General features: G+C 37.6%; 1 protein-coding gene, 1 long non-coding RNA gene and 1 other non-coding gene across 3 annotated transcripts; 2 read left to right on the top strand and 1 right to left on the bottom strand.

Annotated features, from left to right (window-relative positions):
- Window positions 1-705: 705 nt before the first annotated feature.
- On the bottom strand, window positions 706-67,291 carry LOC116640517 (nuclear ubiquitous casein and cyclin-dependent kinase substrate 1-like). Its single transcript, XM_032417561.1, is given in 6 exon segments — window positions 706-795; window positions 1,765-1,841; window positions 2,530-2,636; window positions 64,648-64,946; window positions 64,948-65,518; window positions 67,203-67,291. Coding segments are annotated over 6 exon segments (1,233 nt in total).
- Window positions 67,292-73,236: 5,945 nt separating this feature from the next.
- Window positions 73,237-200,354, top strand: LOC116640704. The gene is made up of 15 exons (XR_004301045.1): window positions 73,237-74,563; window positions 77,444-77,553; window positions 118,575-118,654; window positions 120,185-120,272; window positions 120,821-121,057; window positions 135,782-135,870; window positions 139,088-139,164; window positions 145,208-145,302; window positions 164,336-164,487; window positions 174,130-174,250; window positions 177,288-177,479; window positions 193,530-193,914; window positions 196,178-196,239; window positions 197,477-197,548; window positions 198,547-200,354. It is a non-coding gene; the product is annotated as an uncharacterized LOC116640704 (long non-coding RNA).
- Window positions 83,060-83,157, top strand: LOC116640901. The gene has a single exon (XR_004301114.1). It is a non-coding gene; the product is annotated as a U6 spliceosomal RNA (small nuclear RNA).
- Window positions 200,355-288,358: the final 88,004 nt, after the last annotated feature.

The following is a 288,358-nucleotide window of genomic DNA, read 5'->3' as shown; positions in this document are numbered from 1 at the left end:
ATCGTTTTTAACATGGAAAAAAGTTAAATAGATGATAACTTAGTAAGGATAGACTAAGTTATGTTGTGATAATAAACCTCCAAATCTCAGTGATTTAACACACACAAAAACATGTTTTTTCCCTCTAGTACAGAGTTTGGGAAACTTCTTTATGTAATGGGACGTTTAGATTAATGAAAGCACCATTATCCCTATAGTTTAACATTTAACACTATGGCCTCCTTAATTGATGAGTCTGGGAAAAAAATACTGTGGAATCTTGGACTAGCAATTACATGCGTCAGCAAGGCAATGCTACATAGAACTTCTTGCAACTCATTGACTATAATTTGTCTTATGACCCCATCCAGTTGCAGGGTGCTGGAAAGTTTAGTCTTCTTTGCCCAAAATAAAAGGAGACTCATATTAGTGAACACAAGTAATAATACCACAGGTGGTTTCCCTGAGTGATGTGTGTTTATTGTCCCCCAAATTCATTGGTCTCTATTCTAGGTCCTTCTCATATAATTTATTGAAGGTCTTTCATTAATGCCATGAAATGGCCTGTTTACAGAGATTCTAATGAATTAAAGGACCTAAGTTTTTTATCTTTATATAATGGAGGTTGAATATTCAAAAAAATAACAGGGAGTATCAGGGACCAGTGCAAGAAGAATCACACTATCCTTCTCTACCTCTTTCAGAATCTTTCCAAATGAACCATATCTATCTCTTTTTGTGAGGAACATTTAGGGTTTCCTCGTTAGCATTCTTCGTTGGATTATCAGAAAATCCTTTACAGGAGATACTTAAGACCTGGAAAATATGGCAAAAATAAGACTATGACAGATCCCAAATAGTGAAGAATCAGAATGGCAAGCATGACTACCTGGGCTGTGAGCCCTGTGGGGTTAAAGGCCCTGAGCTCATTCACCTCTGCCTTCTTTGCAGTTTGCACAGTGCCTGGTGATTGATAGGAGCTCAATAAATATTTGTGAGAAAATGACCTAATTTAAAAATGTGTAAACTAAATAAAGTTTCACTGATGACAGTAATAATCCCCAATATTTTTATTTCTTATCTAGCTCTCTGCCTCTGCCCCATCTCTTCCAAAATTTTCAATAATATCATAGGCCTGAAAGGTTCCTGAGAAATCATCTAAGAATTTCTCCCAGAAGGGCTAAGGGACTTTTCCCAAAATAAATGTGAGGGAGAGAGACAAGATAAAATGCAAATCTTCTTGACCTTCAGTCCAGTTCCCTTTCTCTCTGGTGAAGTGGTCCTCCTTTCCATAGGTGCATCAGTCTTTTCGATTTTAAGGACTCACCTGTCTTCTCCATGCTCCATGACCCCACCTGTGCCCCTGCACTTACACATCACAACCACTGCCCTTCTCATTGCTTTCATTTTTTTCATGGGGTTTATCACACTCTGACATCATATTATATAACAAGTTTTGCTGGTTATTTGTGTTGTCCACTCAAATTCCATGAGGGCAGATTTCTCTCTCTCTCTCTCTCTCTCTCTCTGGCCTGTATTCACTGTATTCTGAAACTAAGAATGGTGCCTGGAAAATAGTGGAATCTCAATAAATATTTTTGAATAAATGAATGCATTGCACAGGGAATATTTGGGTGTGAATGAGATGAATTCTCTAGAGCATAGAAAGGTGAAAATCACCTTTATAATAAAAGTTAGCATGTCTTCATTTAAGGTTAAGCTATAGGAATAACTAGGAATGCTTAGAGAGATCATATAAATTATAAAGAGAAGAGAGCTTAGTACCAATCCTTGAGAAACTTCATGACTTAAAATTTGGAGGAGCAGACTTCTCCAGTAAAGAAGAGTAGAAAAAGCAAGAGCTGTTAAAGAAGGAGAAAAACAAAGAGGAGTTTAAGTCTGGAGTCAGTAGGCAGCCGTGTCAATGCTGCTGGAAGGTTATACATTATAAAAACATGGAGATGATCAATGATCTTTGCACGTGTAGTTTTACTCTGAAGTGATAGGGGTGGAAGTCTGATTGCAGAAGGTGAGGAGTACTAGAAACACCATTCTGAGACACAAGTGCTATGTGATATTGAATCATCATATCTGTGACCTAGTTTCTTCATATATAATATGAGAATAATAAAACATGTCTCATCTAGCTTACAGGGTTACTATAAGGATCGAGTGACCACGACAGACAGGCCTTCCTACCATGTGAAATCTAACTATGCAAAGTATTATTTTTGGCAATTATCTTTCAGTTGAATTCTTTAAAAAGAAAGAAAAACATATGGACATTAATTTGAGTTCTCTTTCCCAATAACCTAGGCTTACCTGTAATCTAGACCGAATCTATCAAGACTATTAACCCTTCCCTTCTTGCCTTCTTTTATAAGATTCACCGATGGTAAACAGGGAAATACATGCACTACCTGCATTGGGGAAAGACAACACAATCTTTGATACTTAGTCTTAAAAACAGTCTGTTATCAGGTTATCAGGTTAAAGAGCATGTTTTAGCTTGCTCAGCCCCGGGGCAGCACCAAATTATCTCATGCTTACTCTGTAGCTGAAATTCACTGCTCTCCAAGTCAAACCTTAGTCCATCAGTCTTCAGCAAGCCTTCAACATGTAAATGTGCATAGAAAGCCCAAGTGTTCATTATGGCACTAGGAGAATCAAGCAAAACATTAACAATAAAGAGAAAATGACAGGGGCGCCTGGGTGGCTCAGTCCATCAAGCGTCCAACTCTTGATTTCGGCTCAGGTCATGATCGCAGGGTCGTGAGATCAAGTCTCACATCCAGCTCCATGCTGAATGTGTAGCCTGCTTGGGATTCTCTCCCTCCCTCTCCTGCTGCCCCTCCCCCTACTTGTGCACATGCTCTCTCTCTCTCTCAGAAAAAATAATGATAATAGTAATAAAAGTAAATAAATAAAGAATGACAGTTTCATCACAGTTAGCTGCAGCTCTGAAATGTCTGTAGCAAAGTCAGCAAAAGGAAAGGATAGGAAGCTTTCTGAAGTTTACTTTCTCCAATTCCTTTATGTAAAGTTCAGGGAGATGACTGGGCACTGTGAAGGGACTTGTTAGCAGTTCCTTCTTTTTTTTTTTTCTCTCTCTGATTTTAGAATAATTATATAAGTAGGTAACAAAGCCATCACTGATTTTATTTTTTTATCCACAAAACAGGTCATTGGTATTTACTTTAAAAATCTGTCTGCAGTATTACATGATGTGTATACATTTGCTGTGTCTGTCATATTCATTTCATTTTTTTCACCCTGTTTATCTTTCTTCCTTCCTTGGGTTTCACATAATTTCAAACACCCACTCCTAATCTATGAACTAAAAATAGTATTATGTTCTGTATATAAAAAGCCACCCAACCTTGACAAGGGCTGCACTTCTCCATTGGAAGGCCAAGGTGAGAATGAACACTTCTCAGTGGCTAAGTGTGAGCTTCTAACTTCTTTCAGCAATTTTTTTTTCTGAAAATACATTGTTTTTGGAGTGTAATGCCTGGTAGGTCATTAGAAAGAATGTTCTCTTCTCCAGAGAACTTAACATTAAAAGAAAGAAACTAGAACCATGGAAATACATACATTTGTAATTTTGCAAGTGCAGAACTAAATGCATGAGTACATGAATAAGAATAAAATGACCTTGGGTCCCAGTTCTGGGTAAGATGGAATCAGAATGCTCTACCCTGTGTCTCTCAAGGAATGTACTCATAAAACCTAGACGGATAATGGAGGAGCTCTTGAAGGACTAAGAAAAGGCAGAAGCAGACAGACTGTAGGAGAATACTAGAATCTGAAGTACCCCTGAATGAGGGGTGGTAAGTAAATAATTTTTTTCTCCTCTAATATCCCCTAGCCAGAAATTGAGAAGTGGTCTTGAGCATGAATAAGAGCTCCAGAAGAATATCCTAGTTCAAGCTCCAGGAGTGGGTAAATAGATTTCTTGTAAGCAACAGTGGTAGCATCGGAGAACCATAAGCACCTAAAACTATGAGGGTGATGGGGGAACCTTCACTTCTAATAAAAATAACTGGTCACAAAAGAATGTGAGAAAAAACATCCTTTTTCTCTGTCTCTCTCTGTGTCTTTTTCTCTCTGTCTCTTTCACTCTCTTTTCTCCTGCTACACAACCTCAGACAGGAGTATAGTAGTAGGAAGACATGATAGAGTAAAATAAATAATGTCCCAGCTTTCTGATCACAGAACCATAAAAAGCCCCAGGAATCACAGAGTACAGGGGAGATAGATGGTGGAGAAAATTACCACATACAGTTGTTCATGAACTCCTAGGTTTACCCTCAAGATGTGCATGTGATGCTCCTATAGAGCATATCAGAGACTTAGAGAACTGAATAGAAAAACAGACCACCACCTTGGTGCCAGACTGGCCACCAGATGATGCACACCCAGGAAAGATCCAAATAGAATTACAAAGCTTTGAAAATGTAAATTTCATTTACATTTACATTTGACAAATTATATTTACATTTTCAAATGACATTGAAACCACATCCTAACAAGGCTGATGGTAACAATTTGTGACCTGAAGCTAATGAGATCTATTGCCTGATAAAACCGAAACATCAACATTCTTCACAGGATTAAAAAAGACCCAAAGCCTCCTAATACAATATTCAAATGTCAGAAAGCAATACAAAATTGACCAGCATACGAAGAAACAGAAAAATCTCAATTTGTCTAGAGAAAAAAAAAAAAAGACACCCATGCAGAGATAACACATATGTTGGATTTATCTAATGAGAACTATAAAGTAGCTGTTGTAATAATACTCCAATAAATAAGGACAAAGACTCTTGAAGCGAATGGAAATATAGAGAACGTAGTGACAAAATAGAAGGCTCAAAGAAGAACCAAATGAAAATTTTAGAATTAAAAAACAATTATCAAAATAAAATACTTATTTAAAAGACTCAGTAGCAAAATGGAAATGACAGAAGAAATAGGCATTAAACTTGATGATATGCAAATAAAAAATACCTAATCTACAAAGAGAGGGGCACTTAGTTGGCTCAGTTGGTGGAGGATGGGACTCTTGATTTCAGGGTTGTAAGTTCGAGCCCCACGTTTTATGTAGAGATTACTTAAAAATAAAATCTCTAAAAATTTTTAAAAAATAGAAAAAACAAAAAGAAAGAGACAACAGATTGAATAAAAAATAACAGAAGCTCAGGAACCTGGATGGCCTTACCAAATGTCTAACATTGGTGTCATCATGTGGCCAAAACATTTTTTTAAATAATGGCTGTAGACTTTCCAAATTTGGCAAAAGACATAAAGATTAAAGAAACTCAATGAACTTTCAAAACTATAAACACAAAGAAACCCAAATTAAAAACATCATAATCAAATTGCTGAAAATTAAGAATAAGAAAAAAAAAATCAAGAAAGTAGCCAAAGGAAAATGACACATTATTCCTGAGGGAATAACAATTGAAATGACTGAAGATTTGAAGTCAGAAATTTAGGAGGCAGGAAGTATGTGGAACAACACTTTTAAAGTGCTGCTGGAAAAAAAAATGAAAAAAAAAAAGTGCTGCTGAACTTTAGAACATGAACTTACACATGTACTAAAATTCACAAAATTATACCCCAAAAGGCAGTGTTACTGTATATTAATTGATTTATAAATTTATTCTTAAGAGGGAAAGAGAGAGAGTGTGGGGCGGGGGGTGGGGTCCAGGGAGAGGGCCAGAGGGAGATGGAAAGAGAGAATCTTAAGGAGGCTCCACACTCAGTGCAGAGCCTGACGTGGGGCTTAATCTCACAACCCTGAGATCATGACCCGAGCCAAAATCAAGAGTCGGATGCTCAACCAACTGAGCCACCCAGGTGTCCCACTGTATATTAATTTAAAAAGTAAAATTCAAAATAAAATAAATACTTAAATAAAAAGAATAAAATGACCAGATTCAAGTAACTTGACTTTGCTTTCTTCTCCTTCAAAGATACTGCATTCTATTTCATTTATTTTTACCTCAAAATCTTCTGAAAGAAGGACCCCATCCTTCAAATCCTCATTTCTACTTTCACTGAGGTCAGGCTCACATAAAATAATCATTAAAAGAAACAGAGATTATAACAAAAACCCGAGGAAGTGTACATAGGCTACAGTGTCTCAAAATGTGTTTTATTTAAAAAAATTAGCTTTTAAATTTTTTATTAAAATTATAGTTTTAATTTTAAGAGTCAAATGGTTCTATGAGGCTAATTAATTAATTATTCTGACTACTCCCAATTACCAGTTCCCTGACGGCAGCCACCTTCAACATTTTAAGCTGACCCTTTTGATACTTAATATAATATAGTAAGATTTTATTGCTACTTTAATTTTTTTAGTGATAAGAATTATCTTTTAGTTTTTCCAAATGCAATGTGATGATTTAGTCTTATACACACACACACACACACACACACACACACACACGCTGAAAAATTTGCATGCTTCCTGTCTTCATATTCCTTCAAAATACATCAACTTTTAAAAGATATTCAGTGTTTGCATAATTTTACATTATAAAAACTACTGTTAAATGAGCCATGCATACTATGGTTATTTTTCTCTTCATCTTTTTCTTATCTGTATATTGGCAAATTTTGCAGTATAATTTATTTCTTTTTCTATGTGTTTATCATAAATCATACCACCACCTTCAAAGTAATGCAGATCTCCTCTCTCAATTTGTTCAAACCCATTGGACATACTAGCACTTATTTCTTTGAAAAAGTATCTCCCAGAGTCTTCTGATCTGCTTTAATGTTGCCTGGTAGATCTCTAGACCTGCTCAACATTAGGCATTAAGACGCCTTTCATTATCCTTCTGAAAATTCCCTTTGCTTTTGTCTTCTGTTAGATAGTCCATTTCCTAGATCAAATATTTTCAAATGTTCTTACTTCATAATACCCTTTATGTCAGATTAGTTTTTCTTATGACACTTGTAGGTCAAAAGAAATGATGTAACATTTCTGTGTATTCGTATTTAGGTCCCAACAAGTTATTACTGGTAGTTCACATGGTGTCTAACAAATGGCCCTATATCTCCTCTGATGACTAAAGTATTCCATGGCACCCCGTGATTTTGCTGTGGCTTTCAAGGGCATGTTGGTGCAGTTTGAGAAATGTGGTCCCAGATTCTAAGTTTCCCTCTTTCACAGTTCACTCTTCTATTTTGGTGGTACATGTCCTCTAGAAGTTTCCTGCAAAGAAGTATATCAGGGTTAAATTTTCTTGAGACATTGACATATAAAAATGTCTGTCTTCTGCTCTGACACTTGATTGATATTTTGTCTCAATATAGATTTGAACAAATCTAATACTATAGGCACATTTTGGAGCTTTATGTATGCAGTGTTAGTGAGGACAGTTACTTTTTTATATATTATTTCCAAATACCTGGCAGATGGTGATGAGAGAATGAATAAAGATATCCCTGTATAGGCTTAAGACACGTTCACCAGGGATATACCAACATGATTAGGTCTGTCTGTCATTTTTTTAAATGACTAGACAATATGATCAATTGTCTAAAAAAGTATAAAATCCAATTACCTGAGACTGTAGTACCAAAGTAGATTAAATACTTATGTTTTACCAAGTAGCAATGGCAAATTGGAGGTTAATTTGTAGTTTTGAGCTGAATTATACCATTTAACTATAACATTGTCACACATCCTTTAAATTAATATAATAGTGCTTCTCCTTTTAATGATGTTGTCAATAATGCAGTCAGCTTGAGCTCAATAGGTAAGCTAGTTTATCATAACTTGAAAGCATCCTGAGCCAATGCATGAGCCAATAATTCTGAGGCTGAAATAATGCATCAGTCCATTATGAGAATTGCTTTTAATTTAACCATTGATAAGTAAAAGATAACTCAATATTCATCCTCTAGGAAAGCTATTCTAATAATGATCCAGTTGTCCTTTATTTTAAAGTCAACCACTCAAGCAAATATGCCATGTTCAAATCCCAGTGAAAATGAGCGTGTCTAAGTCCTGTTAGATCAACTAATGAGGTTAAGCTGAACACAAGCCTTTAGACCTGGTCTGACTAGTTGAATAAACAGAGGTATGAGCATCCTCATCAGAGATGAATTAGTCTACCAACACATCCAAAGGTCGCCTCAGGTTTTGCTACAACATGATAGCCCTGTTTCACACTGAGCTTACTGTTGACTGTAACTCATAGAAGTTTCCAGTGGGTGTTTTTGTTATGTCATAGGCTACCCGTTCTACTCTCAACACCAATTTTTGGGGAAATCCAAGTACCAGACTTTGTGTTTACACCTGGACATGCATTGACATTAGCACCATGAGGCAAATGTTCCTAAAAAACCATTTTCATCCTTTCACTTCCCTACCGAACTCCATAATCATGGAAACTCCATGGTTTCAGGTGCAAGTTTTGATGACCCTATTTGTCTTAATATACCCAATCTTGCGTTTGGTCCCAATAAACCATTAGAAAGAAGTTCCAGTACAGTCCGTCCTCCATATTTGACTTTTTGGTTTCAATAAGAGACAGTGGTTTCTTCTATAAACCTCCTTTCTTTACATTACTTTTGGTTTTCTTTGTGCCACAAGAATCATTTCCTCCCTTTTCATGAAGCACCAAATACTCCCTGACTTTTCTATTCCTAACTGCTGCTGTTTGTGTTTTATTTCTAATTCTTTTATTCTTTCTAAGAAGCTTTTACAATTTCTTTTCTGCAGGTTACTTAAATTTAAGCATAGAAAGCTAGATGCAGTTTTATAGTTACACTTGAGAGGTTCTATTTTAAACTATTTTAAGATGGAGAAGTTTTAAGTTATAGAGCTGAAATGTTATAATAAAAAAAAAAGATTGTAACTGATTTTATCACACACATAATGCCATAATCTAAATATACATGTTCAAAAGAGAGGTAAATACCTACACTTCCTAATCTTACTCAAAATAGAAATAAGACTCTAAGTATTTATATTTGGAAATGCTTTGTTTAACTCATAAGTAGCTCCTGAATTACTATTATGTTCTCTGCTTTCAAGGTATTTACAATATATTTGGTGAGACATTTAAACCTTCTGGAAACATCAGATTACAATATAATAACACTTTCACAGTTGTGACTTTATTTAATCATCATAAGAACTATGTAATTTAAGACTTTATGGTATTATAATCTTCATTTTACAAGTGAGGAATCTGTGGCTAAGAGAAGAAAGGGGACATCCCCAAGGTCACATGGCCTATAAGTGGGTGAAACTTGTGTCAGACTCAAACATGCTAATTCCTAACCTAGTGCTCTTTCCACTTTAGTTCTAACATAATCTCTGTCCTGCCCCTCTTTTCCAAATTAGAAGAGAGTCTAATTAGAAAGTTATTTCTTATTCTTTCAGTCAGTATACTATATTGCATCTAAATTTTTTACCAATTTCCCTTCTTTATTATTAAATTCTTAGAAGTTGAGGTAAGTACACAGCTATAAACGAATATTGGGTATAAAGTATACACACACACACATATAAAATAGATGATATCAATCAATGATCTGCTATTAAGTGTTTAACAATAGGCTCTTGGGGGAATGGGGACATGCCAATTGTAACATTTATCTATTTCCATGGTGTAAATACTCCTACTATGGACAGTTTCAAGTGATTATTAAGATGTCATTGACTGTCCAGTGTTTGTGGCGTTGGGTAAGATGTGCACAGTCAGCTGTCATGGGCTGGGATGGGCTGCCATGAGCCCTCATTGACCTTCTTCTGCTGGGACATCTTATGTAAATTAGTCATACACTGGACTGTCATCCATAGTTTTTATTTTTCCCTTGATGAACTTTACTGAAGAATAATTTACATACAATAAACTGCATCCATTTAAAGTGCTCAATTCAATAATTTTTGACAATTGTACAGACCTGTGAAACCACGAGCTACACTAAAGATACATCACCTCCGTTGTGTCCCATTGTAGGACACCCCTCACTCCATTCCTGAACAACTGACCTGCTTTTTGTCCCTACAGATTAATTTATATAAGTGCCATAAAAGCTGTTCAAACAGATTGGCACAGGGGATTAAAGGCAAGGATAACAATATTCAGTAGAGGAAATCATGAAAATAGACTGAGAGCCTCAATATTCTACTTAACGGTTGTTTTTCTCACCAGAGAGGGAAACTCATCCGAAAATAAAGTCAAAATAAAGGGAAGTGGTGTCAAGGAGTGGAGAGCGAGAGCCCCACATATGTGGTTTGCACATCTGGATTCAGCCATCCCTGAATCTATATTACCCCACACTGTCAGTAAAAATCTATATATACCAGCCTTAATCCAGTATTATTTGGAGATCGGAAAGGCCAAGAGAGGGCTATCCAATGATGATGTGGTGTAGAACACACAAGAGGGATGTCAATGTGATCTTAAAATTAATCTGGTAAAAACAGTGTCTGATTATTTTTTTTTACCAGATCTGATTTGTTTTTTCCTTGGCTGTTGGCACCCCATCATAAACATAAATCAACTCTGCTTAGTTAAACAGTGTGTGCCTTGCACACCAGCACATACATGCATCCTTCCCGCCAAGCTTGTGGTTTTTCTGGGCAGTGTTGTGTTGTTAATCAATACTGTTGCCATTGCCTCTCAGTAAGGAAATTCTTCCTAAAGTCCATATTCATTATGTCCATAAAGAGTTACAGTGTTTTCTGACAGACTGATTTATTTTGATCATCATCTGAAAGAATTTTGACTGGCAGACATGGGAAAGTAGGCATGCAGCCAGAGGAAAGAACAAAGATATCAAGAGATAAAAGTGTAAGAAATATAAAACCTTCCATTTTAGCTGGTTCATAGAGGATGAATAGGTAAGAAGTGAGTAGAAAGACTAGCTGGGGGAAGATAGAGAGAGCCCCAGATGACAGGCTGAGGAGTCTGGATTTCCTTCCTTAAATACAGGAGAGTCGGACAGTGGATTGAGCAAGGCAGTGCCCTCTTGAGAATTGTGGGCCAGAGTAGAATGGCTTCATGGAGAGAAACAGACAAGAGGGAACCACATAGAGGACTCTGACAATAATTTAAACAGCAATTAGGAAAAGCCTGACCCAGAGTCACAGCAGTAGGAATCAGTAGAAGAGGCATCTTGGGGGATGGAAATACAGATCCTGTTACATTTTTGGTTATAGAGGGTAAGGGAAGAATCAGAGGTGACTCTTGAGTTTGGACCAACTCTGACTGATAGGAGGTCTTGATGCCATTCCCAGAGCAAGAACCTGCAATGAGAAGAACAGGTGTTTTTTGGAGTGTATGATTATGATTGATGGTAACTTAGTTGTGGATGATAATTAATTTTGAAATTGGAGTATAGGAAGGTTAGTCAAGTAGAAGGCAATTAGAAACAAGTATCTAGATCAAGAGAAAGAGTCAAGGACCAGAAATAGAAAATTGGAAACCATATGCATGGAGGCTAGATTTTAAAAACAAGTAAGGAAAATACTGTTCTCAGACAAGAGTCAGCAAACTAGCAACCACAGGCCAGATTTGGCCTGCCGCCTGTTTATTACCATTATTAAACTTTTTACTTTCAAATAATTGTAGATTCACATGAAGTTGTAAAAAATAGTAGAGAACCCATGTAATCTTTACCCATAATAGTTTACCACAATAGTAACATCTTGTGGAACTCTAGTATAATATCATAATCAAAATATTGACAAAATAAGTCTACCAATCTTATTCAGATTTCCCTGGTTTTTCTTATATTCATGTGTGTGTGTGTGTTTAGTTGTGTGCAATTTTATCACATATTTAGTATCTACCACCTCAGTCAAGATACAGAAGAATTCCATCACCATAAGGATCTCTACTGCCCTTTTATATAATGACAATCACCTCTCTCCTTCCACCCACCCAAACCCTGGCAACTACTAATCTTTTCTCCAATTCTATAATTTTGTAATCTCAAAAAAGTTACATAAATAGAGTTATACACTATGTAAACTTTTTCGATTGGCTTTTTTCACTCAGTATTATTCCCTGGAGATTTGTCCAAGTTGTCATACATATCAAAAGTTCATGCCTTTTATTGGTAATATTATAAGGTGTGGATCTACCACAATTTGTTTAACCATTCATCTGTTGAAGGACATCTGGGTTGTTTTCAGCTTTGATTATAATAAATAAGCTGTTAGGAACATTTGTGTACAGGTTTTTATGTGAATAAATGCTCAATAATGCAATTGCTGGGTCACAGGGTAATTGCATGTTTAATTTTATAAGAAACTAGAAAACTGTTTTATAGACTAGCTGTGCCATTTTACATTCCTAACAGTAAGTGATCCCTTACCACCTGTTTTTGTAAATAAAGTTTTATTGGAACATTGCCAGACTCACTTGTTTACATGTATGTCTATAGCTATTTTCACACTACAGTGACAGAGTTGAATAGTTGTGAGAGAGACCATATGGTTCACAATGACAAAAAAATATACCACTTGACCCTTTACAGAAGAAAGTTTCTGACCTCTTCTCTAGGGATTAGTGTCTGTCTTTTTGAGAATGTAGACCAGGATGCAGAAGCCTGGGCTGGGTGTGGTTAGCTGAGAGCCGCAGAGTAAAGCATAGAGGAATGAGGTCTGAGTTTTAGGCAAGGTGACCTATGGTTACTGAAAGCAAAAGGGACTTCTGCGCTTGTTCCAAGTTTGATAGATTGCTTTGAAGGAAATTCTGAAAAGAATGTTTATAGAAGTGGGGAAATCTAGGACTGGACAAGAGAACTGGGTCCTCGGGAAGGGATGCCTAGAAAGATCTTCTGAGGCAACAACCTACAATGGGAGGAAGTCATTGATGAAATGCGATGAACATGGAGTGGGTAGGAGATGGTAAAGATATCAGCTGAGATGGAGAATTGTCATATTTCTTCAGTTCTAATACCATCAGTTATAAGAAACACAATTATTTAAATAGCAAGATTTTAAGGGAAAAAGTGATGAAAATTTCAAAACATCACTTGGAAAAATGCTTCCAACAGAAGCCAAAACATTTGAAGAATACTTGTCTGAGAATGGAAGGAATGTAGGTATGGAGAGGTAGAACAGAGTATTATGGCTAGCGAGATATAATGGTCACTATCACATGATATTGAAGTCCTAGAGGATGATTTAAGGTTAGGTTTGAAAAAATTTGGAACAGATGCTGAAATCTTGAAAAATTTGATATTATCAGCAATCTTATCAGTCACCAGCGAGTAATATATTTCCAGGAAGTTTCTTTCCCATTGGATCATTGTTTCCCTTAACATTTTCCTAGAATAAGTGTCATTATCTCCATTTTATAAACATGTAAACTGGCTTGATGGTTCTAAGAATTTGCCTAAAGTCAAGACAGGGAAGTGACAGAACTGATATATAAACTTAAGCAAGCTCAGCTGCCTGCTAGCATGCCCTAGACTCCTGGCGAAGGTGACTGGGTTGGAGAGAGTGTCATATGGATAACATGGACTTCACTCCATTTACTTTTATGATAAAATTTCTTCATTTGAATGGCCTCCTAGAGGCAGCAAAGAACAAGAATAAAAACGTTAATGCCTCCAACTCCATCCCCTCCCCCATGTTTCAGGGGTATGGTTTAGGAATATAGAAGGCACTATCATCAGGGAAAAGCTAGGATTTAGGAGGTGCCCCTCCAAGGCTGTTTCAGCTCCTCCAAACCTCTGTCCCTTAAGGTATTGCTTGGGAAAGGGCTCTGTGATTCTATCTAAGTAGCCCTCTTTTTAAGCCTATTCAGCATCTACTAACCCTATAAATTTGTCTGTTTCTTTGAGAAATGACTTTACATCTGCTTGGAAGACTGAGTACATTTTACTGCTGCGAAGATTCCCTATGATATTTCAAAAAGATTGCTGCCTTCTTGTTGTTTTGCAGCGGTCTTTTATGCCTCCATGAACATAAAGATGGTACAAAACAACTTACCAGGAGGTTTGAATGGAAAAGAAAGATGTAGGAAATCTGTTCCAAATGATACAGGGCCTGCTGAGATACAGTGCAAGAGGCCCAGTAGGAGGTAGAAGAGAGTAGAGAGAACCTTGAGAACATTCAGCCACTCCAGATGCACATCCCATATCCCCTAACTCTGCTTCTAGCTTCTAGCTCTTCTGCTCTTGTATACTGGCTTCAGATGTGTTTCCATCAGGCTTCTGCTCCAGGCTTCTCCCTCTCAATCAGCTCTGAAGCATGGGACCTCATATTTATTCTTATGGGATCACATCAGCTTCCTTCAGCAACACTGATGTCAGGTATCCTAGGTGCTTTAGCATGTTGAAGAGTTTCCATTCAGTTTCTATATCCTGCAGCATTAAAATAGAACAATAGCATCATATTCTTTTCATCCATCACCATCTTCTCTAGAACCTTCTTTCTATTCAGTGGTATTTTGGGGAAAGGTCTCTGTTCTGTTTTGCTATTGTGTTTATGCTTTTGCCACATCCACTACCTAATTTCTTTACAAGACTCTTACAATTTCTTTCAGGCCCTCACTTCATAGTTTGTGTAACCTACGTGGTTACATCAGATGGCCCAGGAAATACAAAGGAGTACAGAACAAAGTGGAACATTAATCTATAGACGATTAAATGGGGGTACTTAAGAGCTAACATGGCAACTGAAAGCTTTCCAAAGGGCTTATGGGTCCACTAAGGATGACCTCAGATAAATTTGGCAGATGACCAAATACTAAGAACTGAGCAGGCATTTTGGTTGCTTTTTTTCTCCCTCTCTTATTCATTAAATAGATTTCAAAAAACATATGAATGATTAATTCAGTCTCGAGAGGCTGGCTGTGATCTAACTCACTGAGGCTGTTGACAAAAAAAAAGAGAGAAACAAAATCAGAGGGATTTGGGAATTCCAGCAAGGCTAAAATAAAATGGCACATTTGTTTGAATTCTCCCTTTGTTTCCCACTTAAAAATATCTGTACTATTTAAACAGATCCCCAAATATTTTGGAAATGGAAAAAAGATGATGGCAACAATAAAATGGCAGTTGCTATCTTATTTTTACTTTAACTGAAACCTCTGACTCTTTTTTTGACATGATTAAGACCACTAAAGCAATTTTACCATAAGTCCCTCTTCTAGTCTTTACTACTTGATTTTCTAGCACTGATCAGTAGGTGTAGTAATCCCAGTTCTCATATTAAGTAAAGACAAGAAGATAAAGGGGCACATATGTGCCCTGGAAGAGAAGTTTATATAAAAGCAGCTAGTGGTTTTTTTCTTTTTTCTTTCTTTCTTTCTTCCTTTATTTATTTTTTTTCTTTCTTGTGGGCAGAGAGAAGGTGGGCATTCTAAGAATTTTCTGACATAGATTTATGCTGCTACTTCCCAGTGTTGAGCCTATGTGTAAACTCATGAATATGGGGCTAAGAGACACATGTATTTTGAACTGGGAGAAGACAAGCATTAAGAGAGGCCTGAGTGACTCAGTTCTAAGCTTTCCCTAATCTATTATGAAAACAAGAGGATGAAACTATGATTTTTTTAATTATTATTTTTTTTATTATGTTAGTCACCATATAGTACATCATTAGTTTTTGATGAACTATGATTTAAGAAGCAATAAGCAAATGACACTGGCTGACTGGGTTATTAAAAAAGTAATTTTTAGATACAAAAGGAAATATAGTTAGATTATATAACAATTTCAATATTATTGTGTACTTTCATTTCTTTTAAGTTTCTCAGAATTTATTACACACATTTTTCTGGTTCATAAATAATTTAATTTTGATTACTTAAAATTTGCTAGGTAAATTGAATCTGCTATGCAAATTCATCAAACATTTGAAATGTTATTGCTAGTTCCTGGTTCACCAGTTTGAGGAATAAAATAGAAAAACATTCTTTTGTATTCAAATTAGAATGACTCTGAGCTCCAATCCTCTTTCCTTGGGCTTCTTACCAGACCCTCAAGGTATTTATTGGAGCCCGAGAATCAGCCCTTCATGTGGCTAGGTTTCAGCTACCTGCCCAGAGAGCAAAAACCAGATAAGCCCTGATGAAACATTTTCAATACCAAAAAAAAAAAAAAAAATGACATTTTTAGCATTCATCTTGAATTTCCAATGGGCTTTGGCATTTTGTGTTAAACATCCCCTTTCCTATTAGCACTATAAACATCCCCACAAAATAGGGTGTCCAGCATTTGACCACAAAGATAGCACTTAAGTCCATCCATGTTTCCCGCAACATCCAGCATTTCTGTATTTAAAAAGGCCATTAATACTGTTGGTATCCTACATAGGCGTACTCTACATACAAATAGGAAAATGTTAAAGAATTTAGTATAATTAGGTAAGAAAATATAGGATATTTCAGAGGTTTTTCAGGGAAAAAAAAAGTAAACTCCTCAGGTGGGGTCCTGCAAATGAAGATACATATCTAAGCAGTACTCACACCAGGCCTGATTTATTTCAATAAGGAAGGCTCACAGTGACATGAGCAGTGGTAATTGCATAGGTCTTGAATTGCCTGTTGCATCTACAACAGCACACATAAATCTAGTATAACTGAATATCAGATTCCAGAAACTGGAACCAACTCTTCATTAAAAGGCTTTGAAATTGTGTGATTAGGAAGCAGAGTCACTCCTCTGATGTGATCCAGGGCAGAGGTATAAGCCTCAAAATTGTAGCCATATGACTTTGCCAGTGACTTTAGAAAATGGCTTTGCCATATGACTGGCAAGCTAGTACCAACATGTCACCATGACAGCAGCAACATGTCATCATGTCAGCCCCAGCCCTGCCCTGGCATAATGTGGAAGCCAGTTTGGAAGACTTGATTCCAAATCTATCTGTTGACCAGAAATCTTGGGCTGTATCTAGTTTCCATGGAACTTTGAGAGAATTCAGCATATTTTCTGAGAGGCCATATGCAGACAGTCAGATAAGCTATTTCTTAATACTCAGTCCATCTCCCAAAGATGACCTCTAACCATATGGCATGCTTTATTATGTTAACGACTTGTACCATTTCAACTTGTACTCATTTTCAATGAGAGACAATGAAATTCACTGATGTCATTATGGGAGATTCTAAAAGATGGTCAGTATTGACCAAGTGACTAATTCCAGGGTGTAGATCATATTAACCCAAAGTACAGAGGGTACACTTTGTAAGAATTTGTAAAAATAGCCTAGGAGGAGTACATTGTCAAGTCCAGAGAAAATAAGAAGACTGGTATCATTGGCTGTGGCTCAAAGGTTAAGCAAAGTTCATCCAGGCCTTCCAAACCTTTTCCATGACTTAGGAACCTGTGTTGTCTTGAAGGGAGGACTAGTTGTACCATATGCTTTGCTTAGCCTTGCTTGCTGGCCATCATTTTCATTTGCCTGCACTAGTGGTGTATCTTGACAGGATTTGGCAAAAGGGCAAGAGGACTGGGAGCAAGGTAGTTTTATTAGCAGACACTAAAATGGCTGTTATCTCTCCCCGAATCACTTCTGGTACTAGATGGCAAGTCTGTCATCATGACATGTTAGCTGAGGAAGCTCATCATTGTAGGGGAGGCACGATCTTGTGTTTTCTGGTGTTGCATCACCAAATTGAATAGATAACAGTGTTGTCCATCCAGTACATGAATTTTATATGGAGGCTTCTGCAGTTGGACAGCATCAACCTCTGAGTCACTCAGTGACTTTGGAATGTCAAGGAAATAGTCAGCTATACCTCTCAGGGATTCTATTTGGGAGCCTTCTTTATCCCTATCTTATAGATGGTCTTCACACTTCCCTAATATCTCCTCTATCTTATACCAACTTGTCAGCCAGTAAACATCTGGTGGGTTCATCTCCATTGTGTGTGTGTGTATATATATATGTGTGTGTACATGTGTGGATGTGTGTGGTTTATCAGGGGGCACGTTTCAATATTACCCTAAATGTAACTCACTCCTTTCCGACCCTTCAAGACCTTTATTAACAACCTAGGAATTCAATACAGATTTTCTTATTCCCTGCCAATTTCCCATTTGTCAGAACTTCATGGACTAGTTTCCATGAACAGTGACCAGCCATACCAATAGGTAGTCATGCTGCCCAAAGTAGACACCTGTAAGACTTATTCTATCTGCAAGGTGAGACTTTGATCTCTAATCCTTGTATTTATACTAGAAGTCCATGGTGGGTCATTGGTCAGATGTCTAATACCAATTGTTATGGAAACAGGGCACAGAGCCCAGGAGTACTCTCACAAAGCCTACTGTAGCAGTGTCATTGAGTAAAATCCAAGGAGACAAGAAAAGTAACAGAAATGTGAGCCTATTACTTATTAGATGTTAAGACTGAGCACAGAGATCCAACAAGACTGAGCATCAGACTCTGAGCAGGAAACCCTAATCCTTGGGCTCTGGACCTTTTAAATTGTATGACAAAAATAGCACCAGGCCATGCTGGTGTGATGAGGGGCCAGGATCACATAGTGTAGCAAAATCATATCTTTGGCCATATCCTGCCAGCTCAACTTACCTGATTGAGGGTGAGGACCTGCCTTTCCTCTGACATTATCAAGGGACCAGTCTCAAGCCTTGCAGTTGCAATTATATGACATGGCAAGCTAGTAACACAGTTTATCACATCTCATAGCCACGGTTGAGGAAGCACCAGTTTGTTTTGGTTTTTTTTTTCAGTATTCTCAGAGGTGGACTAGGGTCTAGACCACTGATTGCCATAAGCACTGGACTGTACCCAGTCTGCTGAACTTGAGGAGGCCAGTTTGCCTAGGGATCATTCTTGAATAAACTAACTTTATCTCTCAGAAGGCTTTAGGCAGAAATTGCAAATATCTCCAGAGTTCAACCAAGTTACTTAAATGAGTGAAGTGAAATACATTAAGAGATGGTAAACACTGGTGAGCTAGGCAGGAACTACCCAAATGAGGAGGTCAGTGCTCAGCAACAGCCATTGTTGCCCTGTGGGAATGTGACTCATGTTTGGTACATCTTCCTTTTATCAAGAAAATAAGAAAAATGACAAATATGGGATTTGATATATAAGGTGATTATTTTTACAACAAAACCCCTCTTCAGACTGGCTTGAGTTCTTGTATCATTAGTTTGCAACCTCCAATAACATATAGCTTGTCACAAAGTTCTAAAGCACCTAAACAAAGAGGGAGAAAGTAAGGAGAATGCTGGCTAAGGCTCCAAAGCTGTTTCTTTCTTCTTCTTTTTTTTTTTTTTTTAATTGGGAAGGAGAGCACAAGCAGGAGGAGGGGCAGCGGGAGAGGAAGAAAGAGAATCCCAAGCATACTATCGCACTGAGTACACAGACTGAAGGGGTCTCCGTGCAGGGCTCTATCCCAGGACTCCGAGATCACAACCTGAGCAGAAATCAAGAGTCGGATGCTCAATGAACTGAGCCACCCTAGCGCCCCTCCAAGGCTATTTCAACTCCTCCAAACCTCTGTCCCTTAAGGTATTGCTTGGGAAAGGGCTCTGTGATTCTATCTGAGTGGCCCCCTTTTTAAGCCTAATCAGCATCTACTAACCCTATAAACTTGTCTGTTTCTTTGAGAAATGACTTTACATCTTCTTGGAAGACTGAGTACATTTTACTGCTGCCAAGATTTCCTATGATATTTCAAAGAGATTATTTGCTGCCTTTTTGTTGTTTTGCAGGGTTTTTTCTATGCTACCATAAACATAAACATGGGACAAAAGAACTTGTTTAGATAAAATACAGCCCTCGGGAGCTAAATCTGGGGTGTTACTACAAAATACTGTAAATAATATCATTTTATTCTTGAGATGGAAGAAGGGGGTGTGGTGGTGGGCGTGCTTGAGTGGCAGCTTAATCTCTTCTCATCAGTTTATCAGTTTTCTGTGGGTTATCTCTGGGGTAAAGCAGAGAATAGTTCTACAAGAAAATAGGTCTCAAATTTAACTAGGGGTTTTTGAAATGTGCAGTTATTTGCCCAGTCATCAGTATTTTTAATTTTAATTTTCAATTATGCTAAATAAAAGAGAATAGAAGACAGAAACAGACACAAGGGAACAAAAAAGTGCAAGGTTCTTTAAAGAAAGCATGTAGTAGAAAAATGAGTAAAATGATGGAGATAGGAATTCAGGGATCATTACCTTGAGGCAGGAGGTGTTATGAATTCAGGGATCATTACCCTGAAGTGGGGAAAAGGAGGAAGAAAGAGTTGAGAAAAAGAGAACATGTGCGATTGTCTACATTAAGACACTGACAAACTGTTCACTCAATAATATGTTCACCCATCTGCAGGGTTGTAAAAACATCCATTTCAGAGGTGGGAGGAATTTGGAAGGTAGGCTTATATTGGAATTTGTGGTCTTCTCTTCCTGGGCTCTCAATGAACCAGCCTTACCCAAGTGAAGTTAAATTATTTAATTGTTCAAGTCATCAAAAAGAATTACTTGGGTTCTTCTATGTTCCCAACACAATGCCTGACACTCAAGGTTAAAAACAAAACGATAATAATAAAAACAAGCAAACAAAAAATATATGGTATAGTTTCTGTCTCCAGGGGGTTTGCAAGCTACTTTTATGTAGTGACCTCTGTTCTTTACTGATGATATACAGGGGAATAATAGAAATTACATGTGCAAGACGGGAAGTGGTCGGCTGTGGCTTTTCTCCTGAGTCAGCATTACTGTGTTTATGAATTTTGTCTGCTACACTGACATGTATGTATGTGGAAATGGTGGTAGTATTTAGGAAGGGGAACATTTAAATTAGGTAATTTGAAAAGATCAGAGAGAAGGAAATTTCTGGGTTTGTATTGTTGTTTTTGTCTGATAGTGTGGCAGCCTCTCAAGTTAGTTTTTTCCTTCTAAAAACTATGGAAGTAGAAGAGAAGCTACTCTTGCATAAGCTTGGAGCAAGCCTGAGAGATGAAATAGACTGAGTGTGTATGGACAAACATTTCAGGTCACAAAGACAGGAACACGGGATGGCCCAGGGTGCCCAGGGTCATCAGTGAGAAGTAAAAGATGGTATGATCCAGGTGAACAGTGACCTTGTGATGGTGAGACCAGGAGAGACAATATAAGATATAAGATAAGACAATATAAGACAATATAAGAGCTCTGTCATTAGGAGGTAGATAGGGAAAGAGAAAAAACTGCTTGGCTAGTAGATACAGAACCTGACCTGAGAACAAATGAAGAGGGAAAATGAACTGTCACACTTTCTCACTGCAAATAGATACACAGGAAGCAAAAAAAGGAAAAACAGAAACCAGAAATGCAATGACCATGACCCAGAAAATAAAAACAAACAAACAAAAAAACTGGTAATGACGCAAAGATAACAATGAAAAGAGATTTTTCTCATGAGAATGGAAAAGGCCTTGGCATAAAAAGAATGGAGTAGTGTCAAAGAGATTCTGTAAGACCTGCAGTTGAATGAAGAGGAACATGCATACTGAACTAGACAGAGACACAGAGACTGCTGGGGTGGAAGGAGGGTACCAAGCTGAACAAGACACAGAGCTGAAAGTGAGAGGACAGACTACAGAAGACCTAACTCTAGTATGGCTCTGCCCCTTTCTCCTGTCTTCCTTAAATAATTCCTTTTTGATGCATATCACTGCCTTCTAAAGCCATGCATTACCTTTTTTTTCCTGAAGGGTTTGTAGAGTCCTTTGGGAATTGGGTATATTTAGAGTTGGAGTTCTTGACCTTTACAATTTAGAATATTTGCTCTGGAGGGCATATGCGATCTAGTGTTGCCTTACTTATTTCCACTGATTGCGGTGGGGGCAGCGGGGTAGGGGTGCTGGCAGGCTTGTGCCTCTGGGCAGCATCCTTATGCCAGGAAACCTGAAAAATCCAGAATCAAAACGGTCTTTTTATTTTGAGTGGGGGAGAGCTACTAACCTCAAGTTTGTTAAGGGCCCAGTAGCTCACTAGATAAAATACCCCCAGGACACAAAGCAGAGCTTACACACCCTCATTTCTTCCGCTGGGATCACAGTACTGTGAAGATGGGGGCAGGGGCAGGGGACTTAATTTGTAGTGGACCATGAATGATACTGCAATACAGAGAGGCTGAGCTTGCATAAACTTTTGTCAAAGCTTCCTCCTTTAAGCCACACATCATGAGATCAATAAATTTTGGTAAACTTCCACAAGAAAAATCAGCCTCTGTTTTCCAAATGCATCCAATTGGCCCCACTGGAAAGATGGAAAGGACCAGGGAATTGATTTAATTCAAGTAGATCAGTTGGATCTACTAGCAAATTTCTGCTAGAAAGATGCTGGCAGATAAAATTTTGGAACTATAATTATAATAACCTGGACTGTTAGGGGATTTGGTAAAATTGTATACCCTTTTACCTCATAGTGTGCTTTGGTTGTTTTAAAATGTCTATTTCTCAATTGCCAAATAAGAAATACTTTTGCATAATATTTAGGACAGAACTACAGGAACTCATGAAAAGTCAACATGCAATTCAATCATTATAATGTGTTAACTGAAATCTTCTGAGTTATAGAAGGGACAGGTTATAAAATTATATACCTCTTTAGATACTATATTTGGTTAAAACTACTATTTAGCAGGTAAGGAGATGAGTAGATGGGCTAGGGTAGGGAGATTTAAAAATGATTATGAATATGAATTAATCAACTCTTATTGTTATTCTGAGCAATCTGAACTGGTCACTACCAAATTGAAATCCTAAAATCCTTGGCTGTTTCATGGAGGGTCCAGAAGAGGATAAAACATCAGAAGCAGTCACTGATAAGACCAAAGTAATATGGTTAAAACCAGGTTGACCCATATGCACAGGGGTTAGATACCTGAGGATTCCAACATCAGTAAGAGTCAAGCTTGGATTCAAGTGAATATGAAGAAGATAATTCAATAAAGTAGACCATCTTGAGCTAAAAGAAAATTCAGGTACAGAAACATTTTTTAATAAGCAGAGCCATCAGCTCAGTTCCTGAAGCTACTCTTGGCCACGGCTTGCAGGAGCATTATTTTTGATGAGCGCCGTGTGTCTCTTAAACCTCTCCTCCTCTATACTTCTTACACAACAAGTGCATTTACTCATAGCCCTTCCTCAGAGGAGCCTCTTCACCTAACGTCTCCTGGGAGGGTTTACCTGACTTACACATTTGGGTCTCTCCATTACCTGAATTATGGATTCACACAAATTTTAGTAAAATTATAACTTGTTTAAATCACAATTTGGGATAATTAGCCTGGTATGGCACTCCTCCCACTCAGCCTCAGTGTGCCACCTCACATACCTTTTAAAAAGTCACAGAGAAAGTTTGCTAAGCACATCCATAGTGCGAAAATACTAAGGAAGAATGTTTTCTCTAAGAGGAGAAAATTGTTTTAAGACAGCTTAGCACAAACAATATGCTCCCATCACTGCAAATATTAGCTCATGTTGAAAGGGAAATAAGCAAAGGTACTTTTGAATTGGAGATTGGTAAACTCTCAAAATAGTTTGACCAGAGACAGAATTCATCCAAGCCTGGACATCATGCTTAGCCCGATTCCCTTTCCTCCTCTGATCCAGAAGTTCGTGCTTGACATCTCTTAGCAAGTAGCTGGCACTGACTTACAGATGTGTTAACGCAGTACTCAATTTAAGTCTTAAAGCATTTAGGGTTTCATTTTTTTAAATGTCTAATATCCCTGCATCATAGATTGGTTCATCCATACATTATTCCATTTAACTAGTCACTGCCTGGCATTTAATTGTTTCAGGGGTGTGTGCGTGTGTGTGTGTGTGTGAACTTGCCATGACATCACACAGTGCTTGGCGACATGGTCCAGTTCCTAACCCTCTCCAATTCACCAGCAGTAGTGAAGCATAGTAGAAGTGTTAGGATCATGGATGCTGGCCGGAGCATCAGTGCTCTGGGTTTGAAATTTGGCTCTGCTGCTTGCCAGGTTTGTTACCTCAGGAGGTTATTCACCTTCAGTTTTTTCATTAGTTGTGGTAATCAGTAAATCACTTAACCTTAAACAATGCTTGGCACTGCTAGGGTAAGGTAAGCAAGGCCCTTGCTTGGGGTGCAAAATTTAAGGGGGCACCAAAAACCTCAGTAATTAAGATAAGTAATATTTTAATGTTTTAAAAACTCAAAAGGTCAGCGGTGGTTAACTTGTTCATTTGAGTTCACAGTTGAATTCTCAAGATCCAATTTTTCCAGGGGCTAAAAGACAAGAACCCTGACTCAGACATTTATAGCCACCTTGCAAAGTCCACACATTAATCAGCCTTGAAGAAATACTGGTAGCTACCAGAGGTAAGAGATCTCCCCCACCGTTATTAAGTCAGTGGTTCCACAGAGGCTGCAGCCACATGTGAAAGCACTGGGGATGCTCAGACATATGTGTTATTTCTTTGGAACCCCCTCTAACATTGGTGCACGCAGATAAGCCCCAGGCTGCTCCCTTGCAACTGCACTTGCCTTTTCTTATTTGTACATGAAACCATATATAATTCCACCCTGGCAGTTCTTCTAATTATTCTTTACCAAGACAGTGCTAAATCATGGACAGTGACAACTGGAGCCACCGTGATGTCTGGGCACATGTCAAAAATCCAGAATCGTCGATTGGCAATAGCGTATCAGCAGGTCCTCAGGTTGCTTTGTGACTTTGGAATGTGTAGCTGTTTGGAAGATAAGAATACCCCCACCCACTCTTCCCTCCTCCCCAAGGCAGACTGCCTTTTCCCCTTTCCTTCCTTCAAGGAAAATTAAATGAAGACAGCTAACGAGCAGTTTTATTTTCTTTCAGCAAAGGTCAGCAATCCCACAGCAGCAAATTAATCCCAATTAGTAATGATATTTTGTCTTGATAAATGATGACACATTTGATTTACTGTGTTTCCAGGATGCAGGCAGCAAATGTTAATGATTTGGTTTGCTGGGAATTTATACTCTTGCTCATTTCCTATTTGCTGATCAGTTGCGGCTCTTGAAGACTTGGCTGCTTCAGCTAATGAACTGAGGGCCTCACAGGAATAATGGTGTGTTCTGCAGGCCTCATTTTTTTTTTTTTTTCATGCCATCTGTAGAAATGCAGGTTCCTCTCAGAAAATCTCTCTGGCAGCCAGGAAGGAATGATTATGATCATATCAATGTCACTTGTAATTTGTATTTCACTTGTTTAATGGCATCCCCAATAAATGAAGCTTTCTGCAGAGAACAAAACTAATTATAGCAAATTCAGCATTTGTGTGTGTATGTGTATGTGTGTGTTTAGGAAGGAGAGAATTCATGAATAGAAACATACCTAATCTTTCCTCATTTCCTTAAAATATTCTGATAGCAGTGATACGGTTTACATAATGATTTATCTGCCCAGCTGGTATAGTTTTAAATTAGCCCAATGAAGATGTTTCCTTGAGGTCTTCATAACTGAACATGCCATCCTTTTGTTTGCAATAAATGCAGACACAAGTCAAATGTTCTCTCTTTTCCCCTCCCTGGTTCCCACAGAGATCATTCAGTACTTTGGGGATTGACGGAGGCATTTTGACTCCCGACAGAGACTGCCAGGACTGTCCCCTGCGGCTGTGCAAGTCAGTCTGTGGGTGATTCTGAGACTGGCACCTGCCTTCTGAGTATCACCAAAGATTCAAGCCAACGGGAAGCCCTGGGGAAGGTTGGCTCTTCCACCTCTGAAAAGCTGATGTGCCTTTCACACATCAGATATAATCTTTACTACAGAAAACTGCTGTGATAGGCTGCAACCCCAGGCAGGCTGGTCTCCTAGTTGTTTACATGACACTGTGAAAAGGAAATATGAGGGATCATTACCCATGCTCATTTAAGAGCTGGAAATGTTAGAAGCCCTATTAGAATCTCCTTCGGGGGAGTGGGTGCTTTCCTCTCATTCTTAATCATTGTTCTTAGAATCAACTAATATAAAATCAATAAACCTCACTCTTCTTGCTTAAGGGAACACTTATGATGGTAAATTACTAGATCCACATTATGTGTCTTCCATTTTCATTCCCTTCCCTTCCCTTCTTCCCTTCCCCTTCCCTTTTTCCTTTCCTTTCCTGAAGCTTCTGTTCTAATGCTCTATTTCTGATCCAGTTGGTTTTTCACTCCTGGATGGAGCTGACATTCTCTGCTGTCTCTGGAATGCAAATGACTGGGGATGTTTGACTGGTTTCAAAGCCTGATGATTTGGACTGGTGCAGGGAGAGGTATTTATAAGTTTTGTTTTTGCCTGACAACTTGCCTGTTTCAATAATGGGCCCCACTTTTCAGGCTGTTATGAATACATTGTTGTTGTTGTTTTTTCTTGTTCCTCCCATAACATCCAGGGGAGCTGTAGTTCTCTCTCCAGGTCCTCTGGGAAGCAAACATCCAAAATGGAATTAAATGTGTAAGGATTTTGTAAGAATTTGAAATGCCTACATGAAAAGAAATAGGAAGGATCCAGAGGAGGATGAGAGTACCCTAGGTTATTCTAATGCCAATGTTTTAAAGTTTCTCTCATAGTGAACATGATATAGGATTTACTCATGTCCTCCAGCTTCATTACTGTACCTAAGGAAGGCATTTTATCCTAGTGCTACTTTTCAGTGGACATAGTACATATTCTAGAAGGCAAAAGCAGAGAGGGGGACAATGGATTGAAAGGAGTAATAATCCTCTTAATCCTCAACCTTAGGCTTAGGACAGAACTTTACATTTACCAAAACACTTTCCTATACATCATTGCTTTTGATTCTGACAACAAAGATGAAGTAAGCATTATTCCTATTAACAATGCATACCCTGAATTAACCCATGAAGAGATATCAAAAACCCAAAGAGGGACAAAATAACTGGCCTATAAATCTTCCAAAAAATGGGAAGGTCATTAAAGACAAAGACTGAGGAACTGTCCAGATTAAAAGAGACTTATGAGACCTGACAGCTCACTATATTGTAAGATCTTGGATTAGATCTTATATTAGACCAAAAAAGAAAAAAAAAATCTTTTTCTCTAAAGGTCATTTTAGGATAATTGGGAAAATTTGTATTCCTCTAGATTAGATTTTTAATTTTCTGATTTTTAGAACTGTTTTTATGTAAGAAAATGTTCTTGTTTTAAGGAAATACAAACTGAAGTATTTGGGGATAAAGGGACATCATGTCTGTAACCTACTCTCAGATGGTTCAGAAAAAAAGTTAAATACACATACAGAATGATAAAACAAATGTAATTTAGAAAAAGTTAATATTTGGGGAATTTTGTTGAAGGGTATACAGTGTATATGGTCATTCTTTGTACTATTTTTGTAACTCTTTTGTAAATCTGAAATTATTTTTAATTAAATTTTGAAGCTGTACCCTAAAATATTGTAACATGAGCAAGGCAATCTACCTGCCCCACTTTGCAAGTGAACAAATTTGGCTTGAGGAGTGTAAATAAGTGCCTTAACTTGGTCCATACAATGGATCAGTGTTACACAGCAAACCTTAACTCAGATTTACCTCCAATCCCAGTGATCTCTTCACAAGTGAACACATCATCCCTATGTACATGGGAGTAGCAAAATGACTTGGCTCCAGAATCCATGGCTCTATCTCCCTAGTTTTACTACCTTTCTCAGTATAACACACTATCACATGTTAACATACCTGACCCTCAGAGAGAGTTTATCCCTGTTGATAATCCCTGTGAAATGCTTGAATCCTACATTCCATTTCCCTACCAAATTGAGAAGTTTATCCCTGTTGATAGTCAACTGCTTCCATCCTAGATTCCATTTCCCTAACAATCCAAATCTATTTCCCTAACATATATTTCTACTCATAGATAAGTCTACTCTTGGTCAAGGGGAATTCTCAAGTCCTTGGCCTAGTAGAGAAGTGTCATTTCAGCTACACTCTGCTCTGACCATGTACCCGAGTACCAACACCTCTGATACTGTTTTGTTTGATTCCTTGAAATTAATTTCCCTCTTCATATCCCAATTCCAACATACCTTATTCTCTTATGCCTAAATCCCTGCCTTTGTTTACTTTCTAGTACCCTTTTGTTTTGTTTTGTTTTCTAGATCTTATTTAGACCAACAATATTCCCGGGGATTTAATTCCTTTAACCAAAATCCCAGTCTCTCAAAATAGATTCACTTCAGGACCTCTGGACCTGCCTGGAGCTTCTGCTTCTACATCTGGGATCAGTTCATCAGTGTCTCAGTTTTCAAGATCCCAGACATTCCTTGCTTGACTGTGTCTCAAAAAATCTCTCTACCTTTCATTATGATTATCAGCCCCCCGGGTTCCATGATAACTGTTTAGTATTATCCCTTTTAATGTTGGCTTCCTTACTGGAAAGCTGAACTTGCATCTGCTTCGTTCTTCCTTTGAAGTCCAGCTTCAGTGCCACATATCCTTTAAAACTTACTTAGCCACACCTGTCCTTATGACATCTCCCATTCAAATAACTCAGCACAAACACATATTTTGCATATTACAGTTTACCTTGGATGGTAGCATTCTTTTCGTGCATAAAGCACATTCTCTATACTTTTGAGGACAACATGTTTTCGAGGAGAATGAAGCGGCTCCGTTTTTTTTTAATAGTTTTTTTTATTATGTTAATCACCATACATTACATCATTAGTTTTTGATGGAGTGTTCCATGATTCATTGTTTCCATATAACACCTAGTACTCCATTCAGTACGTGCCCTCTTTAATACCCATCACCAAGCTAACCCATCCCCCCAACCCCCTCCCCTCTAGAACTCTCAGTTTGTTTCTCAGAGTCCAGAGTCTCTCATGGTTCGTCTCCCCCTCTGATTTCCCCCCCTTCCTGCTATCTTCTTTTTTTTTTTAACATATAATGTATTATTTGTTTCAGAGGTACAGGTCTGTGATTCAACAGTCTTACACAATTCACAGCACTCACCATAGCACATACCCTCCCCAGTGTCTATCACCCAGCCACCCCATCCCTCCCACCCCCCACCACTCCAGCAACCCTCAGTTTGTTTCCTGAGATTAAGAATTCCTCATATCAGTGAGATCATATGATACATGTCTTTCTCTGATTGACTTATTTCACTCGGCATAATACCCTCCAGTTCCATCCACGTCATTGCAAATGGCAAGATTTCATTCTTTTTGATGGCTGCATATTCCATTGTGTATATATACCACATCTTCTTTATCCATTCCTCTGTCGATGGACATCTTGGCCCTTTCCATAGTTTGGCTATTGTGGACATTGCTGCTGTAAACATCGGGGAGCATATACCCCTTCGGATAACTACATTTGTATCTTTGGGGTAAATACCCAGTAGTGCAATTGCTGGATCGTACGGTAGCTCTATTTTCAACTTTTTGAGGAACCTCCATACTGTTTTCCAGAGTGGCTGCACCAGCTTGCATTCCCACCAACAGTGTAGGAGGGTTCCCCTTTCTCCACATCCCCACCAACATCTGTCGTTTCCTGACTTGTTAATTTTAGCTATTCTGACTGGCGTGAGGTGGTATCTCATTGAGGATTTGATTTGGATTTCCCTGATGCCGAGTGATGTTGAGCACTTTTTCATGTGTCTGTTGGCCATTGGGATGTCTTCTTTGGAAAAATATCTGTTCATGTCTTCTGCCCATTTCTTAATTGGATCATTTGTTCTTTGGGTGTTGAGTTTCAGAAGTTCTTTATAGATTTTGGATACTAGCCCTTTATCTGATATGTCATTTGCAAATATCTTCTTCCATTCTGTCGGTTATCTTTTGGTTTTGTTCACTGTTTCTTTTGCTGTGCAAAAGCTTTTTATCTTGATGAAGTCCCAATAGTTCATTTTTGCCCTTGCTTCCCTTGCCTTTGGTGATGTTTCTAGGAGGAAGTTGCTGTGGCTGAGGTCGAAGAGGTTGCTGCCTGTGTTCTCCTTTGGGATTTTGATGGACTCTGGTCTCACATTAAGGTCTTTCAACCATTTTGAGTCTATTTTTGTGTGTGCTATAAGGAAACAGTCCAGTTTCATTCTTCTGCATGTGGCTGTCCAATTTTCCCAAACCATTTGTGGAAGAGATTGTCTTTTTTCCATTGGACATTCTTTCCTGCTTTGTCGAAGATTAGTTGACCATAGAGTTGAGGGTTCATTTCAGGGCTCTCTATTCTGTTCCGTTGATCTATGTGTCTGTTTTTGTGCCAGTATCATACTGTCTTGATGATGACAGCTTTGTAATACAGCTTGAAGTCCGGAATTGTGATGCTGCCAACTTTGCTTTTCTTTTTCAACATTCCTCTGGGTATTTGGGGTCTTTTCTGGTTCCATACAAATTTTAGGATTATTTGTTCCATTTCATTGAAAAAAATTGATGGTATTTTGATAGAGATTGCATTAAATGTGTAGATTGGTATAGGTAGCATTGACATCTTCACAGTATTTGTTCTTCCAATCCATGAGCATGTAACGTTTTTCCATTTTTTGTGTCTTCCTCAATTTCTTTCATGAGTATTTTATAGTTTTCTGAGTACAGATTCTTTGCCTCTTTGGTTAGATTTATTCCTAGGTATCTTATGGTTTTGGGTGCAATTGTAAATGAAATCGACTCCTTAATTTCTCTTTCTTCGGTCTTGTTGCTGGTGTATAGGAATGCAACTGATTTCTGTTCATTGATTTCATATCCTGCCACTTTACTGAATTCCTGTATGAGTTCTAGCAGTTTTGGGGTGGAGTCTTGGGTTTTCCACATAAAGTATCATATCATCTGCAAAGAGTGAGAGTTTGACTTCTTTGCCGATTTGGATGCCTTTTATTTCTTTTTGTTGTCTGATTGCTGTGGCTAGGACTTCTAATACTATGTTGAATAGCAGTAGTGATAGTGGACATCCCTGCCGTGTTCCTGACCTTAAGGGGAAAGCTCTCAGTTTTTCTCCATTGAGAATGATATTCACTGTGGGCTTTTCATAGGTGGCTTTATGATATTGAGGTATGTACCCTCTATCCCTATACTCTGAAGAGTTTTGATCAAGAAAGGATGCTATACTTTGTCAAATGCTTTTTCTGCATCTATTGAGAGGATCATATGGTTCTTGTTCTTTCTTTTATTAATGTATTGTATCACATTGATTGATTTGAGGATGTTGAACCAACCTTGCAGTCCAGGGATAAATCCCACTTGGTCATGGTGAATAATCCTTTTAATGTACTGTTGGATCCTATTGGCTAGTATTTTGGTGAGAATTTTTGCATCCATGTTCATCAAGGATATTGGTCTGTAATTCTCCTTTTTGATGGGGTCCTTGTCTGGTTTTGGGATCAAGGTAATGGTGGCCTCATAAAATGAGTTTGGAAGTTTTCCTTCCATTTCTATTTTTTGGAACAGTCTCAGAAGGATAGGTATTAATTCTTCTTGAAATGTTTGGTAGAATTCCCCTGGGAAGCCATCTGGCCCTGGGCTTTTGTTTTTTGGGAGATTTTTGATGACTGCTTCAATTTCCTTAGTGGTTATAGGTCTGTTCAGGTGTTCTGTTTCTTCCTGGTTCAATTTTGGTAGTTGATACATCTCTAGGAATGCATCCATTTCTTCCAGATTACCTAATTTGCTGCCATATACTTGCTCATAATATGTTCTTATAATTGTTTGTATTTCTTTGGTGTTGGTTGTGATCCCTCCTCTTTCATTCATGATTTTATTTATTTGGGTCATTTCTCTTTTCTTTTTGATAAGTCTGGCCAGGGGTTTATCAATCTTGTTAATTCTTTCAAAGAACCAGCTCCTAGTTTTGTTGATCTGTTCTAATGTCCTTTTGGTTTCTATTTCATTGATTTCTGCTCTGATCTTTATTATTTCTCTCCTCCTGCTGGCTTTAGGTTTATTTGCTGTTCTTTCTCCAGCTCCTTTAGGTATAGGGTTAGGTTGTGTATTTGAGACCTTTCTTGTTTCTTGAGAAAGTCTGGTATTACTATATACTTTCCTCTTAGGACTGCCTTTGCTGCATCCCAAAGATTTTGAACAGTTGTGTTTTCATTTTCATTGGTTTCCATGAATTTTTTTCGTTCTTCTTTAATTTCCTGGTTGACCCATTCATTCTTTAGTAGGATGCTCTTTAGCCTCCATGTATTTGAGTTCTTTCCAACTTTCCTCTTGTGATTGAGTTCTAGTTTCAAAGCACTGTGGTCTGAAAATATGCAGGGTTTGATCCCAATCTTTTGGTACTGGTGGAGACTTGATTTTTGACCTAGGATGTGATCTATTCTGGAGAATGTTCCGTGGGCACTAGAGAAGAATGTGTATTCTGTTGCTTTGGGATGGAATGTTCTCAATATATCTGTGAAGTCCATCTTGCCCAGTGTGTCATTTAAAGTCTTTATTTCCTTTTTGATCTTTTGCTTAGATGATCTGTCCATTTCCATGAGGGGTGTGTTAAAGTCCCTGACTATTACTGTATTATTGTCGATGTGTTTCTTTGCTTTTGTTATTAATTGGCTTATATAATTGGCTGCTCCCATGTTAGGGGCATAGATATTTACAATTGTTAGATCTTCTTGTTGGATAGACCCTTTAATTAGGGTATAGTGTCCTTCCTCATCTCTTATTATAGTCTTTGGTTTAAAATCTAATTTGTCTGATACAAGGATTGCCACCCCAGCTTTCTTTTGGTGTCCATTAGCATGGTAAATGGTTTTCCACCCCCTCACTTTCAATCTGGAGGTGTCTTTGGGTCTAAAATGAGTCTCTTGCAAACAGCATATCGATGGGTCTTGTTTTTTTATCCAATCTGATAGCCTGTGTCTTTTGATTGGGCTATTTAGCTCATTTACATTCAGAGTAAATATTGAAAGATAAGAATTTAGTGCCATTGTATTGCCTGTAAGGTGACTGTTCGTGTATATTGTCTGTGTTCCTTTCTGGTCTATGTTGCATTTAGGCACTCTCTTTGCTTAGTGGACCCCTTTCTATATTCTTGTAGGACTGGATTTGTATTTGCAAATTCCTTTAGTTTTTGTCTTTAGAGGGTCTGACTTGGAAGCAGGAAATCTTATGCAACTTCAATCAAAGGCAATAGGATCAGTACCCCCAAATAGCTACATGACTATCCCATTACATTTCCAGTCCCCAACTGTGTTGATTATGCCCTGACATCACAATGCATGCGAAAATTCAGGACCAAGTCCTATAGCCACATGTGAACTAAGGGATTTTTGGCCAGAGTAAATGTGATGGCAGTGTTGATATGACACAATGGAGAATGGGAGGGTCCAATACTGTGTTTAAATTTATCCCTACTCAAAATGTTCTCTGTCCTTATTCCTCATAATGTGCCCCCAGAAAGATCACCAGCTTTGGTGCCAGCCTGTTAGAAATCTAGAATCTTGTGTCCACCCCAGATCTAATGAATAAAAATCTGTCTTTTAACAAAATATCCAAGTGGTACATTCGAGAAATTTTGAGAATCACTGCTCACCTTGACGGGAGGATCCATGTCTTGTGGAGCTTGAAACATACAATTTTGGAAACCATCTTTAAGAATAAGGAATATATATATATATATATATATATATATATATATATATGTATCTCAAGCCTATATTCTCTCAACAATCTTTAGTACTCAAGATATATCTTGACCTTCCCCTCATTGTTCTCTGCTCCATCAATGCAGAATCCAGCTAGAATGAGAAGTACATGTTATCAAAGGCTTTAGTACTGGGTGATTGATGATGAATTTATTTCCTCTCTTAGGTAATAATATTAATAGCTAACATTTAATGGGTGCTTACTAAGTGTCAGGAGTTTTAGAAAGTGGTTATGGGTATTTCATTTAATCCTCATAGCAGTCTTAAGAGATCAGAAGGGCTCTTTTAGATTAACCCTTTATCTTAGAGATAATATAAAGTATCTTTCTCATAGTAAGTATTGGAGCAAAAATCAGAGCACAGGGCATCTGGTTATATGGCCCACATTCTTAAAGACTGATCCAGGGCTCCTGGGTGGCTCAGTTGGTTAAGTGTCTGCCTTCAGCTCAGGTCATGATCCCAGGATGGAATCCCACATTGGGCTCCCCCTGCTGTGCGGGGAGCCTGCTTCTCCCTCCCCTACTCCCCCTGCTTGTGTTCCCTCTCTCTCTCTCTGTCAAATAAATAAATAAAATCTTTTTAAAAAAAAAAAAAGATTGATCCATACTGCCTCTTGATGATAAAAATTAAGACTTAAAAAGAGTCTTCAGCCACCAAGCAAAAGGAAAGAATGAACTGTGGGGAACTAAGATACTGTGATGTTGTAATAAAGCCTGCATTTGGGGAGAGGATAAGGGAAGTGTCTGCCTTTTGGTCTTCCCTATCTCATCTTGTAAAGCAGCTCTATTATTCCACCAGCCCATAAGGCATGTTCTGACAGTGGCTCTTCTCTTAAGCAATTTTACTCATAACTTGATGCTAGAGATAGAGCTAAGTGTAAAGCTCAAAGTGGGAGTGGAGCTTTCCAAGAGCTAACAATAAATGAAGTGTGTCATTAGTGTATTTTTACTAGATCCTTCTGTAAGAAAGTCCCTGATGTTCTAATAGTTTTTTTTTTAATTCTTTACAACAAAAGCCCGTGGAACTCATAAAAGTAATTTCCTTTTCTATATCACTATTTGGAAAGAGATAAGTAGATACTGAGACAAACCATGAGAGACTATGGACTCTGAAAAACAAACTGAGGGTTCTGGAGGGGAGGGAGGTGGGGGGATGGGTTAGCCTGGTGATGGGTATTATACGCAAACAATGAATCATGGAACACTACATCAAAAAAAAAAATTAATTAATTAAAAAAAAAAGAATGACCTCAGCTATCAAAAAAATGAACAAAAATGCATATAGAGAGAGCTCAAATTAACTTTTGGGGGTTTGTTTTGATGCAAAGAAAGTACTATTTAGTACGTATGTCATTTCCTGTTTTCTTTCTCCTTCTGGCCACATTTTTAGGATTGCAGCCCAGCCAATAAAATATAAAATAGACACACACACACACACACACACACACACACACACACACACACAAGTCTGCTGTATCATTAACTCAGAATAATGGACAAATACATGTCAAAACTAATCTTGTTGGGCTGCACTGGCTGGGAGATGCCAGTATAGTCCAGCAAGATCGGTTTTGACATGTATATGGCCCCTCTGTCTTGGTCTATTACCACTGGCCTTTGGGACCTCATGGGAGGCTCCTTATTTCCCTGATCCCTCTGGTTGACAATAGTTGATTGTTCTTCAAGTCAGTCACATAAAGAATAAAGAAATCTTATTTAAACTCTATTTTGAGATTATTTGTATGATTCATAGTCAAGTTTATGAAAAGTGAGAAAGCAGGTATCAATGAGAAATAAGAGTATTACATTATTTTGACTTAAAAACACTAAAGAAAAATGAAATCTGTTGGGATTATGTATGTAAGTAGGGGAAGGGAATGGGGAAGGCAAGCTGTAAAGAGAAAGGGTTATGTCTGCATGGAAATTGAAACCTGAAAGCATGTTCACAAAAACTGCAGCTAGATCAGCAAAGGTTGTCTGAAAATGCTGTTTTTAAATATAGCCTTAATCATATTGACATGGAAAAGAAATGACATAAGAAGTGAGGAAATCAAAATAAGGCAATTTATGCCATGAAGAAACTTGAGCTATAATGATTTCTGAGACAGATGTTATAAAGAAAAAAGATTGCATAACTTTTTAACTGCACTGTTATATTTAAGAAAAATGAAAATTATGTAAGAGGCCTGTGGAAGTTTGCAAAAGATGAAGAGCAAAGGGGTTAGCAAAGTAACTCTATTATATCTTAGTCCTAGACTTTTGGGGAGGCAAGTATGGTTGAGTGATGAGTCAGTGTGAATACCAAGGCCACCATTTCCTACTGGTAGAAGAATATTATGAAATATGTGGAGTAGGAAGTCAAAAAGTCATTTAACAGACTGGTATGATTATGTCACTTGCTTAGACATGAGGCAGATGGTCTAGAAAAGCTCAAGTGGTGACTTGGGACATAAATTAACATGTAGAAGAAGCACTGGGCTACTTTTACAAGGGGCAAGGGGCAAATTAGTTAAGACGCCAAAATCCAGGTTGACCTTCCTTTATTGCTTTAGTTTAGGCTCTCATGATCTCTTGCCTGCACTATTACATGATTGTCCAAAAAAAAAAAAAAAAAAAAAAAAGCCTCACCTACTTCAGTTCACTGGTAGACTAATCCATCAGTGGACTAATGATGATTACAGGCTATGAGCCCAAAGAATATAAAGACCTTAAACATCTATACTTGAGGTACATTGAAAAATAATAAAACTGGTAAAACCACTTTAGAAAGCAGTTTGGAAGTTCCTTAAAATGTTAAAAATAGGGTGGCCATATACTCAGCAATTCTACTCCTAGGTAAATACCCAAGGGAATGGAAAAAGCTTGTACAGAAATTTTAATGGTAGCATTTTTTATAATAACCAAAAAGTGGAAAAATACAAACGTCTACCAGCTGATGAATATTGTATATCCATACAACAGAATATTATTCATTCATATAAAGAAATAAAGTTTTGATATTTTCACACATGAATCTTAAAAAAAAAATGTTAAGTGAAAGAATCCAGTCACAAAATACTACATATTATATAATTCCATGTATATAACATGTCCAGGATAGATAGAAATATAGAAGTAGAAGGTATATTGGAGGATATATAGGGCTGGAGGAGAAAGGTGTGAAGTGACTGCTCATGTGTATGGAGTTTCTTTTGCGGCTGATGAAATGTTCAAAAATTAGATAGTAGTATTGATTGCACAACTCTACAAGTACACTAAAAATAACTAAGCTGTATATTTTAAATGGATGGATTTTATGGTATTTGAATCATATTTCAATAAAGATGTTAAAAATAATTACAATCATCGATAGAATTCTACTTACACCTAGAACATAAAAAGCTGACAGGAGTCTCACTCTCAACAACAAGCAAAAGATGAACCAAATACAATATCATAATTTTTCTTGACCCTGTAAGACCTGATGTCATCAGGCAAACAAGTAGCTTAGAATCCAAAGAGGACAAGTTCCCCTCCAATGGAAGATGAGACATAAGCACTGAGGCTCACCTGTTGCCGAGGAAGGGATAAAGAGGTGCTTGGTGCCATACAGGCAGGTGAAAGGAAATTTATTAAAAGTTTTGAAGAAATGCCAAAAGGTAGCTCACAGGTGTAAATACAAAATCTAAAACCACAAAAGTCTAGGAGGCCATATTGGAGAAAGTATTTGAAATCTTGGGATAAGAAAAGATTTGTTAGACATGATGATGCTAAAAGCAGGACCCATAAAAAAAAAAACTTACTGAATTGGGCTGCATCAAAATTGAGGACTCCTGCTCTTTGTAAGACACTGTAAAGAACAAACAAGGCACAAACTGAGAGAAAATATTTTCAAATCACATTTCTCACAATGGATGAGTACCCAGTATATATAAAGATGCCTCAAATCTTATAATAATAGAATTTTTTTAATGGACAAAAAATCTGAACCAACATATCATGAACGAGGATATACAAATGACAAATAAGAACATGAAAATATGTTCAACATTATTAGCAAACCACTTGCCTATTCCAGTGGCTAAAAAAGGGGAAAATTGCAAAAATTAAGTGCTGGTGAGGATGAGAAGCAACTGGAAATTCATACAATTTTTGATGGGAATGCAAAAATGATACAGCAATTTTGGAAGAGTTTGGAAGTTCCTTTAAAAGTTACATATATACTTACTGTACAGCCCAGTACGTTCACACCTAGATACTTATCCAAATGAAATGAAAACTTTGTCTGCACATGCACATTTATGGCCACTTTATTCATAATCACTCAAAACTTGAAGCCATTCACATGTCTTTCACCTGGTAACTGAATGAATAAAGTTTGATACATCCATACAATGAAAGACTTCTCAGCAATAAAAAGAATGATCTACTGAGCCAAACAATAACATGAATACATTCCTGTATGATTGCATTTATGTAACACTCTAGAAAAGGAAAACATATAGGGATCCAAAAGAGATCAGTCATTGCCAGAAACCTAGGGGTCAAGGGAGGGTGATTAAAATGATCTCTATCTTGATTTTTTTATTATTATTTTCAATTAGCCAACATATAGTACATCATTAGTTTTTGATGTAGTGTTCAACAATTCATTAGTTGTGTATAACACCCGGTGTATCTTGATTTTGATGGTAGATACATGATTGTACACATCTTTCAAAAGTCATGGATACACTGCAAGGTAAATTTTAATTCATCTAAATTTTACTTCAATTTTTAAATAGTCTTATTAGCAAATAGTCTTTCAGAGTTAAAAAATAATAATAAAGCTATAAATAAAATTTACTGATGTCTTTTCCTTGCCCAAAATGATAAAAAGTATGTCTTTTCAGAAGTGCACTGGGGTGCCTGGGTGGTTCCGTTGGTTAAACATCTCACTCTTGATTTCAGCTCAGGTCATGATCTCAGAGTTGTGAGATTGAGCCCCACATAGGGCTCTGCACTGGGCATGGAGCCTGCTTAAGATTCGCTCCCTCTCCTCGCTCTGTCCCTCCCCACCTTGCATGCACACACTCTTCTCTCTCTCTAAAAAAAAAAAAAAAGGCAAAAAAGAAGTGCATTAAAGTTCTTTCTTATCAAGCCTCGTCTCCTACTTCCTCCTATACCCAAATTATACTAGCATTCATTTTCCCAGACATATAGCTCTCCTAGTTCTATGACTTAGTAAAGAATTTCTGCTCATCAGTCGTACCATTTGTCTCCAAGCATTTGAACAATCTGTTTTGTTTTGTTTTGTGTTGTTTGTTTGTTTGTTTTGTTTGCCTGGAGAGTATAAATAAACATGAAAGTGGCACAAAGCCAGTATTGATAGTAGTCAAATTAGGTAGTTTTCTTTCTGGAAATGTTTAACAAGTTCCCAGAAAAATGCCCTCCCTTACCAGCCAAATAGCTCCCTTGGCAATGCAAGAGTTCCCAGTTGTTTAATTTGTCAAAGAAAGGAAAACAAAGTGAGAAACATGGCAGATGATTGACAGAATGGAAACTAGATATTCCTTGGGAAATGTATGCACTCTGCCCAGCATGTCAGTTGTAAAGTCTTGACTTTGTAGACTTAATGTTCACAGTTTCAGTGACCTGAGGGTGTTTCCCTGCCAATGCCACCATAATTGATAAATTTATTTTATTGAGTAGACTGTCCCATCAGTTTGTTAGTATTAGTCATTTATCAAGAAAAGTAACTTATCTGACCATTCTACATATACATCTGAAATAGCCATTTGTTTCCTATTCTTTGTCACAAATGCTTCTAATGTTTTTATTTATTTATTTTAGAGAGAGCGAGCATGAGTGGGTGGATGGGCAGGGAGAGGGAGAAAGAATCTGAAGCAGACTCCCTACTGAGCACGGAGCCCAACAAGGGACTGGATCCCACAACCAGGAGATCATGACCTGAGCCAAAACCAAGAGTTAGATGCTTAACCAACTGAGCCACCCGGGCACTGCACAAATGCTTTTAATTTTGAAGAGAAATTTTTATGATATAGCATTATTTCTTCACATCCTTACCAACACTTGTTATTTCTTGTTTTTTGTGTTTTTTGTGTTTTTTTATTTTTGGGGGGGGTTGTTTGTTTTTGAGAATAGCCATTATAACAAATGTGAGGTAATATCTCATTGTAGTTTTGATGTGTATTTCCCTGATGATTAGTAATGTTGAGCACCTTTTTGTGTAGCTCTTAGCCATCTGTATGTCTTCTTTGGAAAAATATCTATTCAGATACTCTGCCCATTTTTTAACCAGATTGTTTTCTTATTTGTTTGTTTTTGTGTTCTGCTTTTCTTTTTGTTTCTTTTTGTTTTTTGTTTTTTTTTTTGGCTATTGGGTTATATGGGTTCTTTATGTATTTTGGATATTAACCTCTTAGGATGTACAAATATTTTCTCCCATTGGTAAGTTACCTTTTCATTTTGTTGATGGTTTTCTTTGCTCTGCAGAAACTTTTTAGTTTGATGTAGTCCCATTTGTTTATTTTGGCTTTTGTTTCCAAATCAAAAAAAAAAAAAATTACTGCCAAGACCAATGTCAAGGAGCTCACTGACTATGGCAGTAAAAAAGCAGCTTTTCTGATATGCTACTAGATGCTTCTCAAAATGGAAACATCAACTGCCCTCTATTCTGTGGACAGAAAAATGGACCAAAATAAAAATGTCCAAAATCTCACGGTCAGCACCAAATGGACTAGATAGTTGGTTAGAGGCCTTGAAAGAGAAATGTTGAAAGATCGAAATCATAAAGGCCTAGGGCAATAAGCATGTGGATGGACAAAGGGGAGCAGGTATAGAATGTGAAGATTTTTGTATCATATGTTAACTCACACCAGAAGGCATCCACTACAAAAAAATTGCAAAACATCTGAGTAGACAGAATGGGCCACTCCATTGTTAGCATGATTGGCTCATGAGCAGCAGTGGAGGCAAGAATGAAGCCTATGATGGGCTTAATAGCTTAGGCTACAACTCACCAAGACCGATTCAGTTACTGCCACTGCTGAATGGCTCAAGCTACCAACAAAGATCAAGGCAGCCTCACCAATATGGCACAGTTTTTTGAGGAGACCAACCAACCGTTTGATGACAAGTGGACTAGATTGGGTACTTTCTACCCTGAAAGGGGCATTGACTCATCTTGACTGGGACTGACTGGATGCAGGGTAGAGTTTTGTCTTTTCTGCCCTCAGGACCTTAGCCAGCACAACTTCCAACGGCTTACTAAATACTAAAAACACAGGCACAGGATCTCTCAAGATATCGCCTCAGACGAAGGGGCCTATTTTATAACAAAGGAAGTCTGGAAGTGGCCAAATGATCATAGGATCTACAGCGAAGCTTCACATTGTAACACCCAGGAGCTCCTGACCTGAGAGGTCACTGAAATAACTTCTGAAAAACATTGCTCAGGCATCAGTCTAGGGATGATAATAAGAGTATTGGGCATTATCCTTCAGGATGTGGTAATCACCATAAATTAAGTGGGTTGGCCTCAATAGGCAGGATTCATGGGTTTGGAAATCAGCATGTGTGAGTAGGGGTGGCCACACTGAATATCACCCCCAGTGATCTATTTGGGGTAGTGTTCCACCCCTGTAACATTTTAGGCTTTATGAATCTAGAGGACCTGGCTCTAGATGGCCATCAGTTCCACTGGGGAATTTGATAAAGTGTCTTTGAAATTTAAGCTCTGACTACTCCTCAGTCATTTTTATGGAAAACCAGCAGTCAAGGAAAGGAGTCATGAGGAGGGATACTTGTCTCTTATCCCCAGAAGGTGCTAGGTAAGAATATATCTGGCACACAGGTGATACTGGAGTACCTCTTGGTGCTTCCATGCTTAAATTTAATAGTAAATGAATAAGTGCAACAGCCATAGCCTCAAAAGGGCATGTTAACCTATAGCTCAGGTTCTTGGTACAAATACCAGGCAGGTCATTTAAACCAGGAGAGGTGCTATCTGAGTGTGAGGGGAATATAAAAAGGATAGTAGAGGAAGTAAGTGATGAGCATCACTTGTCATTCTAAGACCAATATTAGTGGTGGAGGCTATAGTGTTTACCACTAACCCATGAAATAAGAATAAGTCAAATATTGGAAGAGTTATTCCCACATGGAGAAAATTCCTTTAAGGAGCAAGAGATGCTCTGTCCACATTCCTTCATCAGTGAGGCACTCAACTCCCAGCTACTGTGAACATCAGTTGCCTCATTCACTAGTAATTGCTCTCAGCATCAAGGAACTGCTTATCCTAAGGTATATTCCTTCCTAGCAGTGGCTAGCAGCCAATGATTGGTTTGTGTGTAGATACAGAGGCTTGAGTCCTCCCCTCAATTTAAAACAACTCTGAAGAGCTATTCTAGCTTTAGAGTTACCTCCTCCCAACCAGCCTGTAGGTTCTGCTGAGGTCTTAGGCACAACCACATTGCAGGTCATCTTTTCCCCGTTCCCACTCCTGGCTTTCATAAAGAATCCTCCCCAAACCTTCATCCAATTCTCTATCTCAAAGTCTGTTCCAGAATACATTCTAAAATTAAAGGTTGAATCACAGTTTACATGATTAATCATTAATCTCAGGAAAAACTTGGTTTTGATGTGCCACCTAATCAAATAAATGTGTCAGTGATGAAGTTGCAGAAGGAAGCAGATAAAGATGAAGCAATAAGATGCATAAGATAACTGAGAGTTTTTCAAGATGGGCGTTGGCAATTCTGATCTTGTCTAACAGTACCATCTGATACTAACAATCTGAAATCTGTTGGGACCAATGACTCAGAATAAACAAACCGACAACTTTCCCATGGATTAATTTAAGTGACATTTTTCTTTGCATTTCTATACATAGTTTTGAAAATAGAAATATATAGTACTGGCTGCTTTGTTTAAAGTTCAGTGAGAAAGTAGCTGCCTTCTATAGAAATCTATTTGCCTTTATTCCAAAATCAGTTCAAGTAATCAATCAGAAGATTGATTAATTAGGAAAACATTATTAATCCTCAGGAAACAGTTCAGATTGAATACAGGTTGAAGACAAAAAAAAAGTCTGAATACTTGCCTTCATGCCAACCTTCAGTGTGAAATTGAATATGAGCAAAGCACTGGAAAGAAATTTGGAAGCAATGAAGAAATAGAGTTCTCTACCTAGCAATAGGGAATCCAGAGTTCCATGGAATTTGTGACAGACTCTCCATGGATCTTAAAAAGAGACTTGACAGAGAAATGAAGGAACTTGATACATGTCTTGTCCCAGGAAAGAATGGATTGCAATTATAGTACAAAAGGATTCTTAAAGCATCATGACAGATAGGGTTTTTGAGAACAAGTTTTAAACCTGAAGGGGGCACAGATTTATTAGACTGAAACTGGAGGTTAGCCTCTTAGAAGAGATATCTGTTTGAATGAGATTTGTTGACATCAGTGTACAAAATGAAAATCCAGGAGCATTTTATTGGTTTCATAACAGTGGATAAGACTCGGGGTCAGGAACTTTCCTAAGTCATCTTGTCAATGCTGACAAGTCTAAAATTGACATCCAAATCTCTCAGGAGGTAAACTGGGACAAAGGTAAGAACCTAATGGAAATTATAGGCAAATTTCATTCCCTAAACATAAACTTTTCTTCCATGTAAAATTATACTGCTGCAAAACCATGTGGGTATGATGCCTCATTTTCATTCATACTAAAGTGACTGGGCCTTCCCAGCACTTACGTAAGAAGGAAAAAAAAAAAAAAACCTCCCTTCTTCCATTTCCTATAGAGTACTTGTGACAAAGAAAAAAAACTACTTATCATTCTTATATCAATTAAGATGCCTTTGGCTGCAAGAAATAAGTTATCCAATTCAAGTTGGCTTAAGAAAAAAGAAAATATATTCATATTATCAACAAGAAGTCTGGGACAGGTCAATGCCAATGTTAATTCAACTCACTGCTCTCAGAGCTATAGGTCAGCTTCTTCATTGTGATTTCCTTGGCTTTCCGTCATTCTTTCCTACCTTTCTTAGATTTGATGAAATATTATTCTCTGGGCTGCAACATATCTCTCTTTAGCTCAAGTCCTCATGTAGCAAAATCTAAAGTCAGGTATTAGGCTGGTTTCTCCATTGTGTCTCTATTCAGGAATCAGGAAAACTTTCTTAGAAGCTTCCTATATTCACTTCCTCTTATATGTCATAGGCCAGGGTTATATCGCTTGTCCATGCCTAGAGACATGATTGGAAATGAAAGTGGAATGATCATGGTTGGCCTAGATCATTCAAGCTTTGGGTCTTGGAAGGGGCTGGAGGCCTAGGAAAAACTGGCACCTACCAAAAATCAGGTACTGTCAGCATGGAAGTGGACGTGTTTTTATAATAGTTCTTGAGTATGAAAAAAAAAAAAAGAATTCTGTCACAGTCTTCAAATCAGTTTGTGTTATGGGCTGATTTGTGTTCTCCCAAAATTCTTATGTTGAAGTCCTAACCCCCAGCATCTCAGAATGTGACTGTATTTGGAGAAGGGGTCTTTAGAGAGGTTATTAAAGTTAAATGAGATCATTAGGGTATGCCCTAATCCAATATGACTGGCATCCTTATCAGATGAGGAAATTAGGACACAGACACACATGGGGGAAGACCACATGAAGACTGGAAGGTGATCATCCAAAAGCCAGGGAGAATGGCCTCAGAAGAAATCAACCCTGCTGACACCTTGATCTTAGACTCCTATCTCCAAAACTGTGACAAATTCTTGTTGTTTAAACCACCCAGTCTGTGATACTTTGTTATGGCAGCTCTAGAAAACTAATGCAATTGGTATCCTGGTTAAAGTCCTACTGCTTTTCTCCTTGCCTTGACCCTATGAAATCTTAATGATATTAAAGTACTGGTTACAAAAGAGTTAATTTTACTTAGTATTCTCATTTTTCACATAGGATGGTAAATACCGTTCTCTCCCCAATTAGTCTCAGAGCCAGAACATTCAAAGTAGTTTTATGGGAAATATACTAATGAGTTGTTCTAACTTTAAATGGCTTAAATTTTAACTTGGTGCTATGCCAAAATTTTCTGCCTTTATGCATATGAGAATAGAGAATTAGGAATTCGAAGTACATTTATAGAGTGTGTCATAGGAGGTTTTTCTGCTATTTCAGAATTTGAGCTGAGTAGCCAAAGCTAGACAATGCATGTTGATTTTGTTAGGACTACACTTTTCACCTAATTTATGTTTTTACAATTTTCAATTGAAGTACATCACACACATAGGAAAGTATACAAACCGTAAGTGTACATATTGATGAATTTTACCAAGTGAGCCCATACCTGGGTAGGTATGTTCATACATACTCATTCAGCTGAAGATTTCCAACACCTCAGGAGCCCCTGGAGCCCTCTTCCAGTTTTACACAATACCCAAGTGTAACCACTACACTGACATCTAACACTAGAAATTCTATTTAGATATTTCAATTTAATATCAATGTAATCCCACAGTGTATGTTTTTCTGATTCTCTTTTTTTTCCCTAAATGTATATATAATTTTCTGTTATGACAATACCTCACAATGAATTTATCCCTCCTACTATAGGTGAACTGGGGGCTATTTTAAACAGTGGTAGTACAACAAATCTGGTAAAAATATTTTGGTGAAATATGAATAAATTTCTATTGGATGTATACCCAGAAAAAAAATTGCTGGGCCATAGGTTATATACCCAGCTTCAGTAAATACTGCCAAACAGTTTTCCAAAATGTACCAATTTACACTTGCACAGCAATATTATGAAAGTTTGAGTTGCCACACATCTCCACCAACTCTTGATATCTTCTTTCTTTTTCTCTTCATACATTCTTGTGGCACATAACTGTAAGCATTACAGTTTTAGTTTGCATTTCTTTAATGACTAATTAAGTTAATCATTCTTATGTTCATTGGCAATTGGATATATTCTTTTGAGAAGTACTTCTTGAATTTTTTTTCAAAATTTTTGTAGTGGATTGCCTGTATTTCCCTTATTTCTTCATAGGTTTTTGTTTGGTTTTTTGTTTGTTTGTTTGTTGTTGGTGGTGGTGGTGGTGGTGGTGGTGGTGGTTTTTTTTTTTTTTTTTTGGCATTTCTTGGTATGACTTTTCAGTGCATGTATGTATTGTAAATATCTTTTTTCTTACATTCTATACCTTCTACTTTCATCTTTTTAATAGTGTTTTTTAAGAAGAAAAGCTCTTTATTTTGATATGGTTCATTCTTTTTTCCTTTTTGATTAGACTACATTTTATCTTTATCTACTTCAAGGTCATAAAGATGTTCTGTTTGTTGTTTTTTTTTTTTTTTTTACTAAATGCTTAATTGTTTTACCTTCCATATTTATATCTGCATTCCATTTGAACTTAAATTTTGTGTATGCTGTGAATAGAGATCAAGATTCACCTTGTTTATAAATGAGTATACAATTATCTCAGAAGCATTTATTGAATAGAAAATCCTTTCTGTACTCAGTGCTATCAGTTTCGACATGAATTAAGTTACAATATTTGTGTGTCTGGACTCTATTCTGCTGCATTGGCCTATTGGTCTGCCTTTAATTCACAATACACTGTTTTAATTAGAATAGGTATATCATATTATAGGTCTGAAGAGATAGTATTAATGAATATTCCAGCTGTATTCTATTTCTTCAAGAAATTATTCCTGACTGTTTTAATTCCTATATAAGTGCCTCAGCTTGTAAATTTCAAAACATTCATTTATTTATTTTTTCTTAATTTGTCACAATAAAATGTTATAGATTTTCTTAAAGTTTTGTGAATCTTTTCTTAAATTTACTTCTAGGTATTTAATATTTTGTAATTTTAAAAATCCCTACAGGGGCACCCATGTGGCTTAGTTGGTTAAGCATTGCCTTGGGCTCAGGTCATGATCCTCGGGTTCTGGGATTGAGCCCTGGGTCGGACTCTCTGCTGGGTGGGAGTCTTCTTCTCCCTCTCCTTCTGCCCCTCCCTCCCCGACCCCCCCCACCCCCCGTGCTTGCTCACTGTCTCTCTCTTTCTCAAATAAATAAATAAAATCTTTAAAAAAAAAAAAAACCCTTACAATTCTGTTGAGGTATAATTTGCATGGGAAAAAATGCATCAATTTTATGGATACAGCTTGATATGTTTTGACAAATATTTATATACTCATGTAACCACCATTACAATGGCAATCAAACAAACAAGGTTATATTGCAACCTTTCCCATTCAGTCCTTAACGCTATTCCTATACCCAGGGTAAGGACTGATCTGCTTTTTGTCACTATAGATTAAACTTGTCTTCTTAAGAGTTTTATATAAATGGAATCAAGTAGTATGTATTTATTTGTGTCTGGCTTCTTTTGTTTAGCATTTTTGAGATTTTTTCATGCTATTGCATGTTATCAGTAGTTCATTTTATATTTTTTGCAGTTTTATTACATTAAATGTATATATCACAACGTGTTCATCCAATTTCCTGTTGATTGACTTTGTGTCCAAGTTTTGGTTCTTATAGGTAAAGGTGTTATGAATACACAACTATATATCTTTTATGTATGTAAGTTTTCATTTTTCTTGGATAAATACTATGAGTGGAGTGGCTGAGTCATATGGTAAATTTATATTTATATGAAACTGACAAGCTTTTTCTTATGTGGCTGTGCCATTTTGTATTACCAGTAATGGTTGAGAATCCATGCTGCTCCACATCCTCACCAATACTTGGCATGATCAATCTTTTTAATTTTAATTATTCTAGTAGGTACATAGTGGTATCTCATTGTAGTTTTAAGTTATATTTTTCTGATAACTGATGAGGTTGAGCATATAATTAATGTGCTTATTAGTCATTTGTGTAACTTTGTGATGTTTTTGTTCAAAAGTTTTTTCCCAATTTGGGGGGTCAATCTTCTTTATTGAAATGTATAATTCTATTATATATGTGTTTTGAAAATATTTTCCCAAGTCCGTGGATTATCTTTTTATTTTCTATATGATGTTTTTTCTAAACCACAGTTTTTAATTTAATGAAATACAGTATTTTTTATTTTCTGGTGCAAGTTTTTGGTATCCTATCTAAAATATCTTGGCCTGTATCCTTTATTTCCTTCTAAAAGTCTTATTTTGTCATTTTTAAACATATGTAAATAATACAGTTCAATATACAAATATACAGTTCAACAATAAACATATGTAAATAATACAGTTCAAATAATACAGTATGAATAATACAAACATATGTAAATAATACATTTTTAAATATATGTAAATAATACAGTAAATAATAACACTTGAACTGTATTTAATGTTTAATGTTAAACATTAACATATGTTTTAAGGTAAGGGTAGAAGTTCATTTATTTTACATGTAGATACCCAGTTTTTTCCAGCACCTTTTGTTGAACATAATATACTTTTTCCATTGAATGACCTTAGAACTTTTGTTGGACTTCAGCTGATGTATGTGTGGTCTGTTTTTAGAATATGGTCCCTTGATTACTGCTGTCCATAGTAAGTCTTGAAATCAGGTAGTATAAGTCCTCCAACTTTATTTTATTTCAAAATTATTTTGGCTAGTCTAAATCCTTTGTAGTTCCATAAAAATTCAAAATCAGCTTATTGCTCTTTATTTTTAAAAAGTTGGTTATGATTTTGATTGGGGCTGCTTTGAATCTAGAGGTTACTTTGGGAGAAAACAGGCATCTTAAAAATATTTATTCTTTTGATTCACAAACATGGTATCACTTCATTTATTTAGGTCTTCTTTAATTTCTCTCAACAGTGTTTTGTTCTTTTCAGTGTATGTGTTATGCACAAAATGTATCCCTAAGTATTTCAGGGGTATTTTTTTAAGTTATTATTAATGGCAATTTTTAGATCAATTTACATTTTTTCAATTACATAGAAATATGGTTGATTTTTCTGTGCATTGACTTTATATTCTACAATCTTAACAAACTCACTTAAGCATTCCAGTAGCTTCTTTGTGGATGTCTTAGGATTTTCTAAATAAATAATCATGCAGTTAATCATGCTGTTAATAATCAACAACAACTCAAGACAGTTTTACTTCTTCTGTTTCAATCTTAAGTCTTTTTACTTTTTTTCTTTTTCTTGCCTGCTGCACTGACCAGGATCACTATTATTTGGGGGCTTTCTGTATTTCCAGTGCAAGTCTCTCCAACATTCTGCCCCACAAATTCTAGCCAGTGTTTCTTCCCCCAACCCAATTTCTGTCCCTTCAAATCTATAAGAACGCCAGGCAGTATTTGGGCTCCTGTCACTGACCCAGAAACTATCACCAGTCAGTAAACTAGTGCATTTATAGAGCTTATCTTGGTTGTTTGCTCTGTCTTAAGGATCACAGTCCTGCTCTGCCTATTGTCTAGTGTCTGAAAACTTACTGTTTCATATATTTTGCTTAGTTTTTGTAACCTTTTTTTTAAGGTTGTAGGGAATATCCAGTCTTTGTTACTCCAAATGCCCTGAAGCAAAATTCCCTTTCTATTTCTTTGAGATACTTTAATTTCAAACAGTATACCCCTGGATCTTTCTATTGTATTCATTATGGCAATCTCTGTCTTTTAATAAGATGCTTTGGTATATTTACATTTAGAGTGAAGATTTATATGGTTGAGTCTCAGTCTACTCTCTAGCTATTTATTCTTTGTTTTCTGTGTTTCTCTCTTCTTTTATACTTTATTTACAGTCTGCTTTTCAAGTATTTGTGATATTACATTCCTTCCCTTCTATTGTCTTTAGCTCTACCTTTGATACTTGGTATTTTGTTTTTACTCTACAGTTATAATTAATATTAAAATGTGTTTCCTTGGGCGCCTGGGTGGCTCATTTGGTTAAGCAACTGCCTTCGGCTCAGGTCATGATCCTGGAGTCCCAGGATCGAGTCACGCATCAGGCTCCCTGCTCAGCGGGGAGTCTGCTTCTCCCTCTGACCCTCCCCCCCCATGCTCTCTCTATCTCTCATTCTCTCTCTCAAATAAATAAATAATTAAAAAATCTTTAAAAAAAATAAAAAAAATGAAATGTGTTTCCTTAATTTATCACTCTCTAACTAGAATTATTATTACAGCACTACACATGTAATTTAAGAAACTTGCAACATTATAATTCAGTTTTACTGTGTTTTGTGTTATTTTTGTCCATGTCTTAATTCTACATATGTTATGAATTCCATACTCTGATTTTTTGCTATAGTCAATTGACTTAAAAGTATTTAAGAACTTAAAATTGTCTTTTCTTTAAATTAACTTATAGTATATTATTTGTTTCAAGGTTACAGGTCTGTGATTCATCAGTCTTACACAACACCCAGCGCTCACCACAACACATACCCTCCCCAATGTCCATGATGCAGCCACCCCATCCCCCCCCCCCCCCCCCACTCCAGCAACCCTCAGTTTGCTTCCTAAGACTAAGAGTCTCTTAATGGTTTGTCTCCCTCTCTGGTTTCATCTTGTTTCATTTTTTCCTCTCTTCCCATATGATCCTCTGCCTTGTTTCTTAAATTCTGCATATCAGTGAGATCATATGATAATTGTCTTTCTCTGATTGACTTATTTCACTTAGCATAATATCCTCTAATTCCATCCATGTCGTTGCAAATAGCAAGATTTCATTTTTTCTGATGGCTGCGTAATTACATAGTGAACATTTTCAATGATATTCTTTTTTTCCTGTAGACCCTTAATTTCATTAATTTAGAACTCCCTTCAGTTGAAAAAACTTTTTTTTTGCATTACTTATTGGATTGATCTGATAATAAATTTCCTCAGCTTTCACTTATCTAAAAAAAAGTGCCTTTTTTGCCTTCATTTTTGAAAGACATTTTTGCTAGATACTGAATTCTGAGTCAACAGATTTTTTTTCTAAATGCTGAATGTTAAAGAGATGGCCCTATTACCTTTCAACCCCCATTATTTCTAAGGATAAGTCAGTTGCTATTTTTATTATTGTTCCTCTTATTGTAATATACCTATATTCCTCTAGTTCTGTTTAAAATTTTCCTTTTCTTCAGTTTTCAGCATAATTGACTTAATGTGCATAAATGTGTTTGTATTTTCCTGATGCCAAGTGATGTTGAGCACTTTTTCATGTGTCTGTTGGCCATTTGGATGTCTTCTTTGGAAAAATGTCTGTTCATGTCTTCTGCCCATTTCTTGATTGGATTATTTGTTCTTTGGGTGTTGAGTTTGATAAGTTCTTTATAGATTTTGAATACTAGCCCTTTATCTGATATGTCATTTGCAAATATCTTCTCCCATTCTCTCCATTGTCTTTTGGTTTTGTTGACTGTTTCCTTTGCTGTGCAAAAGCTTTTTATCTTGATCAAGTCCCAATAGTTCATTTTTGCCCTTGCTTCCCTTGCCTTTGGCGATGTTTCTAGGAAGAAGTTGCTGTGGCTGAGGCCCAAAGAGGTTGCTGCCTGTGTTCTCCTCAAGGATTTTGATGGATTCCTGTCTCACATTAAGGTCTTTCATCCATTTTGAGTCTATTTTTGTGTGTGGTGTAAGAGAATGGTCCAGTTTCATTCTTCTGCATATGGCTGTCCAATTTTCCCAAACCATTTGTGGAAGAGATTGTCTTTTTTCCATTGGACATTCTTTCCTGCTTTGTCGAAGATGAGTTGACCATAGAGTTGAGGGTTCATTTCAGGGCTCTCTATTCTGTTCCATTGATCTATGTGTCTGTTTTGGTGCCAGTACCATACTGTCTTGATGATGACAGCTTTGTAATAGAGCTTGAAGTCCGGAATTGTAATGCCACCAGCTTTGCTTTTCTTTTTCAACATTCCTCTGGGTATTTGGGGTCTTTTCTGGTTCCATACAAATTTTAGGATTATTTGTTCTATTTCTTTGGAAAAAGTTGATGGTATTTTGATAGGGATTGAATTAAATGTGTACATTGCTCTAAGTAGCATAGACATTTTCACAATATTTGTTCTTCCAATCCATGAGCATGTAACGTTTTTCCATTTCTTTGTGTCTTCCTCAATTTCTTTCATGAGTATTTTATAGTTTTCTGAGTACAGATTCTTTGCCTCTTTGGTTAGATTTATCCCTAGGTATCTTATGGTTTTGGGTGCAATTGTAAATGAAATCGACTCCTTAATTTCTCTTTCTTCTGTCTTGTTGTTGGTGTATAGAAATGCAACTGATTGCTGTTCATTGATTTTATATCCTGCCACATCACTGAATTCCTGTATGAGTTCTAGCAGTTTTGGGGTGGAGTCTTGGGTTTTCCACATAAAGTATCATATCATCTGCAAAGAGTGAGAGTTTGACTTCTTCTTTGCTGATTTGGATGCCTTTTATTTCTTTTTGTTGTCTGATTGCTGTGGCTAGGACTTCTAATACTATGGGTTGAATAGCAGTGGTGAGAGTGGACATCCCTGCCATGTTCCTGATGGTAGGGGGAAAGCTCTCAGTTTTTCCCCATTGAGAATGATATTCACTGTGGGTTTTTCATAGATGGCTTTTATGATATTGAGGTATGTACCCTCTATCCCTATACTCTGAAGAGTTTTGATCAAGAAAGGATGCTGTACTTTGTCAAATGCTTTTTCTGCATCTATTGAGAGGATCATATGGTTCTTGTCCTTTCTTTTATTTATGTAGTGTATCACATTGATTCATTTCCAGATGGTGAACCAACCTTGCAGCCCAGGAATAAATCCCACTTGGTCATGGTGAATAATCCTTTTAATGTACTGTTGAATCCTATTGGCTAGTATTTTGGTGAGAATTTTTGCATCCATGTTCATCAAGGATATTGGTCTGTAATTCTCCTTTTTGATAGGCTCTTTGTCTGGTTTTGGGGTCAAGGTAATGGTGGCCTCATAAAACGAGTTTGGAAGTTTTCCTTCCATTTCTATTTCTTGGAACAGTTTTAGAAGAATAGGTATTAATTCTTCTTTAAATGTTTGGTAGAATTCCCCTGGGAAGCCATCTGGCCCTGGGCTCTTGTTTGTTGGGAGATTTTTGATGACTGCTTCAATTTCCTTAGTGGCTATAGGTCTGTTCAGGTTTTCTATTTCTTCCTGGTTCAGTTTTGGTAGTTTATACTTCTCTAGGAATGCGTCCATTTCTTACAGATTGTCTAATTTGCTAGCATATAGTTGCTCATAATATGTTCTTATAATTGTATTTCTTTGGTGTGGGTTGTGATCTCTCCTCTTTCATTCATGATTTTATTTATTTGGGTCATTTCTCTTTTCTTTTTGATAAGTCTGGCCAGGGGTTTATCAATCTTATTAATTCTTTCAAAGAATCAGCTCCTAGTTTCGTTGATCTGTTCTACTATTCTTTTGGTTTCTATTTCATTGATTTCTGTTCTGATCTTTATTATTTCTCTCCTCCTGCTGGCTTTAGGCTTTATTTGCTGTTCTTTCTCCAGCTCCTTTAGGTGTAGGGTTAGGTTGTGTATTTGAGACCTTTCTTGTTTCTTGAGAAAGCCTGGTATTGCTATATACTTTCCTCTTAGGACTGCCTTTGCTGCCTCCCAAAGATTTTGAAGAGTTGTGTTTTCATTTTCATTTGTTTCCATGAATTTTTTTAATTCTTCTTTAATTTCCTGGTTGACCCATTCATTCTTTAGTAGGATGCTCTTCAGCCTCCATGTATTTGAGTTCTTTCCAACTTTCCTCTTGTTCTAGTTTCAAAGCATTGTGGTCCAAAAATATGCAGGGAATGATCCCAGTCTTTTGGTACTGGTTGAGACCTGGTATGTGACCCAGGATATGATCTATTCTGGAGAATGTTCCATGTGCACTTGAGAAGAATGTGTATTCTGCTGCTTTAGGATATATCTGTGACGTCCATCTTGCCCAGTGTGTCATTTAAAGCCTTTATTTCCTTGTTCATCTTTTGCTTAGATGATTTGTCCATTTCAGTGAGGGGGGGGGGTGTTAAAGTCCCCTACTATTATTGTATTATTGTCAATGTGTTTCTTTGATTTTGTTATTAATTGGCTTCTATAATTGACTAGGGGCATAGATATTTAAAAATACTAGATCTTCTTGTTGGATAGACCCTTTAAGTATGATATAGTGTCCTTCCTCATCTCTTATTATAGTCTTTGGTTTAAATCTAATTTGTCTGTTATAAAGATTGCCACCACAGCTTTCTTTTGATGTCCATTAGCATGGTAAATGGTTTTCCACCCCCTCACTTTCAATCTGGAGGTGTCTTTGGGTCTAAAATGAGTCTCTTGCAGACAGCATATTGATGGGTCTTGTTTTTTAATCTAATCTGATACCCTGTGTCTTTTGATTGGGCCATTTAGCCCATTTACATTCAGAGTAACTATTGAAGGATATGAATTTAGTGCCACTGTATTGCCTGTAAGGTGACTGTTAGTGTATATTGTCTGTGTTCCTTTCTGGTCTATGTTGCTTTTAGGCTCTCTCTTTGCTTAGAGGACTCCTTTCAATATTTCTTGTAGGGCTGGTTTGGTATTCACAAATTCTTTTAGTTTTTGTTTGTCATGGAAGCTTTTTGTTTCTCCTTCTATTTTCAATGACAGCCTTGCTGAATAACGCATTCTTGGCTGCATATTTTTCTCATTTTGCACCATGAATATATCATGCCAGTCCTTTCTGTCCTGCCAGATCTCTGTGGATAGGTCTGCTGCCAATCTAATGTTTCTACCATTGTAGGTTACAGACCTCTTGTCCTGAGCTGCTTTGGGATTTTCTCTTTGTCTCTGAGACTCATAAGTTTTACTATTAGATGATGGGGTACTGACCTATTTTTATTGATTTTGAGGAGGGTTCTCTGTGCCTTCTGGATTTTGATGCCTGTTTCCTTCCCCATATTCGGGAAGTTCTCTGCTATAATTTGCTCCAATATACCTTCTGCCCCTCTCTCTCTTTCTTCTTCTTCTGGGATCCCAATTATTCTAATATTGTTTTGTCTTATGGTATCACTTATGTCTCGAATTCTGCCCTCATGATCCAGTAGTTGTTTATCTCTCTTTTTCTCAGCTTTTTTATTCTCTATGATTTTGTCTAACCATAATTTTAGAATTTTAACTAATTATCTCTTTTGTCCCATTTATCCTAGCAGTTAGAGCCTCCATTTTTTATTGCACCTCATTAATAGCCTTTTTGATTTCGACTTGGTTAGATTTTAGTTCTTTTGTTTCTCCAGAAAGGGATTCTCTAGTATCTTCTATGCTTTTTCAAGCCCAGCTAGTAATTTTATAATCGTCATTCTGAACTCTAGTTCCAACATCTTACTAATGTCCATATTGATTAGGTCTCTGGCAGTCGGTACTGCCTCTTGTTCTTTTTTTTTTGAGGTAAGTTTTTCTGTTTTGTCATTCTGTCCAGAGAAGAATAGATGAATGAGAGAACAAAATGCTAAAAGGGTAACAACGACCCCAGAAAAATATACACTAAACAAATCAGAAGAGACCCGAAATCTTCCAGAAAGTGGTCGCTTTTCTGTTCATAGAATTGCTGCTATTCTTTTCTTTGATCTCCTGTGGAGTTTGTAGGTGTTCAGAATGTTTTGATAAATATTTAGCTGAATTCCTGGGACCAGAAGAAATTTAGGTCTCCTACTCTTCTGCCATCTTGCTCTTCCTTTACACATTTTTTTTTTTAATTATCTTTTCAGCCTCTTCCTCTATCTTCTTTCTTTCTGAAACTACAATTACATATATATTAGAATGATTTTGGTTTAGAGATTACTGGGACTATGCTATTCTGTTAATCTCCTCCAATGATTTTCTTTTTAATTTCAGATATTTTGTTTTTTATTTCTATGATTTCTATTTGCATCTTAATTAAAGTTTTCATCATTCCACCAGGTACATATATTTTCCTGTAAATGCTGTCAAATGTATCCTGATATTTTAGAGCCATTGCTAATTTCAACATCTATGTTGTCTGTGGTACTATTTCTGTTGATAGATTTTTCTCTTAACTATCAATCAAATTTTCTGTCTCTTCACCTATTTAGTACTTTTTCAAATGTTATCCTGTGCATCAGGGATGCTATTTGGTAGGGACTCTGGATTATGCTGGGGGGTTTTGTCTGTGTAATTTATTGTTTGTTTACTAATCAGATAAATAACCAGCAGAGAACCTCAACTTTCTGGAATCCTCATCTCAGTCTTTGTTAGGATGTGTCATTTTTTAAATTTTGCCCTTAAACCTAGGGCAAATCCCTTAGTCTTTAGAAATAATATTGACTTCTAAGTCATGAAAATCCAAGTTATTTACCAAGCCCTTCTACTTGACAAAGCTTGAACTTCACATTCTGTCTTCTTTCATTTGTAGCTGCTGAAATCTCAGATCAGGTATTTCCATTTTCCAGCAATTTTTACCTTGGGATAATTGGAGTCTTTTCTGGTGCATGAAGAGTTCATGTATGATCCAAGGATTTAGGGAGAATTTATGTGCTGATTTTAGGACCCTCCTCTTTTTGTGGTTACTTTCAATTCTCTTCTTTTTTGACTCATCAGTACCTACTAGTCTTATTCATCACATCTCAAACCTGTTCTCCCAACTCCCTGTTTCCCTACTCAGGGTATAATCTCTTTCTGCTGCTGTGTTATCTTGTCTTGTCATAGTTGGGCTGCTTTCTGAACTCTATTTTTTTTTTCAGTCTCTAATTGAATCTTCATTCTTTTGTGGGGTTTGCAGATGACTCTACTGGTTTCAGATATTTATTTCCCCATTTTTATATAAATTAAAATAAGTAGTATTTGCTGTCTTCTATTATACTATAAGCAAGAGTAATGGGAGGTTTTGTATTCTCTCTTTATTGATTAGTATGTGTTATTGGAGGATGTATGGAGAGATTAAAATGCATGCAGTTGTTTTTTACATTATATAAACATAGAATTATATTTAGAAAATACCTGAATGTCCAGAAGAAAATAGAAAAACAGAAACCATTATCTTCTCAAGATAAATGTCCAGGGGATAGGGAAAGGATTTCTGACTGAAGGCAGCATTAGCAAAAATTAATAGCTATATCCTGTCTAGACATTGCATCCAGTCAATTTAATAAACTAATTACAGATGGATAACATGTACATTGTTGAGGTAGGCACTTTAGGAAATAAGTGTAATAACTATATTTTTCTGCCCATACTTTTCCAACAAAGAGCACTTTCACACCACTGGGTCCAACTCTGGCAAGGTCTCAGAATCTAGATAACACAAGAAGGCACAGAACTTCAAGAGTTCTATTTTTCAGGACCTTTTTCTCCTCTTTCACTTTTTTTGAGAAAATCCAACGTGGCTTGTCTCTCTGCCCACACCCAGAAGAGGTGTTTGCTCCAGATATGGAAGCTCCCAAGGTGGCTCTCTTCTCACCTTCTGAGAGCATGAAAACAGACAAGATACGGGGAAGGGCTTTACGACACAAAGAGTTGCCTTTATGAAGTGCCCACTTGTGGAACAAATGAGGGCATGAATTTATGTTCAAAAATTGTCCAAAAATGAACAAAGAGATTCAGAAGCTATGTGGTTGAGCTCCTAATAATAGCACCACCAGAGCAGACTGTGACAGCCTGGAAACCCCAACTAACCTGAAACTACAACATTTCCAATTAGGGAATCAGTACCCTAGTAAACCATGGTATCTGAGAGGGTTAAATATATTGCCCAAGGGCCTACTTTTCTTTCTGTGGGCTAATGCATGTGCTAGAAAATAATTATGAATACATAAAAGTTAACATAAGAAAGAAGCATAAAACACAGCTCCTACTTAAAGAAAACTACAAATTAGTTTGGGAGATAAAACATTCATACAAAGGCAAGTGCTAATATGAGTTAATAATACAAAAGTTTAAGAAGCAGTATGAATAAGGGTCAAATAAAAGTAGAACTGACAGAAGTAATACATTCAGAGAAGATTTTATGAACTGACTCAAGTGGACATTTTCTATCATTGTGGCTGTAGTCAGGTATCTATTCAGCAGTTCTAGGGCTATTCAGAAATATATATTAAGTAAATTTTTTAATGGCCTGTCCAAGTATTTCAGTCTAAAAGGCCTCATAACCAATTAGTCATGGCCAAAAATCTCTATGGTGAGATCATTCTTATAATCAAGGTAGAAACCCAGTAAGCTATACCAATTTCATCATCTCTTAACAGAATCTCTTAGCAAAGAGAACAGCCACTTTGTTTCTTGCCAAAGATGTTCTTGCCCCTTTCACCAAATATTTTTCAACATCTTGGTGAAAACAGTATCATCTGGGTCTTCTACAGAGAAAAAATGAGGGGGTAAAGATTAGGTTGTGGTCACAACTCATAAATGTATTTCAGCATTCCTATCTTTGGAATGTATTTATCTTTTGGGGGGAAATAATTTTATAGTTACTTACCCAATTCCAGGCAGGTAATTAGAATTCCCTTCTCCTTCATAGACAGAAATTCTATTTTACTTCTGCTGACAGTAATCTGCAATGGAAAAAAAAGAACAAAGACTGTATTTTTAGCCTCATTATAACTTAAGGTGACGAATGAAATATAAGCAATAGTCATTGGGTAGGCTTCTTAAGAAAACTCTTTAAGGATAACTGACTTGTCCAGTCAGTAGTTTTCTCTGTGATTATTGAATGCTAGAGTTTAGGGGTCAGTCAAGAATTTGGGGAGAATATATATGCTGCTCTTGGGACTCCTTCCTATTTGTGGCTACCTTCAATTCTCCTTTTGACGTTTCAGTAACCAATACTCTTATTCATCAGTTTTCATATCTGCTTTCCCTATCATAGTTTCCCTACTCATAGTGTAGTCCTCTCTTTCTACTGCTGAATTATTTTGTTTTGTCATGGTAAGACTGTTTTCTGAACTCCTATTTTTTTTTAAGAGTCTCCAACTGAATCTCCAGTCTTTTATAGGGTCACCCTGTTGCTTTTATTCTCTTTTTTTCTTTTAGCCTAGGAGATCCAGCATTTATCTTAGACTAAGAATCCAAGATGGTTACTCACATAGTTGGTACCTTGATGGGAGGACTGGCAGTCTGAGCTCAAGTGGGACCTCTTCTTATTTAGTCTCAGGGGTCCAAAGGGAATGTACTAAGACATCCAGGCAGAAGCTGCACGACTAATGATATAGCCTCAGAATTGCCGAAAGTAACTTGTGTTGTATTCCATTGGTTAATATGTTCATAAAGCCAGTGCCAGTTTAAGGCAAGGAGGGATGACTTCATACCTTACTTAGAGGAGTAGCAAAGAACTTTTAGCCATCTTTATTACAGGTGTTTTGTTTTGTTTTTTCCTTTTTTCCGGAAATCCTTAAATGGGTAAAAATGATCTGCATACTATAGATGGATATGAAAATTAATTTAGAAAAAGGCAAAATAGGTCAAATTTAGCCACGCGTAAAAGGAGTGTCATTACAAAAAGAAACACAAAGCAAGAATTTAAACTCCAAACAGACATTATTGTGAAGGCTTTATGGACTAGGAGGGGAGGTACAAACTGTTAAATAACTAACAGACCTTAGAATTCATGTTCTTTAAGGACCCCAATATTGAGCTAGTCATATCCAAACTAAGAATAATGACGTACATCAGACTTTTCTCAAATCTCTGAACAGGAACTCTTGAGTTTATTATAGTATGGTCATCAGGCACCATGGGGCCTCCATACACACGGCATGGAGCCAACTGGTGCTGAGACACCCAAGTTGTATTGACCAAACACAGGACCTTACTGTTGTACCAAAGTTCAACAGACATTCCAGCACAGAACCCACTTTGAAATTTTTGTTTTTTCCTGCTAAGGGAACTCTGATTAAATAGATCTCTCATCACTTGATAGTATCTCAGGTTTTTTGTTATTATTGTTGTTTTTGCGGCGGGGGGTTGTTTGTCTTGGAGACGGGCATAATAAAAATTGGAAAGAGAAAACTAGAATAGTAAACACTCCTTTTATTTATTAGTTTTTCGCTGCCTTTCTTCATTCCTGCTAAATGCGGTGTACACATAAGGAAAATAAAATACTGGTCCACTATCTGAGAAACTTACTTTCCTGAGTGGTTCTGAAAATGACCCATATGCCATCTCTTCAGCCCCATTATGACACACTGCAAACTTTTATGAGACTGTAGTTAGCAGAAGAATCTGAGGCCATAGAATATTAATTCATGAATAAGCACAACAGGATGCCCAGGAATCAAAATAATTGATTTTTGCTCTACTAACTTTACTCCCGTGACAGTATTGTTTGATCAAATATATGAAACATGATTCATTTAATCACCTTAATATAAGGGATTTGAGCTTACATTTCTTCATTAGATTTAAAAAATTATTCTCTGTAACAATAGATTTTATTCTGCCTAAGGAATCAACCACTAATTAGTCTTTTTTCTCATGATATATAAATACCTTAATTTAAAAAAAAATCAATGTTCAAAATATTTTAAAAACTAATTACATTGAGCTTCTTTTATAATGTTTTTATTAAAAATATTTTCATTTGAATTCCATTATTCCTTCAAGGCATTGCCTTTAATTGATCTAATTGTAATAGTTTCTCACATGATGCATGTCACTGGTTTATATTAACATTCTGTCATCAACTAAATAAATAGCTTCTCCTTGGTATAGTTAGTTTCTCTATAGTTAAAATCACATTCATAAATGTACTTTTTCAGGGTTTAGAATTAGAGTTTTTTAAAAACTCAAATATAAGAAAAGCAAATAGAAATATATGGCAAATTTATCAACAGTTCAGAATTTTACCAAAAAATCAATTATAAGAGAATTTATCATTTCCTAGACTTGGTTATGTGTCCTTCAATTGACCTAGTTGAAAATTCTGGATGATGTCGATTTACCACTAGTTTTCATTACTTTCATTATTCAAAGGACAAATGTTTCTAGATTGTCATTGGGAAGAAGTCCTTGGTCCCTTAAGACCCTCACAAACTCTGCCAATGGAGATGATAAAATACCAGAACAATGACATACAGAAGAAAGATTTAAAAATGATATTTTAGACTCTAAAACATCACTTAAAACTTCTCTAAAAAAGTAGAGTAAGAGCTCTAATAGAATTTTCCCTCCATTAATAAACCAGTATGTATCCCTTCTCTTTCTGTCTAGATAGAATAAGCATAATCCTTATTTATGTATAAAAAATATCTTACTAAAGTGTAAGGAATCTGTCCAAGAAGACGGTTTATAGGTGTACCACTTAGTTATAGTCTTCAGTTTGGTCTCACTTGGACAAATATGGCTGGTTATTTTCAACTTCTTTGCTTACATGCTAGCTAGACAATTCATTCCATTACTCAACACAGGATATAGGGGGCTTATTACTGAGAAGACTGTCTATAAACCTTGTGATATGACAGCAAACAATACAGAATCCATGTCCTTAGAGTTTGCATGTACCATTTCTTAAAGAGAAGAAAATATTCTCCAAAAGCACCTGATACTCTAAACTTGACTTTTCATGTTCAGATTCCACTGATCTTGAATCCAGGTCATCTCCCATTAACAACTGTTTGTTATTTTTTCTTTAAAGGTTAGTTAAGTCTCTCAACTTCAATTACTTCATTTTTCTCATATTTGACCAGACTATACCTTTCATCATACACACTCCACCTCCCTATTTTTTTGTTCATACTTTCTGCTTCCAAGCTAAATTTAAGGTCAAACTGTAGCTTCAAGCTAGATACTAATGTCATCTAGGTATCAGCTTAAGTGTTTTTTTTTTTCCTTTACCTTTCTAGTCTAAATTAGATGGCCCTCCTATATTTTTAATGTCATAGCACTCAAAACAGTTTTTACATCATCTCTTTGCAATGCTTATATTGCAAACAAAACTATAAGCTCCCTGAAACAAACATATGTTTTTGTATCTGACAAAAGGAATATAATGACAACACACACCTAATATGAAAGATGGGGTTTCTTCTATACACCACCTGAAATCATGAATCTTGTAATTGGCCGATTAAATAAGTGAAGGGCTGATAGCTCAAAACTGGAAGTGCAGGAGGGCACGGTTTGTGAGTGGTTCATCTATGGATTATATGCATATGGACTTGAATGAATAACAACCTCACACTCTTCCTTCCCCCTGTAAAAATAAGGAAGTAAATAAATAAATGGCAAAAATTCTCATTTCCTGAAAAGCAACTTCTAAATTATGAGTTCTGTATGCCAGGGCTAAAAAAAGGCATAAGGACAAAAGTAATGTAATAGCTCTAATGTATCTAATAACTAAACTGGCTAGTCATAGCATGCCTCCTCCCCACATATATGCTGTTAATGTCATTGATTCATCATACTCAGCAAGGTATTTTCAGGAAAAAAATATTAATTACAGCTTATAATGACAGACACAGAGTGGCTGCCACTCTGCTAGGTGTTGCTAGGTTGACTTGTGTCTAGGATTCCCCGATTCAGCCACAAGGACTTTAGATGATAGAGGACAGTTTCTGTGCAAAAATTACAGTCTTTTCAAAAGTACTAAAGACAGGAAAAAAATGACACTGGCCCAGAGACAATTTTTCAAAATTTTTAAGTTCATTTCTCCCAGGGGATTGTACTAATTTTTCCCATCAGATAATGATGGCTGTATCCTCTAAAATCAAGCAGAAATTACTCCTGTCAGTATTATAATAAATCAGTTAATATTGAGTACTTTTATGAGGTAAGAACTAAAAAACAAGTTCTCCTTGAAAATATTGGATGAAATATTAATTTACATCATTGAAAAAAATAATTTATAGAAATCTGTATCTATCAAGTTTTCTTACTTGTAATTGAATATTCCATAATCAAGACTGGCTACATAATTTATGGAGTCAAGTGCAAGAGGAAAATGTTGGGCCCCTTGCTCAAAATTATTAAAACTTTCAGGGCAGTGACAGTTGACCATTAAAGCAAGCATAGGGCACTGTGTGACTGTGCAGATTGCATGCCTTGGCTATAATTTAGAGTTTTTGTATCAATTTTACCTTACTACATACATATAATTACAAATAAAAATTCTTCATCTTCCAGAAGAATAGGCACAGCTATTAACATTTGCACATGAAAAAACTGTAGCACAGAAAAGCATGATCTAGCTAAAGCTTCCCAGACAGTCAGCAGGAGTACTCAGTCAATAACTTGTGTGTCCTAACTCCAGTCTTACTCTCTGTTTACTTATCAGATTTCATCTCCAAATCGAACTCCAATTTCAACAAATGGCAAAGACATTTATGACCAATATACACTGCTTCCCCTCAAAACATCACCTCTGGAGTCAATTCTAGGAATTTAATTGTATGAGACAAACAACAACTGTTACTTTTGTGAATTACTTTTTTTGCCCCATTCAGAGTCCAAAACATTGCAGGATTGGGGAAATGAGAAAACTCATAAAGCAGCAACTCTTTTCTATCAAGTGCAGCTGAGAAATGCAATTAATAAAAATGGAGAGACTCAACAGCCTAGCAGCACCCAAAGTAATAACTCCTTTTATGAATATGAGACATAGGTCCCAGGGTAGCTTGAGGCCGGTTTCTGCTCTATTGATCACATTGTCAGACAACACATTTCATATCACTGAACATGTCCTATTTCAGGAGACGTGGGAAAGGGACACTGGAGGAAACATAAATGTCAGAGGAAATAGGAATGCCTGTGAACCTCAGCACGTGTTTCTTAGAGCAATAAAAGTGATCTGGCTTGGGAAGCCAGTCCCAGGAGTGATCAGAAATTAGAAAAGCATCCATAGCTGGTAAAATACTTGAACATATGCTAAGTGTAGACAACATAGCATGAAAGTCCAAAGCTATTGCAAGTATTCATTTCCTGGGAACTACCAGGAAGCTATCAATTTCTTATTCTTGCTTTCAAGCATTTGGCAAATTCTTATATAGCAGGTCATATACCTAGCCACACTGATTCCTGTGATATAAGTCATTCTTTTCATTGTATGCAGGTATAAATTCAGTGCAATTGTCAAGTTATTCTGTGCCGTATCTCCACAAATTTTTTCTCCCATTAGTCGTATCAGCAAGTTAAAAGTCAAGAGATTTCATCAGATATTTATTAAAAAGGGAAGGATCCTTGGCATGACAACCAAATTCTTTTCAGTAATTGTCTTTTTAAACTGGTGAACCAGAAAGTTCCCTGATTCCTACACTCTCTTTTTAAGGCCCCTAACCTAGCTCTCACTCTGCTTTCTCAATCCCCAGGTGGACCCTCCATCCTTTTAACTGAAAAGCAGGAAGGGCATTTGTTGGGACACAAACATTTCTAACCATGAAAGGCCATTCCAGGTGGAAACATTTCTTTGTCATTCAGAGATCCTATTAGTTTGACTAAGTCCTTTTTAGTGAATCAGGAAATGTATTAAACACCTACTAGCTGCTTGATGTACATTATTTCTAGATGTTTATAAACACTACACATGAAAATGCCATTCACACTTCACAAGCTAAGTGGAATGGAGATAGATTTTGAACATAAAGATGTGAAGCAAGAGATGTAGTTTGCAGCTGTGGAGATCAAGGAAGACAACCTAAATTGGCGGTACTCAATTTCCTGAAATGGGTGAAATTGCAGATGGGACTCTCCTTAATGCATGGGGATTTAGAGAGTAAAAGAGATTTTCAAAATTTTCTTTTTTCCTTTTGAATTAAATTAGGCAAACCATGTGTCCCCTTTGTAAAACATACTCTTTGATTACATCTATTACAGAACAAGTATTACTCTATTGTGCAAATTTCTTTTCATCTCTCTCTCTCTCTCTCTTTTTTGAGTTTCACATTGATACTTTATTTGCTTAAAACCTAAACATTGTCAGTTAAGTAGAAATCTACTCTGGTGTATAAATCTTGCCACTTAAATTCTAGGGTTCTTTTTCTCTTTTTCTTTTTTTTTTTATAGCCTTGGTAAAATTTTATCCAAGAAAAAATAGATACATATGTATTTAAAAACATGAACCATGAGAGAATAAAATAGGAAATCAAGAGTGATTTAAGTTTCGGTGGCCCTTGCCTTTTTTTTTTTTTTTTTTTTTTTTTTTTATGTTCTTGAAAGACTGTAGCAGGATAAAAGGATCACTGGCTCCTGGTCTCTTTGAGATAACAACTGAAAATTAAGAAAAAAAAAAAAAAACATACCTTGGGTGCAGGGCAGGGAATGGTGTTACCTGACCTTGTTTTAGGGTATGGTTTTCATCCTCAGATTTCTCACGTGCAGGGCTTGCAGAAGGCTTCTTTCCTGGAGGGCTGTCTGGTTCCTCCCCTTCTTTGGGAGAAGGAGTCTTTTCCTTTGATGCCTTTGAAGCCTTGGGGCGACCCACCTTCCCTTTGCCTTTCACGGGGTTTGGCCTCACTGTAGCCTTTAGCCTGGGTTTGGGCATTTTCTTTTCTTTTCTCTCAGGGTTGGACTTCTTAACCATCTTTTTGTTTTTCTTCTTTTGCACAGCCATAGTCACTATCATCATCATCCTCCATTAGGAAATCCTCATCGCTGCCAAAGGGTGCCTCATCCTCTTCTTGTTGTTCACTGCCCACATCTTCCATGAGCATCTCTCTCTGAGTGGAAACTGCTTCAGAAGCTGCTTGCTGTTGCCAGCACCCATTTTTATGATCTTTTTCATCTTCACTGTCCTCTGCTGAGTGACAATCATCTTTCTTGGTCTTCACATCGCTTTCTTTGGAGTCCTCACTATCTTCCTGTGAATTCTTTCCAGATCGCCTCTTATTTTTAGCTTCTCAGGGAGATGACCAAATTTTCTTAGCTGGAGGGGCTGAATCTCTTCCATAATCTTCATCAGCATCATCAGATTCCTGACACTGTGAATAATCAATGACCTTTCTGTTTCTGACAGGCCGAGACCTGTGCACTGTCAAAACAGGAATGCATCGAGAAGACAAAAACCAGGATCCCCCCCTACCCTGTGCGCTGGGCGCCCCCTTCAACTTCCACTGATGGGCAAAACCCAAACTACTGGCTTCTGAAACTCTACTGCTTCTTGGTTCAGGGTCCCTTAATCAGACAAGCCCCCCACTCCCCTGTCTCTTTAGCATGCCCTATCTATCTCTTTCTATTAGGTTGTATACCTGTTGAAGCAAAAACATACGCTAATTGTTTTTCTATCCCCAGAACTTACCATATTGTATAGCAAATCAAATCCATAACAACAATTTTAATAATGTATTGCATTTTTGCATCACATTAGGCATGGTGTTAAATGCCTGGTGTTCATAATGCTAGTTCATCTTCATAATAACCCAATGATTTCAATATTTGTTCGTATTTCCATTTTAACAATGGGAAAATGAGGCTTATAATCACACACACTAAATGTAGGGTTTGGATTCATAGACTAATCAAGAACCACAAGCCCCTTCCTAGTTAAAAGCCCTAGTTTAGCTTCCCTTCAGTTTCAGCAAGCAGCCATCTGAGTACTGAGATGTAAATAAAGAAAAGACTCAGGCTCCTGTGAGGGTCTCTAGAAACAATCTTTAGGGTGCGGTACACACCAGCAGGTCAAGTCATGTATGCTAAGCTGGAGCGACAACCTCTCTTAAATGCAGGAGCATGGCCACTCTGATAACTGACAGCAGGGAGTTCTTCATCCTACTGAAAAAGCAGCTCACCCAGACCAAAAGTTCTTAATATCCAGGTTTTATATAACATGTTTTCTCCTGTGTCCAAGAACAGAAGATGTATGGGTGTGTATTTGCATCTTTGTGTCTTGTTTCCTTTAGATTCTTCCTACATATAGAACCATAGCTGGTCTTCTTTTATGTCATCCTGAAGTCTTTTGGTTTTAAACAGTTCTCTTTGAATTTCCACTTTAATAGAAGGGGACCAATTAACCAGTGGATGTATGGCTTGTTTTGTTGTACTTTCTTATGGAGTAGCTAGTGTGTTATTTTCTCTTTTTTTCATACTTCAACCTGAAGAGGAGGAAAATTCTGCCTTTGCCACTCCTTTCTGTCTCTGCCCATTGCTAACTACCTCCCCAAAAGGAGGAGAAGCTGAAGTGATTGGTCAGAGCTAAGTAGTAAACATAACATAAAAGGCCCCCAACCGTTAGCAGTCTCCTGCTTCCAGTTCTTTCACCCAAAGGCAGCGTTCTCTCTTCTGTGTCTGGAAGTCATGAGGTAGCCACACATTGGACATGGTCCACCAGCCTCTTTCCATTTTCAGTTCCATCTCAGATTGGGAGAGGAGGGGGTATGTGTGAAACATACTTTTCATTCTTGTCCATATGACTTATAGGCTAAAGAGATTCAGATTTGACTCCATAGACCCCAAAAATGCAAAGGTGTAAGACAGTATACTTTGGCTTTCAGGCTAATGTTTCCTGAAGAAAAAAAAAATGAAATCTAGAAAAGCCCTACCTTTGTTTGTATAATATGTTTGTCTGACAATAAATAATGTTGGCCTTTTATTTTTCATTTAGCTATTGTTTTTTTGTTTTGTTTTTGTTTTTTTGAATATTATCAACCCGAGAAAGGTGGAATGGTGAATGATAGGATTTCAGCACCAAAACCCCACCTTGCATGCTTAACAACTATATTTCTTTCCTCTACTTTACAATCCACCAGAGACAGTTAGGGCAGAGAGGTATCCAGGAAAAGGGGAGAGAATTTGAGGAGACAGAAGGAAATCCTCAACTCAACCTTTGGACCATGATGTTTCCTGGGGCTCAGCCACCTACATTTCTTCCTTCCCTGGCTGGGTATGGCAGATATTGGTAGTTGTCCACCAATATTCATAATCTCCTTCCAGAGTCTTAGCTGAGCACATGGCCAATTAACAAAAGATTCCATTTTCCAGGAGCCCTTGTGGCCAGATGACTGAGTTCTAAGCAGCAGTGGGTATGTGTGTCACTTGTGGATCTTACTTATAAATGGGCAAGTCTGCTCTCCCCTTGGCCCTCTCCTCTTTGCCAGTGACTGGCACATACATATCTGATGGCAGATGCAGATGCCAACCATCCCGAGATGAAGGTATATCTTGAGGATGGCAGAGCTTCCCTAGTGGTTATAGACTTCTTATTTTTAACTATTATGTGAAAGAAAAGTAAGCTTCTGTAATTCTTAAGCCCTTGTGCCTTGGGTCTTTGGGTTGCATTATTTTAGACCATATCCTAACTAATACATGGTAAGGGGCTCCTCAGAAACCTGGCTTACTCTCTTTTCCTGTATTTTCTTTCCCACAAGTCTCTGATTACACAGATCCTTAGTTCATACCATAGTTTTCAAGATGTCTCTGGTCATGAGACATTTGAGAGCTAAAGTATAGGTTTTTTGTGTTTTTTTTTTCTTGATACAAAGAGATATGTATTCCTTCCTTTTTGCTGGGTTCTTCTAAGCTGATGACGCCTTGTTTTCATTTTAAAATCAAAGATAGTCTTATTATTTTTAGTCTTCCTGTTTTTAATCCTTACCAAAAATAAATGAAAACTTTTGGGTATTTATGAGTTCACTCTTACAAATACAAGTACAGAATGATGGATGGTGCCTGACACTCCTCCATTAACAATTTCAACATGTTTTTGTTTTTCCTTTGTAATGCCTGCCTTTACCAGCCTCTCCATAGTGAATGCACGTGCTCTTCTGGAACATTTTTCACTAAAAAGCCTAGCAAACATCACTCCAAAGAGCTGCTCCAAGGAAAAAAATCTGTAATATAAATTTTCATATATTGCAGAATCTGTGGAATGTAAGATGGTGTAATTCAGAGAATTAAGGATTTCAGATTATATAGACCTGGGTTCAAATAGTTCGTCATCTATGAATATTGGTTAAGTTTACCTCTTCAGACCTGAGTTTCTCATCTATGAAAGAGAATAGCAATAGTTGCCTTATGCAGGTTAGATGAGATAATACACGGAATGTGTAGTTTGTAGAGTGAATAGCACATTGCTGACACACGGTAGCCACCAACTCACTGTTAATTCTTCTTGTAGTTAATGTTTTGATTCTTTTCTAGATTTATCTTCACAAGTAATTGACAGTCACTGTATTTGGAAGCAGTGTCAGAAGCCAAGATGTTTGCCTGGTTTAGAGAGAGTGAATATTTTGTCAGGCCACTGGGGCCTACTCCAGATTCACAAAAACAACACAAAATGCTTACTGAACTGTAGAATGCTAATTATGCACCCTATTTATAATAATCTTACAAAGTCTCATTACCTACAGCAGTCACAATGCATTCATCTCGTTTCTGTTTAGGCTGGGAAAATTAGAGGAAGGCCTTGTCATTCTTTTTGGAGTTTTCTGTATTTGGTGACATTTCCCCAGCTTGCTGCAAAACAGCAGCTGCAATTAATTACTTTTTGAATCAACTAGAGTACAGCTTGTAAGTTTTCTGCTGCCCTCTGTCAATTCTGGCACAATGAATTCTCTTTTAAACTTGCATTTTACAACTTACATTTCAAGCATTTCAAAGATTGCAGGGCCTCAATATAAGGTGGAAAATGGGGGACCATTTTGTATTTAGTATTTTCCCAGAAAATACAGCACTATAATGATAATCAGTCAACTCCGGATCCCAATGTTTGCAATGAACAAATATTTTTGCTTTTTAAAAAATCTAAAACTTTGTGGAAATCTCTTAACTGTTAAGGTGACATCATCTTATGCCTCTAACTAAAGATTGCAACCTCTTTGAGCTTGCCTATGCTGACATCATCATTTTCCAAAGTTTTAATCATATGAAAATGAAATGCAATGAGCAAAGAAAATCCCAACCTGGAAGATCTTGTCAATCCTATTTAGTCAGTAATTGCAAATACTTCCACTGTGTTCAGAGGCTATGTTAAATGAAATGTCTTGCGTTTATTTTGTCCTCAAGTTTTCAGGTCATATACAGACACATATCACACAACCTTTTATGTTACAGAAGCACATCTCCATAATTGATATTAAAACAAGGTGAGGGGTGATAACCATAATCAGATAAATGATTCCCTAGTTGATCATTTATAAATGATTTTGGAAAGTATTTTTGAATATAGGTTTTACATAAGAAGTCTATTGGTCTTCAAAGTCACTTTAAACAGAATGATCGTGTTACATATATAAGAAGACAATATTTGAGATGAGGTCACTGTCTGTCCTCTATGCCCCTGCTCAGCACCTGCCTTATATCTGCTCTACATAAATAGCAAAGAATTCTCAGCTTCACAGATGATGGAAGCCAGACCAATTGATACTGACCTCTTTCAGAAGTTTCTAGACATAAATATTTTGAAAATGTGAGGTTCAAAGAATATTGCCAGCTGAATCCACATTGAGAACAAAAAGGATTTAGTAAATAAAAAGGTGTTCCAAATGTGAGAACTTGGTTTCCTACAAATGAGTCAAAAGTCAAAATTAATCACATTTGCCTTTATCCATTCAGTCAGTTTATTCTTTTATTTTGATAGTAGTAAAACAAGATGTTAGAGGGTAACTTTGTGTCTCAGGTTGACTGAATTTTCAATATGATAGTTTATCATGGCGTCAAACATAAGTGAGACACAAACCTTCCATATGCCTGTTTTCAAACGAAATGATCTAGAATCTGTTCCCAGAATCCCAAATCTTTCATCCACTTCATGAATATAATAAGGGGCCAGAGTGTGAAGAGAGGCTTTTGCAAAAGAGATTGGTGAACACAGTTCTTTACAAAGAGCTATTGCTTTGCTGAGATCTCACCATCCTCCTTCCAAGGGATGAGAAGCAAGGCAACACCTTCTAATTTCAAGCTTAGAAAGGGAGCTTCAAGAGTATCAAAATACAATTTTCAAAAAGTTAACTCTCATACAAATAAACAGTGAGTCTGGGTCAATAATTCATTTAACTCATTAATGAGTAATCAGTCTGGTGACAAAACAAATATATATATATATATATATATATATATATATAATCAGTACACTGAATATGTGTGTGTGTATATATATATATTCAGTAAAGTATATAAATTATATAAATATATAATATGTAACATGTAAGAACATATGTAACATAATATATAATATACATATAAATATATAAAACATATATTATACATATATATTCAGTAAAAAAACAAATGCCAGATAAGTTTTCAAAGTTAGATAGAAAATTGTATAACGTCCTATAGGACAAAAAAATCATAACCATAGAAATCAATCATTTTCTCTACAAGAAAATCATTTGCATCTCTATTGATCAAAAAAAATTTGCTTTAATTTAGTTAATATCTAACTTTCCAGAGTCTGAAACTTAATTATTGGTAAACAGTAAATCAAAAATGTTATCTGTTCTTAGAGTGACAGATGACCTCTGGACAGGTTAGACAATACTCTGATACTAATTTGAAAAGACACATGGTAATCTTTTTTGCCTTATTTATAAGTTTTAGATAATATCCTTGATAAGGAAATCACTCAGAATGTTTTGAGATATATTCCCCACAGTCCAAAAACAAAGAGTAGTAGCTGACTACTGCCTGAAGAAGCTGAAGTGAACTACAACTGGGATCTAATCAGGTCCCTAGAAATTTAGAAGGCAGACTAACATCCTTGATGATAGACTCTCTTTAGTGCTACTGTACAGAGATGGTCCTGAAACTCCAAGTGTTGTAGGACTGTTCTTCACTGAGCAGGTCTGGGCCTTTGGTTGAGAGAGTAAGTACAGAGTCTTCTTGGTCCTAACCAGTATGGTCTTCTGGAGGGGCACAGGGACCTCAGGAGAAAGCCTGGGAGTGTGGTGCTAGATGCTCAGGGGCTGAGTTAGAGGTTACAGAGACCATCTGGGAGACTGATACTGCTAGTTGATCATGGCAACTGTAGGAAAGAATGGTAAGTAGGCAACCTTTGAAGGGCCAACAAAAGCACCCACAAGAGAAAGATCTAGCTTTCATCATTAGATAGGCCCACTCACTAACTTAAGCCATCTGCCAGGCCCAGATTGCTAACAAGTTGAACACCTAAGAACTGGCCTATAGACTGACCTACCACAACCCTTGCCCAGGCAGGAAAATGGAGAATGTGAGCATGAAGAAAGCAGAGAATAGAAGAACCTCACAACCCTCCCCAAGCAGGCTTTCTGCCTGAAGTAAGCTAAATGAGAGGTGTGTGTGTGTGTGTGTGTGTGTGTGTGTGTGTGTTGTCTTTATTTCCACAACACACACTTCAGATACACTACAGTGATTCTTTTTAATTTTAAGTGAACCATATCATCTTTTTTCCTAGTTTTATTGAGATATATTTACTCATATAAATATACTAATTACTCATATAATATACTATATGATATACTAATATATTGTATTAGTTTAAGGTTTACAACATAATGACTTTATATATTTATATATTTCAAAATGATTATCACACTGTTTAGTTAACCATCCATCACCTTACATAGTTACAAATTTTGTTTTCTTGTGATAAGAACTTTTAATATCTATTCCCTTAGCAATTTTGAAATATACAATATATACTTGGTATGGTAACTATGGTGACTACACTATGCATTTCAGCCCCAGAATTAATTTATCTTATAACTAGAAGTCTGTACCTTTTGACCACCTTCACCCATTTCTCCACCCTCTACCCCAACCTGAAGTAGATTAAGTTAGAGATCTGCCACTAAGTTCAGAATTGTAATGCTTAGTGGGACTGGATATTAATTTTTTTTTTAATTTTTTTATTGTTATGTTAATCCCCATACATTACATCATTAGTTTTAGATATAGTGTTCCATGATCCATTGTTTGTGCATAACACCCAGTGCTCCATGCAGAACGTGCCCTCCTCAATACCCATCACCAGGCTAACCCATCCTCCCACCCCCCTCCCCTCTAGAACCCTCAGTTTGTTTTTCAGAGTCCATCGTCTCTCATGGTTCTTCTCCCCCTCCCCCTTCCCCCCCTTCATTCTTCCCCTCCTGCTACATTCTTCTTCTTCTTTTTTTCTTTCTTAACATATATTGCATTATTTGTTTCAGAGGTACAGATCCGAGATTCAACAGCCTTACACCACAAACGGGACTGGATATTAATTTTGGTTATTGAGTGGATATTGAATTTCTGATTTATGACTTTTTATGACTAAAACTGACTATGTTTCTTTGTTTTTAATCTGAATGGGAACAGAGAAGTCATGAGCATCCCCGTTTTCATTGAGGGGCAGGGAAGGAATATATCTTTCTAAATAAAATTTTAAAGGGAATGGGAAATAGAAATAAAAACTCATTGTGGTTACCATCTTCATGCCATCCTTTCACTAGTAGTAGAAATTGCTTCCCTTATATGAGGAAGTCAAAGAATGGGACTTATACACATTCCAGGACCATATTTACTCACCTCACCATGATCCCATATTACTATTTTAGGGTTTAGGAATTGAAAGTAAAACTTCTCCACCAAGTTGATGAGAATAACCACAACTAAAGAAATCAGAATGATAGTAAAGAATACTTTGTTCCTCATTCCACTTTTAGATGTCTGTGCTAAACTTTTTGGGTATGTGATATAAAGAGAAATGTATACCATTCCAATAGGGAAACATTTTTTGCTTTCTAATATGACATTAAATTGGTAGCCTGGAAGATATGTGATATTCCTCATGAGTAAATTTTTACTTTTCAAGGTAAAAATAAAATTTATCCATTTGAACAAAACCTTTTGTTTTGTTTTGTTTTGTTTTTGCCTTTGTTTTTGCCTTCTAGGGGTGCTGCATGGTATTGTAGCAAACTGAGGCTTTCAAAACTAAATAGTTTTTGGGTTGAATGCCACCTCTACTGCCTTTTAACTTTCTGATTTGAGCAAGGTATTTAATCTTTCAGAGCCTTAGTTTTTGCATCAATAAAATAGGGATTATATTCACTTCATTACATTTTAAATGGAATTTCTCACCCTTTTGTACTATAAATAGAGACTAGACAGTATACTAATATAGCCTGACAAGGAAAAAGTATTTAACTTTTTGAAAAAATACTTGTAATCTTCAAGGCTTATTATGATGTATGTGACTTGGTGAATAGTTTTTCCTTCTGAATTTGACATGGAGACTGAATTTGAACTTCAAATTTAAATGGCTTTCCATTAGGTCCTCTCTGCTGAGCTCTGCTCCAGGGACCACTAGAGGGTCATTGGTTTTCCTCAGAACTCTGAGCTGCTTGGCTGCAACTAGTGACCCTTTGGTTCTAATGCCAGGCACTTTGATTACTCTTCTGCTTTAGGTCATAATTCAAAAGATAGAATTGGTTTTAAAAATCTCTAAGCAATTTAGTTCCTGGAATAGAAATCTCAAAAGTCAGCTGGTTTGAATTCCCAAGCTCTGGAGACACAACAATTTGAGAGCTATGTTTAAACCTAGATTGTAGCTTGCTGTGAAATTTTGAGAAAAACTAAAGATCCTTTAGAAAAGGCCTATGAAACAAATGAGTGCTGAAGACTCTGATGTTCTTGTCAGAACTCAGTGGGAAAGAGGTAGTGAATGAATGAAACTCCAGAACATGGGGGATATTCCTGGGTCTCCATGACCCCACCTTGGGAACAAGAACCAAGAACTAGCTCTGATGTTGTCAGAAAAGAATTCCAAGCATGAATCTGGAGACAGTCCAGTAAAAGGCGATAATGAGGTCTGAAGATCAGCTGATCAGTTGGTAAAGGACAAAAGAACCCTTGGTGCAGTGCAAGGTAAACCATTTTGACACACTGTCTGAGGACTCAAAATTCAACAATACAACCAACTTTGTACAAACCTAAGAAGAAAAATCAGATCTTCCCAGTGTGCATCTGAACACTTTGGTCAAGACACCAGGCAAATGGGCTACATTCACAATTATATAGTATTTAGTAGAACCAATAGTAAGTCTAGAATTCTATATAGGAATGAATCCAGTAGTTCAGCATCGTCCACCTGAGGATAAACTAAAGCATTTCACCATCAGCTCTGGACCCCACTGGATGAAATGTCTGCTTGGTGAATGGGTCCCACAAGGACTACAGCAGAGGGAGAGAAGTTTACTCCTGTAAAATGAAAGACCCCTGGAGGCAAGAAGTTTATCATCATTGTGAGATGAGTGGCTGAAATCAGAGGTGAGGCTGTGAAGATATTATTTTGGGAATAGGAGGGATACAGTATAGCCACAGCTAAAGGCATAATGGGATAGTAGACATCAGATGAGCATAAATTTTTTTTTAACGAATGGTAATAAAGATTAGAATGGAAAATAAACAGGTTTCATAAGTAAAAAATTAGTGCGAGGAAGATCTAATTTTGATAAAGAGAGTCAAGAAAGGACCTTTTGAGAAACTGACCTATACTCTGAGATCAAATTACAATCACGGTAGAGGACCTCTAAGGGCTCTTCCAGTTTATAATCCATAAGCTATGAAAGAGAACAGGATGAGTAGGGGTAAATACCATTTCCAGCTACTGGGATGAATACAGAATGCATTAAGTAGTATTTGGGAATTTTGAATGAGGCTCCTGAAAAAATTAGCCCCTTCAGTGCCTGTTATGGTGTCTAGAATTCTAGTATTATTGTATTCCCTCCAGTCTTGCATTACATTCCAGGAAATTTATTTTTAAAAACAAATTGCACTGCAGTTAATTAGGACAATTCTTCTATACGTAGGATGTTAGTTACCATAATCTTCTCTGTCACTATTCCTGGAGATAAGAAAGATATGAACAGGTTATACTACTTCTTGACAAGAGATAATTCAATGTCTTCTTCCCAGAAAACTGGATTTCTTCCATTTCTTCCCAACAGACTCATACATGTTTATTTTTGCCAAGCACCAAAACAAATTTTAAGTTGTTTTGCTGTTGGAAAGACCCAATATGTGGTTTTCCAAAGACATTTTTCCTCTATTATTTGATATATGTTTTCAATTCTTTTGTACTCAACTCAAACTGTTGCTTAATAAAAGCCATTTGATGTCCAAGCCAACTTTTGAAGATTATTGCATCTTTCCCCAAAAACCTTTTAAGAGGAAATTATGATCTGCCAGCAAGAAATAGAACTAGACTAATGGTAAATTTTGTTCTGTCATAAACCAGGAGCTGAAGTTTGAAGGGGTTAATAAAAAAAAAAAAAAAAAAAAGAACTAACTACCCTTGATTAGTGGGCACAGAAAACTGGCAAACTTTTAAACTCAAAACAAGTGTGAAAGATTCTTAACTAGTTAAAGAAGATGTGATTCCAGGGAAGCCAAAACCTTGGTTTTAGATAAACATATTAGAGACTGAATTCAGTTTATAAGTTTAGTTTTTTAAAAAACAGGTGAAAGACTTTAGTTCCAGCCAACTGACTTGCTTCTTGTGCCCTGAGGAAGAACAGATGGATGAACGGTCTGAAGGTGCTTCTCTAGCTAAGGAGAAAATAGACCTTGAAATAGATCACTTAGTCAGACCTCTCATTATTTTAACTACTACTCAGCATAGAATGGCACAACACGGATAATAAAGTATTATGTTCCCAAAGGCAGCTTCTTGAAAGGCTAGCTTGGCAGCTGTTCATTTCACCTGGAAACTTCAATTCAACATTACGACAAATGGAGTCTGGCAAGGAACTGTGAGAGGTCCCTAATTTATTAACATCAAGAGGCAAGTTTTAAAGGGACAGTTTTCCTTTCTGTGCATAATAGTTTAGCAAAGGTCAGAATCATTTACAATCCCCAAAATGTGCAAGTAAATAACTTTGATTACACAGTAATGTAAGGTGAGAATGTTCTTCCTCACATTGATTTGGTTAGCCTAAGAAAATCTGAAGAGTAGAACATCACAAAACTGCACATTTTTCCTTTCAGTGCCATTCTACTGAGGGTCTCAGTTTATCTCTTTCCCCACCTGTCCCCAAACATTTTTCTAGATATCTCAGTAATGATGGGCCACTGATGCTGAAAGTATAGAGGTGTCCTCTGAGATTATGTTGCCCAGGGCTGTTTGTTAATAGTTATTATTAATATTGAAGCTATTTCAGTAATAATTTTTGCCAATATATAAGCCTAAGGAAAGGTTTGTTATTTAAGGTTTAGATTTATAGCTTCAACTTCCACATTTTCTAAAAATACACACAGAGAAGTAAACCTTTAATTAAAGTGAAAGTCTAATGAATATGAAAAAGTATCTTAATTGTGAATAGATTTATTGGATTTAGCTTTATGGGGCTTACAAAGCACAGACCTCCGGGGATCGGATATCCCTGAGATTATCCTTGGCGCCTTAAGAGAAACAGCTTTGTTGTGATTTAGTGACCGAGAACAAGCACAATTTTCTGGAGTTCAAGCATATTGATAGTATTTTTATGAGGTTAAGCCAAGGCACATCATAAGCTTGCATTGTATAAAGAATCATATTCCTGGATTTTCAAGGATTCTGTGGGGGCTCCAGATCAGCTAAAAGGGAATCCACTGACTCCTTAATTTATGCTAATCTCCAATCTACTCTTTTTTTCCAATTCCTTATCATGAATTATTTCAGTAATATTCTTGGCCATACCATAAACTCCTTTGCTCTTCTATCTTTTCACACCTCCTAAGCAAAACCTCATCCATCATGCAGCCCACTTTCTGCTTTCTCTCTGTCATCACCCAAGTGGCCAAGTATCCCACAGTACTCCTATTGGTATTATTATAAATTTGAGTTCACTAGCCTCAAAGGAGCCATCAAAACTGTTTACCAGTCCTACTCAATTCTCTGATCCTCTGGTCTCTCAATTCCCCAGTCTTGCTGCTGAGCTCCATATAAACACACACACACACACACACACACACACACACATTTTTATGCCTCATCTGTAAAAAGAAACTAATAATAAACTTTCTAGGTTTGTTGGAATAATTAAGTGAATTGTTATATGAAGCTCTTAAAATAATGCCCGGTATACAATAAGGGCTACATAACACTATTATTATTACTATTATTATGATTATTATATACAGTTGCCTAATCTATATTTCTGTTTGAAGGCAGCTTAAATTCAACATATCAGGGCTGAATTTATGACCTCAAGCAAACATTTTAGGAGCACCTATTCCAAGGAATTGTACCACCATTCATCCAATTTTACAAGCCAAAGGTAAGGAGACCTTCTTGACACTTTTTTCTCTCTCTCATGAATCCTCACCCTGATATCCAGGCTATTAAACAGCCAACAGTGTGGTAGACACAGTATGTTGTGGGAAGCACTAGATTGTTTCTTTCCCTCTCTTTCCTATATCCTAGCCACATTTTCCTCCTTCCAGTGTTGTACATATGCAAAGCTTTTGCAGACACTGCATCTTTTGTCCATAATGCTCTTATGTCACCTGCTCAGGTCTAATCTTGATTAACTTCTTCCTCTCTATACTTCCACCAGGATATAATCTTTGTTCTCTCTCTAAGTCAGGTAGTTTTTTTTATATCTTCTCTTAGAATTAGGTTTCTTTTTTAAATGAGACTATTATCAGTTTTAACTAAGCATCTTTTGGTCTGATAATGTGACTAATTATCCTCTCTCTAGAATACAAGATCCATAGATTGGGAACCGCATCTAGTTTTGCTTACCATTATATCCACATAGCCTAGCATAGATCCTAGGGTCCGGATGAAGATAAAAATAAATATTTTCCAGAAAATGGGAGAAGCACTATTTGCAATAAGAAAACAGAAAGCCTTTTAGACATCAAAGGAACCAGTAAATAAATGAAATATAGGAAAAAAGGTAGAGAAAATCAGTGAATCCAAAAGTGAGTTCTTTAAAAAGATCAACAAAATTGGAACATCTTTAGCTAGACTGACCAGGAAAAAGAAGACACAGATTACTAACATGAGAAATGAAAGAGAGGACATTATTCCCAACCTTACAGAAATAAAAAGTATTATAAGAAAATATTTATATTATATGACAACAAATTAGATTATTTAGGTGAATTTTTTTTAAATTCTAGAAAGACACAAACTACTGAAATAGACTTAGGAGGAAAAGAAAATCAGAATACATATAGTAAGTAAAAATTTGAATTAGTAATTTAGAAAATGTCTCACAAAAGTGCCCAAGCCCAGAAGCCCTTCATGAATGAATTCTAGCAAACACTTAAAGGAAAATTAATACAAATCCTTCAAAAACTCTTGCAAAATATAAAAAAGAAGGGATTACTTCCAAACTCATTATATGAGACCATAATTATCATGATATCAACCAAATAAAGGCAATTAAAAAGGGGGAAAAAACTACAAAACAATATCCTTAGATTCAAAAATCTTCAATAAAATATTAGCACTGATTACAGAAACATATATAAAGAATTACTCTGAGTCAATTGTATATCATGATGTGAAAGAATGAATTTGAACCCCCCACCTCACCCCACATAAAATATGTGTATATATGTGAATGTGTGTGTATTTCAAGCCACATATGTAATTTCAAATGTTTTAGTAGTCACTTTTTAGTTTTTACTTTAAAAAGAACTTAGTGGTAAAAATTTCAATGCTTCTCTTCTAAAATAAGGAACCTAGCAAGAATTTCTGCTATTACTATTTCCATTCAAGATAGTGAAGGTTCTAGCCAGCACAACAAGACAAGAAATAGGAATTAAATCACCCAGATAGGAAAACAAACAAAACTTTCTCTGTTCACATCTGGCGTAATTGTCTATGATCAAATTCTCATGGAATCTACAAGAAAGCTGCCAGAACCAATGAGTTTGGGAAAATTTTAGGATACAACATAAATATAAAAAAAAATCAACTGTATTTCTAAACACGAGTATAAAATTGCATATTGAAATAAAAACAAGCACTTAAAGTAATAACAAAAATACGAAAAATTAGGAATAAATCTGATAGAATATATGCAAGACCTGTTCACTGTAAACTACAAAACATTTATGAGAGGAATTAAAGATCTAAACAAATTGGGAAACATACCATATTAATTGTTGGAAGTCTTAATATTGGTAATGTGTCACTTCTTCCACATTGATACATAGAGTTGATGCAATGAAATCAAAATCCTACCAGGTACTTTATAGAAACTGACAACTTTAAAAATAAAGAATAAATTTGGAGTACTTCCACTACTATTACTATTACTTGATACATTACAGTGTCAAGACAATATGATACTGCATAAAGATAGACAAACAGAGCAATGTAATAGAATAGAAAATTCGGAAATCGTATGTATATATTGAAGTAAATTTCCACGAAGACTCAAAGTCAATTCAATGGAGAAAGAATAGTCATTTCAATAAATTACCATGGAAGAATTAAATGTCCAAATACAGGATATTTAACTTGAATCCGTATTTTGCACCATATACAAAAATTAGCTAAACATGGATCGTATACCTAAATATAAAAGCAAAACTATAAAACATGTAGAAGTAAAACATAGGAGAAGATCTTTGTGACCTTGTATTAGGCAAAGATTTCTTACATACAATACCAAAAGCAGCCTATAACAAATTCATTTTTTTTAAGATTTTATTTATTTATTTGTCAGAGAGAGAGGGAGAGAGAGAGCACAGGCAGGGGGAGCAGCAGGCAGAGGGAGAAGCAGGCTCCCCGCTGAGAAAGAAGCCTGATGTGGGACTTGATCCCAGGACCCTGGAATCATGACCTGAGCCGAAGGCAAATGCTTCACTGACTGAGCCACCTTGGTGTCCCAGCCTATAACAAATTTAATAAATTGGACTTCATCAAAATTAAGAACTTACAGTCTTTGAAAGGAAGAGAATGAAAACACAAATCACAGACTAGGAGAAAATATTTTCCTATCACTCATCTGATGAAGGACATATATAAAATATATATCCACAAGTTAAATAACTCTCAAAACTCAATAATAAGATTACACAAAAATATATTGCAATAGTACAATAAACTGGACAAAAATTTAAAAGATGCTTTGGGAAAGGAGATATATAGATTGCAAATAAGTACATGAAAGGATGGTCACCATAATTAGTCCTGAGGGGAATACAAATTAAGACCACAATTTGATACCAACACATATTATTAGACTGTCTAAAATTAAAAAGACCCATCATATTAAGTACTGGAGAAGATGTCTCATACAACTGTATCTCTTATACACTGATGGGAATACATAATGGTACAGTCACTTTAAAAACAGTTCAGCAGCCTTTAAAAAGCTAAATATACATCTACTATATGACCTAGTCATTCCACTCCTAGGTATTTATCCAAGAGAAAGGAAAGCCTATGTCTACAAATGACTGGAACTCAAATTTTCATAGCAGCTTTATTTGTAATATCCAAAAATTAAAAGAACCCAGATGGCCATCATCATGTGAATGGATAAGCAGATTGTGGTGTATTCCTAAAATGGAATAATATCTTTCAATATAAAGGAATAAGCTAATGCTACATGCAAACACATGGATATATTTCTAAATATTCTGAATGAAGAAGCCAGAGGAAAAAAGTGCTTACTGTATGGTCCCATTTGTATGAATTCTAGGAAATTCAAGCTCTCTGTAGTGAAAGAAAGCAAATTAGTATTTGCCTCAGGATGAGTGTGGGCATGAAGCCAGGGGAGGGAGGCACCACAGGGGGCATTAGGAAGTGATTGGAGATATGTTTGTTATCTTGACTATGGTGATGGTTTCACAGGTGTAGGCATATGTAAAAAGTTATCAAATTATACACTTTAAACATGTTCGGTTGTTTGAATATCAATACCTCCCCAAAGATATTTAAAAACTATCATGGAGGCTCTACTAGAAGTTTGTACTGACTATAGTTGTGTCAGGCAGAATTGTCATTTCTACTCACATATCTGTAGATTTCAAGGAGGACCAAATACTTGCCTTGATTAAGATCACTTATTTCCTGCCTGAATTTCACGGTTTATCAGTTCTGCTAGCTGTTGTTATTGACATTATTTTAATTATATAATTGGTCAAATCATTTTTATTGCCAGTAAAATTGTCCTTTCCAAGTGTGATCTGCGTTCCCTTTTAGGTTTCATTTGAAAGAAATCAATAGGTGTGGCATTGAGAACACAAATCACAATATTTGGTGGATAATTAAACATAGCACCTGTATTAAGCCTGGCCTTGAGAGTATGACACCAGATATCAGGAGTTAGTTCAATAATATCTCAGATGTAAAGTTGAGAAATCTTCCCTTCCTTTCCAAGGACAGGAAATTCCTCTGACCAAGCCTTCTGCAAGTTTTACTTGAAATGTTAATACAATTGCTTTTGTAGGCTTTGGCTGTCTCCAATGACCTGCATATTTATTTTTGCCTTCTTATGTAGATCTTGTGCCTATTAACAAAGAACACTGTTTAGAACATATTTCAATAGAAATCTTACCAGGAAATGCTTTAAACCATGTTACAACCCAGAGGAATATACCACATTCCCTAAAGTAACAGAGACTCTCTAGTTCTCGGTGTAGAGGATGGGGAAGGAGCAGATTTTACTCTAGATATGATCAATGAAAAAATATATATACTGAAGTATTAAGAGTTATTATAACCAAGAAGTAGAATGATTGGTGAGTTTCATTTTATTCATGTTTGTTTATCTTCTAATTTTCTTACAATAAACATAGTATTCTGTTTTAATAAGAAGAAAATTTAAAGAAACAAGTTGGAAAAAGCAGAATCAACTTTCTAGCCTTTCAAATTGGTGAAGCTAAAATTATCCAAAGAAGGTAGAAAATTTTCTCAATTGAAAAACAAAATAAAAATTAGTGAAATGCAAGATTCTTGAAATCAATGATGATTCCTTATTTCCGTACAAATTATATTTTGTTGAGATCCATCTACTCAGTATCAGACGCTGTGATATACATGAAGTCTACAAAAATTAGTAAAACACCACTGCTGCTCTTAAAATAACAGCCAAATGGAGGAGATGGGCACATGTACAACTATAGAAGCTATTCTATTGATATACATATTAAGTTCTGAAAATTTCTCCTCAAATTCAATTTCTTGGTTAGACGTAACTGCTATATAAGTTAACACTGACACCATCTATTGGTGACAGTGACACTTGACTGACTTTTAACTTGGATGTTGTTTCCCCTTTTTAAATGAAAGTTTGTAAGTATAAGCAATTTGTACATGTAACAGTGGTGCTTCTCCAACACGTAATATGGTAGACAGTGTACTAAATGTCAAGAAGACACAGAAGCAAGAAAGGTGGGGTATGTGGAGACCATCAAATCTCTCTCTTTTTGGGACTCACAAGGCTAGAACGTAACATTAATGAGTAAACAACAAAATCTCATGGGAAGATTATAAATTAATTTTTTGCGAACTGAAAGTCTCAGTTTTGTGCTCTAAGGATCAGTGCCTTTATTCAGCAATGGTAAATAGAGACATAGAAGGTAAACGGTCAGGCTGAGTCTCCACTCATTTTAGGATTTCCCAAGAAATTGCTAATATTGCCAACTTAGTTTTTTTAGATGTTAAGTTTTTGCAAATTTCTCCTCTGCAATTAGATAAGACAAGTATACACACACACAATCGATTCTCATTATGTGTGGATTCTGTATTGTAAATTTGCCCACTTGCTAGAATGTATTTGTAACCATAAAGCCAGTACTTGTGGGGTTTCATCCTTGCTTCGGCAGCACATATACTAATTTTGGAATGATACGGAGATTAGGATGCCCCCGCACAGGATGACACACAAATTCATGAAGTGTTCCATAAAAAGAAAATATTTGCAGGGTTTTCATGATCATTTGCAGACAACACACAGAAGGAAGAAAAATTTGAATCACCTAATGCACATTTCCAGCTGAAGTCAAACAAGACCACACTCTGTCTTTTTGTTTCACTTCTCATATTGTAAACAAGTGTGTTTTTCATGGTCCATTAAGTGTCACATTTTTTTGAATTTTTTGCTTTTTGTTGATTTTGCTGCTTAAGATGACCCTCGAGTGTATTGCTGAAGTGCTGTCTAGTGTTACTAAGTGCAAGAAGGCTGTGATGTGCCTTACAGAGAAATACGTGTTAGATAAGATTCATTCAAACATGAGTTACAGTGTTGTTGGTCTTGAGTAATGTTAATGATTTGGCAACGTATATTAAATAAGGTATCTTTAAACAGAAATATACATAAAACAGGGCTTTGTATTGATCAGTTGACAAGACTGTTGTGACAGGAGGCTTGCAGGAACCTAACTCTGTATTTCCCCCGGGAGCAATGATTCAGCATTTGCTAATTCAGTGTCTGCAACAACTCAATAGAATGGAACTAATGAGAATGAGAATCATCTGTATGTTTGTATATTTGCACACAGTTTATTTTAGACATACATATATACATATTGTGTATATATATATGTATTTTAAATATATATAAATATATTTTTAAATATGTATAATATTTTAAATATGTATAAAATATATATATTTTTTAAACATACATATGTACATAGTGTGTGTATATATACATACATATACACACACAAATATACATATTGACTAATCAATTGACTAATATTCACCATGAAGAGTAACCTTAGTCTTCCAATCCCTGAATCAGGTAGCATGCTATATGCTATAAATTGCATTTATATGTTTATGAGAGACAGTAGAACCTCTCTCAAATTAGAATTTTCCCAGAAAACCTGGCCCTCACAACCACTGTTTAGTGACACCAATTCTGACTATAGGAGTGGTGAGCAGTTACTAGAGGAAGGCTATTTGCTTTAGCTTCAGCATTCTGGCCAAAGAATATTTTTCAATGCCTGAGCAAAGAGAATTAGAAAAAGAAGAGGAATGACAACTAAGAAAATAATTAATTAATTAATTAAAACCTCTGAGTACTATTAAATCCCCCTGACCCAAAACCAGGATATTTTTACATCCTTCTCATTATTTTTAGTATTTGTTACTACCCTTATGGGCCTCAGCTTTCCATCTGCCAGATGAATTATAATTGAATTCCTCGGGCTAAAAAGTGAAAATCAAGAAAGATTGCAAAGATAGATCTATATATATGCTCTTGAATCAAATGAAAAGGAGACCTAGAAAGAACAAAAAATAAAATCCAGTCAAGAAATATGTAACTCAGACTTTGGCCCAAAACACTAGAATAAAGTCAGGCAATTTTGAAAGCTCAGATATGTTGTTTCACTTCTATTCAAAGGAGGATGGTAACCAAATTTGGATTTTCATTCAAACCGACCTTCACTTTTCCAGTGCCATTTTCCAGAAACAACTACCTCTTTATGAATAGATGTGTGAGTAATGACACAAAATGATGAATCCTAAAACCATGGAGTTCAAAATGGAAATCACATGCGTATTTTTTAGGGTGGTCTCTAATTCTTTATCTAATTAATCAAAACTTAGTCCTGTTCTAGGGCTATACTAAGGATATTAGATGGGTTTTTAATTGTAAACAATGACTTACCAAAAGAATGTTTTAAATTTATCCCCTACATCTTTAGAGAATGAGAAAAACCACCCATCTTCTTTAAATCTATATTTGGGGATTTGATTTTAATTTCAACTGCCAAGAGCATTGGCGAAATTGCAACATGACCATTCTCAACTACATTAAGTGACAAGAACAAAAGTGCACTCAGTGTGCATACATAATACTGGTCCCATGACAAGCTCTTCATGATAACAGCGGTGTCCCTGCCTTTGCAGACATAAGAGGACCCATGACAAATGATGTACACCAAGAGACTGACAGCTCATCTTCTCCTGCACTTGTCTGCTGCATTATACTGAGTGAGGAGATGTGTAGCAAGCTGATAATACACACAGTCCCTCCCCTTCCATAATATGTTCTCTGCCATTCCTCTTACTCCTTTTTTTGTAGCAACAAACTTTATCCAGTATTTGAGGCTCTTTTGAAGCTAATGATCATAGGCTCTGGAAATATGAAAGGTTACTATATAGGGAATGATAACCAGCTGTTTCTCCTCTTACCTGAAGATAGATCTTGAGCAGCTGCCATTCATTCCAGAAGGATTGAATAAATGCTTCTTGATCATAAAGATGATGATGATAGTTGTGATGATGATGATGATGATCAAACAGCATCAGGCCTAGAGAAGACCTGGACTGCAGTCTGCAGAACCTCACTCTGATAAAAGAAATGTCCTGACATTGAAAATTAGGAATTTAGTTGCTGATTCAAACTTACTCTGCATTTAACAGGAATTTGCTAAGTATCCATTGTGAGGCCAGTGCTGTGATTGAACCCCAGGAATGTACAAAATTATAGGTCAAAAACCTGTATCTGTCAAGTTGATTTACAACTTATTCTAAAACAAGGACTTTCTTATATGAAATTATTAAGCAGTGTTTAAAGATGACATGTAATTACTGTACTATTTTTGAGTTCAGGAAGTTTGAGTACTAAGGGAGTCTTCATGAAGGAAGTGAGGTTTCAGCTAGGCTTGAAGAATAGATAGGATTGGGAAGTAACTGGAAGAGATGTACTCATTCTATAAATACTTATACTGTATACCTAACAATGTTCTAGGCCTGCTGGAATCATAGAATGAGATAGTTAAAAGGCATGTTTGAGATTATAAAGTACCCTTTTATTACACAAATGAGGAAGTGGTATCTAATCTTTATGCTCTCTGGGTGGGCAATTATAGCAAATTAGTGGTAGAGCCAAGAACAGAAAATTTCTACTTTAGTTCAGTATTTATATATGAAAAATATATCATTTCTCCTGCCTTAATTGTCTAGTTAGGTAACCAGGACCCACATTAGAAATGGCCTGAAAATAACTAGAAAGTATCACAGAGAATCATTATCATAAAATAAGGAGAAAAAATCCCTCCATCCACCAAAATCATCACCTTGAAGACAAAACAAAACAAGAAACATTTCCATTGTTAAGAAATTACTCTCTCCATATGAAACAGATTCTTTTTAAAGATTTTTTCTTGTAAAAAATAATACTGTGATTTGTCAAACATTTCCTATATTTGATTAATCTTCTTAAATTTTTTTTGTAAATTTATTGTCTTAAGTAAAATGTCTACAACTAATCTTCATTTTAGTGGTGTCCACTTTATATATTAGCCAGAGTTGTTAAATTCCAAGTTATTTTATTCTAATTTTCCAGACATCAATAAATCTTAGATTATACTTTAAAATAGATTTTGTTTTTCTTCCCAATAATGACAGCAAAGAAACCAGATAAACATAAGGCACTTATTGAGAGGCAGCATATATAGGAGCTAAAGTGTAGTCACTGAGTCAGACAGATTTGGCATCAAATTCTATTCTTCAAACTTGAATCCCTCTTTTTCCATATGAGAAGAATATGGTTCTTAACTCCCAAGATAATTGTAAAGATTAAAGTAAATAATGCATGCAAAATAATTAACAATTTCTGGCATATAGTATATCCTCAACAAATTATAGGTAAATGTTAGTTATTAAGTAGCTTAAACTTAATAGGAGATGAGTTATGTTTATGTTTGGCTACTATATTGGTGTCAAGGTTGCTGACCAGATAATTTAAGTCACACTTATGACAAAAGGTTATCAATTGTGCATGAAGTTGTAAATGTATCTAATTGAGCATGCAACTGTCAGGAAAAGAAAGATGAGTAGGAGACTACCAAAGACTGTTCTAGCTTGAACATCTGTTAATCACATATAAAGCACTTAAGGAGACTTTAGCAGCTTTTTTTTTTTTTCTTGAAACTAATTCTCACCAATAAAAACCTTAGAAAACAGAAATATATAGTCAACAAAATCACCTGTAATAATACCATTTGAAGTCAATAAGTTTGATGAATTTTTAAATTTTCATATAGAAATGAAATTTTTATTATCTATATAATTTTGTGCATGTATAATTTTAAAAAGTTACAGTGTAAAGTAAACAGAGTCCAACCACCTGAGCTTCTTACATTCTGCTTTTACACATATTATGTAACATTCAAAAGTATTATTTATTATTTATTACATAATATTCCACTGAATGATTATTATATTGCCATTTTCAGACATCATTTCTAATGATTATCTATAAATAGTGCTAAAATGAACATCCTTGGAAAGAAATCTTTGCCTCTGTGACAATTTCTTTAGGATTAAATGCTTAGAAGTTATTTTACTGTATTAAAGAAAATTAACTTTTTATAGCTCTTTATGCTATACAGGTAAACTACCCTCTAGAAAGTTTATGCCAATTTATACTCTCATTACTGTGTAGGGAAGTGTTCAACACCCAATTCACTGCCCTTACCAGGGGTCATCATCATTCATCATAGCTGTAATAATAATTGCTGATAATTACTAAGCCCCTTACCATGTGGCAGGTCCTGTTCTACTTTACAGATGCTATATTTTTGAATCTTCTCAATATCTCTATAAGGCATATTATAATTATCCCCATTTTGCAGATTAAAAAACTGAGGCACAAACGGATTAAGTTAAATGTCCGAAGATACTCAATTAAAACTGAAGTAGGGACTCAAATCCAGGCAATGTGATTTCAAGGATCATGCTTTTAACTGTAATACAGTATTATTTTCCCACAGCAGTCATAAGTATTATTTTTTAAAATATTTTTGCAATTTAAAGAAAAACACCCACTTTTATTTTCTATAGTTTTATTAGTAAAGTTAATATTCTCAATGTGTTTGTTTTTTACATTTTGGTTTTTTTTAGTGTGAATTTCCTATTCATGTTTATCACTTTATAGAATACTTTTTCCTGGAGGCAAGATTTTGAAATTAGATTCTAATTGACTATCTCTTTGGAGTAATAATAAGTATGGATTTTCAAGATGGTGACACGATTTATTCATTTTCATTAATTTGGAGGAATTTTGCTAATTGCATTCGCTAGTGAGCTTTGAACTCCCTGCCTGCCAATATATATTGCATTTTACAGGTCCTTTTAGATGTTCGCTTTGGTTTGTAATTGATGGATTTCCTGAAAGCAAAAAGTCACAGGAGATTTAGTGAGTGTGAAATGGTAAATATTGAAAGCATTTTAAATATTGATATGAAAATAGATCTCCTAGCTGGATATCTTTTTGTTCTGCTGTTTCTGGAATGAATACATTAGTTTAAAAATTTTAAGCATAACAGATGTGAAAGTGCTAGTGTTTGGATTGGTAATAGACTGTTCCCTGCCAGATTTGCTGGTAGCATTTCTATATTCTGGAAATACGAGAGACATTTACAGCCATAGTGATATTTCCAAACACTTTAATAAATCTAGTACACTCAGATGATTATTTGCAATTGCAGAAATACTCCCGGCCTAGAAGAAACTGCTGTACTTAATGGGGTCTGAGGATTAATTGTATTTAAGGGCTACAGAAAAGAGAATGGGCACGAGGTGGGATGCAATAAAAAGGGAAAGGAAGTCATGAGCCAAGTGTCTTTTGCAATTAAAAAAAAATGGAAAATGAGAAATTAGAATAATTTGGTGAGGCCAAAGGGAATGATATTACTCCTTGGAAGATTGAGACAGCTCCCCCCAACCAGAAGTCTGGGAATCAACAAAGTGCTGAATTTTGGTTTGGGGCTGGGTATGCAAGAAAGTTCCACCAGCAATGAAAAGAAATATCTCCCCATTTTCTCTTCATTCAAAATCCATATTTAAAACATCATTATAGTAATGTATTTGTCAGGATCCTGACAAGAGATAGATGGTCTAATGAAATGAGGTCATTGAAGAGTGTTAAATAAGGATTATTTTTTTTTCCACAAGGGGATTTAATTAAGGGAATGAACAGGGGTTGGTGATGTACCCAGGGTCTGTTACACTTCTAACAGAATGGAGCTGTTACCACTTCTAACATGAAGAGACAGAGTGGTAGGGGAGGGAGGGTTTTATGGGAACTGGTGAAAGCCATAGCTATTGGCAGGGAAGCAGTTTTTGGTGAACTGATTTATCTCTTCTTCTTCCTCTGATCTCCTGTTGGTGGCCCCCATTGAGTAAACCCAGTCAGGGTTTAGGAGCCTTGGTATATAATCCACAAAGGTCTGCCTCCCAGGGCGCGTTGCAATATAGAAAAGAGAGGGGAAGGGATCTGGAAGGGCAAACAGAGCAAATAAAGTGTGCCTCTGATCAGTGTTAATATGCTCTCTGAGGCAAGTCTAAGTTCTAATGCCCTTCCATCCCTGATTTCACATCTGACAACAATATGCCCTGAACATTCGTGGCACTAGAGAGACACATCCCCTACCTAAAAGTAAAAATTATCCAAAAGAAGGAAGGTTATAAGTACAAATGTCTTCCTATACACCTCAGGTTGTCTGCCACACCCCAGTTCTCTCTCAGTGCCCTTCGGCACCCAGCACAGTGTCCTATACATCACAGTCCATCATTTTTCAGTCCAAAATACTGAAAGTTTGCAGGAAAATATAGTAATAGCAAACAAAAAACCCACCCTAACCCTCATGCACTGTTGGTGGGAATGCAAACTGGTGCAGCCACTGTGGAAAACAGTATGGAGGTTCCTCAAAAAATTAAAAATAGAGCTACCCTACGATCCAGTAATCACACAACTGGGTATTTACCTAAAGAATACAAAAGCAGTAATTTGAAAGGATATATGCATCCCTATGTTTATTGCAGCATTATTTACAGTAGCCAAATTAAGGAAGTAGCCCAAGTGTCCATCAATAGATGAATGCATAAAGAAGATGTGGTATATATATATATGGAATATATATGGAATGGAATATTATTCAGTCATAAAAAGGAATGAAATCTTGCCACTTGCAGCAACATGGATAGAGCTAGAGCATATAATGTTAAGTGAAATAAAACAGAGAAAGACAAATATATGATTTCACTCATATGATTTAAGAAACAAAACAAATGAACAAAGAAAAAAATGAGAGAGACAAACCAAGAAACAGACTTCTAAATAAAGAGAACAAGCCGGTGGTTGCCAGAGCAGAGGTGGATGGGGGATAGGTAAAATAGGTGAAGGAGATTAAGAGTACGCTTATGATGAGCACTGAGTAATGTATACAGTTGTTGAATCAGTATACTGTACACATGAAACTAATATAACACCAAATGTTAACGATACTGGAATTAAAATTAAAAACTTAATAAAATTGATAAAAATCCCCATCCTGTCTGACTTGGAGTAACTCAGCTGGGTTGCTATAGATGCAATAAAATAGGTAAACAGTTGTGAAGAGTAAGCCAAAATGAGACAAAAAAGAGCATATATAGACTCAGAAATTTTACACACTAATATGAAACCTATACGTTTCCTGATACCCTGGGGGACTAGTAATTCCATGGTTAGGGAGAGGAAAATTCAAAAATTGGTAAATTTTAAGGAAACTGGAAATTTGAAATTACCCAAGGAGGGTAAATCCTCACATTTGAGACCTAGGAGAGTCTGTCTCCTAGAACTCTGTTTGGTTAACTTACTTAGGGAATTTCTGTATGCAGAGGCAGTGGTGTGCTGTTCAATGTGTAAAAACAAACTCTCCGGGTGGAGCAAATGATTTATAGAGTTTGCTGATTTCTACCATATAAATTCTCATACATGGCCAATTTCAAGCTACCAACATGGTGTCACTGAACTGAAACTGGGAAGTGATGTCTGCAATTGGCTTTTGTCTATACAAGCTGGTTCCAGCAAATCACTGGGCAGAGGCCTCTGTGAAATAGACAAAAGACACAGAAGCGCCCACTTGGAAAGTACACCAGTTCTTCCCATCAGCTACTTATTATCGGTGTCTCCTTGAGAAGGAAACATTCATATCTAGTGTTGACCTCACCCAGTGATAGCCACTTCCCCTGCTGAATCACAAATCGCAAAATAGCAAAAATGATGACCTGAGATCTTGGATCCAGAACAGCCTAGTACCAGTTTTTGGTTAGGGCCTTGCTGGGGCAATCTACAGCTTATTGCTACATGACTCTTTGGACTGAATCGACAAGACAAAAGCAATTCTCCAAGGTCTGCCGTCTTGTATGTTGCATACACACACACACACACACACACACACACACAGAAAGAAACACATAAAACCAACATCCATGGGTTCTGTGCCAACCCACGGATGTTTGTTTGCTATCTTCCATTCCAAGTCGGTCCACCCTGCTTTACGCCCACAGAGTCGGACCTGTCAGAAGTATATCAACGGCTCCACTGCCCTCTGACTTACAATTAGGTTTAAACAGTGGAAAAATGAGTTTATCAAAGGAAAAATAGTGACATCACAGTAATCTCCTGACTCCCTCTCAGAGGCTCCCTTGGGCTGATTGCGTCCCTCCTCCAGAGGTCACAAGGTCTGTTAAGTGCCCCTCTTTATACAGCTGCTCTGCTTCAAGTTCTCTCTCTCTCTTTTTTTTAACTTAAACTAAACAAAAGCAGTTCACCCTTTTCTCCTACCCTCTGCCATCTGCCTCTGGCAACTGCCACTCTGGCAACCACAACTCTGTGTGTATACACACACACACACACACACACTCACAGACGGTGCATGTGGTGTTATATATATATATATATATAGTGTTTTTTATATATACTGTTTTATACATATAGTATTTTATATATGTATATATATATTTAGTTATAAATTATGTAATTCAGTTATAAATATTTATATGGTTATATATATAGAGAGAGAGAGAGATTCCATATATAAGAGCAATCACACAGTATTTGTCTATGTCTGTCTGTTGCCCTCAAAGGTCCATCCATGTTGTCACAAATGGCAAGATTTCATGCTTTTTATGGCTGAATAATATTCCATTGTGTATATATTCCACAATTTCTTTATTAATTTATCCACTTATGGATACTTAGGTTGTTTCCGTATCCTGGCTACTATATAAATACTGCCACAGTGAACATGGGGGTGCATATATCTTTTCAAGTTAGTGTATTTATTTTCCTGGATAAATACCGAGAAATGGAATTACTGAATCATATTGTAGTTGTATTTTTAATTTTTGAGGAACCTCCTTACTGTTTTCCATAGTGGCTGCACCAATTTACAATCCCGCCAGTAGTACACAAGGGTTCCCTTTCCTCCACATCCTTGCCAATACTTGTTATTTAGTCTTTTTTGATATAGCCATTCTAACAGGAATGAGATGATATATCATTGTGGTTTCAATTTGCATTTCCCTGATGATTGATGATGTAGAGCATATTTTCATGGACCTGTTGGCTGTCTGTATATCTTCCTTAGAAAGATGTCTACTCAGAACTTCTGCCAATTTTTAAATGAATTATTTGTTTTGTTTGTTTGCTATTGAGTTCGAAGAGTTCTTTATACATTTTGGTTATTAGCTCCTTACCGGATATATAATTTGCAAATATTTTTCCCATTCAACATGTTGCCTTTTATTTTGTTGAGTTTCCTTTGCTATACAAAAAGTTTGATTTGATTTAGTCCTACTTGTTTATTTTTGGTTTTGTTGCTTTTGCGTTTGGTGTTATATTAAAAAAATCATTGCCAAGACCTATGTAAAAGAACTTAGCACTTATGTCCTCTTCCAGGTGTTTTATGGTTTTAGGTTTTGTTCAAGTTTTTAATCCATTTGGAGTTAATTTTTGTGTATGATGTAAGATAGTGGTCCAGTTTCATTGTTTTGCATTTGGCTGTCCAGTTTTCCCAATACATTTGTTCAATAGACTGTCCTTTCCCCATTGTATATTCTTGGCTTCTTTGTCACAAATTAATTGACCATATATGCATGGGTTTATTTTTGGGTTCTCTATTTGGTTCCACTGATCTATGTATCACAATACACAATACTATTTTAATAACTATAGCTTTGTAGTATAGTTTGAAATTGGGGAGCATGATGCCTCTAGCTTTGTTCTTCTTTCTCAAGAATGCTTTGGCTATTTGGGGTCTTTTATGGTTCCATGCTAATATTAGTATTGTTTGTTCTATTTCTGTAAAAAATGCCACACGAGTTTTGATAGGGACTGCATTGAATCTGTAGATTGCTTTGGGTAGTATGGGCATTTTAATAATATTAATTCTTCCAATCCATTAGCAAGGATTATCTGTCCATTTATTTTTGTCTTCTTCAATTTCTTTCATTAATGTCTTACAGTTTTCAGTGCACAGGTCTTTCACTTCCTTGGTTAAATTTATTCCAAGGTATTTTATTCTTTTTGATGCATTTGTAAGTGTGATTGTTGTCTTAATTTCTCTTTGATATTAGTGTGTAGAAATGCAACTGATTTCTGTGTATTGATTTTATATGTTGCAACCTTACTGAATTCATTTATTAGTTCTGACAGTTTTTTGACGGAGTCTTTAGGGTTTTCTATATATAGTATCATGTCATCTACAAATAAGGACGGTTTTACTTTTTCCTTTTCAATTTGGATGCTTTTATTTCTTTTTCTTGTCTGGTTACTTCCAGTACTACAAGAGTGGGCATCCATGTCTTGTTCCTGATCTTACAGGAAAATTTTCAGCTTTTCACCATTGAGTATAGTGTTATCCATAGGCTTGACTTACATGGCCTTTATTTTGTGGATGTACATTCCATCTATACTTTATTGAGAGGTTTTTTTTTTTTTTATCAGAAACGGATATTACATTTTGCCAAATGCTTTTTCTATATGTATTGAGATGATCATATGATTCTTATCTTTCGTTTTGTTAATGTGGTTTATTATATTGACTGATTTGTAAATGTTGAGCTATACTTGCATCCCTGGAATAAATCCCATTTGATCATGGTGTATGATCCTTTTAATGTATTGTTGAATTCAGTTTGCTAACATTTTGTTGAGGATTTTTACAACTGTGTTCATCAGGGATAATAGCCTGTAATTTTCTTTCCTTGTGGTGTCCTTGTCTGATTTCGTTATCAGGGTAATGCTTCCTTCATAAAATGTGTTTGAAAGGGTTCCCTCTTCTATTTTTTTTTTTTTAACAGTTTGAGAAGGATTAGTATTAATCTTTTTTGAAAGCTTGGTAGAATTCACCAGTGAAGCTGTCTGGTCCTGAACTTGTGTTTGTTGGGAGGTTTTTGATTACTAATTAAATCTCCTCACTAGTAATAATTTTTTCAAATCTTCTGTTTCATCATGATACAGTCTTGGAGGGTTTTTTTATTTAAAAGGAATTTATCCATTTCTTCTGTGTTGTTCACTTTCTTAGCATATAATTATTCATAACAGTCTCTTATGATGCTTTGTATTTTGTGATGTCAGTTGTAACATCTCCTCTTTCATTTCTAACTTTGAGTCCTTTCTTTTTTTTTTTCTTAATGAGTCTAGCTAAAGGTTTGTCAATTTTGTTTACCTTTCAAAGAACCAGCTCTTGGTTTTGTTGATCCTTTTTACTAACTTTTTAACCTCAGTTTCATTTATTTCTGATCTGATCTTTGTTATTTCCTTTTTGCTACTAACTTTGGGCTTTCTGGTTTTTCTGGTTCCTTGAGGTATAAAGTTAGGTTGCTTATTTGAGACTTTTCTTGTTTGTTGAAGGTAGGTGTTTATCATTATGACATATATGCTTGACATGATTTCAGTCCTCTTAAATTTTTTAAGACTTGTTTTGTGGCCTAACATATAATCTATCTTGAACAATGTTCCATGTGCACTTGAGAAAAATGTATATTGTGCTGCTTCTGGACGGAATGTTTTATAAATATCTGTTAAGTCCATCTGGTTTAATGTGTTGTTTAAGGTCAGTGTTTCCTTATTGATATTCTGTCTGGATGATTTATCCATTAATATAGGTAGGGTATTAAAGTCCCTTACTATTATTGTATTACTATGTGTTTCTCCCTTTAGGTCTGTTAATATTTTCTTTATATATTTAGGTGCTCCTATGTTTGGTGCATAAATATTTACAGATGTTGTATCTTCAAATTGGATTGATTCCTTTATCATCATGTAACACCTTTCTTTGTCTCTCATTATAGTCTTTGTTTTAAAGTTTGTTTTGTCTGACATAATTATAGCTACTCCAGCTTTGTTTTGGTTTGCATTTGCATGAAATATCTTTTTTCATCTCTTTACTTTCAGTCTGTGTATGTCCTTACATCTAAAGTAAGTCTCTTATACACATCATATACATGGGTCTTGGGGGCTTTTTGTTTTTTGTTTGTTTGTTTTGTTTTAATCCATTCAGCCACTCTGTCTTTTGATTGGAGAATTTAGTCCATTTGCACTTAAAGTGATTATTGATAGGTATGTACTTATCGCTGTTTTGTTCCTTGTTTTCTGGTTTTTGTATAGTGCCTCTCTGTTCCTTTCTTCTTCTCTTGTGGTTTGATAACTTTCTTTAGTGGTATGCTTATATCCCTTTATCTTTTGTGTATTTACTACAGCTCTTTGCTTTGTGGTTAGTATGAGGCTTACATATATCTATAGCAGTCTGTTTTAACTCGACAACAACCTAAATTTGATACCATTGTAAAGCTCAATATTATTACTACTCCCCCACCATATTTTATGTTTTTGATGTCACATTTTATATCTTTTCATCTTGTGGATCCTTTAATTAATTGTTGTAACCAGTTATTTTTACTACTTTTGACTTTTAACCTTTACACTAGCTTTATAATCTACTACCTTTACTATGAATTTACCTTTCCAGTGAGATTTATTCTTTCATATGTGTTCTTGTCACTAATTAGCACCCTTTCTTTTCAGCATAAACATGTTCCTTTAACATTTCTTGTAAGACCAATTGAGTGGTGATGAACTTCTTCAGCTTTTGCTTGTGTAGAATGTTCTGATAATAAATCTCTTCACTATCAGGCTAAAATTAGTAAGGGCTCTCCACTATTATTTATTTGCACTTTTTTTTTTTTTTTTTTTTTTTAGTTTCTATTCACCATGTCCTAAATTCTGATAATAAATAGTAAGCTATTTTTCCCTTCCAGGATCCTGGCTGCTACTGGTACGAAGTGTGGTACAGACAGAACTTATTGTGTTTGTAGTAATAGTGTATATAGTAGGTAACTAGCATAAGAAAAGCAATCTTTCTTATAGACTCCTTGGTACTGGATACTTCTTTTGTCATCTTAATTCAGTTTATTCCCAATGATAACCTGGCAAATGTTCAACAACCAGCATTTAAGCAGGGGAAAAAACTGTCTTCCTTGTTTTACCTCCTTCTGTTTTTTCTTCAAGTCTGTGATGGATTATCTGAGGTTAAACAAATCAAAGCTTCATCTATCATAATTCCCCAAGTGTGTAGTGGGCTAAGTTATGACTTCCTCTCTTATATTAACTCTTTACTGCCTCTGACTATACTCTTTTGGCCACTGTCTTGTCTGAAATACTGTCTCTCCTTTGAGCACCAAAGACAAACACTTTATAAATTAAGAGCATGGAAATATAACAATTAACCATAAAACTTGGCAGGTAATTTGGCATTTGCAGAAGATTACAACAAAAAGGTCTTGCACACTCAGGCATATGCAGTGGGGAAATTTTAGCTGCAGCCAGTAATAGTTCCTTTATGAAACAAATCTCAGAGGAGAAGAGGAAAGCCCAAAGCAACTTCTCCCCTTTTCCTGAACAAGAGTTTGGCATCCTCCTGAGGGGAAAGAAATGAGAAATGTATACCCTGTGTTTCATTTCACAGAGGACATGGGAGCATAAAGCCTGGTTTTTAAAGTATAATTTGAGACACCTCCCTCCTCCTCCCCACACCATATAATGTGCTCTACAGTCCTGGAGCCTGCAATACAGCGTAGGATCTCTAGAGAATGAGTCAGGGTCACAAAATGCCTAGGAGATATTCATTATACCCTTATGAGTAAGAAAATAATAGGCCATTTAGTTCACAATGGAGACAATAAGGCTGAGTGTTATGAGGAAATGATGTTTATTGTTCTCACAATCCTCTCATAATAGTAATTTAACTGAGCTCATCCTAGAGAAATTTGTTATTTCTTTTACAGGTTAAAATTTCTCTAGTTGCATCAGTTTTGAAAATCCTCATGGTTAAAAACTGTAATGGCAAATACTCTGATCCACACCTTCATTTTACTTTTTCTAGTGGGTTCCATGTGGTTCAGGAGTCTATAATGACAAGTCATTGTTTTGGGGAAAATATCAAATCTATAATCAATTTGATCCAAAATATTAAACACTGAGGGAGAAAACTAAGACAGCTCCTACTATCTACTGAGTAGAAATGTAATGAAACAAACTGCAGCCTGGTGAGATCAGTACACCAGTGGGTTCACATGGAACAAACATGTAATACAGAGAAAGGAAAAGGAAAAGCTTTTTGGAAGAAGGGACATTTGAGCTGGGCTTTCCGAGAAAGAATAGGAATTCTTCAGGTCAGTAAAGGAAGGAAGAGAGCTCCAAATGGTTAGAAAAGTATTTACAAAGGAGAAGAGCTGTGAAACAACAAGATGTATGTGATGAGTTAATAGTGGTTTGGTATTGTGAGCCTGTAAATACAAGGTAATGAGGCTAGAGAGAAAGGAGTAAACAGATGACTTTGTGTCTTGTGTATCAGTGCTTAGAACTGTAATTCATAACCTCCAGGAGGGACACAGGATGACCCATTGAGTGTTTAACTTCAAGTCCAATTTTTTTTTTAAGTCTATTACAAGAAGGTCATAGGTTAGGTGTCACCTGAAATATATGAGGTGAAGATATATGGGGGAAGAAAAATAGGACTCTTAATCATTTTTTTATATTACGCAATTTATGTAACATATATTTGCCTGCTTAAGTAGATTTACCGCACAAATATCTAGTTTTAATTAAATACTCCAAACAAAAGTTTGAAGATAATACATTATTGCATGCACTAATTTAAAACAATAAAAGGAGGGACTGACACATTTTCTTTCTTTCTTTTTTTTTTTTTTTTAAAGATTTATTTATTTATTTTAGACAGAAAGAGAATGGAACCGGGGAAGGGACAGAGGGAGAGGGAGTGATTCTCAAGCAGACTCCCCACTGAGTGCAGAGACCTATGCAGGGCTGATCCCAGGACCCTGAGATCATGACCCCAGCTGAAATCAAGAGTTGGATGCTTAACCCTCTGAGTCACCCAGGCACCCCACACATTTTCTAATTCTAGGAAAACTGTCATCCACATATCAAACTTTTAAAAAATGATCTAATCAGATTACACAAAATGTCAGCCTAGAAACAAAAATTATCAATAAAACTATATTTGAAACATGATTTATATCTATTACAATAAATAAAGAACCTTGCGGCAAACACAGATTTTTCCCTCAGTTGATTAGGTATTGGATACTATGAAGGCATCATGATAGGCAGCAAAACATTCACAAACTAAGCAGCCAGATCATGACACACACCTTAATTATTTGTTCAGTAATACTTCAGGTCATTTTATGTGCTGGCTGGTATTTGCAAAATCTCACTTAACTTTCATAATGAGTAAGACCTACAGATTGTACCGATGCCAATGTCCCAGTTTTGATATTTGTTGTTATAGTAGAGTTATATAAGATGTTAACTTTGAGGGAAGCTGAGTGAAGGCTACATGGGACTTCTCTTGACTATTTTTGAAAATTTCTATAATTTAGGAGTCTATAATTTATATTATATTAATTATGGAGTCTGTAATTGTTTCAAAGTTAATTTTTTTTTAATTTCATGATAACTATTTGGAAGTTGATTTTAAGGTTTCCTACTTAACACAAAAAAAAGCAAAAACCAAAAAGCTGTGTACCACTGGGCAAACACATGTTCTTCCTGATATAGTAAAAATGGTTGAAATAATACTTTATGAAAAACAATATGGAAATAAACTAAAATGTGTTCTTCTATTAACAAAGATGTTCAGAAGACTCAGAAATATTGCTGAAAAGGGGCACCTGGGTGGCTCAGTCGTTAAGCGTCTGCCTTCTGCTCAGGTCATGATCCCGGGGTCCTGGGATGGAGCCCTGCATCGGGCTCCCTGCTCCGCGGGAAGCCTGCTTCTCCCTCTCCCACTCCCCCTGCTTGTGTTCCCTCTCTCACTGTGTCTCTCTCTGTCAAATAAATAAATAAAGTCTTTAAAAAGAAAAAGAAATATTGCTGAAAGTTTGAAGAAAAAAAGTTGGAATAAGTTATGCAGTGAGCAAGATTTACTATAGAGTTGCAAAAAAATGCAGATGCTTATAACAAGTCTTAGCTTGGGCATTTGTTACATTCTGTTTTAATAATTAAATATATGTAGAACTTTTTTTAGGTAGAAAACATGAACTAGGGGAAATAAATTCTTAGAAACAATTTTTCTTTAATAGTAATAATAATAGGGGCACCTGGGTGGCTCAGTTGTTAAGCGTCTGCCTTCGGCTTGGGTCAGGATCCCGGGGTCCTGGGATTGAGCCCCGCATCGGGCTCCCTGCTCAGCGGGAAGCCTGCTTCTCCCTCTCCCGCTCCCCCTGCTTGTGTTCCCTCTCTCGCTGTGTCTCTCTCTGTCAAATAAATAAATAAAATATTTTTAAAAAAATAGTAACAATAATAGTGTATTGTGGAAAACCTGTTTTAATTAACCACCATTGGAGTTGTTGCTTTGAATATATTATATATGTATATAATTCTAGGGTTATTTTTAAAAATTAAAAAGAAGGGCTTTAAATATACTAGAATCCTTTGAATCCATTTAATATGCCGACAAGCCTATCTGACATCCCTGATGTCCTGATATCAAAATGACCATTGTCCTACACCCACCACTGTACACCTGTATAGTTACCACAGAGCTTATAATAGTTACAAGCATGCCAAACTCAAAAACACTTGAACCATAGTACTGAGAAAGATATTCACAATATGAGAATCAATATGATTTTAGCAAAACAGCTTTAATTGTCACATTAAATTAATGTTGTTTATTTGACTTTTATTGGTTTTGTAGTTGCCTTTGTATTTAATGTGTAAATTTGTCTTGGTTGTATTCATGTATAACAGCTATAAGCAGATGGAACTTATACCTAGCTTTATGTTTAGAAATACTTAAGTAATGTTATAATGAAAATCATTTCAGCTCATATTCAAGATCCAGGACTAATTTTTTATTCTTTAAAAGATGATGGGGCACCTGGGTGGCTCAGTTGGTTAAGTGTCTGCCTTTGGCTCAGGTCATGATTTCAGGGTCCTGGGATTGAGCCCCACGTTGGGCTCCCTGCTCAGCGGGGAGCCTGCTGCTCCCTCTCCCTCTGCTGCACCCCATGCTTGGCTCGCTCTCTGAAATAAATAAATAAAATCTTTTTAAAAAGATGATATATATTAATCAAGTTTGAGAAACATAGCCTAGATCCCTATTAACTCTCTTAAGCCCCAAGTAAGGTTTCTTTGGAAAAAACCAACAAACAGCTTCTGTGGGAGAGTAAAGGTAAGTAGGGGTGAGGGAGGGATGAGTCCATTAAAAGCAGAAGCAGCCCTAAAATGGTGAGATGATACTAAGGGAAAATTTTACCAACCACACACTTTAGTCTTGTTCCAATGCTGAAGATAGTATGAGTATTACTGGCTCCTATGACTGCATCAGTTACATGGATACTTGAACAATACACAAAAACAAACAAAACTGTGACTCTTCTGTGTAATCTGGTGCAATTCCATCAGAGGTCCACCATGTCTGAAAACTTCTCAGAGAACTGTACTGTATTCCTAAGAAGTAAGACAGTCTCATTTTGTGGCAGATGAGATGGCCACATAGCTGGAGACCAAGGCTGCCAGCATTTCTAACACCAACTGTGTAAAAATCTCACTACAATTAGTCTCTAAATAAAGATCATAATTATTTCAGGAAGGTAACTGCAGTGAAGATTTGTTACAGCCTGAGATGAGGTCAGGATAAGGGATATCCTGTAGCAGGGACTTCTTCCCTTATGTTCCTACTCTAAAAAAAGAGGGCTACACAAATATTATCATAAGGCGATATTTATACACATAAAGAGTGTAATATCAACCACTACAAAATGCCTGGGAAATATTTTATTTCATGTAATTTCCAAAAGGAAAAACCATATCAAATTGGCTGAGAGGCAATAGAAGAATTTCTCCTGATTTTTCAGAGCTTTAACATGTATCTTTGCTTTCTTAGTACTCTTTTTATGGAGTCTCTGTCTTTCTCATACTCAATATGCTCCCAGTTGTTTTTTTTTTTCCCCAAAGCAGGTTTCAGGTTTTTTCCAAATGACATTCCAACATGCTTTCCCGGGTTCCTATCTGCCTTTCAATGACTGGCACCTGGGCAGCAGATGGTGCAAATGGCCTACTACATATTTCCTGGATTGATGAAGAGAAATGTCAGGAACCTGACTGCATTGGCCTGATGCCTCATCGCAGAAAAGGCTGCTCAAAAGTGACAGTGACTGGAAATAATTTTGATTAAAATTATCTGGAGTTTGTTGAGTCTCAACTGTTGTTTTTATCCCTCTTCTTCTTTACACTTACACAACCTTGGATTTTTGCCTTGAAAACATACTGTGAGTAAATTGGACACCACAGTATCTTAAACCTTGGACATAATCCACTTTTCCTGGGAGTGCATTTTTTGATGGGACAGAGGCATTTCATAGCTCACCACGTCCTGCTGTATATCAGACTTGTCCAATCATATGTGGGTGTGGATTTGTACATCTCTATCATAGACTTGATTATTCTGAACTGCAAGGACTACCAATCTGACATCTTGGATATAGAGAATGATCACAGAGTCAAAGTCTAAGCCTCATGTTTAAAATAGAAAAATATGGAGTTTTAAAAAAAGGATTTAATATAAAAACTGTGTGATTCACCAATGCAGAATTAATTAATTAATTATTCAATCAAATGAATCTACTCTAAGACCCATCAAGGAAATTGTCTGTGCTCATTTATTCAGTCAATAACATTTATCACATAGCCTACTGAGTGCCGGGGACATTGCTAGAGCCTGGGTATTGCCTTCCTCAGGGGCTTTCTATGCCTTTTCCTTTGACCTCTCCCTCCCAGTACTCCAGGGAATTCTCAAATTCTGAAATCGATGTTATGCCTCTTCCATGTTCTCTTTGCTCTGTTGCTTCAGAAGATCAGCATTACCCAAGAGGAGTTGATGTTGTCTACAACATGAAGCTATTGAAGTTTAACCTTCCCAGCTGCACCTTCCCATGGGCCTCTTTCTAAGACCTGGGAGGAGCCTTGCCAATGTGTTCATGTTGTTCGAATGTAACATGTTTATGTATTGCATTTCCTAAAGAGGAGTCACAAAACTGTATGATATTTAGGCTCCACAAAATCTGGGTCAACCCTTTGTAACAGAGAATGAGTATGAAAGGGTAAAATATCCACCTCTTACCCCAAGCTTCTATAGCTAGAACAATGGAAATACCAGAAAGAGGAGCACCTTTTCGTACAAGAGGCATGTCTTCATTTAAGCCTACCTAATGTCTCTAGTACTTCGAATAGGAAGATGATAAGTCCCATGAAGCCAAAACCAAAAGGCATTCATAGATAGGCAGTTGGACTGTTTTTACTCACACTTCTGACATCTTTTCCAACACTACTTCTCCAATTCTCTGACACCAGCTAGGTGTTCTACAGTTCAACTCAGTTCTGTCACTAACTACCCAGAGTTAGCTCAGACCCTACCAGTTAAGGGCTCAGGTCCACAAGACTGCCTCCTCTCAGATACCAGTCACAAATGGGGTGCCCAGGCTACCCACACTTCTATCTGGTCTATTGCAAATTCAGGGGTTTCTCCAACCGTCCCCCCAAGCTGCCTCAGGTTCAATAATTTCCTAGAATGACTCACAGAACTCAGGAAAACACGTTACTTACATTCATTGGTTTATTATAAAAGATACAACTCAGGAATAGCCAAATGGAAGAGATACACAGGGCAAGGCATGGGGGAGGGGGCTCAGAGTTCCCATGCTCTCTCTAGGCACATCACCTGCCCAGCACATCAGTGTGTTCACCAACCCAGAAGCTCTCTACACCTCACTGTTTAGAGGTTTTTATGGAGGTTTCACTATATAAGCAAGATTGATGAAATCATTGGCCACTGGTGATTAACTCAATATGCACTGTGTGACCTGGCTGTGGTCTGATGCAGTCTCAGTAACATGGTGTACCATGTGCCGCACTGCAGGTGGACTGAAGTCTAGGTCTCTTTAGGTGCTGCTCTGTGAAGAAGTGGCTGCTGACTTGATAAAAATTCTCTTTCCAATTGAAATGTTATTAAAAACCCAAATACATAAAACAAAATCAGATGTTTTTAAACTTTTTATTTTGAAATAATTTTAGATTTACAGGAATTTTCAAAAAATAGTGCAGAGCGGTCGCATGTAACTTTCACCCAACTTCCTCCAAAGGTAGCATCTTACATAACTCTAATATAACCTCAAATATCAAAACCAGGAAATTGGCATCAGTACAATCTGTGGGACTTATTCATTATTAAGGTTTAGTGAAACCTTGTAAATATTGGCTTGAATAACAGAAAAAATCTCAAACACTACTGAAAAAATAATTAAGGTGTGTATCGTGTTCTGGTTTCTTAATTTTATTTTTTTAAAAAGATTTTATTTATTTGACAGAGACATAGCGAGAGCAGGAACACAAGCAGGGGGAGTGGGAGAGGGAGAAGCAGACTTCCCACCAAGCAGGGAGCCCAATGCGGGGCTCAATCCCAGGACCCTGGGATCATGACCTGAGCCGAAGGCAGACGCTTAACGACTGAGCCACCCAGGAGCCCCTGGTTTCTTAATTTTAAAATGTTTTGATGCCTATCCTGATGCTTCCCTACTATTCCTTAGTTAATAATCAACTAAGGGGAAAATGCTCATGGAACAAGGTTCTTTATTTGTAATAATAGATATAAGTTCATGTTTCAAAGAATATTATCAGTAAATTTGTGTTTGTAGGCTGACATCTTGTACAATCTGATTAGATAACAAGCTTTTTTTTTTTTAATTTATGATCTGACGGCTTTCCTAGAATTAGAAAATATCCCAGTCCTCTCCTTCTAGTGTTTTACACAAGTGCATGCATCATTAGTACTACCTTCAACCAGCCAGGGACTTCTACAGAATCCTAGAGGGGAGCTCTTAGGGGCACTGCTGTGTGGGGCACACTATATATACAGGGCGCTCAGCCAGGGACCAGAACTGTCACGACAAATACTTCCCTCCACATTGTTCAGTTTCCTCTCTTTATAAATACCTGGAGGGGTACTTTTATCTCAGGCTTTTACAAAACATTTTAAAAAGTTGTTAACATGAATTAATCCTTCACATTATGGTGTATATTTAGTGTGCATAATTTTTACATAAAGTCAACTTAAGCATAAATATATTCAGCAAGTTACAGGGACGACGCAGATAGCTAGCTCTATTGTGAAAGTTGGAGCCTTAAAAATGTCATAATAAACACTTTTTAGGTATTTGCTCTGTGTCATACATGATCACATTTAGTCTTCCCGGCCTCTCTATGGGTAGGTAATAGAACTTCTTTTATAAATGAGGAAATAGAGGTTTTAAGAGATTAAGTTGTCCTACATCACAGAGTTAATAAATGGAAGATCCAAGATTTGAACTTAAGTTGAATTAAAAAAAAAAAACAATGCATTTAACTGATATATAATCAATTCCCACAGGATATTAGGGAATCCCTTATTCTGGAGGGGCTAGACAGTCTTCCTGAGGCCCAAACAGATTCCTGCTTATCAGGGGACATCTGAGTGCACATACTGATCTGAGTGCATGTACTCTCCAGAGTGTGTCTCAAATTCTGAAAGTCTCAAATTCTCTTCTTGCAAAAGCTATTCAAAAGCCAGACTTTAATTTCAGAGTCTTCTCCCCCAACTGTCACTAACTCATCCATATTTCTTACTCTGTTCCTAAATGCTACTTCACATAACAAAGGAAAACAAGGATTTTAGAAAATATGATTTCTTTCATTTTTTTTTCAAATTGGACTGCCCACTGCAAATATTATTGAGGTATCATAGAAATATATTTAATTTTTCTCACCAAGTTACTGTCACAGAGCTCCTAAAATCCTTGGGACTTCCTGAGTGATAAGGGAGATAGGAGCATTTTTGGTCTGATGAGGTGATTCTTGGCAGGTATAGATAGCTTCAGGATGGGGGCTGGCCACCAGCAAGACTAAGCCTTGATTAGAAGTTTGGAACGTTCAGCCCTATGTCCCAATATCTGGGGAGGAGAGAGGACTGGGAAAGTTAATCACCAGTGGCCAATGATTTCATCAATCTTGCTTATATAGTGAAACCTCCATAAAAACCTCTAAACAATGAGGTGTAGAGAGCTTCTGGGTTTGTGAACACATTGATGTTCTGGGCAGGTGATGTGCCTAGAGAGAGCATGGGAACTCTGAGCCCCCTCCCCCATGCCTTGCCCTGTGTATCTCTTCCATTTGGCTATTCCTGAGTTGTATCTTTTATAATAAACCAATGAATGTAAGTAACGTGTTTTCCTGAGTTCTGTGAGTCATTCTAGGAAATTATTGAACCTGAGGCAGCTTGGGGGGATGGTTGGAGAAACCCCTGAATTTGCAATAGACCAGATAGAAGTGTGGGTAGCCTGGGCACCCCATTTGTGACTGGTATCTGAGAGGAGGCAGTCTTGTGGACCTGAGCCCTTAACTAGGGTCTGAGCTAACTCTGGGTAGTTAGTGACAGAACTGAGTTGAACTGTGGAACACCTGGCTGGTGTCAGAGAATTGGAGAAGTAGTGTTGGAAAAGATGTCAGAAGTGTGAGTAAAAACAGTCCAACTGCCTATCTATGAATGCCTTTTGGTTTTGGCTTCATGGGACTTATCATCTTCCTATTTGAAGGCCCAAAATGACACGTAAACAGATGATTATGTTTGGGACTATTTGTTTTCAGATACTATCTTAGTCAGTTCAGATCACTATAACAAAAATACAACAGACTGGGTGGCTTATAAATAACAGAAATTTATTTCTCACAGTTCCGGTGTTAGGAAGCCAGAGATCAGACTGCTAACATGGTCAGGTTTTGGTGAGAACCCTCTTGTGGGTTGCAGACTTCCAGCTTCTCCTGTAACCTCACAATATGGAGAGCACAAAGAGAGAGCAAATTCTCTGGTGACCCTTGTAGGGACACTAATCATGAGGACATTACCTTCATGACCTCATCTAAGCCTAATCACCTCCCGAAGACCCCACCTTCTAATACCATCACACTGGGGAGTATTGGGTTTCAACATATAAATTTGGAGGTGAGAGGAAACATAAACCTTCAGTCCATTAAAGATACCATTTCTTTTTTTTTTTTTTTAAAGATTTTATTTATTTATTTGTCAGAGAGAACAAGCGGGGGTGGGAGCGGCAGAGGAAGAGAGAGAAGCAGGCTCCCCCTGAGCAGGGAGCCCAATGTGGGACTAGATCCCAGGACCCTGAGATCATGACCTGAGCTGAAGGCAGACACGTAACCCACTGAGCTACCCCGGCATCCCAAAGATACCATTTCTTTAAGAAAGCACAGCTATTTGTCTGATGTGTATAGAGTTTTTGTTTTATTCTTGTCACTAAGATAAAATGTTTCACTGTAGCCAAATAACCTCTTACTCCAGGACTATAACACTGGCCACGTGCAAAATTATGAGGTAATTAAACCTTTCCGTAGGGCCCCTGTCCTTCCCCAGATACACTGTGCTTGCTTGTGGTTAAGCATATGCTGTTGCAGAAGAAGGAGGAAGCAAAGGACATCTGATAAACCACCATATTCAATGGCAAAGCTTCAGATGCTCAGTGGCTGGGTGGCAGAGCTTTCTCCCAGTGCAGCGGATTCGGAGCATGGCAGGAATTGCTGCCGTATTTGCTGTCACTGAAGTTACTAGGATAGATGTATTTGAAGTGCGGGGGTGGGGATGAACTCCAGTGACTCTCATGTCTTTGACAATCACTGCAAATCAAGGCATCGTAACCTGACAGCAAGAATTAGCCTGTCGGATGTTAGTTCTGCACCATGCTCTCTGTTCTGTGTTTCCTTAAGAAGCTCATAGAACATTTTCCACATGGCATCCTTCTGCGTGGCTTCCTTTCCTGCTGTATCTATAACTGGTTGATACAGCTCATGCCTTTCAATTTTCAGTTGCTCATTGCTTTATAATAAAGATTGTTGCTTTCTGCTTGGTTAAGCTCCTGATCTTATGTTATTCTTACAGGCTTTTGGCATCCCTTGGTTAAAGCCCACATTTCTTAGATCCTTCCTAGTTATTTCTGCTCCAAATTCACAGCTAAATAGGTGCTAAACCCCTTCATGTAGAGACAGGCTGCTCCTTTATTAGCAGTACAAAACCACATGGGAAGGACAGGATTGCTTGGCTGGGATTCAGTAACCATTGTCACCATATATCACCCACCCACACTGCAGCCTAGGATCCCAGAAGTCACTCTTTCTCTTTCCTCTGGACTCATTTCACATACTTGCTGAGACTGGCATAATCCATTATCTTAGTCAATGAGATGTTTCCTGGAATCCTTCCAGTAGTATGCCTTACTCCTTATTAGTGTGGTCCTTTCCGCCAAACAACTGTGTAATAGTGTGACCAGAAAACCTAGCACTGAGAAGAAAAGACAGGACCACGCTGTCTACAATATCATTGGTCTCACTTGTGGAAGCTGCATTCCTGGAGTCTAGCAAGCGGGAAAGAACTACACACAAGATTTCTTGTATGGTTAGATTTACTTTACCATTCAGTTCCTCACAGGTGAAATATTTTAATGGAAGTGAGGTGACACATGGGGCTGGAACAAAAACAACACATTTTAGCAGAGCTTTCTCCCACTCCAGAGTCCCCACTGGGGAAGCAACGCTGCAGTGGCATTGCCCCCAGAAAGTGGGGTCTCACCAGTTGTGAGACTACTCTTGCTACGCCAATGTCTTTTATACTTGAGGTTTACGCCTCCACCTAGAAGGAATTACGCCAGATTTATTCACTGCAACTTGAATGTTCTTAAACATTGGGCTCTTGCCGTTCTTCAGACACGCTCAAAGACAGTGAGGCCATATCTACAGCTGAGGTGTGAAAGTATATTCAGTGTCCAAATATTTCTGAATATATATCTACCTCTAGTTTTTCAACATTCCAGAAATTCTACTTCCCCCAAGAGAGGAAAACTTTCCCACATCCAGGTGGTGGCCATGTTATTTTGTTCTACATCACCACTGTACTTGCTGAGTTCTCAGAGAATTATACATTCAGTCGTTTATTTTTACAAAACTGAAAAAAAGGGATATACCAGTAGTCACTCTATAATCCTCTCAGTGATGCCAGTGCTAAGGGACTCCGATTAAAATTTAATACTTAGAATCAGCAAGGTGGAATGGATGAATAATTCCACAGAAATGAAATATAAAGTAGAATAGATGATGAATTCTACAGAGAAGTATAAATTTGAACTGTGAACCCACCAGAATCACAGTTCCATTACTTCTCCATAGATACTCTTGCTTTCTTATCCTTTTCCTCTTTCTCTTCCTGCTTCTATACATTGAAGAGACTATTTGATCAATACTTACTAGTAAATCTCTACAAAAACGTAATAGCCGCCCCTTTTGTTTTAAATAATTTTCTTTCAAAGATGATTCTCTACTTCCTTGAGAGGTATAGCAGATCCAGTAGGGATTGTCTCCTCTAGAGCCATTCCCCCATTTTCATTGGGAGAAATATCCAATCAGTTCAGAAAAGCAATATCACAGCCTCAGGCAATGGCTTATGGATGAATCCTCTTCTCCTCCTTTCTAGCCTCCATTACAGTTATGGATGTCCATGGGATCCAATTCTCTTCAGTGATATGTCTGCTGAAGTGGAGGTGGGGTAGTGTTCAGGGAAAGTTTCCTTATGCTTTCTTAACTAAAGGGGACAAAATTCCTGACATAATCTTTTTCTTTTTTTCCATTCCCTTTCTTTCTGCTTGAATGCAGACATGAAATTAACACTATAATGGCCAGATTAATCACAGAGTTGCCAGCTCTGATGTAATAAGCCACCAAAACAATGCAATTAGCTATCTCCCTAGAGATATTTTGCATGTACAGACAGCCTTCATTATTTAATGTTAGTAGCCAAATGGTTCCTAAATGATACAGGATGCCTTCTGTTTAAGGCCTAAACAATTGGAATAACAGCCCAGATAATTCAATAATATATACCCATTAGTGGACACCCAGGCTGTCTAAGGATAAACTTGATCAGAAGCTGACCAACTCAAGATGCTCTCAAGAAGCTGGAATTTAAATAAATATAAGGAATGATTATATTACCTTTCTAGAGTTCTCTAGTTCATACATAACTTGTCTTAGAATGGGCTCTTAAAGGCAATTATTGCCTAAAGTAGGCACTTAAATATTCCATTATTTTGGAATTAACCCATGAAGGTCCCAGAGTTTTCTAGTTTTTAGGAGAAATAATGGGCAGTATGCCCAGCTTGATACTCCAAAGATGTGTGACCCCCTGCATTTTGATGAACTGAATATGGGAGAAGGGAAGGGTTTGCTACTGAGAGGTATATTCTTTTATTTCTTCTGTGTCTCTCTCAGAGGTGAGGAGCTGAGGCACTCTTTTCGCACTTCTTACTATGACTTCCTTGAATTATCATTCCTGCCCTTTCATTGTTATTTGCAAAAAATCATCAGTCAGAGATGAACGTGGCAATAAGATGAACATTCACTGTCTGCCTCCTGCCTTTTATACTCTTTGCCTAAGAACTGAAAAGGGACAGAGTATGAGGAAAGGGTAAGAAAATACTGAGGACAGAAGATAAACTATACTTTCCAGGAGGCTGAGAAAGTCAGGAAAAATCTATGTAAAACAGGAAAGAAGAGGAAATGAAGGGAAGAAGAGGAGGGGAGGGATTGTAGGATATTCTGCGTTTGGGGGAGGGAGAGTCTCCAGAGAGTTTTATGAAGATAAAGAACTAAAGAAAAGACAAGGGATTTTAAGAAATATTTCTGTGAACTATTTGTTTGGAGAATCTCTTAGTCTTGAGGACTTCAAGAAAATATTTGGTTTACTTTTAAATTCATTTTGGAAGCCAGTCTATGTTTTCCTAATGCAACACCATGTGAAATTGGATTACATAGGCTTATAATGACCCATCCACATTTTTAAATCCAATATATAGACGGATACATGAAATGGTAATTAGTGGCCCAGGTCAATAATTAAGTATACACATAAGAAAAATCTATAAACAACTCAGACAACAATGTACAAACTAACCATTAATAGAAACATCAAGAAGAGCTAGAATCTTAGACTGTCACAGATGAAGAGGTGATGTAGGTTAACATGTGCATTTTACCAATAAAGAAGCTCAGGCCAAAACAGGTTAATGGACTTGTCCAATGTTATTCCCAAGTTTTTATCCCAGTTCTAGGTCATGGTCCCCTTGATCTTCAGCTTGCAATAACCTCAGATCAGTCAACAATTCAGAACTCATGCTTGCATTTTATATGCTTTAGGCCAATGGGAGCTCCAAGAAACCATGAGTGACATTTACTTTAAGAAGAACAGAAGAAGTAAATTGCAAGGAAAACACAGGTGAATGTGGTTAATGATACCTGCCAACAGCAAAGGGAACATGCACTCATCTGCCATGACACCAGGAAATGAAACTAAAATGAAAGACAAAAGTGTTTTCCAGGTGCTATCATCCAACCTAATTCTCCAGGGCACATAAATACTGACTCTACAAGTCTGTGAATGCAGTAGTGGTGCAGAGTGGGCCTCCATCTCTAGCCCTTACAGACCCCCAACCTTGCACCTGGTATAAATCTCTAGCTGCAGTAAAATTTTGGGATGGACTAAGAGGAAAATATGGCATTTGTCTGCTGAAAAAGATACTGGCAAATGAGAAGGAAATCCTAGCTCCTTATAATCTGGACATAGAGCACCAAGCTGCATGTGCCTTAAGCCTCAAATGAAGAGCAAGTCCAGAAGGAGAAATGAAGACACACAAGCATTAAAACCATATTCCTATAATGCTAGGCAAGACGAATAAGACAAAGCCCCCTCATTCATAATGATCATGTTATGAAACTATTGACATTAGAGAAGGGTAAGATCTCTCTAGCACTGATGACATTATGGAAGCAGATAAATAGACTGACTGCAAATGTCTCAACTGCAGCAAGTGCATAAAATATGTGCAGAAGTGCTAATCAGTCATTCAAGAGTAAAGGCAGAGTCGTAAACTTCTCCTAAATATGATGGTGTAACAGGGAATTGATTGACCTTCTTAATTTAAGCCATCAGAAAGTTAGACAAAATAGATGAAGCAATGGTTTTCAGACATTGCACAAAAGCAGCACAGGACTGTAGTCCTTGAGAGAGAGGAAGCCAATGAGAGGACCCCAACAACTGCCAATTTTCTACCTACGACAGTTTCTAAACCACAGTGCAGGGAAGAAGTGGCCTCAACAGAGCCTGGCAGTGTATCTGACTTGAAGAGTCAAGTATGGAGAGGCCAAGGACACCCATATTGAGGGGCAGGGTGCTGGAGAAGAGATAGTTACACAAACAGCAGTAAGCTCCCGAAGATCTATAGGGATGACCCTTTGAGTCTTCGAGTACAGATGTGCACATTCACAAGAGGAAATTACCCAGGTCCAGGGAAGGAACCACCAATTGTTTAGCTAAATGATACGCCAAGTTCTCAGATGACCAGCCAGCAGGAAAAGACTCCTCGGTACAGGGGCGTTGGAAAGAATGTTCCTAAAGGCACCACTTTACTAGTGGGACTTAACCTGGAAAGAAAAATTACACTTGAACAGCCCTAACAGAGCTTAAAGGCAAATCTAGGAATGACCCAATGATTCCAAGCAGTATGGCAGAGCACCAATACTATTTGAAGGAAGACAACAAAGTCTAGCACCTAACATGCAAAAATGTGGAATATCCAGTGAAAAATTACAAGGCAAGCAAAAAAAGCAGAATATGTGGATCAAAAGCAGGAAAAAATAATCAATATAAAAGCCTCCCAAATGGTAACAGCAATGGAATTATTGAATAAAACATTGAAACAAAGACTCTAAATATGGTCCACAAGTTCAACGATGTAGAGGATAATATGAAATTAATGAAGAAAGAAACATGAGATATAAAAAACTTGTATACATGAAAATGCATGTTTAATTTCTTGAAAAGACAATTGATTACACTAAAAGCAAAATTAATAACAATGTATTACAAGGTATATCCAAAATTACTCTGGCAAAAATAAAGAATGCTATGTGTACAAAGTTACTCATTGCAACTGGACTGTACAATGAGTGGATCTCTAAGAGTCAAAGCTTTAAAAAAAAAAAAAAAGGTCGAAGCTTTTTTAGCTTAAGGCTCAGAATAGGAATTGACTCAATTGACCTAGTCCATGTCCCCTTTTTTCATTAGGTCCATCCAAGTCCTGCTTTTCCGTCTATATTTTGCCTCTGTAGTGGTTAGAAAAGGAAGAGAGGGTCATTTTCTCCCAAGTTATTAACAGCTGTAATTTATTAGATGTTTAGAGTGTACCAATCAAGAGCTTTACATGGATTATCTCATTTAATCTTCCCAATCATCCTATCCTCATTTAGGACGCCAAAGCTAAGAGGTGTTAAGGCATTAACTCAAGATTTCACATATGATCAGTAAAATACAGGCCTCTCTGGTTGCAAAGCTATGCTTTTCTTTTTTTTTTTTTTTTTTTAAGATTTTATTTATTTATTTGACAGAGAGAGACACAATGAGAGAGGGAACACAAGCAGGGGGAATGGGAGAGGGAGAAGCAGGCTTCCTGCTGAGCAGGGAGCCCGATGCGGGGCTGGATCCCAGAACCCTGGGATCATGACCTGAGCCCAAGGCAGATGCTTAACAACTGAGCCACCCAGGCGCCCCCCAAAGCTATGCTTTTCTAACCACTGTACTGTACTGCCCTTTAAGAGTAGAATGGGCCTAAGCCATTCACTGCATTCCCCTTCCCTCTTTACCTCAACTTTTACCTGGCCTTCCAGGAGTTAGGAAGTATCCAAGAAGCAAGTCTGTCATATTTGGCCATACTATATTGTCCACAGAGTATGAAAGGAAAGAATAAACCATAAAGAGGAAAAAAACTTTGCACTCTTCCCAGATCCCTCTTTAAAAGTCAGTACCTATAATAAAACCAAGTTGTGCATCGCTTAGGGTTTCATGTGGTCCTTGATCCAAATTGGAGTTGTCTTAGGTGTGAAGTTAGGAGAGAGACCATGAATTCAAACTGTGGGACTAACTTCTTTCTGTTTTAAGTTTGTTTTCCCATCTATGTTTTATATTCCATGGAAGCAGTCTGTATCTTGTATTATTCTGAATCATCCATTATGTGCAATATAGAACTAGGCATATATCACAGAAAAGTCACATGATTTTTTAAAAATACTTGTTGTAAACTATTCAGAGTATTGTAAAAATAGGGCAAAAAAAATCACTATTAAGACTAGGCATGCGGAAAATATACTGGCCGATTGAGGTAGATTGTAATTGTGTTAATAATGACCTGCCACAGGGCTCCTGGGTGGCTCAGTCATTAAGCGTCTGCCTTCGGCTCAGGTCATGATCCCAGGGTCCTGGGATCGAGTCCCACATAGGGCTCCCTGCTAGGCAGGAAGCCTGCTTCTCCCTCTCCCACTCCCCCTGCTTGTGTTCCTGCTCTCGCTCTCTCTGTCAAATGAATAAATAAAATCTTAAAAAAAAAAAATAATAATGACCTGCCACATCTTCCTAGCACTTTTTAGCCTATGAAATCTGTGACTTATCTCACCACCCTTACAATATGCTGGCGAAGTAGATACAAGATACTAATATCTCTATTCCATAGATGAGGAAACTAAGACACAAAAAGTCAAGTGACTTGTCCAAAGTCACAAAACTAGTAAAGGGTTGTTGTCTGACTGGGGTTCAAATCCAAGTCTCTGACTCCACATCCAAGTTTACCCCACAATAGTGCACTGCTCTCTTGATAGCTAAGCTAACATTGGTTTATGAGCTTGTTTAGATTTTCTGATGGCTTGATTTACATTCACATTGTCTAGGCCTCTCACTTTCAACCCTGTTAAATGGCTTTTCCTTTGTTGGTAGTATGTTCATTTTCATAAACTTCTTTATGACCCTCAAAAATATTTTAAATTGCTTTCTGCAAGCAATTTCAAAGTAACCAAAATATCTTTGAGGGATAGTCATAGAAAACAAGGGAAAACTAATGTATTCTAGATAACCTTTTATGTGTTAGTAAAAGAGGTAATTAATGTATCCACCCCACCAGCCCTGGGAGATGGGTGCTCTCATCCCCACCTCACAGGTGAGATCTTAGAAACCCAGAGCCCTTCAGTAACTGCCCAGGATAATCCCCTTTGTAACCTATGTCAGATTAAACCTAACTTGCCGGATTCCTAAACCCATGTTCTTTTCACTCTACTACTAGAGTGGTTAGGATTTAATTTCTGGTTGACAGATTTTATTTTTTTGTGGCTATGATGTTCATCTTTTTTTTGTGGCTATGATGTTCATTTTTTTAAAGATAAATATTGTACAGGGGCGCCTGGCTGGCTCAGTCAGTGAAGCATGAAACTCTTGCTCTCAGGGTTGTAAGTTCAAGGCCCAGGTGTGTGTAGAGATTACTTAACAATAAAATCTTTAAGAAAAAAGAGGGATGTTATACATAGTCTTTGAATCTTTTAATATTTTTGGACTTTAGTTCTATTTAAAATGAAACTAGTCAGGTTGAATTAGTCTGCTTATGTGCAGGAATGTTGCAATATTTTAATATGACAACACTACACTTATTTGGCAATTTCAGTTATCTGACATGTTTTTGAGAACAAATGAATTAGCAAAAATGGTACCAAATGTATGAAAGTACATTATTCATAAGACAGTAAGTTAGTTTGCTATCCAGAACTCACTGACACTTTATGCACACTTTTAACAAGTACAGTGAGTTTTGACTTCCCAACTCATGGCAGATTAAAAACCTCATATTAGACAATAGAGAAAAGAGCTATTAGAGGTGGATTGAGAATCATATAAAGATATAAATGATTTCTGCATGAGAAGGTAAAAAAATACCAAGATAGAAGTATTTTACGAAGGGTACCATGCTGGTTGCATATTATGGAGGAATGTGTACTCATTCCTTCATTGAAAAGATTTATTTATTCCATAAACTCTATACCTAAATGTATCACTGTAATAGTAACTGAAATAACAACAGATGTGGTGGCCTGCAGGACCATGATAGGGCTAGAGGTGCATGGGATCCAGAGCTGCCTACCGTGAACAACCTGGGAGGGCATTGTAAGTCGTCTGGTTCTGATCTCAGATAGCCTCAAGATGATTTCCGTGTTCCATTCCTGACATTGTGAACACTTCCAGGAAAAAAAAACAAAAAACTATTATACTAGTAACTGAGGTTCATAATAACAAAAAGGTCAAAATTAAATCACAGACTATCAGAGCTAGAAGAGCTCATAGGAATGCATCGAGTTAAAGCTCTCATTTTTTAATGAAACCAACTAGTCTCAGAGAACTTAAGTCACTGCCCAGAACTGCACAGCTTCACCTGAAGAGGCTGTCAGAGCTCAGAAAATAATGCAGGTAGGGGGTGGTGCTCATCACCACTGCCTTCCTTTTCCAGCTGCCTTAAGCACTGAGGCTGCTCTTTACTAAGTGCATTACACAATAGTCAGTCTCATAAAGATTCCATTTGAAAAGAAAAAGTTATTTCTTTTAAATTCTGGAGCTTTGAGAAGTAGTAACTTCCTGTTATCTTTAAAGATCACTTCTGTGAAACACCTCATTAGGAAACACCCTTAGGAAATGTGGTAAATGTGCTGTTGCTGTATGCTAAATTTTTAACCACCACGGACAAACAGGTCACCCAATTCCTTGCTCCCTTTGACTAATCTTGATGGGCCTCTGTTATAGAAGAAAATGAGATGGAGAAATCTGTGATTGAGCAGTACACACTTTAGCCCTCTGAAATTGGTGGAGGTGACTGAATTTTCTCATAGCAGTCTGGGGGGAGTCAATTAGAAATGAAGGAAAGGTCAAAATGAGAAAGCAGAAATGATTAAAATACAGGGGAAATTAGCCTGAATGCCAGAGACTCATCACTGAAGCTGAAAAGAAAAGTAGGCAAAGTGGGGGAGAAGCAGAATGGGACTCACATTAATATTAAATAGGAAGAAATTACAGAAGGAGAAGGAACACATCCGTGAGCTAACTCCTCTTTCACTTCTCAAGCCTTCACAATTGGGTTTCATCACCCTCACTCAACTGCAACTTCTTTTACTTCAGATCAGAGTCTCTTTTTGGACCCTACCCCTCAGCCCCTTCTACAGTGTCATGTGGGAGAGGAAATAAACCCCACGAAGCACAAGAATTTAGAAACGCTTAGATTCTTTTCTAAATATCTCTAGGTAGTATAAAGGCATTAGTAATTTAAAAGGATTAATTTTAAAAAGGGAGGGAGGGAGGGAAAAGTACATACTGTTTTCTCTTTTGACAGTGCATTTTCTAGACTCTCCTCTGAGCATCCTCCCCAAGGAACTCCGTTCTCTTACCTGCTTCTTTCCAAGCCCCAAACCACTTGCCCTGCTTCAACATCTAGATTTCAGATGTTAGTGAATTGAACCCTAGCCAGAGATGTCATCAGAACTGGGAGTACCCATATGCTCCGGCTCTGATCAGGGCTCCTGCTTTTTGCCACAAGGCTTATTTTACTAGAGTCACCTAACCTGCAGCTCAAGTAGGAACGAGAGCCACAAACAGCCTTGACAGTGATGAGGCTGAGCTCGAGTGGAAAAGCCCTAAAGGAAAGGGACACTGAACTAGTAATGGGGCGGGGGGGGGGGGGGGTTAGGAGACAGAGAGAGAGAGAGAGAGAGAATCTATGCAGGAGTAGAAACCCAAATCCTATACCCCTTTTGGCCATAGGTAGAATGTTCAAATACAGGAGGTAGACTTGATGAAAATCCATCAGCGATTCAAAAATAGCCTAATTGTTCAAACTGATGAAAGTTCTGTGATACCAATCATATATTCTTTTGCTTTAGATTAGAGTCTCTTCTCAGACCTTACCCGACTGGCCCCTTCAACAGTGTAATATTGGCCACGCTCTTTTTCGTGAAACTTTTTCTTTCTTAATTTCTGTAATTGTTCTTTCTTCTGGTTCATCACCTGTGTCTTTGATATTTCTTTATCACTAGATAAAGAGAGTCCGGTCCTATGCTTTCTTTTTCTCTCATTTCATTCTCAAAATGCTGAACAAATTCTTTGGGGTAACTTTATCCATATGCTGATAGTAAGATGATTCAGGTATTTCAAGATCCATATTCAGTTAAGACAGTGTTGAAAGGAAAAAGCGAACCATCTTTTCTTGTGATTCTTTTTAATGAGTGGATAAACTTTTCCCCAGAAGCTAATTAGTAGATTCTCTGTTCCATTTAATTGGCCAAAATTGAGTCACATGTCAACAAATATTTGTTGGACCGATGACAAACAAGAAGGGTGGAATTTCTGTGTGGCTGATACTAATCATCTTGAGAAGGGATATTTGTCAGGGTCCTAGCAGGAGAGTTTTATAAAGGACATTTTGTTTAAGTGTGGCTAAAATGTAGAGAAACCACAAGGAATAGTATAGCTCCCTGTGTCTGGTTGCAGGGTGCCCACAAAGAAGGCAGGGAGGTTTGCCACTCTTAGATGTGAAGGGGAAAAGGGGAGAGAGCTCTGTGGGGAAAATCTCTGAGTGCATATGTGGTCTTGGGCAGAATTATTTTTGATGTAATTTGTTGATCTTTTGGGTGTTGATTTTTAATGTGATCTTGTATCCAGCATATAAATGGACTCTATTTTAGTTTTAATAGTTCGTGGATATTACTGTGTGTGTGTGTGTGTGTATGTGTATCTCATTACATCATCTGTAATCACACAGTCTCATCCCTTCCAATCTATATATATTTTATCTCTTTTTCTAAAATTACTAAATTCACCAGAATCTCTGTGCTATATTGAAAAGTAGTAGTGATATCAGGTACATATGGCTTATTCCAGCTTTAAACAGAATGCATCTAAATTTTCTCCATTATGTTTGCTATTTTCTGAAGGTTTGTATTGTATAACCTCATCATCTCCTTTCTATTCCCAGTGGCTCCTCTTAGTTTAATCCCTCATTATCTCTCCCCAGGAATATTGCAAGAGCCTCCTAACTAATTCATCTGCCTCCAGCCTCATCCCCACAAATTCATCTTTTGCATTGTGATCAAGGTAATATTTATGAAATGCAAATCTGATCATAACTCCACATGCTTACAATTCTTCATTAGCCCTGAAAAATGTATAAACACACATGTCCAGGCTCCTGATGAAAAAAAAAAATCAACTCTGTTATATTAAACAGAACTTCATCTTATATAACTTCCTGTTCGTTAGAAGAGTGTATGATTTAGGCAAAATGAGAATGCCTTAACATTTACCCCTCATGAATAAACTGCTGAAGAGGGCTTTTCATAGGATTTCTCTCCCATGTTTATCCCAAGAATCCTCCTTCCCCCACATTACAAGTAATACCCCTATCACCTGTGTATCACAAAATCTCCATCCCACTGCTGAAAAATCCAATTTTCAAATGGATCTTAGGTTGTACTCTCATATAAAGAATGTCTGGGATGTGAGGGCAATCTGGCTGTGTCATCTATCACCCCATTGATCACCAGGGTTGACCCTGGCTGGCTAGGCGGGTATCCCCGTCCTCCCTCACTACACCATTTGTGTCCCTCCTGAAGCTGTGAAGCTGAGTGCTTGGTTGGTGGAAGAGGAGGACCTTCCCTGATAGAGGAGGACCATTCTTCCATCAAGAGTAGCTGCGCTCCCCTGCTAGAACTCCAAACAAGCTCTCAAGTTCCATTGTAGGAGAACGTAGGATAGTCAAGCTTCTGAGACTCCAGACACATCCAAATGAGGCGCTGCATGTGGCACTCTGCCTTTCTTGAAAGAAAGAAAGAAAGAAAGGAAGGAAAGGAAGGAAGGAAGGAAGGAAGGAAGGAAGGAAGGAAGGAAGGAAGGAAGGAAGAAAGGAAGGCAGGGAGGCAAGCGGTGATTTTTTTCCCAGTTTTATTGAGATATAATTGACATTCATCACTGTATACATTTAAGGAGTGGTTTGCACAATGGGTTGACTTACATATATTGTGAAGTGATTATCACAGTAAGTTTTTCTTTTTTTCAAAATAGTACAAATTTATTATCTCATAGTTTCCATGGGTCAGGAGTCTGGTATATCATGGCTGGGTTCTCTGCTTTGGTTCTCATATGGTTGAAACTGAGGTGTCATCTGGGCTTATGTCTCATCTGAAGCTCAAGATCCTCTTCCAAGCTCTTTTACCGGGTTGGTATAATTCAATTCCTTACAGCTATAGGACTGAGGTCCATATTTTCTTTTCTTTTTTTAAATTTTTATTTTTTATTATTTATTTTTTTTTAGTTTCACGTTGTTATTTAAATTCCAGTTAGAATGTACTATACCTTGGCTAATTGAATTTAAATTTTAAAATAAATAAATAAATAAACAAATAAATTCCAGTTAGTTAACATACAGTGTAATATTAGTTTCAGGTGTAGAATTTATAAATATCCATCATCTTATTTAGATACAATAAAAAACAAAGTTTTTTCTCCTTGTGATGAGAACCCTTAGGATTTATGTTTCTTAACATCTCTCATATATCCCATAGAGCAGTGTTAACCATAGCCATCATTGTTCATTAATTATTTATTTTATAACTTTCTTTTGACCAGAGAGCCTGTGATTTCAATGTGCAAAGGAATTGAAATGTGATGAGGAGCCCAGCCACCAGCTGATGAGATTTCCCTCCTTCCTTCCTTGGTAAGCAATATAGTTTTAGATTAAATTCTCTGTCTTTGGTCTTATTTTACACAACATCCTCTTCCTAGCTTAAGCTAGTTTCACAATCCCTTTCTACGTGTCAGGCTTTTGTAATATCAACATATGGACATTTCTATAACAAGCTATGCCAGACGAGGCCTCCTGTATTTTCATATGTATGTTTCCCATGCCTGAACTATTCTTCCCTCGGAAAGCCTTTTCTTTTTCAGACCTCAGTTCCTGTGTCATTTCTTCCAGGATCTTCCAACCCTAGAGAGTAGACATTCCTTTCTCTGTATAATTTCTCTATATTTTATACATTTTCTTGTGCTTCTTACTATATTATAAATTCTTCTCTGAAACTGTCACACAACTTACCCCAGAGGTGGTTTGTGATAGTTTTTGATGAATAAATGAATGAGTGCATGGGTGAATGCATCAGTATCTCAGTGAGTGTTTTTGAGGCACAAACCTGGCACAGTTCTTGGCACATGATTAATATTCTGGACATGTTTCTTTCTTCTTGGTTCGCTGGGCAATCGCATTAGGCCTCTGTCATCTGAAGCCATCCCAAGAAGACCACCAAGAGAACTGTTAGAGGCAAAGCAGCCTCAGTTACTCAGGAACATACCAAACTGGGTCATGGAAACATCTCATTCCTCATCAGTCTGTGAATTACTGGCACCTTTATCATTCTGAGGGATGATAATAAGGCAGCTCATTTCATGTCTGATGCTTCACCAATGCTGAAAAACTCCCATATCAGAATCATCCAATTGGAGAAGGTAAGAGCTCATAGGAAACATTTTTCCCTGGCCTGAATGCCTGAATGTGGGGCTGGAGAGTATCCTAGGCAACAGTACTGTTTGAGAGGGTGCAGGGGCCCAAGAAAGCTATCAAGAGCTAAGAGATAAAGTTTCTAACTCTGAACTGGCTTTGACACAAGAGAAGCTACAGCCAGGCATTTTACTAGTTGAAGTGTGCTGAAGTGCCTCATTTTAATTATCACAACAGGCCTGCCAAGTCAATATTATTCCCATTTTATAGATGAAAACCCTAGGGCTGAGTGAAATTAACTCATTTGATGAAGGTTATATAGATGGTAACTTTCTAGGCCACTGTTAGAAAATTAGGTCTGGTCTTCCTCCAAAGAATTCACTGTTTTATAGTTGTTATTTCTTAACCCTGTATTACAACACACTTTGGAAAACAAAAGTAGTTTCAGCTCACACCATCTTCGAAGCAACTCCACCTGCCAGTATCCCTTAACTAGCAGCATATTACAGTGCAATATATCAAGCTATTTCTGTAAAAGAGGGAATTCAGGAAGCGTTTAATGCCAGATGTCATACGAACTGCCCACCCACCTTTCACACACCAAGAAGCAAAGAACAAGAGCAATTAGACGGTGATTGATGTCAGGCTAAAGAAAAGAGGCAAGAAGGTGGTACAATACTCTTAAAAGAGGGTAGCTTTAGTTTAAAAACAACGTGAATGAGAATTTAAGCTAAACTGTAATTTCTGTAATTCAGTGAATAAAGAAGAAATTAAATTTCTATTCACATCTAGTTCAAAAAGGTTTTGATTGTCATATTATATTTTTATATTGCATAGAAATACAAAATTGGGAATTCATTCCAGATTTGCAATAGTAATTCAGGACTGTCATGTGAAAGAGGTACTTGGATGTGTTTTGCTTGACCCTAGTGGCAGAACTAAGACCAATGAATGGAAGCTTCAGGGAAGTAATACAAGAAAACATTCTGCAATGGATAGCGTTTTCCAAAGATGGAATTAGTTGCTTCCAGCCTCCTCAGAGATATTCAAGAGTAAGTGGTACAGCTAGGTTGTTTCAAGAAGATCAGAATTCCAGTGAGATTAAATCCAGTGATCTTTGCAGGTCTTTCTCAACCTGTACTTCTTTGGTTCCAGATCATTTGAAAGGATTTCTACTTCCTCTGGTATTGGCTAAACATCTTACATTTATTTGGAAATGCAGTACTATTATATTAGTAATTTATCATTGCATATATCCAAGTATTTTATTTGCATCTACAGTCTCCATTTTGCCCTACATTAATATGCAATGTTAGTAGAAGGTCTTTACCGGTACCAGCTAGCTGCCGTTGATTTACTCTGTAGTGTGGCAAGCTTTAATCATCTTGATGAACAAGTCTACTGCTAGGCTTAACCAAATATTTATAAAATACAAAGTCAGACTGGAATAACACAGTCATTAAATTAAAAAAAATCATGGTATTTCTAATAAATGTTTTTGACAGAAATTTGAAGTCCCATATTACTACTTCTACTACTATTACTTCTACTCCCATATTATTGGACATCGCCCCAAATCTTACCTTATTTTTGAAAATCTCTGTTTACAACATTTGGCAGTTGATAAGCCTTAGATTTATCTCCATTGTTTATTTTTATAGATCCACATAATCTTAAATCTGAAGAAAGATAAAACTTTTCCTCATCCTCTTATTTGTACAGATGATAAAATTGAAGCCCAAAGTACTTGGATGTCATGCATAAGGCCACACTCTGCTTTTCAAGAACAAAATATTATGTAGAACTCTATTTCCTAGTTCTTAGTCTGTTGCCTCTGTGTGTGTGTGTGTGTGTGTGTGTGTGTGTACACATACAGTAGTCCTTCCTTATGCACGATTTCACTTTCTGCCGTTTCAGTTACCTGCGGTCAACCACAGTCTTTGAAGCAAGTGATCCTCTTTCTGAGGAATCATCAGAAGGTTGATGGTAGCCTAACACTACATCACAGTGCCTGCATCACTCACCTCACTTCCTCTCACCAAGTAGGCATTTTATCATCTCACATCATCACAAAAAGAAGGGTTAGCACAGTACAATAAGATATTTTGAAAGAGACAGAGAGAGACCACATTCACATAACTTTTATTTCAGTATATTGTTATAATTGTTCCATTTTATTATTAGTTATTATTGTTAATCCCTTACTATGCCTACTTTATAAATTAAATGTTATTGTAGGTATGTGTGTATAGGAAAAAACATAGCATATGCAGGTTTGGTACGACCCATTGTTTCAGGCATCCAGTGGGAGGGAGTCTTAGAACATACCTCCTGTGGATAAGGGGAGACAACTGCATATATATGTGCATAATAACATGAATATATATATAACATAGACAGTATATAAATATTATATTTTATACATATTATATAATATATACTATATTTATATTTTTATAATAATTTATATCAATTTATATAATAATTGATATCTAAATTGGCATAAATGAAGATATGTCATAATGAATACAAAGATTGAGAATTTGGGCCTCTGAATGTTTTTTGGTTTACGTTTGCTAGATAATTTTTAAAATATTCAATTCTAGTAATATGTATTTAACTTTTATTGTGATTCTTTAGGCTCAGTTGCTGATAAGGCAAACATTTCTTCTGTCTACTGAAACAGTATGGAGGTGGAGACAGATGATTAAGGGTCTGATTTTAATACCTTATCAACACTGTGATAGAGGAAGTAGAAGCACATCAAAGCATTACCCAATGTGAGCTTGGAGAGGTTGGGAATGGTACAGCTTCCAGGGGAATTGACGGCTAGGTGGGAAACAAAACAAAACAAAAAACATGGGGTCACAAGTATGTACTACAGTTTAAGATTTCTGTGGGGTTTCACATGTATCCCTTACTGGCTCTACTTCCCCATTACTCCCAACCCAGCTAGCAACTTTTTCTGTTTTTCTAGCTCCATGAACAATGCTGCTCTCTGCCCAGTTGCTCAGGCAAGAATTCTGTTTGATTCCCACACCCAGTTAGGTCACCAAGACCTTTCAATTCTGCCACCTGAATTGTTCTTGTATCTTCAACTTTTTCACATCTCCATAATCACTACTTGCTTGGTTTATCCTGGTTCATTGCAATGGCCGGGAGGTCTTCTTGCCTTTGATCTATCCTTTCCCTTGACAGTCCATTTTCAATATGGCATTTGCCTCAGCTGGAGGCAGAATGGTGCAGTGGGGAGAACACTGGGATGCAAGACAGGAAAGCGAGAGAGATTTCTCACCAAATTCTGACATATGGTTGTCAGAAGTAATAACTATGGTGAATGTACCCAGCTGAGTACTGTAGAGAAAACGAAGACACTGTCTTCCTCCCAGTGTCCCTTTTCCTCCTTTAACACCTCCCCCAACACACACACACACACACACACACACACACACACACGCACACACATTCTTGTTTCTAGAAATAACTGTTGCTAGGACACAGCTCTGATAAGGAGCCCGAGGAGGGTGACTTTGGGCACTGAGTTTAGCAGCAGGGCACAACCTAGATCCTCTCTGTCAGATCTTTCCTGTGCTGTTGCCAAACTATCCTAATTGGCTGTAAACAATGTTAGGAAACTGTCAGCAGCTTAGAACTGCCAGCTTCCTGTAAGTGAGGATATACTAAAAACCAAAAATCCCATTTTCCCCTTTGCCGTCTATGACTCTGGTACAGAAAATGGTAACTCGGAGCTTAAAAAATATGAGAGATTACTGACTTCCTGAATTCTCAGGGATACTACTGAGATGCCTTTTGAATTTTTCATCCTTAAAACAATTAAAAAAAAAAAAAGCATCCTGGGTAGGTTGATCCCACCACTAGTCAAATGATTGCCTTTTTAGCTTCATATGTCTCTCAATATAGACAAGTTATTTCTGTGCCTCATTTTCACCCATTCAAATACCAACAACTGAGCTATTTCTCCTTCTCTGACTCAGAAGGAAGACAGAAAACTGTGAAATAGCACTATGAAACAACTTCTTGCAGAAGTACTTTGATACCATAAGGTACCATCAGCAAGTAGGAAGTTAGCCTTACTTAGAACTAATTTGGGAACTGTGTATTTAAAGCCACACAGTCCATTAGCAATTTCAGTGGGAGAAGGTTTTACTATGACTGAGTCTTAAGACTGAGTTTAAGCAGATGTGTTTCCTGAGTCTTTTAGTGCTTGTGCCAAAGTATAAGCCCAGTTTCCATTCTTTGTCTTCATGTTTAGTGGGTTTTATACTGCTGTAGTTTCTATGATCACACTTGTTGTTTTGTCAAGAATCAGTACTAGGGAGAAAATTAAACTTCCCATGGAAGATAGATTCTGAGTATGTAGAAATAGTCTCAATTTTTTTTAATATGCAAAATCTGCCCTTTTAAAGTATCTGATTTTATGCATTTTGTCAAATATATAGCTACAGTATGGTTTGTACAATCACGATACAAAGTATTTCCTTCATCCCAACAAGTTCTCACTACTCCTTTGCAGCCAATTTCCTCCTCCCACCTACTGAACCCTGGCAATCGCTGATCCTCTTTCTGTCACTAGATTATTTTTCCTTTCATAGAATTTCATATGAACGGAATTACAGAATGTGTAATATTTTGTTTCTGGCTTCCTTTACTTAATACAATGCTACTGAGATTCAGCCATGATGTGAATATCATTAGTTTCTTCCTTCTTATGGCTGAATTGCATTCCATTGTATGGATATTCCAAAATTTGTTTACCTACTCTCCAGTTGATAAATATTTGAGTCATTACCAATTTTTTATTATTATGAGTAAAACTGCTATGAACATCCTTTTACAGATCTTTGTGTGGACATATGTTCCTATTTTCCTTGTGTCAGTATCTAGGAGTGAAATTACTAAGTAATTTGAAAAATATATGTTTAACTTTGCATTCCCACCAATTTTTCCATACCTTTGTCAGCACTTGGTATTGTCAGTGTTTCTCATTTTAGCTATTTTGATCAGTGTCTAGTGACATCTCATTGTGATTTTAATTTGCATTTCCGTAATGACTAATAATGTTAAGCATATTTTCACATGCTTACTGGCCATCTGTGTATTTTAGTGAAGTTTCTGTTCAAATTTTTGCCTCTTTTAATTGGGTTGTCTTCTTATTATTGATTTGTTCCAATTGTTTTTTTAAGTTTAAAAAATCTTTTTATACATAGTACATAAGCAATTAGATTTATTTTTTTAGATAAAATATAATAAGGTTTTGAGTCTTAAATTATTACTGGATAACCCCTTTTCCAATCATTGTTGTTTCATCTTACTGTTTGTATTGCATATCAAATTATTTTTAACTTTTTATTATAGGAAATTTAAAACTTATTAAAAAGTAGATAAGGGGCACCTGGGTGGCTCAGTCGTTAAGCGTCTGCCTTCGGCTCAGGTCATGATCCCAGGGTCCTGGGATCGAGCCCCGCATCGGGCTCCCTGCTCAGCGGGGAGCCTGCTTCTCCCTCTCCCACTCCCCCTGCTTGTGTTCCCCCTCTCTCTCTCTGTCAAATAAATAAATAAAATCTTTAAAAAAAAAACAGTAGATAAGATAGTATACTGAAACCCCATGGACCTATTATCTAGCTTCTATAGTTACCAATATTCCTCCATTCTTATTTTCACTATACTTTCACTCATTTTCTATCTACCAATTGATTATTATTATTAATATTAGTAGTATGTTATGTTTTTTTTTTTTTAGGTAAAATTCATTTACCAAAATACAGTATGCCCCCGCTTATCCATGGGGAATACTTTCCAAGACCTGCAGTGGATGCCTGAAACCATGGATAGTACTGAACACTAATGCTATGGGGTTTTTTCCCTATGCATACATACCTATGATAAAGTTTAATTTATAAACTAGGCACAGTAACAGATTAATAATAACTACTTATAAAATAGAACAATTATAACAAAACACTGTGATAAAAGTTATGTCAATGTGGTCTCTCTCTGCCTCTCTCAAAATGTCTTATTGTACTGTGCTCACCCTTCTTTTTGTGATGATATGAGATGATAAAATGCCCATGTGATGAGAGGAAGGGAGGTGAATGGTAGGCATTGTGATATAGCATTAGGCTACTATTGACCTTCTGATGACATGTCAGAAGGAGGACATCTGCTCCTCACTACTGTTGACCTCAGGTAACCGAAACCAAGTATCTGAAACTGCAGATAACTTTACACCAAACAATGATGTGCAATTCTAAAAAATGGATACAAATGAATAACCCACAATCCACACCTCTATCATAATATGAGGCATTCTTATCTCCCCAAAAAGTTTTGTTGTGTCCTAGTGCACTCATAACACTCTTCACCCCAACCCAGGCAAACAGTATTCTGATTTTCTTTTCACCTTAGATAAATTTTGTCTGTTCTAAAGGTTAACATAAATGGAATCATTCCATATGTCCTGTTTGTGTCTGGCTTCTTTCACTCTGCACATTATTTGGGAGAGTCACCATGTTGTTGAGTGAATCAACTTAAGTCATTATTATTATTGAGTAGTATTCTGGTTTATGGCTCTACAGTAACATGCTAGCCATTTTTCTGCAGATGTACATTAGGATTATTTCCAGTTTTTAGCTATTGTGATTAAAGCTGCTATGAACATTTTGGTCCAAGCCTTCATATGGACATATGTTTTCATTTTTCTAAGATAAATAACTAGAATTCTGGGTCAAAGAATAGGCAATTTAAAAGAAACTGCCAAACTTTTTTCGAAGTGGTTGTACCATTTTACATTTCTACCAGCAATGCATAAGAGCTCCAGTTGCTCCAGGTTCTTACAATATCAATGTTGTTAGTCTTTTACTTTTTAGCCATCTTACTGGGTATTTAGTAAAATGTCATTTTTATTTGAATTCCCTGATGTCGATCATGCTGAGTACCTTTTTACATATTTTTTGACCATTTGTGTTACTAATAAAGTAACACAATTTGTGATGTGTCTGCTCACATCTTTTGCTCCTATTTTTATTGGGTTAACTTTTATTTTATTATTGAATCATCGGAATTCTTAATATATTCTGGGTACAAGTCCTTTGTCAAATATGTTTTATGAATAGATATTTTTATGAAAATTTTTCTCTGATATTACAGCTTGCCTATTCATGTTCTTAATGTTTTTAATAATGATAAAAATATTCTTGTATATTGTCTTCTAAAAGCTTTATAGATTTAATTTTTATGTTTAGTTCTATCATCCAGCACAAATTAATTTTTGTGTATGGGGTGACTTGTTTTTGTTTCCATATGAATATTCACTTGTCCTGGGACCATTTTTTGAGAAAACTTGTCCTTTCTTCATTGAAGGGACTTAGCACCTTTCTTGCAAGTCAGTTTTCTATATTAATATGGGTTCATTTGGATCCTCTATTCCATTCTATTGATCTGTTTGTCTATCTTTAATGAAAATGACATGCTTTCTTTTTTATTTTATTTTATTTTATTATGTTAGTCACCATTCATTACATCATTAGTTTTTGATGTAATGTTCCATGATTCATTGTTTGTGTATAACACCCAGTGCTCCGTTCAGTACATGCCCTCCCTAATACCTATCACCGGGCTAACCCATTCCCCCCACCCCCGTCCCCTCTAGAATCCTCAGTTTGTTTCTCAGGGTCCAGAGTCTTTCATGGTTCGTCTCCCACTCCGATATCCCCCCCTTCATTTTTCCCTTCCTACTATCTTCTTTTTTTTTTTTTTTAACATATAATGTATTATTTGTTTCAGAGGTACATGTCTATGATTCATCAGTCTTACACAATTCACAGCACTCACCATAGCACATACCCTCCCCAATGTCTATCACGCAGCCACCCCATCCCTCCCACCCCCCACCACTCCAGCAAACCTCAGTTTGTTTCCTGAGATTAAGAATTCCTCATATCAGTGAGATCATATGATACTTGTCTTTCTCTGACTGACTTATTTTGCTTAGCATAATACCCTCCAGTTCCATCCACGTCATTGCAAATGGCAAGATTTCATTTTTTTGATGGCTGCATAATATTCCATTGTATATATGCACCACATCTTCTTTATCCATTCATCTGTTGATGGACATCTTGGCTCTTTCCATAGTTTGGCTATTGTGGACATTGCTGCTATAAACATCAGGGTGCACGTACCCCTTCAGATCCCTACATTTGTATCTTTGGGGTAAATAACCAGTAGTGCAGTTGCTGGGTCGTAGGGTAGCTCTATTTTCAACTTTTTGAGGAACCTCCATACTGGTTTCCAGAGTGGCTGCACCAGCTTGCATTCCCACCAACAGTGTAGGAGGGTTCCCCTTTGTCCACATCCCCACCAACATCTGTCGTTTCCTGACTTGTTAATTTTAGCCATTCTGACTGGTGTGAGGTGGTATCTCATTGAGGTCTTGATTTGGATTTCCCTGATGCCGAGCGATGTTGAGCACTTTTTCATGTGTCTGTTGGCCATTTGGATGTCTTCTATGGAAAAATGTCTGTTCATGTCTTCTGCCCATTTCTTGATTGGGTTATTTGTTCTTTGGTTGTTGAGTTTGGTAAGTTCTTTATAGATTTTGGATACTAGCTCTTTATCTGATATGTCATTTGCAAATATCTTCTCCCATTCTGTTGGTTGTCTTTTGGTTTTGTTGACTGTTTCCTTTGCTGTGCAAAAGCTTTTTATCTTGATGAAGTCCCAATAGTTCATTTTTGCCCTTGCTTCCCTTGCCTTTGGCAATGTTTCTAGGAAGAAGTTGCTGCGGCTGAGGTCGAAGAGGTTGCTGCCTATGTTCTCCTCTAGGATCTTGATGGATTCCTGTCTCACCTTTAGGTCTTTCAACCATTTTGAGTCTATTTTTGTGTGTGGTGTAAGGAAATGGTCCAGTTTCATTCTTCTGCATGTGGCTGTCCAATTTTCCCAACACCATTTGTTGAAGAGACTGTCTTTTTTCCATTGGACCTTCTTTCCTGCTTTGTCAAAGATTAGTTGACCATAGAGTTGAGGGTCCATTTCTGGGCTCTCTATTCTGTTCCATTGATCTATGTGTCTGTTTTTGTGCCGGTACCATACTAATGACATGCTTTCTTGATTAGGATAACATAATAAGTCTTGGAGTCTGGTAGTGCAAACCTTCCAACTTTTTTTTCTTTTTATTTTTCAAGATTGTTTTGAAAATTCTAGGCCCTTTGCATATTCTTATAAATTTTAGTACAGGCTTACCAGTTTCTACAAAAATATCTGTTGGAATTCTTGTTGAGATTATATGCAGTCTATATATTAATTTGGGGGAAATGGACTCTTAAAAATATCGGGTCTTGGGGCACCTGGGTGACTTAGTCAGTTAAGCGTCTGCCCTTGGCTCAGGTGATGATCTCAGGGTCCTGAAATTGAGCCCCACATCAAGCACCCTGCTCAGCGGGGAGTCCGCTTCTCCCTCTCCCTCTGCCCCTCCTCCCTGCTCATGCTCTTGCTCTCTCTCTCCAATAAATAAAATAAAATCTTTAAGAAAATATTGGGTCTTTCAACCTATGGATATGTCTCTCCATTTCTCTCACTAATGTTCTGTGGTTTTAAAAGTGGAGGTTTTGCATGACTTTAAAATTTTATTCCTATGTACTTTATGAGTATTTTTATACAGATGTAAAATGAATTTTGGAAAATTTTCTTTTCCAGTTGTTGACTCCTAGATTACAGAAATATAATTGGTTTTTGTATATTGATCTTGTATCCTCAGGTTTTATGAACCTCACTTATTGGTTCGAGAAGTTTTTTATTGTTGTTAATTCCTTAGTTTTTGTTTTTTTTTTTTTTTCTACCAGAAGCAATCATGTTGTCTCTGAATAGGGATGGTTTAAGTAATTCCATTTCAATCTACATGAATTTTATTTATCTTTTCTTCACTTATTGCAATGGCCAGGTCCTGCAATAAAATGTTGACTAGAAGTGATAAGAGCAGACCATACATAAATTCCAATCTAAGGGAGAATATTAGGTATGATGTAAGTGGTAGATTTTTTCAAAGATGCCATTTATCAGGATGAGGAAGTTCTCTCATTCTGAGCTTGCTGAGAGTTTTTCTTTTTCTATATCATGAATGGGTTTTATAATTAGTCATATGCTTTGGCTTTATATATTAAAATAATGATATTCAATACATCACAGTGTTTTTTCTCCTTCATTTGGCACTATAGTTGATTTCACTGATTGAATTTTAAATGTTAAAACAATCTTGAATCACTTAGATAAATACCACTTGGCCATGGTGCATTATCATTTTTAGAAATTGCAGCATTTGCTTTGCTAATGTTTTGTTAAGGACTTTTGTACTATGTTTATGAGGGTTATCACTCCATAATTGTAATGTCTTTGTTCTTTGTCAGGTTTTCTTATCAGGGTTGTAATGGTCTCATCAGATTAGTTTGGACATATTTTTTCCTCTTCTATTAAGGAAAATAATTTAAAATTGTTTTTTGTTTTATGGGGTTTTTTTTACTAAGTACTTCATAGAATTCATTAGTGAAATCTTGGTACAGAGAGTGGTTCTAAAGAAACAGACTTTTAAGGATGAGTTTTCTAAATTGGTTCTGGGCTTTCTGAAATTGGCTCTGTAGTCTGATTAAATTTAAAGATGTTAATGACTCTATTCCCAGTAGTGAAGAGAGCACAGATAGTCCATGGTGCTTTCTGGCAATAGAGATACACAAATATCACCATTGGATATTCCTAATTATCCACCTATAAGAAGCAAGGATCTGTATAGCTGTGCATATGATACTTTTAAACATTTTGGTCAAACTAACACATATAATGAGATTGTCTTATTGCACCTAATGTTGTTAGACAAAGTAGAAAAAGAAAAAGATGAGATCAGGGATTCAAATTCCTAACTTAAGTGCAGCATAAGTGACGTAAAAGTTTCTGTGTTCCCTGAAGGAGACCCTTATCTCCTGAAGTTGAGGGCTGAAATTGCTGAAAATCAAACCCAGAATCTCATCCTGCACCTGGCTGAATTATAATACAAGTGTCTACTATTAAAGTGAGGGCATTGATTGGGAAGGAATGGGTCTTAAGGGTTGGAATGGGGATATGTGAGAAGACTGATAAAGCTGGAGACATTGAGCCCTACATTCAGATGAGTTTTCTTTGCCAATGGAAGTAGCCTTTCCACCCAGTCTGAGTGGATTAACTCTGCAATGCCTGGGGAAACAGTAATGGCCTCCCCTAAGGTAGCTGCCATGCAAAATAATGCTAATTCTCCTTGGGATGTACCCCACCACCCTTTGCTTCTAGACCTATCACACTCAAGTCCCAGCAGGTCCCTAAAGGTGAGTTACAAAGTGTGACCTGTGAGGAGGTACACTACATTCCAAAAGAACTACTCGAGTTATCTAACTTAAACACACAAAAATTGGAGAACATGTGTGGGACTGGATACTAAGGGTGTGGGATAATGGTAGAAGGAACATCAAGTTGGATCAGGCAGATTTCATTGATACAGGCTCATTGATGCATTTCATTGACGCATCTAATGTTGCATCTCAGGGAATTACAAAGAGCTCTAACAGTTTGGTTGGTTGGTTGGTTGGCTGATACATGGACTAAAAAGTGCCCAAAGTGAACTAGTTAGAAATGCCAGACTTCCCTTGGTTTAATGGAGATGTAGAGATTCAAAAGCTTAGGGAGATTGGAATGTTAGAGTGGATTTGTCATTTAAAACCTATTCATCGACCCTGGGAGGGTCTAGAAGACAAACCTTTTACAAGACTATGAGAAATAAATTTGGGAGGGAGTCCCAGCATCTTTGAAGAATTCTGTGATTTATCTTCTCCGTACAATGCCAATTGCAGTGAATTGTGAAGCTTAAATGCAATGTGACTAATTGGATCATGGGGTGGCAGCACTCAAACACCAAAAGCAAGGTGGGTGTGCTTATCTAAATTCTTACTTGATGTGTATAAGTAGAAAAGTTCTAGGTCAAGTGAACAAAAGTCCAATCTGAATCATAAAAATACAGAGTTGTGGTCTCTCAATCAATTCCTAGACTTGAACCTTGACTGAAGGGGAGGCTGGGTTCCCTTAAGAATGAATTCAGGTACATTGCCAAAAATTTCTCCAGTCTTCCCCCAAAGGCACCTACAGCCTCTCACTAGGGTAACTGTACATTTGAGAAAAGGACATAAGCAGACCTTTTAGGGACTACTGGACACTGGGTCTGAACTGACATTAATTCCAGGACACCCAAAACATTACTATGATCTGCCAGTCAGAGTAAGAACCTACAGAGGTCAGGTAATCCATGGATTTTTAGCCTGGGTCCATTTCACAGTGGGTCCAGTGGGTCCGTGAAGTCATCCTGCAGTTATTTTCCCAGTTCCAGAGTGCATAATTGTAATAGATATGCTCATCAGATGGCAAAATCCCCACATTGCCTCCCTAACTTGTGGAGTGAGGGCTATCATGGGAAAGGCCAAGTGGAAACTACCAGAATGCCTCTACCTAGGAAAATAGTAAACCAAAAGCAATAGTCTATTTCTAGAAGGATTGCAGAGATTTGTGCCACCATTACTAGAGGGGTGGTAATTCCCACTGCATCCTCATTCAGCTCACCTATTTGGCCTGTGCAGAAGACAGATGCATTTTGGAGAATAACTATAGATTATCGTAAGCTTAATCAGATGGTGACTCCAATTACAGCTGCTGCACCAGATGTGGTTTTATTTCTTGAACAAATTAACACATCCCCTAGTACCTGACATGTAGCTAATGATCTGGCAAATGCTTTTTTAACCTCATACCTGTTAGTAAGGACCACCAGAAGCAGTTTGCTTTCAGCTGGCAAGACCAGCAATATACACCTACTGTCCTACCTCAGGGGTATATCAACTCTTCAGATGTATATCATAATTTAGTTCACAAGAATCTTGATTGCTTTTCCCTTCCACAAGATATCACACTGATCCATTATGTTGATTTGACTAGGTGAGCAAGAAGTAGCAAAGATTCTAGACTTATTGGTAAGATATTTACATGTCAGAGGGTGGGACATAAACCCAACAAAAAATTTAGGGGCCTTATACCTCAGTGAAATTTCTTGCTGTGGGGCATGTCCAGATATTCCTCTTAAGATGAAGGATAAATTGTTACATCTGGTCCCTCCCAACAACCACAAAACAAAGTACAATGCCTAGTGGGCCCCTTTGGGTTTTGGAGGCAACATATTCCTCACCTCACTCATATTCCTCACTCTAGCCCAATTACTGAGTGGATCCACGCTCCAAACACTGGTGTTACATGTTCCCCACCATCCTGGAGCAGCCTGGCTTCATAGCATGATGGAATGGCCTACTACAGCACAAGCCAGGTGGCAGCACCTTGCAGGGCTGGGGCAATGTTCTTCCACAACCACTTCTGATATGCTTTCAGTCAGCAACCCATATATGGTGCTGTCTCTCCCATAGCAGGATTCATGGGTCCAAGAATCAAGTTGATGATATTTATAAGGAGTTGGCTCATGTTATTCTGGAGACTGGTAAATCCCAGGATCTGGAGCATGAATTGTCAAGTGGAAACTCCGGAGAGCTAATGGTTTCATTTCAGTCCAAGTCAGAGGCCTGAGAACCAGGGGAGTGATGGTTGTAGTTCCTTTCTGAAGGACAGCAGGCTCGAGATCCTGAAAGTGCTGGCATTTCAATTAAAGTCTGAAGGCAGGAAAATGGCTAAGGTGTGAAAGCAGTTAGGCAGGGAGAGGTCTGTCTTTTGGTTCTAGTCAAGCTTTCAATTGATTGGATGAGGCCAACACACATTAGGAGGACAATCTGCATCATTCATTCTACAGATTTCATTATTAATCTCATCCAAAAGCACTCGCATAGAAACATCCAGAATAACATTTGACCAATTTTGTTCTAACTAAGTTATCACAATCACAAGAATCACAAGGTCACTAATATTTAACAAAATATTTTTAGCCAAGTGTTTAAAGCATATTTAACAAAACATGAACCACACAGGAAGAGTCCTAGGGACTTGGTCATCTCTTTTTCATGAGTTTTCTTTAATCACAAACAGAAGATATTTTATCGATTATTCTGTGTATTTTTCCCTAGACATTTTACTAAAGAATTAGGACAAATCTGATGAGGACAAATTTTGATTGAAAAGGATGATTATGGGCAACGTATGAAATCCTGGCAAACACCAGTTTTTCCCCACTTGTCTATTTCCCAGGTACAGGGAGCTAAAAGAATCAAGGTTATATAAAATTCAAGTCTGCTATTGTAATTGACAGGCATGACCTATTTCACCACTTTAAGTCCCCTAGTATGTGAAAACCTGACATAAAAAGAATTGGGACCAGCTGTTTCTTCTTTGTACTGAGGACCTAAAAGGAAGAAATAGATAAACTGCTGCATTGGAGATTAAGATCAGCTATATAAGAAGATATTTCTCAGTGTTGAAAGTGATTAAACTCCCCAATGGGTAACCAACTGTGATGTCGGAGGGAGTGTTTGTGTGAGTGTGTGTGTGCGTGCACATGTGTGTGAACAGGTGATTGACTGTATTTCTTCTATGTTTAAAAATGATAGCATATGCTTTTATCTTTTGTGAGCTTTTAATCAAGGCACTGTCATAAAGGGTTGTGTCAAATATTTAAAAGATACCATTTAAAAATAGGCCTCATTTTCCAGGATGCATAAGGAGAATCCAGCATAATAATGTAACAAGATGGCGCATTTCGGTAATTTTGGACTCTGGAGCCCTTCAGAAGAAAAAAGCAGTAAGTCAACCAAGTGTCAATACTGTTTCAGATCCTTCTCCCCCACCCCAAGCACAATACTTACTAGTCATATTAGTATTTAGTAAATACTCAAATGCCAGAATTTTCTAAAATTGGTTAAGCCTTTGCAATGAAAAAGTGCCTGGGCATCAGGAGAGCTTGTTTCAAGGTCCAACTCTGCCATAGAAAGGCAAAGCTATTTAAAGGTTATTCTTCATGCTGTTACTGCTCTGAGCCACACCATGGATGGACCCAGAGGCGTCCATGGCCATGGGATGCTACAATATCTAGTAGTCCCTAGGATTGAAGAATACTGAATGCCACGCAGGCAGGTCTGTAAATATCACCCTTCTTCTGCTAGACACTCACCACAGGGTTTCAGTCTCCTTACTAAATTACATACGGAAGTGGGGTTGACGTCTATGAACTTGACCACTTTTTTTTTTTAGATTTTTTATTTATTTGACAGAGAGAGACACAGCAAGAGAGGGAACACAAGCAGGGGGAGTGGGAGAGGGAGAAGCAGGCTTCCCGCTGAGCAGGGAGCCCAATGCGGGACTTGATCCCAGGACCCTGGGATCACGACCTAAGCTGAAGGCAGATGCTTAATGACTGAGCCACCCAGGCACCCCAGACTTTGACCACTTTCAAGACATGTGTCATAAGGGCATATTAAGACCTGTTTTTATCTTCAATGCAAATTTATTTGAGCCAAGTAAAGGGGAATGGCTAAATTGAAAATAGCTAACACCTGTATTTTCACTCTCTGGCACTTGTATTAGTCTGTTTGGGCTGCATAACAATACCACAGATTGGATGGCTTAAACAACTGCAACTAATTTTCCAATAGTACTAGAGACTGTAAGTCCAAGATCAAAGTGCCAACAGGCTTGGTTTCTTCTGAGATCACTCTCTATGGCTTGCAGATGGCCACTCACTGCCTCTTCACATGGTCTTTCTTCTGTGCAGGTTCATGTGCCTTTGGGGTCTATCTCTGTGTTCAGATTTCCTCTTCCCATAAGGATATCAGTCAGGTTGGATTGGGGCCCACCCTCAGGGCCTCACTTTAACTTACTCACATCTTTGAAGACTTTGTCTCCATATACAGTCCTATCCCGAGGTTGAGGGTTAGCACTTCAACATATGAATTTGGTGGAGGTCGGGGGGGGGGCACAGTATAGCCCATAACAGGTGCCAAACCTATCCCTTGCAATTTTGGCGTAATCACAAACATAATTAAAGACCTATCAAAGAAAAAGCACTTATGCCATTGAAACCACCAAGAAACTACACAATAAATCTATACTTATCTTACCTATCTCCTGCCATATATTCTGAATTTTCTCTGCTCTTTCTTTACAAAGGGGAATTTCCAAGCCAAGTCTGTAATACTGGAATGAATGAACAAAATCACAGCTGACATAAATGACAGAATGTCATTTGCTTTAAAAAAAAAAATCAAATTTAAAAAAATGATATAGGAAAATGCAAGCCAAACACTATCAAGTAAAATAAATATGACAGAAAACTTTTTATATATTTCAGTCCTATTAACTACTTTATAAGGTTTATGTCAGGATTAAATTAGCTAATATATTAAAGCACTTAGAAGATTTTGTGGCATTAGGTAAGTGTTCAATACATGATAACTTTTATTATTTCTTGTATTATCATGTAAAAGAATTTAAGGTTTTTACTGTTCACCTGCTTGTCTTCCTCTGCACTGCAGTACATGACCTTTTGCTGTCATTCATTCTCGGTTCCCTTGTATCAGCTTCCTCGTTGGTATTCAGCATCTCTGTTGAGGCAAGAGTGTCACAGATGAGTCTGAGGTTTTAAGTCTAGCCTACTTACCAGACTCGAGAACTTCCTTAGAGGTTACTTTGTGATTGAAATTGAGAGAAATACTTTTTTCAGCAGGCACTATTGACCAGTCTGTCAAAAAACACACTAGATACAAAGGACTTGAATTACACAGTTGTTTGGGGAAGGCTGCTGCCGCCTGTATTATCATCAGTCAGGAGGAAGTGGTTCTTATATTAATCAGGTGCCCTAAGGATGTTGACAAGGATAATAATTCTTTCCCAAAGCGCTGATATAACTCTCAATTGTTTCATATTAAAACGAGAGGAAAAAGGCTTTGGGAAAGAATACACATTTTTAATAGGAGCTATAATTCTGTATGAAGGATTATCTGAATAGTTTGCACAAGAAATGAAATTATAGCATTTACTCCACAGATACAGCCATTGAGGGAATGAAGCCAAGGTCCCATCATACTTTGCAGTAGAGGTTTTTAAGGACTCAGTTAACTCTGTGAAACTTCTGTCCATAAGTTCATGGTCTTCTACTTTGCTCTGAAAAGAACAAACTGATATTATTAACCTTTGCTTAATCTGACTACATAGCCTTATAAAAAATAAAAAGCATTAAAAAGCATTATAGCCACTGAATCCTTCCAAGTATTAATATATATTTAAAACAAATGACAGGGGGCGCCTGGGTGGCTCAGTCGTTAAGCATCTGCCTTTGGCTCAGGTCATGATCCCAGGGTCCTGGGATCGAGCCCCGCATCCGGCTCCCTGCTCAGCAGGAAGCCTGCTTCTCCTTCTCCCACTCCCCCTGCCTGTGTTCCTGCTCTCGCTATCTCTCTCTCTGTGTCAAATAAATAAATAAAATCTTTTAAATAAATAAATAAATAAATAAATAAATAAATAAATAAATAAAACAAATGACAAGTCACAAACATAAAAAGGATATAGCCTCATGGATAACCTTAGCTGTACTGGGTACAGATGGTTAATGATACATCTTAGTATAGTTAATACAATTTACTTAACATCATCTGGACTCTATGAGATATATAAAATTCTGCCCTAGTTTATTTAAACATATCAGCAATGTCCAACTTGCCTGGATAATTTTTGGTCTCTCCATCCTCTAGAAAATTACCAGAGGCTTGAGCAGGGTTGAGGCTTGTTCTAGTTAGAGCCCTCCAGGGAGCAGAACTATATCTCCTGGTTTAACTATAACTTCTTTTGAGTCCCTAGCCATTGCTGGATCTCATAGGGAAAATGTAAAATCCCCAATCAATTTAGAAGCAGATTTAGACCCAGAAGATAGCCAGTTAATGCATCTCAACTTTTCGGGAAGCCTGAGTACAAGCAAGGAGCCCCCAAGGCCCCAGGTAATGATTGCTCTTTCCATCTTCATCCAGGAGAAGAAAAAAAAAAAAAAAGCTGAAAACAGCTTTCATTCCAAGAGTGTTTTGGGCCACTGATTTTTATCACCCAGGTAAGAATCATTTGCAATTAACATATAGAATCGTAGTCTCTTAGAGCTATAAGTATCCATAGAGAAAACCTAATCTAATGCTCTCATTTTACAGATGAACAGACTGAGGCCTATAGAGGTTTAGGGGTTTGTCTGAGGTCACATGCTTGTTAAAAGCTCTGCTGGGATCAAGTGTACTATTTCTAAAAGACTTAATGGTGCTTGAAAAACAGTTGGTTCTCCTAAATGGCATAAACATTTCCCCTTCAAAGGTACTTACACTATTTTTTGTAGGAAGTACACATATATTTCAGCCCAACTCCCACTTGAAATAAATGGAAATTAAAACCCAAATATTTTTGTTTAGAATTTGATTCTGCTTTAAGAAAAGCAGGGCTTAAAACACCTCTGTTGATGAGTGTCTCATTGCTTACTTCTAGGAGCAGAAAGGGTAGGAGTGTGCAGAAAGATGCTTGCCGAGTTCATGGATAAGAGATTTCTGGGTCTTGAGTGTTCTTCCCTCAAAGGCAGAGAGAGCTCCTTTCTCATTTTGATGAGCATTATTCTTACTTGGCTTCTTGGACTTGGGCGGACTTTCTCCCCACTCTTCTGACTGGCAGATTTGGGAGACTGTGGCTGTCACCCAGCATTCCAGCCACTTCTTGTTTGTACTCCTGTTTACACTGGAGAATAGGAAAGAAGCAGCTGGATAGGAAAAAAAATGGTGACTTGTCTGTTACCACTTAATAAATTCCTATGGTATCTGGAGTCATACCCATAAAATATATAGGCAAAATTAAAGAGCAGAGCAGAGTTATAAATTAGTTGAGCCATTTTGATTACTGGAGCCATGTTAGTAATAAGACGCACAGGATATTCTACAGATTTAGAGGGTGTCGATGAAGTGGGAACCTTGTAGAAAATCAATGTGCTGCAGAGTAATAGAGGTCTTGGCTTCTCTGTACCATCCTTAATTGAATTAGGAATTTCACTTGAGAAGGGAGGGTTAGAGTCACAGACTCACATTTGGTCTCAAGTAAGCATGGAAGCTGGAATATTTGGCAGGATTTCACCATCATTGTGGCCATTGTCCACTGTCCCTGGAGCACACACTGTCATAGACCAGAGGGAGAGAAGCTTATCTATGGTGAGAGGTCAGCAGTTTCCAGGGCATGGGTCTGTGTACAGGAGGTGAGAAATTACCACAGCTGTTCCATTGCATTGCTTTCTCGGCTGTAAATGAGGCTTCTCATTAATGAATCATGCATACAGCCTGCCAGGGTCTCAGCATTAATTGACACTAATGGGAACATCTTATGGTTCAAGGGAGAGCTATGGGAGCTATTTTCAGTCTGATTTGATTTGGAAGGGAGCTTGGACAATTTACATTTTCCACGAAATGCTAGGGCAGCCTTACATACCACATTTGCACCCCAAACCACAAATAGGTTGCTGAGTATCTGCAGAAAAGTCTATGAAATTCTTCCTGAGGGAGAAGCAATATCAACAAGTGCTTCAGTGAGATTTTCCTTTTTCTGCTAGGCATGGCACATATGAAGAGTGTTTGGATCTGCTTTTGACTTGTAGTGTGCATGCTAAGGCCTAATGCAACACATGTAATTTGCTTTAGTCCTTTGAGATCATTCAGTGGGGATTCAGTGCAAGTTAGCCCTAAGGAAATTTCGATCAATAATTTTTGCTTAAAAAATGTGTCCTCCTACAATAATGTACTATATTCCAACAAAACAGGTGGATGCAAAAGTTTAATCTGAGCTGCCTAGAATGTTTTGCCCCTTAAGTGGAACTGATATGATCATTCCTTTTTTAGCCCCAAAGAGAAAATTCCCTGTAATTAGTTTCTGATACATGTTCAACATTGGGAAATGGATGTTCATAGTATTGGTATAATTAAGGCCTTTTCAGATCATGGAACAAATGGGTAAATCCCACCTCCCAGAACACCAGAAGCCCATACTGCACCTTAGAGTGAATTAGTAAAAGGCATGCCTGCTTTCAGGTGGATGCATCCACACAAAGGCACACTGCTTGCAGCCCCCACTTGCTACTTTGGTTGGGTGCCTTTGTGCAGTGCACAACCTGTGCGAGTTACATAATAACCTTGGTATTATTCTAGTGAATGTTATCATTTTCTAACCCAACAATGAGTCTGTGGGAGGGTCCTAGAATAAGCAAGTTGATCTTATAAAGAAAAATATAGGGCTTAGGGAAGAAGATCTTGAACAGGCCTGTGGGGAAGACACAATAATGACATAATTTTTAGTAGAGGAGATCCACATTCCTAAAAACTGTTTTTATTTTTAGTCAATATGACCTTAGGGTAACTTCTGACCCACTGTCAGAAGTAAATATTTTCTTTAGGATCATGTAATTTGTTGCTGGAGAAATCTTACCCCTTCATTTTAAAGATTTTATTTATTTATTTTATTTGAGAGAGAGCACGGGGAGGGACAGAGGGAGAGACTCTTAAGCAGATTCTGCACTCAGCGGGGCTTGATCTCATGACCCTGAGATCATGACCTGAGCTGAAACCAAGAGTCGGATGCTTAAACACCTGTGCCACCCAGGTGCTCCATGCCCCTTCATTTTATAGATGAGAAGTCACACATGCAGTTCAGTGCTACATAGCTAGCTAATAATGGAGCCTGGATTTAAATCCAGATCTCATGACAAGAAGTTCAATTCACATTCCATCACTGCCAGTCTAAATGCCACAAGCACACACCCATCTCTTGGGTTCAGGAGGTCCCTTTAAGTCTGATATTCTGCTCTCAGGTGACTGCATCCATGTTTACCATATCCATACCCTTCCCCTGTTAATAGTTTTATTCCTTTCCTCTTGGTCTTCATCTTTGCAAAATGAGGAATAATAATCTTCTGATCTAGCCTTTTGATGATAGTTGATACTCCCTGGGGATGATGGAAATGGCATTTCATGTGGGTTAGAGAGTTGTTAGCTGACCCCTAAGTTTCCTTCCATCTCAGGATCTAGTTTTATTAGTATGGTGACCTCTTTCTCTTTTGCTTATTTAGTTACCCTCCCCTTTCTCTACTCTTATGTCTTTCTTGAAGGGCAGCACCAAAACCTGTTATGGTATGAAAGCAAGATTAAAATAATGTTTCCAGTCCACCACTCTGCTTCCAAATCCCTGACCCTACCCCACTATACACATCACACACACACACACACACACACACATACACACGCACATTTATGGTTACATGTAACATTGTGCTGATATTTTAGACGTAACAGTACATTGGAATTAATCTACCCTGACTCCTTAAAGTAAGTCTAGTAGATCCAATTAGAATTTAGTAAAGCTGTGATTAAAATTACTCTACTGATGAAGGTCTCATACTTATCTCTGGGAGCATCTTCTATGTTCAACTGGAACACTAATGAAATTTTGAGTAATTGCCACATCCACAGGTCCCTTCTGGGAAAAGCTGCCAAGGCAGGTCCTTAGGCAAAAGTAGCTAAGCTTTCTAAAATGTAACTTTAACAATCTGATCACAATTGACTGGACCAAGGATTATTAGTCAAAGCAGTATTTTACAGACTTAACATTAGACTACCAACCTACAAGATGGCCAATAGGTTTCTCTATATTTGCTAATGAATCATAAGGTATTCTGTCTAGAAGGGAGTTAATGCAAGATACACAGGGAGAAGGTGTTAGGTACAGGTATTAGAGGAAAAACAAAGGAAGCAGCAAAGTCATATAAATAACCTATATGTCACAACCACTTTGTATCTTAGTCATTATGGTAAAGTAGGAAATATTTGGGTTTTAGAGTTAGATAGATCTGGATTGAAATCCTTCATATCTTCTCTGAACCTCGACTTCCTTATTTTAAAAATGGTAATAGTAATACCTGCTTCATAGGATCATCAAAAATATTAAATGAGAAGATATTTTAAAATATAAGGGAGTGTATGTCACATAGGTAAATGACTGACAAATGGTAGCAAAAAGAGAATAGCTCATGAATTTCTTGAAAGGATTAAATGAGGTAACATATGTTGTGCTCCAGACACAGCATAGGCATCTATTTATAGTAAATGTTCCCTCTGTCCCGTATGATTCCAGGAAGTATAAATACTTCCTTTAAATATCTACGTAGATTTGAATTTGCTGCTCTTCATTTGTTCGTGTACTTAAGAAATATTTAGTAAGCATTTGCTCTATGCCAGATAAGAAAAGAAAAATAAATCAGAAAGAGTTGCTGATAACTGGGAGTGTGTAGTATGGGTTTCAGAGAGACAGGAAAGTGGATAAATGGCATTTTAATGTGGTGAGTACCGTTATAGGGTGTTATGATAGCATGCATGATTATCCAAATCCTTGAAGATTTTAATAGATCAAGCAGCATAATTGCTCCTCCCAGAAACCAATCAGAAGGGCATACAATGCCTAGAAATGCTAAACCAGCTACTACATCTAAGAGGTGCATGAATGAAGGCCACAGTGTCTGTGAATACAGAGAGGAGAAGAAATGTGTCTCGCTAGCAAAATTCAAAGGAGATACCCATCAAGAAGAAAACAAAAGCTTTCCTCTGACACCATCTGGCATAAGAAAGGTCTGAGTTAATAGTAAAATAGCATCTTGTGCATTTTAACTTCCATTCTGATGTTTCTTATGTTTCCCCTCTTTTTAGATGAGACTGAAATGAGAATATTAGCTGCATTCATCTCTCCATTCATCCAACTCCTCACTCCCTGTAAAGCATGCCATATGTGAGAGAAAAGCTTTAAAAATACATAATGCTTCTATTTTCATCTACTTCCATAAATAAGCACTATAAATTATGCCCAGCCACCAAGTAATATTATTGAGCATCTGTTCATGGCATTTAAAGGGGCTAAGGTTGTTTAGCTGAGAAAGGAGAAAACCAGAAGTAGCATTTGTGACAGTCTATTATTCAAAGGGCAGTAAACAACTATTTATCATACCCTCTTAGGATTGAATAAGAGAAAAGAAGCTTGCCAGTATAAGAACTCCTTGAATATGAAGTTTCCAATAAAACAGTGAAATAGCTATTTCTACAGCTCTAAATTTATATCTATCTATATGCCTATATACATATAGAATTATAGAACCAGGATGCCCCAAATTTTATGACAAGGCAAAAATTTGGGGAGGATAATCAGAAAGCTGTCTGAGAACATGTTACTTTATAGACATATATATTTAAAAGTTATCTAAAAACCCACTTTCCTCGATCAGAAAGTATTCATTGAATAAATAACATGTTATCAGGCCAAGTGCTTTGAAGAATTACAAAAAGTCTGAATTGTAATTCCTGCATTGAGGTTTATAGTCTGGGGTTAGGAGACAAAATAAGTGGACAAAGCAGTGGACAATACAAAGTTATTCGTAATGATACCCCATATTGCTTGTTGTAATGTATGTGGGAACATTGCAGGTGTTCTAAAGATGACAGGCTTAGACTAGTTTGGAAGTCTTAAATTAGCCTGGAGGCAGAGAAACTTGAATTGATCCTTGAAGGATCAGATTTTTTTAGGAATAAGGAAGGGGAAAGGAAAAAAAAAAAGAGAAACATTGTGAGAAACGGCAGTGAGGTAGAAACTAATAAGGTTTTTCATGGAGTCAATAAAAATATAGACCTAACCCAAGGAGAACAAATGTGTTAGAAGTTAGTGGGGAGGGCACCTGGGTGGCTCAGTTGGTTAAGCGACTGCCTTCGGCTCAGGTCATGATCCTGGAGTCCCGGGATCGAGTCCCACATCGGGCTCCCTGCTCAGCGGGGGGGTCTGCTTCTCCCTCTGACCCTCTTCCCTCTCGTGCTCTCTGTCTCTCATTCTTTCTCTCTCTCAAATAAATAAATAAAATCTTTAAAAAAAAAAAGTTAGTGGGGAGTAAGTTCCAGCAGATAGTGTGGGACAGCCCACCAAATTGCTTTCCATTTATGGCCAGGAGCATGCCTACCTACACTATTTGTCATGTGCCTTCTAGTCATTTACAGTCCACCTGAACACCCTGTCCTAACCAGTCTTATTACTTACTTTCATTTTTCCAGAACAGCAGACATATCCAGTCAGATGGTCCACATAAGATGGCACTAGAACAAAATCAATGCAATTTGCTGATAAGATTGCGCTTTGCATTCTCAAAGTAAGTGCAGATGAGTTCTTTCCAATAGTACATTCCTTCTCACCATTATTGCTTCTCATCTCTCCTTTCTATTTCTTTTCATTGTTTTGTTCATTCATTCATTTTTAACTCAACAAACACATTCTGCCTCATGCTAGACACTGGGAATACAGAAATATGTAACATATTCTTTTTACTTGCAAGAAGCTCTTAGTCTAGAGAGAGGTACAGACAAGTCCAATAGAGTTGAATGCATGTTATGTGCTGTAATGCCTCACCCAACTCCCTAAGGAAGGTCACCTAAACTGAACACTCAGCAGGACATGCAGGTGAAGGTAGGTGGAGAAAGAGGTTGGCTCCAGTCAGAAAGAACAATGTGGGAAGCCTCAAGTGAGAAAACACAGCACACAGGGAGGACCACAAGAAGTATGACATGGGCTACCACTTGATAGAGGAGAACAGATCAGTGACAGACAGGACAACCCTGAAATCTGAGCCCCATTATCATAAGTCCTTGATCATCTCATTGTGTCACTGATTTATTGGGAACACACTTATGAGCACTCACGTGTCAGGAACTGTGCTGGCGACTAGACACAGAACATGCAAGGCACAGAGCTGCCTCAAAGGAGCTTCAATTTAGCTGAGATGTCATAGTGGTCAACTGACAGTTTATGAGGGTTGGGATGGATGTGAAGGGGCACAGAATTCATCCCAAATTCATTCTGTAATATTCTCTCTGCTTCTGATCTCCTTTACTTCTCTTCCAGACTAATATATTTTTAAAGTATGTGTGAGGTTTGTTCAATTCTGTTGCTTTACTCTTTATTTCATTCTTATTCCTTTCATTGCTTAAACAATTGAAATGGACATCTTTCCATTAATATTCAAAAATATATTCTCCCAAATAAATCGCATAGAGGCATGTGCTGAGATTCATTTTATTCTTAAATTTGCTGAGAAATCTGTATTTTAGCCTCGTTTTTATTTAAACCTTTCATATTTTTGAATAAAATAGAAGCAAGAATTAGAAATAAATGTAAAAAAATGTATAGCTATTGTTCTCCTTCTGTCTATATCCCTTCATCTAGCCAAAGTAAAATGTAGAAATAAAAAAAATAAATATGGAATTAAGAAAATAAACTTAATAATAGAAAAAAATTACAAGAGCACAAAAGAGTTTATTCCTATAATTTAATTCAACATTTCTTCAAGGAGGCAGGAATTCGTCAATAAGCAAAGTGTCACTAACAGTAAGTTCCTAGAGAAGGATGAAGAGCTGACTGAAACAAATAAAACAGTAATAACATGACTGAGAAAAGGTAAATGGGTGCTGGAGTTAAAAGGAATGAGATAAGGAAGAATAAATAAAAGAAATGCTGAGAAAGCAATGTTTGGGGATTGAATGTAACAAGAAAATTAAACTCAGAGAGAGAGATAGGACATAAGAAAGAGAATAAGCACAGTTTTCGATCTCCTGCTTTTCCATCCAAGAGAAATAACTGTCAGAAACCAGTCATAAAGCTTTATAGACTAATGACATCTGACCTCTGACTCTGTGATTTATTTCCTCTGAGCAGACATGCAACCCCTCCTCCTTCTGAGAAAAATTAGGCAACATGACTGGTGGCCTCTCCCATCCATCAGACAATGAAATGTGTCTCTGGGTCTCAATTTTCCATCAGCACTCTTGCTCCGGGCCAATTCAAGACTGATTTACAGACCAGTACAAAGAGTATGCAGACACATTTTATAAAAAGAGAAATACAGACAGGCATACACACACATTAAACTTATAAATCCTTTCTACTGAACCACAGAAAGCAAACAGTTCCCAATTTAATTAACAGGCAAATTACCAAGAGTCAGCAGAATCAGTTCATAACTGGCCAGAGCCGATCTGCCCAGTTTGAAAAAGAAAAAAAAAGTCCATTCAATGTAAAGGAAGAAGAATTCTATCATTTGCATTGGCCTCCTCTACTTGGCAAGTAGAGATGTCTACTTATAAAAATGAGCACATTCCACACACAGAGCATCAAAAAGGTATTTCCAGAAGCACAGTGATAATTAAACAGAGTACACACAACCCTCTTTGATGCCATTTGAAGCAGCAAGGAGACTGATTGGAGTCAGGGAGGGGACCTGGGGTAAACTGTTCTTTTGTGAAGCCAAGACTGCTGGTAGCCAGAGTTGGCTCTGGCTTTTGGGGGCAAAGGAGACTGAGTCATCTCCCTTCATAGAACAGATTTGTTGAAAGGGCACAAGAATTTCCCATGGATTTCATGCTGCTTTGAAGCAACCTGAATTTCAAATGGATGTGAAAGGGGTGGGGGAAGTGGGTTTTGTTGCTAGGTCTCCCAAAGCCTTGCCAAAATTTGCCTGTTTCTTTGTGAACCTGGTAACCACCCCAGCTGGGCACCCCATCTCTCTAAACAGGAAATAAATGAATATGCCCATCCTTTTCAGCTTGCAAATGTGCCCTAGTAAGGGCAAACATGGCCTTGTTTGTTCTCCCTGGGGAACAACTCAGTCATGAAGTCCCTTTTGTTCAGGCTAAGAACAACCTCCCCTCTTTCCCAAGTCCCAGAGAGGCTAGCAACTTAATCTGGAAATGTGAACATGAACCTTACCTGGGAAGAGCTGGGCTCTTTGAAGTTGCCCAGGAGTTGGGATCTGTCTAAAGCCCCAGGGGACATAGAGAAACAGATGATTCCTGGGAGAGGCCCCCTTTAGTAGGTGTACAGTTCTATAAAGGGAGTTCCGCCAATATACAGGAGAGCATGGAGCTGATCCAGCAGTGTCTCTAGTCTTAGTTTACAAAAGGGTTATGAGCTGAAAGAGTGAGACATGTCTTAGATAACATAGAAATATAAAAGTATAGCCAAGGGGCGCCTGGGTGGCTCAGTCAGTTAAGCATCTGCCTTCAGCTTAGGTCATGATCCCGGGGTCCTGGGATCAAGCCCCACACTGGGCTCTCTGCTCAGCGGGGAGCCTGCTTCTCCCTCTCCCTCCGCTGCTCCCCCTGCTTGTGTTCTCTCTCTCTCTCTGTCAAATAAATAAATAAAATCTTTAAAAAAATTTTTTAAAGTATAGCCGTAATTAATGTATTAGTGTATGTTTCCTGATAAATATATGCGAAGAAGAGAACAGAGGGATGGGCCTTTCTCTATTCTTCATGGAGTCAGTGCATAAGACCTTATGAATTCTGGCATATATATATTGCCATGTACAAAGGGAGCAATAGTTGGTGCTGGGGTAGGATGATAACAAAAATAAGTAAGCCATCATCCATATCTTCAGTGAATTTATAGGAAGAGAAAAAAAGTATTAGAGTCATATGATTATAATAAAGGTCAAGTACTGATATGGTTCCGATGCATACCATATGAGAGAAACAAGGAACTCTGGGGATTTAAAAGTAAGAGAGATCATATTTCACCAAGTGAAAGTAGAAAAAGTTTTATGGTGGAGGCTGCCTCTCTGAAGAATCTTGATGCATGGGAAGGCTTCCAACATATGAAGAAAAAGGATGGAAAGGAGGACATTCACTAATGGGGGGGAGTGCAATCAAAAGAGCCCAGGAAGAAAAATATAGGACTTACTGGTGGAATAGTGTGGTTTGAATGAAGCATCACATTCTTACATGAAAATCATAAGAAATAAAGATGAAAAGCCAGATTAGGCCTTAAGTGTTAGGCCAAGCGTTTGGTTTTTAACTAAACAGAGAATAGGGAATCTTTGAGATTGTGAATAAGAAAGTGATATAAGTGGAACTATACTTTACAGAAATTAATCTAATAATGGGATAGGTTGAAAGGAGATTGGAGACAAACCCATGAGACTATCTATTTTAGTCATCTAGTAAAAATGTAACAGATCTTTTATATCAGGTTTGTGGGAGTGGGCATAGTAAAAGAGAGATTGGAGACATTTTGAAAAAGTACAATCTACAGGCTTGACAACTCACTGATGTGGCTGGCAAGGGCAAAGAGGAGTCAGAGATGATGCCAAACCCTTTTGGAGCCCAAGGGACTGGAATAATAGAGTTGCCATGAGTTAAAAAAAAAGAGTCTGGAGTTTTGAAGGAAGTGGAGTTCAATTTGGGGTATATTGAAGTGAGGGTACTAGCTAGAAACTGAGATAGAAATTCTCAGCAAGCAGCTAAATTATAGGAAATAGGCCAGGTTTAAGACAGAATTGGCAGTCATCAATTTAGCAAATTGTTATGGAGAACCTAATATGTGCCAGGCACTGTATGAGGTATTGGGGTTGCAGAGATAAACAAGATCAATGGTTTCTGATATCACAGAGTCTATGGTCCAGTGAGGAATACAGACAGGTAAATGTACAAGTCCCCTGCAAAATGAGAACTGTTATGGAGAAGGTAGGAAAGCAAAGGATGTTATGGCATCCAGAAAAGTTCCAAAACACTTTACCTAGACTTTGGGGGTCAGAGTAAGATCCTAGCAGAAAGTGACCTCTAAGTGGCAGGAGACTGGAGGCAGGGAATCAGGAGGAGCATTTCCATGCAACAGGAAAGTCCAATTTAGAGTGAGAACAACGTCCACCAGAGCAGAAAACACTAGATGAATCTAACAGCAGGAGAAGAGGCTGAAAAAATAAGGTCAATTATTTTGTGCCTGAGGATCACATTAAGGAGTCTGGACTATCCAGAGAGTCATAGGAAGCAGCTGAAGGGTTTTAAGTTGGGGAACTATCAGATTTTAATTTTATAAAGATCACTCTAGCAGTCGTGTGGAAATAGAGAAGAAAGGAGAAAAAAGGGCAATGAGATTCAGGAGACCTGGTCCTAAATAGTATCCATGTGGATTGAGAAATGTAAATGGACTCAAAAGGTAGAGGTAGAAGATTTGTTGAATGCTTTGATGGGATAGAGGAGTGGGAAAGAAGAGTCAAGAAAAATATCCAGTTTTTTCTTGGCCATGAGACGGTTGGTATTACTATTCACTAAGTGAAAAACACAAAAGGGCCTAAAATAGGTCCCTAAATAATATCAATATTTAAGGAATAGGTGGGAGAAGAAACAACAATGAAGGCTGGGAAACATTTGCCAAAGAAGTAGGAAGAAAAACCAGAAAAGATCAGTGTTTTAGAAAACAGGAGAAGAGTATATCAATTATGAGGAGAGGTCAACTATACTGAAGATCAAACCAAACACTGCCAAGAGGTCAACTGAGATAGCATTATTGGATATCATAGAAGGGAAAGATTGGTGTCTCAGGAAAGAGCAATTTCAGTGGAAAGGGGGAACAGAGGTCAAAATGTAGTGGTTGAAAGGTGTGAGCTGACTAAACAAGTCAGTGCAATTGGTCTTTTGGCTATGCTGGAGAGTGGAGTGGTGGGAACAGAGGCCAGACAGCAAGGCTGAGGAATGAGCAAGGAGATGGGGTGGAGGAAGGAGTAGAGGCCATTCACTCTAGAAATTTGTTGAGGAATACAAGGACAAAAACCTATAGCTAGAAGGTCGACTAGACATGTTTGCAGGCGAAGAAAGAAGGTTTAATGAGAACCCTAATCCCTGCTCCCTCATCCTCACAAAACTACTGGGACACAAGAGTCAGGGCCAAAGTGTGGTGATGCCCTAGGAGATATCTCTTATTTTTATCTTCTAAATAGATTTTCAGAGAAAAACAAGCAGCAGTGTTCTGTGAAGTAGACAGGAAATAGCAGAGAGTTGAGCCTAAAATAAGCTAGCATAATATACCAGCTGGGAAAGCATTAGCAAACACTTCTTTGAGAATGCAAATGTTTCTTTGAAGGGTTAAGATCCTTGGGCTCAGAATTATTTACTTTTTCATGTAAATAACATCAGCTCTGAAAAAGAAATTCTTTTGGTGTCTTAGTCTGTTTGGGCAGCTATAACAGAATACCATAGCTTGGGTAGCTTATAAACACCAGAAGTTTATTTCTTGCCGTCAGAAGACTGGAAATAGGAGATCAGCTTTGCAGCCTAGTCAAGTTCCAGTGAGGACCCTTATTCTGGTTGCCAACTGCCAACTTTTCCTTACAACCTCACAACGTGGAGTGACTCTTATGAAAGCACTAATCCCAGTTGTGAAGGCACCACCCTCATGACTTTATCTAATCCTAATCACCTCCCAAAGGCCCTTCTAATACCATCACATTGTGGGGGAGGGTTTCAAGGTATGAATTGGGGGAGGAGCCCAAACATTCAGTTCATAATACTAGGTCATGGTTGTGGGAATGGGGGCCATGAGAGATGGAAGGGGGATTTAGGACAACTGGGAGAAGGATAAGAATGGAAGCAATAGATCAGTGCAGTTCAGGACTCCCCCTCTCCTTCTCAAACTCCTCATGCCTTCTGGTAATAGTCTTCCTCCCCATTTTCATCATTGTTAACTGATAAGCACTTAGGTCCTTAGGAACAGTAACTATTCACAAATTTTAAACAGCCTAGTAGCAGAAAGCAGCTCCACAGCCACAACAATAAATAGGATCTAAGATTCAGATAAGCTCCCTGAAAGTAGGTAGGACAAGACATACTTTATGTAGATGATGGTAGAGCAACCAGAAAGATGCATAGCTCCAAGCTCGGTTCACAGAGTAACTGCAGAACTTCAGTATGGATATTACGATGGATAAGGACGTTAAATACATTGATTTTGTTTTCTGAAAAAAAGCGGGGGGCACACAGTTGTCTTTCCTTTAAATATAAATGAATATCTAATTAGTTCTAATGGTTTCTTTTACTCTTGTGATTAGTTCCAGGGACAAAAAGCAAGGTATCTTAGTTCTCAGAACCTTTCACAGTTTGAATACTCAGTAAATACTAAGAAAGCAATCCAATATGTGAAAATAAAAAGCCAGAATAAATCTGCCTCCTTTCTTGAATGCTGAACCTTTAAGCACTCAACAGGGAGGAAGCATTTTTCCTAATACAGAGATAGAGGGTTGTTTGTTACAGAAAGGGAAAAAATCCAATTAAAAAGTGGGATTTGTGAGGCCCCTGCTTGGCATGAACCACATAGCAGAGTCAATACATCAGCTCTAATGCCAAAGGCGTAGATGCCTGGTACTGGAGATCATAAGCCAGGTTCCAGGCTGTTGGCTTTCTCATCATAGGACATAGTTTAATGTTCTGATTTCAGTAATAAATATTACTGAATAAACTTAAGTAATAAGGCCTAAACTTCTTTTGCCTTAAATGCTTACAAAAATGTCTAAAACTTCCCAAAGTGTTCAACCAAAAAGTGAAAAATTAAGTCATACTAGTTGTTTTATATCTTGCAAAACAAAAATGATCATTTGGCTAAATGATCTACACTTTAAGCCAAAAACCTAATTATTGGGTTCAGTAAGACCATTTCCAGTGACATCCATGTTGCTGTTTAAGGAAAATGAAATAATGTAGTGAATGCTTTTGTAACAGGTGTCGTCAGTGCTCTGCCCATAACCCCTCTGATCCCTTTTGCTATTGTCATGTATACCTACCACTAGAGTGCTCAGGCTCCTAACAACCAGAACCTGCCTCTCTTTGTTTGAGAGCTGCCCTGAGGCTGCTGGATCCTGCTTTGCCTGAAGAAATTGAGACCCCTAAGTGCCCTACAAATAATGCATAATGTTTACAGAGTACTTACTGTATGCTGGTCCCTATATTAAGCACTTTATCTGAATTACCCCATTAAATTCTCATAGTAACTGTACAAAAGTATAAATGAAGAAATTATTGGCTCAATAATTTCCCTTCTATGAAGTTGTTACATTAGTATGACTATATTTATGTACTATGATGTATGTACAAAGATATTCACTATAGTAAAGTTTTTTATTGTTTTTAATTTTTATTATGAAATATTTTTATAATTTAAGTTCCATTAATTAACATATAGTGTATTATTAGATTCAGAGGTAGAGTTCAGTGATTCATCAGTCTTATATAATACCCAGTGCTCGTTATATCACATGCCCTCCTTAATGTCCATCACCCAGTTTCCCCAGCCCCCACCCCTCTCCTCTCCAGCAACCCTAGGTTTGTTTCATGTGGTTAAGAGTCTCTTATGGTTCATCTCCCTCTCTGATTTCATCTTGTTTTATTTTTCCCTCCCTTCCCCCATAGTCCTCTGTTTTGTTTCTTAAATACCACATCAGTGAGATCATATAATAATTCTTTCTCTGATTGACTTATTTCGCTTAACATAGTACCATCTAGTTCCTTTCACATCACTGCAAATGGCAAGATTTCTTTTTTTTTTTGATGGCTGAGTAGTATTCCATCATATATATATATAATATACCACATCTTCTTTATCCATTCATCTGTCGATGGATATCTGGGCTCTTTCCATAGTTTGGCTATTATGGACATTGCTGCTATAAACATTGAGGTGCAAGTGTCCCTTTGGATCTCTACATTTGTATCTGTGGGGTAAATACCCAGTAGTCCATTTGCTGGGTCATAGGGTAGCTCTATTTTCAACTTTTTGAGGAACCTCCATACTGTTTTCCAGAGTGGCTGCACCAGCTTGCATTCCCACCAACAGTGTAAGACGGTTCCCCTTTCTCTGCATCCTCGCCAACATCTGTCATTTCCTGACTTGTTAATTTTAGCCATTCTAACTAGTGTGAGGTGGTATCTCATTATGGTTTTGATTTTTATTTCCCTGATGCCGAGTGATGTTGAGCATTTTTTCATGTGTCTGTTAGCCATTTCTATGTCTTTTTTGGAGAAATGTCTGTTCATGTATTGTGCCCATTTCTTGATTGGATTATTTGTTCTTTGGGTGTTAAGTTTGATAATCTTTTTATATCGTGAATACTAGCCTTTTATCTGATAAGACATTTGCAAATATTTTCTCCCATTCTGTCAGTTGTCTTTTAGTTTTGTCGACTGTTCCCTTTGCTGTGCAAAAGCTTTTTATCTTGATGAAGTCTCAATAGTTATTTTTGCCTTTGTTTCCTTGCCTTTGGAGACATGTCCAGCAAGAAGTTGCTGTGGCTGAGGTCACAGAGGTTGCTGCCTGTGTTCTCCTCTAGGATTTGATGGGTTCCTATCTCACCTTTAGGTCTTTCAGCCATTTTGAGTCTGTTTTTGTTGTGGTTTAAGGAAATGGTCCAGTTTCATTCTTCTGCATGTGGCTGTCCAATTTTCCCAACACCATTTGTTGAAGAGACTGTCTTTTTTCCATTGTATATTCTTCCCTGCTTTGTAGAAGATTAGTTGACCATAGAGTTGAGGGTCCATTTCTGGCTCTCTATTCTGTTCCATTGATCTGTGTGTCTGGTTTTGTGCCAATACCATACTGTCTTGATGATTACAGCTTTGTAATAGAGCTTGAAGTCCAGAATTGTGATGCTACCAGCTTTAGTTTTTTTTTTTTCCACCTTCCTTTGGCTATTCGGGGTCTTTTCTGGTTCCAAACAAATTTTAGGATTATTTGTTCCAACTCTGTGAAAAAAGTTGATGGTATTTTGATAGGGATTGCTTTGAATGTATAGATTGTTCTAGGTAGCATAGACATTTTAATAATATTTGTTCTTCCAATCCATGAGCATGGAAAGTTTTTCATTTCTTTGTGTCTTCCTCAGTTTCTCTCATGAGTGTTCTATAGTTTTTTGAGAATAAATCCTTTGCCTCTTTGGTTAGATTTATTCCTAGGTATCTTATGGTTTTGGGTACAGTTGTAAATGGGATCGACTCCTTAATTTCTCTTTCTATTGTCTCGTTGTTAGTGTACAGAAATGCAACTGATGTTTGTGCATTGATTTTATATCCTGCCACTTTGCTGAATTCCTATGGGAGTTCTGGCAATTTTGGGGGGGATTCTTTAGGGTTTTCCACATGGAGTATCATGTCATCTGAGAAGAGTAAGAGTTTGACTTCTTCTTTGCCGATTTGGATGCCTTTTATTTCTTTTTGTTGTCTGATTGCTGAAGCTAGGACTTCTAGTACTATGTTGAACAAAAGTGGTAGAGTGGGCATCCCTGTCATGTTCCTGACCTTAGGGGAAAAAGTTCTCAATTTTTCCCCATTGAGAATGATACTCGCTGTGGGCTTTTTGTAGATGGCATTTATGATATTGAGGTATGTTCCCTCTATCCCTAGACTATGGATAGTTTTAATCAAGAAAAGATGCTGTACTTTGTCAAATGCTTTTTCTGCATCTATTGAGAGGATCATATGGTTCTTGTCCTTTCTTTTATTTATGTAGTGTATCACATTGATTGATTTGCAGCCAGGGATAAATCCCACTTGGTCGTGGTGAATAATTCTTTACAGCCAGGGATAAATCCCACTTGGTCGTGGTGAATAATTACAGCCAGGGATAAATCCCACTTGGTCATGGTGAATAATTCTTTTAATGTACTGTTGGATCCTTTGGCTAGTATCTTGGTGATAATTTTGGCATCCATGTTCACCGGGGAAATTGATCTGTAATTTGGTGGGTTCTTTGTCTGGTTTGGTGATCGAGATAATGCTGGCCTCATAGAAAGAGTTTGGAAATTTTCCTTCCATTTCTATTTTTTGGAACAGCTTCAGAAGAGCAGGTATTAATTCTTCTTTAAATGTTTGGTAGAATTCCCCTGGGAAGCCATCTGGCCCTGGGCTCTTGTTTGTTAGGAGATTTTTGATTACTGCTTCAATTTTCTTATTGGTTATGGGTCTGTTCAGTTTTTTTATTTCATCCTGTTTCAGTTTTGGTACTTTATATGTCTCTAGGAATCATCCATTTCTTCCAGATTGCCTAATTTGTTGGCAGATAGTTGCTCTAATATGTTCTTTTAAGTGTTTGTATTTCTTCAGTGTTGGTTTTGATCTTTCCTCTTTCATTCATGATTTGTTTACTTGGGTCCTTTCTCTTTTCTTTTTGATAAGTCTCGCCAGAGGTTTATCGATCTTATTAATTCTTTCAAAGAACCAGCTCCTAGTTTCATTGATCTGTTCTGTTCTATTATTCTTTTGGTTTCTATTTCATTGATTTCTGCTCTAATCTTTATTAATTCTCTTCTCCTGCTGGGTTTAGCCTTTATTTGCTATTCTTTCTCCAGCTCCTTTGGGTGTAAGGTTGTGTATTTGAGACCTTTTTTGTTTCTTGAGAAAGGCTTGTATTGCTATATACTTCCCTCTTAGGGCTGCCTTTGCTGCATCTCAGAGCTTTTGAAGAGTTGTGTTTTCATTTTCATTTGTTTCCATGAATTTTTTTAATTCTTTAATTTCCTGATTATTCCATTCATTCTCTTTAACCTCCATGTATTTGAGTTCTTTCCAAATTTTCTCTGGTGATTTAGTTCAAGTTTCAAAGCACTGTGGTTTGAAAATATGCAGGGAATGACCCCAGTCTTTTGGTACCGGCTGAGACCTGATTTGTAACCCAGTATGTGATCTATTCTGGAGAATGTTCCATGTGCACTTGAGAAGAATGTGTATTCTGTTGCTTTAGGATGGAGTGCTCTGAATGTATCTGTGAAGTCCATCTGGTCCAGTGTGTCATTCAAAGCCCTTGTTTTTTTGTCAGTCTTCCACTTAGATGATCTGTCCATTGCAGTGAGTGGGGTGTTAAAAGTCCTCTACTATTATTGTATTATTATCAATACGTTTCTTTAATTTTGTTATTAATTGGTTTATATAATTGGCTGCTCCCATCTTAGGGGCATAAATATTTATAATTGTTAGATATTCTTGTTGGATAGACCCTTTAAGTATGCTATAGTGTCCCTCTTCATCTCTTATTACATTCTCTGGTTTAAAATCTAATTTGTCTGTTATAAGGATTGCTACTCCAGCTTTCTTTTGATGTCCATTAGCATGATAAATTGTTATCCATCCCCTCACTTTCTATTTGGAGGTGTCTTTGGGTCTATAATGAGTCTCTTACAGACAGCAAATTGATGCGTCTTGCTTTTTTATCCAGTCTGATACTCTGTGTCTTTTGATTGGGGCATTTAGCCCATTTACGTTCAGAGTAACTATTGAAAGATATGAATTTAGTCTCATTGTATTACCTGTAAAGTCGCTATTTCTGTATATTGTCTCTGTTCCTTTCTGATCTATGTTACTTTTGGGCTCTCTTCATTTAAAGGATCACCTTTAATATTTCTTGCAGCGCTGTTTAGTGATCACAAGTTATTTTATTTCTATTTGTCCTGGAAGCTCTTCATCACTCCTTCTATTTTGAATGACATCCTAGCTGGATAAAGTATTCTTGGCTGTATATTTTTCTCATTTCACACCATGAATATATCATGCCAGTCCTTTCAGGCCTGCCAGGTCTCTGTGGCTAGATCTGCTGCCAGTCTACTCTTTCTACCCTTGTAGGTCACAGGCCTCTTGTCCCAAGCTGCTTTCTGGATTTTCTCTTTGTCTCTGATATTTGCAAGCTTCACTATTATATGTCAAGGTGTTGACCTATTTTTATTGATTTTGAAGGGGGTTCTCTATGCCTCCTGGACTTGAATGCCTGTTTCCTTCCCCAGATTAGAGAAGTTCTCTGCTATAATTTGCTCCAATATACCTTCTGCCTTTCTCTCTCTCTCTTTCCTCTTCTTCTGGGATCCCAATTATTCTAATATTGTTTCGCTTTATGTTATCACTTATATTTTGAATTCTCCCCTTGTGATCCAGTAGTTGTTTACCTCTCTTTTTCTCAGCTTCTTTATTCTCTATGATTTCGTATTCTATATCACTAATTCTCTTTTCTGCCTCATTTATTCTAGCAGTTAGAGCCTCCATTTTTTATTGCATCTCATTAATAGCCTTTTTGATTTTGACTTGATTAAATTTTAGATCTTTTATTTCTCCAGTAAGGGATTCTCTAGTGTCTATGCTTTGTTCAAGCCCAGCTAGTATCTTTATAATCATTATTCTGAACTCTAGTTCTGACATTTTACTTATATTCATACTGATTAGGTCCCTGGTAGTAAGTACTGCCTCTTGTTCTCTTTTTTTGAGGTAAGTTTTTCAGTCTTGTCATTCTGTCCAGAGAAGAATAGATGAATGAAAGAACAAAATACTAACACAGCAACAATGACCCCAGAGAAATATACACCTAACAAATCAGAGAGACCCAAAACCAAAATAAATAAATAAATAAAAATTTAAATTAAAAAAAAATAAAAAACAAAACAACAACAAAAAAAAAACAAAAAGAGAGAAAATATAATCAGACAAGTGAATAGAACAGAGCAATACACTGGACCCTGTGTGTATTTTGGTCTGTTTTTTAAAAAACTAGATCCCAGAGGCGCCTGGGTGTCTCAGTCGTTAAGTGTCTGCCTTCGGCTCAGGTCATGATCCCAGGGGACTGGGATCAAGCCCCGCATCGGGCTCCCTGCTCCATGGGAAGCCTGCTTCTCCCTCTCCTACTCCCCCTGCTTGTGTTCCCTCTCTTGCTGTGTCTCTATCAAATAAATAAATAAAATCTTAAAAAAAAAAAAACTAGATCCCAAAATTGTAAGTAAAGAAAAACATATATATATACAAAAATAAAATTAAATACAATGAAAGGTTAGAATGTAACTGTAAAAATAAAAATTAAAAGACAAAAAATATATATATATAAACAGAGCAATACACTATATCCAAGGTATATTATGGTCTGTTTGTTAGAAGAAACTACATCCCAAAATTGTAAAGAAAAACTTATATATATATACAAAAATAAAATTAGATACATTGAAAGGATAGAATGTAACTGCAAAGATGAAAATTAAAAAGACTATAATCAGGTTAAAACCACTAGATTTTGCGTGTATTTTGGTCTGTTTGTTAGAAGAAACTGAATGCCAAAATTGTAAAGAAAGAAAAACATATATATATATACAAAAATAAAATTAAATACAATGAAAGGATAGAATGTAACTGTAAAAATGAAAATTAAAATGACTTAAAGAAAGAGTTGATAAAATAAGAAATTGGCTGAAAAGGAAAGAGAAAAAAATTAAAATTGAATGACTAAAGAATCATGAGAAAAAAAAAAAAACTTGAATTCTATATACTATCTTCCCCTAGGGCTGGAGTTTTGCAGTTCTGTGTGATTGATAAACTTGGTCTTAGCCTGATGTTCTTGCTGATCTTCTGGGGGAGGGGCTGCACTGATTCTCAGGTGTGTTTGCCCCCAGCAGAATTACACTGCACTTGCCAGGGGCCAGGCTAAGTAAACGGCTCCAGATTGCTCTCTGTGGCTTTTGTTCCCTGAAGGCTTTCCACGCCACTTTAGAGGATGAGCCTGAAAATGGCGGCCTCCCATATCCAGTCCTAGAGCTGAAAACTCAGGGCCCCACTCCTCAGTGCTCCCTCAGGGGAAAGCAGTCAATCACTCCTGTCTCCCCAGTTTCCATCCACACTCTGTGCTCACCTAACCTGTGACCCAGCATTTCTATCTCGGCACATGACCCTGCTTAGAGTCTCCAAACCCTGCAGACTCCTGCAGCATGCACCTGCGCCACTCCTCTCCGGGGAGGAAGGGGAGTCTTGCTGAGGTTCTGCCGCTTGCTGGGCCCCTGCTCAGAGAGCCATCCCCCGACCATGCCAGGGTTCATGGTTTATGTCAACAACGATCTGAGAGCCCACTGCTGGGCTTGCTGATTGCAGCAGCATCCTCTCCGATGCCTGGGGACTCTGCTACACTCAGGCACCCCCCGTTCTTCCTGCGACCCCAGGGATCCTGAGACCACACTGTCCCACCTAGGTTTCTACCCAGTTCACCACCTGAGCGCCTTTCAGGCAGGGACATCCCTCACGGGAGCAGACTTCTAAAAGTTCCGATTTTGTGCTCCGGTGCTATACCACTCTCTGGTAGCCAGCTTACAAAGGCTCTGTCCCCCCAGTGGTTTATCTTCCAATATATCACCTGGGATTCACTTCTCCACACTTCCCACCTTGTAGAAAGTGGTCACTTTTCTATTTGTAGAATTGCAGCAATTTTCTTAGGTCTCTGGTTGAGTTCTCAGCTGCTCAGAATGATTTGATAGCTATCTAGCTGGATTACTGGGAGCAGACAAAACTAAGGTCTCTGCCATCTTGGACTCTTCTCTATAATAATGTGTTTGTTTGTTTAAACCACTGTAAACCTAAATTTTTATCAACAAAGGACTGATCAAATAAATGCTGGAACATCCCTAGAGTCCTATGCAGCCAGGCAGAACATTGAGGCAACTCTGTGTGTACTTTAATGGGACAATTGCTAAGAGATATTGTTATGTAAAAAACCAAGATGCCAAATAATCATATATACATAGATGTGTATGAGTGCACATTGGTTATTTCTGGTAAAGAGAATAAGAAATTGGAAGCATTTCGTAGAAAGATGTACCTCTGGATGAGCATAGGACTGGGGTTTGGGGCAGGAGGCAGATTTATTTTTGTTTTAAAAAATAAACAAGTTGCTTATTTAATTGGCATATAGTTGTTGATAATAATTTCTAATAATTGTTTCTATTTCCTTGCTGTTAGTCCTGATCTCTCCCCTTTCATTCATAATTTTATTAATTTGGGTCCTTTCTCTTTTCTTTTGGATAAGTCTGGCCAGTGGTTTATCGATCTTATTAATTCTTTCAAAGAACCAGCTTCTAGTTTCATTGACCTGATCTACTGTGTTTCTGGTTTCTAATTCATTGATCTATGCTCTAGTCTTAATTATGTCTCTTCTAATGCATGGCTTAGACATCATTTGTTGTTGTTGTTGTTGTTGTTTTTGGTTCTTTAAGGTGTAAAGTTAGTTGGTGAATTCGGGATTTTTCTGTTTCTTTGAGTGAGGCTTGGATGGCTGTATTTCCCCCTTAGGACCGCCTTTGCAATATCCCATAGGTTTTGGCCTGATGTGTTTTCAATCTCATTGGTTTCCATGAATTGTTTAAGTTCTTCTTTGATTTCCTGGTTGACCCAAACATTCTTGAGCAGAGGGGTCTTTAGCTTCCAAGTGTTTGAATTTCTTCCAAATTTTTTCTTGTGATTGAGTTCCAGTTTTAAAGCCTTATGGTCTGAGAAAATGCAGGGAATAATCTCAATCTTTTGGTATTGGTTGAGATCTGATTTGTGACCCAGTATGTGATCTATTCTGGAGAAAGTTTTCCAGTTATCATATAGTTTCACTTATTTGTGGAACATAAGGAATAGCATGGAGGACATTAGGAGAAGGAAGGGAAAAATGAAGGGGAGGAAATCAGAGGGGGAGATGAACCATGAGAGACTATGGACTCCGAGAAACAAACTGAGGGCTTTAGAGGGGAAGGGGGTGGGGGGGATGGGTTAAACCAGTGATGGGTATTAAGGAGGGCACACACATCATGGAGCATTGGGTGTTATATGAAAACAATGAATCATGGAACACTACATCAAAAACTAATGATGTACTGTATGGTGACTAACATAACATAATAAAATAAAATTGAGGGGTGCCTGGGTGGCTCAGTTGGTTGGGCATCTGCCTTTGGCTCAGGTCATGATCCCAGGATCTTGGGGTGGAGCCCCACATCGGGCTTCCTCCTCGGCGGGGAGCCTGCTTCTCCCTCTCCCTCTGCTGCTCCCCCTTCTTGTGCTCTCTTGCTCTCTCTGTCAAATAAATAAATAAATCTTTTAAAAAATTAAAATTTAAATTTAAAAAAATTTAAAAAAATAAACAAGTTATTTTTTAAACAAAAAATAACTTTCTTGTTTAATTGTGGGCTTATACTTATACTACCTTTTTCATTTTTAAAGTAAATAAATGCAAAATTAAGTGCAGAATTTCAGAGAGAGAAAGGCTGATAAGTTCTCTCAACATTTGTTCAGAGATCAAATGTTTCAAAGGCATATATTTATCAGTCTTACCTACACAATCTCAAAAGTAGGTGTTATTATTCCCATTTGAAGGAAAAGGAACTTAGATGGAGAATGAACTAAATTGTTCGAGTGCATACAGCTAGTGAATAGTAGAGCCAGGACTTGAATTCAAGACAGTTTGATTTCTCAGCCCTTATTTTTCACTCTAAATCATTTTCCTTTCAAAATCCAAAATGGAATAATTAAACTATTTTAGTAACTTTACAAAAATGAAGTAAATTTGATCAACAAAGGATTTCAATTTAAATTTTCTTTTTAATTACAAAATCAGCTTGCTTCAAGCAAAGACTTAATAGGAATACAAATTCAGCCACAGAAAAAATTTTCTCTTTAAGTACTAGTAAAATTACAAATAATTTCTAAGAAAATATGTCATAAATTGACCAGAAAGTCAATTGGGAAATTAATGGAATGATTGCAAAAATATATATATAAATCTATTTTCCCAAAAGAAATAGGAAAATTATTAACCACATAAAGGAATCATTTCCCTGAAAACCCAAGTATTATGTTTCACTTAGAAACTGTTTATAAAGTCAAGTAATAAAACCAAAGAGATACAGAAAGACCTAACTAGTGATGCACCGCAGACATTCGTACTGGCTCATGAGAGCCAATTATTAAGTTGATTGTTAAAGGCAGCCATTAATTAACAAGTTATATAAACCTGTAAGTAATTAAATTATATTAAAAACAAAGGTAAAATACACTCAGAACTCATCACGTCCTAATTAATATAATATTACCTATGTTCTTGAGGTTATTTACATCTAATAAATCGGTACGATAGAAATATATATAATGGTGCACTGCCGTGACTCTCTTCCCAACTCCCTGTTTGTTGACATCACACTGGTAGTTTGAAATCAGCCTTGGAGGGAGTATTACACTGTAGAATCAGCAAATGCTAAACATGGGGCTTTTACCTTTCATAAAGCCAATTTTTAAAAAATTATGAGCCCACAGTAATGGACTCAGTCCTCATTATTATCACAAATGTATAAAATTTGCAATTTATAGGGTTTTAGGAGGAAAAAGGACTTTTGCAAAAAAGATGACCATTAAAACATTTAATGAAAATTGGCCATTCATTCACATGGTTGATCCTAGAAACAATATTTCCAACTATCATTTATGAAATGTACACATCTAGGTTCTTAAAATATTTATTTCCTTTTTTCAGTAGGAATTTCAGTTCTAGATTCATAATGTCTTCTTTAGAAATTGCATATGGGGTCCACAGAATAGATGGATTTATTCTGTGTTATCCATGTTTATAGATTTTTAAAAAGTTAATGGTTTTCTATTCATAATAAAGGCATTTTTTCATATTTTCTAGAACACAATGATAGACAAAAATGCCAAAGATTAAAATAATTTGAAACCCATGAAACTTGTAATAATGGAAATCAATCTAAATGGAATTGAAATGAATAAATCTGCAAAGACGGTACTCTAAAAGATGCTGTAATGCATGACTATCACATTTGCAAGGAATGTGGGAAAGATTTCAAATGGGATGCTGGGTAAAGATTTGGGACCTTAAAATATCTTTAAAAGACAAAAAAAAAAATGTCTAAAACTTGCTAAAAAAAAAATCAGTACATCATAAGTATATAAGGTAAATGGTCTTATGGATACCCATCAGGTTTCAACATTATTTTTAGTTAGAATAAAAACAAAGTATAGTCAGTGGAAAGGCCTGGTTTCTCCCCCAAAGAACTAGCTTGCAATTCCCTGCCACTAAGTCATTTAAGAGGGAAGTGTATATTTCAAACCATTCTGACCTTTCACACACACACACAGAAAGAAAATTCTAGTTAAGGTATTCAGTTGTTCTCCAAGGACAATAATATGTACTGAGAAGCATAATTAGAAGATAATGGATTAAGCTGATAGTATCTAAGGACAACTACCTTATCACACACTTTCTAGAAGTTGTTCCACTGACTAGGGCTCAATGATCTCATTATTAAACAGAATTTTAACTTCTTTATTTATAAAACAACCTAAAGGAGCAGAGCTGAAGCTTCTTAATTGGAAAAAGCACTTGTTCACTATTACGGGCATACCAGCATAAACACAATTAACTTTGTCCTGTGTATGCAAAACCTGCCTCTACCATCTTGGCAGTCTAGGTAGCCAACCATATTATGTGATGCGCTGCAAGGAACCCAAAATAATCCCCTTGTTTTAAAAAACTGTTACATATACTTTCTCCTGTTATTCCTAAAACTCCCCCTGTTTAAATTACAGCATTGGATGAATCATTGTCTCCAGGGGAAAGTTTTGAGGACCAATGAAAGCAAAGCCTTAAATGCATATTTAAAGAAAGAAAAAAATAAAGGAAGCCTGAAAAAAAAGAATTAAGAATTCACCTTAAGAATCTGGAGAACATGGACAAAAAGGTAAACACAAAGAAAACAGCAAAGTTACAAATAGAACAACAAAAATTAATGGGAAGAAAAGATTGGAGAGACTCTGTCACCAAAGCATAAAAAGGCAAATGATAGACTGGAAAAATATTTGGAACTCATGTCACAATGGGCTTATTGGCAACCAGCAAAGTGCAAATTGAAACAGAAAGTCGAGTTACCATTTCACATCTTTCATATTGACAAAATTAAAAAGCTTGATAATAAGTTTTGGTGAGGATGTGGGATAATATGAAATTTCATGTAGCACAATTTAAGTTGTACAAGCGCAATGGAAAGCATTTGATGATCTCATAAAGTCAAAGGTGCCCTTCCCAGAACTTCAACAATCCTAACTCTAGTCAGGTTCCAGAGCATATTTCTTGCAAATAATAATCATTGTATAACTGATTAAAAGAACAACAGATTTAGAAATAACTGAAATGTCTATCAATTTGAGGATTGACAAAAATAATGTTTTATACTTTTACAGTGAATCCTACAGAGCTGTTAAAATGAATTCACTAGAGCTATCAATATAAATATGTATCAATGTAAATCTCAAAAAAACATAACCTTAAGCAAAGAAAAATATGGAATGACATTTACAATAGGATGTTATTTCCATAAAGTATAAAAGTGTACAGATAATGTGTCGAATGCTTAACATGATTAAATAGTAGAAGTATAAAATAATGAATAGAAAGGATACAAATCTTCAGGATAGTGATTACTTGTGGGAGGCAAGGAAGGAAATGAGTTTGTAAGAGTCCACAGGACCTTCTACTACAAAGGTAACATTATTTTTTTTTTAAGTTAATGTAGCCAATTGGTAGATTTAACTATCTGGTGGTGGTACAAGGCACTTGTTTTATTTTCTCTAGACATTTTGTGAGCTTTAAATAGATCATAATTTTAAAAATTAACAAAATAATAAAATGCACTCTGTAGAGTTCTTTTTTTTAACATATAATGTATTATTTGTTTCAGGGGTACAGGTCTGTGATTCATCAGTCTTACACAATTCACAGCACTCACCAGAGCACAAACCCTCCCCAGTGTCCATTCTAAAGTTATTGTAATTGGAAATCTCTTGTTGCTACTTTGAAGAAAATGAGAGAATTTTACCTAATTTTGTCATGAATTTCTACATATTGTTAAATTCCTATTTTTTTTTAAAGATTTATTTATTTATTTATTTGAGAGAGAGAGTGAGCAGGGGGAGGGGCAGAGGGAGAGAATCTCAAGCAGACTCCCCACCAAGCAGAGAGCCCCACTTAGGACTCAGTCTCATAACCCTTGAGATTACAATCTGAGCTGAAACCAAGAGTCAGACTCTTAACCGACTGAGCCACCCAGAGGCCCCTGTTAAATTCCTATTTTTAAAACAAAATGTTTGATGTTATAACAGATCCCACTTTTGTCTTTAAAATTTTTTTTTTAAAAAACAAGGGCACACTTGAAAACACACATACATACCCATACAGCCTCACATCTAAATAAAAAACAGACACACATACAAACACACATAGGCATGCACACATGCTCATTCATACACATATTCATTCACATACACACACATACTTCTAATTTCCCATATTGATGTGTTGTTACTTTACAAGATTTTAATAAAATTGAATATTATTTTTATACTTATCTGAGTTTCCTCATATTTAGCTGAAAATCACATTGTAAGATAGAAGTACCATGAGGTCTGTGTCTGGCATTGCTGGATTATGTAGTCACAGCTAAAACACCTTTGGCTTCTTTCACAATTCTACATATGTTTGTGTACTTTGTATTGAATCTAGAATCTCTTAGATCTGAAAGTTTTGGAGGTCATCTGAGTGGCCACTTTTTCTGATAAGTGCTTTCTCTTCTAATCAATTTATTTGCTTTTAACCATTTCTATAATCTACACTTACTACTCATTTTTAGCATTGACATACAGTTCCTTTTTAGAGTGGAAGTAAACTTCCCCCAATGATTTATGACTTAGAAATTTTCATATGCTGCATTGGGAATCAGTTTTAATAACAATCTTCATGACACTGTTCCATTTATATTTCATATAAAATATGGCAATAGTTCAATGTCTGTATGTAAACACAATTTGAAACTTAGCAGAAAACTAAAGTATTGGAAAATGAGCTTTACTCCTTTTTTAAAATGGCCATCTAATAAGATCCATTTGTTGAACTTATATTGTTTCTAGTGATTAAGTTAAGTTTTAGTGTTGCCTGAAGTGTTTCTCTTGTGGCAAATGATTGAGAAAATAATTATAATGGTCTATGTCTTTGACAGAGTCTATAAACACTTGGATGGCAGCACATGATTAAATTTATGTTTAGATTGTAGAAATCGTTGCTGCTTAAGAAGAGAACAAGCATATTGATCTTAAAGAGTGAAATAAGGCAAGATGAAAGAATAATTAAATCTGGCAGTATTGGTGTTCCCATCCATAACACTACAATTATACAAATTACATCTTACCTCACCTTGCCCCTCCTTCCTCTCCTCTTTTGGTTTAAATTCAAGACCCCCTGAGCAGATGCCATGAAAAGGATTTTGTTTTCTTTTGCCTTGCTAAAGCCTGTTTTCAATAGAGAAAGGCTCTGGACTGGTTCCTGAATAAGGTTATCTTATAATCCCTGTTTGGGATGGAAATGTGTACAGTGCTTAAGCCTATTTCAGTCTTTAAGCATAGATCCTCTTTGGCCCTAAAACCCTATGAGTAATCTAGGTGTTTGGGAAGGTAATAATGAACTCATTTGGGCCAGAAGGGAATAATTTAATGCCAAGGTAGTTATTGAGCTACTATAAGGTAGGGGGGAAACAAATGGAGCTATGATCCTTCAAGATGGAAAAACTAAATCCTTATGGGTCCAAGCCAAGTCTTGTTTGAGATGAAAAACTCAGCATCCCTTTTCAGCAACCTAGGAGTGACTTAGAATGAATGTAGAAGAGTTCTGAGAGCTCAGTACTTTCTTTCATAGAATTCATTTTAATTGGAAAAATAACTAAATTTAGACAGAATCACTATTCCTCCTAGAGCCTGTGTATTTGAATCCTTCTGTTTGAATACCAGGATTTCACCTGCAAGACTGTACCTGGTAAAATCTCTTGCTCTGATCATGGCTTACCCCCTTATATTTGCTGACATGTTGCATTCTCATTTTCCTTCTACCTTCCATATCATGGCAATCCAGCTGAATGTCCGTCTACTCCTACATATAAGTCAATACACCAAGCTGTGATACATGTATTATGCTGTTAATACTAACAATAGCCAGTAAGGCTTCATGTTTGCTCAAATCTCATAGCTTGGTGACATTTTCCCTTTCCTCACTCTTCTCTTGCATCTGGTCTCCTCCATAAACGAGTGTTTCTCAAAATGAAATATAATCCCTCAACATTTTACATGAAAACTAATCCATAGTAAAGCAAGTTTGGGAAATATTGCATAGTCTAGCCCTGTACTATCAAATGTGGTAGCCACTTATTATACAAGTCTGTTGAGCTCTTGAAATGTGGCTAGTCTACATTGTGATGTGCTACAAGTTGAAAATACACACTGGATTTCAACACATATTATGGGGGGAAAACAATGTAAAATAGCTCATTAATAATTTTATATTGGTTGTATGTTAAAATGATATCATTTTGGATATGTTGGATTAAGAAAATATATGATTAAAATTAATTTTACCTCTTTCATTTTAATGTGACTTCTGGAAAGTTAAAAAATACTTATGTGGCTCACATTATATTTCTATTGGCTAGCACTGCTCTACCCCCTCTTAGAAATCTACAATTTATAAGTACATAGTAAAATTTCTGAGAGGTCTTTAGTAGGGAATCCTGTTTAATACCTTTCAACAGGCACATGAGGAAATGTTCAACATCACTAATCATCAAAATCAAATCAAAACCACAATGAGATAGCATCTCACACCTGTTAGAATGGCTATTATCAAAAAGACAAGAGATATATGTTGGCAAGGTGGTGGAGAAAAGGAAACCCTTGTACACATTGGTGTGAATGTAAATTGGTACAGCCATTATAGGAAACATTATGGAGGTTCCTCAAAAAATTAAAAAATAAAACTACCATGGGCTCCAGCAACCCTACTTCTGGGTATGTAGCTGAAAGAAATGAAATCACTATCTCAAAGAGATATGTGCAGCCCCCATATTCATTGCAGCATTATTCACAGTAGCCAAGACATGGAAACAACCTAAGTGTCCATTGACAGGTGAATGAATAAAAAAGTTATTTATATAAGGGAATATTTTTCAGTCATAAAGAAGGAGATCTTGCCATTTGTGACAACATGGATGGACCTTGAGTGCTAAGTGAAGTAAGTCAGACAAAGAAAGAGAAATACTGGACAATCTCACTTATAGGTGAAATCTAAAGAAGGTGAACTCACAGAAACAGTATATTGGTAGTTGTCAGGGGCTGAGGGGTGGGAGAAATGGGAAGGTGTTGGTCAAAGGGTACAAAATTCCAGTTATAAGATGAATAGGTTCTGGGGATTTAATTTACAGCATGGTAACTAGAGGTAGCAATACTGTATTGTATACTTGAAAATTGCCAAGAGAGTAGATCCTAAATGCTCTCAACACACACACACACACACACACACACACACACACAAAGGTAATTATGTGAGGTGCTGGATGTGTTAACTAACCTTATTGTGGTAATCATTTCACAATATAAATATGTATCAAATTATCACATTATACACCTTAAGTTTATACAATATTATATGTCAATTATATCTCAACAAAGCAGAATAAAATCCTTTATTTCTTGAACCTCTTTGACTGTGGAGCCCATTTTCACATAAGAACTATTTATGATCTCCAAAAACTAGTAGTTTTCAAAACCCACTTTAGAAAGTGTAGCATGAGGTACAAGGTATGAGAAACTTTGATCCTTTTTTTTATGTATAGCATTCTTCTTGATTCTTAGTAAGAAACATAAAGTATAGATTAGATAGGACAAATGTCTGTTTCATCCAGATACCACAAATAACCCTGGTATCCCTGACATTAATATAAATTTATTACTTGCATTTCCAGTGATTTTTTTTTAATTTTTTTATTGTTATGTTAATCCCCATACATTACATCATTAGTTTTAGATATAGTGTTCCATGATTCATTGTTTGTGCATAACACCCAGTGCTCCATGCAGAACGTGCCCTCCTCAATACCCATCACCAGGCTAACCCATCCTCCCACCCCCCCTCCCCTCTAGAACCCTTAGTTTGTTTTTCAGAGTCCATCGTCTCTCATGGTTCTTCTCCCCCTCCGATTTCCCCCCCTTCATTCTTCCCCTCCTGCTACATTCTTCTTCTTCTTTTTTTCTTTCTTAACATATATTGCATTATTTGTTTCAGAGGTACAGATCTGAGATTCAACAGTCTTGCACAATTCACAGCGCTTACCAGAACACATACCCTCCCCAGTGTCCATCACCCAGTCACCCCATCCCCCCCCCCCCCCCCCCCCACTCCACCAAGCCTCAGTTTGTTTCCTGAGATTAAGAATTCCTCATATCAGTGAGGTCATATGATACATGTCTTTCTCTGTTTGACTTATTTCGCTCAGCATAATACCCTCCAGTTCCATCCACGTCATTGCAAATGGCAAGATCTCATTCCTTTTGATGGCTGCATAATATTCCATTGTATATATATACCACATCTTCTTTATCCATTCATCTGTTGATGGACATCTTGGCTCTTTCCACAGTTTGGCTATTGTGGACATTGCTGCTATAAACATCGGGGTGCACGTACCCTTTCGGGTCCCTACTTTTGTATCTTTGGGGTAAATACCCAGGAGTGCAATTGCTGGATCATATGGTAGCTCTATTTTCAACTTTTTGAGGAACCTCCATACTGTTTTCCAGAGTGGCTGCACCAGCTTGCATTCCCACCAACAGTGTAGGAGGGTTCCCCTTTCTCCGCATCCCCACCAACATCTGTCATTTCCTGACTTGTTAATTTTAGCCTCCAGTGATTATTTTTGTCAATAAAGCTAAGTGGAATTCAAATTCCTTAATTTTCAAATGTTGTTCTCTGCCATGAACATTAACCTTCATTCAGGATTTGGCAGTGTTAAATATATACATAAATGTAATGATTTGATATCATTAGAGAATAGATTTCCTATTATCTCCATAATCATGAACAAAACTTAAAACTTGGTCTGTAGCCATCTTGAATCATGGGAAAGAAGTTAGAGAGTCAAGATCACAGTACAGAGGACTACAGAGAGAACCAAAACAAGCCCACCATCCTATTATGCTTATCTAAAGTCTCTGATATTTAGAGGGTATCACACAAATATTTCAAGTAATAGTGATGAAAAATAGCTAATTCTAGAGCATTTTTTCATAACCCAGCACTTCACTGAGCACTTTATTGCTCTCACTTCACTTAATTCTCCTTGCAATAACTTCATTAGTTAGAGACGTATTCTCTCTATTTTACACACAAGGAAATTGGAGTTTAGAAAGTTTAAGTAACTTTCTCAGGGTTTCATAGCCAGTAACTTATGGAGCTCTGAACCCAGAACCTACATTATTAACCACTACGACATATTGTAAGGTGGTATGTGCATGCATAAACCTCCTTCCACAGAATATCCCCAATAACTGAAAGAGGACGAGGAGGAAAGAGTTCTTGCAATTTCTTTTTCTCCTTTGTGAAATTTGTGCAATATTGCCACAAATCTCTCTCCATGCAGCAAGTAGGAGAAGATAAAAATATTTATTTGTTACCCTGGGATATTTTTCTGGAGCTTCTCTTACTAATACTAAATAATATATATCTTCACAGTTTACATTTTCCCCAGATAGACCAGAGTTCCTGAAAATTAGATGAGGTACAAGGTTGATTTCAAAACTTGTAGTACTATGAATATGCCTTGCACTCTCTTACCTTACTGCTTTGGTAAATGCTGATCCCTTGGCTGAGAATGCCATTGCGGTTTTTTGTTTGTTTGTTTGTTTGTTTTTGTTCCTTTATTCAGGCTCATTCCTCAAATCCCATCCCAGATGTCACTGTCTTCAGGGATACTCACTTGAATCATCCTCCATCCCAGGCTGGCTTAAATGAGTCACCATCACCACCATGGGCATCCTTAATCCAATATGTTTTGTTCTATTGCAAAGCCTATCATACTTTTCTGAAATGCAATAGTTAGGTTTAGTAGTGGTCATTTGCCACCTGTATCTAAGCTCTCTTTCAATATTTAGGAAGTGCTTCACTTTATAATACTTGGTGGAAATTAGAATTCTTTTCTGTCATGTAGTAGATCAGCTGTGCTCATAATACCTTTGGAAGATTTGGGTGTGCCTAGAGCAAGTTTCCCTGAAAACAGAATTTGAGGAAAGGCCCTCAGGATTTGAGGATGAAACCACACCTATTTGGGAAAGGTAGTAGCTCTTTTTTAGAGTTAGTTATTACTCTTGTAACTACACACCTGATCATGGATTAATTGGTGACAGTATGATCTGAACAATTCATTGTAAACTGGGTTTTATATAATACACTATCCATAAAATCAGGCAGGCCTTCAATCACACCATCATCAGGTGGCAGTGGTACCTAGAAGTTCTGGCTTAAGCAAGTCCTGAAAACACAATTATTTTATACGAGCATGAAGTTTTCATTTCAGTTCAGCTAATCTTGCCACATAGTCAAACCTCCTTGAACCCCTACCTATAGATCAGTTCCTAGACTAGTTGACTGAGAAAGAAAACATTCCATCCAGATTTATACATGGTGTCACAGGTTAGGTTCTCCAGAAATAGAGGGAGATGGAGTTTGAAATGGAGAACAATTTATTTGGAATCAACACCTGAGAAAGGAACGGAAGAAAAGCAGCATTGATCAGAGGAAGAAGTTGAATGTTGTTGTTGGACCAACAAAACTTGGTCAACCCTATGGAGGACTCTAGAGCATATTCATCAGCATTGTCCTGCAGGTCCCAAATGGCCAGGCCCTTATACTTCCACCTCAATCAGTCATTGGGTATGTGGTGCCTTGGGAAAGTTACGCCCTTGGGCAAGGTGGCTTTTGCAACTGAAGCAAACCCTGTAGGAGCTGACAGCTGGAGCCTGTCGGATGACAAATGAGGTAACTAATCCTTCCTTAAAGGATTAAAAAATCCTCCAGGTGAGGCAGAATTTTAAGTTGTGTATCTGATTGTTACTTTTCCTCGAAAGAAATATGACCTGAGAGAAGGCTCTTTATTCTGAGATAACAAAATTGGAATATTGGTGTCAAGGAGTTTTGATGATGCATGGATAAGCCTCTTGGAATAGGCTCAAAACAGGAGAACCTTGTTTTTAGGGTGAACATTTATCAAAAGTCCTCCTTAGTAAGGAAGGTTTTCAGTAATGAAGTGGACAAGATGACTCTCTTTGTCCATGAATGTTGGTACCATAGTCACTCCAACCCCTGTTCAATAGGCTCAAAAACAAAGTAGCCTTGGTGTCAAGGATGAAGGTTTTGTAGGAACTCACCATTGCAGACCACACCTCTCCAAGGCTGACCTGTTTACATCCATTGATGAGTGATCAGTCAATTAGCAGCAGGAACCAACATTGAGTGACACTGCCTCCCAATATGGGATAATACCTCAGGAGAACCAGCCATCCAGTTGAATTTCAATAACACTGGATCTTTTTGGATCCAGTGTTATTGAAGATTTTTATATGGTGGATATTTTTTGGATATTTGGATATTGGATATTTTTATATGGTGATGGTTTTGCATTTTCTGCTCACCGTGGTTATATCAGCATCACTATCTGAGGAATCACAGAATGCCTTATTAAACATTGCAGTGCACAATGAACATGTTTCTAACTAGAAAATACTCACTTTATAGGAAAAGAGGTAAAGACAATGGACTTAGAACCACATTATTTAAAAGCTTTGGACATGTAAAATGCTGGGATGATGGGATGGCCTATTAAAGACTCAGGCACTGAACCAACAGCAAATTCTCTGAACTATTGCCCAAGATAGAATGCTAATTTTCCCATCACCCAAACAAACATATGGGTCTTGGAACCGAAGGTTGGAAGAGGGAGAGTCTCTTGTTAGTATTAAACCTAGTGTCTAATGATCCACTTGAAAATGTTTGCTTCTCTTGCCCTGTGACATTGGTTTAGAGTTCCCAATCTCTAATGAAGGGATGTTTCCATCAGCACATGGAGCACTTATCTTGGTTTGCTGCTGTAAAAGGGGAAAGGAGGGAGAATGGATAGGACCTATAGAATGTCCCATAATTCTCTTCCCAGTGGTAAAATTTAATGGAAGATAATAGCAGATCTGTACAGGAGTATCATAAAGCACCCAGATCCTTCAGTGATAGCAGTTTGGTCAGAAAACCCTGACCAAGAGAGGTGGTGGCTGAAAGCAAAAGGCACACAGAATTGTTAATAAAAGAGGGAAATCATGATCAATTATTGCCTCTAAACCAGCTTCAGAGATAAAAACTATGGCTCTTACCCATACTTCTTTTTTTGTTCTGTGTTTTATGCAATTATAAATTTTAATGTATTTTCTTCTTATTTTTATCTCCCTTTCCCCACTATCTTGTATAGCTGAGCTAGGTTGTGGTGAACCTTCCAATCTGGCCCATACATTACAGTGGGCCTTGTGACAGAACTAAAGGAATTTTTACCAGCACGAAAAATTGTGAGTTTTTCTCCTCTTGGGAAGGAGGTAAGAGTGCTTATGGTAGTATAAGAGATTTTTGCCTCATGTTAATAAAAGCACTTTTTTTTTTTTTTAAAGTTTAAGTGTTTCTACTATAACTTGTCTACGTGTTCCTGGAAACCTCATGTCCTAGAAAATCATTTACAAATAATTACACGGCTTATCAGAAAAAGTAGATTGAGACAAACACTCAAAACCCATGCAATTTTGTAACCAGAGCAATAACAAGTACAAAAACTATTCTGGCCCAGTTTTTTAGGATGTTAAAACTCCTACTAAATACTACAGAATATCTTGAACTTTGTTTTTTAAGTGGGTTGTATATTTTAAAAATAGTTGAGGCTGCTAATCTATGGAGATAGAGGCAAAATACACAAAGATTGGGTAGAATCACACAATGAGCACTTGTTGAGCAGAGCACATGCCCAAAATAAAACAGGAAGGAGAGTGCGAATGGGCACCGTATACAATCCTGTGCTCCTCCTTAGCTTACTGTGTTCAGCTGTGTAAGCATTCACTAGTTGTCACTCAATGGCACAAAACATTTGTATACTGAGAAAAATCATAAATGGACCAACACAACTTCTGTGTTATACTGACATCATTCCCTTGCGAATAAATCGTGTAAGTTTATTTCCTTATAGACACACACATTATCAGAATAGGCTGTGTAAGTAAGGAAAGAAGAGTACATATTAATTTGAAGTAACCAAAAGTAGGGACTGTAGTGAACATTTGTCACTGTTGTTGTCCTGTATGCCCATATTGTTCTTAAATTTGAAGAATTCCACTACAGAAGCTGAAATTGTCAGAAATTCACTTTCCTGGCTTCTCTTTTACCTAGGCTTGGGCACCTAACCTAGGCTCACCAGTTTACAGACCCATAGGAGCTTTTAAACCAAGACTGCTAATGCAAAGAGGCAGAGGCGAGGAGGAAGTCTTCGGGATGGTGATGAGAGCAACTGCAGTAAGATGGGGTCTCCTGGAGTAGGCAGCAGGACAGAGGTAGAAGCGGCCGCCTCCAGGGCCGGCTACCAGGGGTGTGTCCAGGGCAAGCTGCAGGGTCTAATGCTTGTGCCTGCACCACAGGCACCCTCCTGCTTCTACTGGGCTGTCATTTTGGATGTTGTTTCTGACTGTGTAGACTTGAATCTGATTCTCTGGCTTTCTGGGTGATTTTTTGACCTACTTCATGTCCTGTCATGAAATTCTATTCCTGCTTAACTCAGAGAGCATAACTTCTGTAGCTTGTAACTAAGAGCCCTGACTGTCACAGTCAACTAGACTGTGAACAAATTAAGAGGAAGGAATCTCTGCCTCTTATCACTGAATCCAGAGTGCATAACCTTGGACCTGGGAGGCAGGAGTGCTCAATAAATGCTTGTTGTATGAATAAATGAAGAGATGTGGTTGTGAGAAATGTATTTGCCCTAAAAGCAATGAGATCCAAGGAATTAAAATAATAACAAATATATTAAAAATAGAATAGCATTAAGATATTAATATGATCTTAATGGTAAATATTATGAATATTATAATTATTAGAATATTATAAAATTATAAATGGAGATAATAAATATTATAAATGGGAGTACTGCCATTTTATTTTAGATAATCATTTCATGTTAGACTTCTATTAAGAAAAGAAAACTTACCTATTCAGTTATGGGTTTTTTTTTCCCCTGCCTGGTGCTAAGATAGTTACCTTCATTATGCTTTCAGTTGCCGAATGTTTCCTGCTGCCAACACTGGGAATTTTTACTAATTACTCAGACTATAACCTCCATCAACTAAAGAATGGCAGTTCACTCCAAACTTCTATAGCATTCAGAGCAAAACATAGCGGGCATCTAAAACCCTTTATACTTCAACCTTACTCATGATGTTTTCAGAAAAGTAAAACAACTTAAAAAATACAGGAATTCATGATAGTCACAGAATGAAAAGGAAGTAAAGAAATTATTATTGAGAGTTGATACTTATATGCAAGATTTCCTTGTCTGTTAAGTTTAATGGTTGATAATTAAGCAAATTTCATCCAAGATACCTAACGGCTCCAGCAGCCCTTCCTCAGTATTCCAATCAGAAAAACTTGGATATGCATTTAGAAGCCAGCCTCTCAGATCTCTAGCCCAGAAGAGGTCAAGGTAAGAAGACAAGGTTAGAAGGGAATGTGGGTGGAGTTGGGCTGTAGGATATACGCTGACCTGCTCTTTTGCACTGCAGCCAACAGCAAATGCCTAGATAGCCATTGATCAGCTTTTTGTTTCACAAAAAGGAAGTTGTTATTGTTACTGCTTTAATCTTGACAGCGGACAAAAGGGAAATTATACTAAAGCTTTTCCTTTCCCCTCAAAAAAAAAAAAAAAAAGGTAAAGTGATGTAAAGGAGGAAATACATGTATAAATACAATGTATTCATTTAGGATTTGGATTTAAAATTTGAACATCACTTTGTTCCTACCAGCCTAGGCTGAAAGGTGTTTTAGTTAAGCAATGTCCCAGGCCTCATTCTACATGTAAATGTCTTAGATTGCTATCCATCTATGAAAAATAGAGAAACAAAAGCAGGAAAGGCCTACTGTCTCTTCAAATGGCTGACAGTTTTCTACTATACTTTTCATTTTAAAATGTTCTTATAGAGCCAGTTTCCGTGCATTAACCTGGGAGGGCTATTACATTTGAATGGGTTCCATGCTGGCAAACTGCATTTTGGAGTCACCAAGGGTCTCTCTCTGGATGCTTTATCATCGGCTGACTAAATTAGTCTCCATGCCTCTGGTTTTACACTTGGATTGATGGATGCATTACCTCACACTCTTGAACTCTAGGAGTGTTATAGACTGAGGAATAGTGTAGGACTCATACTAGCAGTGAAATAGGCCCCCGGGCCTACTTATGCAGTACTCGTACTGTGAGGATCTTCCTTGTTCTTTGGTTGGTTCTTCAGATATGAAGGAATCTCAAGGAGGTGAATTGGTTTGAAATTCTTCCTAGACATCCAAGAGCCGGACTCCAGCTTCTGTGTGCTTTACTTCTAATAGTTTCCACCTGCATCTGTCTTTGGAGGACCAGCCTTGGGCTACTGGGGCAGCTTTGCCTGCAGGTACAGAGAATCAGAAGTTCCCAGTGGTTTTACACTGCCAACACCTCCCTTCTGGAAGAAGCCAAGAGCCAATGATTGACTGGTGTGAGAGTATGAAAGTCTAGCCTCCTGGAGACAGAACAAACTTGAGGTACAGTTTGTACTCCAGAACTCCCCAGAGGATCGAACTGAGGCTTAAACCCTTGTTTGGCTTCTTCCTCTTCTTTGTCCTGCTTCCCCTACTCTCTACACTCTTTCCTGGGAACACTTCTTAATAAACCACTTGCTTGGGAATCCTTGTCACAGGGCTTGCTGCTAAAGCATCTGACCTAATACACCTCACTGAGGAGTCAGGACTTGCTTGTGCCTGAAGGAGAGGTAGTATTGGATTTGGAAGTGAAGAGGGAGAAGTTCTTTTCCCTAAGCAGGCAGAATGAACAGCATGAGAGGAGGACCAGGCTGGAGGCAGGGACTGACATGGTGTGTTGGGAGTACAGGGAAAGAGAATATTATGGCTGGATTAAACTACTGTACAAGGAAAAGGAGGAAGTGTCCCTTCTCTTCAATTCATCTTTATGCTCCCTATAAGAGTGAGCTTTTTAAAAACAAAATTTCCCTACCCAGAAGTCACAATTTAATTTAGTTTTTCCCTCCCATAAAACCTGAGGGATAAAAGCATAAGTACTCATCTCAAGTTTAAAGATGTGCAAAATTAATCATCTTAGGAGACAGAGAGAAGAGAATTTGTTTTTGGCCCTTACTGCAATGTGGATTGCTCTATACAGATGCACAGAGTGCATGGGTAAAAGGGATTCTAGAGGATCAGGGTGGAGGAAAGACAGCTTCTGGCAGAATAAGGCATTCCTTCCCTGCTGCAGCCAGATCTGTTTGCTCTAAGATTCTTCAGGAGTTACGTTGTCTGCCATTCAGGCAGTGACTCTGTGCTTCTTTTGGATGTGTGTTGGTGCCTACCCTACTACTTTGCACACACACAAAAAATCACATTTTTCCCAGGTGATCTTAGACAAATTAAAACTCTAGATTTTTGTCATGCACACACCTGAGAGTAAATGTTAAAAAATAAAGTCAATTAAAAAAAAAAAACCCAAACCCACGATTATTGTTTAATCCTTAACATGGCGTGCAAGAACCTTCATAATGTGGCCCCATGCTGCATTTTAAGCCTTCTGCTATTCTCCTCCACGTACATAATTGGTTAGTCCTTCACTGAGCTACTTGCCATTATTCAAACACACTATACCACTTCATACTCATGCTTTCTTCTGCTGCTCCTTGAAATATCCTTCTACTTTTTCTCCGCCCAATAAACTTCTCATATTTTAATATCTAGCTCAAATTTCACATTCTTTATAAACTTACCCTACCTGTTCAGGAAATTTACCATTTTTGTGTCTGTTTTGATCATACTTGGAATATAGTGTTTAGAATATTACCTTTCAATGCAAACAACAAGTCCACAGGATGCTGGAGAAATGTGTTTATTTCATCTTTGTTTCTCCTCCGCACTGTAATGCCTGGCACATTTATAGCTCTCCATAAATATCTGTGGATTTTGAAATGAATTGAATAAATTTGGATTAATAAGGAAAAACCAAATTACAAAAACTCTTGGATGATAAACTGACTTGAATTGTAGCTTTAATATAGGATGGAACATTTGGAATGATTTGAGTAAGAGAATGAAAAACTGTGTTAAATGTCTGGTGAGATAATAAAACCATCACTATTTGCTGTCACCTCCAGCCTCTCCTAACACCGAACCAGACCGTGCATTGTGTTTCCAGCAGCATGAGCCAAGTGAGAGAATGCCCAAACTGGTCAATATAATTGTGATTAGTTTAAACATTTCTTATTTCATATATTCACCAACATATTTGAGAAGAGAAGGGGTTTCCTAAGAGCATAATGGTCAAGAACAAGGAGCTTAAAACTGAGAGATTTGGATTAAAATATTGACATTGCCAATTACAACTGTGTGACTTTTGGCAAGTTATTTTTCATTAGTGAAATAAGGATAAAGGCACTGACCTTATACAGTTGTTGTAAAGAATAGTGCTCTGCCTCAAAAATTAAGTATTATAAATAGTAGTATTATTGAAGTTTTCTATGACAATTATTCCCCTTTTCATTAGGGAGTTTTCCCCCCAGGATGCCCCATTCAAAATACGCCAGCATTAAGTTATTCCATAGGTAGTTAAGAGGAGAAGGGAAATTCCAGATTGAGGGACCAACCATGTGGAGGCATAAGAGCACCTGACATGTGTAGGTAGTGAGCATCATGGCTGTTTTCTAATCCCACCCTCACTCATCTTCTCATAGACTGAAGCACTGGCCAACCAAGGTTGGTACTCCTCAAACCTCAATGTCTTTTTGAAATGTTATGGGCTTTCTGGACCTGGCTTAACTATCAGAAATGTCTCAAAACACTGACTGGTTTTCAATTCTTTCTCTACTTTCTGCTGCATAGACCTGGCCATAGTCCTCGGGTTCCCCTAGGCAGCAACATCCCTGCTGGGGCCCTTTGTGACTTGGGTAACATCTAGGTGTTTGTGACCACCATAGGATCATATGTATTTCTTTTCAAAGATTATACTCTCAGTACAGAGCCTCATCTCTTCTACTTTGAATTTTGATTATCTACAGGGACTAATACTAAAAAACATAGCCAGGAATTTTAAAATGTGTGGGAATCTCTTGATTCAAACCACATTCTCTTAAAGTGAGTAAAAGGGTTCCAGGTTTGCCCTGGAAGTTTATCTATTTCTAAGACTCTTCTTTCACTTTAGGAAAGAAGCTCTAGCAGAACCTAAAATTTTAGGTTTCTCTCTCCTTCTTTTCATATATTTTCCATTTATCTAAAGCTAAAGTTCTTGGCTGATAAGGAAACAGTCTTTTTCTGGTTCTTGAGGCTCTCCTTTACATTATGCGAAAATTTTTTTCTATAAAAGCCCTGCAACATGGTAGGGTGGTTTCACCTACTTCTGATCATAAAATTCTCTTGGGTTCATGGAAGCCTATGTCAATTACTTCAACTCTTTTTCAGCATGCCCATTCTATAGCACTGGGCTTGCACTTATCATTGCTAAAGAGGCCAACTCTACCTCCTGGACTTCCCATCTAGGATCTCCAACTTCTCCTGAACAACACTAACAGCAACCCACCCTCCTTAGTAAATGACCCCTCTGGACACTCATTTCTAATTCATTCTCTCTCTCTCCCTCTCCCTCTCTCTTTCTCTCTTAAACACACACACACACACCCCTATACCTTCATACAAATACAAATATCAACTACATGGATTGACTTCCTGTATAGCATGTTTCCCATTCTATCATAATCATAGAGCAATATTCATAATACTTTTTTATTCATACAAAAAAACTCTACATCACGTGGGGTAATAATATCTTTCAAGATCCATAAGGGTTATGGGGGTACATATGGAATAGTTGTATTATAACATGTATGCAGCATTTCACCAAAAATTTTATCATTAGATATTTCTATGTGTAGCCCCAAGGTCCCTTATTTGCCATACTATGATTACTTCTCTGTTTCTCAATAGCTTCCATAGCTTCATAGCTCCCCAGACCACAGTCCTATGCATCCTTCCTGGCCTCTCTATAACACATACCATTTCTTACTCATATGTTTTCTTCCTCCAAACATGCATCCTCAAGCCCTCTTTTAATAAAATCTTTACGTTTGCAAAAGATCCTCTGGTTACTAGGATTGACCTGCCTTAGAAAACAGGTAAGGAATTAGAAATAGCATATTTCTATGTTAAAATTATTATTTTCCAATAACACAAAGGCAAATGAATAAGATTTTAGTATACATGCAGATAAACAAATGGGTAAGGTAACAAGAGGTTCAGGGAGTTTATATCAGCAAGTTCTTGAAGTGTTTTCCCTCTCTCTCTCTCTCTCTCTCTCTCAATTTCTATACTTTCTCCAAATTTCTCCAATTGATTTGGTCATTTCCACCTAGAAGTGCTTCATAACATTCAATGGCAACATGCCTAAAACTGAATTTATCTTCTTCACCCAGTCAGCTCCCATGATCAGCTCCCATTTATAACACTTCCACGTACCTTAGTTACTCAGGCTTGAAAGCTGACAATCTTTGGCTCTTTATTTTCTGTATCTAACCTATCACTGGTTAATTATTCTTCCTAAATGTCTTTCAGTATGAAGTCCTTTCCATTTTCACAGTTTGGGGCTTTTCAAAATCTTTGACATTTTCTGCCTGAGAATTATATACCCTATGAATGAGTGTACCACCCCCTGATGCTAATTCTTCCTGCCCATCACTGATAGATAAATCTTCCTAAAAGATCACTTTCCTGGATGCCATTTCTCTGTTTAAAAATCTCCAGTGATTCCCCAGTGCCTATTTGTTGGACAAGTAAGAGCAATTAGTATCATTAATTACTCTCCTATGACTCTGATTCAAACAAGCAAGGAATGGGAGTGGAAGTAGGTTTGGCTTATCACAGGCACCTTAAGGTATCAATATGTTGTTAACATAATCAAGTGTCTTCTAGAAGTACTTAGCCAAACCAGAAGAAAAAGAGGGGAAAAAAAGGAGTATAGGAGGGAGAAGGAAAAGGAGGAGGGAAGAGAAGAAAAGGAAGAGAGGGAAGAAAGATGGAAGAAGAAGGGAGGGATAGAGAGGAAATGGATGCGAGGCAGAAACTTGCCTAAGGATAATGCATAATTGCTACTTCCCAGATTGCTTTCTTGCTTTCAACATCTGGATTTCTCCTTTCATGTAAGGCCAATTTTTAATGAAAAACAAGTTTGTTCTAAGTCAAGGAAAAAAGTAAAACTCATGAAACTAAAGAAAAAACACATGATTTGCCTTGATTTTTATGCTTTCCTAGAAGATATTAAACCAAGATAGTCTCAAATTAGAAAAATATTTTTGTGGCTTTCTCTCATAAAAGTCAGAACATCCTGCTTATTTGAACCTTGCATGGCTCAGATCTGGCGCTTAACATTTTTCTTCTTTTAAGATTTTTTTTCTGCCACCTTTGCTTATGTGTTGATTAGTATTCCAAAGAGAATATTGAGGCTGAGAAACGGTAGTCTATGTTTAAGGTGCTTTACTGGCACAAGATATAGAAAATAAACAACCTGAAAACTGTCAAGCAAGTTTCTCAATTAATCTATGCTTTTACAAGTGAATACAGAAGCAAAACTGAGAGAATGAAATTAATGATCAAAGTAACCTTCAACCAAAAATAATTTTGTTTCAAAGAAGAAATAATAAGTAATAGCTGCTTCTAATTTTAATATTGAGCTTGGCTCTTTAAGTCACCCTGTAGAAAATCCATTGGGAAGTAGACCCTAATGTGAAAGAGTTAAGGTCTTTTAATTAAATTTAAAGATTTTTCTACCCATGGGAAAGGGCATAATTCGCTGTTTTCTAATGCATTTGACCTGAAGATGCTTGAATCAGCAGATAACTGAATGTATTAAAAGAAGTCGCAAATTCTAATTATGAGACTTAGTTGTTGGAGTAGGAGAAAAAAAGAAGTGATTCATTATTTATTCAAGAGAGTTTATGCAAATGTAGAAGGGGTAGAGAAACAGGGCAATTACCAAATGTCTCAGGCCCAAGATGGTGCATCTTCACATGGTGACTCTTAGAAAGAGAATTGGGCAGCTCAGGACTTGAGTCTATTTTGTTATTTCCACACAAGATCTCAATCTGAATGCCAAATAAATCATCACTTATAGAGTGAAGTGCTCACAGCAGTAGAACGTACCAGCTGGACTGATGCCTGCCTCACAGATTAACTCTGATATATTGGGCTTTGGTATGTTGCTGTGATGTTTCTGAGGGCACGAACATCCAAATCTATAGGCTAACAAGCTGTGCTCAGATGGAGTTCTATTGAATAAGTACTTGGGTCATATGGTGCTTACAAAATTTGAGCAAGGCATGGTCTCCTTTTAAAGGAAAACTAGTGTTATAAACTCCATGTGGGAAATTATTTTATTATTGTATTACTTAAATATTGATACATGTTAAAGCTATGAACTTAAATATATATTCTTATACTTACTAATTTGGGTACAACTTAAAAAACAAAATAGTCTATAAAATAAATACAAACAATGAACCAATAAAAGTCAAATTAACAGAATTTAATGTGATGGATAATACAGTTTTGCTAAAAATGAATCTCCATTCAAAACCCAGATATGGTATTGACTACCATAACACAGATTCTGTTGAGTTTGTTATGCCTAAACTACTGTGTCTTGTGGTGATCCAATTCTCCATCACTCTTCTTTTTTTTTTTTTTTTAAGATTTTATTTATTTGAACTAATGAAAAACTGATCTTCCTATTATATGCCATGAGGGTATTTGGCTTTCATTGGCATTAGTAAATCATTTAAGTATTAAGTCAACCTTTTCTCTCTCTTATTGGTCCTGTATAATGACTGTAGTAATATCACTCTGCATAAAACTAAACAGACATAAATTCAGATGCTAAATACAGTATATATAGAAGATACTGTTTCATTTCTATGCATTCATTTATTCAACAAATAGTGCTTGCTATATATTAGCTACTACAAATGATATGATAATGATGATGATGATGATGACGACGACGACGATGGACGACAATGATGACATTGGTGATGATGATGATTAGTATTGCACAATCCCTGGTCAAGAAAATAAAGAAACCTTAAAATTAGATGTTCAATGAGAAACCATATCACTGAGCTATAATTTCAGGCTAGGTTAAAGCCAGTAGAGAAGTGCACGAATATGGTTAAGAAGTTTGAAAGTAGCAAAGCAACATCTCGTTGGAATGAGAAATATGGCTCAAAATTAGAAATAACTATAACAACAGTAACAATGATGATGATAATACTTCATACATATGACTGTCTATCAGACACTGGTTAGTCATTATCTTATTTAGTCTTCACAGCAACCTAATGAGATAGTTATTATTTTCATCATTTTACAGATAAGATAATTGATACCCAAAAACACACAGCTGATAGTGATAGAAGTAGGATTTTAACACAGGCAGAATAATTCTAAAATGTGTTCCTATTTCTACATAAAACAGTTGGTATCTGAATTGGACATTTTTCATTATTAACAAATATGAATTGAGCACATACAATATATTGGATGGCCTGGGATGCCAAGTTAAGTAGTTCACATAATAATGGTGTTTAATAAATTATAGTCACATATGTATATATTATAAAAATCAATAATAAAATATAGTGTTATAAATTTAATAACAGTATGATGGTTAATAATATGTGTCAACTTGACTAGCTCACAGAGTACCCAGATATTTCGTAAAATGATATTCTGAATGTTTCTGTGAGTTGAAGAACAAACTGAAAACTTGAAAGTCATCCAGTTTACCCATAAAAATACTTGCTAAGTTCCACTGCTGAGTTTCACTGTAGGAGTCTGGTTAGCGGGGCCATATTTTCTAGAAGAGAGAGTGAAATCTGCTGCTATTGCCTGGTGCTTTGCTTTCTTACAAAATCCCACTGGTCCATCCCTAAAGACATTTACCATATTTGAAGGCTGATTGCACAGAAACCTAAAGAAGTTGGGTGAGAATCTCTGAAAGGCAGACCTACATTCCTGAAGGTCTCTAGGACTGAGAAGACATATTGGAAAGACACTTGATACATATCCCATGAGGGACATGCCTAGAGAAGAGGATGAACAAGAATTAGTCTGAGTCTTCCTAATCCTGCAACCAAGTTTTGACCCAGCTCAATTTCTTATTGAATTGAGATGATCTGCTGCTCTGGAACACAGGAAGGGAGAAACCATCACTGGTGCAATATAACATCCCCAGATTTTCTAAGACTCTTTAGTACACAATGTCCAGCACACAATTTTTAAAAATTAGAAATGAGAAGAGACTAGGAAATATCATAGGAAAAAGAAGACAAATAACAGACCCACATATGATCTAGATACTGGAATTAACACACAAGACTTAAAAATAGCTCTGATTCCTATGTTCAAAAAAAGAGGACAAGGTGCACATAATAAATGAAAGGATTGAGGGTTTCAACATAAAACTGGCACCTATAGAAATAATTGAATGGATATTATGGAACTTAAAATTTTTTTAAATATATGTATCTGAAAGTAATAACTATATTAGATGGATTTAACAGCAGATTGGAGACCGCAGGATTAGTAAAATGAAAAACATTGGACAAGTAAAATAGACACATGAGAACATGCCAAACGCACTTATAGTTGGAGTCCCAGAAGGAAAAAAGTGAAAGAATGAGGCAGAAACAGTATTTGAAGAGACGGTGGCTGAATATTTTCTAAACCTGATAAAAGACATCAACCCAAAGAATTCCAATGAGGAAAAACTCAGTTCAAAGGAGGGAAAACACAAAGGAAACCACATCTAGGCATATCATAGTAACAATGCAGAATATCAAGGACAAAAAGGAATTCCTAAGAAGTGACAGGGATTTTTAAAAAAAACATTACTTTTAAAGTAGTAACTGTAAGAATGGCAACTAAATTCTCAATAGAACTGATGCACACCTGGAACAATAGAATAACACTAGCACTTCCAAGTGCTAAAAGAAAATAACTGCCAGCTTAAAATTCTATATGCAATGAAAAATTTTTTTCAAAAATGAAGGTAAAATAAAGCCATTTTTAGATGAAAATCCAAGAGAATCATTTTTTTCTCCCTCCCTCCCTCCCTCTCTCTCTTTCTTTTTCTTTCTCTTTTTCTTTCTTTCTTTCTTCTTTCTTTCTTTTCTTTCTTTCTTTCTTTCTTTCTTTCTTTCTTTCTTTCTTTCTTTCTTCTTTTCTTTCTCTTTCTTTCTTTCTCTTTCTGCTAGAAGACCCTTAGTACTAAAAGAAAATCTAAAGGGAATTCTTCAGACAAATAAAAATTCATCCCAGTTGAAAACCTGACAAGGCAGAAGAGAAAGAAAAATATTATTGGGTCATTTTGAAGGAATAGTAACTATACAAAATTATAATGTCTTTTTTTCAGTTGAAACACATGTAGGACTAAAATACTAAACAAAAATTACTTAAAAGAGAATAAATAGAGCTCAATGGTTCTGAGGTTCAAGTATTAACAGGTTTGGGATAAAAAATAATAATTTGTATTAGACTTTAAGAAGTCAAGAATGAATTATTATATCTTGGATACCTACCAATATGATGTAAAACTAGTTTGTCAACAGAAGTGAAGATGCTGTTACCAGTTATTTCATAATTTTAATACAATTGAGAAAATATGAATGATAATAGGTATACCAGGGCCTAATCAGATGCCTATTGGGCCTTAGCTTATCAATTACATATTCAATTATACCTGAAAAGAATAAAATTTAAAAAGTCAAGAAAGTCTCAGTATATATCATTGGAAATTATCTCTAAAACATAAGGCATAATGAGATTTTATGATGTATTTAGCAATCTAGGAACAAAAGCACATCTCATCCTTTCAACATAAAGTCACCTTTCAATACTCAACTTCCATATGCATATTCAAGGATTCATAAAAAAGCAGAGTACTTCTGGTAGTCAGGATTCCAAATGCATAATGAAAATAATAAATGTAAAATTTCATAAAAGAGAGTATGCCATGCTAGAATTATCAGGGATATCTTCAAGAAACAGGTGGAATCTAAAGTAGGCCCTGAAATATGAAAAACACATTTCATTTCTTGATAAAAATGTGCTATGAAGAAGAGAACAAAATGTATCTCCTATAATCTTTGGCTAGAAGTGGAGAATAAAATCTAATACTCAAAGATCTAAAAAATAATAATAAAGATCTAAATTTGGATATTTACCTCACAGCAATATTAGTTCTTAAGAATGGGGAACTGGACAAGATGAAGGACATGGGACTGAAGATAACCTTGTTTGGAAAAGAGACCTTCTTAAAGTTTCCCTTTACTTTATACTTCGCCACAAGTAGAGGATCCAAGTTGGGAAATGGACATGGATCCTTCCCCCACTGAGAAGCAAGAACATAAGAGAACTGAATTCCAATTTGCACAGTGATATGATTAAAAGAGTAAAAAAGAAACCATGCAGAAGCCACCAAGTATCAGAGCTATATCTTCACAAAATGGCTTTTTATTCTTATGAAATTTTGAGGATTAATTATCTTACCCAACCTCAGAGGTAAAACTAGAATTATTTTAAGCAGTGATTATTAATGTTGATGATTAATAAGAAAGTATACAGTTGTACTTCAGGGTCTTTATTTTTTCTAGTCTTGTCCTAAAAACACTATCACTCTTCATTATAGATTGGCTCATGGTTCTAAAATGCCGTTTTAGCATGCAATTTTTTGGTGTATTTATAAAAATTGTAAATTAGAGGAAGCATGCGTTCTAACACCAGTCTCGGTTAACCATGGCTATAACCATATTCATTCATTTGAACCATGAATTTATTATACACTTATCACTATGCAACTGCTGATAATTTATCTAGATTGCAGACATAGTTTGTGGAGAGAAAAATGATTATATTTGTTTGCTTGGAAAACCCCAAACTATGAGGAAATATCCATTGTCCTTAATAATACAATGCAAATGCTATGGCTAGATGTGCAGCATGATAATTATAAGTCAATAGGTGATTACCCACGGCCCCCATGGCTTATAGGACTGGGGAAATAAATCTGGAGGTAAGATGTACATTGCTGAATTGGATCCTCTAGGGAACATATAACAACTAGCATAATTATGCAGTGAGACTTGGAGTGGCAGCAATGCAATAACTAGCACTTCCATTTTCAACGTTTGGCTATCTTTAAACCTAACTTTCTCTTCTACCAAATGTCTGAGAGCCTCTACAAAAATGTTTAGCATATTTTAAATACAGCAACTTTACAAATACTTGATAATTTTAACTAAATTATAAACTTCAGATACACTTTGTAACTCCATGAAAACAGTTTTGTTCCTCAAACAAATCCTCTGTGGCTCTGAGTCCCTAATTATATCTGGTTTTGTTTTAGATCTCAACTAAATTTTTAAAAAGCACTTTCATCATGTTTGAAGTAAAATAATTAATGAAATTTACACAAACAGTAATCTCTGAGGCATTGCTAGCCAATCACCAAGGACAGCACACAAAATGTTTCTTAGAAGTTGCATGACAGTACATCATTCTAAATTTGGTTACTCCCAGGGAGTCTAAAGGAACATTATCAAAAGATATGGCTCAATGATTATGTAGCCTCAAGTAACTGAATAATTAAGTTATGATTTAACCCAATAGTATCATTGTCCTAATTTACTATATATTGTGCTGCTTTCCTTTCTACATGGAAGATATAAGGTGCATGAAACAAATCTAAAGCAGTATTCTCTAAAGCATACTGTCCCAGACTTAAAAGCCCAATTCCTCCAAAATTCAGTACTTATTCTAATAAGGTAAATCCAATATGCTGATATCCCCCACTAAAAAAAAAAAATCCTATAACTAAAGATCGATAAGCACACATGATAAGTTACAAGATAGCAAAATAGTAGTGCCAAGGTCAAATTATTATAGTAAGTTATAAATATTTTTAATATCAATACTCTTGGTTTGTTTTTTGTTTTTTTTTTTTTGCTAGCCTTGCACATTATTGAATGATTGTTTTATGGCTACTGTCCTGAAAAATCTTTAAGAATTGGCACTTAGAACTTAATCAGTGGTACCTGGAATATCAGATAAACATAGTGCTACCAGAGAAATGGGGCTCAAATATCAGGGGAACCAACAGTAAAACTAAGTCCATATTGAACCAATGAGCACCTTCTGTAGGGTTTATATGTTGCTCCTACCCAAGCCCAGCATTGTCCCTAAAGTCTACATGGGAAAGAGTGAAGGACACCCAATTGCCAAGGTTACAGAAATGTGCCCAAGAGGATTTAGGCATTTGCAGGAACCAAATCTGTCAGTTCTCCGCACTTTCTTTTTTTTTTTTTTTTGAGATTTTTTTTATTTTATTATGTTATGTTAATCACCATACATTACATCATTAGTTTTTGATGTAGTGTTCCATGATTCATTGTTTGTGTATAACACCCAGTGCTCCATTCAATATGTGCCCTCTTTAATACCCATCACCAGGCTAACCCATCCCCCCACCCCAGTTCTCCACACTTTCAACTGATCCCGTCTTCACTGCTTAGCCTGATATGCTTCATTGTGCTCAGTCCTTAGATGAGAGTAGCAAGAAGTTGTAACCGCATAACAGAAATAAAACTATTAATTATAAATAAGGATTCATAGCCTCACCTTCCTCTTGCCTCCAATTAGGAAAAATCCTGGCATTGCCTACTTGGCATTTCCTTCTTCTCTGATTTTAATCACAGGGGTGAAAGAATATTAGGAAGAATGTTAAGAATGCGAGTGATAGAGAAAGAGGTTTTGGAGAGGTTGAGCAGTTTGAAAGACATAGAAGAAAGGAAGGAATGGGGTATGGAGACATGGGGCACTGGGGATGAAGGATTGGATATTCTTTCTGTAAGAGAGGAAGCAAGAAGTGACCACTGGAACTGTATGAAATTACTTTTGGTCAATTGACTGTGCCTTCTTAAATGTGACACCTCACCAGGACTGGAATTTTCAGGCATAGCCCACAGTATTAGCACAATGGGCAAGAAAGACAGGAGCAGAGCCTGAATGTACCCCTGACCAACAACCACAGGACTGGATGGAGCCTATGAGAACAATAGAGGAGAAATAAGTTGGCTGGAGAAAAGAACAAATATAACCGAAGAAAAATTCAAAATTATGACCAGTATTCAGAAATTGTTCAGTTTTACATTTGGAGTGGGACAATAATTATGCAAAATTTTTATACATTTTTCCCCTTTTATATATCACTGAAATCATGGTGTACCTTAAAATTAATACATAGTTTAATATTGCTTTTTCCTTGCAAAGCTGTTATTAAATCAATGGTGAATCATAATCTACTGTAAACTCATCAATATAAGAGAACTGTCTATTTTGTATCATCATTACACACTCTTTATCCAGCACAAACTACTGTACACTATTGTGCACACAGCTGTAACAAAATAAATGCTCAGTTTATTGAATGATCAGTAGTGTCTCAAAGTTGAAGGTAGTGATCAAATAGAAAATAACAGCTATTTTTTCCTAGAAATTTTTCATTTTAATGTGTGCCACATGGGGTAAACCTGTTATAAATGTTACTGCATTTAATCCTCTTAGTACCCCTGCATTATAGATATTTTTATGTTAATTTCACAGGTGAGGGAACTGCATCTCAGAGAGGTTAAGAAACTTGGTGAAAGTTCCAAATTCGGAAAGAGATGGAGCTGCTTTCAAACCCATGTCTAGGGACTCAAAAATACAAAGTCTTATCGTTATACTCTGTTGTTTCAAGAGAATTCAGTAGACAAATTGAATGAAAATTTGAAGGAGGAAAGAAACAAGCAGGATCCAAGAACAGGGTCTGAATGGAAGAGTTATGGTTGGAGTCAGAGAACAATAAGGAAAGATAAGGGATCACATGAGGGGCTGTCCCTGCCCTGAGCTAAATACCAGATGAAATGGACCCCTGACTACAAAGAAAATCTGCATTGTCAACACCATTCTTTAACCATATAATACTTGATTCTAGATTCCTCATGAGGAATGCACAATACCACTATCCCCAGTTTCAGATCTGTGTAACCCATCAACTTGAACTTATTATGTAATGTAATTTAAGGCATTAATTTTCCAAATAGTGATTTATTGATCCAATGACCAAAATAAGTTTCCAAAAGTGCTTAACATACTCCAAAGGAGTAATTTGTTATACTGGAGGAAAGTAGACCTTCCTTCTAAATCAGTGTGACTTACAGACGTACTTACATACTTTGCATTTATATTACATGAGCTAAAAGTGTCATGTTACAGTTCACAGATGCAATTTACATAAAGGGAATTGATGCCAATCAAATCCTACTAATGTACAATAAGCACAGAATAACAAAGAGGACAATGGCCCATATTCAGTAGCCCCCTAGCCAATTGTAAAGAGGCACCAACTAAAGTGGTGAAGTGATACCACTTCCAGTCTGCCCAGTGTTCTGTTCTGCAGTTTCATCCATTCTGTGGGACCTCTCCTTATAAACTATGAGCCTTCTTTCTCCTGGCTGCCATGCATCCTAGAGTTGATAACAAATTGCAGCTGTCCACCAGCTTATTACGTCTTCTCAATGACCAAAGCAAATCCATACTCATGTAAATGTGCCTTTTCCTTGGTAGAAGTTGAAATTGGTTACACATAGTTAATCATACCATAGCGTCACCTCTACAGTTAGAAACTGTCATTAAGTCTCTCATTAGCCTGCTCCAAACTCAACAATCCCAATGGGTTCAGTGTTTTCCAATCAACCCTCTAATCATTTTCACTTTTATTCTCATTTCTTCTGGACCCTATCCAAATTCTCTATATCCCAGATCAATAATAGGATTGAAATTAATCTCACCACAATAGCAGTTAAGACTAAAACCACATGACCTATATTGGGAGAATCACTTCATATTTCTAATGCTTGCCTTTTAGAGCTTGATGTGAAATGCGTTATTAACTTTGTTACTTCGTAATCTAGGCCTTATTCAACTATGTTTATAGAATCTAACTGAATCACACCAACTCATATTCAAGTTCTACTTACTGCCCCCAAACAGTGTTCTGGATATTACTTATTTTTTTCTGAGTGAATGATACTGAATATAGCAATTAAAATATTAAGGTTAATAATTTATCCAATTTCTAATGACATTTTAATTTTAATTAATTTCTATAGGATCCTAGTCTAAGTTATACTGTCCACATTGAAGTATGTTTATTTATATATTATATATACATATGTAAAATATTATAATCCTTTAACAAAGAATTTCTAAGAGTAACCAATCATAGAATCATGTAATCTTAGAAGAACATTATGTCAGATTCCGTTCCTTCAGAGACACCAGACTAATTACCTTGATTTTCAGAATAGGATTTTCAGAAAATGCTGTGGTCTTGTAGTATACATTCCATCCCACCTTCAAGAATGTGAATTCTAATGAGCTTGACATAGATACTATAATAAGGAAATAATAAAAAATGCAGTCAAAGATTATTCAAAAGATGCATCAAAGACATTCATCATGGAATTGATGACAGAGAAAATAATTATGAATTATAAATTATAATTGTATAATTATAAATTCCCTAAATAAAATTGCCAACACTAAGAACATGATTAAATACTTTTACTGGAATCAGCCATTTTTAACTTAATTAACAGAGGGAAATAAATCCTCCATATATAATTTCAGTGTAGCCTTTTTTGCAATGAGTTTGCTGCCAGAACACAAGTGTCATGAAAACTACTGCTAAATCTAAACTAAAATAGGAAAGAAAAGACTCATATTAACATCAACATCATTAGACATGTAGATCCAGGCAAGTCCACCACTATGGCCATCTGACCTACAAATGTGGGAAGACTGACAAAAACAACCATTGAAAAATTTGAGAAGGAGGCTGCTGACATGGGAGAGGGCTCCTTCAACTATGCCTGGGTCTTGGATAAGCTGAAAGCTGAATGTGAGCCTGGGATCACCATGATAACTCCATGTGGAAATTTGAGACCAGAAAGTATTATGTTTCTATCATTGATGATGCCCCAGGATACAGGTACTTTATAAAAACACAATTTTAGACACATCTCAGGCTATGCCTAAAATTTTCTGCCCTGATTGTTGTTGCTGGTGTTGGTGAATTTGAAGCAGGTATATCCAAAAACAGTCAGACCTATAAGCATGCCCTCTGGCTTACACACCAGCTGTGAAAGAATTAATTGTTGGTGTTAACAAAATGGATTCCACTGAGCCACCCTTCAGCCAGAGAGATACCAAGGAAATTAGGAAGGAAGTTAGCACCCACATTAAGAAAACTGGCTGCAACCCAGACCCAGTAGCTTTGTGCCAATTCCTGGTTGGGATGGTGAGATCATGCTGGAGCCAAGTACAAACATGCTTTGGTTCAGGGGATGGAAAGTCACCAGTAAAGATGGCAATGCCAATACTGCCTGAAGCTCTGGATTGCATTCTGCCACCAGTTCATCCAACTGACAAGCCTTGGGTTTGTTCTTCTAGGATGTCTACAAAATCGCTGGTGTTGGTACTGTCTCTGGGAGACTGTGTTCTCAAACATGGCATTGCGGTCATTTTTGTTACCATCAATGTTACAACTGAAGAAAAGTCTGTTGAAATGCACCATGAAGTTTGAGTGAAGCTCTTCCTCAGGACAGTGTGGACTTCAGCCTCAAGAATGTGTCTGTCAAAGATGCTCATCATTGCAGTTGGATGGTGATAACAAAAATAACCCACCAATGAAAGTAGCTGGCTTCACTGCTCAGGTGACTACCCTGAACCACCCACACCCAATCAGTGCTGGCTATGAACCTGTGCTGGATTGTCACACAGCTCACGTTGCTTGCAAAGTTTGTTGAGCTGAAGGAGAAGATGGATCACCATTCTGGTAAGAAGCTGGAAGACAACCTCAAAGTTTTGAAATCTGGTGATGCCATCATGATTGATCTGCTTCTTGGAAAGCTTATGTGTTAAGAGCTTCCCTGACTATTCTCTGGCTCATTTGGCCGTTTGTTATTTCAAATGGACCATTGCTGTGGGTGTCATCAAGTCAGTGGACAGGAAGGTTGCTGGAGCTGGTAAGGTCATGAAGTCTTCCCATAAAACTCAGGAGGCTAAATGAATATTATCTCTAATAACTGCCACCCCAGTCTTGATCAGTGGTGGAAGGTCTAGAACTGCTTGTCTCAATTAAGTTTAATGGTAAAGTCTGGTTAATGATAAAAATGCAATGTAAAACATTCAGAGGGAAAAGAAATGTTTTATGTATTATTTGTTTTTTTCTGTGGCAATTTTAAGTTACTAGTTTTTAAAATCAGTACTTTTTAATGGAAACAATTTGACCAAAAATCTGTCACAGAATATTGAGACCTATTAAAATAAAGTTTAATGAGAAAAAAATTCAGTGTAAAAACAAAATACAAAACTATACATATAAGATCATCCCCCAAAATCAAAAGAAAATGAAGATAGATAGATACCTGGATAAATATATACACATAGAGAAATGTAGAAAAATAGCTGAAGGTAATCAATCAATAGCAGTAATTGTCTCTTGATAATTACTGGTGATTTTTGTTTCTTTTTTTTTCCCCCCTAAAATCCCCTGTTTTCCCTCTTGTGTGTGTATGGTCTTTTTTATTTTTTATTTTATTGTATTTATTTATATATATATTTATTTATTTTAAGTATAATTGACAAACAATGTTACATAAGTTTCAGGTATATAATTTAGTGATTTGACAAGTAAATACACTATGCTATGTTCACCACAAATGTAGCTGAGCATCACTATTACAGTGTTATTAACTATATTCTTTATGCTGTGCCTTTTCTTCCCCTGACTTACTGGTTCCATACCTGGAATCTGTACTTCCCTCTCTCCTTCACCCATTTTGCTCAACCTCCCACCCCACTGCCCTCTGGCAACCATTAGTTTGTTCTCTGTATTTATAGGTCTAATTCTGCTTTTTGTTTGTTTATTCATTTGTTGTTGTTGTTTAGATTCCACTGCATCTGCATTACATCTTTAACTTGAAATTAAACTACTTTTATTTTAGAATTTTGTAAATCCACAAATCCACAAAATTAATCATTAGTCTTTGTATTCTTCAGCCTGTTTGCTTGTAAACCAAGGTATTTAAGTTCGGAGCTAACCTGAATCACTAATTTAAAATAATAAAATAAAAGAACCCTCCACTCCCAAAACTGTTATTTCTCTGTGGGTGACACCAAAATAATATCTGGGCCACAAAAAAGACAAGAAGATCTATAGAAAACCTTGGAAATATGAGGAAGGTGGGTGGTTCAGGGATGGAAGAGTCTAGACCTAAAACAGAAAGTCCAAGAAAACTTCTACACAGTTCTGATTTCAAAGAAAAGGGTACATAAAAATCACAGGGATTGCAGTGGAGAAACCTGAAAAACACTATCTGAGTAAATTGATCAATATCAGTATCAATAGTAGTAAGTCATGTTGATAGCACATACTCTTGATATAATGTGAGGAAAGTGGTACTTTATTTACCTCTTTGGTCTTTTTCCCTCAAACACATAACCTCAGTCTAACCATGAGGAAAACATCATACAAATCCCAGTTGAGGGACATTCTTCAAAATACCTGACTAGTACTCCTCAAAACTGTCAAAATCATCAAAAATAAGAAAAATCTGAGAAACTGTCACAACCAGGAGGAGCCTAAACAAACATGATGGCTAAATGTAATGTGGTATTCTGTATGGGATCTAGAACACTAGAACGGAGAAAGGATAGTAAGTAAGTAAGTAAATAAAAATAAATAAGAAATGAATATAGTATGGAATTTAGTTAATAATAATGTATCAATGTTGGTTCATTAGCTATATAATAGGTACCATGATGTAAGATGTTAATAATAGAGATGGGCATGGGATATATCAGAAGTCTCTGTATTATCTTCATGTCTTTTCTATAAATCTTAATCTACTCTAAAATGGAAAGTTGATTTAAAACTTATATACACATACAAAGGAATCTTGTATGCACAGTGTATCCCCCAGCACTGGTACCATTGACACCCCTCCCCAACTATAAACTCTTGAAACAAGGATATTGTTTTACCCACCTTTGTATTTCCTACAACTCCTTAAAGCGTGTCTTTTATACGATTACAGGATAAATGTCCACAGAATTGAAAGACAAGAAGATCCGGTATCTGGAGTCCAGCTGACTGACAGTAAGAAAACAAAAGTTTATGCTAAGATGCACTTTTTCCACTCCTAGCAATTATTGCAGAATTTAATCTTACTTTGAGAGAAAGACTCATACTAGTGGGCTGAAAGTGAAAGAAAGAAAGAAAAATGAACACAGGCTAGCAGCCTCGGCACTAATGACAACATAGAGGAACTCGTAGAACCTATAGGCATCTTCATTTACAAAAATACCTAATGTCATAGCTTCATGCTTGAAAGTCAAAACAGGGAGAACATATCAAAGAAGAAAATGCAGAAGACCTGCATTTTGAAGGTTGTTCTGAGAATTAGATGAGAAAAATACATATGAATGCCCTTTGAAAATCACCACACAAAAAGCAGTTCTTAAATTTCCTCAGGTGTGGAGCACCTGAAATTCATAGTGTTCCTTGGAGATCACCATGAATACTGATGTGTTGAATTGCATTAAAGGAACCATTTTAATGGCAGAAAGTATAACAACGTAATGCAGAATGCGATCACGACTATAAGTACGCGCAACACACACAAACATGCACAAACACAAACTGTTAGACTCAGCTTAATTGTGCCTTAATGATTTCTTCCATTATCATTCATTTGGTGTTTTGTTCTTTCGTTTTCCTGTATCTGCTTGTTGATTGTACGTCTTCCACACTAAACTATAAGCCAGCACATATGTCTTGTTAATTCTTGCATATCCTAGAGTTCGGCACATAATAGACATTCATTTATTCAACACATGTTTCTGGAGCACTTACTAGAAGTTGTGATATACAGTAAAAGACCAAGGTTGCTGTTCTCCTGGTACTGACATGGTGATTCTAATGGGTGAAATGCTAGGAGGTAATAGATGTGATGGGGAGAAAGGAGAGCAGGGTAAGAGGGGATGGGAAATGGAAGGGGAAACAGCAGTATTAAGCAGGGAGGTTGCACTGAGAAGATGAGATTTGAGCAAAAACTTGGAAGAAGTAATGGTTGCAGCCAAGCAGATATCTGGCAACAAAGCATCCCAGGCAGAAAAATAGGGCACTGGTTCTAGGGTTCAAGTTTACCTGGCATGTTCAAAAAACAGCCAGCAGGCCAGAGTTCATGGAGCAGTGTGAATGAGAGGAAGAGGGGTGGGCCAGGCCACATAGGTTATAGGACCTTATAGAGACTTGTGCTTTACTGTCTAGTCAAATGGGGAACCATTGCTGAGTTTTTAGCAAGAGTCACATGATCTGACCTACATTTTCAAAGGCTCACTCTGGCTGCAGTGTGGAGAATAGACTATGAAGTAGCAACGGCAGAAGGAAACAGACCTCTTGGGAGGTAAGTGCCATAATCTTTGGTGGCTCAGACCAAAGCAGTAGGTGTGGCCGTGGTGAAAATTAGTTGAATGCTGGCTACATCAAAGTAGAATCAATAGGATTTTATGATGGATTCAACAAATAGTTTAAATAGATAAGTACTGGCCAATGTTCATTTGTAGGCAAACATTATCAGGTGCCAAAGTCTTAATAAACATTAACGGACAAAGAAGCTTAAAATGAAACAAAACCATATCTGCTATATTAACATTATGTCTATTACATTTCTACTATTTTGACAATGACTAATTATTGGCCTTTAGCCTTAGAATATTGGCACCCAGCTTGCAGATTCTGAGGGCTTTTTAGGGACAGAGTTTGAGAACTACTAAGCTGCACAGAAGTGAGGAATGATGGTGCTGCTATTGAAATTACCTTCCACGGGTGCTGTGAGAGGCATCTAATCTGTTAAAAATGATGTCGTCATCTGGTTGCAACCCGACGTTGGGGAGTGCATCTGGAGTCAGGCAGGTGGAAAGGCTCACAGTGCTGAGTCCTGGATCTGATTCTGCTTACCAGTCGATACCACTTTCTGGTGCTCATTATTTTGATAAAGATATTAGCAAAGCAACAGTAAAAATTAAAGTGCTCCATAATCCTCAGCACCCACCATTAACTTCTGAAATATTATTGCACGTTAGCTTTTACTGTTACTTTACAAAAGCACTTACTGAAAGGCAGGGGAAGCCAAAAAAAAAAAAAAGAAAAAATTCTGCCGCTGGTAGGAAAGGGGAGGATGAGCGCCTCTTTGCAGATTGTGACAATCCCTTCCCCAAAGCAGTTAAGGAGCACAGAGATCTTCTGAGTCTCCCTTTTTCTGAACTTGGCCAGAAACGGGTGGATACCTTCTAGGGTATGTGGGGGACAGAACATGCCCCTCCAAAGATCCAAAAATGGGTGAGATGCACCTCCTGTTTTCCTAACTAATTCCTCCTATGTCTTTCTTCTCTCTGCCTTCAGTGGCCTCCCAGGGATCCAAGCCAGCTCAAAGAAAATTACCCGAGAGAGTTGCACACATTGCACAGGCTCTCTGTTGAGGGGCTGCCCACTACAGGCGTATGTTGCAGAATGTCACTTTGTCCACCTCTTAGCTATCAGGTGGGGGCACTATTTTATGTACTCAGGAGATACAGGAAGCATATTTCCTCAGGAGACAGGGGGAGGATTTTGGCGTTTGGGGTATGTCCCGTTTCCCCAGATCAGCCACCAGCCGCCGCCGCCTCTCATTCCGTGCCTGATTCCCGGTCATGCTGGCAATGTAAGGCCCCAGTTTTTCTCTCAACAAAATGGTATCCCTCTATATAAACTCTTCCTCACAGGGCCTTTCTGCAGACAAATGAAATAATGTCATCTGTTCAATACAAGCCTGCCCCCCCGACATACAACTCAATGAAAGATGCTATGTGTTATGACCAAGCTTTCTCTTCAGCTGAATTCAGAAACTGCGGCTCACAGTGCTTCCTATGTTTATTCACGGGGCTATCACATGGGAAAGTAGAGGCCTGGGCATTTTCATTTCTCCTGTGGTTCCACTCTCCTGGCCAAGAAACACATGAAGAAGGGTCTTCACTGGCCCAGAGCCCCTGATAGGGATGGCATTCATGCCCACCCCTCACGGACGGAGAAAGCCCTGCACAAGAAGGCTCGGCTCTCATAAAGAGTTCTGCCAGATTCAGGAAGACGCGGCTTTTTGTTCGGCACCATAGGACCCTGTGTGACACTCCACGGCCTGAGCTAGGGACTGTCACAGCAGCCTTTCACAATTCAAAGAGGAAAGGAAAATAGCCTGCCTTTGAGCGTCAGGGATGTGGGAGAGGCAGGAATCAAATCATGAATAAATAAATAAAAACACCAACAGCTGTGATATTTAAAACAGACAATCACTATAACAGCACATGACAACCCTGCAGCCTGCAGAATCTGCTAATAAACTGTCTGCTGTGACTGTTATTAAAGATAAACTTATGAGCCATGATTATTCAACCATTAAACCTAAGTGGAAATCAAAGAAAGCACTGTGTCAGATGATATATTTGGTGCTGCGTGGCCTGGGAAAATTACTCATCAAATTTGAATCCTCATGTCTCTGTCCTCTAAGGATTGGTCCCTTGAAATTTTGGCACTATTTATGCAGAAGCTTTCTTCTCTTTTTCCTTTAATTATAATTTTAGTTTGCTAATGTGCGACTTTTTGTTTCCAATAAATTGCTGTGATAAACACATCTCATCTCATTATCCATAGAATAATGGGACAGCCATTCAGTTCAGCAAGGGCACGGATATGAGAAGGCAAGACTGTAAGACCTTCCTCGGAACCACCTACTGACTGGAGCACCTTCAATGCTGAGACTGATGTTTAAAAAGCTACCGAGAAGTCTGGACAGTGGGTAGCTTTGTTGATGTATTAGCTAATTTAGCCTAACAAGAATCCAGCAGAAGTCAGCCAATTCCCACTTCACTTGGATCTCCCATCACGGCCACGGTTAATAGGAAGAGTGGCTTATTATGGCAGAAACAACATTATAGAATAAGATTATTGTATGAGTGTGCCATTTTGAAGACATAAAAGGATGGCCCAGATTGAAAATAATCTTCACTTAATGTCCTATATTATTATTATACACAGGATGCAGCAGAGCATAACGGTGGAATCAGAGCTATTCAATCTGGTAGGATTTTCAGGGGTTGCCTTTCAAATCTCTGTTTGATATTAATATTTCCTAAGACCTTTGAATGTGGAATTTGAAGTAATCCTCAATAATCAGGGTAATAGTAATTTTTTTTTTATAAGAAACACAACATAGCAGGATGCCTGGGTGGCTCAGTCAGCTAAGCGTCTGCCTTCGGCTCAGGTCATGATTCCAGGGTCTTGGGATCGAGTCCCACATCGGGCTCCCTGCTCAGTGGGGAGCCTGCTTCTCCCTCTCCCTCTGCCTGCCGCTCCCCCTGCTTGTGCGCGCTCTCTCTCTCTCTGTGTTAAATAAGAAAAGAAACACAACATAGCTACTAAATTTGCACAACCTAGAGCGGCACAAAGTGTATGATAAGTTAAGGGGATAAAGAGACCAAAAAACTTCACCTTTGTTTATATCCTGCAGTTTCTGTTTTGTTTTTGACCTTTCCACCTCACTCACCTGAGTGTCTCCATTTGATGCTCCCCTTCCTCCGAGAGACTTGCTGTGGGTGGATGTCTCCCTCCTTTGTGCTCTCACATCTGAAATAAATGCACTTGCTGGGCCCTTATCACATACTCAACAGATGTTGAAAGAATAAACTAATAAATGGCCTAAGCCCTTAGACACAGGCCTAATTCTCAAATTATTCCAGGTTAAGGCATCAACCGGGAAAATAAACATCGTGTTTATAGCACCTATGAAATAGAAGTCAAGGGGCAACTACCAGCTGCATCCAAGGACCGTGAGGATGAAATAAGCTCACATAAAGTGTGGACCAGGGATGCAAAATGTTGGTGCTGGAATTATGGGGTGACACTCAATCACACGAGTAGCATTTATCCTGAATTCACAGACACCTTTGGGAAACTGGAAGACTGTAATTCTTCTCATACATGGTTGGACTTTAGAATCACCTGCAAGTTTTTTTTTTTTTCCTCCTTTTCAATTGAAATTCCCAGATCATCTCTCCAGCCAGATAAATAAAAACATCCAAGGGAGGGCATCCATGAATCTCTCTTTACATTTGATAACAATGAGTGAAGAGGTGACTTCGCCTCTACCTAAACTTCACCTACTCTGGGGGCCACCTTGTGAGAGGAATGAGTTCCCTGAAGTAGCCTTCCTGCCATTATTGCAGTAAAACCACGCTTAACCTAAACATCTACCTAGTAACATCGCTGAAGTAACACTCAGAACAATAGAACTCAATCACCTGCTCAACCCCTGAATATCACAAAATAAAACTGGAGCTGAAATATGCCTCTTTAGATTCAATAGGTAAATGCTACAGTATGATCTAGGAAATAACCAAAAGCTCATCTTTTATACATTGGGCATCTTTATAATGAAAGTTTGCTCAGGAGAAATAGAGCCACATACTGCCTCTAAAGAGACCCTCGTGCTCCCAAGGACCCAGCAGCAATCTGAAATGCTGTTTTCATTTTGTGATATGAGAGCAGAATGCGCCTTGTTCTCATGACAGATGGGTTTCTTAAAAGTTGTGTAAACTTGGAATTTTTAAAGTAGTTGAGCTGATGAGCTCACTATTTAAAGAAAACATGAAACGAATTTTGTTTGCATTAAAAATGTATTTTTTAAGTTTTTATTTAAATTCCATTTAGATAACATACCATGTGCATTAAAAAATATTTAGAGTTCCTAAAACTACCTCTGAATGTGTCTCTTTTATCTGGGTTTTTAATACTGTAGAAATGTGTAATAACTAACTTATTATCATGTGGGCTTGGGCATTATGCTGTCCTCTGAGACACAAAACCACATGTAACAAAACTCTGCTGTAGCCTAGAAATTAATTTTTTTAAAGATTTTATTTATTTATTTGACAGAGAGAGACACAGCGAGAGAGGGAGCACAAGCAGGGGGGAGTGGGAGAGGGAGAAGCAGGCTTCCTGCCGAGCAGGGAGCCCGACGCAGGGCGGGATCCCATGATCCTGGACTCATGACCTGAGCCGAAGGCAGAACGACTGAGCCACCCAGGCACCCCTAGCCTAGAAATTATTAGAAAACTAGTCATACTGAAATTTTGGAAAAAAGGACACATCTGCTTTCTGAGAAAACCATGTTTCTAAAAACCTAATTTAATGGTGGTTATTACATGCTAAAGTCAACAGTTTTTAACATGGATACATCATTATTTTAAAAATGGAAAAGAATATGATGTGTTATACTTCATACCAAATTTTCAGAAATGTGTAAGTTCCTTAACATGAGTCATGCCACTGAAACTTGCATTTATGTGAAACTTTTATTTCCCAACTTATATTTGCATGAGCCATTTAATTGTATCCTCCTCATTAGGGAGAAGGATTTCTTAAAAATTATGTATGGGAAATTAAGCAATAAAGCAAATACCCACTATTGTTGTTATCCCCATTTTACAGAGGGAGAAAATAGGCTCAGGGAAATAAAGAGTTGTGTCCAAGGTCGCACAAGGAGTCAATGACAGAAATGGAAATTCAATTCACATTTTCTGGCTCCCAAGTCATTTTCATCAGAGCATGAATACAAAGAAACAGCTTGCAAATGTTAATGAACAATTCCCTTTGGTTCCATATAAAGTAGAGCCAAAAACGTCATTTTGTAGGGACCAGAAATGAATTCTCGGCCCAAAATAGAATTGCCATAAATTTCTATCCAAAATTTAGAATATATTTAGACCAAAGCCAGCAATAATGGTATTTTCGCCTATAATGGTTTAAAAAAAAGAAAAGAAAAAAAGTTTCCGAACAAAGCTATCCTTTGCTTTGAGCAAGGTTTATGAGTCAGTTGGTCTTTGGGAGAAAGGAAATGAAAAATTCATCACCTGGGATGACTGACTGTTCATAGGAAAGGCCTTACAATCAAGAAGCAATTATAGTCTATATGTGGTAAGCCCTCATCTTAAAGCTATAAGTAAACAAGATAAGTGTCAGATTCTTCTCACTGAATAACTTGGGAAAGTGGAATGGGAGGAAGGCAGAAAAGGATTAAGACCTGCACCAGAGGAGGGCACTTTGCCAGAGGTATTTGGTACATGGTTTTGTAGAAAATGCTTATTCTCTCCCTCTTTATGTTTCTTTTCATATAGATGACTATGTGTTAGCATTACAGTCCTGGTCTCCTTATAACCCTTCATTCACTCCACTCTCCTTTAGTGAGTTTGGAAAGAGAAACTGGGCAGGCATAGCTAGTCTTCCTCTTCTCTTTTCTTTTGACAAAAGATCTGTCCACAAAGATCATGGGCTCCTAACTGTACTCTACCATGAATAGACCTCTCTACTGAGAGGCCCTGTCCCCTTATTAGAGATGTCTCAGGTGAATTCTCTGAGAAGCAGACTCTGAAACAGAAATTAGCCTCAGGATTTGAGTAGGGACCCCCTTTCATAATTTGGAGACAAGACCAAATTTTTATGTCAATTTCTAAGGCCACCAAACTTACAAATAAGAAATTAATCCATCTATATTTCCTATAATTGATCACTTGGAAAATAATATATTTTTTTAATTTTTTAAAAGACTATTTATCTGAGAGAGAGAGAGAGCAGGAGGGGGGGCAGAGGGAGAGGGAGAAGCAGACTCCCTGCTGAGCAGGGAGCCTGACATGCGGCTCCATCCCAAGACCCTGGGATCATGACCTGAGCCAAAGGCAGATGCTTAACTGACTGAGCCACCCAGGCTCCCTGGAAAACAGTATATTTAATCTAAAACTTGATGAAAGAATTTAGTAAAGGATAAGTATGTGTTCAAACATGTCTGGTAACCATTAAACACATTTGTGTCTGTGGTCCCAAGATAATTCAATGGAAAAAGAATAATCTATTAAAAAAATGGTGCTGGGAAAACTAGATATCAACATGCAAAAGAATGAAGTTGGATCCCAACCTTACACCAATATACAAAACTTATATGAAAAGGATCATAGGTCTAAATATAAGAGCTAAAACTATAAAACTCTCAGAAGAAAATATGAGAATAAATCTTTTTTACCTTAGGTTAGGCAGTGGTTTCTTAGATGTGACACCAAAAGCACAAGTGACAAGAAAAAAATAGATAAATCAGACATCATCAAAATGTAAAACTTTTGTGCTTCAAAGGACATCATAGAGAAAGTGAGAATATAACCCACAGAACTGGGGCAACTATCTGCAAATGACATATCTGATAAGGAACTTACATCCAGAATATATAAAGAAATCAAGAAATCATCCAACTCAAAAATAAAAAGACAACCCAATTTTTAAAAATGAACAAGTGATTTGGAAAGATTTATTGAAAGAATATATAAAATGGCAAAAATAACCACATGAAAAGATACTCAAAATCATTAGTCATTAGAGAAATGCAAATGAAAACTATACAAGATAGCACTTTACATATACTAGGAAGACTAAAATAAAAACCACCAACAATAGCAATTGTTGGTAAAGATATGAAGAAAATTAAACCCTCATATATTGTACATTGTTGGTGGGATTATATAATAGTGCAGCCACTTTGGAAAACAGTGGAAAGTTCCTCAAAATATTAAAGACAGAGTTACCATGACACAGCACTTCCATTCTAGATATATACCCATGAGAAATGAAACACATCCAAACAAAAATGTGTCCGTGAGTATTTTGAACAGTATCATTCATAATAGGGAAAAAATGAAAACAACCCAACTATCCATTAACTGATGAATAAATAAGCAAATTGTGATATGTCCAGTCAATGAAATATTATTCAACCATAAAAAGGAATGAAGTGCTGATACTTCTACAACACGGATGAACATTGAAGTGGATGAAGGCAGACACAAAAGGCCACTGTGATTGTTAACTGTATGTGTCAACTTGAGTCGCCTAAAGGATGCCCAGATAGCTGGTAAAATATTATTTCTGGGTGTGTCTGAGAGGGCGTTCTGGAAGAGATTAGCATTTGATTCAGTAGACTGAGTGAAGAGATCCCCCCTCACCAATGTGGGTAGGCATCATCCTCACCACCAGGGACTCAAATGGAACAAGAACATGAAGAAAGGGAGATTCTGTTTTACTGAGAGGGGACATCCATCTTCTGGTCTTGGACATAGGTGCTCCTGGTTCTTGGGCCTTTGGACTTGGACTGACTTTTACCACTGGCTTTCCTGGTTCCCCAGTTTGTAGCTATAGCAGATTGTGGCACTTCTCAGCCTCCATAACCACATGAGTCAATTCCTATCATATATTTCTTCTTATATATATATAACTGTATATATACATCCTGTTCTGTTTCTCTGGAAAACCCAGATCAACACAGCCACGTATTGTATAATTCTGTTTACATGTAATGTCCACAATAGGCAAAGCTATAGAGACAGAATGTACATTAGTGGTTTCTTGAGACTGGGAGGTAGGAAGAATGGAGAACTGATAGCTACTGGGTATGCAGTTTCTTTTTAGGATGATAAAAATGTTCTAAAATTAGATGTTGGTAATGGTAGCACAACAACTCTGTAAATGTACCAAGACCCACTGAATTGTACAATTTAAAAGAGTAAATCTTATGTGAATTATATTTCAATAAATCTGTCATAAAAATGTTTGCATTCTTAAGCAGTTATAGTGTCCCTGGAGCACCTGATGAAGAGGACATAAATCATCAAGGAAAAAATAATTTGCCCATATGGATTTAAGAAGACTAACAATTCAAGAAAACCTGGTCAGACAGATCTCCAAGGATTTTGCTGAAGACTCTGAGATCTAGGTCATTTGTACTCAAAAGTGACTTTGAGATAGCCTCTGGTTTAGGCCAGATTGCATGGCAAAACAAGCATGTTTTACATGAAAGGTGTACACAAGTCTTAGTCTGGCATTCAGAGCCTCGCAATGTTACATCCATCTAACACAAGCTTATCTACCAGTTTCCCTATTCAGTATCTATTTAAAACTACTCAGCATTTCCCCCAAGTCCATCTCATTCTCTATCACCTGCTTGTGCTCTTACGACCCCTAAAATGCCCTACCATCTTATCTCCTTACAGGTTGATTATATCTTTCAAAATCCTTCTTAAATGTCATCTTCTCTACGGAGCCATTGCTAATTTTCTCCAATTAAATGTACTTTCCTGTTGCTTTGTGTCCTGGTTTACTCTGCTTTGTATTAGTTATCTATAAATTTATATTATTTTCTCTCCTCCAAGGGCCTTTGCAGTGGCTGTCCACCGAGTGAATTTGCAAGAGCAGGGGCTATATATCACTCCACTCTATGGCATCTGGAGCATTCATTGCTAGTGGCAGAGATACAAATATTTGTTGATTGAAAGAGGCTATCTGTCTATTTCACAGTTTTTCAATTTTATTTGTGTGTGTGTAGAGATAAAACATTACATTTGATTGTTTGACATTTAAATAATCACAACTTTAACCTATTGAAACTGTCCCTTTATACTGAATATTCTAACACAAAAACCTTGTATATATTTATATATTTATATTGTGATTTTTTCTTAAAATTTAAAAAAAAGATAAAATTTGTTTCCTAGTAGAGTAACATCCAATTTATTCAGCATCATAATGAAAGAGAATTTTCCAGGTGATAAAAGCTTACCTCTTCAAGTTCCAGAATTGTAAATACTTTTTATGTATTTAGGAATGAATATTTTACTAAATTATACTGCGTATATTAGGATATGGCAAGAGAACTACTTAGTTGGAATGTTTTTACCTTAAACTGCACTTTTATTGAGGAGTCATCCTCAAAATCATGATGTTATATCAAACATAGAACCTCTATTATCACTTACCCCCTAAGTTGACAAACAATAAAGTAGCTTTGAATTGAAGACTGAGGCAGGTCCAGTGAGCTGGATGCCCATGACCTATGTGTCCCTATATCCCAACTGCCATATATTTCTTCTCCATAGAATGTCATGTCTCAGAATAGGGGCTGTGCCTTCCATTTCTCTGTGTCAATTTTACTATGTTTCCATGTGTGCAGAACACCGGTTATCGCTGACTTTCATTTTGTAGAAAAAGAAATAGATTACCTATTAAAAGGAAAATCCTGCTTTTCAAAGGGTTGAATAAGAGAGTAGTTTTTTAAAACTTTAAATAAAAATCCAGCTGCTTAAACTAAAGTCATTGAAAAGAAGCTTAATTGAGGAATATTTTTTGGCTCTAAGCCCACTATCTTTTCATTTGATTGTAAATTGGACACAATTTTATTCACTTCAAGCTCCTGTCTTTCAGTATTTTATTCCACTGAGACCAGTAAATAAGTGTTAATGGCCATGTTGAGCTCAGTTAGACTACTTTCTCTGCTTAAATTACCCATTTTGGTTGTATTATTGCCAGCCGGCCTTTTGCTTGTTGATGTTTTTATTGAATGATTGTGCAAGAAATGTTGATATCTTCATATATTGTTTTGACCCTTCACTAATCCTCTTTATCTGTCATTTCTTTCATCTGAAATATCTTCTTCTTCTCCCACACTTTTATTATCCATCCATCAAAGCAGGCCCTTTTTTTCTCCTGTAAAATGATACAGTCTTGTGTCCTTCAGGAATCTTTCCAGAGGATGTGTCTTCTTATATTTTAAGAGTCACATAAACCAAGAGGACACTGAGTTTCCATCATGGCAGAGTTTTATCTTCTTTCTTTTCCACAATGTTGTGTTGTTTTTTGGAGGGAGAGGATAAAATTGGTGACGTATGGAAATATTTGCAAGCAATGAAGGACTGCTTGTTGAGAAAACTGCCTTTTCTAAGACCTTCTGGATATTTGTGCTTTGTTAATACAAAGGCATTTGCTAAGTAAAGCAGCTGTCAAACAATGTCAACAATTGAGACCTGATTCTCCTGCCTACATTTTTTCCTTAAAATTCCAATAGCATTTCTACCTAAACTTATGACCTTGGAGTCATACTCAAAATCCACCTCCTTCATTGCTCTTACCTAATCTTTATTCATATGAAATATTTGCATACTAATATATTTGAGCATGTGCTATGAGGCTAACAACATGGAGATATAGTGACAAACATGTTGAAGCATATTCAGTAGGCTGAATAAAAAGAAAACACAGCACAAAAGTGGGTTAGGGTAAAGAGAGAAAAATTCTAGACCTGTTGAGCTTGAGGTTTCTTTGGGTATTCAGATGGAGATAGCCAAAATGCAGATGGATATACAAGTTTTGGTTCAGAATGAATAGATGTTGGTAGACATATAATAGCTAACATTTACTGAGTATACACTTTACCACTATATGATATTTTTATTACTTCTAGATAAGAATTATAAACATATAAGGGCACCTGGCTGGCTCAGTCTGTTAAACATCTGCCTTCGGCTCAGGTCATGATCCCGGGGTCCTGGGATCAAGCCCCTGTTGGGCTCCCTGCTCAGTGGGGAGTCTGCTTCTCCCTCTGCCCCTCCCCCCACTTGTGCATGTGCTCTCTCTCTCTCTTTCTCAAATAAATAAATAAAATCTTTTTTGAAATTTATTTATTTGACACACACAGAGAGAGAGAGAGAACAAGCAGGGGGAGCGGCAAGCAAAGGGAGAGGGAGAAGCAGGCTCCTGCTGAGCAAGGAGCCCGATGTGGGGATCGATCCCAAGACCCTGCGATCATGACCTGAGCCAAAGGCAGCTGCTTAACGACTGAGCCACCCAGGCACCCCAATAAATAAAATCTTTAAAAAAAAGAATCATAAACGTATAGATGGTAATTGGCATCCTTGCAGAGGATATGATCACTGAAATAATCAAAGTACCTCAGATAGAAATCCTAGGAATCTCCAATCTACTGATTCTTCCCTGTAATCTTTAGGATTCAATTTCTATTCTGGCAGTTCCAAGGCATCCATGTCTGTACCAACCATTTTAGTAGCTCCTCCTTATCCAACCCACCTTACAAACAAATCCAGGAACTGTATCTCTGAGCCTGCCTTTTGAGAACCTGAATGGATTTGAAGCTGCACTTTGACCGTATAAAAATTCCTGGTCATAAGCCTTAAGACTGTACTGATTATTAGAACATTCTTCTCCCTGCTACTTTGCATTATAAACTCCTCTCTAGCCACAAAACACAATTAATATGACCTAGCTCATACATCTGTTTCTAAATTACCTCATTTCTTTCTCTGAGATGCTTCCCCATCTTATCTCCCTATGCACCAAAATACCTCTCACCTCTACTGCAAAACATACTCATCTACTTCAGATAGCCTTTTATATAATCTCCTGCTTAACCCAATTACATCTTACTCCCATTATAAATCAGCATGATTGCTCAATATGCATAAGCAATTCTGTGCAGATGTTGCTAGAAACAAATGTTTATCTGTTTCTCTAATTTTGTTTATAAAAGATCAGAGAATGGGGTACTCTAGTTCATCACAGCTTCCAGTTACTGGAGATATGTAATCTATATGGTGCATGAATGGCCAAATTGTCTAGTAGTAAATTTCAGTAATAGCCTCAGACCTAAACTATACTGAAAATACTTTAATCTTTCTTTAATGATTCTGAAAGCACTTTGGGGTTTTGCAGAGTCTCAAGGTTATCATTATTATTATCCTATATATGCAGGGAAGTAATAAAGAGTTCCAGTTCAGAGGTTATCAGATTGATCAGTTTTTACTGCATTTCTTTAGGTTTGCCTCACCTCCCCATTTTATTGCATGATCTTTAAGAGCCAGAATCAAATCTTCTATTTGTTTTGCATTTCACATAGGACTTTATAAAAATGGGTGCAAAATTCAAATTTTTATTGTCTGTATTAGAGATTAGAGTGCACAGGGAGACTCTTATTTTAATGATTTTCTGTCTTTTCCTTTTACTATATATGTCAGGACTTAACGTATTTTTCCATGCCAAAACTAGAAGACAATAAAGCAGCGGCCATTCTGCCCTCTGCTACTAACTGACGAGTGACTCATGGTCTTTTGACTATACCTCTATCACAAAGCATATGTGTATACATACATAATACATACTGTAGGAGTCAGCACTTTTCACCAGTACCAGTTTTCTTCTATTTACCTGCCATAGAATTAAGCCATACACCTTACTTGGGCAGTGAAATATGAGTGGGAGTGATAGGTATCATTTCCTGGTAGAATATTTAATTCTGATGCTCTACTCTCTAGCTCTCTCTTCCTCTGTCATGATGATCCTCAAATCACCTGCTAATGTGGGATTGTCAGAAGACTGAAGTAGCTAGAACAATAAACCAACATATGGAGACACTCAGACCCACAGCAGGCAATGCATGAAAAAGAAATAAAAGTGTGTTGTGCAAAGTCACTTAGATTTTGGAGTAGTGGTTTTACCACTGCCTAACCTGATCTAGTACTTATAAACGTTTATTATGTATTCATTTCCATAAACAATGCATTGCCTGAGGGGAGGGACCATGTCTGAATCATTTATTTGCCCTCAGTACTCTGCCAAGATAGTTTTTAGTAAGTTGTCATAGTATTTGTAGAATGAATAAATGAAAAGTAAATAATCTTTTTTTCGTAAGAAATATGATAACATCCTCCACCTGACCACTTTTTTACTCCTATCTTTTAGAATTAGAGTTTAGCCTGAGGAATATGAAGTTCTGTTGTCTGTCTATCTGAAGTTTCTCTGAGCTGTCAAGTGATCATAAATTGCCTCTAGATAACTGTCCTCTCCAAATCTAAAATGTCTCCTCAGTCCCATCTTGACTCACTTTGTACCTCTTTCTTCTTTTTTTCTGAAGCTGGTTTTCTCCTTTTTAAAGATGTTGTTTGCACAATCGTTTAGGTTATTTCCTCCCAAGACTAGCTTCACAGAAGACCATTTTCTCAGCTCCTTCTGCCATCTTGACCCATTCAACAAGCCTGGTGGAACATTTCGCAGGAAAGGCCTCACACTAACTCTATATAGAAATAGTCTGGGAGTGCTGGATGTAATTAATGTGGCAAAGCTACATATATCCCTGAAGTTTCTAAAGCTCGCATGTCTCCTATTTTATAATTATTTTCCTACTAAGTGATTCAAGGAAGACTTCCCAGGATTCTTCTGGAATCTGACATAAGCAATTTTTTTTTTTAATATATAAGCAACTTATAGTGTAATCCAGGGTAGATTTGAGATGATTCCTACCCATCTCCTACCTAGCTAAGAGCACATGGTATTAGGAAGGAACCAGGCAAAGATCAACACATTGGGTCAACATCAATTGATCCAGGTTATAAGACCAATGCATCATTCTTTTTCAGCTCAACAAGCCAGAAGTTCTTGAAAATTAGGCAATATTTAAGCATACTAAGTAGACACAGGTGATATCATGTATTGGAAATAATAGGACTTGGAAGTATGACAAAACTGGATTCAAATTTCAAATCTAACATTTCCTAGCTGTGTGAGACAGTGGAAAAACTGCTTATATGAAACAGGGAGAATTTTCCTTTTTGAATTTGTTTGCTTTACACCCACAAGCACACAACGTGCACATGCAACACATGCACAAAACACGTGATTTCAGTTGAATATGTACATGATATATCTTTTTATTTATTTTAGTATTTCCATTTTCTCTCAGTATGGTTTTGTAGTTCTTATTGTACAGATTTAATACATAGTTTGTTAAATGTATTCCCAAATATTTTATATTTTTGATGCTATTACAAATGTTTTTTAAAATTTCAACTGTTGGACTAAATATTTCAACCAAAAGGCAGGTATTATCAGACTAGCTCAAAAAGGAAAACCAATTATATTCTGTCTATAAAAAATGCAATTTAAATACAAAGACACAAGTCGAAAATAAAGGAAGAAAACAAGTGTGTACAGTCAAGATAAGAATGTCAAGGTGGTTACATTAATATTAGACAAAATAAGGAAAGGAGAACCTTTTCAATAAATGATGTTGGAACAACTAGATGTCATTATAGGAAAAAAGAACATCAATCCTTACCTCACAACATAAACAAAAACTATTTAAAAATAGAACTAAATGTAAAACTACAACTCTAACACTTATGCAGGAAATTATAGGGGAATATCTATGATATCAAAGTAGAGTATTTAGATAACACTCAAAAATCATGAACCATAAATTTGATAAATTCAACTTCACAGAAATTAAAAACTTCTGTTCTTTGAATATGATGGTTAAGAAATTGAAAGACAAACCAAAGAATGGAGATTGTATATATAATATGGAATTATATATATAATAGTTATATATATAATATATATCATACATATAATATATATATTATTATATAATATTTTCATCCCAAACCCACAACTTTGAGTCTGCTAGTCCAGAGGGCTTAGTTCCCAAAGGAAGAATGCTTCCATCAGAGAACACAGCCATGGCTCCATTAAAACTGGAAGGTGATACTGTCACCAGCCACTTTGAGCTCCCAATGCCGGTAGGCCAACAGACAAAGAAGAGAATTACCTTGCCAGCTGGAATGCTTGATCTTGACTTTCAAGGGGCAAATTGGCCTGCTATTCTACAATGAGAATATGAAGGAGTATGTTTGGCTTACAGGTGATACCCTGAGGAACATATTAATAATTCCATGTCCTGTGATAAAAGTTAATGTAAAACTATAAGCCAATAAAAGTTGGACGGCTACTGGCTCGTAACATTCTGGAATTAAGTCTTGGGTCACCCCACCAGGAAAGGAACCACTATCCGCTAAAGTGCTTACCGAGAACAAAAGGAATACAGAATGGATAGTGGAAGAAGATAGTTTTAAATACCAGCAATGGCCACGTGACCAGTAATAGAAACAGAAACTATAATAGTTACTAATGTCCTCTTTGTTTTAATATGAAGAGAGGTGTGGGATAGTCACCATTTTTCTTACCTTTTCCCATTTCCTTAAGATAGTGGGGAGCAGTTAAGCCTGTATCTCAGTAACTAAATGCAAGTCTGCTCAGCTACAGTAGGAATGAACTTCCCCCGAACATAGATAGAGAGACCTGTATCTTATTTTGGAAGATGGCTCGTGAGGAAGTTAAATATGAATAAAAGGTGTATATGGCTGCCAAACTGACAGAGTGGACTGTGATGGCTTTGTGCTGTATCAGTGTGCCTCCATGGGTATGAAATGTCCCAGACTTTTCTTCCCTGTAGGTAATTCTGGAATAGGATTGGCTACTTACCTTGTGTAAAAATCTATATGGGATTTAGCAAGCCAAAGTAAAGAAGCAATAATTTCTACGTCCTGAAGGCTAGTGCAGAACTCTAAGCACCGTGGGTGCTCTTGTACACATTCCCTTTGTAAGACTCACTTTGTTGACCTGGGCAGCACCCAAACCCACAACTCCTCAATCTCTGCCCAGATCATTTTCCTTAGCTTCTCCGAGTCCTGGTCCTGACACATGTGTAACACTGTGTCAGGATACACCAGCATCACTGAGGCTGGAAGTGAAGAAAAACATGTGTTCTAGTTTGTCCTCATAGGTTCCTGCTTCTCTTTCTCCCTCCACTTCACATCCAGCTTTCCTTCCTAACTGCCACCCAGCTGACCCAAAGCTACTATCTACCATCAGCATGCGTCTTGTTCTCTAGGAAACTGCTATTAATAATGTAAAAGTTTAATTAATTTAATTACATAGTAAAAGCACCTTTTTATATCCAGGAAGAGATTTCACAGTTATCTGGTGTCGTTTATCATTTGAAAAGTTGGCATGCATTTCACGTGTTGTGATATAACCTGTATATAGAACAGTTTTTGTTGTTGTTGTTGTTGTTGTTTTTTAGGAAGGGTTAGGGAAAGAGACAAGGAGTGTGTGGATCAGTAATTGATATCTTGCTCTAAAGATGGGAGACAAGACAAGTGTCACTACAAAAGAGTGGCTACCAGGCCAGGACTATGGTGAAACACATAGAAATCAAATCAAATAGAAATATATATAAGTGCTATATAAATTGGTATTGCATTCACCATGTTGATATAGCTAATGGCATTTACCAATACATGACCCAATAATTATTTGAGAAGATGCACTCAAAAAATGTAATTCAGACCAAAGTCCAAGGGAAAAAATGTTTCTCCTCAAAAACTGATATAACTTTTTTTCCTTATTAAGAATAAAATTATATAATCAATCATATCTCCATTTCTTTTGTTCTGGCCACTTGGAAGCTCTAAGGCACTTGTTAAAAATTAATTTTAGAAAGTATTTTTCTCCCTGTTCTATATTTTCCTGGTCTTTCTTGGGGCAGTGAATTATATTTTTCCAAATTACGATTTACAACAGTCTTTTAAGCTGCTAGAAATATTTATTTTAAAAAGCTGAAAAAGAAATCAATGCATGAATAAATGAATGAATGAAAAGCAAACAAATTTAGTAGACATTTCCCAGATGAATATTTCAATATAAATGATAAGATTTATACTGTTATTAATATTAAGTACATATCTGCTTACTTCATTTATTATTAGTTGAGTCTGTCATTTAAGACCATTTTATCTCATCTAAAATTATATTTGATGGTATATATATTTAGCACTCAATCTTTTTCTATGTCAACAGTCTATATTTCTTTCCTGTAGGAACATAATAGAATTATTTCAACTAATATATTATCTTCATGAAGGTCAATTCTAGGCACGTATGGAAGGAACAACTTATGGTAGAGATACACCCCTTGTATACATACATATACATACATGTACCTTTTCCTAATTTGCAGCAAATTTAACATATTAATTTTTAGACACTACTCAGCTTTGGCTTATTACATGATATGGTTTAAGACAATATCTGAAATTGAAGAAAATAGTAATACGTAGTTAGGTCTTATAGTCAGTTCATATCAAGCCATGCACCATGGGGGTTATCTGTTCCACTGTGAGAATACGCTCATGTTTTCCACATCAGTGTTACTTTAGCATGTAAGATCTAACAAGAGAGATATCACAGTCATTCCAGATTCCACATGTCCTGGTACCATTAGCGTTCATGCTGAAAGAATATCATTTCGTTTAATAAGAAGTCCATTTCCTCTGTCCATTTACTGCCCCTTTAAGGGTGCCTATTTTCCTATCTAAACCTGCCAGAAGGCATGCACGCAACCAGTAAATTGAGGACTTAAAAAGATCTTTACTTTATATGCTTTGAACTGAATTGCTCTTTATTGGCAATCTAAAAGTAGATGGGATCTATGGCTGTGTCACACTCCTTGTCTTCTTTCCTCACCTCTTCGTAACTTCCATAATGTTCCCACAAAGTGGCTTATTCAGTAATCTAATAATTTGAGTACCAACCTTTCAGTCCCATTTATTTTTTGATGAATTATTTGTATTTTCTTTTTAAGAATGAATATTTGGGTACCATTCTTACAGCTGAAAGATTAATAGAGCCTTATCAATTTCAGGTAGATGTTATATTTAAGTGTTTGAATTTGAATGCCTTTTTATATCTAGATGATTGAAGTTCACAATAAGAAGGCACAAATTCTAAGAAATTATGTGGCTGTTGAAATGGAGCTGCCATTTTCAAAAGTATAACACCCATTTGTTATATGAATTTTTATTCAAGATGCTGAACTGCAAAACACAGAGAATGAGATATTGGCAAAGGAGATGCTCTAGAAAGAACAACAACAACAAAAATTCCTGATAGATTCCTTAATCATATAAGTCACTGGTGAACAATAAAGCACTGTTAAGATTGCTTTAGAAATTAGGTCTTGACCTGACTTTTTTTGAAAAATAGTACAAAGTAAATTGAAAACATAAATGGATATGTGTTTCTGAGAAAGGTTGGAGAACTTCAGTATAATGAAGATGAAGGATGTTTGTTCTATCAAAGATAAACATTAAAATTAATGATACCAATCCTAAAAAGGATAAATTATTTGATTTTAGAGTATATAGCATATATTCATGCCATAGGTATGTATACAAGGGGTGTATCTCTACTCACAAAATAATTTGGCTCAGATGAGGAAAATCAGGCCAAGAAAACACGTAGTTCATTCAGAGGTGTGTGTCACTGCCCAGTTTCAGAACACACAGGAGCTATGGTATGTCTATGACTGTTTGCAGACAGAGCAGTGTTGCCCTCTCGGGTCCTACCACAGTGTATTATTCTCCCCAGAGTCTTTGTTCTCCTTTACTTGTTCACTTCACTGAGCTTTCTTTCTCTGATGCTGGCCCTCTCCTTTTCGGCTCTTTTCACCACCTCTCTGGCTCCAGATTTATGGACGTTTACTTCCAGAGCCAGCCAGAGACTGCTGAGCTAGCATTATGCTTGTCCCTAGGCAAGACACACCGGCCTTCAGTTCATTCGTTAAGATTCAGCACCGCTTACCACAAGGGCCAACTGCTGCATTATTTATTATAGTTTTGACCATTTTTTGCTTATTGTGATGTAAAGTTTCAGAAGCCAAAAGGGAAACAATACCTGACCCCTTGGGTGCTGTCAGCAACAGGTGCTAGTAGAAGCCAGGAGCGTCTGTGGCAGAAATCGAGCAGCCTGGTGACTCCAGCATTCGCATGAGCTAGAGTCACAAAGAAAATATTCATTAAAGAAAGCATAGTTTCAGTCAAGAAACAAAAGTTAGACAGTTGACAACCCAATGATATTCTGATCCACAGAAGGATAATTAAACCTAAAACATCAAGCAGTAAGAATCACAACATTGCCTGGTATGCTTAATATTTACAAATTTTACACTATTTAAACTTTTCTGGCTGACTTGGTGTACAAACTGCATGGTTTGGGTTTGTTTGTTTCAGTCAGAGAGATTGGAGAATAGTGACACTGTCCTGGGATTCTGCCACTTAGAACTGGCTTGATTAAGTCACTTAAGCACCCGAGGTACTGTGGCTACATCACTGAAACAAAAATAATCTATCTTGCAGAGTTACTTCAAGTATTTTAGATAACAATAAATTAGCATACACTAGGCACTCAGTAATTTACTTGTATATATATAATATTTACCATTATAAAACTAAAATTACTATAGAATCCATAAGTATGCAATGTATGTAACATTCTTATGATTACCCTGAATATATTTACATATAGATGTGCATATATAGTACATAAATACTATAATTGGTGATATTTTAAAAATGCTTCAAATATAACAATGGGCACAGTCTCTGGTACTCTGGCACTTTGCCTTATTCCCTCCTCCTCCTCTCAGCTCATAGGAACTTCCTCCCTGTTCCCTTTACTAAGGAAGCTGCAAGTCCATCAGGTCCCTCAATTCTTATGAAGGAGGAGAGGGAGACAGGGAAATCTCCACATTTTTAAATACATCCTGTGAAGAATAAATATATTTTTTTAAGATTTTATTTATTTATTTGACAGAGACAGCGAGAGCAGGAACACAAGCAGCGGGAGTGGGAGTGGGAGAGGGAGAGCAGGCTTCCCACCGAGGAGGGAGCCCAATGTGGGACTCGATCCCAGGACCCTGGGATCATGACCCGAACCAAAGGCAGACGCCCAACGACTGAGCCACCCAGGTGCCCAAGAATAAATATTTTTCAGAATATGTACTAACCCTTCCAGTCTGTTTTTATTCAACCAAAAGTGTTACTAACCTAGAAAGATCAGAGAGAGATATCTTTTCATTTAAAAAGCAGCTTTCACCCCTGACTACTGCTCACTTAAAATGCTATTGTCTCTTTCTTTCTAGTTCTGTTTCAAATTTCACTCTGCCTTTATTCCTTTAGGCAGACTGTGCCGCCCCAGGTACAACTGTGCTCACGTCAGTTTGTGCCCCACTGGCTAAATTCCTTTGATGAAATAGCCCCATCATAAAATTGGAATAATCAGGTAAAAGTTATCCTTGCTTTCCTTGCACTGATGGATGTGTTTATTTCCAAGCTGACTGTTAATTGTACCCTCTCTTCATCTTCCATAAGAAGCCCCTTACTCCTCAAATTCCCTGAGCATGTTTGAATTTCCTGCTCAACGAACACCATTTCCCAGGCTTTTTTATTTTTTATTATTATTTTTTTATTATTATGTTATGTTAATCGCCATACATTACATCATTAGTTTTTGATGTAGTGTTCTATGATTCATTGTTTGCATATAACACCCAGTGCTCCATGCAATACGTGCCCTCTTTAATACCCATCACCAGGCTAACCCATCCTCCCAACCCCCTCCCCTCTAGAACCCTCAATTTGTTTCTCAGAGTCCATAGTCTCTCATGGTTCGTCTCCCCCTCCGATTCCCCCCCCTTCATTTTTCCCTTCCTACTATTTTTTTTTTAACATATAATGTATTATTTGTTTCAGAGGTACAGGTCTGTGATTCAACAGTCTTACACAATTCACAGTGCTCACCATAGCACATAACCTCCCCAATGTCTATCACCCAGCCACCCCATCACTCCCCCCCCCCCCCCCTCTAGCAACCCTCTGTTTTTTTTAGTTGAAGACTTTAATGCTTTTAACTAATTTTAGGTATATAATATACTGGGTGTCAGTATATTTGCACAGTTTGAAATTACTCCAGATACAAATAGGCCTCAATAGTATAAAGATGGTTATGCAAATTGACTTGTTTTCAAGATGGTCTGTCTAGGACAACTTTGGCATTTCCCAGACAAAGAGGTATATTTTCATAGATAAAAAGCCTCTTAGACCCAGATAGAATCAGAAAAGGTAGAAAACTTGACTATATCAAGTAAGAATTTTAGCTTCAGGAATTGAAGTCGTGTGTGTGTGTGTGTGTGTGTGTGTGTGTGTGTGATGTGGAAACAAGGCTCAAAAATAAGTTGCCTCAGGTCAAATAATTAACACAGCACAGCCAGAATTTGAACTGAGGGCCACGTAGGGCCAAAACCCTCACTAATCCTATAAAATAGTATTTCTCCAGGGAACATCATAGAAAAGTTGATTATTTTCATCTAAAGGAACCAAGAAGTGGGAAAGGTGCTTTAAAAGGAGGGTATAGTATTGACATTCACAAATGGAGAAAAAAATACATAAAAAACAGAGTGTGAGCCCAAAAACAACCATGGAAAGATCTGAACCGTAAATGAAGACTAACAAACCATTGTTCAGTTATTTTGTCTAACATGAGGGAGAGAATTAGAGATCTGTTTGGAAAAGGAGGCTGGAGACAACCTGAAGGCCTTGAACCCCAGGCTGAGGAGTTTGGATTCCTTGCGTAGGCCATGGGACATGCATGGAGGCATCTGAGAAGAGAGATGTATTTCAGCAAAAGCAACGTGAAAGCATTTCACAAGGAAGAAACACGGGGAAGGAGACTTAAGCTGGGGAGAGCAGTTATCCAGTGATCAGAGTACTTCCTGAAGAGGAGTGAAGGCTCATAATGGAGTTGAGTCTTGGGAAAGAGGGGTGAAAACAGCTCAAATGTTAGGGGAGGATTGAACATACTATGGGAGGTTATTCTGAAGGGCCCACCCCACCTGTGTTTCTCTCAATAGCTCATGATTTGCGTGCAAGTCCTCGTCAATATCCAGCAGTTGTGAAAAAAATAGAAACTGTAAATTTTGCATCAGGAAGCAATTGGGAAGTTTGGTTCGACACTGTGAAGAGATGGCACAATTCTAACTCAAAACCACTGGCACTAAAAGTAAATATTATTATCCTGGAAAGATAGGGTAAACTAGGAGAAAATGAAGTTGACAGGTGAATCTACATAATTAGCTTAACATATTTTATGTTGAAATTTCATTATTAGAAAGAAAGAAAAAGGCACAGAGGAGAACTTAAAGGACTATTTAATGAGCTATTTGGAAGGACAAAGGAATCCAATCTCTCTCCCTTAGATTGCGGACTGTCCTCCAGCTGGTCACCTCCTGCCTTTCTCTTGCCATTAAAGATAAAGTGTAAATAAAATTGAAAACGCACGTATATAGCAAATTCATACGATTTAGATAAAAGAAGATAACAATATAAAATAAAAAAGATAAAATAGCAAACTAAAAATTCAGACTAGATAAGATTTAGTAAAAAAAGATAAGAAAATAAAACAAAAAAGTTTAAATAAATTCAAATAAGTAAATATTGAATAAAAGAGTACACTCAGAAAATAGACTAAGGTTAAAGAATTCAGCTAAAAAACAGTCTTTTAAAAAGAATAGAGAAATGAAGTCCTGCAGAGCTCAGAATGAACCCTTGGGACAAATTGAGCTATCAATTTCCAGTAGTCACCGGACCACACATCTTCCTTCTGAGGCTGGGCTTCCCTCCATCAGGTCCACCACCAAGAGTGGGAGGCCCTGGGGCAAAAGTACTCATGTAAGGAAATCCTGAGAGATTTGTCCTTTAGAAAGAAGGCTTTCTTTTCTAACACCTGACCTTCTTTACATATTTGACAAACTGTTATAATGGCACAACTCCAGCCAATTTTCCTACCTACGTCCCACAAGTTAGCAAAATCTCTCCTATACAAGATAAGAAAATGAACTGAGAATATTCAGCAGCTAATTGAATGTGGGGAAACAAAGGAATGAAAGAAACAGAATGTTCCAATGTAACAAATTTCCATCGAAGGCATCAAGGGGTTTTAAAAATGTGAGATTCAGATAACCTGGAAGTAATGGATGCATTCCTAGAGATGTATCAACTACCAAAACTGAACCAGGAAGAAATAGAAAACCTGAACAGACCTATAACCACTAAGGAAATAGAAGCAGTCATCAAAAATCTCCCAAAACACAAAAGCCCAGGGCCAGATGGCTTCCCAGGGGAATTCTACCAAACATTTCAAGAAGAATTAATACCTATCCTTCTGAAACTGTTCCAAAAAATAGAAATGGAAGGAAAACTTCCAAACTCATTTTATGAGGTCAGCATTACCTTGATCCCAAAACCAGACAAAGACCCCATCAAAAAGGAGAATTACAGACCAATATCCCTGATGAACATCGATGCAAAAATTCTCACCAAAATACTAGCCAATAGGATCCAACAGTCCATTAAAAGGATTATTCACCACGACCAAGTCGGATTTATCCCTGGGCTGCAAGGTTGGTTCAACATCCGCAAATCAATCAACGTGATACAATACATTAACAGAAGAAAGAACAAGAATCATATGATCCTCTCAATAGATGCAGAAAAAGCATTTGACAAAGTACAGCATCCTTTCTTGATCAAAACTCTTCAGAGTATAGGGATAGAGGGTACATACCTCAATATCATAAAAGCCATCTATGAAAAACCTACAGCGAATATCATTCTCAATGGGGAAAAACTGAGAGCTTTCCCCCTAAGGTCAGGAACGCGGCAGGGATGTCCACTATCACCACTGCTATTCAACATAGTATTGGAAGTCCTAGCCACAGCAATCAGACAACAAAAAGAAATCAAAGGCATCCAAATTGGCAAAGAAGAAGTCAAACTCTCACTCTTTGCAGATGATATGATACTTTATGTGGAAAATCCCAAAGACTCCACCCCAAAACTGCTAGAACTCATACAGGAATTCAGTAAAGTGGCAGGATATAAAATCAATGCACAGAAGTCAGTGGCATTCCTGTACACCAACAACAAGTCAGAAGAAAGAGAAATTAAGGAGTCGATCCCATTTACAATTGCACCCAAAACCATAAGATACCTAGGAATAAATCTAACCAAAGAGGCAAAGGATCTGTACTCAGAAAACTATAAAATACTCATGAAAGAAATTGAGGAAGACACAAAGAAATGGAAAAACGTTCCATGCTCATGGATTGGAAGAACAAATATTGTGAAGATGTCAGTCCTACCTAGAGCAATCTACACATTCAATGCAATCCCCATCAAAATACCATCCACTTTCTTCAAAGAAATGGAACAAATAATCCTCAAATTTGTATGGAACCAGAAAAGACCCCGCATAGCCAGAGGAATGTTGAAAAAGAAAAGCAAAGCTGGCGGCATCACAATTCCAGACTTCCAGCTCTACTACAAAGCTGTCATCATCAAGACAGTATGGTACTGGCACAAAAACAGACACATAGATCAATGGAACAGAATAGAGAGCCCAGAAATGGACCCTCAACTCTATGGTCAACTAATCTTTGACAAAGCAGGAAAGAATGTCCAATGGAAAAAAGACAGTCTCTTCAACAAATGGTGTTGGGAAAATTGGACAGCCACATGCAGAAGAATGAAACTGGACCATTTCCTTACACCACACACAAAAATAGACTCCAAATGGTTGAAAGACCTCAATGTGAGACAGGAGTCCATCAAAATCCTAAAGGAGAACACAGGCAGCAACCTCTTCGACCTCAGCCGCAGCAACTTCTTCCTAGAAACATCGCCAAAGGCAAGGGAAGCAAGGGCAAAAATGAACTATTGGGACTTCATCAAGATAAAAAGCTTTTGCAAAGCAAAGGAAACAGTCAACAAAACCAAAAGACAACTGACAGAATGGGAGAAGATATTTGCAAATGACATATCAGATAAAGGGGTAGTATCCAAAATCTATAAAGAACTCATCAAACTCAACACCCAAAGAACAAAGAATCCAATCAAGAAATGGGCAGAAGACATGAACAGACATTTTTCCAAAGAAGACATCCAAATAGCCAACAGACACATGAAAAAGTGTTCAATATCGCTCGGCATCAGGGAAATCCAAATCAAAACCTCAATGAGATACCACCTCACACCAGTCAGAATGGCTAAAATTAACAAGTCAGGAAATGACAGATGTTGGCGGGGATGCGGAGAAAGGGGAACCCTCCTACACTGTTGGTGGGAATGCAAGCTGGTACAGACACTCTGGAAAACAGTATGGAGGTTCCTCAAAAAGTTGAAAATAGAGCTACCATATGATCCAGCAATTGCACTACTGGGTATTTACCCCAAAGATACAAAAGTAGGGACCCGAAAGGCTATGTGCACCCTGATGTTTATAGCAGCAATGTCCACAATAGCCAAACTGTGGAAAGAGCCAAGATGTCCATCAACAGATGAATGGCTAAAGAAGATGTGGTATATATATACAATGGAATATTATGCAGCCATCAAAAGGAATAAGATCTTGCCATTTGCAATGACGTGGATGGAACTGGAGGGTATTATGCTGAGCGAAATAAGTCAAACAGAGAAAGACATGTATCATATGACCTCACTGATATGAGGAATTCTTAATCTCAGGAAACAAACTGAGGGTTGCTGGAGTGGGGGGTGGGGTGGGAGGGATGGGGTGACTGGGTGATGGACACTGGGGAGGGTATGTGTTCTGGTAAGTGCTGTGAATTGTGCAAGACTGTTGAATCTCAGATCTGTACCTCTGAAACAAATAATGCAATATATGTTAAGAAAGAAAAAAAGAAGAAGAAGAATGTAGCAGGAGGGGAAGAATGAAGGGGGGGAAATCGGAGGGGGAGAAGAACCATGAGAGACAATGGACTCTGAAAAACAAACTGAGGGTTCTAGAGGGGAGGGGGTTGGGAGGATGGGTTAGCCTGGTGATGGGTATTGAGGAGGGCACGTTCTGCATGGAGCACTGGGTGTTATGCACAAACAATGAATCATGGAACACTATATCTAAAACTAATGATGTAATGTATGGGGATTAACATAACAATAAAAAATTTAAAAAAAAATGTGAGATTCGTTCCTCCTTATGTGTAAAGCCATCAATACTGAAAGGGGGCAGCTCGCAGATAAATCACATGGACACAAATCAGCAAGAACCACTATCGGCGAAATGTTGGTGCCTCTACTTAATTTGATTATTGAAAAGAATCACACTTTTGATCAATTTTACTAATAGAGTCATTGATGGGCCAGTAGCTCAAAAATTATGGTTAGTTATCAATCTCCTAATAAGGCTGGACTTCTTATATTGGCCAAAGGAAAACCAAAGGCAGTCAACTTGATGTTGGTTAGTTGTGGTTGCAGCAGAGAATGTGAAGATGTACTTCTACATCAGCCTGCCAGGCTTGGCCGCTGGCTCTGCCATTTCCCAGCTGCATAATCTCTGACAAGATGCTTCAACCTTTATGAACCTCAAGTTCCTCATCTGTCAAATGGGGATAACACTAGAGGGTTGTTATGAGGATCAAAAGCATTAATCCATATAAAGCACTTAGAACTCTGGGATTTAAATGGTCTCAGGAAATATTTGCTATTACTACTATTATTCTAATAGCATGGGCTGGATGTTTGGAAAAGATGATAGCCAGAATATCTTGAATTATTAAAAGAAACTTCAGAATACAGTGCAGCACCTGAATAGCGGCTGCAAAGCTAGGACACGTTTCAAAAATCTCAATCTTCAGACAAAATTTCTAATACCAACACCTAACCTTTCATAAGAAAGTTTTGAAAAAATGTCAGTTAAAGATAAAGGGTACAAAAATAATAAGATCCAGCAATTATTACATACTTAGTATGAGCCAGGTACTGTTCTAAGCGTTTTACATTTATTAGTGACTCCTAATAATAATGAGTCAAGTACCACTATAATCAACCCAGTTTCCTGAGGAAAAAATATCACAGTTAAGTAACTTGCCTAGGCTCATACAGCTAGTTTGTAGAGGAGCCAGGATCCAAACACAGGCACGGAGCTATAGAGTCTGCTTATCTAACAACTAAACCCAAAAGAATTCTATTCTCCCAATGAAGTAAATTTTCTCCTCTTCCCAGAAAGTCACATTTATTAAGTGGAGAGTCTTTCCTATAACTTACTTTCCTTTGGGATTCTTTAGCTGAAACTTCTGTTTCTATGACCTTTCTTGGTGTGAACCCTGGTTTCTTCCCCCCTCTCCCATTCTTTCTTCCTGGGCTGTGTGTGAGTCACAAATAGAGTGAGAGACCTAAGAAAGAGAGAAGGCCAACTTTGGATTCAGATCTATGTACCAAACAAGTGACCATCTTTATAGCAAAGCCTGTTAGATTGAAGCTTTTGTTTACTTTGAGATGCATTTGGATTATACATATATACATACATTTGGATTATATATATAATTATATATAAGGGTGAAATAACACATTTTCATATTTGATTGTGGTTTTTGTTAGGCTACGTGGATGTCCTTGTTACTGTTAAAGGCTTTAATCTCCTTTGAATTATTCCAAAAAATCCTAAGGAGTCCCTTTCTATTTAGAGTATTTTGAAACATATGTATATTCCTCACTTAAACCTCATTAAAACTGTGTGTGTGTGTGTGTGTGTGTGTGTGTGTGTGTGTGTATAGCACTCTGAATCCAGTGACAAATATGTATAACATATATATAGCATATATTAAATGCATATTAAAACTATGTATAATACTCTTCATTGTTGATTGCTGAAAAAGATTATCTGAAATCAAAACCATTCTGTTTACATTATGTCTTCAGTATTGTTCAAAAACAAATTCTGAGTAGTCAGCCACAGACTTCACCTGACATTTATTTCTCTCTTTTTTTAATTGAGATATAATTGACATAAAACATTATATTAGTTTCAAGTATATGACATAATGGTTTGATATTTGTATAGAGTGCAAAATGGTCACAAGTCTAGTTAACATCCGTTACCACACATAGTCACATTTTTTTTCTTGTAACGAGAAATTTTAAGATCTATTCTTCTCTTTTTAATTGACATTTCCAATAGTTCAACCCATGTGCCTTCCCTACTTCTCCCATCATCCCATTCTGTGAGCATAAAACTATAAAATAAAACTGTCTGGAATAAAATCCTGGGGGAGATAATGGCCTCAAACTGAGCAAACTGCTATAAGCAAGATACCTTCGAGAAGTGTAAAGAAAAATCAGATGAGTGGAGAATGCACTAATTGGACAAAATGGTGACTATATCACACAGAGGGGCTACAGCACAGAAATAGCAACGGAATATTGTAATTACCATCCCTGCCCACCGATTTATGGAACCAGGGTTCCAGGGGCCCCAGAGAACTAGTATCGCAAAGGCACAGTACAGCACTACCTAATCAATTCATGGGTGACCCCATAGCATCTGTCAGTGGAGGTTAGTGGTCATTTAAAATTCACCGTGAAAGAAGAGCTTTTAAGGAAACCCTTAATCAAATGTAATTAGTCTAGAGGGTGATAGAAGACCCATTTAGACATGCCTGTGTGAAGTAATATAAAGTAACCCTAAGTAGGGTTGGCCTTAGGGCATCTTAGTTACCAAATCAAATTTAGTTTGATTTTATGCTCTGTTCAAAATGGCATCTGAGCAATCTCTTTCCATTACTTACCTAACCCAATCCTGGCCCATTGTGATGACCAAAGAGGTCCTTGTGGATTATCCCTCCACACTCCTTATAGTTGCAAAGAGAAGCACAGTTTTTCTCACAGGCAACATGTGTCATTGTCTTTCTGATTCATTGTGATAAAAATAAATTTGAAAAATGCAGAGACTCACATGGAAAAAAGATCAACACTCATCAATAACTATTGTTAATATTGCGATATGTGGCCTTCCATTATTTTTTCTTTGTCTTTATGTAGATTGATAATATCTTGAGGTTTCTTTTCCTGTGCTTTCTAATTTTGAGCCTTCCCTTAGTCAGAGAAATCCACATGGCCTCCAGAAGAATTGGGGTTCCTACAGCAGGAAAGAAAAATACCATAAACTAGCAAATTTTAGTCTGCTTGACCTATAGAAGTGGCAGTTACAATGAAAGCTGAAGACCCAGTGGGGAGCCAGGCATAGAATTTATGACAAGATAATAGATTGGAGGAGGTGAGAACAGGACATCTGAGTTTTCCATCCCTTGGGAGACTGGTTGGGGGTCCTGGGGAGTGGGGCCATCTTGAGTTGGGACAAGTCATGGGTGGGGTGGGATGGTGAGCAGGTGACCAGAGAGGAGGGACCATGTGCAGGGCAGTCATGTGAATATCCAGGAACTGCAGAGCCCTCCTGTCCCAGCATCTCTGAGAAGCTGAAGCAAGGTCTGCAGTCCTCTTAAGCAGTTATCACTCATCATCTTTGCTGAGGAGACCTGTTAGCCAGTCTTTAATTTGAGAGAGGGCCTCCCAATCACAGTAGAGAGCAGGCTAGCTAACCAACAGGAACGCCAAAAGGAAACAGGAGAAGTGTGTATTTTCAACCCCCAGACAAGGATGAATAACTTATATTTTCGTATTTGATTGTGGTTTTTGTTAGGCTACCTGGATGTCCTTGCTGTCCCTAGGAAAAGGCTTTAATCTCTTCTGAGTTACTCAGAAAAACAAATCCTAAGGAGTCCCTTTCTATCTGAGGTATTTTGAAATATATGCTTAGACCTAAGATCACTGACTTTAATTGGCATGAGAAAGAGGACTCAGAACTTCACAGCTTTTTGCCACCATGATCATATTGTACCCAAGCATATTATTCTGAGAGCTACAAAAAAGATTTTGAATGTGTTTGCCATGTAGCAGCAAACATTGAGCTGCCAAGCATGTGGTAAAGATAGATGTATGGTGCATAGGGAGAGGGTCAAAGGCATCATTTTTTCAGCCCTAACCCCCTTGGGGAACAGTCAGTCCAGTTCTCCTTTCAGCTCAGGCACACTGGTGCTTGGTGTGAAGGAAGAAGAGCTTCCTCCCTCCTGATCCATGTTGCTATAGCAATCACACCCACCAGCTCCCGTACATGTCCCTGGAGGATGCCCACGGGAGTGGAGGGGACTTGCATATTGCAACTTTGCTGCTTCCCAGAGGGCTGGGCTGGCAACAAGTTGCTCTCTAACCGAGAAAGCTTGCCTCTAGGGAGGTAAGCAAGCTTATGCTCTAGCTTGAAAAAGAGAGAGCCAGATTTTATTTTTCTGATTTGTACTGGGGAACAAATGCTACTTTTCCTACTTTATCAACGATGGAGTGATAGCACCAGGTTTCCAGACTTGTCCATAGCCTACAGAGCGTTGGAGTCTGAATTCAGAAATTCTCAAAGCCTGGTTTCCAGTGGACATGTTGGGGCTTCCTGCCAGTTAGATCCATGATTCTCCATCCTTTATTTCCTTCTTTCACATTCCATTCCTCTGTGTAATTCTTGCACGTGGCAGCTGACTAAATAACAAAGTATAGCCATAGGCATACCAGTATCTCTCTGGGACTTACTTCCCAACAGTAAATGAGGGGTTGAACCAGGTAAATTCTAAGTTCCAAAGCTCCAAAATCTCCTAAGATTGTGCCACTAGCATTTTTTCCAGCCAGAGCTGCTGTCTTCCCTGGAATAGAGTGGAGGATACTCTTAAATGGTCCATAAACCCCCAAACCTGGGGCTTTGTCTATAATAGTATACATCCAAAGAAAGAATTTACCAGCTGCAGGAGGGGACCAGTGCAGAACACGAATGACTGAGAGCACATAATGATCACGTAAACTAGGCCAGAGCAGAGGAGAGGCTCTGGTTCACATGAGCGGTCTGGTGCAATGAGGGGACGCTGTGGGTCCAGGGTGCTTCCTCGAGGCTCACCGGGGCTCACACAAAAGAGCCACTTCCATGTGTATTCATTCTCTATTTTCCAAGTCATTTTCTGAAATGATTTTGACTTTCTAATACCAAGAAGGAGGTTAGGCTACTCTAATGAATGGAAGGGCATATTTTCTGTTATCTGTTCATTAACATCCTGATTCAAACACTGCGCTAGACTAGATACTGGAGCCCCCAAACATCCAGGCCCTGATCCCTGGACCCCACGAATGTTACTTTCTATGGAAAAAAAAGTGGCCTTGCTGATGTGACTAAGCTAAGGATCCTGAGATGAGGAGATGAGCCTTCATTATCTGGGTGGGATCTCAAAGTCATCTCAAGTGTATTTATAAGAGGGAAACGGAGAAAGATTTGACACGGAAGAGGACGGCAACGTGATAACCACAGAAGCAAGACGCTCTGCTGCTGGCTTCAAAGGTAGAGGAAAGGGCCATGAGCCAGAGAGGGCAATGGATGCCAGTGGCAGCCCCTGGAAGCTGGAAGAGACGAAGAACAGATTCTCTCCTGGATCCTCCAGAAAAAAAACAAAACAGCCCTGCTGAAACCTTGACTTTGGCCCAGCGAAAATGAGTTTGGACTTCTGGCCTCCAGAACTGTAAGAGAATACATTTGTGTGGTTTCAGGTGACTAAATTTGTGGCAAATTGTTACAGCAGCAATAAGAAACTAATACAAACATAAACCCTCTTAATGTTAGTATTAATGGTCACTTGTCTAAAAGTCTAATTGCTTTTAGTTACCTTAAAAAAATTTTTTTAAATCTAGTTTTTGGGCATGTAGTCCCTGGGCCATATATAGCAAAAAAAAAAATTTTTTTTAAGATTTTATTTATTTATTTATTTATTTATTTGAGAGAGAGAGAAAGCACGAGCAGTAGGGAGAGGGAGAACCAGGCTCCCTGCTGAGCTGGGAGCCTGACCTGGGGCTGGATCCCAGGACCCTGGGACCACGACCTGAGCCGAAGGCAGACGCTTAACCGACTGAGCCACCCAGGCGCCCCTATAGCAAAAATCTTCTAGAAACTTCCTGCTCACCTCAGTCAATGCCTTCAACTTTGGTTCACATCCTCTTTCAGTTGCAATAGGATACAGCTTGCCCTAAAAAAAGGTATTGGTTGGTTGATTTTGCATGTAACTATAAGGAATCTAATAGGGTTTAAGAAAAATAAACCCAAAGAAAAGCACCAATATTACATTACCTACTGGTAAGAGGGGCACCTACTCTCATTCAAATGCAGACTTTCTCCCCACTTCCTTATTACAGGATGCCCTTATTAATCTTCTGTAGGCATCAGTGCCACCCAGCCCTGTCTGGACTTGCTGCTAGATTGGTATTTCTCAAACTTTAATATATGCATAATATGCATAGGAATCACCTTGTTAAATCTTGTTAAAATCTTGTTAAAATGCAAATTCTGATTCAGGTGTGAGGTGAGATCTGAAATTCTAAATTCTAATAAGCTCCCAAGTGATGCTAGTGCTACTGGTTGGTCTGCAGACCACACTTCAAGGAGTAAGGTGCTAAACTACCTTCTGGAAGTTTGGGCCTAAGGTGGATTCAAATTGGCGTTACCGATAATAACAAAACTTTGTGGCATTTTCAAGCCCTTGCAGAACTGACTAGGAAATGCCTCCTCTAAACGTGTGGATCTAGCTGGCCTGCCCTGGGCCTGCCCCGCATGCTAAATTCCCCTCGTGTGCCCCTACCCACATAACACCCCTAGGTCCTGTCCTGTCTTTCTAAAGGGTCTTCCCTTAGGGTGCAAGCGCTGACCTTGCAGGGATCTCTTATGCCCTTCTTGAATATCAGGACTTCTCCAGTTCCTTGGAGTCTTCACCCCAAATCGTCTTCTCTGTGCAGTTCACATGCATCCCTAGGTTGTTAAAGAGTATGCTCAGCCTGTAAAGAAAGGCTTTTCCTCTTGATCTGTTTTTGTGTGTAGACCTAGACTCACCAGGGCCTCGGGTCTCATGAGCAGTCATGGGTCCACCATCACCCCCACAAGCTGCCTTGCTTGGTAGGCTCCCTGCAATATCTCAGAGCCTCTTTTCATCTCTTCCTGTTTTAAAACTGCCACTCCCTATTGCATCCTCTATCGATTTCAGTTTTCCGTCTGAATAATGACTCTGGGCTTTGGTTAATTTATGGAGCACAAACAAATGGCATACCCTGCGCCTCATAAAGGATCACATATTTCCTCCTTCACCTGCTTCTGGTTCTCGCACTCAGCCGGCTTCCTCTGGCCTCTACCAAAGGGCTTCCCGGCTCTCTGCTGCCCTCTCCTGGCGTCCTTTAGCACTGTGCCCGCTTCAACCCCTGGAGGGCCCAAACCAATTCAGATCATCACAGACCCTGAATGACCTAAGAGCCCTAGGAAGTGAACTGGATATCTACTACCTTTATCAGTGTGTGTGTGTGTGGTTTTTTTTTAATAAGGATTTCAACAGAGATATCAAAGGAGAACATCCCTACCAGAACGAAAATCACGAGAAAAAGCATAAAGGAGGGAAACTTCGGAGCATAATTAAAGAAAGAGAACCCCAGTTTAGCTAAGTCAATCCTAGTTCCCCATCCTGGCTGGAAGGATATCAAGAAATAGTGTTCTCTGGGTCCTACTCCAGTCTGACTAAATAAGAATCTCTGAGGGTCGCCCTGATTACTTATACTTTTAATAACCTCCCTCGGTGATTCCAGTGAATATTAAGAGCTCCTTGCTTAGACTGTAAAGTGTAAGAGAATTGGGAACTGAAACTTGGGTCATATTATGGAATAGATTAAATGACGTACTCATAATTTGTAGACAATTTTCTAATCTTTTTTTTTTTTTCCTTTTCTTAAGGAGCTGTCGCCAGCAGACCGCCTCCACACACATATAAGAGTGTCTTGGTATTTACCTTTCATTTACAGACCAGTTCCTGAACTGCCCGACTGAGCCTTTTTCTCAGGCCTGACCCTGTTATCTCTGTACTTGCCCGGCCTTTCTACCACATTAGGTATTGTGCCCTCTATCTTCAGGGTCAACCCGCAGAGGATAAATGAGTCTTCCTCACTAGGCACGGCCCCTCCATCCCAGCAGCTCTCAACCAGCTCAGGGAAGCCCCCTGCAGCTGAACGTACTCCAAAGAGCGTACCTTTTCCCCGCAGCCAGTGCCCCTGCTCCATGCGCAGACCTACATGGTGAAGGGTTTGGCCGGGAGGACAGGTGGAATTACACTAAGGAGGAACACCTCACTAATGTTGCTCCTATAGTATTCCGAGTCTATAAAAGCAATTGTCTCCCACCTCCATCATGATCTTTCCTGTCTTTCACTTCTATCCCACTCATCAAAATCACCATCCTTTCCCAAAAGACTTTCTGACTACCCCACTTCTCTCTTAGTCCACGTCCCCTAGCTAGGCTTCTCTTGGGCACCATTATTTTCCACTGATATGCTTCCATATTCTTCAAGGTGTGTACATTCTCTATCTTACTTAATTTTTTGTATGCTTACTGGTTATATTGCAAGGTTATCTCATCTTCTTTATACATCTTTATTACCCTGGAAATGCATATCAGGAGGCCTTGCACGTACTGGGTGTCCAGTTAGAATCTGCTGATTGGATTTCCTCCAAGCATCACTGACTTGATCCATGGAAATAAAACCTAAACTCTGCTAAGCATCCTTCTGGGGAACTTGGCTTTCCCCCCTGAGTCACCAGGGCTCACCCAGTCTCTCTTTATTCTTCAGACACCAGACTCCACGTTTCTTACCTCCTTCAGCACACATCATCATTTCAATTATCTAACCAACCTCAAGCTGCCTTTTCTCCCTCCCTGTGTTTACTCTGCTTAGCTAGAAGATCGCTGGCAAATTCAAATTTGCATTTTTAATCAGGCATTGCATCAGATTTTTATTCTATTATTCTGAGTTCCTCTTACATTTAAGCTACTACCGGGTGTAGCGGTAACAGCATAAATGTAAATAAGAAAGTAATTTGCTTTTCTTCATCTTTAAAAAAAATTGCCTAAGACTTAGAGAATCTCATATGCAGCAATATCACTTTTTCTTCCTTGCATGGAAAGGCTGCTAGTTATTTTTAAGGTAAAAACAAAGGTTCTTCTAGGGCAAAACCCTCCTGATTCCAAGCCCCTTCTAGGAACAAGCATTATTAAAACTGAGTTAGAGCTTTTGCCCAGGGTACACTTACAGAAGGGATGGAAGCAGTGGAGTTCGCTTTGTTCTTTTCTGCTCTGTGCCACAATGTTCCTCCCCTAGATTCTTGTCCATCGCAGCTGTCCCTGATCCTGGAATGGGGTGTCTTGTCACACAGGGCTGCTGTAGCCTTCCATGTTTTTCTATTAGCTTTATTTCCTATGCAACTGGGTTCCCCCCCGCCCCGAGGTGTCTGGCCTCCCCTGTCACCCAAGTGAACCACACAACCGACTGGACATCCTCCAACATTTCCTGCCTTCAGGCTCGTTGTTGCCCTCTTCGGGTGTTTGGCACTGATATACCATCCCACGAACCGAAGTGAGCCTTGTTTGCTCCCCTCTCTCTGCTCTCCCGCTCCCAAGTCTGATGGCCCTTGAATGATCTTAGGGTGAACCTGAGAATCTGATCATCTTGGATGGAATACAAATGATCTCTGCTCTTCAGATTAACTGAGTATATGAAGTGGACCCCAAAACCATACACAGAAAGGCAGTGAGATGCCCAAAAATGTGGGAAGTTTATGAGGTCTGCAGGGAGCCGCTCTGCAGGAGCTGAGGGAGGAGATGAATACTAAGACACAGGCTCTACCAACTCTGCCAGTGACTAGTAGTATTTCCTTGAGCCAAGTTATTTAACCACTTATGCTCCATTTTTTTTTCCATCCAAAAAATGAAGATAATATTATCTCTGGGCTATTTTAGTAAGCAAATAACAAAAATAGTTGGCCCTGTGCTGAGTGTTACATATATTTTATCTTTCACTCTTCACAGTACCCATAGGAGGTAGGAAAGTAGATACTATCTTTATCCCACTTTACAGATAAAAAGACTGGCATGATTGGCTATGGAGGCACGTTCTCAAGGATGGTGGTTTGTCATATTTGACCAAAATATTGACTTAGAACCATAGAAAGTGAAACCAAGAAAAAATTGCCATGTAGTGACTATGCAGGAAAAATAAAGAGAACAAAGCCAACAGAGGCAGGGCTGGAGTCAGCAGATCCTGAAGGGTCGGGCGGAGGAAGGTGCCAGATGGTTGGGCCAACTGAAACTCAGAACAGGCAACTGTGGGCGTCATGTGCAGAAGGGCTGGAGTGTAGAGCTGAAGAACACAGCTGTGGCCTCAGCCTTCCTATATCTAAATCTTATTTTGGCCAATTACCAGCTACTTTCAGGCACTTAAACCTTTATTAGATGGAGAAAATAAAACCTACTTCATTAGATTATTATGGATAAAATGCTTAGTAGAATGTCTGATATACAGTAAGTGCTCAATAAGCACTAGTTGCTATTAATGGCTTAATCATGTGACTCTACACAATTTTTCTCTCAGGAGGGAAGATCAAGAGTGACAGCAGCAACAAGTCATTGACATGTAAATAAAACTGGGCTGTAGGGTTATGACATGGGTAAGAATCCAGAGGAAATAGCAGATGGACAGAGGCACAGGCCAGGGTTCCTGGAATGTGGGCTGGATTTGCAGATGGCCCCAAGAGTGACCTCAGACTAGGAGAAAGTCCAGGGGAAGAAACTGCAGTTGCCTTTTTTTTCTGTCCCTTTACTATACACACACACACACACACACATACACACACATATGAGTGTGTATGGAAATTTTCTCCTTCTGTGGCTGAACAGATTTGCTTCCCACCTCCTCCCTTGGGCTGTCTTCACTGGCTGTCTTCGATACAGTGCTCTAATCTTTTCCTCTACCCCAGAACATGCCTGGATTGTTGGCTTGCAACCCTGGCGAAGCAGAAGGTCCCAAACAGCTGATAAACAACAGGCAGGGCCGCTTTGCTGGTGGACATTAGAGCCAATAATGTGTAGTTGCAACGGTGCAGAACGCTGGATGGGAACCATCTGTCTAGCAGGTAGGGTGTAATGGGACTGATTCTTAAAGCACAACTTAGCCTGTATTTGATGGCTCAAAGCTGGCTAGCCCCCCTGCTTTCCATTTCAGAACAGGGACAAAGACAGTAAGGATTTGAAGATTTCTTGAAGATTAACTTTGCCAGTGTGGTTATTTTTCTTACTCCCCAGCTGTTTTTCTGTAGTGTTTCGCAATAAAATCCTTAAAAGAAAAAGGACGGGGTATTTATTTCAAACATATAAGGGAAGAGAGAGGGAGAGTGGCGCATTTTTATCTACTTCACACACTGTCTACTCGTTAAAGGAATTCCTTAGATAACACCTAGCTTCACCAACCAAGGAGTGCTTGGTGACACAGTCTGAGGACTTCACTTACCCAAGGAAGAAGATGAAGGTCGGTTTAAGGTGCAAAGGAGGAACTTCTCTGAATTTTAACAGGGAAGATGGAGTTAGCGGAACTTTCTCTAGCCGCAGGTCAATCTAGCTACCAAACTGGGCTGTCTCTATTTTTTCCTGCCAACTTTCTTTTTTTTTTAATTCCAGATAGACAGGCACTAAAGTCCTAAAGAAATAGTTTCTCTCCACTCGAGATCTCTGCTGGGTTAAAGCTGTACAGACAGCTAGAAATTTGCATCTCTATCGTTCCTCTCTGATGCCTTCTTCAAAAACTCTGGGACTCATTGCCGCTGGCTGGCTTCTTACATTGCAGCTGGAACTTCATTTTAGGAAAGACCATCATTTCTTGTGAACACCAGACTTTGTTCTTTCAGTGTGTGTGCCTTTTTACCTTTCCTGGTGAACGATCTGTAGGTGACAGGAAGACTTCATTTTCCTTCCAGCTAAGTTAAATCATTAGGAGCAACTTCAAATTTAGAAAACCCTGATTCTTTACAATTTTTAAAATGATTTATTTTTCTTTTTCTTTTTTTTTTTTTTTTTTAAAGGGTGGTGCAATCTTTTTTTTTTTTTTTTTTTTAAAGATTTTATTTATTTATTTGAGACAGAGAGAATGAGAGAGAGAGAGCACATGAGAGGGGAGAGGGTCAGAGGGAGAAGCAGGCTCCCTGCTGAGCAGGGAGCCCGATGCGGGACTCGATCCAGGGACTCCAGGATCATGACCTGAGCCGAAGGCAGTCGCTTAACCAACTGAGCCACCCAGGCGCCCCATAAAATGATTTATTTTTCTGAGTATTCTGAGTAAAATTATTTTTTAAAGTCACTCAGAAGTTATATTCATTCAAAACTGTTTCCTCTGGTTTTATAGTTTTTAAAATATATTGGCCTACATATACACCCCCAGGAGTTGGGGAGTCTTAAATATTAAGAGAAATTTTCTACCTCAAGTAAGGGGAGAGCCCTAAGCCAGATCAGTGCTTCTCTGACTTTGCACCCAGAAGCCCAGAGGCTGCCTTTATTCCAGAAATTACCTGTGACTGAGTCTCAACTGTAAGCCAAACTAGGCTGGAGTTAGGATTGCCTGGAAGAAGAGTACAGGGTTGGGGAGCTCCTGGGGGTGAGCTATTCTGGTGGGTTATGGACTGAGGACCATCATAGAGCCACAAGGCTCTCTGAGGGGACAAGATGAGTTGGGCAACCACCAAAGGAAGTCCTGCTTGGAGGTTTGGAAGGGTACCTTTCATGCTGATGAGTCCATTTGTAGTTGACCATTTTGGTGTGGAGACATGGTGATTCAAAAATACGAATTATGAAATACTCAGTTACTTGAAACAGATATGATCATTCCTTCCTCATCCTATTGTTAAAAGATAAACTGAGGCCCATTAATATTTTCAGGAGTTGATTTGAGCATGCACTGGATCGAATGGGACAGCACCAAACCGAAAGGGGTGAGGAGTGCTCCACCAGCAGGAGCTAAGGGAGAGGTTTCTGTAGAGAAGACCTGAAGGAAGCAAAGAAACAATCTGATTGGCTATAGCTGAAGCACTTAACTTATTTGGGAAATCCTCGCTGGCTGTATGTGAGTGGTTGTTCTTCAGTGCATGGATGCCGGCTAGCTTTTTGGTTTGCTTCCGCAGGCTGCCAAAGCATTAGCGCCACCTCAGTCTAACAGCCTCCTGGTCTAGTTACTTTAAAACTATTGAGAGATGATGTGAAGCTCAGGGATGCTTGTTGTGCCTATTTTTCAGTAATTAAAAAAGATACCTTTTTAAAATAGTGGCATGAAATTGGTTCTATTAAAATGCCTTGCCTTGCTTTGCTTTTGGAATTACCCACCCAGGGTGGACCCAGAGGGACCAAGCCTACGTGGAAACAGATCAAACAGGACCAGTGATGAAGGGGAAGAAGAAGACAGAGTAGGCAGCTTGGGGCAGCTCAGCCCTCCTGCATTTGTCCTTGCTAAGTCATCTGTCGTCTGTCAGAGGAGGATACCACCTCTCATTCCTGGCTGTTTTCCTATGGCTCTGACCTCTTCTTCTCAGTCTTCTTGAATGGTTCCTCCTCTTTTTCGAAGAACATAAACGTTGAAGTCCCCAGGGTGCTGTTCTCATGATGCTGCTTTTTCACTGTGGAGACTTCTCAAGGCAATCTTAAACACCGCGGGGATTGTTCTATCAAGCACACACCTGTCACACACCATTCCCAATTCCATGTCTCTCATTCAACTTTCTATCCAGGCTCATATTTCTAATTCCTAGTAGCCATCTCCACCTAGAATCATTTTAAAAGAACTCTTTCTCCAAACTAATATTATCATCCTCCCTTCACATGTTTCTTCTTCTTTGTCATCAGTATTTGCTAAAGTATTTGTTCCCCAAAATCTGTGGGTTCTTGACCCCTTTGGGCATGTTTTCCCCCTTTCCATCTCTAGAATTCTCAAATCTAACCCTTCACCTCTATTCCTACTTCCATGGTATAAGCTTTTATTTTTGTTATCTCTCACCTCAGTTAATTCAGTGGCTACCTCAATGAGATCCATGCTATAAAAAAAATATTTCTTTAAAAAGAACAACTTTTGGTTTTACTCCTATTACAAGAATAATGGAAGTAAACTGTTGACATTTTAGAAAACAAAGATTAAAAATGAAAGAGAAAAACCACTTAATATTCCTCCACACAGAAACAACCACTAGCTATTCTAATATTCATACAGAAAGAGATATATACAACATAAGCTGGCACTTAGGTTGAATTACCCCAGAGGTTGACTCTGAATGAAAGATTTGAGTAGGAATATTTTATTTAGGAGGGGATTCCAGGAAGCACCAGTATGAGCCAGGGAATGTGAGCCAGGGGAAACAAAATAGAGCCAAAATGGGTGCAGTAAGGAACAAATTACTGATATGGGCATTGGGGCTCCATTCCACCAGAGATGTCTGGGGACCGTATAGAATGTGTTTGAGTTGCTTACCCCAGGGGCAAGAAAGCTGGGGTATTTATCCACCAACTCATTTGTTCATATTTAGCTGAGGTCTGCTTCTGAGAGGTTAACTCTGTGGAACTCTGACCTGTTCTGTACGTGGGCCAAGCACACTCAGGTAGCCTGAGAAAGCCCTTGGGCGGAGAGTGGCAAGTGCCATTGGCATGTAGAGAAATGACATGGCAGTGGGAAATGGGCAGGACTTTAACAGCATCTGCTGGATAGCCTTCTGCTTCAAATCTTTTTGCAGGTTTCCATGATTTATCCAAGGTCCTTGTCTTTGTGCACAACCTCTGCCCTCTCTCTATCCTTGGAAAATTATCCTCTGCCTCTGAATCCCAGTCAGCCACACAAAATATGTCACATTCTCTCCCACCTCCACTCACCTGTTTGTGCAGTTGCTCCCACCTGGGTTACCATCCGCAGTAGGCCTAACAAACATATCTTCTCCTGCAAGACTCAGCTCTTGACATATCTCTTCCCTGATCCTTCCCAGCAGTCACCTCTATATGCTCCCACCAAATTACAACCTTCTTCTTTTGTATTTTTCTAAAGAAAATATATGTCTGTATAATTACAAAATTGATACTTCTCAAATTTAAACAGAAAAAGAAATTAAGGACAAAAAATGCAATGAAACTCCCCCTGAAGAGAGAAACATCTTTAATATCTTGACAAACATCTTACCTCACAGTTATTTATTTTTCCACAAACACACATGCAATCACATAATTTTATGCAAATAGGACCATTCTCTACTATACTATTTTTATAATCTACCTTTTTTTTACTCAATAGTATATCATACCCATCTCTCCAAGCCAGTAAATGTAGATCCATACCTTCATGTGCAATGTTTGATTGTAAATATGTACCCTCATTTATTTATCTAAGCCTCTATTTGTGGGTCATTTCAGCTGTTTCCAATAGTTTGCTATTATAAGCAACCCTGTAATGGCTAGACCCCATAGGCTAATTGCTTATTTATTTGTGTGTTTCTGTCTGTTGGCCTACAGCTTCTCCAGGACGTGCCTTTGACTGCTCACACTTCCACTTTTTTCTTCTAAGAGGAGAGCATTTTCTCCTTTGCTTCATAATTTTCATGCCTTTTGAAAATCTTTTTCTACAAGGTGAAAGTAGGCATTCACAATCCATTAAAGCATATCCCTCATCTTGTATTATCCAATTAAATCAAGGAAAGCCTCACAACACTTTAAGGCAGTGGGCTTTAAACTTTTTTTTGACCATGACCTACATTAAGAAATATGTTTTTTATCATGAATCAGGACATACTTCTATATAAACAAAAATTCACAAAATAATCTTACAGTGTGCAATGTGTCTGATATTTTCTGTTCTATTTAATTTAAACATTATTTTAAATGAATATGCCATCATATTTATTTCTTTAAACCCAGATGTAGTTCTCTAAATTGATTTCATGAGTCACTAATGTGTTGCGACCCCATGTGTAAAACACTCATGCAGGGTACCAGCAGGACTGCTGAGGTGTGCTTGTCCTGCTGCCATTTTTTTTGCCTTACAGCTTCACTGTAAGTATGCAACTATGAAATAATATTTTCTTCTCTTTACTGCCTGATATTTTGTGTGTGTGTGTGTGTGTGTGTGTGTGTTTAAGATTTTATTTATTTATTTGAGAGAGAGAGCATGAGTAGGGGTGGGGGCAGAGGGAGAGGGAGAAGCAGACTCCCTGCTGAGCAGAGAGCCCGGCATGGGGCTGGATCCCAGGACCCCAGGATCATGACCTGAGCCCAAGGCAGATGCTTAACCAGCAAGCCACCCAGGCGCCCCTGAAGTTTTGTTTTAAACACTAATCTCCTCTATCCATGAAGCCACCTACAATGCATTGTCATTGACAGAAATGGCTTCTAGCAATGAACTCTTCAAGGGTTATACACATATGCCAATCAAAATTATGGCATTGTATATGTACACACATGCATGCGTGTGCACGCACACACACACATGCACACACACACACACACACACACACACGGTGGTCCAGACGAGGCAGAAACTGAGGCATAGGAAATAGAGTCCCTACCCATGAAGTAAGTACAATCTAATGGGAAAGAAAGAATAAACCAATTTCAGAAAGCCTGAAACCTCAGATACTCCTGAGTCTGGGAGTGAGATTTGTGCTGATGTCAGAAGCTTCCAGTCAGGCTTCCAAGGTCCTAGGTCGGCAAAACTTCCTCCCACCTGGCACAAAGGGCAACCCCTGCTCAGGCCCAGTTTTCTTTCATTGTTGAGAATCTACCTCAACTTCCTCTCACCCCTAGCATATGAAAGCTTATCCTCTATCAAGTCCTCTTTATGAGGACCAAGGGGTCTCCATGAGATGGCTCCTTCCCGCCTTCCCCACCAACCAGGTGAACCTCTGCTGGGACTCCCTCCCCCTAGCTAGCAACTTCTCTATTCTCCCTTCTTACCTTAACCAAATCATCAACAATTACTTTCCAGAAGAGCCATCTGAAAAAGTTATAAGCGTGGCAATCACATGTCCTTTTGGGCCCTTTCCTTTGGCTTTCATTTTGAATGAAAGCTCTCGGAGGTAGGGGTTACAGGTGAATAACCCCTGGGCACCTATAGACCTTCAAAAAGAGCCAAGATTCAGATCTTGGGTGCCAGCAGAAGTGAAGCCTTGGGAGAAAAAGTACTATCCCATTATAGGAGCTTTTAAAAATATTTTCAGTTGTTTTTATTTTTTGCTGACTTATGCATCTTCTTGCTTTTAGCAATTTTAATCAGGTACATAGCTGGTATGTATGTATAAACCGATCTTTTAAGATAATCAATTTATAATTGAGCATCTGCTGTGCTTCTAGTAGTTACAGGGCATTATTCAAAGTTCTGGGAGAAATGCAAAGAAATGAAGAATGTGTTCCTGGCCCTCAAGAAAAAAAATGGTTCTGTGAGAAGGGAAAAGTGTACATAAATATAAAAAGAAAATGTGCAGCAGTTAAAATTAAAGGCAAATTAAGTGATTTAGGAAATCATTTCTTTACGAATCCAAAAGCAGGTATTATAAAGGTGGGCTCTGTCTGGGGAGGTAAAATTGGAGGTGGATCTAAAAGATGGGAAGCATTCAAATAGCTGATGGCCTGGAGAATATGTGCTGGGCAGCAAATATAAGCAAAAAAGCAAAGAGTAATTATGGTGGAGTTTAGGGGAGCAGTGGTTAAATCCTTCAGGCAGCAGCAGGTTCCATAACTACCCTGAAGGTCAAGTTGGGGGCTGGGCCACAGCAATCTGTCCAAGGCCTAATTTTGCTGCCTACTTAGGTTATAAAGACCTAAATAAATCCTTTGGATTTGCAGTTCGGCATCCTGTCCCCCATTTTTGATGAATTTTTGAGTGCTGTCTCTAAGCACGTATTTCCAAAAGCTCTCCAGACAGCAATCCATGTTCGGTTGGCTCAGCTCGGAGCATTCCGTGGACTCCACAGCTAATGAGAGTGGAGAGCAAACGTAAGCGGTGCTTGAATGGCAGTCACGTACAGGCTCACTTGATACTGCTTCAGGGACCTGTGCTGTTGTTTTTAAATCCCTCAGCGTTCCCCGATAAATTAGTTACTCTATTCATAATACGCAGCCAATAGTCTCATTATAAGAATGTTTATCTCTTGCATGTGGAAGGCAGCGTAAGGTAAAGGAAAGCACCTCTGCATAGGGATTGGAACAGACCAGGGTTTTACGGTTAAATCCCTGTGCAACCTTGGGAAAGTCACTTTCCTTGAGCCAAATAATCTCATATATAAAATGGGGGTAATGCTCTCAGTCTCACAGTGACCATAAGGATCAATTTGAGGAAAACAGAGACAAAAGGATTTTGTAAACTCTAAATCACTAAGCGTTGGTATGATTGCTTTTGTTTGCTTGCTACCAGGCTAGTTTGCTCAACTGCTAATTGGTGATGTTACAGAATTCCATCATTAACATTTTGTTTAAGTCTAAAACAGTGAATCTGAACTTTACTTGGTTATAGATACTAACTGAAAATACTAATAAAAACAGCAATGAGATAGCTATGATTTATTAGTGCTAACTATATGGCAGGCACTAATTATGAGAGTTTCACATTATTATGTCACTGATCCTCATAACCCCATCAAGTGGGTACTACTATTATCCCCACTTTGCAGATGGGAAAAGTGAGGCTCAGAGGAGTTGGGTAATTTGTTCAGTAAATAGAAGAGCCGAGATTCCAACCCAGGCCATCTGGCTCTGAAGTCTGTGTTCTCAACCACACCCCTTCCCTAGGTAAACAGAGACACTCAACATTACATAGTTTCCCTAAAGGTTAGTGGATCACAAATGTAAAACTCCGGCTGTGGAGGAAAACAATGGTCCGCATCTAGCATTCTTTAAAATGGAAGATTCAGGGGCACCAGGGGGCTTAGTCAGTTAAGCTTCAGACTTTTGATTTTGACTCAGCTCAGGTCATGATCTCAGGGTCATAAGGTCCAGCTCAGCGCTCAGTGGGGAGTCTGCTTGAGATTCTTTTCTCCCTCTCCCTGTGCCTCTCCCCACACCCCTGCTCTCTCTCTCTAAAATAAATAAGTAAAGCTTTATTTAGAGAGAGAGAGAGCACAGAGGCAGAAGGAGAAGAAGGCTCCCCACTGAGGAGAGAGCCGGTCGTGGGGCTTGATCCCAGGACCCCAGATGATGACCTGAGCCAAAGGCAGATGCTTAACTGACTGAGCCACCCAGGTGACCCAAAAAATAAATCTTTAAGACAAAATAAAATGAAATGGATGATTCATTTATACATTTTTCCCTAACATTGTAGCTACATTTTAAGAGACATACACAGAGACCCAAAATGTCCTATTTCTCACTTACACCTACACATCCTCTTTATCCTAATTCTACATGACTGTGTTGGAAAATGTTACGGCTAGAGATCAATGTGTTCCACTCTGCCTACCAGCCCATGAGCCTTTCCTTTTGTCCCCCTGGCCTGGCAACTCCTTGCTGAGAACAGCATGAATGTTCAAGATGTACTGCTGCTCAGTCCTTAAAAGTGAATATTGTTTGGATGAATGTTGTCCAACTTCAGAAATCAAAGCATCTCCTCCAGAGTTGGCAGTGCAGAGCTCTTAGAAAGGATATTTAAACCACTTACCTAACCCACGGGGAAACTTGCTACAGAAAGAACTACACCTGGAGCAAATATAAAGCATTGTTCAAAATGGCCAGACAACAATTTTGAGTGGGCCAACACCCCTTACCAGAACGTTCCCTCCACAAAGAAGATGCTTTAGAAGGCAGACCTGTGAAAACACAACTTGATGCCTGAGGTCAGTGCCCTAGAGGAGGCCTGAGGGTGCTGGGAGGTGCTGGTGGGTGTCTCAGCCAGATTACAGAGTCTAAGATCCCAACTTGCATTCCAGAAGTTTTTGGATTACACGTGGCTTGCTCTCATGTAGATTTCATGGAATGCAAAAAGGGAGGATTTCAGCAGCACACAACTCAACACTCCTATTCCTCAAAAAGCCATTATGGAAGAATTACGACACTCCACAGAGTGTGGGCTTTTTACCTTGACAACATCTCCCCAGGTAACATTAAAAACATGTCATCTATAAAATCAAATGACATTTGTTTTAGATGTTCTTTCCTGTTCTCACTTTTTTTTTTTTCATGAAAAATAGAGTACATTTAATTGTGTGGGGGAAGGGATGTGTCATGTCTGCATGTGAGCAATGCAAGTGTATGAGGGAGGTGAGGAGGCAGAAGCAGTAGATATGCCCAGGTGGGCTGAGGGCCGGGAAATCTACCGGCCCTGTCGTCGCTGTCTTCGTGTTAACATTTGCATACATTATATCACTTCATCCTTACCATAACCTTACCAAGTGGATGCTATTATATTCTCATCCAAAACTGAATTACTAAATATCTTTTTTTTTCCTTTAGAGAGAGAGAGTGCACACATGCGTGAATGGTGGGGGGGTGAGGGGCAGAGGGAGAGGGAGAGAGAGCATCTTAAGCAGGCTCCATGCTCATGACCTGAGCTGAAATCAAGAGTTGGACGTTCAATCTACTGAGCCACCCAGGTGCCCTGAATTACTAAATATCTTGTCCAAAGTCACATGGTTACTAAGAGTGTTTGAACCCTGGCAGTCTGGCTTACAGCTACTACACTCTACTCGCAAAATCAACCTACTCTTTCTTAATAGATATGTACTAATCACTTACTCTGAGCATGTGAAATGGGGGAGGGAAGTAACAAGTTCTTATTGCACACCTACAACATTAACTTAAATTTAATGACAGATAGTTTTATCCCTATTTTGATCCCTGTTACACTGTTTTATTGGTAGAAATAAAAGGCAAAGTTTAAGTCATGTGTCCAAGGTCGATCCATTAGGAAGTAATGGTGCCTGTATCCAGGGACCATCTGGGACATTGACACCAAGAGGAACACAAGAGATGGATGCCAATAGAAGGAGCTTCTTGATGCCTCCTTGCTGCCTTTTTTTTTTTTTTTTTTTTTTTTTAATAGCAGGTGGATACCCTTGGAGAGGGCTGAGATTCGGGTAGCTGTGGCAAACATCTTGCAGGATTCCTTAAGGTTCTCTGTCACAGTCCTTTAATCTTATTGCAACTTTAAATTTGCCTCTGAACTTGGACTTGTTTGGGCTTTCTAACTTCTTCCCACCTTTCTGACTAACCCAGCCGTCAGAATTGCCAGCCCAGTTTTTCCTCCACTCACTTCCTAGTTTCCCGGTAACTGTGCTCATGCTGCCCATTCAGGCTCCAGCCCAGCCCTGGGCCACTGCTCCTTCCTCACGGTCCTCTCCCAATTCCAGGGCAGGGTAGAGAACGTGGGGTCTAAAAGTTGATCTCTTCCCCTCCAAGGTCTGCAGTGTAACCTAGAATTCAAAATACTCACTTGTGAAACAACACATAACAGTCGCAAGCTGGCCTGTAAGCAAAGAGAAAAGACTGAACGAAGAGGCAGAGAGAGTGCCAAGGAGCTCAGCATAAATCAGGGCTATTTTCTCAGAATGCTGGTAACAGCTGAACTGTCCTCTGGCTGACAGCGTCCCAGGGTAATGCAATCTCCCCAGTGGCCAAAGTTTTAACTTTCAGGGGAGATAGCCCAATAACTACCAGTGTGTATGCTTTTAGCAGGTGGTATACAAAAGCCCCCCCACAGGGGACATAGCACCTAGCAGGGCATGTGGTCTGTCCAGGGAGGAGAGTAGTATTTCCTTCCACAGTTGAGGAGTCCATGATGTGGCTTTTAACTCAAACCTAGCCATGCCGCCCCACCCGGCTTCCTTTTCTTACCCTACAATCATTACCCTAAAATGAATTTTCACTTTAGAAAGTGACCTTGCTGAGCTGAAGCTTGTAGTTTTAAAATCCCCCTAAGGTTTCATTTTGAAGTCATCATGGACTTTAGATTGACTTTCTCTTGAAGGCAGCTTAAACCTTGCTCATTTGGGAGCACAAAAGAGAAGGTTTAGGAATCCCAAGGCTTCAATTACCAGCTGCCTCATTTCTCTGCTCACATTTTTTTCCTCCTATCCAGCAAGATTAAGATGAGTGAAATAATTTCTTTCTTTTCAGATATCATTGTAACATTCAAGTGTTCCATTACTGTCAATTTCTTGAAAGTTGTCTCATTACCATTTTCAGAACAGTTAGAAAAAATTTGCATCAAGGAAAAAAGTGTGCATGATCTCTAAATGCAAGGAAGTTGTCACGGGATTTCATTGACATAAATTTGTCCTCTCTTGTCTTCATTTCTGTTTTCACAGTTCCTGTTTTAATATCTTAGAGCCTGGGAACCATATCCAAGTTTCTCTGATTTGAAGAGTTACAGAGAAGCGGCCTAGATTACAAAGTAAATGGTCTTGGTCACAAAGTACATGGAGGGATTGTTGAGACTATTAGCTGGCTCCCCATAGAACTTCTAAGAACAAAGGGAGAGTTGCCAAAAGCCCAAAGAAATATAAATACATTCTAGAGGAAATCAACCCATGACTCCAGTGTTTTCTGCAAACTCCACATGTTTTTCATGCGTTTAAAAGCAAGGAAGGAGAGAAGGTTAGTGAGCAAACCTGAGGAGCCTTGGGTCTCCTTATTGCCAATACAACCAGCAGGTGAGAGCTCCCTGGTGTTACATCCAGTGATAAGGACCTAATCAAGTCTGTATTTCTCCTAACCTGAAGGCACTTTTGTAAGAGCACACGGATTAGCACTAAGGAGCTAATTATTTTGTAAGTTGAGATCACTTTTTCAAAGAGAAAAAAAAAATCTCCCAGGATCAGAAGCGGCGACCTCTTTTATAAGCGTTTCCCGGAAACAAGGACATGGACTTGGAAGCTACCTCAGCAAACTGAGTGTGTCATCTTTCGTGAGAACCGGCATGTTGTGAGGTAGGAAATGTGGGTCTTAGGTGTGGTAGCAGGCAGAAAGAGAGGAGGTTTAAACCAGAAATGCAGAGTTGGCAAACCCAGAGCTGTGTGCTCCTTATCTCTAGGTGGTGTTTGCTGCAAACTTGGTTTGTTGGAAACTGTGTAGTACTTGGGAAGGTTTTGTTGTTCTTTTAAGTGAACCAGCATTTCTACACGCAATGGCAGCCCGGCCCTCTCAGGATAAGAGGGCAAACCCCAGAGTTGATGTGACTTACAATCTGAGAAGGATGACTTTCAAATCAAAGCTTTCCAAATATGGTAAAAATGATACTGAAGAGAGCAAGAGGGCCTGGTCTTAGGCCTCCATCATTTCAGAAACCCTTTATTTACAAACTCAACTGTTTGTATGTTGCTTATATGCTCTCTGTTCATTAACATCTTTTCATTTGGTTTTAAGTGAAATCCCCTTTGAAGGGTTACCTTGTTTCACCAAAGGAATTATTTTGCCTGACAAGGTCAAAAAACTTCATCTTCTAAAATTCATCATCTACCTTCAATGTTCTCCCTTATTAATTCAACAAATATTCATCGAGGGCCTACTGTGCTCCAAGCTGAGGAGTCATTCATTAACAACCGAATCTCTGCTTTCACAGAGCTTCTCGGCAAGGTCAAATAACAAAACAAATTATTATATAGTGTATTACCAGCTGATAAAGGTTACAGGGACAAATGAAGCACGGAAGGATGTTAGGGAGTTGGGGAAGGGGGGTGCTTCCCTTCAAATGGTGAGATCAGGGATAGCCTCATTATCATGGTGATGTATGAAGGAGGAGAAGGTAGGAGCCACACAGCTGGAGGGATTCAGTGGGCAATGTTGGAAAGTGATCTAAGCAGAGGGAAGAGTAAAAGATAATTTTCTTTTATTAAATTATCTCTAATGGGGTCAGGTCACATGGGGTTTTGTAGGTCATTGTGAAGACACTGACTTTTATTTGGAGCGGGATGGGAACTCTTGCAGGGTTTTAATCAGGGCAGTGACATGAACTGACTTAATATTTCTTAAAGTCAATTCTAGCTCACTAATGTTGAGACTAGACTCTAGAGAGATGGAGGTAAAAGCAGGATTTTGTATTTTGGGGACAATTAAAATAAAATACATTAAGTAATAGATATATTCTCCCCCCCCAACACCTGCCTTTTAAACAGATGCAAATCCTTCACCAAGTCAGTTTTCCCTCTTCAATTCCCCAGAGTTTGAATCTAGATCACTTTTCCTCAGACTGTTCTAGTTGGACTTTTTATTGCTCCGGAGGAAATTAAAAGAACCTATATCCACAAAGCCTTTTTCTTAATGCAAAAAAATTGTTAGTTTTAGCTGAAAGCTTCCCCAAGTGCCTAAGAAGATAAGCACTTTGAGAGTGCTAAATAATATTTTAACAACCTTTATAAGAGAAAGTATCTTAAAGCGTTCTTGGTATAAGCCATTCCTAAGAAACTTATTTTCTAACACACATAGTGTTAGGGAACCTGGTAGTCACCACCTCACTTTACAGATAAAGAAATAGGCCCAAAGTCACACAGCTAAGGCGGGACACAGCTGGGACTTCACCTGGGCTCTGTCCAGCTAAAGGCCCTTCCCTGATGGTTTCTGGCTCAGTTGAGTGTGTTGTGGCTTATCCTATAAGAAGCATGTTTTAAAGCTTATCAGGAATCTGAATTACCTTCTTCTACATTCTACACTTTCTTAGGAAGCAAACTTCTGTTACCCTCTTTAAAAAATGATAGGATGTTTGGTTGGCTATACTGATGGGGGAAGAGTTGGAAAGAGGAAAATGCATGGAGCTGGGAGTCAAGGTGGGAATCCTAGAGATCATGTCTGCCCTCTTGAAATGTTTAGTCATGGTGTGGGCAAAGGGCCCACACGCCAACTCACATCACCTGACCGTGAACCCAGGCCTGAGGGGGCGGCTGTGCTGGGAGTGGTTAAAGTAATGCTCTTAGTCTCAGATGGAGTGAATTGAAATAATCTCCTTCATCCTGATCTAAGAGAAGTTATAAAAAACTAAGAGACAGCCAGTGGCTGTGTGTAGAGAGCCATAGGCTGTCAGAAAATAAATCCAGCATTTACCAACAACTCAAACAACTCAAAATTTCCCTCTGACGATGCAGGTATCCTTCTGGGTAAAATCGGTCAAACCTGACCTTTAAAAACAGAATGATTGGCTAATTATCATCAATTTTTTTTTTTTAAAGTCTATCTGTCAGACTATGAATAAAACAACCTTTAGGACATTCTGAAAAAAAAATGACTTATTATAGAAAGTAACAATTATTTCAAAGAGCAATGCTAGGAGACATGGTGGCCCTTGCTGTACTTGTGGCAACCTTGTGTGAGAATCACTCATGAGCCTGATTGTCCCCCTTGGAACAGGAAGAATGCAAGCCCAGGCAGGCAGCTGCTGATTTGAAACCAGGGAAACAAAGAAAGCTGAGAAGCTGTCAGCAGCCAGGTCTGCTGGGGAACTCTCAGACGCACCCATCTGGACTACCAGGGGTTTTGCTTGAGAGGCGACCAGACACCTGGGAGGAATGGGGGGCAAGAGGCACCTTTGAGGACTAGGTGATACTGAGAGGGAACCAGGATCAGGTGATACTGAGAGGGAGCAATTCCTCCGGGAGCTGAGGCTGTACATCCTGGTGGTGCTGAACGCAAAGAGAGCCTCCTGGTACCGCCACGGAAGACTCGTCTTCAAAGGGATGCTTTGCACTGTCTGCACATAAAATTATTCTGCACAGTCATCTATGTGCACAAAATATTTTGTGTATACACAGTATATTTTGACCTTACAGAAAATAAAATTCCCAAGGGCAAAAGAGTTTTCACATTTTCAAGATAACGTGTTTTCTTACATCTCTCCCCCACCTTTTTGTTGTTGTTGTTAAGCTGGAAAACTAGTGACCAGAAATGAACGGGGTTATTCCCAGGATGGCGTGGATTAAAGGAGGGAGTTTATCAGAATATATATGGGTACACTGGGTGGTCTCTGGATACCTCCAGAAAAAGGCATTCTCAAGATAGGGTATATTATATGTTTAAAAAACATTTCCCTAAACACCAGAGTGGAAGTTATGGGGGGAGGGGCAGAGGGGAGAAGTAGAGAGAGAACAAATTTTTTCAGAGTTGACATTTATTTTTATCACCCATCTCAGGAGATTAGTCTTTCTGTATTTCCAATAATAGAATTATATGTATAAATATGCAAACGTAGAAAGCAGGAGTTTTTAAACTTTAAAAATTGTATTACAAATACCTTTCAAGACAAAAGCATTTTTGTTTTTAAAGTCCTTTATCAAGTTGACAAATATAAAATATTAACAGTAACCCCAAATAATGGTGATGATATAGAGCACTCTCATTTTTATTAATGAAAATATAAATTGGTACAACCTTGTGAAATATATCAACAACTTTAAAAATATGCATTCCCGGGGCACCTGGGTGGCTCAGATGGTTAAGCGTCTGCCTTCAGCTCAGGTCATGATCCCAGGGTCCTGGGATCGAGTCCCGCATGGGGCTCCCTGCTAGGCGGGGAAACTGCTTCTCCCTCTGCCTCTCTCTCTCTCTCTCTCTGACTCTCATGAATAAATAAAACATTTAAAATAAAATAAAATAAAATAAAAATATGCATTCCCTTAGTCCAGCAATGCTATACTGGTAATATATCCTATGAAAATAACATACAGGAAACATTATTTAAAATGTGCTTATATTATCACTTTTAAAAAAATTAGAGTAAAAAATTAAACCTAACTTAAATGGCTACCTCTGAGAGTTTCTATTACAGTAATGCATACAAATATTACATTGAACACTTCTGATACAATGTTGAGTGGTCTAATAAAAGACACCTGACTTCTGATTTGACTTCTGATTTTGGCAGTAATGGTGCATTAGATTTTCTTCATAACTGCCACCAAAAACAATAAAAATGCCAAATATTCTTTTAATGAATCTTCAGATATCAAAAACCAGTGAAAGATGCAATTATTCATAGATAAGCCAATGTGTAGCCCAGCATTTGTTCTAATGGCATTTGCCAAGTCCTAGTGAGCTTGAGCTTCTGATTTAATATCTGCTCAGGGTCACCCGGCATGAGAGACGGGAAATAAAGCCTAAGGGGCACCTGGGTTGCTCAGTCGTTAAGTGTCTGCCTTCGGCTCAGGTCATGATCCCAGGCTCCTGGGATCGAGGCCCACATCGGGCTCCCTGCTCTGCGGGGAGCCTGCTTCTCCCTCTCCCACTCCCCTTGCTTGTGTTCCTGCTCTCGCTATCTCTCTCTGTCAAATAAATAAATAAAATCTTAAAAAAAAAAAAAGAAAAAAAGCCTAAGACCCACCTAAGGAGGAAAATCTAATGCGAGATTCCAACATTAAGCTGGGAGCCCAAAGGTACCCATTCCCAGTGTAAGGGTAAAGGAGAAAAAAATTTACCATGCAAAAAACATAGCAAGATAGGGGGTAAATAAATCTCCCTCAAGAATATATAACTACAGCCAGTTTTCACATAGGTTTATGGTCAGAAAAAACTCAAGGTGAGAAATAGGAGTTATTTGAGTTGCAGTTTAGTGGTATCCCATCCAACATCAGAAGCAAAGCCAACTCCTCTCTGGAGAGACTCAACTTCAGACCACTCTTTTGATAATTCCTACAAATGAAGTTCCCAGGAACATGCACTTACAGTCAAATATCACAACACATCATGAGGAACTGCAAGCCAGAAACAACTAACAGCAGAATTCAGTGTTGTGAAGAATTCAGATGTCATTAGAGTATACAAAACCATGCTTAACGTATCTAAAGAAATAAGAGGCTAAAAATATGAACAAGAAACAAAAATATTATAGAAATCAACAAAACAGATGTGAAAAGAACCAAATAAAATTTCCAGAAATAAAAATACAATTGAAATTTTTAAAAAAATCAATGGATGGGTTAACTTATTGGACATCACTGAGGGGAAAAAATCAGTGAAATGAAATAAAGATCTGAATTATGCAGAATGCACTACAGTGTTAAATAGGAAGAGGGATTAAGATACACTTAGGATAAAGTGAGAAGTTCTAACATGTCTAACTGGAGTTTCAGAAGGAAACAATAAAGAGAAGGTTTTAGAACAATAGTTCAAGAGATGATGGCCAAAAGTTTCCAGAAGTTTAAAAAAAAAAAAAAAACAGATTTGGAAAGTCCAAAAACCTCCAGGCAATATAAATTAAAACATTCTCCTCTAGATATAAATTATAATGAAACTGTCAAACATTAAAGGCAGTGATCTGTAAAGCAGCTAGAAAGTAAAGATGTTTTTAACAAAGGCATTGTAAATAGCCTGAATGAGTGATTATTTTTCTACAATAATGAAATCCAGAAGACAATGATATTTTAAAATGCTAAGAAAAAAATAATTATCAACTGAACAATGGAATGTGTGGTGAAATTATCTTTCAAGAGTAGGAGGGGAAAATATATTCAAGCTAAAAGAAAACATTGAGCTCAATAATGAGCTTCAAGTAGAATACCAAATGGAAGGTCACAGATACAGAAAGGAATGGTAAGCAAAGATTTCTGCAAATACTTAGGTAAAACTAAAATATTGGCTATATAAAATACCAACTACTTTGTCAAATTAAAAAAGTAAAACCAAATACTAGACAACAATAGCCCTATAACTTGGGAAAATATTGATTTTATCTGAAGCATTCTGATGTCCTTTTATTTGAGAAAAGTATAAAGATACTGATTAACATTAAACTTTTTACATATCCAGGTTCAAATATCTGGGATAACTACTAAAAGAAAGGATATAGAAAAATATAAGGCATAGAAGACAAAATAAAAAGTTTAATCACTCATGAAAAACCAAATTAGGAATATACGTGTGTGTATATATATGTATATATACGTGTGTATATATGTATATATACGTGTGTGTATATGTACATATATAGGTAATCAAACTAGGGTATTTTATTGATCTATAATTGGCATATAACATTGCATTAGTTTAAGGTGTACAACATACTGATTTGATACACTTACATTGCAATGTGATTATCATTGTAGCTTAGCCAACACCTCTAATTCATCACATAATCATCATTTCTTCTAGTGTTAAAAACAATTCGTATCTAGTGTCTTAGCAAGTTTAATATTTATACAGTTCTGTTGTCTATAATCATTATACTGTGTATCAGATCTTCAGGACTTATTTATTAAATTCAAGTATGTATATATCCTTGAACAACATCTGTCCCATTCCCTCAGTCTTCAGCCCTTGATAACCACCATTCCATTCTGTTTTGAGTTCTTTTTTTTTTTTTTTTTTTTTTTAGATTCCACATCTAAGGGATATCATACAGCATCTGTCATTCTGAGCATAACATCTTCAAGTTCCATCCATGTTGTCCCAAATGGCAAGATTTCCTTTTTTCTCATAGCTGAATGTATTCCTCTGTGTGTGTGTGTGTGTGTGTGTGTGTGTGTGTGTGTAAGAGAGAGAGAGAGAGAGATCTCACATCTTTATCCATCATCCATCAATGGACATTTGGGTTGTTTCATATCTTGGCTATTGTGAATAATGCTGCAATAAGTATGTGAGTTCGTATATCTTTTTGGTAACCTGTTCTCACTTCCTTTAGATACATACCTAGAAGTGGAATTGCTGGATTGTATGGTGGTTCTATTTTTAATTTTTTGAAGAACCTCCAAATGGTTCTCCACAGTGAGTGTGCCACTTTACAATCCCAACAGTACACATGGGTCCCCCTTTCTCCACATCCTCACCAATACTTATTATCTCTTGTCTTCTTGATGATAGCCATTCTTCTAGGTGTGGGGTGATATTTATTGTGGGTTTTTTTTTGATTTGCATTTCCCTGACAATCAGTAATGTCAAATACCTTTTTATGTACCTATTGGCAATTTGGGTGTCTTCTTTGGAAAAAATGTCTATTTAGTGCCTCTGCCAATTTTTTTAATTGGATTGTTAGTTGGTTACTGAGTTGTGTAAGTTCTTTATAAATTTTGGATATTAACCTCTTATACATGGTTTGCAAATATTTTTCTTTCATTCCATATGTTGCTTTTTCATTTTGTTAATTGTTTCTTTTGCTGTGCAGAAGCTTTAAATTTGATGTAATCCCACCTGTTGATTTTTTTTTCATTGTGATTTTGTTGTCCTATTCAAAAAATCATTGCTAAGATTGCTGCCAACAAGCTTCCTCCCTCTGTTTTCTTAAAGGAATTTTATCATATCAGGTCTTATGTTTAAGTCTTTGATCCATTTTGACTTAATTTTTGTGAGTGGTGTCAGATAAGAGTGCAATCTCACTTTCCTGCATGCTGTTACCCAGTTTTCCCAACACCATTTGTTAAAGAGACTATCCTTTCCCCACTAGATACTTTTAGCTCCGTTATAAAATACTAGTTGACTGTATATCCAGGGGCTTAATTCTGGGCTCCCCGTTCTGTACTAGTGGTCCATGCCTCTATTTTTATGCCAGTATCATACTGTTTTAATTACAATAGCTTTGTAGTATAGTTTGAAATCAGGAAGTGTGATGCCTCTAGTTTTGTTCTTCTCTCTCATAATAATTCTAGCTCTTCACGGTCTTTTATGGTTCCATACAATATTTAGGATTTTTGTCCTGTTTCTGTGAAAAATGCCATTGGAATTATGGTAGGGATTGTGTTGTGTCTACAGATGGCTTTAGGGTAGCATGGATATTTTAACATTAACTCTTCCAATCCATGAACATGAATGTCCTTCCATTTATTTGTGTCTTCTTGGATTTCTTTCAACAAAGTCTTGTAATTTTCATTGTACAGAACTTTCACTTGTTTGCTTAAATTTATTCCTAGGTATTTTATTGTTTCTAATGCTATTATTAATGAGATAGTTTTATTTTTTTTCTTTTTCAGATGTTTCCTTGTTAGTATTTAAAAATGCAACTGATTCCTGCATATTGATTTTTTTTTTTTTTTAATCCTGCAACTTCAATGGATTCATTGATTAGATCCAATGATTTTTCTTTGGGATTTTCAATATATAAGATCATATCATCTGTTGGGGCATCTAGGTGGCTCAGTTGGTTAAGTGTTTACCTTCAGCTCAGGTCATGATCTCAGGGTCCTGGGGTCAAGCCCCATGTTGGTCTCCCTGCTCAGTGAGGAGTCTGCTTCTCCCTCTCCCTCTGCCCCCCCCCCCCACACTTGTGCATGTGCTCTCTTTCTCTCTGATAAATAAATAAAATCCTTTAAAAATGATCATATCATCTGTTTATAACAGAAATTTTAATTCTTTTCCGATTTGGATGCCTTTTATTTCTTTGTCTATAGTTCAGTTCAAGTCCATTATTTCCTTCTTGATTTTCTGTCTGCATGATCTATCCATTGTTGAAAGTGGGGTATTGAAGTCCCCTGTTATTACTGTATTGCTGTCTGTTTCTCTCTTCACACTGGTTAGTATTTGCTTAATGTATTTAGATGCTCCAATGATGGGTGCATATATATTTATGATTGTTAATTCTTCTTGATGGATTGAAGCCTTTATCATTATGTAATGATCTTCCTTGTCTCTTGTTTCTGTTTTTGACTTAAAATAATTTTGTCCAAGCATGGTGACTTCTACTTTCTTTTTGTTGCTTCTGGTGTGGAGTATCTTTTTTCATCCCTTCACTTTGAGTTTATGTATGTCCATAAAGCTGAAGTGGGTCTCTTATAGGCAGCATATGGTTGGGTCTTGGTTGGTTTTTTTGTTTTGTTTTGTTTTGTTTTTAATTCATCCAGCCACTCTGCCTTTTGTTTGGTGAATTCAATCCATTTACATTTAGAGTAGTTATTGCTATATAAGGACTTAACTATGTCATTTTATTAATTGCTTTCTGGTTATTTTATATTTTCATTGTTTCTGTTTCTGCCTACCTTTGTAAATTTGTTATTTTCCATGGTGGTATGCTCTGTTTCCTCTTTGTCTTTTGTGGATCGAGGTTTTTGCTTTCTGGTTACCACAGGGCTTACATAAAACATTTTGTAGATAAAACTGCCCATTTTAGGCTCATAGCAACATATCTTTGATTACCTATAAAAACTCTACCTTTTTACTCCTCCCTTTTATATTATCTATGCCACAATTTACCTCCTTTTATATTGTGTATTCATTAACAATTTATAGTAGCTACAGTTGTTTTTACTACTCTTTTCCTTTTGCCTTCATACTATTGTTTGTTCGTTAACACACCATCCTAATAAAGAGTTATAATTGTCTAATTCTGACTATTTTTCACCTTTACCAATGTGTTGTGTACTTTCATATGTTGCCGATTAGCATCTTTTTATTTCAGCTTGAAGAGCTCCTTTCAGCATTTCTTGCATGGCACATCTAATGGTGGTGAAGTCAGTCAGCTTTTGTTTGGGAAGGCCTTTATTTCTTCTTCATGTATAAAGGATAACTTTGCTGGGTAAAATATTATTGATTAGCAATTTTTATGTTTCAGCACTTTGAATATGTCCTTATACTCTCCTGACCTGTAGAGCTTCTGCTGAGAAATCCGCTGATAGACTAACGGGGGTACTTTTGTCGGTTTTATTCTTTTTTCCCCTGGCTGCCATTAAGAGTCCTTCTTTATCTTTGATATTTGACAGTTTCATTATAATGTGTCCTGGAGGTCTTTTTGCATTGAAGTAATAGTGTGGTCTATTACCTTTGTGAACCTCTATGTCAGAGTCTTTTCCCCAGGTTTGAGAAGTTCTTAGCTATTATTTTTTAAATAAATTCTGACCCCCTTCTCCCTCTCTTCTTCTGGACTTCTGATTATTCTGATATTTGTCTTTTGATGAAATCCCATAGCTCATGTAATATAAAACTATTTTTCAAAACAAGGGAAAATTAGACACAAAGGTTAGGACAGTATTCTCTCTAGATGGAGTAAGTGGGCCCATATCCAAGAGGAGCACACAGAATTCTTCTAGGATTAGCAGTGACTTCTGTCTCCTAGTCTGTGTGGTGGGTACATAGCCTTTGCATTACCATCCTTTATAACTTTCAGAAAATTCTTAAGTATCATTTTAAAGGTATTCAAAGCACAGTATAAAAATTGTATAGAGAATTCCATGTGCAATACAATTAGAATTATATAACAAAAATATGTAAAGATTAAAGACAAATATGCCAAAACACTTTTTAAAAAATGCATTTAAGGAGTAAGACCAAGTGGGAATATTTTGCTTAATCTATTTTTCTATATTTTACTAATTTTATTCAATAAGCACACATCAATTTTATAATTAAAAAGATTGTTTTAGATCATTCTATGAGGTCACTAAATATAATATTTAGGAAGCATTTATTTTCAAACCATCAAAAATTGTGCACAAGAATAAGAAATTATGAGTACATCTTTGAGTAGCCTTTCTGAACATTGACAAGGTGGGGGAATACTCCTTCCCTACTGAAGGGTAAATGACTCTACTAGTGTTCCATGAAATGTTGAGCTTGAGAGTTGCTGCTCCTCATGCCTCACAACCAATCCACTTTAGAAGTCTAATAGTTCATCTTTCAGGATACCTCCTGAATCCATTCCTCCTCCCATCCTTAATAAATCCTATTCAGAGTAACCAAGTTGTTCTTCTCATTTACCTCCTTGAAATTATGCTGTGTTTCCTTACACAGATTCTTCCCAACTCTGAAAATAGTTTGGTTTATTCACTGATTCCAAAAGCATGCATGGCACGTCTCCACCCCAATGCCTGTGCCATGCTTTTCCTGCTAACTCTTCTCCACATATCCATCCTTCCAGGACCAGTTTAAACTCTACCTTCTCAGACTAACTGGTTTCTTCATCCTCAGAACTTCCATTATGGGCCTTTATTCTTTGCTGCTTCGTATTAAAAGTACCAATATTTGTTGTAAGTTATTTTTTAAAAAAATAGACTTTACTTTTTAGAGCAATTTTAGGTTCAAGGCAAAATTGAGGTATTTCCATATATTCCCTTTCCTCACACATGTATAGTCTCTCCCATTAAAACATTCCCCACTTTAGTGGTGCATTTGTTACAACTGATGAACCCCCATGGACACATCATTACCACCCAAAGTCCATAGTTTACATTACAGTTCACCTTTGGTGCTGTTCATTCTGTGGGTTTGGACAAACGTATAAAGACACGTATTCACCATTATAGTATCATAAAGTGTAGTTTCACTATCCTAAACATTCTCTGTGTGGCACCAATTCATCCTTTCCTCCCCGTGGCCCCCAGCAACCACTAATCCTTTTACTGTCTCCATAGTTTTGCGTGTTTCAGAATGTCATATAGTTGTACTCATACAGTGTGTAGCCTTTTCAGATTGGCTTTTACCACATGCAATATGCATTTAAGTTTCTCCCATGTCTTTTGATGGATTGATAGCTCATTTCTTTTTAGCTCTAAATATTTCATTATCCAGGGGCGCCTGGGTGGCTCAGTTGGTTAAGCGACTGCCTTTGGCTCAGGTCATGATCCTAGGGTCCTGGGATCGAGCCCTGCATTGGGCTTCTTGCTCGGCGTGAAGCCTGCTTCTCCCTCTCCCACTACCCCTGCTTGTGTTACCTCTCTCTGTCTCTCTCTCTCTCTGTCAATTAAATAAATAAAATCTTAAAAAAAAAAAAGTTTCTTAAAAAAAAAAAATTTCATTATCCAGATGTACCACAGCTTATTGACCCATTTACCTACTGAAGGACATCTTGGTTTCTTCCAAGTTCTGGCAGTTATGAAAAAAGCTGCTATAAACATTCATGTGCATGTTTTTGTGTGGACATAGTGTAAATCCTTTGGGTAAATACCAAGAAGAGTGGTTACTGGAATATATGGTAAAAGCATGTTTAGTTTTGTAAGAAGCTGCCAAACTATCTTCCAAAGAGATGGTACCATTGTTGCATTCCCTCCAGCAATTAATTAGAATTCGTATTTCTCCACATCTTGGCCAACATTTGGTGTTGTCAGAATTCTGGATTTTGACCATTCTAATAGGTGTGGAGTGGCATCTTTTTTAAATTTCCATTTCCCTTATGACATATGATATGGAGCATCTTTTCACGTACTTATTTGCCATCTGTATAGCTTCTTCTAAGCTATTTTTAAAGTACCTCTTTGTACCTAATTTTGGCTACCAACCTCTAAGCATTCAGTTCCATCTGTCTACCCACAATTCCCAGCCCAGCTAACCCATAGGTGCCTGCCTTTCATGCTTTAGAATGGCATTTCTACACCCATCAGGAGATTTTTTGAAATTCAGAGGATTCCTGTAAGATGTAGTTCAATTCCAGGTTAGCCTTTCAGAGTCAGTTATACATGATTTGTTCTATTACTGGAAACAGAATAAAGACAAGCATAGGGAATATAGCCTTGGCTCATCTAGGGCGTATGGACACAGGACAACAGCCCAAAGGATGGTGCAATAGGAGGAAAAAATGTGGGAAAATAAAGCTTAGATTCCAGGACGGGTACATAGTCCCTTATTTGGGATCTTGCAGAAATACTTATTCACTGAGCTTTCTGACCCTTCTCAGCAGACAAGAGAAAGTAGCATTTTCCCCTACAGCCTTGAGTAGCAGCCCCTTTTGCCCAGTTTATAGGTAGAACTGGCTCAGGTGTTCTTGGAAGAACAGATTTAGGATAATCTCCTGAATTAGTTGTTGCCTAAGTTGTTAAGGAAAAACAACCCCCCACCTCCCTAAAAAAAAAAAATACTGATAGCTCACTTTGGAGTTAAGTTACAGTCAAGGAGACTGACAAGGCTTTTCCGTGGCCCGGTAGTACCTTAAAGACTGATAGCCAACTCTTTTACCAAGCACTGGACTTCAGTGACAGCCAGCTAATAAAAGTCAAAATGTCTATCATTTAGAACAAAGGAAATCAATGAATTGCTATATAATATTTTTAGGCCATCAGATAAAGCTTTCAAACTGATGATTTAATGAAACATTTGGTGGTAGAATAATCTGAACAAAAAACCGTGGTTCTGCGCCTCACCCATTTAATACCACCTTCAGATACAGCTACACAACACTGTGGAATACACTGATCTTTAGGGGAAAAAATAGATTTCCCTCTTTCTCACCCATTAGTCAATGAACGTGTAAGAATAATAATGAGAAAGGGAGTCTTTTGCCATTCTCCTTAAATAATTACTGGCATAAATACATCTGCTGTTCTTGAGTGACCCTGTGCCCAGTAAGATGCACCTCAGCCTCCTTTTACAGTTCTGCCACCTGAGAAAGGCGGAGCTGAGGAGTCATTTGCTGTCACACATGTCATTGTGTCTGAAACAGCCTAGAGCTGTCAAGCTCTCCATCATGGTACTACAGTGGGGTCACGGCTGTCTTTGTCCATTAGAACTAATTCTAGCCCGTCTGTAGTTTAGAATTTTTTATTTGATTTTTTTTCTGGTTTTGGTAGACTATATAACCTTGTCAAATTGTTATACATAGACCAGGCTGCTTTTTAAAATGTGGAAGACTAGAAGGAAAATAGCTTTGCTAATCTGTCTAGGTCTCCGTGTAACACAAAGCATGCCTGCTTCCTGCCAAGGAGAGCATTGGACCTGAGTGCTCCGACTTCTGCAGGGCATTGTGCCGGAATCACGGCATAAGGCATGCATTTTCACTGAAGCAGAGTCAGAAGAGGGAGGGTATCACACTATGATCAGGTATAGTGACCTGGTGTCCATTTTGCATGCCCTCTACTTCTCACCAAAAGCAGTTTTTCTAAATTTAAGAGTGGGATTTACCAAGCAGGAGAAGGGGAATAGGTAAATGGAAAGATAAAGTTGTCCTTTCTGACATTAGTCTCACGGAATGTGTGTGTTCGCTAATAAGTTTCTTAAGTCTCTGACATCCATTGTCTCCTTTACTCTTAACCATTCTGTGAAATAGTTATTACATGTTTTCTTCTGCAAGTGAAAAAACTAAGGTGTTGTAACTTGCCTGGAGTCCTACAGAACAGTTGGTGATGAAGGCAGATTTCACCCTCAATCTTCTGACTCTCAATCCACTGATTCTTACACTAGAGCATCCTGCCTTCCCATATTTTGTGTTCTCTCAATAATGAATGTAGATCTTCCAGCCATGAATTTATGTAAATGCTTTTATAGTATTGGGATATACAACATAACCATCCTGTGCCAACTTAGGGCAACCAGTTCCACATTTTTCACTGTGGAAAGCAGAACTCTTTATCTTCCTCCTTTTCCCTTTGTCTCCCTCCACCGCCCGCTCCTATCCTTTATTTGGGGAGGATGCTAACATACTGCTCATAGGAGACCTTCCTATTTTTTTTCTTTCTTTTTTTATTATTATGTTATGTTAATCACCATACATTACATCATTAGTTTTTGATGGAGTGTTCCATGATTCATTGTTTGTGTATAACACCCAGTGCTCCATGCAGTATGTGCCCTCTTTAATACTCATCACCAGGCTAACCCATCCACCCACCCCCCTCCCCTCTAGAACCCTCAGTTTGTTTCTCAGAGTCCAGAGTCTCTCATGGTTTGTCTCCTGTTCCGATTTCCCCCCCTTCATTCTTTCCCTCCTGCAATCTTCTTTTTTTTTTTTTTAAACATATAATGTATTATTTGTTTCAGAGGTACAGATCTGTGATTCAACAGTCTTGCACAATTCACAGTGCTCACCATAGCACATACCCTCCCCAATATCTATCACCCAGCCACCCCATCCCTCCCACCCCCCACCACTCCAGCAACCCTCAGTTTGTTTCCTGAGATTAAGAATTCCTCATATCAGTGAGGTCATATGATACATGTCTTTCTCTGATTGACTTATTTCGCTAAGCATAACACCCTTCAGTTCCATCCATGTCGTTGCAAATGGCAAGATTTCATTCCTTTTGATGGCTGCATAATATTCCATTGTATATATATATATATCTTCTTTATCCATTCATCTGTCGATGGACATCTTGGCTCTTTCCACAGTTTGGCTATTGTGGACATTGCTGCTAGAAACACTGGGGTGCATGTACCCCTTCGGATCACTACATTTGTATCTTTGGGGTAAATAACCAGTAGTGCAATTGCTGGGTCGTAGGGTAGCTCTATTTTCAACTTTTTGAGGAACCTCCATACTGTTTTCCAGAGTGGCTGCACCAGCTTGCATTCCCACCAACAGTGTAGGAGGGTTCCCCTTTCTCCGCATCCCCGCCAACATCTGTCGTTTCCTGACTTGTTAATTTTAGCCATTCTGACTGGTGTGAGGTGATATCTCATTGAGGTTTTGATTTGGATTTCCCTGATGCCAAGCGATGTTGAGCACTTTTTCATGTGTCTGTTGGCCATTTGGATGTCTTCTTTGGAAAAATGTCTGTTCATGTCTTCTGCCCATTTCTTGATTGGATCATTTGTTCTTTGGGTGTTGAGTTTCAGAAGTTCTTTATAGATTTTGTATACTAGCCCTTTATCTGATATGTCATTTGCAAATATCTTCTCCCATTCTGTCGGTTGTCTTTTGGTTTTGTTGACTGTTTCCTTTGCTGTGCAAAAGCTTTTTATCTTGATCAAGTCCCAATAGTTCATTTTTGCCCTTGCTTCCCTTGCCTTTGGCGATATTTCTAGGAAGAAGTTGCTGCAGCTGAGGGGAGACCTTCCTATTTATAGCACTTCTCCATTTCTCTATTTGGAAACAAGTTTGTGCTCAACTCATTCCACTTGTTTTTATGAATTTCAGTTACATCCTTTCTTGGGCTTTGGCTTTCCACTCTGTTAAGGTTTTTACTTAAGCATAGAGCCTGCCCTCTTGCCTCTAGTCCAGGGTAGACTTTGCTTAGATTGAAGACACCCATACGATAATTCATTGATATTGGTCCCTCTACTCCAAGAAGCCTGGAGGTAGCTCACCCCAGGCTCAACACACACAGTACCTCTACTCGCTTTCTCCTTCATCTATTCTCTTGCATTAGTTAGGTCTATGTATGGTCATCCTCTGTTTAATTAAAAGCTTCACATAAACAAGGGTAAAGTTGTATTTCTTCCTGATTCTCCTTACAGTATCTAGCCCACTGTCTAAGAACTGAGCAGCTAAAAAGCAAGCATTTGCAAAATGAAGAATTCCATCTTTTTGACATTTTAATATCCATTTTCCAGTTTCAGGATCCAGAGCTTTAGGGAGCCTGTTGGCTGCAGATTGCTGTTGTTCTATCCATAGGTGTAAGTGCTATAGCCAGCTTATTTCTAAGCCCCTAACAACAATGTCTGGCATCTCATTGGTCATTGTAGCCACATGGCTTAGATAGGCTCATACTTACAGGATTCCCTTCCTGGAGTATGATTAGTAGATTAGAGTGTTTGGTCTTTAATATATAACTACACAAATAAGTATTTTCTGAATTGTTGTCCCAAGCTTGTTCTCCCAGAAGTTTGTATGCTATTTATATTCTCATTTCCATGACCTATGAGATCTTCCTACCATATATTCCAGCATCCTGATGTTTCACTTTACTGATGAATTTAGTGTCTTATGTAAACATGTAAATCATAAATCATTCCCTTCTACAGGTAATTTATCAAATTGATATGTCAACAAAGAAAAATTCTAGATTCCAGGTAATATCAGGGCTCAGTTTCCCCTTAAAGCACCTATTCTTCCTTCCCATTTACCTGAGACTTAGGAAGATGGGTTGGTTCTGACCCCTCAGAAAACAGCAACTCAGCCTTTCCTAATTATACCCATACACAGCATGCCTATCATTTTATCCTCACCTTAATTAAAGACAATTCTAGTTTTGTTTCTTGTCTGGGGTAAAAATAGTTGTATTGACTTAGAGTTATAGAAATTTCTTCTCAACTACTCAAGTCCAAATCTTCATGATAGAGAATGTATCTGATAATTGTTACTGCTATTTTTGACAGATGTTCAATATGTAATAATGATCTGCTGTTTTGACTAATCCAGCCAAATCAACAGCTTTAGACAGAATCTAAAGGCTAGTTTGGGAGCACTGCCAATATCTATTCCAAGGGATTTTAACAATATAAATCCTCAAATGAGCGAAAGAGAGAGAGAGAGGGAGAGAGAGAAATATGTGAATTTTCAGGCTATTTCCAGAAAACTGAACAGAGTATAGCTCAAAAAGAAAAATCAAGCAGGGAAAAAAAATATGGCCAGTATAATAGTTCATAGGTTCAATATTTACCAGTTTGTGTACCATCTGAGCTATTTCCTTTAATCAACCATGCACATGGCACTTTTATTCTCAGGGGACATTATCGCCATGACAACTTTATCAGACTAAACACTGAAACACAGCTCTTGGAGTGATCTCAATTTGGGTATGGTTTAGAATATTATTTATGTTATTCTTTTATCAACATACTTGCTGTGCCAAACAGAGATGAGAAAAATTTTTAAATGACTATTAAAATCACAATAAAAAATGTAAAAACTTTACAAAGAGAAAAGGAATAAGCCATTAGGCGGAAAAATGGGCAATCAAAGGAGCTATTGCGCTTGGCAGATGGAAACGCAGCAGGTGCCTTGGTGTGATGGGACCTCGCTTCCCATCATGCATGCGCTACAATGATGTAGGCTGACAGGGAAGGGAATTAATGTGTCGGAGCAGGTACTTTCTGTCCATTAGCTGATTCCCAATACGTTCTCACAGACTGCTACCCATGGCTCTTTGATAAAATGGTTTACAATACACAGCTCCAAAAGTTGTATGGGGAAGGATGGCTGTGAGTGACCCTCCCTTCAATGCCTCCTAACAGAGTGTGAGTGACCAAGTAGACCTTTCTCCACCCCAAACTGGGATTAGCAATTTCAGCCCATGAATAAATTATTTGAGTACAGATGCTACGAATACATCAAGGTGACCAAAGGCCACAGCCTCTCAGTGTGGGGGATGGAAGGAGACACTGCTGAAGGGAATTCTCAAGGTAACGAATTAGCTCTCAAACAAATGAGTCTTGGGAAGGCTATACGAGTACACTCACCTCTGCTTTCAGAGAAAAAATGCCAAATTATGAAGAGTCCACCTGAATTGGTGGGTCAGCTTAGACGGACAAAGCCTATTAGGCACAGTAAATGCTGCTCTGTGGGAGCTTCATCATGTCAGGCTGCTTCCTTCCTGCCCTTTCCTTTCTTTTCCTTTCAAGGCTGAGTTTCAGTTTCAAATCTGTAACACAGTCGCCTGTGAAACCTCAAAATGAGAGTGAAATAGAAGAAAGGAGTTTAAAGTTAAATGTGTACAATTGATAAGATTAGTGGTTTCCAGATCCTTGTCCAATGAACTAATTGAATTTCCAAATTGTTTATTAGCCTTGGCTGTTAAGACAACTAGATTAAGAAAGGATAGGCTTTATTATTGTTTTCTGTCCATTTTCATGACTGAATTGGAAAGCCAGGCGTGACTATGCTACTCATTATGTGTAGTCCTCAAAGGAAGGAGGAGGAGTGTGGGCTGGCATTTATGTGAAAACCCTAGAAATCATGTACATGTGGGAGAAGCATTAACAGTCTGGGGATTCAATTCTAGCCTTCCTCATCTCCTAGTCTAAGTAAGGGACATGTTATTCTATCTCAAGACATCCTGTATTTTTTTTCTGCATACTTATCATATTGCCATTTATAAATAATTTTCCTTTAATGTCAAACTTCACTAGATTTTAAGTGACACAAAGAAAGAAACTGGATATATCTTGTCCCAGCACCTAGCAAAATGTTAGTCACAAAATGCTGGTCACATGGTAGGAACTCAGTGAATATTTGTGGAAAGAAAAAAAAGGAGGAGGGAAGGAGATACAAATGGGGAAAGAAGGAAGAAAACCGAGAGAGGACCAAAAGATGAGAATCTTTATCACCTTTCTATATATCTTCTTTTTTTAAATTTTATTATGTTAGTCACCATACAGTACATCATTAGTTTTTGATGTAGTGTTCCATGATTCATTGTTTTCGTATAACACCCAGTGCTCCATGTAGTACGTGCCCTCCTTTTTTTTTTTTTTTAAGATTTTATTTATTTATTTGACAGAGACAGAGACAGCGAGAGCAGGAACACAAGCAGGGGGAGTGGGAGAGGGAGAAGCAGGCTTCCCACTGAGCAGGGAGCCCGATGTGGGACTCTGGGATCATGACCTGAGCCAAAGGCAGCCGCTTAATGACTGAGCCACCCAGGTGCCCAATACGTGCCCTCCTTAATACCCATCACCGGGCTAACCAATCCCCCCACCCCCCTCCCCTCTAAAACCCTCAGTTTGTTTCTCAGAGTCCATAGTCTCTCCTGGTTTGTCTCTCCATCCAATTTCCCACCCCCCTTCGTTTTTCCCGTCCTTCTCCTAATGTCCTCCATGCTATTCCTTATGTTCCACAAATAAGTAAAACCATATGATAATTGACTTCCTCTGCTTGACTTATTTCACTTAGCATAATCTCCTCCAGTCCAATCCATGTTGATGTAAAAGTTGGGTATTCATCCTTTCTGATGGCTGAGTAATATCCCATTGTATATATGGACCACATCTTCTTTATCCATTCGTCTGTTGAAGGGCATCTCGGCTCTTTCCACACTTTGGCTATTGCGGACATTGCTGCTATGAACATTGGGGTGCATGTGGCCCTTCTTTTCACTACATCTTTGTCTTTGAGGTAAATACCCAGGAGTGCAATTGCTGGATCATAGGGTAGCTCTATTTTTAATTTTTTGAGGAACCTCCACCCTGTTTTCCAAAGTGGCTGTACCAACTTGCATTCCCACCAACAGGGTAAGAGGGTTCCCCTTTCTCCACAACCTCTCCAACATTTGTTGTTTCTTGCCCTGTCAATTTTTGCCATTCTGACTGGTGTAGGGTGGTATCTCAATGTGGTTTTGATTTGAATTTCCCTGAGGGCTAATTATGATGAACATTTTTTCATGTGTCTGTTTTCCATTTGTATGTCTTCTTCGGAGAAGTGTCTGTTCATGTCTTCTGCCCATTTTTTGACTTGATTATTTGTTTTTTGGGTGTTGAGTTTGAGAAGTTCTTTATAGATCTTGGATACCAGCCCTTTATCTGTAGTGTCATTTGCAAATACCTCCTCCCATTCTGTGGGTTGCCTCTTTGTTTTGTTGACTGTTTCCTTTGCTGTGCAGAAGCTTTTTATCTTGATGAAGTCCCAAAAGTTCATTTTTGCTTTTGTTTCACTAGCTTTTAGAGATGTATCTTGAAAGAAGTTGCTGTGGCCAATGTCAAAGAAGTTACTGCCTATGTTCTCCTGTAGGATTTTGGTGGATTCCTGTCTCACACTGAGGTCTTTCATCCATTTTGAGTTTATCTTTGTGTATGGTGTTAGAGAATGGTCGAGTTTCATTCTTCTGTATATAGCTGTCTAATTTTCCCAGCACCATTTATTGAAGAGACTGTCTTTTTTTCCATTGCATATTTTTTCCTGCTTTGTCAAAGATTATTTGACCATAGAGTTGAGGGTCCATATCTGGGTTCTCTATTCTGTTCCATTGGTCTATATGTCTGTTTTTAGAAGCCTCTCGAAAAGCCTTAAATTTATTGAGATGCCAAACAAATTCTCCACTAAATAACTAGAATAAGGAGTAAGACTGAGGAGGAGAATGAGCATATATCTATGTTAACAGTGATAGGATGGACATCACTGAATGGTGTCCAAGGACATTTATAGGCAGGTATGCACACCATTGGTCTTGAAATTCATTTTATAAAGAAACCAGGGAAATGGAAATATTTCAGCCAGAATAGAGTAAGTTTTAGCCTCTACAGAAGTTACACACAGAGAATTTAAAATTATCCTTGAATGTCTTGTGGTTCTTATCCCAGGTATTTGGGATGAGGATCTGTATTTGGTAGTGAAATATGTTTAACCTGGATTAGATCACTTTTATTCACATCCCTCTTTAAGTCAAGTCTGAGCACACTGACTATGCAAGATTATACAAGGTGGTGAGAACACATTTTTAATGAGAAAATAAAGCAGCGGATACAATAATAACAACACCTAAAGTGCATAGCATAACACTTAATAGTTTTTAAAATTATTTATTATTATTCAACCCTTAACACAATTGATTAATCCTATTATTTAGCCCTTCTGAAAGATGATTCCAAAATAAGCTAAGCATTGCTAAGAAAGAGACTCAAAATAGGGTCCGGAGGATATTGAGGAAGGCGGCCCATGTATGTCTCCTGCTTCAACTCTCAGAACAGAGAGAACTTTTGACTTTTGTCAGTTGCAACTAACCACCTGCTAGAACAGAGCCTTCTACTTTGGACTAAAATAGAGATAATGTAATATCTGCTAGCTAAATAGCCAGTCTTGTATTAGTCAGTTTAACCCTGCCAGCCCCAATCATAATTGTTTCTAAACAACTTTTGTAACTTTGTGGTTTTTGCCTCTATAAACTTGCACTCCCCAGTGGCAATTCAGAGCAAACATTTGATTTCGGCTAACTCTGGGTCTCCAGGATTGCCGTCCCTAAAACCTCAAATAAATGTTTTTGGCTGCTTTACAAACTTGTCATCTTGGTTAACAACCTTAACAGGATTAATTTATATGTTATTTAACCCTTAATAAAACAATCTGGGAGTGAAGATTTATTAATGATGTAACATTGGTAAATTTACTTCTCTATCGCCTTTTTCTTTTAAAACTATCATAAAAAGCTGATCAAAGATTATATAGGGCAACACATGGAAAATAACTATGTTTAATAAATATTAACCATTATTAGCATCATTATTATTATTTAGAACACAGACATCACCAACTACAATTTACAGATCTAGAAGAACCTCCAAAGTTAAATGAGTTCATTGCCTGTGAAGTGGTAGTCCCAGAGCTTTCAAATTCTGAAACCATAATACTTTGTACTATGCCAATTTTACTCTGAGCTACAGTTGACTTTAAGACCTCACTTGGAGGACATGTGGCCTCTTTGAGATACCCCTTATTACAGGAGCCTAGGGACAGTGACTTGGTGTGGAGCCGAGGCAACAGGAACAGGGGCAGCCAAAACAGGGGCCTGGAGCACCAGGCCTGCTGAAGAGGTCACTCAATATCAGCGGTTTCCCAAAGCCTCCAGAGAGCCTGACACTTTGGTTTTCCTTCATTTTAGTTCCTGTCAATTTCAAAAGAGACAAGTTTCTAGGGCTGAAATTGATGTGTTTGTGTGACTACTCCAGGCTGCTGAAATTGACAGAGGCTGAAACTGATGAAAGTAACCAATTTGTCAATTTCAGCAAAGAGACTGCTTTGAAGGCAGAGATTGACTAAGTCTGTACCTTTTCTGCCTGATCAGAAAATTTAATTTTTCCCTCACTTTAAAAAAAAGTTTTGTATTTACTCTCAGCAAGTATTTTGGACTGTCCTCCAGATACAACCTGAATTGGCCTGACAGTTTAAACAGATGGTCAATTCTATCAAAATTCAATCTAGTAAATTGTTTAGCAGAATATTGTTTCCCATTGTATTGACTGATCAATTTATTCAAAACGTTTTCAAAAAGACATAAATTGTGGATTCACTTGAAACTCTGCTGCTAGTGAGTTTTGATGCATCTCATGAAAACCACATAGCTTGTACTGATTTTCCAGTCAAACACTCAATCATATCAGTCCAGACAGCCTTACTGCATCTGTCAGCTATCTGGTTTTGACAAATTTTGGCTGATTAAATCAAAATGGTTTGTAGAGTTTTAAGAATCTATTAGGGAAAGCATTGGAGTTAGCAGAACTGGTATCCGGTACTTCTATCTACCAGTTCTGTAAGCTTGTCCAAGTTATCAGCTTTTATTCTCAGCTTTTCCCCCCTATAATATGAGATTCGAATACAGCAGCATGTTCTAAAATGTGCTCCTTAGAAAAGAATACTTGATTTCATAGGACGTTAATAGATCTAACAAAAAATGCGTGATTAAATAATTTAGAAAAACACTAGTTAGGGGTGCCTAGGTGGCTCAGTCATTAAGCATCCTGACTTTGGCTCAGGTCATGATCCCAGGGTCCTGGGATCAAGCCCCACATCGGGCTCCCTGCTCCACGGGAGGCCTGCTTCTCCCTCTCCCACTCCCCCTGCTTGTGTTCCTTCTCTCGTTGTCTCTCTCTGTCAAATAAATAAAATCTTAAAAAAAAAAAAAAAGAAAAACATTAGTTAAATGTGTTTGACAGCAGGACTTCCCAGAACCTTTATCATCTTAACATGTTTAACAAATATGAATCTCAGGCACAAGCCATGGTGTATAATGAAATTAACTATATTTCTAGCTCCCATTCTGCCAAATTGACTCTTCTCTTAGTCCTGTTGGGAGACTTGATTCTGAAATCTCCAGGGGCAGAGGATATATATAGGTAGCCCGTCTTGTCCTAAGTCAATAATCCACAAAGTTTGCTCTTGGGATTGTCTACATTAGGGGTCAGCAAGGTATTTCTGTAAAGGGAAAGATAGAATATAGTTTAGATTTTGCAGGCCATTCAGATTCTTGTAGCTACTCAACTCTGCTCCTACCAGTTCTATCATTACAGTGCAAAAGTGCTAAGCCATAAATCATATATAATATGTACATTTTTTTTCTTTAACCATTTAAAATGTAAAAACCAATTTTAGCTTGTGGGCTATGCAAAGAACAGATGGTGGACTGGATTTGGCTTGCAGGCTGTGGTTTGCCATCCTCTGGTCTAATTGGCTCCTTGATACTTTTATGTCATGCTTGTATCACAGGACTCGCAAGACTGTGTGTGGTCCCATCTGCCTAGACATACCCATAAGCCATTCCATCTTGGGGTCTTAGCATCACAACATCATCTGTATTCAGGAAACAAGGCAGAGGTTCTCTTTCTTCCAAGACCTCCAGATCCCTCTAAATATGTCCAACCTCCCCCCCGCCCTGGGGGTTTTCTGCTTTCCAGCCTCCACAGCCCTCCCTGAGGCAGTGAGGACAGGTCCTGATTCAATGAGAGAACCCCAAACCTACAGGAAAGGAAAAAAGTATTTAAATCTCTCAAAATGCCACCCTCATCACATAGGCATTATGAATCCCCCAAATGCCATGCAATATTTTCCTAATGGCTTCGACCAGGAGATGCTTTTTTAGGACATCTTATGGGAGAATTTTCCAGTGGCTGCACTTTGAGAAATAGCAGCTAGAAGTTCTCGAAGGTCCCTTAGAGCTCGACTGCTCTAATGAGGACCCGGGACCCTGCAGGAGGAAGAATTACAGTGTAGATCTGGGTTGATGTTGCTATAAATCTTGGGACTGTATTTCAGCCCCAGCCTTCTCTCTTCCTACTCTAATCCAAAATTTTCTCACGTATCGTAACTTTCACATATTTGGGAATATGTTTCTTGGTGGAGCAAGTATCAAGAAGTTCATTATTATGACTCCTACTGCCTTTACATATTACATTACAGTTGGATGGTTGGCTGTATGTACGGATGGATGATGAATGAACTGGTTTTCCCCACTTTAACTCCTTTTGTCTTTAGCCTCTTCTGTAAACCTCTGTTTAATTTGACACAATGGCTAAATCTTTCTGGAGAATTGTCTCCAACTATATATTTTATATAGTCAATGTGGCTTCTTTATAAAGTATTAATCTGAATTAATCAGAAGAACGCCCTTCGAATAGATGGTCCCTGGACTTTTGGATGATAAAACCAAAAGAAATATAGAAGCAACCTTATTCTTGAAATGACTTGTTTGGTTTCTCTGACGTGATCCCATCCACTTCTTACTGAACCAGGCCCTAGGGCTCACTAAGCAACAGAAATTGACAAGTGGTCAAATGAGAGTTTCAGGCAAGGCTTTATTGGGACTTTCACTTGAACACAAGAAAGACACCACAAAGGAAAGAATCCCAGGTTGATTCCCTGAGAAGACGTTAGGGAGAGGTTTGTTTTTGTTTTTGTTTTTTTAATTATATTTTTTTTATTATGTTAGTCACCATACAGTACATCATTAGTTTTTGATGTAGTGTTCCATGATTCATTGTTTGCGTGTAACACCCAGTGCTCCATGCAGTACGTGCCCTCCTTAATACCCATCCCAGGCTAACCCATCCCCCTACCCCCCTCCCCTCTACAACCCTGTTTGTTTTTCAGAGTCCATAGTCTCTCATGGTTCGTCTCCCCCTCTGATTTCCCCCCTTCATTTTTCCCTTCCTTCTCCTAATGTCCTCTATGCTATTCCTTATGTTCCACATATAAGTGAAATGATATAATTGTCTTTCTCTGCTTGACTTATTTCACTTAGCATAATCCTTTCCAGTTCCATCCATGTTGATGCAAATGGTGGGTATTCATCCTTTCTGATGGCTGAGTAATATTCCATTGTATATATGGACCACATCTTCTTTATCCATTCATCTGTTGAAGGGCATCTCGGCTCTTTCCACAGTTTGGCTATTGTGGACATTGCTGCTATGAACATTGGGATACATGTGGCTCTTCTTTTCACTACATCTGTATCTTTGAGGTAAATATCCAGTAGTGCAATAGCTTGGTCGTAGGGTAGCTCTATTTTTAACTTTTTGAGGAACCTCCACACTGTTTTCCAAAGTGGCTGTACCAATTTGCATTCCCACCAACAGTGTAAGAGGGTTCCCCTTTCTCCACATCCTCACCAACATTTGGGAGAGTTTTTTTATTAATATATAATGAATTGTTTGTTTCAGGTGTACAGGTCTGTGATTCGTCAGTCTTACACAATTCACAGCACTCACCATAGCACATATTCTCCCCAGTGTCCATCACCCAGCCACCCCATCCCTCCCACCCCTCTCCACTCCAGCAACCCTGTTTGTTTCCTGAGATTAAGAGTCTCTTATGGTTTGTCTCCCTCTCTAGTTTCGTCTTGTTTCATTTTTCCCTCCCTTCCCCTATGATCCTCTGTCTTGTTTCTCAAATTCCTCATATCAGTGGAACTAGAGGGTACTATGCTTAGCTAAATAAGTCAATCAGAGAAAGACAAGTATCATATGATCTTACTGAGATGAGGAATTTGGGAGAGTTTTTTAGAGAAACTTAAGTGGGGAAAGAGTGACCTCTAAGCATGTAGAGGCAGAAATTTATTAGCACCTACACACTTAAAGGTCATGCTTCTTCGTCACCGGTCTAATTAACATGTTAAATCTCCACCCTGGGCATGATTTTTAGTATTATAACGAGGGGAAAGGATCAGTGAAAGTCAGCCCTGATTTCCGTCTTGGTGCAGACTGGTTTGGTCTGGTCTTTGCCAGTCTTTTGTAGTAAGCATCCTCCTTTCAGCAAACACCCTCCCTCTGTATTCCTGCAAGATCTACTACTTAAGAGGCATAGTTTTAGCTTTTATTTTCCCTTATTGAGGCAGCCAAGGGTTGCTAGGTTTCATAGTCAGGGTCGAGGGAACCTGAATCCAGTCCCTGCTCTGTCTCACACTGATCATGGTTTTCTCTCCTGGCCATGTCACCACTTCCCACCACTTATAGGAAGAACAAAACATCTGGGGCTCTCTACTTAACAGAACCTTCCACATCTAACAACTTTAACTGTGTAGCTAACTCCACATGTAAATTTCTTGTTCTCAGCTCCCAGTATCTGGTGTTTTGATTCATTTATTCATTCATTCACTCATTCAACATCTACTGAGTGCCTATTAAGTGTCTGGCACGATGAGAGCTATAGGGTGCATAATGGTGAACAAAAACATGGCCCCCACCTCCGTGGACTGTAATGCTTAATGGGAGAGAGAGATATTCCACAAGTAAATGAAAAAAAATATAGTTCAGATCAAGTAGGTTCTATACATAGGGTAACCAGTCATCCTGGTTTGCCTAAGACTGTCCTAGTACTGAAAGACCCTCATCCCAGGAAACCTCTGATTCCTGGGTAAATAAGGATGTTGATCATCCTCCTGGGGTAAAAGCCGAGTGCTATAAAAGAGAATAACACAGTGGATGTGCTTTATATTGCATAGCCTGGAAACCTTTTTATATCATTTGAGCTGAGAACTGAAAGATAAGAACAACAACAAAAGAAGCCCAGCCATATGCAGAGAGGAAGGAAAGGAAAGTCCAGGCAAAAGGAATAATTTGTTTACAGAGAGATTGGGGCATTCAGGAAATAGAAGGGGGAAAAAAGCTATTTTAACTAAGAAGTCATATTAAACAAGGTAGATGGCAGGCTGAGATAAAATTAGAAAGGTAGGAATGATTCATGTTGTAGTCCGTGGTCAGAAGTTTGGGTCTTATTCTAAATGCAGTAGGACATCATTGTCTGATTTAAAAACTAAACTTCCCCAATATTGAGACCCTATTTTGTGCCTAACCCACAGATACAAAAACATTAATTATAATCTTTTTTTTAAGACCTACATCACCACCTATCAGATAAGACCATCCTTGATGTAACCAACTGTAATACAGGGGAATGAGTGCTAAAGCAGGGTGGACAGTGAGGAAGTCAGAACTAGAGAAACAGTAGGAAGGGAAGTTCAGAAATAAAGTAAAAGCTTAACTTATTCTTTCCATCTCAGGAATTTCTCAGGCTCTCCCTTCCACCTTCTGTTTCAGATCCTCCAACAGTCATTTGGTTGTCCCATCTTTGTATACCATTATTTCATATTTCCATATGTCTGCTCTATCTGGGCCCTTATAGCCTGGTGATGGGCCAGGGTTGGGGGGATGATCTCTCTCGAGTTAAGGTGCACTTCTTCTCAGATACTGCCCCTTGGTTGGCTTCTCTTGACTTCACACCCTGCAGCCAGGGCAGTAGGAGACCTCCTTCCTACACATCCTAGGACTGCATCCTATGTTCCTCTGGGAGGAGAAAGACACTTAAGGCAATGATTCAAAGCCTGCATGTCTCATGGGCGGATACAGCCACAGTCCCTCCACGTGTTGATGTTTGAAACTTTAAAGAAAGTACAGTGGGTCCCCACAAAAATGTAAAAGAAATGCCACAGGCTTTGATTTCTGGTCGAGGTCTCATGCAGGAAAGGGGCATTTCATCGGCTTGCTTTAACAACTCTGGTAACGAGAATGGAGTTATTGACAGACATTTCCATTCCATGGAGTGAACATTCCGTCATAACGAGGGGGAGTGTTGTTGTTAACTGCCGTGTTTTTAGGACAGTAAAATCAAAATTATTTTTCATCGTTTGTCCCATGTGAAAAATATCCTCATTTGAATGTCCTGAGATTGCTCTCAATCAAGTCCAAGGATCAGACTGGTCTACAAATTTGCCTTTGGTTAGTATGATAATGAGACTTCAACTGCACACCAAATAATTGTATTCATTAAAATTTATGATTGTGCATTAGAGAGTTCAGTAGTATTCAGGAGGTCTTAAGCCATAACTTTTAGCCTCAACCTCAACTTCTTCTATACATTTTACTTTTAGAAACCGCTATTTAAATGCAGATGGCTGTATAAATTACCACTTCTGACCTGAAATATTTCCAGCAATATATGCTATGATTAATTGGCACTTCAGACCTCCTCCCCCACACCCCCTAGGGATTATCTGTTGTGCAGCCTATGGGATAGAATGATTGGCTTCTCTCTAACAGTATACATTCTCTCTGCAGCTCTCAAAGACTAACATCTAGCAGCAGTGGTGTGCATTTAATCTCAATCCTCCATCACAGCTTGTTTTAAAGTTACATCCAATAGCCAGCCACACACTCAGTTGGTGAAGGCCACTCTCCCGGAGTTCAGCGTTTCTCCATCAGTTTCTTTTTTATTATTAAAGGCCAAGCTCAGAATACCTGACTATGTTCATCACTGCTGAGTGTTGACAAGCCACAAACACGGCCACTGACAGTAGTTAAAAATGCAGCTGGGTTAATGCTGACATATTGCTATCATATGAGGGGCCAAGTTGATGTGTGTTCATTTATAATCTAATTGCATGTCCACCTTTAAAAATCAACTCCCAGTGTGGAATGGATAAAAATACAATTACCAAATGATATGTGTAATCATTCAGCGCTGTTAGTCCCAAAAGGTGATATTGCAGTGACATTGAGAAAATTAGATCTATTCTTCATACAATTATATGGCTACACTTTCACTCTACTGCCATTCTAATTGGGAAGGAGCATTGAGATGTGAAACTGGGTGCGTTTCACTCTCTAATTATCACTGAGCAACTCATTCTTAAGATAGGTTTCTGGAAAAGACAGTTGCCAGAATGCTTTGATAGTCCCAAATGTTCATTGTTGCTTTCTTGTCAGGTAAAACTTGTTTTCCTCCTATAACATTTAGGTTGCCACGGAGAGCTTGCTAGAAATAAGGATTTGGGTGATTGCCTGTCATTTATTTAGTCCATTTAGGTTTTTGAAAAGCAAAATTCTACATGGATCTACTCCCCCTACTTTTATTTCCAAATGGGCCCTCAGAATTGAACACTTGCCTCGCTATTTTACAGGGTGGTTGGGAGGCTCAAATTTCATAGGAAAAGTACAAGGCATTTTGTAAACTATTGGTTATATACAAACATGAGCTATTACTGTTATAATTGCCGCTGCTGCAGTGGTTGTTAGTAGTAACTGTACTAGTAGTACTCTCTGTCCATACGAGCCAGGACCTGACTTAGGTTAGTTGCCTCTGTGGCCACTGCCCATAGAAATTATGGAGTCGAACTAATATCTCTGGCTGTGATTCATTTGGATCCCTGCTGAACAAGCAGTAGCCTCTGGATAGATGTGCATTGACTAAGGATTTTCCTCTGTTCCCTATTTTTGGAGTTATGGATTTATAGAACAAACAGTACAGCTAGAGGGACATCATACCCCATCAACTATTCTATTACACTGTAAACACTAAGAAGCTAATAATGGAATTGAATAACTGCAGGCTGTCTGAACAAATAAACTCCTTTATTTTATATTTCTTTATTCTTTATGAGCATATATTTTTTGGTGTCACTGAGCACAGTTATAATAGCTACTTTAAAATCCATGTCTATATGGGACGCCTGGGTGGCGTAGTCAGTTAAGCACCTGCGTTTGGCTCGGTTCATGATCCCAGTGTCCTGGGATCGAGCCCCGCGTCGGGCTCCTTGCTCGCAGGAAGCCTGCTTCTCCCTCTGTCTGCCACTCTCCCTACTTGTGCTCTCTCTCTCTCTGTCAAATAAATAAAATCTTTAAAATAATAAAAAATAAATAAAATCCAGGTCTATGAATTCCACATCTAGGTTATTAGTTATCATGTGCTAAGTCTCCATTGATTGTCTTTTCCCTTGAGAATGGATCAGATTTTCCAGATTTTAAAATTTTGGGATGTATTCTAAATATTGTGAGAGCTATTGTGGAGACTCTGAATTATGTTATGCTCTTGCAAAGAGTACTGATTTTGTTGTTGTTGTTGTTGTTTTGTTGGACAATTTGACTTGCCTCCAGCTGAAAACTCTCTCTGGGGCAGCAACTCAAATATCAGTTCTTTTATTGGTAGCTGGGCTGCTTGCAGTCTGCACTGTGCATTTATGGTGCAGGGTCAGTCGGAGATTTGTGTCCCAGTCCTTTCTAGTGGCTGTGGTTGGTCTTCGCGCCAGAAGGATTCGGGATTTCTGTAGGAGTTTCAGCTGCCCCATGTATGCTGACTGCATCCTGCTCTTGAGCTAAAAGCAGTAAAAAATGGGAAACTCTTGCCATATAATTTCCTTCATCCAAAAGTCAATGTCTCTTCAGAATCTGCCTAAATTTTTTCACTTCTCAGAGCCTGGTTTCCCAGAATTTATAGTTTTTATCTGTGGGAGGATTTTTTTAAAAATTCTATATGATTAAAAGTAGGTTTAGAGAAGTAATATGACTTGTCTAAGACCACAGAGATTGTTTTAAATCTCTAGTCATGACTGTACAAATGAGCACAGTCATGTAGATACTGTCTTTCTTGATTCTAATCTAGGATTTCTTTTATCCCAGATTCCTGTCCTTTCAGTCAGTGTAGCCCACTATAAGTGGCCTCTCTCAGTGTAGCAATACACTAGAATAAAGTTTAAAGATTCCCCAGTGGGGTCTAGTTGCATTAAAGATACTTCCATTTGTTACTGAAGTTTAATTCAAAGTTTACTCAGTAACTACAATAGTTCCCAGACACTCACCCAACAATTAGTGGCCACTTTGGGTAAAGAGATGGTGATATTAGGTGATAACCCCTTAAAAAAAAAAACCCAATGACAAAAACCAAGCTTATATTCACTTCCTGGTTGTTGTGTTTTGTTTTGTTTTTTTTTTTTTTAATGTATTGGCCTATGGAATCCAAAAGTCTGGAAATCACTGTGTTGTCATAGGGAATAATTTCACAGGCTTAATTTCCTCTTAATAAATTGAAATGTTTTAATCATCTCTCTGGGCTCTTGTGGCCCAATGATTTTATTCTATTTTCATAGAGACACTGATTATCATTTAGATTGTCAATATCCATTCAGATTGTAGATCTGGAAAATTAAGACAAAGGAAAAGAGACAACAGAACTGAAAGTTTGTGAATCCATTGAAAGGTATACTGAGCTTTTGGGATAATCATTAAACAACCTACTCCTTAATTTTCCTCTGTTTCAAAATGCTTTGGGACTGCTGTGCAGATATGATCATAATCCCCTTCTTAACCTTTGGTTTTCAAGGAATAAATTTTCCTGATTCTGGGATTTATTGGTTCATTACATGGGGATTTAAGCATCTCCAGTGCTTTTCATAAGACCACAGTTCCTTGGCTCTTCCTTTTTTGGCTGCTTTCTTACATTCTCTGAGCATCTGGTCATCAAGTACACACCAGTTATTGGATTGAAAGAACTAAGAGCTATGCTGATGAAAGAATTAAACATACACCAAACCCTAGGATTATGCTGACCACTCTATGGTTTATAACCATATACTTGGAGAAATACAGTAAATACAGTAAAATGCCCTAGAACTTGTAGACAGTGGCATCCCTCTGACAGTCAAATTACAAGGTCAACACTCAGTGGATGAGCCAGGCTAATCTCAGGAGAGCAAAACTAGAGCATATTCTCCAAAAGATATAATTTCGTGAAACAAATCTAGCATTATAGTAAACACTATTTGTTTTTATTTAAATTCCAGTTAACATATAGTGTAATATTGGTTTCAGGTGTACAATATAGTGATTCAGCACTTCCATACAATACCCATTGCTCATCACAAGTGCCCTCCTTAATCCCCATCACCTATTTCACCCATTCCCCCACCCACCTCCCCTTTGGTAACCATCAGTTTATTTCTTGGTTTACTTCTTTTTTTCACTTATGATTTTTTGAGTAAACACTATTTCTTGAAGGCAGGCATATTCTGTGTTTAGAATTTTGGATATATTCTCAAAACAACCCTTTGAATTAGAGGGTACTGTCATCTTCATTTTACAGATGAAAAAACTTAAGCTCAAAGAGGATTTGTAATTAGTTCAAAGTCATTTGTCTGCTCAGCATCGAAACCAGGAATCAGATCTCACTTTGTCTACTTCTTAGCCTACACACCCATTTCCTGATTATTGCAAGGACTCTCAGAAAGCGATAACCAAAAACGCCCCCAAAAGGAAAGTAACAACAAGAGGGAGTAGTTTCTATGAATCTAGAAAAAGAAGAGTTAAAATGGACCAATGAGAGTTTATCAGGCTTTTTAAAAGTCCTGATATCATTCAGTTTTACTCAATCTTTTTTGCACATTCTTTGCAGTTCAATTCTGAGACTCCAGTCTAGATGCCAAGCCTTCTTCCACATCATAGATAAAATTCCTAAAACAATATCCATGACATTCTTGCTTTGTGTGTGGGTATTGGTCTTCATCCTATAATGTCTTTGAGCCCTGGAGTCTATTTCCAGAATGTTTTTATCTCAGGTATGGCATTTTTCCCCATTGCTCATTTGGAAATGATGCCAGACTCGGCCCCTTTTGTCTTAACCTGAGCTCCAGTTCACAGTCACCCTTCTGATAGCATGTACTCCATCTGCTGGAGAAAACAGCCCAGCCCGGCCAGCCCCTGAGGCTAAACCCACAGTATCATGGCCATGGTGCCAGACTAATCTTCCTTAAAAATCAATCTCCTCTTCACCTCTAGGCCTGTCTCCTCATTTGTAAAACAAGATGTTGGAACTAGATGATCTCGAAGATCACTTCTTGCTCTAAAACTATATAAATTCCTCTCATGTGTAAGTGTGCATCTTATTCTAATATTCTCTAGAGACTAGAGTGAGATGCCAAACTGTTCTTTTAGCATGCTTTCTTTGCAGAAAAGTTAGAAATAAAGCACTGTTCACTCAAGGTGTCAGTTATTAAAATCTGTCACAATACAGTTTGAATATAGACTGTTTAATCACAGAAGTACTTTTAAGTGACCTTGTCATCTCCACTCCATTTGATTTAAGCTAGAATTTACATCCTTCGTGCTAAAAAAGAGAGGTATTTTTTTTCTGAAGTGGTTTCCTGAGCTTAGTGGACCCATGGGAAATGTAGAATTCCTTGTGAGATGCAAACATTGTTTCTTTTACCAGTGTTCAATTTTGTTTCAATTTTTAAGGTTGCTGTAGTAACAGAATGCCCCAGAAATCTTGCTGTCATTATGAAAGTAGCATTTTATTTCAGGGAGTAATAGCTATAGGAAGACAATTTCAGAAGGATGATGTGAAAATCTGATATCAAAGTTTTACAGAAGCTGTCTATCCATCTTGGAAGTCAGGTTATCCTACACTGTCAGCTGCCTTCAGTTGAGGATGTTCTGGGAATCGTGCATTGTTAGATAGGCTTAAATTTCAATTTGGCATAGAGGACAGTTTACCATGAGCTGGTTCACACATCTTAAATAGCTAAATATCTATGAATTTATTTTATACTACCGTCAAGGTTCTTCTTTGAGTTAGATTATTATGTATGATTCAGTTAGAGCATGGACCAAATATCAACTAGTCAATCTTAATAGTCCTATGTCTATATGGTTGACAAATCCAGCCATTGTGTGTGTGTGTGTGTGTATATATATATATAACATATATAACATTAGCAATACAAAGAATCATTTTTAATCACTTGATATAAGCCATTTCCCAAGTAGATTTGCTGAAAGTCCCTTCACATAGAATTCAATTAGTAAACTTAGTTTTAGGTATCATCATTTCTCCTCTCTGAATTGTGCATCGCAAATTAAATTTTAAGAGATCTGTGATACTAGTACTCAACATATAACTTAGGAAATAACACATACATAGATAAGCTGGCTGAAATAACAGCTAATAAATGAGTCCATTTTTAAAATGTGTTCTCTTCTAAAACTACCAGATACTGTCTTCATGTTTGGCTGAATGTAATGTTCAGCTTTATTCCATTCATTTGCCTACTTATTAAATCTTTTTTTTTTTTCTTTTCCACCCTAGTTCTTCATCTCATCCTGTCCCCTCATCTCTCAGTGCCCTTTGCTCCCCCTTTAGCCTATTATAATCCTATCTGGGTGAACTAAAATCCGTATTTTTTTTTTTTTTATGCAACTTCCCTAGCCAAAAGGAAGATTCCACCTATGAGTTCTGTCTTTCATACTTTGTTGTTGTTGTTGTTATTTACCATTTCCTGGTGATTTGGCTACTTGTGTCATGTTTTGATATTTTCTCTTTCTAATTGGACTATAAACTCCTTCAGGACAGCACCTCTTCATATCTCCCATAGCACAAAGCACAATGCTTGTGTTTTTGAGACTACACAGTGAAATTAATGTGTGTGTAGGGGAAATTAGAGAGGGGCAGTTATCTTAAGCTTTAAAAAAAATTTTGAGGATAGTTGACATATGTGATCACATCAACCAGTCATATCAGGCATTGTAGAGCTGCTGAACTCTAAGGTCTTAAAAAGAAAAGGCCTATTATTTAGCCACTGAACAAAGAAGGACAACTCTGTGACTCAAATGAGGATATTTCTACTATCAGATTAAATCTTCTAGCAGTCCCCTTACTTTGTCCAAACCCATTCAGTCTGGTTCTTAATGGTCCATTTCCCTCAGGTCATGACATCAGAAATGGTGTCTTACTTCATTCACATTGGTTTACTTAATCAAAGGTGCATACAGGTCAAGCAGGGATCATTTGTGCTGAGAAATAATCTTGCTAACATTAGAAATTCAAATGTTGCTGTGGTCAGGTTTTTCAGATTAGCACTTGGTTACTTTTGCTTATTTTTCTCTGGTGCAAATTCCTAAATTTATAAACAAATCTAGCTTTCTATTTCTTTTCTCATTTCCAAGACATGATAATCTCAAATAGGGCATGAAGAAAATTCCCAAAGACCATGGTACATAATGTGTGTTCAATAATATGTATGCATTGATTAATTTATGCTATTTTGCATGTTATTTGTTATTCATGCATTCAATAATCCTAATATTAGACAAAAATAGAATGAATTCAGGGACACCTGGGTGGCTTAGTTGATTGAGCTCAGGTCATGATCTCAGGACTGTGATATCGAGCCCTGTGTAGGGCTCCACGCTTAGCGGAGAGCCTGTTTGAGACTCTATCTCTCTCTCCCTCTACCCCTCCCCACCACTCGCGTGCTCTCTCTCTAAAATAAATAAGTCTTAAAAAAAAAAAAATAGAATGTGTTCATAACTTTAAAGATCTTATAGTCTATAAGAGAGAAATATAAATAATAACAATTCAAGTTAGTAATAAGCCTATAAAAAGACAAAATTATTTTTAAAGCTTTGTCAAAGAATAATTGACATAGGAACTGCACATATTAAAGTTTACAATTTTGTAAGTTTTGACAAATGTATATCCCCTTAAAACTATCACCACAGTCAAGATGACACCTCCATGTGCCCAAAAGTTACATCCAATCTGCCTCTTTGTAAGCCCTTCTTCCCACACTTCCAAATACCACCTCAAATCCACAGGCAGCCAATGATCTAATTTCTACCACTATGGGTTATTTTCCATTTTCCAAAATTTTATATAAATACAATTATGCATTATGTATACTTGCATCTTTCACTAAGCATAATTATTTTGGGTTTCAACCTTGTTGTACCATATGTCAGTTCATTTCTTTTTATTGATAAAATTTCACTGTATGAATATCTCAATTTAATTATCTACTTGTTGATGGACATTTAGGTTATTTCCAGATTTTGGCTATTACAAATAAAGCTATGAACACTTATGAACAAGTTTTTGTATGAAAATATGCTTTAATTTCTCTTAGGTAAATGACTAGAAGTAGAATGGTTGGGTCATATGATTGACTTCTTAAAGAACTGCTGAACTCTTTTCCAAAATGTTGGTACGATTTTACAATCCCAGGGTATGAGACTTTCAGTTGCTCTAGGTGATCAGTATTTCTAACTTTAGTCATTCTAGTAGCAGTATGCTGGTATCTCCTTTTAGTTTTAATTTGCATTTCCCTAATGAATAATACTTCTGACAGCAACTCTCCCTGTGCTTATTTGCCATCAGTATATCTTCTTTGGTGAGGTGTCTGAGCAAATCTTTTGCCCATTTAAAAATTGGCTTCTTGATTGTTTTCTTATCGTAAGAATTCTTTATAGATACAAATCCTTGGTTGGATACATGTTTTGCAAATATACTTTCCCAGTTTATGGCCTGTTTTTTTTTTTCTAGTCCATGTTATTTGAAGATCAAAGGTTCTTAATTTTTATGAAGTCCATTTATTGACTTTTTCCATTTATAGTTAGTAAACATTGTGTAATATTTAAGAAATTTTAGCCAAGAATATGGGTATCGCAGATTTTTTCTGTGTTTTCTTCTAAACTTTTAATGTTTTAATTCTTATGGTCTGTGATCAATTTCAAGTTAATTTTTGTATATGGTATTTGATTGAAGAGTTTATTTATTTGCATAGAGTTATCCTCTTGTTGAAGCAGAATTTGTTATAAGGATTATCCTGCGCCCATTGAATTGTCCTGGCAAATTTATAAAAAATGAATTAAACACATATATATGTGTCTTTATCTGGACACTCTATTCCAATGAACTATTGTCTATCTTTACACTAATATATTGTCTTGATCACTAGTTTTAAAATAAGTCTTGAGGGCACCTGGGTGGCTCAGTCATTAAGCATCTGCCTTTGGCTCAGGTCATGACCCCAGGGTCCTGGGATTGAGCCCCACATTGGGCTCCCTGCTCCACGGGGAGCCTGCTTCTCCCTCTCCCACGCCCCCTTCTTGTGTTCCCTCTCTCACTGTGTGTCTCTGTCAAACTGAATAAATAATAAAAATATTAAAAATATTTTAAAAAGTCTTAAAATCAGGTAGTACAAGTCCCCTAAACTTGGTCTTCCATTTCAGGGTTATTTTGTCTATTCTAAACCCATTTCATTTTGATATAAATTTTAGAAAGTTGCTTGTAAATTTCTACAAAAATGCTGAGTGAATTTTGTTTGGAGGTACATTGAAGAGGTAGATCAATTTAAAGAAAATTATCTTGGGATGCCTGGGTGGCTTAGTCGTTAAGCGTCTGTCTTTGGCTCAGGTCATGATCCAAGGGTCCTGGGATCAAGTCCCACATCGGGCTCCTTGCTCAGTGAGGAGCCTGCCTCTCCCTCTCCCTCTGCTGCTCCCCCTGCTTGTGCTCTCTCTCTCTCTCTCTCTCTCTCTCTCTCTGATAATTTTCTTTAAAGATTTTTATTTATTTATTTATCTCCACAATATTGGACATTCCTATCCATGAATATAGTATCTCTCCATTTGTTTAGGTCTTCTTTAATTTCTCTCAACAATGTTGGGTAGCTTACAGTGTACAGGTATTGTATAGGATTTGACAAATTTATTCCAAAATATTTCATATCTTATATGCTGTTGTAAACAGTATTGATTTTTTTTATTTCAATTTCCAACTTTTCATTACTGGTATATAGAAACACATTAGTTTCTATATATTAATCTTATATCCCACAAACAAGGTAAACTCATTTATTAGTTCTAGTGATATATTTATAGATTCCCTAGGATTTTGTGGGTTTTTTGAAATATTTATTTGACAGACACAGAGAGCACAAGCAGGGGGATCAGCAGGCAGAGACAGAGGGAGCAGGGAAGCAGGCTTCCTGCTGAACAAGGAGCCTGATGTGGGACTCGATCCCAGGACCCTGGGATCAAGACCCAAGCCGAAGGCAGATGCTTAACTGACTGAGCCACCCAGGCACCCCTCCCTAGGATTTTCTATATGAATGATCAGATGGTCTATGAATAAAGAGAAATTTACAGCTTTTTTTCTGATATAGACATCTTTTATTTTCTTGTCTTATTGAACTAAGTAAAATCTTGAGAACAAAGTTGAACAGAAATGATGAGAGTAGACATTATTGCCTTATTCCTAATCTTAGGGAAAAATCATTGTGTTTCATTATTAAGGATTATCTTAGAAGTAGGATTTTCCTCAATACTTTTTATCAGGTTAAGGAAATTCTATTTCTAGTTTCCTAAGAACTTTTATAATAAAGAGTATTAGATTTTGTCAAACTGTTTTTCTCCATCTTATTTAGACAATTTTATGTCTTTCTTTTTTATTCTGTTAATATGTCAAATTACATTGATTTATTTTTCAGTCTTTTAGAACAGTTTTAGTATTATAGACAAATTGACAGTTGAACGGAGGGTTCCCTTTTGCCCCATATCCAGTTTCTCGTATTAATAACTTACATTAGTCTGATACATTTGTTACAATTAATAAACTAATGCAGACTCACTATTATCAACTGAAATCCATGGTTTAGAGTGTCCTTATTTTTGACCTGATAATCCCTTTTCTGTTCCAAAATCCTATCCAAGATCTCATATTACATGTAGTTTTCTTATCTCTTTAGACTTCTTGTGGTTGTTACAGTTTCTCAGGCTTTCCTTGTGTTGATGACCTCAATAGTTTTGAGAAGTACTGGTCAGATGTTTTGTAGGATGCTCCATATCAGAATTATATGTTTTTTCTCATAAGACTGGATTTACGGGTTATAGAGAGGAAGAATACAGTGAAAAAGTGCCCTTTTATCATGTCAAATCAAGAATATGTAATATCTATGTGGCTTATTAATGTTAATTTTGATCACCTGACTCAAAGTATTTAAGTTTCTCCACTGTAAAATTACTCCTATTTCCCCCTTTTTTGACTATATTCTGTGGAAAGGAGTCAATATGCACAACCCGCACTTAGGAGTTGATGAAAGAATATTTACATAAATTATTTGGTATGTTTCTGCATAGGAGATTTGTCTTTTCTTCTCCATTTAATTATTTATTCAGTCATTACTTTATCAGTATTGACTCATGGATTTTTATTTTATATTTGGGTTATAATGCAATACTACCTTATTTTCTTACTCAATTGTTATGACTTTGGCCACTGGGGACACTTTCAGTTGGCTTCTGTCTCCCTCTGACGTACTCCCATCACTGTGTTTTTGTTTTTTTTAAAAGTATTTTACTTTTCTGTTTAGCTTTGTTTCCAGTTTTTATTTAAATTCTAGTTAGTTAATATATAGCATAATATTGGCTTCAGGGGAAGAATTTAGTGATTCATCATATGAAAGACCCATAGCTAATATCATCCTCAATCAGGAAAAACTGAAAGCTTCTCCTCTATGGTCAGGAACAAGACAGAGATGTCTGCTTTCACCATTGTTATTTAACATCATACTGGAAATAATCAGCCTCAGTAATCAGACAACAAAAAGAAATAAAAGGCATCTAAATTGGCAAGGAAGAAGTGAAACCTTCACTACTCACAGACAATATGATACTCTATGTAGAAAACCCAAAAAAATCCACCAAAAAATTGCTAGAAGTGATACACGAATTCAGTAACATCATAGGATACAATGTCAATGTACAGAAATCTGTTGTATTTCTATACGCCAATAATGAAGCAGCAAAAAGAGAAATCACGGAATCAATCCTATTGACAATTGTGCCAAAAACCATTAAGATACCTAGGAATAAACCTAACCAAAGAGGTAAAAGAGCTGTACTCTGAAAACTATAAAACACTATGAAAGAAATTGAAGAGGACACAAAGAAGTGGGAAAACATTCCATGCTCATGGATTGGAAGAACAAATATCATTGAAATGTCTATACTTTCCAAAGTAATCTACACATTTAATGCAATCTTTATATTTTGATGCTACAAGACACTCCAGGTTCTTGAATATTTCCTCCCTAAATCCCAGAATAAGCTATTTCTCCAAGAAACCCTGGTTCTTTTTATTGGAAACTGGTATAAAACAAAAACAAAAACAAGATCTGGGTGCTAGGTGTGCATGTTACTTTCATTCTTAATAAAATTATAGAATAATTCCATCTAGGGGCACCAGGGTTCCTCAGTCGGTTAAGCTTCTGCCTTTGGCTCAGGTCATCATTCCAGGGTCCTGGGATTGGCCCTGTGTCTGGCTTCCTGCTCAACAGAGAGCCTCCTTCTCCCTCTCCCTCTGCTGCTCCCCTTGCTTGTGCTTGCTCTCTCAGTCTCTGTCAAATAAATAAATAAAATCTTTTAAAAAAAGAATAATTCCTTCTATTATCTTTCAATTGACAGAGCAAGGACATATTAGTGCATATATTAACCTGTTATATCTATATTGTATATATTCTTTATATATAACTATGTTTATCTACTTGTATCTATGTTAAGCTAAACATGAGTTCATACTGATGTCCCCAGCTTACCACATGGATCATTCTAGCTTCCCCTCTTTCTTACTTGTAAACTCTCATTTCAAATATGAGAAACTTGATTCCCACCATCCATGATTCATTTACTTAATTGCCCAGTTCCAGGATACATGTATAGCAGTATCAGAATTATTTACCTGTACACCATGGAATATAATTTTATAAACCTCAGTACAGTTGCTCATGTTTAATTCCTTTTGCTTTTAATCTTAACAGACTCTACTCATTTCCAAAGTTAAATAGGCCAGTACCTTTTCCCCCAGCCCCTTCAATTAGGTTGTTTCATACATTTGTAATATAGTTAGATTCTCTTTTCACAATCTGCAATTCTTCCTTAGAAACCTCGATTTTCTAAATATTTTTTTAAATTCATACATTAAGATTTGGTCTTTGTACTATCAAGTTCAATGGGTTTTGAAAAATGCATAATATCTTGTAACCACCATTGCAGTATCATACAGAATAATTTTACAGCCCTAATAATCCCTTGTGCCTCACCAGTTCATCAGTCTCTCCTTTCCCCAAACTTTGTTGATCACTTTACTATCTAAAGAGTTTTGGCTTTTCCAGAATGTCCTATAATTGGAATCATGCAATATTTAGCCATTCAGAGTGGTTTCTTTCACTTAGAAATATACATTTATTTATTTAATTCAGGTATATTTAATATACAGTGTTATATTAGTTTCAGGTGTACAGTGTAATGATTCAACAATTCTATACATTTCTCAGTGCTTATCACAATAAGTGTACTCTTTAATCCCCATCAACTGTTTCACCCATCCTCCCACCCACCTCTCCTCTGGCAACAACCAGTTTGTTCTCTATATTTAAGAAATTTTGTTTGTCTCTTTTTTCTTCATTTGTTTTATTAAATTCCACATATGAGTGAAGTCATATGGTATTTGCTTTCTCTGAATGACATTTTACTTAGCATTATAGTCTGTATTTTCAACCATGTTGTTGCAGATGGCAATATGTTATTCTTTTTATGACTAATATTCCATTGTATATGTATACCACATCATCATTATCCATCTATAGTTGGGCACTTGGGTTGCTTCCATATCTTGGCTATTGTAAATAATGCTGCAATAAACATAGGGATGTATATATCTTTTTGAATTAATGTTTTTATTTTCTTTGGGTAAATACCCAGTAGTGGAATTAGTGGGTCATATGGTAATTGTATTTTTAATTTTTTTTTTTTTTTAAAGATTTTATTTATTTAT

This window comes from Phoca vitulina, unplaced genomic scaffold (assembly GCF_004348235.1).
Source record: "Phoca vitulina isolate PV1807 unplaced genomic scaffold, GSC_HSeal_1.0 scaffold20, whole genome shotgun sequence".
NCBI classification, from domain to species: Eukaryota; Metazoa; Chordata; class Mammalia; order Carnivora; family Phocidae; genus Phoca; species Phoca vitulina.
Note: the sequence above shows the minus strand (reverse complement) of the source record. Positions and strands in the feature narration are given on the sequence as shown.